We start from the raw sequence: 288,358 nt of genomic DNA, 5'->3' as shown, positions 1-288,358 counted from the left end.
TTGTTGCAGCATAGGTCCGCCACCAGGTTTACACCGTTATCGCACACAGTGGAGACAGCCATTGCTCTAACTCGGCCTGAATACCTGTCCACAACTTTTGAGCTGTGTGTCTGTGATCTCCAAGGCATAATAATTTAAACACTGCCTGATTGTGGTGAGCCATGGCTGCACCATACAGAAGTGGGGGAGATTCTATCAGCACTGTTGGACCACGTGTCTGATTAAGGGAGAGATTCAGGGCACAGGTGGAGGCCCTAGGGGAGGTGGAGGAGGCAGAAGCAGTGGAGGAACTGTTGACTTAATGACTTGTGGAGCAGCCCCTTGACAGCCTGCCCCCACAGCCACCAGCAACAAGTGCCCAGTCAGCGAGATGTAACGCCCCTGACCATATGTTTGCTCGTCAAGGTGTCAGTGGTGAAATGCACCCTGGCAGACAGTTTTTTTCAGGGAATGGATATTGTTCATGACATGCTGGTGTAACACAGGCATAGCTTTCTTTGAGAATTACTGGTGTTTGGGCAACTGACACTGTTGGTATGCCATCAACTTGAACCCGTTTGTATTCACCAGGCGGAAAGGCAGCATTTCCATGGCCAACAGATTGGAGATGGTGGAGTTCAAGCTCTTAGCTTTGCCAAATGTAGGAGGAAACATTCTTTTATGTGACCACAACCGCGGGACCAAGTGCTGGCTGCTGTGCTAAGAGAGGGAGGAGTATGAAGAACAGGACAAACTGCTGGACTGTGAATGAGGAGCAGGTGGAGGTGTTATGGTGGATTGTGAAAATTGTGTTGTGCTATGTGACACAAAAGCAGCAGTCATGTATAATTCCATAACAGCTGACCAACTCTCACTCACCCCGACTGTCATGGGTAAACAATGGTAGTTTCTGCAGCCGGAGACCTGTGTCAGAACACTTCGAATGGTGACAGAGGAAGAAGCAGCAGATGTGGTTTATGGGATGGATGATGGTTGGCGAGGTCCGCTAGTCCAAAGAAATTCCCACACTAAGGCTTATTGATTGCACATCTGCTAGTTCATGCATGCAGCTGTCAAATTATTGCAATTTTTGCCTCTGCTAAGTTTTGTTTTGCAAATTTGACAGATAATGTGTGTTGGGTCATCCTTTGTGGTCTGAAAAAACACCCAAGTTAATCAACCCTTGCCGCCCCTGCGAGCTACACACTCATGGCCGGTGCTGGCAACAGCCAAAGTATGGACTGTGGATGCAATGCTTGTCATGATTGCGTCACTTTGTGGCTGTATAGGAAGCTGCAACATAAGCTCCTCATCTTCCACCTCCTCTGCTGAGCTAGTCAGCTGCATACCTCTGGGTTCACACCAAGTGGGATCTACAACCTCATCGTCATCCTCTCTGTTCTCACACTCCTCACCCTGAGAGTCACCCTCTGTTAGGGCTGGCGGAATGCACCAAATTATAAAATAATAGTAGGTGCGTTCGCAGCCCGGGGTCCACCGTGCTGCGGTGGTACACTGCTGCTAGGTAATTGCGGACGCTCTATATGGCTGTACAATGGTGGAACACACGCGGGTTAAACGTCACCCGGTGTGCACATGGCAAGCTCTGTTGCTCCACAGAGCCGCACTACCGCTAAACACAAATACCGAGCCTGCTAAAGCTCACAGAGCTCGAGGAGATAAGCGCTCAGTATATGGTCACAGGACTCAGCCCCAATGACACAGGGCCAGCGTCCCTCTAGACCTACTGAGCATGCGGCGTCACAACCGCGAACGCCGCTAACTGAGGCTGACTGCAGTGGAGCGACAGTGACTGCCGTGGTACGATGGTGCCCTATAGTAGGCGACACCATCAGACGCTAGTGCTGTGGACTGATGTGCATTGTGGCCTATAGCTTAGCCACTGACTGGCGCTGACTCTCATACTATACCCTAACCACATGCGTAATATCCAAGGGAGGGAAATCTTAATAAGTCATTCACCAGGTACATGCATCTGTCATCATCCACAAATAAAGCAACTAGAGTCTATACTAGCGCATGGCCGAGTGGCCATGCAAATCTTTTATAGCCAAGACCTTCCGGAACCTTCCAGATCCCCCTGATGGACCAACCAGAACTGGAGAAGGACCTGAGAATGTGACACCCGATCCCCAATGGGGAATTGTCCCATGAGCACGCTCAGTGGAGCGACGGAAGGACTTAGATTCTTGAGTCTTTTGCTGCTGGCCAGGCTGCATTGTCATACTTGAACCAGAGGTAGTAGCAGCAGAAGCAACCAATCCCACACTACTGGTCTGGGCAGAGCGCCGGGACTGACGAGTCTGCTGAGCAGGCTCCACTGCGGCCAAAGGAGAATGGGGGACCGCCGAGTGCAAGGCCCTGGATTCCTGCTGTGCAGTGGCAGGAACCTGATGCCTAACACCCTCCTTTTCTTCCTGCCTTGATGCCACAGTACAGTCTGCATGCTCATCTGATATCTGAGTCTCATCAGGGTCCCCTTTACCCTTGGTGGTTAACATCTGGTGATGAGGGTTTGGAGTCTGCTCGGATCCTGCTTCATCCAGCCCTGGATCCAACATGAAAAAATTTTGGGCATTGGTGCAGATGTTTTCCTCCTCTGGATTCTGTGATTTTTTGGAGAATATCTCTTATGCCCATTAAATACAACGCTCTTCAGAATGGCTCATCTGAAGTTCCCCACAGTCAGTTGGGCGTTTGGAAATATTTCATGCGCGGAGAAACAATGGTGATTGGGGTGCCACCTCTGAGGATTGTACTGGGTGATGGTAAGGTGGAAGAGGAGAGGCCACTTGATGCAGCGCTACCATCCACTGGAGCAAGTGCTGCTTGTGAGTCTCATCTACAGGATGTACCACTGTGCAGCTGCCAAAGGGAGCCAGTAACAGATGTTGTCAATGGTTCTCAAGCGGCCCTGCGTGGCAGCGAAACTCGCGTCAGGGAGCTCCACACCCTCCCTCTTGTGCTTGCTGTTCCTCTCTGGTAAGCCTGACAGTTTTGCTTTATGGTCCATTGGGCGCTTGACCCTATTTAACGCTGGGTGCATTCAGCGCTACTTCCATTGTGATTCTTTTGTATTCAATACTGTCTGGCCTGATCTACTCTGCCTCAACTCACTGTTAGCTCTATTGTGTTAGGTTTTCTTTATATTTGAGAGGTTTCTCTCTGAAGTAAGCCTGACAGTCTGGTTGTATGATCCATTGAGCGCTTGATTATATTGAACGCTGGGTGCGTTCAGCGCTACTCTCATTGTGATCCTCCTGTATCCAACACTGTCTGGTCTTGACTTATTCTGACTTATCCCACTGATAGCAACTATGTGTTAGGTCCTTTCTACATTTGAGAGGCACTGCGGCATTTGGGGCTAGTCTCCTTCTCTGCACTCCAACTGGCTTTTTTGTACTAATATTTAAATATTATGAACTATTTAAAAATACATTTTGATACTTTTCTTAAAGACACCATTGGCTTCTTCCTTCTCTTGGTACTGATCATTCCTAAGCTGGTGCTTTTCCTCTCTTGGATTTTTGCTGAGAATCAGCTGTCCGAGCGATGTATTGGGAATTTCGTGTACTAAGAATTCATTAGCTGCATACTTATATTTACCATCCCATACTGCTCTAGTTTAAAGCTCTCCTGATGAACATAGCGAGGCGTCTACCAAATATGTGCTTTCCTGTATTCATAAGATGCACCCTATTTCTAGCAAGGAGTCCATCACACAGGTAATTCACTGCATCGGCAAGAAACCCAAAATGTTGCTGACGGCACCATCGGCGTAGTTGGTTGTTCGCCTGTAGAATCCTCTTCAATTTCCTTGTTTCACATCAATCCACTGGGAGGATGGATGAGAACACGACCTGTGCTCCCAGTTCCTTGCTAAAATGGATGGAGCTCAAGGTCTCCATCCACAAACAACCAGCTATAGCTCAACGAAGTGTGTGCTTTCCTGGTGGGAGAAATAATTGACCCACATGGATGTCTAAGGTCAAGTCCAGAAATTCCTGATGCCGAGTTGGCATAAGACCTCTGAGAGTTGATTCAACAGAATAACTCCAAATTTTCCTTCCTGGACAGGGCCTTCACAAAAGGGATGCTTGTCACACCTCTGGCATGAAAGACCACCATCAGTGGGAAGAACACATAGGTGAAAACCTTGGGAGCAGTCGCACTTGCTAGTTCAATGTAGAAAGCGACAAACTGGAAGCTAAGAAAACTAACAGCAGAGCGAAGAAAATCCTGAAACTCAGCATTGGAGATGTGAGGATACATGACACCTATGTCTATCAAAGTCTCCTAGCTCTAGTGACATAACAATGAACCATAGTGAATCTACGCAAAATCTTCAGACCTGGAGATATCTGTTGAGTCTCTTTTTGGGAACTGAGAACAGATTGGAGGAGTATGCCTGGAAATCAGTGACTGGAACTGGAAGAATGACTTTTTGCAGCTGAAGGTTGAGGACTGTTTAGAATAAAGAGAATGTGTGAGGTGGACCCTTTGGTGGGCGTGAAAGAAAAAACCTGCTTGGGGGAAGGGCGATGAATTTGGTTTTGTAACCCTCCCTGACTAGGTGTCATCCACGTGAGCCATCCAGCAATACCATGCTGTTCTATCTATATACAGTACTTCATTTTGTGTCGTTTCTTGCCCAGAAGATGTGGTATGATCAGACAATGGTCCTGCTGGGTCAGACACAGCCATTACACAGCACACAGCAGGGACACATTTATAAGAATATCTCAGCACAGGAACATTTTTTAAACAAATCCAATTGTGGAAATCATTATTATTCCAATATCTGTTAATTAAAATGTACTTTGTTGCGTTTGGCGCAGGTCACCGCACCGTCAAAAGGACGCATGCGGCGGCAAAAGCATACCTGCACACAGCCTGCGTACCCAATGCTAAAGATAGGGTACACAGGCTGCATGCAGCGGCCTGCGCCCATAGGCGGAGCTGACTGGAGGTGTGGCAGGGGGCAGAGCTTCACGGCGAGCGTCCGCTGCGCCTCCAAATGCTAATGTGAAACCAGCCTAAATGATTTTATGAAATCCCACCTCCACTATTCATGCAGGGACACCTCCGGCTTCCCTGCGTAACCGGATATGCGGCGCGTCTATCTAGACCGTAGCATGTCTATTTATCTTGTGGAGACGCTCCATCTCCGCAAGATAAATCACCCATACAATGTATAGGGACGCGGTGATTCCGCATGGTTTAGTGAACACATGCAGAATCACCGCGCATACAAAAGTTGTCAGCACTTTAGACGGAGCTGTATCCAAAGTGCTGCCTGTACTGACTGTGTAGACATACCCTAGTACTGTGGTCTAGAAGTAAGGCCACATTTCTCCAGAAAAACATTTTGCGCTGGTAATTTTTTTTGCCATGCATGAGTCTACATTTGAAAATGAAAATTGTTAATGCTGATAGCATGTTCCTGAAACAAAGCCACATTTACGTATTTAAATATTTAGTGCTACTAGTTTTTTTTCCAGCCAAAAGACCACATTTCTGAATCAAAAATTGTTTTGACTAATAGCATGCTACAGAAATCAGGCTACATTTCAGTATATAAATCATTTGTGCTAATTGTGTGCTCCAGCCAGCAGGCCACATTTAACATTTCAACATGGGACAGGGCCTGGGACAGAGCTTGGAGCAGAATTTGTAGCTTAAAAATTGATCAGTAATAAGTGGATGAGTGACAGGTGCAGATCTGGTGGTCAGAGAGCCATGCCAAATTCAGGGAAGACACATGAAGGAGAACCAACTTGGAGTTCAAACATTTTCAATAATTAGGGACAGACACACCTAAAGTGGCATCAATTTATTTCACTCACTTATGTAGCATCATTAATTTCACATTTCATAAAATTGTTTGTAACATCAGCAGCAGTAGCAACAGCAGGCACAGAAGCCATGATAAATGTGTCACAGACTGCAATAACGCGAGATCAATGCAGCCCACTAAAAACGACACCATCACCTAGTCTACCCAGTCTGTGACTGGGGTGCAAAAGTCATTAGAGGTCCATGACTTTCATCTTGATGAAAGTTAGGCGGTCTACACTTTAAGGGGACATGGGGACTTTTCCGTCAGGACGCCACCAGCAGCGATTTACTTATTTTAATTTTTAGTTATTTTACTGACTTACACAGCGCCATTAATTACACGATGCTTCACAGACAGTTTCAGCACTGTCCCCATCGGGCCTCACAATCTAAATTTCCTATCAGTATATCTTTGGAATGTGGGAGAAATCAAGAGTAAATGAAGGAAACCCACGCCAACATGGGAAGAACATACAAACTCCTTGCAGATGTTGTCCTTGGTGGGGTTTTAACCCAGGATCCCAGTGCTGCAATGCTAACAACTAAGCCACCATGCTGCCGCTGCTGCTGCTAATGTTTTTGCGTTGAAGACTTAATGTTACCTGGGTTGAAAGTCTATAACTGAGATGCACACTGTGTGCCTCACTGCTGTCTTGAGAAAAATCACTGTTAAGATTGTCTACAAGCGTGTTTCGATACTGCAGCATGCATGCGTTCCTTTCGAGGGGGTGAAGCATCTGGCAAAATTTACTCGTGTCGTGGATCTAACAGAGTGGCAACCCAGTAATCAGCACTATATGTAATCCTAACAATACGGCCAACAATCATGTTGCAGATAGTGTAGTAAGAAGGCGCTCATGTGTAGGCCGCTTCCATGTGGTCCAAGTACATGGTGTTTTGGTGGTGGGAAAAGACTTAAGCTTTCTTCCTTCTTCCTGTCCCGCCAACCACGGAAAACAGAGATGGGACCATTATCCTCTTCATCTCCTGACTGTTGGGTGCCCATCACTTCTTCCTCCTCATCCTCCTCCATTTATTCCTCGGCTCCTGCATTCTCCAGTTTGTCTGGTACCTTGAACCCCCCTCGATCACTAAAATCCACCCTCCAATGGTACTCTCCTGTGCGATGAGTCCAAATGTTAGAGATATTGTATGACTTCCTCATCCTTCTCCTCTGAGAGCAGCACCTCCTCTTGCAGACTATTCAAAGTATGCTCCAGCATGTAGATGACCGGAATAGTGATGCTGATGATTGCATCATCAGCGTTAACCATCTTAGTAGCCATTTTGAAACTGTGCAAAAGGGTGCAGAGGTCCTTCATCTGTGCCCACTCCGCAAGCATGATTTGCTACACGTTTGTACTATGTTGGGTCAGACTATGCAAATTGTCATACTTTACCATGGGTCATCTCTGCTGCAACAGTCGCTGCACTATGTGCACAGTGTAATTCTACGGTGTCGGCACAGCGCATATCAGCTGGTTAACTGGTAGCCGAAAGACCTCTGTAGCAATGTAAGCTGAGGACGAGTGGTGTAGATGCCAGAAATGAGTACACAGTGGCTGGGCTTTCTGCAGCAGTGCATTCACATATATTATCACGCAGAATGGGTTTTAAGGATGATTTTACATACAGAAACACCTCCCTCGCTTATTTGTACGGTCATTTCTGAAGACTATAGCCCTGTAAATGAACAGCCCAGTCATGGCTCTCGTCCCGCCATGTCTCAAAAATATTTCATGGATCCGTACATTCCTCAACCAAGAATCTGCAAAAACACTAGTCCATGCCCTCATCTCCCGCCTTGACTACTGCAACCTCCACCTCTGTGGCCTCCTCTCTAACACTCTCACACCCCTCCAATCTATTATAAACTCTGCGGCCCGACTAATCAACCTGTCCCCCCGCTATTCCCCGGCCTTTCCCCTCTATCAATCCCTGCACTGGCTTCCCATTACCCAAACACTCCAGTTCAAAACCCTAACCATGACAAACAAAGCCATCCACAACCTGAGTCCTCCATACTTCTGTGACCTCGTCTCCCAGTACTTACCTGCACGAAACCTCCGATCCTCACAAGATCTCCTTCTGTACTCCCCTCTTATCTCCTCTTCCCACAATCGCATACAAGATCTCTCCCGCGCATCCCCTTTACTCTGGAACTCTCTACCACAACATATCAGACTCTCTCCTACCATGGAAACCTTCAAAAAGAACCTGAAGACCTACCTCTTCCGACAAGCCCACAACCTGCAGTAACCACCGATCCACCAAACCGCTGCATGACCAGCTCTACCCTCGCCTACTGTATCCTCACCCATCCCTTTGTGGATTGTGAGCCCTCACGGGCAGGGTCCTCTCTCATCCTGTAACAGTCATGACTTGTTTTGTTTAAGATTACTGTACTTGTATGTATTATATATACCCCTCCTCACATGTAAAGCGCCATGGAATAAATGGCACTATAATAATAAATAATATCCCCACCATATCATAATTATGCTTGTCACAGCCAGAGTTGTGACTGAGGATGCAGGGCTTGTCGTTGTTGCATCACTCATTGTGTGGGAAGCAGCAACGTAACCTACTCGACTTCCTCCTCCTCTGATGAGCTACTCAGATGCGTGCCTTTGGGTTCACACCAAGTGTGAACTACATCCTAGTCATCATCCTCTCTGTTCACCCATTCTTCGTCATGAGAATACCATACTCCTTTTTCTGCCTTAATAGCATAGTACAATCCACATGCGCCTCAGGTATCCGAGTCCCATAAGGTTCACCTACACCCCCAAGGTTAACGTCTGGTTATGAGGGTCTGGATTCTGGTCGGTCCCTACTTTGACCATCTGTGGATCCAACCGCAAAAAATGTTGCTCATCTGCGCAGATACTTTCCTTCTCTTGAGTCTGTGAATCTTTAGAGCAGAACTCTGATGCCCATGGAATATAATGTGCAAACAGCCCTGAAGACTTGCACATCTGTGGTTCCCCGCAGTCAGTTGGGCGATTGGAAAGTTACGACAAGGGGATAAACAAGGGTAATTGGGGTGCCACTTATAAGGACTGTACTGTGTATGATGTTAAGGTGGAGGAAGAAAAGAGGTCACTTGATGCAGAGCTTGACATCCACTGGAGCACATTCTGTCCCTCATCTAAAAGTCATACCCATGTGCAGCTGAGAAAGAAAGGGAGTCGAGTAGCCCATCTAGTAATAGTAGTCAAAATGCTGTGCAATTTGTCACTGCAGCAAAACAAACCTACTTCTCATCTCTCATATCATCCCTGCCTCACAACACTAAACAGCTATTCAGTGCTTTCAATTCTCTCCTCGTTCTCCAGCTCCACCTCCCTATTCACTCATCTCAGCTGAAGACTTTGCTTCATTCTTTAAGCAGAAGATTGACAACATAAGGCAAAGCTTTGTAAAGTCCCCACAGCCCCTCCTCATAACTACCCACCTTGCCTTAATTTAAATTTCAATTCAAAGCTGGAGGTGTTGCATGAGGTGTGAGGTCTCCCAGCTAAGATTTACACCACTCCGTTAACCACTAGGTTCTCATTAAAACGTCAATTCCAAGCTGTAAATATTGGCCTAGACCCTGATACCTCATGCATGAGCCAAGGCTGACTGCTCGTGTGCCATTATAACAAGTTCTACTGTGGGTCACTTGATCAGTCAACTGCCTGTGTTACTATCCTTACATTTTTTCTATCAATAGTAATCTATAAAACTGATGTTTGCGCCATCTGATTCAGGAATTTAAAAAAAAATAAAAAATTGGAGGTGTTGCATGATGTATCAGGGCTCACAGCTAAGAAGGCTTAGGCTATGTGCACACGCTGCGGATTCACCCGCGGATTTGTATCTGCGGATCCGCAGGTAAAACCACAGCTAAAATAACCTGCGGATTGGCCAGCGGTTTGACACCTGGACAATGGAATAGGTGGCAAACCGCAGCAGAATCCGCAGAAAGAATTGACATGTCAATTCTTTCTGCGGATTCAAAACTGCAGCTTTTCCGCAGTTGAAAATCTGCAGCATGTGCACAGCTGAATGTAAATCACAGACTTACATTGTACTGTAAATTGTCTGCAGAACTGCAGCGGATCCGCAGCAGAATCCGCAGTGTGTGTACATAGCCTTACACCGCTCCCTTAATCACCAAGTTCTCATTGAAACTTCAATTCTAAGCTGTAAATGCTGGGCCAGACCCGGATACCTCAGGCATGGCTCATGACTGACTGCTACTGTGCCATTTGCAAATTTCTACTGTGGGTCAATTGATGACACTTTTCAAAGGTGTCTACACCTAATTTTAGCTGTTTGGGAAGCTTTTAAGGTTGTTGATGCATTTGGTTTAGCCTCCCATTGAATCTAATGGCATTTAGGCACGTTCGTTGAACTGTTCAGCGAACGGCGGTCCGTTCATCAAATCCAAACCGAACCTTGAGAGTATGTGCACACGTTGCGGATTCGGCCCTGCAGATCCGCAGCAGTTTTCCAAGGGATGTACAGTACCATGTTATACTATGGAAAACAAAAACCGCTGTGCACATGCTGCGGAAAATTCCGTGCAGAAACGCAGCAGTTTACTTTCTCAGCATGTCAATTCTTTGTGCGGATTCCGCAGCATTTTTACATATATTCCATTATAAGAATCCACAGGTGTAAAAACGCAGGCCAAATCCACACAAAATCCACAGGTAAAACGCAGGCATTTTGACCTGCGGATTCTGCAGATTCCATGCAGGAAATAGCTTAGCTACTCACCAATAACGGTGTTTCTTGGAACCCATGACAGCACCACGGAGAGAGGGGATCCGCCCTTCAGGGACAGGAACCTACAGATAAAAAGGGCGGTACCTCTCCTCCACCTTCAGTTGGTTACAGAGCATCAGAGGGTCTCCAGGTTAGTAAAACAACAGAAATATATGCACATTATAGTGTTACTTATTGATCAGAAGCACCGTGCCTAAACGAAAACACTCTACGAACAGTAAAACGTGCTCACCACACTCATGAAGGGGAGGGGAATAAGCGGGTGCTGTCATGGGTTCCGAGAAACACCGTTATCGGTGAGTAATTAAGCTATTCTCTCTCACCCATGATAGCACCACAGAGAGAATTACAGAGATTGGTAGCCTAGGGAGGAAACACCGCCGGAAGGACCCTTCTCCGGAAGGTCAGGTCAGATGTAGAGGCTAGATCTAATCGATAGTGTCTGAAAAAGGTTGAAGGTGATGACCAGGTGGCTGCCTTACAGATTTGTTCTATTGATACCTCAGATCTTTCAGCCCATGAGATCACCATCGCTCTTGTGGAATGGGCTCTCAACCCTTCCGGGATGGTATTTCCACTGGATGAATATGCCAGGGCAATCGCATCCCTAATCCACCTTGCCAGGGTACTCTTAGATGCTTTGAGTCCCTTCCGAAGTCCCTGGAAACACACAAAGAGAGAGCCTTCCTTCCTATAATTTTTGGTGGCCTCTAGATATTGTATTCTCACTTCACATCTAAGGTGTGGAATTTTTCTTCGCCCTTATTTTTAGGATTTGGGCAGAAGGAAGGAAGGACTACCTCTTGAGACCTATGAAAATGTGATGACACTTTAGGTAGGTAGGCCGGGTCAGGTTTTAAAATGACTCTATCCTCTAGAATTTTTGTGAAAGGTGGCTCTGCTGATCAAGCTTGAATATCGATCACCCTGCGAGGATGTTAGTGCCACCAGAAGCACCGTTTTTAATGACAGGATTCTTAGGGATGCTGAGTGAATAGGTTCGAACGGAGGGCCTGTCAGTGTGGACAGTACAAGATTCAGGTCCCATGACGGTAACCTTTGACTAGCTATTGACCTAGATCTTGTTGCGGCCTTAATAAATCGTGTCACCCAAGGGTGACCCGCCACGTCATGGTTATAAAGGGCGCCTAAGCTGCTACTTGAACCTTTATTGTTTTGACCGTCAGACCCTGTTTTAGGCCCCTTTGTAGAAATTCTAGGATCATGTCAATCTGAAACCAGTCCTGAACCTTTACCCCAAAAGTGGATAAGAATTTTTTCCATGTTCTCCCATATGCTCTCATCGTAACCGGTTTTCTATTTTTTTGTAATGTAGTTATAGGGCTCTCTGAAAATCCTCTGACCCTCATCAGCGCCCTCTCAAATTCCATGCTGTTAAATGGAGGTTCCCTGTCTGAGGGTGTAACACTGGGCCCTGCGATAGCAGATCCGGGAGATCTGGTAGGATCCATGGGTCGGTTACCCATTCTTAGCCAGGAGAACCAGGTTCTTTTGGGCCAGAAGGGGGCTATTAATATCATTCTTGCCCCGTCCTCCCTGACTTTTCTTAGGACTACCGGAATAAGCATGATCAGGGGAAAGGTATATGTTAGACTCTGTGTCCATGGAAGCATAAATGCGTCCAGAGCTACAGGATTACCCCTGGGGTCTAGGGAGCAGAAAGTTTCCACTTTTTTGTTTCTGAAGTTGGCAAACAGATCTATGTCCGGGGCCCCCCACCTTTTTACAATCTGCCGAAAAATGGACCACTTTAGGACCCATTCCCCTTGCCGCAATTGGGTGCGGCTCAGGAAGTCTGCCCTTTGATTCTCCGTGCCTCGGATGTGTAGTGCTGACAGAGATAGCAGGTTTGTCTCTGCTAGTTTGAGGACTCTGGAAGATGTGTCCATTAGGGCTCGGGACCTGGTACCCCCTGATGATTTATATAGGCCACTGTGATTTGATTGTCCAAAAATATGCGGACATGATTATTCTGGAGCAGGGGTAGGAAGTGTGTTAACGCGTAGCCCACTGCTAAGAGCTCTTTCTGGTTTGAGGAGGCTTCTAAGTCTTGACCTCCCCATGCACCCTGAGCCACCTCGTTCATGTGTCCTCCCCATCCCGTGGGACTGGTGTCCATGGTAACTGTGTTATTTTTGTTACCCAGGGGATCCCTTTGGAAAGATTGTCTTCGTCTCCCCACCAAGCTAGGGAATGAATAGTTTTTGAATGTAGGGTAATACGACCCTCTAGTTGTCCCCCTACTGCTGACTGGTTGGCTAATACGTCCCACTGAGATCTCTCGTGTGTAACTGAGCCCATTGGACTGCTGGCAGGCAGGCGGAGAGAGAACCCAGCAGTGACATAGCTTTCCTTAACGTCATGGAGGGATTTTGGATTGCTCTTGTTATAATTTGAGTGATTTTCTCCTTCATATGGTCTGGGAGGCGGCACTCTTGAATGTTTGAGTCCAGTGTTAGACTCAAGAATTCCTGTACTTTGCTGGGCTCCAATCTTGATTTTTTCAGATTTAGGAGCGAGCCCAGGCCTTGTAGAGTATCCATCACCCTGTCCCTCTGTTCCCGAAATTTTTGAGCCGAGCTGCTTGCAATTAAAAAATCGTCTAGATACGGATTATTATGTCTTGCTCCCTTATATGGGCTATCATTTCCGCTACTATTTTGGTAAATACCCATGGAGCTACAGATATTCCAAACGGCAAGGCTCTGTACTGGAATTCTTTTACCTTGCCCTTTATTGAGAAGGCTAACCTGAGATATTTTCTGGAGTTTTTGTGAATGGGGACGTGATAATAGGCGTCGCTGAGATCTAATACCATCATGAAGCAGTTCAGGAACAGGATTTTGGTGGTGGACCTTATCGACTCCATTTTGAAGCTGTGATTCCTGACGTATCTGTTTAATTGTTTAAAATTTATGATTATCCAGAAAGTGCAGTCTGGTTTGGTCACCAGGAAAAGATGGGAGTAGAACCCTCTACCCATTTCCTGCAGGGGAACCTCCTGGAGGACTTTTTTTCACCAGGCTTAGGACCTCGTTTTCTAGAGCTTTCTGCTCTTGCGTACTGGATCTTAGCAGAGTTATTACATACTTTTGAGGTGGGAGAGAGAGAAAGTCTATTCTTAGGCACTCCTGGATTAGGTTTACTATCCATGGGTTGTTTGAGATTTTCTTCCAGGCTGGAAGGAAAAGGGTTAACCTTCCCCCCCACCCTGGGCAAACTGTCACTTAAGAGGGCTTTTTGTCTCGGGACGAGTTACCAAAGAGGAACCCTCTATCTTTTCTTCTGTCATCCCACTTTTGTTCCTTCGGTGGTCTCCTTTCTATTCCGAAAGGGCCTCTTAAACGCTGCAGGTCCCAAATTTGGGAACCCTTTCTTCTTGTCCCCTGCTTTCTGGAGGATGTCATCTAACGTCTCCCCAAAAAGGAATTTCCCTACGCAGGGGATTGAACACAATTTCATTTTGGTCTGTATGTCCCTTGGCCAACTTTTGAGCCATAGTGTTCTTCGGGCTGCATTTGAGAGTGCTGCTGCTTTGGACAATAATCAGACTGAATCGGTCGATGAGTCCGCTAAGAAGGCAGCTGCTCCCCTTATTAATGGGACAGAATCTAGGATCTTATACCTTGTCGTCCCTTCCCTTAGTTGCTTTTCAAGTTGGTCCACCCATACCATTAGGGCTCTTGAGGTACATGTTGATGCTATGGCTGGCCTGAGATTACCTCCTGACTCCCATGCCCCTTTAAGAAAGGTATCTGCCTTTTTATCTAGGGGATTTTGGAGAGTGCCCAAGTCCTCAAAGGGAAGAGCGAATTTCTTTGAGGCCTTTGCAACGGCTACGTCGAGCTTCGGGGCTTTATCCCAAGATGTAGATGCCTCTTCATCAAAGGGATATTTTCCTTTAAGAGAAGGGACAGTGGTGTTTTTCCTGTCCAGTTTGTCCCATTCTTTTTTGATTAGGCCCTGAACATTTTCATTTAGCGGGAACACTCTCCGCTTTTTCTGCCTAGTCCCCCGAACATTATGTCCTGGACTGTTTTATCAGGCCTAGGGTCCAACACCCCCATGGTAGACCTTACAGCTTTCACTAGTTTGTCTACCTCTTCTAGGGGAAAGCAGTGACGCCCCCAGTTTCCTCGTCCAAGGATGAGGAACCGGATTCCGAGGTTTTAGATATGATTTCTCGACGTCGAAGAGTCCGACTGGGAAGTCACTATCGTCTTTCTTTTTTCCCCCTGTGCTTAAGGGATATAAGGGCACTCTGAACCTCCGATTTGATTGCGGCTCTTAGGTCAGAGGCGAAATCCGGGGTTTCCTGACAGAGGACTTTGTTATGAATGAGTCACCGAGGAGGAAAAAACAAAAAGCTAAGCCCAGAAAACCGCAGAGGTTGGTAACTAGCGGATTGCAGACCCCTGATCCTATCCACAACTAGCAGTAGCCGTGGAGCGTGCCTACGGTGGTCCTAGACGCCTCGTCACAGCCGGAGAACTAAATAAGCCTAAAGAAAGAAAGGGAAAATCTAAACTGCCCCAGAGCAGACCCCAAAGCAATAGACAGCCCCCAACATGTATTGTCGGTGAAACAAGATGAAAACACAGACACAGGTAGAAAGATAGGCTGAGCAAACGATGGGGCCCTCGCTAACTAGAAAGGACAGGAAAGAAAAGCTGCTGTCTGCAATCATGCAAAAAACCCTGCCAAAAAGAATGTCCAACACGTCTGATAAAACACTATATCAGCACTCACGTATGTTCTGAAGACAGAGCAAAAGAGATCAACTGATCAGAGACAAAAATGGGGATTCAGCCCAGTCCCAGCCAGGGCTGGCTGAACACAAAAACTAAGTAAACCAGACAAAAACTCATATGAACAATAGCAGAGAAAACTTAGCTTTAGGAAGGCAGGAACCAAACTGGAAACCAGGAGTCACAGTCAGGAAAAATCACCAGCAAGAAACTAGGGAGTCGGCTACCTTAAATCCAATCAGAAACTCCTGATGTCCAATCGCAGTCCCCTTCCTCAGGTGGCCGGTCCCTGCCATTTAGATCAGCTTCATTACTTCCCTTCACCAACAGAGGGAGTCCAGATAGAGAACTCACTACTCCTCTGTCAGCACAGACAGCTCCATAACCCTCACCAGAAGCCAGAGGCAAAACCGAAAATGAGCTCACAACAGGACTTCTTTTGTACAAGATTCAGAGTTTTTTCTCCCATGATATAGGTAGGGGTCTAGTACAAGTGGGGCTTTCCCTGTTCTTCTTTTTCCCCTTCTTTCCCTAATAAAGGAAAGGAATTCTATTACAATGGTGAACATTCACGAAGATCACTCACCCAAAAGTACGCGGCTGCATTTACCGATTCAGGAGATGAAGTCAGGTCCCGTGCAGGCTGATCTCCTGGTGGCGATTTGCTCCTTGCAGCTGACATGCTGCGCTGCCTGGAGTGACTGCTGGAACGGCCATTGCTCCTGTCCCGTTCCTTTTGGCGATGATGGTGGTGCTGCTGCTTAAGCTGCTGCCTGGCTTGCTGCTTCTGTTGCTGGTCGCTATTCCCCATTGCTCAGGACCGCTTCCAGCCAGGATTGTTTACAGCCCTACCATGTTAAATTACCCTGTGTGTGACATCACCGCTCCCATCCTGCACTGCGTCTGCCGGGGAGAGCACTCCTGCGCATGCGCCGGTTCCTATTTCCGGGACAGAGGCCATCTTGGTACACTTCTAACATGGCGCTGCCCGCATGTTTACCGGGTCCCTGTGAGCCCCGACCTCCTTTCTGAAGCAGCGGCTCCGACGTCTCCCCCCCCGCTCACCTGGCAGCCCGCATCGGCCCCAGCGGTGGCGGCTTCGGGCAGCCGCCATGGCAGGGGCCTCCCCACTGCCATCTTTCGGTCAGGTCGGCCCCGGACTTCCAAGAACGTGCAGTTACCGCCTTCCTGTGGATCACCTGTCAGGGACAGGAACCCAACTGAAGGCGGAGAGGTACCGCCCTTTTTATCTGTAGGTTTCTGTCCCTGAAGGGCAGATCCCCTCTTTCCGTGGTGCTGTCATGGGTGAGAGAAATCCGCACACGAATCCGCAACGTGTGCACATACCCTAAAGGTTCGCTCATCTCTATTAGAGATCTGGTTCTCCAGTCAGTTTAACATCTTATTCAGATGTTTAATGCAGGGACGTCTGATTGTGTCTTTAACGGCTGCATCTGCAGACACAGACTTATGATGCGGCTTTGCTGAGGTAACAGTAAAGCCTCATTCAGAAATCCCTGCATTAGACTGCAAAGTCCCGGCTCACTGCAGAACAGTTAACTGGGGAAATCGTATTTCAGAGCAGTTCTGGAAAATAAAATGGCGCCCAACTCATCCCCCAGCTGTGAACTTGACATCCAAGGGAGCATACCCAGTTCACAGTTGAGTTAGGCATAGTGTAGAGCAAGGTTCACCAACTCCAGTCCTCAAGGCCCACCAACAGATGTTTTCAGGATTTCCCTTGTATAGTACAGGTGATGCAATCATCACCTGAGCAATACTAAGGAAATCCTGAAAACATGATCTGTTGGTGGGCCTTGAGGACTGGCGTTGGGAACCCTGGTGTAGAGGATGTGGTCGGATATCGACTGCATCTTCTGTGACCAGGGGCTGCAAAGGGTAAAGCCACACGCACACATTCAGTACTTGGTGAGTTTTTTACGTACGTATTTGTAAGCCAAAACCAGGAGTGGGTGAAAAATGCAGACGTGGTGCAAATGTTTATTATGCTTTTCCAGACTGTTCCACTCCTGGTTTTGGCTTACAAAGACTGGGGTATAATAAAAAAAAACCTAACCAAATACTCAATGTGTGCATATGGCCTAAGTGTCATGCCCAGACACATCAGGAAACCAAAGTGGCAGAAGTTAAGTAAATTCAAGATAGAACACAACATGCCCATTTTCTATTAAAGATAATTCATTATATAATCAACATTAATATAGAAAAGGTCTTAAACAGTCAAAGCAGAAATGATTTGTTTGAATCAAGTGATTTCCATGCTTGCGCCCTGAAACTCTTAATATATTTGGGGCTGATAAACTACAGCACTCAGATGTGTCCAACACCCATAGCAGAAAGAGGTAGCACCTTAAATGGAATGTCATCAAAAAGTTTTTTTTTTAATTGAACAAATGTAAAAAGTAAGTTTTATTTTTTAGAATATTAAGGGTTCTTAATTATATAAAAAAAAAAAATATTTTAAGTTTTGATGCTTCCAACTTTTAAACACTGTTGAAATTTGCCATGAAAACCTGGTATACAGACAAGGGACGAGCAACTTGAACTGGGAAGATTGGTGTTAGTACCAGACATCTAATGTAGTATCGAAACCCTGAACACAGTCAGTCTTTTTACTGCATGTCTGGTTTTCTCAGTCTAATAAAGCCTGTTGAAAGGCTGCAGCACCAATCAGCAAGCTTTTAGACAGTGAGCACTTCCGGAGTATCAGCATGGCTCCGATTGGCCAGCGCAGCACGTAGCCCAGCCTGTATAAAGGCGGGATCACGAATGCCACCGCCATTATGCTCCCATTAGTGTAGGGGTAGGACGCAGCTGGAGTGACAGATAGTGGCTGCGCACTCTGCAAAAATAAACAAAAAATTGTGTACTCTGCAACCCATAGGCCAGGTTAATACTGCATTAAAGCAGCCCGTTCAACGCATAGCGTTGACGGACTGCGTTAACGCTATAGCATAACGAGATCGTGTTATGCTAGACCGCTAGCGGTGACGGAGCCTCACTGAATGACGGCATATCGCTAGCACAAGGCATGCGTTGCAATGCACCCGATAATGGGGGTGTTATGAATGGGTCACCGAGGAGGAAAAAACCTAAACATGCTAAGCCCAGAAAAACCAGAGGTTGGTAACTATGCAGATTGCAGATCCCTGATCCTAACCCACACAACTAGCAGCAGCCGTGGAGCGTACCTACGATGAACCTAGACGCCACGTCACGGCCGGAGGACTAAATAAGCCTAAAGCAAGAAAAGGGGAAAACTAACTGCCCCAGAGCAGACCTCAAAGGAATAGACAGCCCCCACACATGTATTGACGGTGAAACAAGGTGAAAACACAAACAGGCAGGAAAATAGGCTGAGCAAACGATGGGGCCCAAACTAACTAAAAAGGAGAGGAAAGGAAAGACACTGTCTGCAACGTGCCCAAAACCCTACAAAATAATGTCCAACACTTCTGATAACAAAATTAACCCTGAAGTCACTAGACTTCTCCCACTACATCAGCACTCTGAAATATTCTGAGACAGAGCAAAAAGAGGCCAATCTAATAAGGGACAAAAAGCAAATTGGCAAATACAGATAAATAAGAGTGGAAATTCAGCACAGCCCCAGCCGGGGCTGGCTAACCACACAAAAAACTGAATAGAACAAAATCAAGTGTGAACATTAGCAGAGAAACTTCGCTTGAGCTGACTGGAACAGAGCTGAGAACCAAGACCTGACAAGCAGAAGGAATCACCAGCACCAGAGTAGGGCGTCGGCTGTCTTAAATCCAATCTGAGATTCCTGAGATCCAATCGTCATCCTCATTATCAGGTGGCAGATCTCTACTGATTAAATCAGCCTCACTACCTCCAGACCAGAAAATGAACTCACTAACGGCAGCGTTAACGGACTGCCATAACACAGTGTGATAGCTGTGGGGATACAGTGCGAAAAGCCAGAGTACTCCATCCCTCCCCCCTGCCCTTTAGCAAACCTGTTAGCATGATTGCACAACCTGTAATTTGCCGAGCACAATCTGTTTTTTCAGTTTTGAGCTAATGATATGCTCTTGCTCCGGGGCAGCCTGAGGGGGGTCTTGATATGGTGCTCTCATTAGCTATTAATTTGTATGACTTATGATCAGTCACTGATCCTAGCGACCTGCCCCCTATTTTACATACTGCAAATACTAATGGGGGGAGGGGCCAGGTTTACAAAAAAATAAAAAAAAATCATCAAAATGGCACCTGCGCTGTAGCAGGATACATGCATTTATGCCCACACCATCATGGGAATTAAAAGAAAAAAAAGATATCTCCATGACAATGGCATCGGGAGATTGGGCGCTTGCGCAGTAGCATCTATCACGTTCCGATAGATGCTACTGAGCAAGCCCCGCCATTTTGCTAGAGAAGAAAAAATTTTGCTCCATCAAAATGGCACCTGCACAACAGAAGCATGTATCGCCGACAGACGATGTTGCGCAGGCACCATTTTGCTGGAGCCATTATTTTTTTTTCCTCTAGCAAAATTGTGCTTGCTAACAGGCTCACTGTATGTATCTTCCCTAATCACATTTGCTCGCAAAGCCTTCCCTAGCCCTATGACCAGCCCTTATTATGACCATTTTTAGAGCACCGAAGTTCAGATCCCCAGTGACGTGTATTGTTTGGACCGGGGGTCAAGTTCAGACCCAAACCAAATTTTTTTTTTTTTTTTTTTACTGTATATTCGTCAAAGCCGAACATCCAATGATTCACTCATCTCTACTACTAAGCTCACATTACAACTGCAGAAGTGGGTTGGTTCTGTGTGTTTGTAGAATGATAAAATGATGAAGTTTAGGATCACACTGTGGAGAAGTTTGTTTTTTTAGTGACTGCAAAGGGATACTGACATGCGAGAACAGTCAAGCAGCAAGGATTGCTTGGAAACAAGTGGTCCTCATGCATGCAGCCTGCAAGTCTAATGTCTATGGGAATGACAAACCATAAAACACACTGCCATGTCCATCTCCACAAAGAATGTAATGTCAGAGTGAATGTGGCCATAAATGGACTTCAGGCCCCATCATACTAAGCGATATTGCTGGCAATATCGCTATAACGTCACTGGTTGTGACGTAGCAGCGATATTGCTAGCGATATCGCTGTGTGATACTTGCCTCCGACCGGCTCCCCCGCTGGTTATCGTTGATCGTGCGACAACAGCCTGGGCAGTTTCTCATCGTCAGCTTCCTGCTGTGGAGACGAGCAACGCGTGGACGCAGGCGTCAGGATCGCCTCGTCTGACAGGTAAGAAGCGACCCCCGACTGCTGCTATGTCGCTGGTGAGATCTGCCTGTGTGGCAGCTCATTAGCGACGCACCAGCGATCCATACCTTTGTCGGGATCGCTGGTGCATCGCTAAGTGTGACAGTACCTTAAGTAATGGACAAGCTCTATGACTGATGACATATCCTCAGGATAGGTTACCAATGTCTCAATGCCTAATCAGTCAGGGTACAACAACTGGCACCCCCTCCATTCAGCTGTTATCAGTGGTGGCGACAGGAAGTACTCACTTGCAGAGCTGGCTGGCAATCTTCTGACACAGGTTGCAGCTTGGTACTACATATCTGCCTACTATTCAAAATCAACAGAAGGTGTATGTATAGTTCCTTGCAGCAGACACCATCAGAAGACATCCCACAAGTGAGTACTTCCAGCTGCAAGTAGTGGATGACCTCTAAACTCCTTGTTGTGGTTATGCATGGAGCACTTACTGAGGAGGCTCCCAAATCCCAATTCTATTGCTCACAGTGATTAGAGATTTATCACAAATCCACTCCACATGTAATTAATGTCCATTGTGAACAACTCCTTTAGAAATAGATGAACTGTGGCTTACCAGCATGTCCTACAGCATTTTTTAGATCTCGAATATAAAGAGAAAACGGTTTTCAAATGGTTTATTGAAAGAGTACAATGAAATTAACGGTAAGACTTCTGGTAGCGAGCACGGGCTCCAGGTCCACCAAACTTCTTGGACTCGCAACGACGAGGATCTGCGACTAGAAGAGTCCTGTCATACTGAATGAGAATATCCTTGATTTCCTTCTTGGAAGCTTCATCAACAACTAAAATAAGATGATAAATGTTTATACCAGATACATAGATTATACTTCTCACCAGGTAATGTCGGCCATCTCATTGTTTATCTTAATATTTCTTTAAGTGTCTCTAAAGAACATCTGTAAAAACTACCTTTAAGGACAGAATAAAGCCCGCTCATATGTAGTTTTTACAACTGGATTCAGTTTTGCTTTCATCTGAAGCTTTTAAATGCTGCACAGTCACGTTTTCATGCAAATTCACAAAGCAATATATAAATACATGCATCTATACAGCTATCTCAAATCCAAGATGGGTATATCTAAAATCATATCATGCCATAAATTAAAACTTACACTTTTGGTAATAAGCCACAAGTGACTTGGAAATGGCTTGACGGATGGCTGCAAGTAAAAAAAGTATTTCAATTTCAAATGCAAAGTAAATAATTTACACTTCTGTTTCATACATCATGTGGAACAGAAACCACACTACATTACTCTTGTTACCTCACACAGTAAGGGTACCGTTACACTTAAAGATGCACCAGCAATCTCAACAACGATACAACCTTGTCAGGATCGCTGGAGCATCGCTACATGATCGCTGGTGAGCTGCTAAACAGGCATCTTCACCAGCAATCAGCACCAGCGAGGACGCTGGTATCTAAGGTAAATATCGGGTTAGTAAGCGGCGCGCGTCACTTAGTTACCTGATGTGTACCTTAGAAACCTGTGTGCTCGCAGCTCCCGGCACGAGCACACAGGTTTCTAAGGTACACATCGGGTAACCAAGTGACGCGCGCCACTTAGGCCTCTTTCACACATCAGTTTTTTGCCATCAGGCGCGATCTGGCTTTTTTTTGCAAAACCGGATCCGGCGAAATGCAATGCCAGATCCAGTTTTTCCCCATTGACTTGCATTAGCACCGGATGGCATTGCGTTTCATCCGTTTTTTGCCGGATCCGGCTACTTGTCTAATTCCAGCGTCTGGAAAAAACGGCTACTGTAACGTTTGTCTCCGGCGAAAAAGCCGGAAGCGCCGGATCCGACGCTTCCGGCTTTTTGCCACAATGAAAGTCTATGGGCGCCGGAATGCGCCGGATCCAGAAAGACTGATCCAGCCACCGGATCCGTTTTTTTAAGTCTGCGCATGCTCAGATCCAATTGGCCAGCCCCCAGGAACAGATATAACCTGCTAGACGGATCCAGCAGAAAAACGGATCCGTTTCTACAGTTCTCCAAAATTTATGCCGGATCCGTTTTTTCTAAAAATAGCCGGATCCTGCCTGATGGCAAAAAACTGATGTGTGAAAGTAGCCTTACAAACCCGATATTTACCTTAGATACCAGCGCCTGCTTAGAGCGCTGGGAGCCTCGCTGATCATTGGCTCCCGCTGCCACACGCAGCGATGCGCGCTGGCCAGCGGGAGAGCAACGATCAAAAAATGGCCCAGGACGATAGTGCACGATCAGCAATACTCGGCGGGGAGGCCAGTCGCTGATCCCCGTCACACACAGCGATCTCGCTGGCGAGAGATCGCTGTGACACGGGGCCTTAAGACTATTAGCAGGTCTATTGTATCGAATCAACTACTGATAAAAACTTTACCCACTACATAAACCAACACTGTGCTTACCATAGACTTGTGCAACGTGTCCACCACCCTTCACTCGGACTCTGATGTCGACACCAGCAAATCTCTCCTTGCCCAAAAGAAGAACAGGCTCCAGCAGCTATATATGAGAAGTTACAATTAGTATCAGCAACCGTCACAGTATAAAACAGTTGCTGTGTGTTCTCTGCCGCATCACTTTCACTGTGGTATTGTGGGCCACACAAAAGCGCTTATGGCAGGAACATGTAGGGGATCGGAAAGCTGGACAGTGATGAGTACATTGTAAATTTGGGGTAGTGCGCAGATGTAAAGGAGATTCTGAAACATCTCATATTAAAGTGTTGGTCCACTACTAGGACAGCCCCTTCTTAAGCCAAATGTTCGGCCAAAATAAATAAAGCCTATACACTCACCTCCCGTGCTGGTGCCGGAAGCATGGTGCTGGCACTCGCTTTCCCCCGGGCTGTGACACCGTCTCCGCTTTCAGACAAACTGAACATGAAGAGGAAGCCAGAGGATCAGCTGCAGCCCAGACTTACTATTCATGTTCAGTTTTTCCACCGATTGGGCACTGAAGTCAAAACACCACATCACAGGCCCAAGGAGAGCGAGTGCAGACACTGGATGGGCTGGCACGGAAGCCAAGTATAGGCTTTATTATTTTATCGGGGCATCACATTTGGTTTAAGAAGGAGTTGTCCTAGTACTGGACAACTCTTTTGAACATTAATACAAAATTGCATACTGAACTCCTAACAATGTAGGATGTAACAATGTGTCTTGCATCGGGTGCCCAGGTATGTAGCAGGGTCAGGAGTGCAGTAAAAACCATATCCGGTGGAAGTCCGCTGTGTTACACCTTTGGCACTCTACTAAGAGCAGTGACCGAAGCTTGTTCAGATCGCTGTTTAACCTTTTTTTTTCCCCTCTTTACGGCATTTGTGTAAAAAAATACCTGATAAAATGCTCCTACAGGACAGTAATTACAGTCACAGCAAGCTTATCCATTATTTTTATTTTTTTTAAATACAGTATTTTACCATTTTCTGAGACCCATTACTTATTCTTCTGTCGATTGGCCCTCACATGGCTCTCCTCTTTTCCACATATAGTTTAATAAAAAATGAATACTTTTCATAGATTTTTTTCATGAATTTTCAGGGAATAAAAGTATACTGGGTAGGTTTTTACATTTTCAATTCCTTATTTTTTTAAGGAGGTAAAGGGGGCCATTTGAATTTGTGATTAGCGAGCGTGCTCGGATTAAGTGTTATCACAGCATGCTCGAGTGCTAATGGAGTAACTTCAGCGTGCTCAAATACCATGTTTGAGTTCCTACGGCTACATGTCTCCCAACTGTTCCGACAGCTGCAACACATGCAGGGATTGCCTAACAAACAGGAAATCCCTGCATGGGTTGAAGCTGGAACAGCCAGGAGACATGTAGCCTCGGGACTCGATCATGCTCTGATAACACTTCATATCCAAGCAAGTACACTCATGACTAGTATTTTTTTCTATTTTTTTTTGGATCTATACTGCAAACACACAATATTGCAGTATATAGTAAAATAGCGGTTTCTCCTATGACACGCAGCCTGTAACATAGTAACTTTTCATAGGAGAACCATTCTGGTAGTTCTGGAAAACATTAAAGGGGCTGTCCACTACTTGGACAACCCTTTCTCATGCCCTATGTTTGGCCCTGCTAAAATTAAAAAGTTTATACCTCGCCTCCCATGTGGGCACTCGCTTTTCCGGGCTCAAGTGAGGTTATTTCAAGTGAACCAAAGAGGGGAGCCCCCACACTCTGTTTACCATCCAGATGCCGTAGTCACTATTGGCAAAAGCATTTAAGGGGTTAAACAATAGTCAGTGGCTGACAGCTACAGGATTGTCACCTCATATCGCAGGTCAGTAAAAAGTATTGGTGATCACTAAGGGGTTAAGGTGGGGACAGCAACACCAGCACTGATTAATCGCAGTGCTCACGTCATAACGTGAGACACGGGAACGCAAATGAAGACACCTCTGAAACGGCACAGAAGGCGAGTATAAGCTTTTTTTATTATTTTAAACAGGGCCAAACATCGGGAATGAGAAGGGGCTGTTCAAGCAGTGGACAATTCCTTTTACGGCTGCTGTAATAACCCATGGGGGGGAACCAGAGCTCCCACGCCACAACGGAGTCACAAATGCAGCAGCATTTACATAGGCAAACATCAGTGATTGGCACGAGATTCAGGCACTGTACTCACAGGCTGAAGCTGGCTACTTAGCACAGCTGGCATCTGCCTGGTATGAAGAAAGCTCAGCTCCTGAGCTGGCTTCATATGTTCTTTAGCAACTCATGAGCAATAATGTACGTCACAGGTTGTTATATCTTTTGCTTTCTTTTCTCAAACGTTATAAGTCTGGCATCACTGTAATCGTACTGACCTGAAGAATCATATTGCCAGGCTATTTTTATAGCCCAAAGAATACTATAAAAACAAAACTGTCAGAACTGCAGGTTTGGGTTTTTTTTTTTCCAATAGCTGGCCCTTGGATGAAGTGGGAGAGGAATATACAAAAGCGCAAAAACAAAAATTGGTTATGGCAAGAAGGTGTTAAAACATTTGTTAAATGAAAGGTGTGTTGTTCTGAAGTATAACCAGTACAGTTGACTAATTTTCCCAGATTGTGTACCAAGCCATTGTAAACTGCTATTTAAGGATAGTGTTGAGTCTATGAAGCAGCTATGCTATAAATAGGACTTGGGGTAAGTGTACACGTTAAGTATTGTATTTTGCGGATAAGATGCACCGAAGCATGGGCAGGAAAATATGGAAAGAGGGCAGCGGAGGTGGAGCAGAGTCGCTGCTGCAGGAAGCCGGCGGTGGAGGCAGGACTTGTTGATGGCCCCAGGCTGGCAAACGATTGTGTTCGGTGGAGGCAGGAGTGGGGAGATGTTGCAGGAACCAGGCTTGTAGTGGCATTAGGCGGTGCGGGGGCTCTGCCGACATTTTGTGAAAGCCTGGAGCCCCCACACTTTCCATGCATTTCAGTATGGTGAATTCAGGGAAAATGGCTGCCTCCGGCATCACTCCACTGCTGGCATCAGAAGCTTCTTGCAGCAGCAAACTGGGTCCATTGCAGCCAGTAAGCTAAATTCAGATTACAAGACACAGCCACCCCCCACTTGGGGGTAAAAAAAAAAAAAAAAAAAAAAAATGTGCCTTATAATCCGAAAAATATGGTATTTTTAGCAGAAATTTCTGCATCTGTTGGCAGAAAAACACAGCAAAATGGGTTTGTTTTTGTATCGATTTTTTTCGTGTGATTTTGGTGCAGATTTTTCCCCACTCATTAGTATGGGCGAAATCTGTGGCAAGGCGGTTGAACTGACACGCCGCAGAGTTAGATCTGCAAGGAAAAAAAATAAGAAATGTGCATGAGACTTCAGAATCTCATTCACTTAGCTGGCACTAGGGAATCCTTGAGGTTTTGTGACAAGACAGTGCAGAAAAAAAAAAAAAAAGCGCAACAAAAATGAAATGTATGTACAGACCCTTAGTGTGCAGTCAGACGGCCGTATAAATTGGACAGATCAGAAAGTAATGCTCAGACTGCCAGGCAGTTCTCCTGACTCAAGCATGACAACTGCACAGAAATGTCACACTCGGGTCAAGAGGACCGACTGTCAAGTCCGAGCTTTGCGTTCCGATCTCGCTCAGATTTATACAGCTGTCTGACTGCACCCTTAAAATATACAAAATAAGGTTGCACTCTATCATGCTAAAGCATGTCAATGTGGAATATGAAATTTGAATAGCAATACGGCTATGGAGTATTAGGAAAAAAATATGGAGACGCTTAGCATATAACTTGGCCAAATTATATCTGCCCATCAACCATCGTCAACCTCAAAGTCTGATGGGTACCTACACTGTGTGAATACCTCTCTAAGGGTACGTGCACACGCTGCGGAATCCGCTGCGGATTAATCCGCACGGATTTTGCAAAAACCGCAGATAATCCGCAGGTCCAAAGACCTGCGGATTATCTGCGGTTTTGCCTGCGGTTTGGTCCTGCGGATTCACTATCTCCACAATGGTGGAGATAGGAACCCGCAGCGGTTTCCGCAGAAAGAGTTGACATGCAGTTCTTTCTGCGGATTCAAAACCGCAGCAAATCCGCGCGTTTTTTTCCGCAGCGTCGGCACAGCGTTTTTTTTTTCCCATTCAAATGAATGGTACTGTACACCGCAGCTAAAACTGCTGCGGGTCCGCAGCGGCCAAAACCGCAGCGTGTGCACACAGCCTAAGGCTGAGGTCTGAATTCCTGGGTGAATGTGGACGCTTCTGTCAGCAATTCCTGCATTTATAGATAGGTACTGACCTGCTGTAGTTAAAATCACCACCTGGGGGAGGGAGGGCGTAAGCTAATATAAAAAAAAAAAAAAAAAAAACCACACACACACACACACACACACACACAGACTACCTCCTCCTGGTATGCACCTATTCACACAAGTCTGGATGTGCCAGTTTTTTGTCTTTTGCACCCTTAAAAGACTGACAAAGTTGAGTACTTTATTTGGCTGTCCTCATCAGTCCCATGGTGTTTGGAAAGCAGTAAGCATACTAAGGATCTGCTCCATTTAAAAGGAACTGTCAGCACAAAGACACGATTGAAACCAAATACAGGCGTTCTGTGCTTCACAGTGCAGCCACTTACATACATACACCTTACCACCTGCTTAATTTCCATATATCTCTGCCCTTCTCAGATTATGTCAAAAAAAAAAAAAAAAAAGAGGCGAAAGCAGAGATAGATGGGTTGAATGTGTGTATAAATGACTGGACACACCAAGGGCAAACCTAGCTCCAGGAACTGGTTTGAACAGTCATTCTGTGCTAAAAGAGTAAGTGGTTGACAAGTGAGAAATCAGTGCCATGTTATAGTTATCTATATGGAAAGGGGTGGGATGGAAGACAGACTTTTTTTTAAAGTTATGTAAACCAAGCTACATTGATGTAATATCTGACAGAACAATGTGGCGACTGAGGGGTTAAGCAGAGACAGAAAAATTCAAAACCTAAGTAATATTTTTGGATACTCCAGTCGTTCATTTTCACAAAGCATTAATAACGGTCAACACGGGTTGGGTCATACCTTGTACTGCAGTGTAGCAGGTTCAATTGTCTCCAGGGGTCTTCCATTGACCTTAATGAGGCCATTCCCTCTCTTGCAGTGGGCAACGGCAGTTGCAGTTTTCTGATAGGAAAGATTATGGTATTAGGATGACATCCACACAGAGCAACAGAGCCATGATCAGTCCTACATGGATGTACTAAGGTTTATGGATGGCATCCACACCTCAGTCCAAGCCTATAATGTACTACCACATGTGGCTAGTAAGAGTAGGTTGGTCTGTGCTAAGCGGCTATGGCGAAAAGGTTTATCCAAATGCCTGACGTGTTACCAGTATTACCATAATTTGGGCTGCTGCCACCATTCCTAGGCTTTTGATGCTTATGAAAATGCAGTGTGATGTCTGAACACCACAACAAATATCTAGTGTGTGACATAATGGCAAAGGTGTCACTGCGTTGAATCAACCAAAAGCCATCAGGACCAGGGATAGATGGCAGAGGAATACCGCAAAAATAAAAAAAATATGGCATATTTAGGCAACTTAAAAAATCTTTACACCCAGAAAAGCTTCCGATATGAGAAGGCTTTATGTTCTGCACACAATTTTCTACATATTAGGGTATGTGGCCACGATCAGGAACTGCTGCGAGTTGGACACGGAGTATTTATGCAGCGTCAAAGCCGCAGAGAACAGGATTTCTAGCATGCATAGTCACCTGTGGATTACCCATGGTCATGCGACGCGTCTCTCCAGACTGCTGCATGGCAATCTCTTTTGCGGAGACGCCAGTCTCCGCAAGGGAAATTACATCAATAGAAGTGTATTGAATGTGGCGATTCAGTACGGTTCAGTGAACACATGTGGAATTACCTGCGTTCAATAGATGACAGCGCTTTGGACGGAGCAAACATATGCTGTTTCCAAAGCGCTGCTAGTTTTGGATCGTGGGCAGCCGGCCTTAGGAATGGATATCATGGGACTGCCACACATCACAGGAAACATCTCTCCAAAAGTAACTGGAACGGAGGTTAAAATCCAACATCATTCGATAAGTGATGTCAAATTCCTGTCAAATCTCGTGGCCATGAGCACTTTTATCCACAAAAGATGCTGTAAGGAACTCTCAGCTATGGTCTAGTGGTATCTCAGGGTAAATCACTAAGACATAACTCATAGATGTCACCATAATGCCCCAACTTTATCTACATACAGACTGCTCCCATCCTAGGGTGCCTGACTGCAGTGGTTTGATATTGTCCACACCCAGGAACCGGTACAGACAAGCAAATGTAATGCCAAAAAAGGTCATGAATATGGGGTCCATCTGCGTTTCATTATGTGGCAGTTTTTAAAATTGAAAAAAAAAATGTGCAGCATGCAAAAGATTTGACCATTAAAAAAAGGCCACCTGTATGACAGGCAAGTATAACAGCGACCCAAGTTAATCCAAACGTGCGTTCTTCATTTAGATCAGTGTTTCTCAACTCCAGTCCTCAAGACCCACTAACAGGTCATGTTTTCAGATTTTCCTTCGTATAGCACAGGTGATAATTTGATCACCTGCTCAAGCACTAATTCCATCACCTGTGCAATGTTAAGGAAATCCTGAAAACTTGATCTGTTGGTGGGTCTCGAGGACTGGAGTTGAGAAACACTGCTTTACATGGTCATCAGCCACTAAAATGATGGCCGCAGAGTGCGTGAAACCATCTGCTATAAGTTTGATGATTGGAGGTAGTTTAGTAGCTTTTAAACAGGCCACAATGTTTTCAGCTACACAGGTCCTGCCAAGAACAATGATGCTTACACAAGCTTTAAAAGGACTGGTTGAGGCTCCGGAAAACAATCTGCAGCGATTATGGAGCCCGGATGTACCCCCGATGCTAGAGGGTGGACACATTTCCCCACATGTGATTTGTTCTCATTGCGGACATATGACCGCCTCTCAATTCACTTCTATAGAGAAGCTGAAGCGCCTTGTTGGCCAATGACCACATTAAGTAAATCACATACATGGGACATATGCGCACTGCATGGTCATCCAGCAGTCACACGCGACGTAGACTTTTACACCAACTCCAGACAACCCCTTTAACGCTATGTTTGCTTTATGTGGGTGACTGGCTTTACAGCAGTGCGGTGAGGAACCCGTTACCGCTAGACGGGAGGCTGCGAGTCTCCTTACCTCATTCCCGGCTCCTCTCTGGATGTCGCGTGCACGTCATGCAGCAGTAACGTCACACCACGTCAGCTAACCAGATATAGAACCAGGACTGCTGGAGGTCATCACTCGCAGGATCCCTATCCAGCAGCCACAGAGCGCTGCCATGAATGATGGAAAGCCAGTCTCCCACCTGCACCCAGTATAAGCAGCGCTCTGGCCATTCATCAGCACGAGGGGCTCATGCAGGGCAGCAGCAGCACAGGCCTCTGGAGCAAGGGGCGCTCACGTGGCAGAGACAACGCGATGTAATGGGGGTCTTCCTAGCTCATGCGGTGCAGGACCGTGGGGTCCGGGACCACGGCACATGGCGGGTGGCACGCGTGGCAGAACTCAGCGCCGTACATGCTAGGTACCCAGCAGGCCGGCCGCCCCCCGGCTCCGGACACGAGGCTCCCGCAAACACTAACCTTTCGTCCGAAAACCTGGACGGACTGCAGGGGCCCCTTAGCCGGCATGTTCCTGCGGAGAGAGTGAGGACAGGCGGTTACCGGGAGACCGGCACAATATTATCCGGGGTCAAGGCCTAGGAGCGCTAGAAACTAACCTTTCCGTCATGAGTAGCTGCGAGAAAAGGAAGCACGGGATCGCCGCACCCACTCAACAGGGACGAGCGTGCGCCCTGCGTGCCGTGACGTCATTACGCTCAAGCGACTTCCTGGTTACCTCACGTAACGCCATTTTACTTGCGGGATGGGCTTAGCGGCGCTCACTCGGTTATTCCGGTGTTAGACGTCCGTGTAATAAGCCAGTAGTCACACCGAGCGGTTATATATCACATTGTAACCATATGCGGTATCACTAAGCCACATTCATTAGCGCCCCTCAGCTGTAGTAACACATACTGCTCTGCATTAACCCCTTCTGTATGTATGAATAGACTTCAATGACACTTGGCCACTTTATCCACAAAAATTCTACCAACAGTAAAAATTGTATTGACGTTATAAGCTCACCCTGATACTATGTCTTCCATTGTAAGAGGGATTGTAATCAGGGCCGTATTTGGCATGTCTGCTGACCTAGGCACTGTAAGGCTACGTGCACACGCTGCGGATTGGGGTGCGGATTTAGCCGTGTGGATTTTGTAAAATCCGCAGGTAAATTTGCAGGTCAAAAGACCTGCGGATTGCTCTGCGGTTCTGCCCTGCGGTTTTTCATCTCCACAATGGAGGAGATGGCAAACCGCAGCGGAATCCGCAGAAAGAATTGACATGTCAATTCTTTCTGCGGTTGAAAAACCGCAGATAATCCGCACCGTCTGCACAGCGGTTTTTTATTCCCATAGGGAATAATGGTACTGTACACCGCAGCAAAATCCGCAGCGTGTGCGCATACCCTAAGTGGTGACACCCCCTACTGATCACTCAGACTAAGGCTATGTGCCCATGTTGCGTGTTAAAACGCACACCAAAAACCGGACTCCTTCCCAGAAATCGCGCATTTTTTTTCCGCGCGATTTCACCGCGATTCTGTTCGCGATTTTGACGCAATTTTCTCAAGCACTTTCCAAGCGATTTGAAGCATCGCTTGGAAAGTGATTGACAGGTTGGTCACACTCATCAAACATAGTGTTTGACAAGTGTGAGCAGCTTTTTACTATTGAGGCCGCCTATGCGGCATCAATAGTAAAAGATAAAATGATAAAAAAAAATCGGGGTATATTTACCTTCCGACGTCCCGCGCTGCCATCCCGGGCCTCAGCGTTCCCAGTAATGCCTTGCGAGACCTGTGATGACGTTGGTCTCGCGTTACTATAGCGATCTCACGAGACCGCTAGAGTCACGCGAGACTACGTCATCACAGGATCTTGCCCCAAGGCATTACTGGGAACGCTGAGGCCGGGAATGCAGCGCGGGACATCGGAAGGTAAATATACCCCGATTTTTTATTTTTTATTCTTTTTTTTACAGGGGTATGGTACCCAGGGCCTGGAGGACAGTCTCCTCTCCTCCACACCGTGGGTACCAACCGCACATGAGACGCTTAACTTACCGCATGGTGGGCATAGCCACATGCGGGAAGTAAGCGGTTCTCATGCATTCCTATGGGTGCGGAATCGCGGCAATTCTTTGCAATTCCGCACAAAAGAATGACCATGCTGCGATTTTTTTCCGCGATGCGATTCCGCCGCGGAAAAAAGCGCAGCATTAGCACAGCATGTGCGGAATGCCATAGGAATGCATGGGGGGGCGTTCTGTACACGATTTTTAAACGTTTTTGCAGCGTTTTCGCGCCGAAAATCGCGGCAAAAATGCTTAAAAATCGCTACGTGGGCACACAGCCTAAGGCTACTTTCACACTTGCGGTTTTTTTTGGCGCTGCGCACCGTGTGCGTTTTTTTAAAAAACGTCAGCGCACCCATAGACTATAATGGGTGGTTGGGTGAAAAAAAACCGCATTCCATGCGCATGCGTTTTTTGGGGGCAAGTCGGACGCTCAAAAAATGCAACAGAGTGCATTTTGTGCGCCCGAGCGCATACTACAAAAATACACATGCGCATACAAACGCGTACAAACGCATGTGTATGCGCACCCATGTTAAGAATAGGAAAAAAAAAGCATGCTTTTTTTGCGTGAAAAAACAGCACAAAAAGACGCAAGTGTGAAACCAGCCTAAGGGTATGTTTCCATTTAGCATCCTTGCAGCACTTTGGACACAGCGGAAACCCTGCTCCGCCCAAAGCGCCTCCCCCTGTTGTACGCTCGGTGATTCCATATGTGCTCATTGAACACATCAGGAATCGCTGCATCGTATACATAGAGTAGGCTATTTATCTTGCGGAGACTGAGCATCTCCGCAAGATAAATAGACATGCTGCGGTCTATAAAGACACGCCGCATTTCCAGAAACGCAGGGCCGCCGGATGCGTGTTGGCACGCATAGTGGAGACAGGATTTCATAAAATCCCCGCCACTACACTATGCTGTAACATCTGGATGCTGCAGATTGAACGCTGTGGCTGTACGCGGCGTTCAACCTACAGTTAATCCGGATGTAATCCGGCAACAGGAATAAAGATTATTATTATTAAGGGTATGTGCTCACAGAACATCCGTCAATACAGTACTACATCACTAGAACTGCCATCAGTGTGGTAATACAGCACCAAACCACCATCCATGCAGTAATACACCACCAGAACCACCATGAATACAGTAATACATCACCAGAACTGCCATCAGTGCAGTAATACACCAACTGAACCACCGTCAGTACTGTAAATGACTAGACCCACCAGCAATACTACAGAACCACCGTCTCTGCAGTAATACACCACCAGAACCACCATCAATACAGTAATACATCCCCAGAACTACTATTAGTGCAGTATTTCATCACCAAAACCACTGTCAGTACTGTACGTCATCAGAAACACCATCAGAACCACCATCAATACAGTAGTAATACAGCACCAGAACCACTGCCCGTGCTGTAGTACATCACCAGAAAATTCATAAGTGCATTAAATCACCATAACCACCATCAATGCAGTAATGCAGAACCATCATCCATGCAGTAATACACCACCAAAACCTCCGTCAGTACAGTAAAACATCATTAGAACCACCATCAATACAGTAATACATCACCAGAACCACCGTCAGTACAGTAAATCACCAGAACCACCATCCATGCAGTAATACACCACCTGAACCTACGTCAGTGCAGTAAAACATCATTAGAACCACCGTCAATACAGTAATACACCACCAGAATAGTGATGGGCAGTCTGGCTCTTTTTGGTGATCCAGCTCTCACAGCTCCGCTCACCTAAAAGAGCCGGCTCTTTTTCGACTCCTTTTGGGTCCTAAATGGATCCCTATTGTATATGTGTTATGGCGTCCTAAACTCCGCCCACCTACCCCATAAACCCCGCCCACTCGCTAGAAACCAATTATATTGCTTAGTGGGCGGAGTTTTGTTCCGGTGGGCGGAGTTACGTCTGCCGAACACCGGGATTTTAGGCCCAGTGAGAGCCATTCAAGGATTTTAGTGGCTCTCACTGGGGTGCCGGCTCCCATCATTCACCGCAGGGAGCCGGCTCTTTGTGTCGGATTGTTCGTGACCGACACATCACTACACCAGAACCACTGTCCGTGCAGTAATAAATCACCAGAACAAATGTCAATAAAGTGATACATCACCACAAACATCGCCAGTATAGTAATACATCACCAGAACATCCATCAGTACATGAATACATTGACAAGTTTGGTACAGCAATCAATTGTAGTGTGAGGTCAGCCCCAAATAGAATTGTATCGCATTAACCTACAGTACAACTCCCAGTATATCCTCAACAATGATAAGGAGATGCTTGAAGTTGTTTGTTGTCACTGGGGGGTCCAACCACCGCGGTTCCCACCAATCCTGGGAATGGGGATCTGAAGAGCCCCAGTTGAATTGAGCAGAGTCATCCACCCTACTCCTTAATTTATTCTAATATGAACAGCAAAGATCAGCAGCGCGCTACGCTCAGTAATTTCCGGCACTACTATTAAGAATGAATGGAGCGGTAGTGCGGATGATCGACCTCTGCTCCAGTTTTGGAAACTATGGCAGGTCCAACTACCTGCGGATAACTTTCCAGCTTGAAATAAGCATTGTCGGTCTAAAACTACAAATCTGCAGTCACTCTGTGACTGTAGAGTTTTGAATCTTCTCAGTTCACACTCTGCTTGATGTGTGGATTCACCGGTGTACCGGTGTCAGCGTTGGGAACAGCAGTCATGTGAGATGCATAATCACGTCCACAATCCGACTAGAGGGGCGCATCCTTCCTCAGTTTATTTGCATAGTCGGATTGTGGCTGGAAGTATGGAAATCGCTTACTTTCAGACACATGATTACCATTCCCGACGCTGACACCAGAGAATCCAAACAGCAAGCAGTGTGTGATGTGAGGATTCACAAGTCTACAGTCACTTAGAGTGTCTGCAGATTTGTAGTTTTAGACCAATGACGATATCCCACAAAGTAAGAGTAAAACCAATAATTTTTATTAATCAATATTTAACAGAAAAAAGCATATAAAAAAGCAGAAATGTCGTTATAGGGGACTCCGAGCACTATATAAAAAATGTGAGCAAAAAAGTAATAACATGACAAGAGAAATGATACACTGGGTAGGTACAAATCCAGTGATAACCTATAATAGGTACGCAGCTATAGTGTTAGTCAATATATATAGGTACAATGAGAACTGGTAGCAAGTAAGCCAATCTCTAAAAATAGATGGTAACGCTACAGGATCAATAGGATAACTATAAATAGCATAAATGCAATTACCAAGGTTATGAAATCAGTATCAATATGCACTACCCCTGAATATGGTGAGACAAGAGCTGACCGTGTGGACAATAGGTAAGCGGACCTAATCCTCCATCAGTCAGGGAAGGTTTGCCTAACCATGCAAAAGCAAGGCAGATGCCATTAAAAAGTGATTACCTCTGGAATGAATAGTGCTCCTGGTGTCCCCTTACCGCTGGCACCCTGTCGGGATGTAGCCCCTATTAAAATTATACCAGGCATATACAGTTTAGTAACACAACATAATCCATCATGGCATGTAGCCATCAGGATAGGAAGAGATTCCAGCTCAAATTATATAAAATCATAATATTTTATTGATAATAATCTGAAAACATATACCATAAAATAGACCCGGAAAACCTCCAAGAAAAGGGAGGCGAAGCCAAAGCAATATCCCCAAAACTGGGTGGGGTATTAGAATAAATACATTATATGCTGGTAATAAATGATACAAACCAGGGCTGTAGAGTCGGTAAGCCAAACCTGCGTCTCCGACTCCTCAATTTCCTTTACACTGACTCCACGACTCCAGCTCCCACATATATTGCTTATATTTAAGTGAAAAATGTATTGTAGTACAATGTGAACATCAGACATTTAATCATTTTTATGATACAATAATCAAGATATTTAGATAAAACATAATATCTATTTATTGGAATACAACTTTAGTGCACAAAAAACTAATAAATTGTAAATATGTAATACACTATGAAATATCGATTACATATATACACTCACTGGCCACTTTATTAGGTACACCATGCTAGTAAGGGGTTGGACCCCCTTTTGCCTTCAGAACTGCCTCAATTCTTCGTGGCAGAGATTCAACAAGGTGCTGGAAGCATTCCTCAGAGATTTTGGACCATATTGACATGATGGCATCACACAGTTGGCGCAGATTTGTCGGCTGCACATCCCTGATGCGAATCTCCCGTTCCACCACATCCCAAAGATGCTCTATTGGATTGAGATCTGGTGACTGAGGAGGCCATTTGAGTACAGTGAACTCATTGTCATGTTCAAGAAACCAATCTAAGATGATTCGAGCTTTATGACATGGCGCATTATCCTGCTGAAAGTAGCCATCAGATGTTGGGTACATTGTGGTCATAAAGGGATGGACATGGTCAGCAACAATACTCAGGTAGGCTGTGGCGTTGCAACGATGCTCAATTGGTACCAAGGGGCCCAAAGAGTGCCAAGAAAAAATTCCCCACACCATGACACCACCACCACCAGCCTGAACCGTTGATACAAGGCAGGATGGATCCATGCTTTCATGTTGTTTACGCCAAATTCTGACCCTACCATCCGAATGTCGCAGCAGAAATCGAGACTCATCAGACCAGGCAACGTTTTTCCAATCTTCTACTGTCCAATTTCGATGAGCTTGTGCAAATTTTAGCCTCAGTTTCCTGTTCTTAGCTGAGAGGAGTGGTACCCAGTGTGGTCTTCTGCTGCTGTAGCCCATCTGCCTCAAAGTTCGACGCACTGTGCGTTCAGAGATGCTCTTCTGCCTACCTTGGTTGTAACGGGTGGCAATTTGAGTCACTGTTGCCTTTCTATCAGCTCGAACCAGTATGCCCATTCTCCTCTGACCTCTGGCATCAACAAGGCATTTCCGGCCACAGAACTGCCGCTCACTGGTTTTTTTTTCTTTTTCGGACCATTCTCTGTAAACCCTAGAGATGGTTGTGCGTGAAAATCCCAGTAGATCAGCAGTTTCTGAAATACTCAGACCAGCCCTTCTGGCACCAACAATCATGCCACGTTCAAAGGCACTCAAATCACCTTTCTTCCCCATACTGATGCTCGGTTTGAACTGCAGGAGATTGTCTTGACCATGTCTACATGCCTAAATGCACTGAGTTGCCGCCATGTGATTGGCTGATTAGAAATTAAGTCTTAACACACAGTTGGACAGGTGTACCTAATAAAGTGGCCAGTGAGTGTGTATATATATATATATATATATATATATATATATATATATATATATATATATACACCGTATTTTTTGGACTATAAGACGCACCGGACCATAAGACGCACCCCAATTTTCAGTAGGAAAATAGGGGAAAAAAAAATAATGTGTCAAATGGGGGACCGTCTTACAGTCCGAATTCAGCTTACCTGGGAAGGGATGCGGCACAGGTGGAGAAGTAGTCACAGGGGTCATTCAGTGGTCCAGGCTCGTGCGGTGGCGGCTCTGTGCTGGGGCAGCTGCGCTGGGGTAGGGGCAGCTGTGCTGGGGCTGGGGCAGCTGTGCTGAGGCAGAGGCAGCTGTGCTGGGGCAGGGGCAGCTGTGCTTGGGCAGGGAGGGGCAGCTGTGCTGGGACAGCTGTGCTGGGGCAGGGGCTGCTGTGCTGAGGCAGGGGCAGCTGTGCTGGGGCAGGGGCAGCTGTGCTGGGGCAGGGGCAGCTGTGTTGGGGCAGCAGTGCTGAGGCAGGGGCAGCTGTGCTGGGGCAGGTGGGCTCTGCGGTGGTGGCAGCTGTGCTGGGGCAGGGGCAGCAGTGCTGGGGCAGGGGCAGCAGGGCTGGGGCAGCTGTGCTGAGGCAGGGGCAGCTGTGCTGGGGCTGTGGCAGCGGGCGGCGCTCTGCGGTGCGGTGGTGGCAGCGGGCTGTGCTCCGGTGCAGGGGCGGCGGCTCCGCCGGCATTTTTTCGCAGCCCGGAGGCCCCCGCAGTTCCCTTGCTGGCCGCCGCCATGTTGCGGTGGCCTCCGGGAGCATGGACGCCGGAAAGATGGCCGCCGGTCCGGGGATGGCGCATGCGCGGGATCAGATCTCGGGGGGCGAGATTCAAATCTCGGCAACGAGATCTCGTCCCCCGAGATCTCGGGACGAGATCTGAAGCTGCGCATGTGCCGTCCCCGGACCGGCAGCCATCTTCCCGGCGTCCATGCTCCCGGAGGCCACCGCAACATGGCGGCGGCCAGCAAGGGAACTGCGGGGGCCTCCGGGCTGTGAAGAAATGCCGGCGGAGCCGCCGCCCCTGCACCGGAGCACAGCCCGCTGCCACCACCGCACCGCAGAGCGCCGCCCGCTGCCACCACCGCACCGCAGAGCCCCGCCCGCTGCCACCAGCCACCAGGTTAGTACCGTGTATTGCGACCATAAGACGCACCCCCCACTTTCCCCAAAAATTTTTTGGGAAAAAAGTGCGTCTTATGGTCGGAAAAATACGGTATAACACTATGTAATAAACTATGTAAGTGTCAGAAAAACAGTTTTCAACAAAAACATACTAAATAACATTTGTGCAGTCTATGAATTTGTTCTAAGAAATAGAATTGCCTCCATCAGATCCTCCTTCATAGATGACCTCAAATCTGACCTAATAATTTTAAGGCAAGAGAACAACCTCTCTACACTAACTTGGGTTGGAGGCAAAGCCGTAACCACATGGGCAATATCTCTAACAATTTCCGGGTATAAAGGAATTGCCTCATGCACAGTCAGTTTTGATGAACGGTTGAATTTTTCTATTTCTTTGAGAGCAAGTGAAACATTTTGCTGAAATATGGTCAATCTGCTTGCTATAGGAGACGGTGTGAAATATTTTTCCTTGCAGCAACGCTTTGCCTGCTCCATATCATCCAAATACTTGTCAAAGTCAAACTCCTCATCTAATGAGGATGAAGATATAGCAGCAGTGGCACTGTCAGGACCAAAGTCCTCTTGCGCTTGGCAGTCCTCCTGTAGGTCACTCATCCTAACTGCTACCTCAGTCAGAGCTTCTTTTCCTTTAGTAAGCTGTTGATCATCAAGCAGTATACAATGATTTGGGTCCACATAAACAGCTGCCAGAAAAATTTTATTCTCCAAAAGCTGTGTATCTCTCTATTTCATTGAAGCAGAAATGCCATCTGCGATTAAACCTCCTTTTTGGGACAGGCAAAATAGCAAGTTCTTCAACTCCCTTATGAAACTGCCTGGAGTTAAATCCTCAGCTTGTAATTTTTTAGTCACGGTAAATGGGTGATTAAGCAATTCCTTCAATTCAGCCACCTGTGTCCTTTGACCTTCGTTTAGGGTTACCTGAGGCTTCGACATATCTATAAGAAACGGTGTTAGTTCAAGCAATAGCTCAATCATTAAATAAGTGCTGCCCCACCGAGTGGCTTGATTGACAATTGCCCCTTTCCCAGCACGTCTCTTCAAGATGGAGTCAATTTTAGGGGTTCTGGCGGCAATAATCAATTTCCTCACTTTTCCAATCAGATTTCCAGCATGTCCCTCTTGCAGACTATCTCTTATTGCCAGCTGCAGCGTGTACACAACACAGCGCATGTGATGAATATGAAAGTGTTTTGAAGCAGCTTCAACAAGATCATCTATTTCTAAAGTATAATTTTGCTGTTCTTCTGTTGCAATATCTGTTTGTTCCTCAGTTACATGAACAGCACTGTGGCCTTCCATCTCAAACATGCTGAATCCTAAATTTTCTTCTAGATGTTGTTCATTACTCTCATTCATCAGTTTAATTGTACTTATCATGTTTGAAGCATTGTCCGTTACAATAGCAAGAACCTGTTCTTTTTTGAATTCATAATCTTGCAGAACTTTTTCCACTAAGGCCTGGAGAAACTGGCTTTTACTGCCAGTGTCTTGGTAACAATTTCTTTGTTGTCACAAACATATTGAACAACATGGCAAAATAGTTCACTCTGTGACGTGTGCAGGCATCCATTTTAAGAAACATGAAGCGTCTTTTGAGAGTCTTTTTAAGATCTTCCTTTTGTTTAAGGGCTTCTTCAATCACTAATTTTGTAATACTTTCTCTTTCCAGAGAAACTCCAAGATTGCAGGCCATTTCTCCATTAAGAGCTGTAAAAGCTGGTCGTGCAAATAATGATAATGGTACACCATCCTTCACAACAAGCTGTATGAGCTGTCTTTTAAACATATCTGCTGTCATTGTTACAGTAACTTTGTCACTTACAAAATATCTTGTTAATAATGTTTGAGATGCTCTTTCCTCCTCCTTTGCCTGGCAGGAAATGCTAGGCGCGGGTTTCTTGGTGCTGCTGTTATCTTTCTCACTCACAGCTTTGAAAACTTCTGGGTGGAAACGTTGTAAATGTCTTTTTAGATTGGAAGCTCTTGTAGGAGCATTTTTATCACTGCCTGACTATGCACTGATTTTGGCATCACAGCATTTGTTTTCCTCTGGGTCATTGACACACAAAATCTTTTTCATTTTGAGTCACTGTGAAATACTCAAATACAGCTGACTTCATGGGGAGCTTCTTAGACATTTTGTTATCATATAAATTCACTCTCAAAATAATTTTGTCCTATAAAATAAAATAATGTATATTATAATTCCAGCAAGAACAGGGAACCATGTACGGTGGGGAAAATAAGAATTTGATACACTGACAATTTTGCAAGTTTTCCCACCTACAAAGAATGGAGAGGTCTGCAATTGTACACTTCACCTGTGAGAAACAGACTAAAAAAATCCAGAAAATCACATTGTATGATTTAAATAATATGCATTTGATTGCATGAAATACGTATTTGATACAACAGAAAAACAGAACTTAGACATTTCCTGTAGATTCTGTTTCTCTCAGTTGAAGTGTACATATGAATAAAAATTTCAGACCTATCCATTCTTTGTTGGTGGGAATCGACAGTGTATCAAATACATACTTTCCCCACTGTATAATTTTAGATAGAAATAAAATCAAACTTCGAATAAATCAATAGTACAGATGACAAATATAAAGTTTGTAAAATATGTTATTAGCTAGCATTACTTTGAATTTCCAATCTCAGGCTTTTCTTAGGGTACAGCTCACTAAATGTGTTACACCTCTCCGTCATACTCACCCGGCCTCCGCTCCCACGCTGCAGCCGACCTCCGCTCCCACACCGCAGCCGGCCTCTGCTCCCACGCCGCAGCCTCTCTCCACCCGACAGCCACGGCGGTCACCTCTGACGGGCTCGCGGCCGACGCCATCCCTGCATGTAATGCGCATGCGCCATAGGCCGCAGCCGCGCCTCCCAGCTGCTTCATGTGCTCCGGCTGTGTCCTGACCCGGATGCACCTTCGGACCAATGGCAGACCAGATGGGGCTATATCTGGCCGCTTCCCCTGAGGGAGGTGCCTGATCGTTGTGTTACCTTGCACACTGGACCCTGCTTCCTCCTGTGCTCTCTACAGTCTCTCAGTGCCGTCCTCAGTGTTTCCTGTAGCAGTCTCGCAGCCTGTCTTCCGTGTTCGCTAACAGTGATTCTCAGTCCTGCTCCAGTGTTCCTGTTTCCTCCGTCTCCTGCCTCCAGTGTTCCTGATTCCTCCTGCTCCAGTCCTGCCGTCCTACTCCAGTCCTTCCTCTGGTGTTCCTGTTCCATACTGTTCCAGTCCTGCCGTCCGACTCCAGTCCTGCCTCCGGTGTTCCTGATCCATCCTGTTCAAGTCCTGCCGTCCTACTCCAGTCCTGCCTCCGGTGTTCCTGATCCATCCTGTTCCAGTCATGCTGTCCTACTCCAGTCCTGCCTCCGGTGTTCCTGTTCCATCCTGCTCCAGTCCTTCCGTCCTCCTTTATTCCTGTCTCCTGTGTTCCAACTCTGTCCTGTCATCTACACTTCAGTTCCTCCACGTTCCAGTCTATAGTCTTACTCCATTCCTGTCTCCTGTGTGCCAGCCCTGTTCTGTCATCTACACTTCAGTCCCACTGTCTTACTCCAGTCCATCCTGAGCCACCCCTCTCGGTACCGGCTACCGTGGTACTCGAACCCCTGGGCCTGCTCCTAATGGTCCCTGTATAGGGGTTGGTTCCACCTGGCAGCTCGCCCGGGGCCCCTCGGTGCCACGGTCCAAAGGGTCCACTCCTGGAGATTCCAGCTCCTGACCACCCACGCTAACAGTACGATCAGGCCATGGACTCCGCTGGTCCTACTGCTGCTACTCAGAAAGAGTTGCTCTTCCTGCAGGAGAATCAGGGACGCATTATGTCAATCATGAAGTCTATGAACACCCGTTTGTCGGCCCTGCAGGTGGCCGATCCTGGAATTGCCACTCAACTGGCCAGTCTCCAACAGGAGCTGGGTCAGCAACAAAATACTCAAGCCCACATTTTGTCTTACATGGCCTCCTTTGACAGTCGCTTGTCGGCCCTCCAGGCTGCTACCGCAGCCCCGACTCCTCCCTCCGCGTCTACAGCTCTCCTGACGCCCTGCCTTGCCAAACCATCTCACTTCACCGGGGATCCCAAGCTCTGTAGGGGGTTCTTAAATCAGTGTAGCCTCCACTTTGAATGGTTGCCGCAGCAATATCCCTCTGATCGGGCCAAGGTGGCCTTCATCATGTCCCATCTGGAGGGGGAGGCCCTGTCTTGGTTGAATCCCCTCTGGGAATGTGACGACCCTGTAGTCTCGAGTCTCCCGGTTTTCTTGGATACTTTTCGCAGGGTCTTCGATGAGCCGGGCCGGATAGCCTCTCTCACTGAGTCACTCTTTAACTTACATCAGGGTTCTTTCACGGTCGGACAGTACGCTATTCGCTTTCGCACTGTCTCCTCTGAGCTCGGCTGGAATAATGCAGCTTTGGTAGGGGCATTCTGGCACGGTCTTTCAGGCAGAATAAAAGATGAACTCGCAGGTTGAGATACCCCGTCCACCTTAGAGGACCTTATCTCGCTGGCTACCCGCATTGACCTACGCTTCCAAGGAGCGCGCTCGCGAGTCAGCGAGAGACAGGAGGTCCACCAGGCCAGTTCCCCTTTTCACCCGTTCTGCCAGTCCCCGTTCGGCCGGGTCCTCTTCTCCCTCCTCGGTCAAATTCATGCAGATAGATCACCTAAAGTTGGCCAAGTTGCGTCAGAGAGGCGGGCACAAGGTCTGTGCCTCTATTGCGGTGATTCGTCACACTATGTCCGCACCTGTCCTAAGAGACAGGGAAACTTCTCCACTTAGGTCAGGTAAGAGAGGCCTCCCTAGGTGATGATGATCCCTCTCAACCTCTTACGATTTCTGTGATTTTGGTTTCAGGGGAGAGACATGGTTCCGAGGTGGCCTACGTGGATTCGGGCTCAGCAGGTAACTTCATTCGACCTGAAGAGGTGGACAAATACCAAATTCCTGTGGTTACTCTATCTAACCCTATCCAGATTGCCGCAGTGGATGGCAAACCGCTACAGGTGACCGTCACCTTGGTCACTGAAGAAGTGGAGTTGCAAGTCGGAGCCTTACATCGAGAGAAGATAGCCTACTACGTTTTGTCTAAGCTCTCTCACGCCATTCTCGGTCTTCCATGGTTAAGGACTCATCAGCCTGTTCTCGACTGGTCTTCTGGGGAGATACTCCGCTGGGAGCACCCGTGCCAAGCTCGCTGTCTGACTCCTGAACGCCTGGCGGCCGCTCCTCGGTCATCTCCAGACCTTCCGGATCTTCCTCCAACCTACAGCTCTTACGCCGATGTTTTTGATAAGAAGGAAGCGGAGGTCCTTCCTCCACACTGGCCGTTTGACTGCCCAATTGAACTTGTTCCCGGTTCAACCCCTCCAAGGGGCAGAATCTACCCCTTGTCTCCCACAGAGACCACCGCCATGTCCGAGTGCGTCCGAGAGAACTTCGCCAAAGGCTTTATACGGAAATTCTCTTCGCCCACGGGAGCCGAGTTCTTCATCAAAAAGAAGGATGGAACTCTACGGCCGTGCATTGACTATAGAGGCTTGAATGAGATTACCATCAAGAACTATGCCGACAAAAGGAGATTGGATCCTCCACCGTATTGTGCTGGGGACAAAGTCTGGCTCTCCTCCAAATTCATCCGGTTGAAATTGCCCTCCTAAAAGTTGGGACCACGCTACATCGGTCCGTTTGAAATTCTTGGACGTATCAACAAAGTCGCCTACAAATTGAGGTTGCCTGCTTCGCTCCGGGTCCCGAATACCTTCCACGTCTCCCTCCTGAAACCTGTGGTGCTGAATCGCTACCATTCCTTGCCTGATCCTGGTCCTCAGCCGGTGGGTGCCGATGATGTCTTTGAAGTGCAGGACATTCTCGCTATGAAGAGGGTTAGAGGTAGGACATTCTTTCTTGTTGATTGGAAGGGCTTTGGTCCTGAGGAGAGATCCTGGGAGCCTCGGGAGAATATCAATGCTCCCCGTATCCTCAAGAGATTTCTTGCTAATCTCCAGGGAGGCTGGCTTAGGGGAGGGGGTACTGTTACACCTCTCCGTCATACTCACCCGGCCTCCGCTCCCACGCCACAGCCGGCCTCCGCTCCCACACCGCAGCCGGCCTCCTCTCCCACGCCGCAGCCTTTCTCCACCCAACGGCCACGGCGGTCACCTCTGACGGGCTCGCGGCCGACGCCATCCCTGCATGCAATGCGTATGCGCCATAGGCCGCGGCCGCACCTCCCTGCTGCTTGTGCTCCGGCTGTGTCCTGACCCGGAAGCACCTTCGGACCAATGGCAGACCAGACGGGGCTATATCTGGCCGCTTCCCCCTGAGGGAGGCGCCTGATCGTTGTGTTACCTTGCACACTGGGCCCTGCTTCCTCCTGTGCTCTCTACAGTCTCTCGGTGCCGTCCTCAGTGTTTCCTGCAGCAGTCTCGCAGCCTGTCTTCCGTGTTCGCTAACAGTGATTCTCAGTCCTGCTCCAGTGTTCCTGTTTCCTCCGTCTCCTGCCTCCGGTGTTCCTGATCCCTCCTGCTCCAGTCCTGCCGCCCTACTCCAGTCCTGCCTCCGGTGTTCCTGTTCCATCCTGTTCCAGTCCTGCCGTCCGACTCCAGTCCTGCCTCCGGTGTTCCTGATCCATCCTGTTCCAGTCCTGCCGTCCTACTCCAGTCCTGCCTCCGGTGTTCCTGTTCCATCCTGCTCCAGTCCTTCCGTCTTCCTTTATTCCTGTCTCCTGTGTTCCAACTCTGTCCTATCATCTACACTTCAGTTCCTCCACATTCCAGTCTATAGTCTTACTCCATTCCTGTCTCCTGTGTGCCAGCCCTGTTCTGTCATCTACACTTCAGTCTTACTCCAGTCCATCCTGAGCCGCTCCTCTCGGTACCGGCTACCGTGGTACACGAACTCCTGGGCCTGCTCCTAACGGTCCCTGTATAGGGGTTGGTTCTACCTGGCAGCTCGCCCGGGGCCCCTCGGTGCCACGGTCCAGAGGGTCCACTCCTGGAGATTCCGGCTCCTGACCACCACGCTAACAAAATGCTTCACAGTCTATGAAGAGGGGAGGCGGGAGGGAGCAAGTTTGTTGTGTATCATACTCCAGGAACAAAGAAACTGATAAGAGAGCTAATAACTTGATGTCTTGGCTTCTATACCTATACAAGTCCTCATATAAGTCGTCATCAATCCTGTTGCTGTACTTTCCCTGTATATATATTGTATAAAAGCTAGCTTCCCAAAAGTATATGAGCTCAAAGAAAAAGCAAACAAGCATCAAGCATACAGAGAGAACATACAGTATACTGGACTATTGATTTACACACAGTTTATTGAAAGTTTAAATACGCTTTATGAAGTAATTACCTTAATCTTGTTCACTCTAGCAATTCTTTTGAGATTAGTGCAGGCCTTCCTTCTTTCTGAGTGTGTTTACTTTGTACCCTTGTCTGTAGAGTAGGAGCTTGACTGGTGCTGGAGTGTAGCACTGACTTATCTCAGCTAACACAAAGCCTAGATCCTCAGGCTACATTCACACCATGGGCGTAGCCAGGATCAAAACTAGGGGGGGCAGAACCTCATACTGTTCTGTAGAACGTCTTACTGCACACCTCAGCTGCTGCAGAACCTCATGCTGCACACCCCTAAACTTGAAAATAAAGCCTGCACCTTAAGAAGATGTGGTGAATGCAGTCTATTTATTCCAACTATCAATTGATGTTGATGTGTTACTGAAGACGAGCAATGCCTGTCCTGGGCGTCCTTTTGGGCAGCTATGAGGTGTACCTGACTGGTACTTAAAAAAAGGAGTGTTAAGGCCCCTTTACATTTAGCGATGCACCAGCGATCCCGATCAAGATACGACCCGGTCAGGATCGCTGGTGCATTGCTAAATGGTTGCTAGTGAGCTGCCAAACAGGCAGATCTCACAAGCGTTGCAGCAGCGGTCGGCGGTCGTACTTACCTTTCAGACGCAGCGATGATGTCTTCCGTCCGCATCAATGTCTCGCTGACCAGGCCGATCTTGCGCGATCAGCGATAGCCAGCGGGGGAGCCGGTCGGAGGTGAGTATCACATGTAGCGATATCGCTATCGATATCGCTGCTGCGTCACAAAATCGGTGACACTTTAGCGATATCGCTAGCGATATCGCTATGTGTAAAGGGCCCTTTAGTCTGTGTGCTACCCGGCTCTCATTATTTTTGGTACAGATAAGATATGGATAGACAGATATGGATGAATGGATGGATAGATAGATAAATAGATAGATAGATAGAGCAGACTTCTAATCTGCTTTTGCTATTGAAAACATTATCTATGAGCTTAAAAACCTTTCAGGTGATGCGGTTTTTAAAAAGCTGATCTGCTTTTGCAGTTGAAAAACGTATCCTTAAAAAATGCAGCAAAAACGCTGTGTGTGAATGTAGCCTTAGATCAGGAAAAGAACAGCCATTTATAGGACATTTCATAACTTTCCCAAATTCCTATGAAAAAATATTCAGCACATTCTGCATTGAACTACTGTACCCAATTTATTATATATTTTAGGAGTCGGTCCATTTTATACCGACTCCACCAAAATGAGCACCGACTCCACAACTCCGACTCCGACTCCACAGCCCTGGTACAAACCCACATCTATTGGCTACAGGATAGATGACAACGTGGAGAGCAAGATAAAAGTAAAGTGCTAGTGCATAAGTTTAGAGGGATATAAAATACTACATTTTCTCACTACTCTTAGCTTTGTAATTCCTGAGAGACTATATCCCTAGTACACACCCAGCAAAATTGCAAAGATATGGAAAGACCAATGGCATATTACACCTAAAGAACATCTCTAGAATCCTCCCTTTTCTCACCATGGAAACAACAAAAACCCTCAGTGTCGCCCTGATCCACTCCCACCTGGACTACTGTAACGCTCTATTAATTGGCCTCCCCCTCACTCGACTCTCCCCTCTCCAGTCCATCCTTAATGCAGCAGCCAGGGTTGTCCATCTGGCTAATCATTACTCGGACCCGTCCGCTCTTCGCCAGTCGTTACACTGGCTGCCCATTCATTACAGGATACAATTCAAAGTATTTGTTCTCACCCACAAAGCTCTCCACAGTGCGGCACCCCCTTACATCTCCTCCCTCATTTCTGTCTATCGGCCTAACCGACCGCTGCGCTCTGCGAATGACTTTCGACTAACCTCTGCCCTAATCCGTACCTCCCATTCCCGACTCCAAGACTTTTCCCGTGCTGCGCCAATCCTCTGGAATGCTCTACCCCAAGATATTAGGACCATCCACAATTTGCATATTTTTAGGCGGTCGTTCAAAACACATTTGTTCAGAGCAGCCTATCACATTCAGTAATCAAAGTCTTTTTATGTTTGTGTGTGTGTAGCCCATTCACTATCTCCATCTAACCCCCACCCCCTGAAGATGGCTGGACCATCATTGTAAATACATCATTGTAAATACAAACCTGTGCTTTGTATCTCCCCCACCTCATTGTAGATTGTAAGCTCCCACGAGCAGGGTCGTCTTATTTCGCTTTAATTATTGTATTGTTAACGTTGTTACTTATGACTGTTGTGTTTGAAACTGTTCAACTGTAAAGCGCTGCGGAATATGTTGGCGCTTTATAAATGAAGATTATTATTATTATTATTAAGAGTTGGGTGAGATTGTAGTACGTAGGGATGGCTGTGTCCGCCCAACACCCGATGGATGCCATTTCACTGGTCACTTTTTCCGGGTGCGTGTCCATCAGCTGGGGGGGCGGATACAGCCATCCCTATGTACTACAGTCTCAGCAGCATCACATTCTGACACAGTGCCCTTAAAAATAACAGTGGCATTATAATGCTCCTGAATAAAGATTACCACCCACTCTCTGTCCGAAATAAGCCCCATGTAGTGCCCATAAATAAATAATTGTCCCTCACTGTACTCCCTGGACAAAAATAACCCCACACTGTTCTCCATACAGAGCTCCCCCCATATTCCCCATACAGAGATCCCCCCATATTCTCCATGCAGCGCCCCCAATTTTCTCTATACATACAGAGTCCCCACGCTCCATGTTCTCCATGCAGAGTCCCTCCCTCCATGTTCTCCATACATACAAAGTTCCCACCCCACCATGTTCTCCATACAGATTCCCCACCCCCCGTGTTCTCCATACATGGAGTGTCCCCACCCCCTATGTTCTCCATGCATAGAGACCCCACCCCCCATATTCTCCATGCAGAGCCCCCACTCCTCCATTTTCTCCATACAGAGTCCCCACCTCCATGTTTTCCATGCAGAGTTCCTCGATCCATGTTCTCCATACATACAGAATCCCCAACTCTCCATGTTCTCCATAAAGAGTCCCCACCCTCCCTATTTTCTCCAGAGTCCCCACCTACCCATGTTCTCCATACAGAGTCCCAATCCCCCATGTTCTTGGTACATACAGAGTCCCCACTCCCCCATGTTCTTCATACCGAGTCCCTCCACCCATGATATTCATACATACAGCATCCCCACCCCCAGGTTCTCCATACTTAGTCCCGACTCAACCCCCCATGTTCTCCATACAGAGTCCCCAACCTCCATGTTCTCCATACCGAGTCCCCACTCCATGTTCTCCATGAATACAGAGTCCCCACCCTCCATGTTCTCCATACATTCAAAGTCCCCACCCCCTCATGTTCTACATACAGTGGGTACGGAAAGTATTCAGATCCCTATAAATTTTTCACTCTTTGTTTCTTTGCAGCCATTTGGTAATTTCAAAAAAGTTCATAAATCTCATCTTGACTTAAAAAAGCCAGAAATGTAGACATTTTTACAAATTTATTAAAAAAGAAAAACTGAAATATCACATGGTCATAAGTATTCAGACCCTTTGCTCAGTATTGGGTAGAAGCACCCTTTTGAGCTAGTACAGCCATGAGTCTTCTTGGGAATGATGCAACAAGTTTTTCACACCTGGATTTAAGGATCCTCTGCCAATTTTCCTTGCACATCCTCTCCAGTTCCGTCAGGTTGGATGGTGAACGTTGGTGGACAACCATTTTCAGGTCTCTCCAGAAATGCTCAGTTGGGTTTAGGTCAGGGCTCTAGCTGGGCCAGTCAAGAATGGTCACAGAGTTGTTCTGAAGCCACTCCTGTGTTATTTTAGCTATGTGCTTAGGGCCATTCTCATGTTAGAAGGTGAATCTTAGAATTATCACCAAAAAGATCTATCTACGTCTCATCAGACCAGAGAATCTTATTTCTCATAGTCTGGGAGTCCTTCATTTGTTTTTTTAGCAAACTCTATGTGGGCTTTCATATGTCTTACTGTTATGATGAGTCACCGAAGGAGGAAAAAACAAAATACTAGCTAAGTCCAGAAAAACCAGAGAGGTTGGCAGCTATCGGATTGCAGACCCCTGAACCTATCCACAGCAACTAGCAGTAGCCGTGGGGGGTTCCTACGGTGCCCTAGACCCCTCGATCACAGCCGGAGAACTACATAGCCTAAAGACAGAAAGGGGAAAAACTAAACTGCCCCAGAGCAGACCCCCAAAGCAATAGGCAGCCCCCAACATATAATGACGGTGAAGCAAGATGAAAACACTAACACAGATAGAAAGATAGGTTGAGCAAATGATGGGGCCCAAGCTAACTAAAATAGGACAGGATAGGAAAGCTGCTGTCTGCTATCCGCAAAAACCCTATCCAAAATCAGGTATATTCTGAAGACAGAGCAAAAGATCAACAGATCAGAGACAAAAATGGAATTCAGCTCACCCCCGGCCGGGGATGGCAGAACTCCCAAAAAACAATGCAAAACAAAAACAAAACTGAAGTGTACAAAGCAGAAAAACTTAGCTTTGAGAAGCAGGAATCAGACTGGTCTCCAAAAATCCAGCAGGGCCACCAGCAAGGCAGAAGGGCGTCGGCTGCCTTATATCCAGTCCTCAATTCCAGCCACCCAGTCATCATCTAGCTGCCCAGGTGTTTGGTAATCAGCCTCACTACCTTCCTTCACCAGAGGAGGGAGTTCATCAGACCTCAACGGTGAAGGGAAAAATGAACTCACAACAGTACCTCCCCCTTGAGGAGGGGTCACCAAACCCTCATCCATGCCACCAGGACGATCCAGGTGAGCCCGATGAAAGGCACGCACCAATCTTTCGGCATGAATATCAGAGGCAGAGACCCAGGAATTATCCTCCTGACCATAACCCTTCCACTTAACCAAATACTGGAGTCTCCGTCTAGCCAGACGGGAATCCAGTATCTTCTCTACCTCATATTCCATGTTACCTTCAACCAATACAGGGTCAGGAGGTGCCACCACAGGAACTACTGGTTCAACAAACCTCTTCAACAAGGACTTATGAAACACATTATGAATTTTAAATGTGACAGGAAGAGCCAACCGAAAAGAGACCGGATTAATAATCTCCAAAATCTTGTAAGGTCCAATAAATCTAGGCTTAAACTTAGGAGAAGCCACCTTCATAGCGATATTTTTTGATGACAACCAAACCATATCACCCACCTTAAACTGGGGACCAACGGTCCTACGCCGGTTGGAAAACTGCTGGGCCTTTTCCTGGGAGAGAGACAACTTATCCACTACTTGGTCCCAGATCTGGTGCATTCTCTCCACCACAGTGTCAACACCTGGGCAGGCAGAAGGCTCCACCTGCCCTGAAGAAAATCGAGGGTGAAACCCAAAGTTAAAAAAAAAAAGGTGACATCAAAGTGGCAGAACTAGCTCTATTATTTAAAGCAAATTCGGCCAAGGGCAAAAATGAAACCCAATCATCCTGATCGGCAGAAATAAAACATCTCAAATACGACTCCAAAGTCTGGTTTGTTCTCTCCGTCTGCCCATTGGTCTGAGGGTGAAACGCAGAGGAGAAGGACAACTGAATTCCCAGCTTGGAACAGAAAGTCCTCCAAAATCTAGACACAAACTGAACTCCTCTGTCAGATACAATGTTCTCAGAAATCCCGTGCAAGCGAACCACCTGTTGCAAAAACAAGGGCACCAACTCAGAGGAAGATGGCAACTTAGGGAGTGGTACAAGATGGACCATCTTAGAGAATCTATCACAAATCACCCAAATAACAGTCATTCTCTGAGAGACAGGCATATCAGAGATAAAATCCATTGAAATATGGGTCCATGGCCTCCTGGGCACCGGCAAAGGCATCAACAAGCCACTAGAGCGAGAACAAGGTTTAGACCGGGAGCAAGTCCCACAGGACTGCACAAAATTCCTGACATCATGAGACAAGGCGGGCCACCAAAAAGACCGACTCACCAGATCTCTAGTACCAAAAATACCTGGATGACCAGCCAATGCTGAGCAATGAACTTCAGACATCACTCTCTTCCTCCACTGGTCAGGAACATACAACTTTCCACTGGCACAACGCTCAGGTTTGTCCTCCTGAAACTCTTCCAGAGCATGTCTCAAATCGGGCGAGATGGCAGAAAGAACTACCCCCTCGCCTAAGATGGTAGCAGGCTTAGTCACAACAGGAGAATCAGCAAGGAAACTCCTAGAGAGGGCGTCTGCCTTGACATTCTTAGTGCCAGGAAGAAAAGAGACCACAAAATCAAAACGTGTGAAAAACAAGGCCCACCTAGCCTGTCTAGGATTCAAGCGCTTGGCCGACTCCAGGTAAATCAAATTCTTGTGGTCCTTGGTCTTGTGGTCATTCTTGGTGTTTGGCTCCCTCCAACCAATGTCTCCACTCCTCAAATGCCCATTTCATGGCCAACAGTTCCCGATTCCCCACATCATAGTTACGTTCGGATGGGGAGAACTTTCGGGAAAAGAAAGCACAAGGATTCATTTTACATGTCACAGGATCTTTTTGGGACAACACCGCTCCTGCACCAATCTCAGAAGCGTCCACATCCACCTGAAATGGGAGTGAGACATAAGGTTGCCGCAAAACCGGAGCAGAAGTGAATCTTCGCTTCAGCTCCTGAAAGGAAGAAACAGCCTCCGGAGACCAATTCAGCACATCAGCACCCTTCCTAGTCAAATCAGTCAATGGCTTGGCAATACCAGAAAAATTAGCTATAAATTTCCGATAAAAATTAGCAAAACCCAAAAACTTCTGGAGGGCCTTCAAAGAAGTGGGCTGAACCCAATCATAAATGGCCTGTACCTTGGCCGGGTCCATTTCAATACTTGACGGAGACAAAATAAATCCCAAAAATGAAATCCTCTGTACCCCAAAAAGGCATTTCGATCCCTTGACATACAGGGAATTCTCCCTTAAAATCCGGAACACAGTCCGAACATGTTCCACATGAGAGTCCCAATTCTTGGAGAAGATCAAAATATCATCCAGATAGATAATCAAAAATTTATCCACAAAGTCTCGGAATATATCGTTCTTGAAGCACTGGAAGACAGAAGGGGCATTAGTGAGCCCAAAAGGCATCACCAGGTACTCAAAATGTCCCTCCGGAGAATTAAACGCCGTCTTCCATTCATCCCCATGCTTAATGCGAATAAGATTATACGCCCCCCTTGAGGTCAAGCTTAGTAAACCAGCAAGCACCTTTAACTCTGGAGAATAGATCAGAAATCAGGGGTAACGGATACTGATATTTAACAGTAATTTTGTTGAGGGCACGATAGTCAATACAAGGCCTTAATGAACCATCCTTTTTAGCCACGAAAAAAAACCCAGCACTTAAGGGTGAAGAGGATGGTCTAATATGACCCTTCTCCAACGACTCCTTAATATAGGATCGCATAGCCTCGTGCTCGGGTACAGATAAATTGAAAAGCCGACCCTTGGGGAATTTACACCCCGGGTTCAGCTCAATTGCACAGTCATAACTCCTATGAGGAGGCAAAGACGCAGACTCATTCTCACTAAATACATCATAAAAGTCAGCCAAATAGTCAGGAACATAATGCGACTGGGGAGAGGTGGAGAAAACAGGAGCATCACTAAGGGCACACCGACAACCCCAACTCACCACAGACAAAGATTTCCCATCCAGAACTGGATTATGGATTTGCAACCAGGGAAACCCCAGAACAATGGTATCATGCAAATTATGCAACACCAAAAATCTGCAATTTTCTTGATGGTCTGGGGCGACCCGCATTACCACCTGGGTCCAAAACTGAGGTTTATTCTTCGCCAAAGGAGTAGCATCAATACCCCTCAAAGGGATAGGCATCCGCAGAGGTGTCATAGGAAATCCACAACGTTTAGCAAAATCCAAGTCCATCAGGTTCAGAGCTGCTCCCGAATCCACAAAAGCCTTGGCGGAAAATGTGGACAGGGAGCAGATCAGAGTAATTGCCAGAAGAAACTTAGGTTGAACACCACCCACAGAAAACGTGTGTGCACAACGTTTCTCTCGTTTAGGGCAGACAGAAATAATATGCGAGGCATCTCCACAAAAAAAACACAGCTTATTACGCCTTCTGAACTCCTGACGTTGCGCCCTAGACAAAACTCTATCACATTGCATAGGTTCAGACATTTGTTCAACAGGTGGCAACATCTCTCGTGTAGTTTTGCGTTCACGTAAACGCCGATCCACCTGAATGGCTAATGACATAGATTTGTCAAGACCAGAGGGAACAGGAAATCCCATCATAGTATCCTTTACAGTTTCTGACAAACCCTTCCGAAAGAGGGCTGCCAAGGCACCATCATTCCAGGTAGTAAGGACCGCCCACTTTCGGAATTTTTGACAGTAATAATAATAATCTTTATTTTTATATAGCGCTAACATATTCCGCAGCGCTTTACAGTTTGCACACATTTTCATCACTGTCCCCGATGGGGCTCACAATCTAAATACAACTCTGCCGAATCCCGACCCTGGCTTAATGCCAACAGGGTCTTTTCAGCCTGATCAATAGCATTAGGTTCATCATACAACAACCCCAAGGCTTGAAAAAATGTGTTCACATTATTCAGAATAGGATCATCAGGTTTCAAAGAAAACGCCCAATCCTGGGGATCGCCGCGCAGCAAAGAGATGACAATTTTAACCTGCTGCGCGGCATTCCCCGACGAGTTAGGCTTCAAGGCAAAAAATAATTTACAATTAGTCTTGAAATTCAAGAATTTAGACCGATCCCCAAAAAACACATCAGGAGTAGGAATCTTTGGTTCAGCAGCATGTGAATGAGCAAGATAGGCGGAAATTCCCCACACTTCAGCAGCGAGCTGCTCCACACGATCAGACAATTGCTTCATCTCCATTGAGAGAAAAATTCCCCCTACGGCCTCAGAGATATAGAGGAAAAAATATGCACAAAAAAAAAATTCTGACACACTTTTTTTTTCTTTTTTTTTTACAATTCTCTCCTGCTATTGAGTACCCTAGGATCTGCGGTATGGCTGGTGATTCTGTTATGATGAGTCACCGAAGGAGGAAAAAACAAAATACTAGCTAAGTCCAGAAAAACCAGAGAGGTTGGCAGCTATCGGATTGCAGACCCCTGAACCTATCCACAACAACTAGCAGTAGCCGTGGGGGGTTCCTACGGTGCCCTAGACCCCTCGATCACAGCCGGAGAACTACATAGCCTAAAGACAGAAAGGGGAAAAACTAAACTGCCCCAGAGCAGACCCCAAAGCAATAGGCAGCCCCCAACATATAATGACGGTGAAGCAAGATGAAAACACTAACACAGTTAGAAAGATAGGTTGAGCAAATGATGGGGCCCAAGCTAACTAAAATAGGACAGGATAGGAAAGCTGCTGTCTGCCATCCGCAAAAACCCTATCCAAAATGTGCCAACCGACTGATAGGAAAAACAGGCCCTGAAGTCGCTAGGCTTCAAAAGACTAAATCAGCACTCAGGTATATTCTGATGACAGAGCAAAAGATCAACAGATCAGAGACAAAAATGGAATTCAGCTCACCCCCGGCCGGGGATGGCAGAACTCCCAAAAAACAATGCAAAACAAAAACAAAACTGAAGTGTACAAAGCAGAGCAGAAAAACTTAGCTTTGAGACGCAGGAATCAGACTGGTCTCCAAGAATCCAGCAGGGCCACCAGCAAGGCAGAAGGGCGTGAGCTGCCTTATATCCAGTCCTCAATTCCAGCCACCCAGTCATCACCCAGCTGCCCCGGTGTTTGGTAATCAGCCTCACTACCTTCCTTCACCAGAGGAGGGAGTTCATCAGACCTCAACGGTGAAGGGAAAAATGAACTCACAACATCTTACTTTCTTCCATCTCCCTACTGCATCTGTGGAGCTCAGCCACAGTGATCTTGGGGTTCTTCTTTACCTCTCTCACCAAGGCTCTTCTCCTATGATTGCTCAGTTTGGCTGGATGGCCAGGTCTAGGAAGACTTCTGGTGGTCCCAAACATCTTCAATTTAAGGATTATGGAGACCACTGTGCTCTTAGGAACCTTGAGTACTGCAGAAACTCTTTTGTAACCTTGCCCAAATCTTTGCCTTGCCACAATTCTGTCTCTGAGCTCCTGGTGGTCCCAAACTTCTTCTATTTAAGGATTATTGAGGCCACTGTGCTCTTATGAACATTGAGTATTGCGGAAATTCGTTTGTAACCTTGGCCAGATTTGTGCCATGCCACAATTCTGTCTCTGAGCTCCTTGGCCACTTCCTTTGACCTCATGATTCTCATTTGGTCTGACATACACTGTGAGCTGTGAGGTCTTATATAGACAGGTGTGTACCTTTACAAATCAAGTCCTATCAGTTTAATTAATCACAGCTGGACTCCAATGAAAGAGTAGAACCATCTCAAGGAGGATCACAAGGAAATGGACAGAATGTGACTTACATATGAATGTCTGAGCAAAGGGTCTGAATACTTATAACCATGTGGTATATCAGTTTTTCGTTTTTAATAAATTAGCAAAAATTTCTACTTTAATGTTTTCTGTCAAGATGGGGTGCAGAGAGTACATTAATGAGAAAAAAAATGAACTTTTTTGAATTAACAAATGACTGCAATGAAACAAAGAGTGAAAAATGTATAGGGTCTGAATACTTTCCGTACCCACTGTACATACAGAGTACCCACCCCGCATGTTCGCCATACATAAAGTCCCACCCCCATGTTCTTCATACATAGAGTCCTCATACCCCAATGTTCTCCATATATACAGAGTCCCCCCCCACCGTTTTCTCCATACATATAGAGCCCACATCTCCGTGTTCTCCGTATAGAGTCATCAGCCCCCCCATGCTCTCCATACATACAGTGTCCCACCCCCCATGTTCGCTATACAGAGTGTCTTCCCCCAAGTTCTCAATATAGAGTCTTCCCCTGACCCCCCCATGAACTCCATGCAGCACAATCCCCTCTCTCCTTTTCCTCATGTTCTCAATATGGAGTCCTACCCTGACTCCCCACACGTTATCCATACAGTACAATCCCCCTTCTCCTTGCCTCATGTTCTCAATATGGAGTCTTCCCCTGACACCTTCATGTTCTCGATACAGCACAATTTCCCCTCTGCTTCCACCATATTCTCCATACAGAGTCCCCACGCCCATGATCTTTATACATAGAGTCCACACCCCCATGTTCTCCATACATACAAAGTCCCCCCCCCTTCATGTTCTACATACAGTGGGTCCGGAAAGTATTCAGATCCCTTTAAATTTTTCACTCTTTGTTTCTTTGCAGCCATTTGGTAATTTCAAAAAAGTTCATTTTTTCTCATTAATGAAGTCTCTGCACTCCATCTTGACTGAAAAAGCCAGAAATGTAGACATTTTTACAAATTTATTAAAAAAGAAAAACTGAAATATCACATGGTCATAAGTATTCAGACCCTTTGCTCAGTATTGGGTATAAGCACCCTTTTGAGCTAGTACAGCCATGAGCCTTCTTGGGAATGATGCAACAAGTTTTCACACCTGGATTTAAGGATCCTCTGCCATTTTTCCTTGCACATCCTCTCCAGTTCCGTCAGGTTGGCTGGTGAACGTTGGTGAACATTGGTGGACAGCCATTTTCAGGTCTCTCCAGAAATGCTCAATTGGGTTTAGGTCAGGGCTCTGGCTGGGCCAGTCAAGAATGGTCACAGAGTTGTTCTGAAGCCACTCCTGTGTTATTTTAGCTGTGTGCTTAGGGCCATTGTCTTGTTAGAAGGTGAATCTTCAGCCAAGTCTGAGGTTCAGAGCAATCTGGAAGAGGTTTTCATCCAGGATATCTCTGTTCTTGGCCGCATTCATGTTTCCTTCAATTGCAACCAGTCATCCTGTCCCTGCAGCTGAAAAACACCCCATAGCATGATACTGCCACCACCATGTTTCACTGTTGGGATTGTATTGGGCAGGTGATGAGCATGGCCTGATTTTCTCCACACATACCGCTTAGAATTATCACCAAAAAGGTCTATCTTCGTCTCATCAGACCAGAGAATCTTATTTCTCATAGTCTGGGAGTCCTTCAATTGTTTTTTCAGCAAACTATGTGGGCTTTCATACGTCTTGCACTGAGGAGAGGCTTCCGTCAGGCCACTCTGCCATAAATTCCCGATGGGTGGAGGGCTGCAGTGTTAGTTGACTTTTTGGAACTTTCTTCCATCTCCCTACTGCATCTGTGGAGCTCAGCCACAGTGATCTTGGGGTTCTTCTTTACCTCTCTCACCAAGGCTCTTCTACTATGATTGCTCAGTTTGGCTGGATGGCCAGGTCTAGGAAGACTTCTGGTGGTCCCAAACATCTTCCATTTAAGGATTCTGGAGACCACTGTGCTCTTAGGAACCTTGAGTACAGCAGAAATTATTTTGTAACCTTGCCCAAATCTTTGCCTTGCCACAATTCTGTCTCTGAGCTCCTTGGCCACTTCCTTTGACCTCATGATTCTCATTTGGTCTGACATACACTGTGAGCTGTGAGGTCTTATATAGACAGGTGTGTGCCTTTACAAATCAAGTCCTATCAGTTTAATTAATCACAGCTGGACTCCAATGAAAGAGTAGAACCATCTCAAGGAGGATCACAAGGAAATGGACAGCATGTGACTTAAATATGAATGTCTGAGCAAAGGGTCTGAATACTTATAACCATGTGATATTTCAGTTTTCGTTTTTAATAAATTTGCAAAAATTTCTACTTTAATGTTTTCAGTCAAGATGGGGTGCAGAGTGTACATTAATGAGAAAAAAAATGAACTTTTTTGAATTAACAAATGACTGCAATGAAGCAAAGAGTGAAAAAATTATAGGGTCTGAATACTTTCCGTACCCACTGTACATACAGAGTACCCACCCCGCATGTTCGCCATACATAAAGTCCCACCCCCCATGTTCTCCATACATAGAGTCCTCATCCCCAAATGTTCTCCATACATACAGAGTCCCCCCCACCATTTTCTCCATACATGTAGAGCCCACATCTCCGTGTTCTCCGTACAGAGAGTCATCACCCCCCCATGCTCTCCATACATACAGTGTCCCACCCCCCATGTTCGCTATACAGAGTGTCTTCCCCCAAGTTCTCAATATAGAGTCTTCACCTGACCCCCCCATGAACTCCATGCAGCACAATCCCCTCTCTCCTTTTCCTCATGTTCTCAATATGGAGTCCTACCCTGACTCCCCACACATTATCCATACGGTACAATCCCCCTTCTCCTTGCCTCATGTTCTCAATATGGAGTCTTCCCCTGACACCTTCATGTTCTCGATACAGCACAATTTCCCCTCTGCTTCCACCATATTCTCCATACAGAGTCCCTACGCCCATGATCTTTATACATAGAGTCCACACCCCCATGTTCTCCATACATACAGAGTCCCAACTACCAAAAGTTCTCCATACTGTACTTACAAAGTCGCCCCATGCTCTTAATACATAGATTCCTCACCCCCACATGTTCTCCATACGTACAGAGTCCCCACCCCTTCATGTTCACCATATACACAGAGTACCCACCCACCATGTTCTCCATACATAGAGTCCCCACCCCCCATGTTTGCCATGCATACAGAGCCCCCCCCCATGTTCTCCGTGCATATGTAAGGGGGTGGCATTGCTATGGACAGTAGAGACACACTGCCACTTTAAGAGACACAACCCCCCTGGCTAGAGCAATGGGTCATTCGGCTCTCCCTGCAATAAGACTGTTTTGGTTTGTTCTGCCAGCTATGAGAGGGGAGGGGCTGTTCTTCCTGTGAGTGTTCTGAGCTGGGAGTATGCAGGAAGCTGGCGTGCTGGATTCTATGAGGAGAAAAATGTGCAGCTTGTAAGTGACTGAACCTGTGGGATTGTGTAGACCCTTCTGGGGATAACGAAGGCGGTTTTCCTGTGATACTGCGAGGAGCCACGAAGATATACAAGGAAGGAACCCAGAGGAGGGAATTCACTGTTTCTAGGAACAGGCTCGGGATCTTCACACAAGGACAAGACCACGTTGCACAGAGCTTCCAGGGAGGACGTCGAATCATCTTGCAGGGGCCCCCCGGGAAGGAACTGAGACACCAACTTTACTGTGAGTGTTAACCCCATGTGCGCACATGTATAGGGCTTAGGATAGGCTGCAATAGACAGAACACGGTAGCCGTGCGGCCGGAGTAGCAGCGGCCAGTCAGGCTATAGTTAGAGTAGCAGCATACTGTACTTTATTGCATTGTTTTTCCTTTTGAAAAATACACTGATCTGTAATAGTTGGTGCACCGTGTCATTTGCGGGCCCAGCTAGAGAATATCACATTTGTAAATTGTTTTATGTCATTGCATGCCCCTGTTTACACCTTCCTAACACTGCATTCCTTGCCTGAAAATAAATTAACCCTTTGTTGTTTGCACCTCATCTTGTGTGCCGTAACGGCAATGGCGAGAGTGCTAGTGTTAGTGGTGATGCTGTGGGCATTGGTGGAACCCCTGCAAGGACACTCCCTATGGGCACCATATTTAGTGTGCTTCCAAAATTTGACGGCAGTAATATGCCCTTGTCTGATAGGGTGTCCCGCAAAGCACCCTGAAGATTTATAACATCAGCACAGACCTTGAAGTGGACATTGCTTTGTCTGCCTTGGAGGGAGAGGCCCGAAAAAACGTCTGTCTACAGCCGGAACTCACCCGTAGTACCCTGAAGGAGCTAGTGAAATTCTTGGAAGAGATCTACCGTGAGACTGCTAGCGCGGGACACCTCCACGCCAAATTTTTCTCTAGACTGCAGCAGGAAGAAGAAAGGATCTCCTAGTATGCGACAGCACTGCAAGAAGTGTTGGCATAAGTGCAGAGGAAAGAGATGGATGGGCTCGGTGGCATGGGCTCCAAAGACCGGATACTCCGGGAACAATTCATTCTGGGACTGCACAACACATCCTTGAGAAGAGCACGGGTCCGTGTAGATCCGACTCTTTCATTCCGTCAAATCCTGGCAGAAGTAGTGTCCCGAAGCAAGGAAGACAGCTACGCAACTGGGGTGATGCGTGTCCAGGGTGCCAATACCAGAGGGGGCCCAAATCACCAGGAGGCACTGGTCCAGGTAGTGTAAGACTTGCAGCGGTCTCTTGTCAGTATGCAAGACAAATTAACCCGGATGGAGCAAAGAATAGGAGAACAACAGTCTGACTCAACGCACTCATATAACCATCCTTTAAGGAATCAGTGGGTGCAAGCCCCCCCCCACACCAGGCATCAGAGGCACGAAGACAAGCTCGGGGTGCCCCTCGGCAAAGAGGAGGCATCCAATACTGGGAAAGTGGAGGACAAGGGCACCTTGCCAGAGACTGCCGGAATTATGCTCAATGCCAGCAACAGCCTCCGTTAACCCCCCCCCCACAGTAAAGCGGCACTCTGTGGGGGAAGCAAGAAGAGAGGCTGCTACTTATCATAATGAACACTTGATTGCTGGGAGTCCCATCCTGTGTGCTGAATTTGAGGGAGTTCCAGTGGATTGCTTGATAGATACCGGTTCACAAGTGACAATGATGCCAAAATCATATTTCAAACAGCATTTTCAGGCCTTGGCTAAGCCAGAGAAGGAGACATTGATCCGGTTGTTTGCTGCCAATCAACAGCCGATCCCCATCCCAGGGGTCGTGTGGATGAATATTTGAATCTGTGGGCAAGAAGTAGGAAAGAAAGGGATCCTGCTAGTCCCTGAGCCCGTCAAATAAGATGTGCCTGTAGTACTTGGAATGAATATCCTATGAGAACTCGATCAGATAATGTTCACCAAATGGGGACCCAGTTATTGGAAGAAGGCTGCCACACAAAAGCCTACTCAAGAAGCCTTTCAGCGATTGATCCGCGTCTGTGGGACGCAGAAGAGTGTGCAGTCTTATCAGGCGGTAGGAGTCATCAGGGCCCCTGGGAAGGAGTCTGTAATCCTGCCTCCCAATCGAGAAAGTATATTACACCTTCCAGTGGGGACTCATCGCAACCTTGACGGGCTGGAGGTGATAGTTCAGCCTGTGGTAGGCGGAGGAGAGGACCAAGAAGTCATGATAGCTCGTACGATAGCTGTGGTCCAGCGAGGACACGTCCCCATAAGAGCTTTGAACGTGGGCCCCGAGGAAGTCACCTTGCCACGGGGGACAGATCTGGCCCGAGTGTACTGTGAGGTAACGCTATCATTCAAGCAGGGGATTCTCGCTTGGCAGCCAAATAGTCACATCCGGCACGGGTTTTCCATAAAACAATCTCAGTCCGTGTGGTTTATTCAGGCATCATAAACCATAACCAGCAACATAAAGTTCATATTCAAAGCATAGCGTCCTTGACAGAGCTTCACTCTGTCCTCCCTGTGGTCACACAGGTTATACAATGTTCCATACGCAGGCTCTTCAGCCTCATAGTTATCTCACCCATCAGCGTTCTACCTCATCGCTGTTTCTCCATGCCATGCTGCAGACGTCCATTCCCTACTCTGGGGACTCGCAGACACATGCAGCCACTACACACAGGCGCTTCAGGGAGGCAGACACATCTCCCAGCGAGACCTTCCAAACGGACCAACCGGGTCCGTGCATTCACCACATGTGACCTACCCTGGCCACCTTATATGGTCCGTAGCCACGCCCACTGGGTCACATGGCTATGACCTCATCATAAGTCCTTGAACCATTCACACACACTTTGGAATAGCGTTCTTAAACACACCCCCTGGGTGGGTTTGTGGGTAACTGGGTCACCCGTCTCCCCAGCTACCTGTAGACTTCTTCCTGACACACTGAAACAACATGTCAGCAGTATCACTGCTGATCAACACACACATAAGTCTCCATCTCAAGGCCACCCACCTTGAGATACATAATGGTCATTCAGGACTCTGCCATTCATCCTCTCTCCTAGGACATCCACACAGCGCCCCCTAGCGGACACAGTGGTCACTACACCACAGTACCTACACAAGGGCGAAGTGGTGAGTCAGAAAGACATGTCTTTATTGCCGATCGAAGGTGCGGGATGGACCCTGGCAGTCACTGCGGGTCCCGAAGAGAAGCCATCCCCAGAGTGGAATGGGCGAATCATCCTTGACCAAATGGAAGTGGATGTGAAGGCTCTTGGCCCTGAGCGTGTGCAGGTGATAGAAGCTATGCTGTGGGAAAATCAGGCACCATTCGCCTGTCACGCCGAAGATTTTGGCTGTACTGAAGAGATCACGCATGAGATACCGACCAGGGACGCTCGTCCAATTTGAGAGGTGAAGACATTACTGAGGCAGATGCTGGATTCAGGAGTAGTGTAGAGTAGTTAGAGCCCTTGGGCGGCACCGGTGGTGCTCGTCAAGAAGAAGGATGGGACCATCCGGTTCTGTGTAGATTACAGGAAACTCAATGCCTGCACTGTGCGAGACTCATATCCGTTACCCCACATCGAGGAATCCTTGACAGCGTTGGGGAAAGCCAAGTACTTGCAAGTAAGTAAGCGGATACTTGCAAGTGGCCATGGCCAAGAAAGACAAAAAAACTGCCTTCATCCTCCCTATGGGATTATTCGAGTTTAATCGGGTGCCCTTCGGGCTCTCCAATGCTCCGGGCACGTTTCAACGGCTGATGGAAAAGTGTTTGGGAGACTTAAACTTTGAGGCTACCCTGATCTACCTGGATGACATCATTGTGTTCTCTGCCTCGTTCAAAGACCATCTTGCCCGGCTTGGACAGGTACTCTGAAGACTGCGGGCTCATAACCTGAAGGTGAAGCCAAAGAAGTGCCACTTCTTCAAGAGAGAGAGATCGAGTACCTGGGCCACATAGTGTCACAAGACGGAGTTCTGCCTTCACCAGAAAAAGTGGCTGCTATCCAGAAGTGGCCAGTTCCTCGAACCATGCGGGAACTCCAGGCCTTCCTTGGACTCGACGGGTACTACCGACGGTTTGTCAAAGATTTCGCAAAGGTGGCGGGTCCTCTGAATGAACTGCTGAGGGGTACCGCCGGAGTGCCGAACACTCAGTGCATCCCCTGGGACCAGAGGCGAGATGAGGCCTTCCAGGCTATAAAGAATGCTCTTACTTCAGCCCAGATTTTGGCCTACGCAGATTTTGATCAACCATTCCTGTTGTACACAGATGGTAGCCTTCATGGACTCTGTGCAGTAGTTTCCCAAATACAGGATGGACATGAGAGAGTCACCGGGTATGCCAGTAGGTCCCTGCGAGACAGTGAAAGAAACCCCCATAATTACAGCTCTTTCTGGTTAGAGCTCCTGGCTCTCGTGTGGGCCATGACAGAGAAGTTTGCTTGCTTCCTGGCAGGGACCAAGATTCAAGTTCGAATGGACAATAATCCCTTGGCCCACCTTGAGAATGCTAAATTGGGGGCCTTAGAACAATGGTGGGTGGCTCGCCTGGCCAAGTTTGACTTTACCATCCGTTATTGCTCTGCTACTGAAAATGCAAATGCTGATGGCCTGTCACGAGTGATGGTGAAAACTCCAGTGGGGGATCTCGATGAACAACTCGAAGAGGAAGAAACCCCAGACTTCCATAAGTTCAAGACCCCAGTGGTTGCGGTCCAGTCGAGTAGGGAGGCCTGCGCACTACCCCGATCTCTGGGGAGAACCAATGAAGAGTGGGGAAATGTTCAAGATGAAGAAGGAGGGCTGAGACAGATGAAATGCTAGGTAGCACAGAAGCGGAGGCCAGGCAAACAAGAGAGAGATAGTCTGGATGCTGAGATGAAGAGTGTCTCACACCAGTGGGATAGGCTGGAGGTGCGAGAATCGGTGCTATATCACAAGAGGCAACAGCCGAAAGATACTGAAGTAAGGTGGCAGGTGGTCATCCCAGGAGGAATGGCCCAAGAAGTGGCTAAAGATGCCCACGAATTCGGAGCCCACTTCAGGTCCACAAAGACCTACCAGTGGTTACAGCGGCACGTGTACTGCCCCCGGTTGAAGTCTGTGGTAGAAGAGGTTTGCCGGCAATGTCGGGTATGCGACCTCATTAAAAGTACTGAACAAAGGGCACCCATCCAGACCATACATACTAAGGAACCACTAGAAGTCTTGATGATCGACTATCTCCTTGTGGGCCAGTCAGCCCGGGGGCCACAGTGCTGTTTGGTGATGACCGACCATTTCTCCAAGATCGCGGTAGTCACCCCGACTAGAGATCAGACTGCCGAGTCGGCTGCGCAGGCCACCTGTTAAGACTTCATCCAAGTGTGTGGGTGCCCAAAGCGCATCCACTCTGACCAAGGTGCATGTTTCCAAGGCAAGGTGATGAAAGAACTGTATCGTTTGTATGGCATAGAGCGGTCCCGGACCACCCCTTAACATCCTCAAGGCAACGGAGCATGTGAACGCTTCAACCGAACCTTACTTCAAATGCTGAGGACATTGGAAGAGGACAAAAAGGCATGCTGGCCAGATTTCCTGCCAGAGTTGGTCTGGACCTACAACAATCGGGTCCATTCCACCATGGGTTACACCCCCTATCTGCTGCTGTTTGGAAGAGCTGGACGAAAGGTCATTGAATTGAAGTTGGAACAGCCAGAGGAGCTGATGGAGCGAGTTGTCACTCCATGGGTGAAAGAACATCGGAAACGACTGCAAACAATACGGCGGTTGGTGAGTCAGCAGCTACAGGACAAAGAACATATGGGCCGTAAATCGATTCAAGAGATACCGCTCCGGCTCGGGGACCAAGCATTAGAGAGAAATGCCCCAAGGGTAAACTAAGCAAGAGATGGGAAGTACAGCCTTACAAAGTCATCGAGCGAGTGTATGCTGACAGTCCGATCTACAAGGTGCAGGTTGAGAATGGGGCATCCGCCCCTAGAGTGCTTCACAGAAATATGCTGCGGCCATGCCGGTCCGGGGCCCGTGCTGTACCAGTGCCGACTGAAGTAGTTGCTCCACTTCCTGAATATGTCTTGCCTGCTGGTGAAATAAATGATGAATGGTGGATCTACCCTGACACCGTGGGGGGTCCTCAGACGGAGAGAGATGGTAATCCTCTGGAGGTACCACTACCGCCACGTGACGATGAGTCCAGACAAGAGCCTACAACTCCTGCAGCAAGTATACCTTTGGAAGACACTCAAGACCTCCGGAGATCCCAGACGTCTACTGCAGGGCTTCCACCAGTCCGTTATGTAGAACAGTGTTCCCTGTCTGTTTTTCTGCTTGTGATGCCTCCCCTATATGTGCTATTCTGCATTGCAAGTTTCTTCTTCCCACTGCAACCTTGATTATGTGATGGTCGTGGACGACCATCTTTAAGTAGGGAAGCATGTAAGGGGGTGGCATTGCTATGGACAGTAGAGACAAACTGCCACTTTAAGAGACAGAACCCGCTTGGCTAGAACAATGGGACATTCAGATCTCCCTGCAATAAGACTGTTTTGGTTTGTTCTGCCAGCTATGAGGGGAAGGGGCTGTTTTTCCTGTGAGTGTTCTGAGCTGAGAGTCTGCAGGAAGCTAGCGTGCTAGATTCTGTGAGGAGAAAAACGTGCAGCTTGTAACTGACTGAACTTGTGGGATTGTATAGACCCTTCTGGGGATAACGAAGGCGGTTGTCCTGTGTTACTGCGAGGAGCCATGAAGCTATACAAGGAAGGAACCCAGAGGAGGGAATTCACCGTTTCCAGGAACAGGCTCGGGATCTTCACACAAGGACAAGACCACGTTGCACAGAGCTTCCAGGGAGGACGTCGCATCATCTTGCAGAGAACTGCAGGGGGCCCCCCTGGGAAGGAACTGAGACACCAACTTTACTGTGAGTGTTAACCCCGTGTGTGCCCATGTTTAGGGCTTAGGATAGGCTGCAATAGACAGAGCACGGTAGCCGTGCAGCCAGAATAGCAGCGGCCAGTCAGGCTATAGTTAGAGTAGCAGCATACTGTACTTTATTGCATTGTTTTGCCTTTTGAAAAATACACTGATCTGTAATAGTTGGTGCACCGTGTCATTTACTGGCCCAGCTAGAGAATATCACTTTTGTAAATTGTTTTATGTCATTGCATACCCCTGTTTACACCTTCCTAACACTGCATTCCTTGCCTGAAAATAAATTAACCCTTTGTTGTTTGCACCTCATCTTGTGTGCCGTAGTCGCCCTGCATTGTGGTGGTTCCCCAGCCATCGCTTCACATACTGAGTCACCACCACCCATGTTCTCCATAAAAAATACCTGGCCTCCTCCCTAAATAGCCAGACATCACTCACCTTATTTCCTTGTCATCCAGGACAGCTCAGTGAGTTGTTATGGAGGAGTGGGAAAAGTGTAATTATAGTCGCCGGTAGCCACCGGTAAATATAATTATTTTTCACAGCAAAACAATATAGCTTTAAATGATATTATTTAAAAAAAAACTGGCCTCCTCCACCCCTAAATATCCAGCCATCACTCACCTTATTTCCCCATTGTCCAGGACAGCTCAGTGAGTTGTTATGGAGGAGTGGGAAAAGTGTAATTATAGTTACCCGTAGCCACCGGTAAATATAATTATTTTTCACAGCAAAACAATATAGCTTTAAATGATATGATTTAAAAAAAAACTGGCCTCTTCCACCCCTAAATATCCAGCCATCACTCACCTTATTTCCCCGTTGTCCAGGACAGCTCAATGAGTTGTTATGGAGGAGGGGGAACAGTGTAACTATAGTCACCGGTAGCCACCGGTAAATATATTTACTTTACATAGCAAAGCAATATAGCTTTAAATGCTATGATTTAAAAAAAAACTGACCTCCTCCACCCCTAAATAGCCACCCATCACTCACCTTATTTCCCCGTCATCCAGGACAGCTGAATGAGTTCTTATGGATGTACGGCCTCTATAAGTAGACGAAGCTGCGCTGTGCAGCTCCATAATTGGTCAGTTTCGGCCACCCCCGACACCGTGGACAGCTGATTGACGGGGGTGCCGGGTGTTGCACACCCACCAACCAGACATTAATGACCTATCCTAAGGAAAGGACATCAATGTTAAAGTAGTGGACAACCTCTTTAAGTTCCTTCTTGCCTATAGGATACAAAGTTGTTACTATTACAGTATAAATGTATATGGTGGTAAAGGGTTATCCAGGATATAAAATGTATGGCTTAGACCTATGACTACTGTACCGTGCACTGGGGATGTCAAGACACCCCTTCCTCATCAGGAGATGGGGGAATTCGCCACAGGTGACATACTCCATACCAAGAAGCACAAGCTCCTTTCAGACAAGGCGCAGAAATAGATAAAGTCATTGAAACCTCCAAACATTTACTAACTCTGAATAACCAGTTTTTTCTTCTGCATAGTCATAGATATTTTGATGAGAGTAAAATTTGGATTTTCTTTAGATCCCATAGTTTTTGTGATCGATCTCTATTCCACTTACTCATAAAGATATAGTTACATAACAATAGCAAAAATTATACTTTATTCTTTTTACTATGCGTTTAATAGTTTTTCTAAGTATACACATATAGAAAATATATGTACATACAAGTGCTTCTCACAAAATTAGAATATCATCAAAAAGTTAATTTATTTCAGTTCTTCGAAACAAAAAGTGTTTAAATGTCCTTTAGTCTGTTTCAGTAGGGTCCACAATCATGGGGAAGACTGCTGACTTGACAGATGTCCAGCCAGAAGGCAGCCAATGACACACTCGACGAGGAGGGTAAGCCACAAAAGGTCATTGCTAAGGCTGTGTACCCAAGTAAGCGTTTTTTTCATTTTTTTTACCGGCAAAAACGCTTAAAAAATTCTAACAAGAAGCATCCCATTCATTTTAATGAATTCCGCACTTTTTGTGCATATTGATGCATTTTTCCACGAAAAAAACGCATTGCAGTAAAAAACCCAGCATGCTCATTAATTTTGCAGAAAAATCCACATTTCTAACTATATTCTATGAGACTGGGGATGCTCCGGAAAAAAACGCATAAAAAAAGTGCAAAAAATGTGCGGGAAAAAAAGTGCGTTTCCTGGGAAGGAGTCTGGTTTTTAGTCAGGAATTTTCTGCATACGTGGGTACATAGCCTAAAGAAGCTGGCTGTTCACAGTATGCTGTATCCAAGCATATTAATAGAAAGTGGAGTGGAGGGAAAAAGTGTGGTAGAAAAAGGAGCACAACAATGGGATAACCTCAGCCTTGAAAGGATTGTTAAAAAAAGGCTATTCAAAAATTTGGGGAAGATTCACAAGGAGTGGACTGCTGCTGGAGTCATTGCTTCAAGAACCACCACACACAGACGTATCCTGGACATGGGCTACAAGTGTCGCATTCCTTGTGTCAAGCCACTCATGACCAATAGACAATGCCAGAAGCATCTTACCTGGGCTAAGGAGAAAAAGAACTGGACTGCTACTCAGTGGTCCAAGGTGTTGTTTTCAGATGAAAGTAAATTTTGCGTTTCATTTGTAAATCAGGGTCCCAGAGTCTGGAGGAAGAGTGGAGAGGCACACAATCCAAGCTGCTTGATATCTAGTGTGAAGTTTTCACAATCAGTGATGGTTTGGGGAGCCATGTCATCTGCTGCTGTAGGTACACTGTGTTTTATCAAGACCAAAGTCAGCACAGCCATCTATAAGGAAATTTTAGAGCACCTCATGCTTCCCTCTGCAGACAAGCTTTTTGGAGATGGAAATTTCATTCTCCAGCAGGACTTGGCACCTGTCCACACTGCCAAAAGTACCAATACCAAAAGTACCAAAACAGCAATATCACTGTGTTTGATTAGCCAGCAAACTCGCCTGACATTAACCCCATAGAGAATCTGTGAATCTGTGGGGTATTGTCAAGAGGAAGATGAGAGACACCAGACTCAACAATGCAGATGAGCTAAAGGCTGCTATCAAAACAACCTGGGCTTCCATAACATCTCAGCAGTGCCACAGGCTTATCGCCTCCATGCCACGCCCCATTGATGCAGTGATTGATGCAAAATTAGCCCCAACCAAGTATTGAGTTAATTTACTGAACATACATTTCAGTTGGCCAACATTTCGGATTTTAAAATAAATTTTCAGGCTACTAAAAAGTATTCTAATTTACTGAGATAATGACTTTTGGGTTTCCATTGGCTGCGAGACATTATCATAAACATTAACAGAAATAAACATAAAAATAGATCACTATGTTTGTAATGATTCTATATAATATATGAGTTTCACTGTTTGTATTGAAGAACTGAAATAAATTAACTTTTTGATGATATTCTAATTTTGTGAGAAGCACCTGTATATAGAATGTGATGGGCTAAATGTACGGTATTACTTGTCACTGTAATGTTGACTTCTGCATTTCTCACCATTGTAAAGTGCTCCTTAAGAATGATATCCATAGGGGTGGACAAATGACCTCAGATTTTGGGAGCCAGTTGGACCACTCAAATATTTTCCATGGACCTCAACAGAGAAACACCAAAAGTTACCTGTCAGCCTCATATTTCTAGGCACATTGCCTGGTTCCCAGGGTTTGTCCAGTGTTCCCACAGTAGGTGAAGCTACACATACAAGCAGTAGGATACTAAAATGTTTTCAATGCTGAAATGTTAACAAACACCATATATAAATGTGGATATGTTCTGTGCATATTGATGAGTGCACTTTATGGTTTATCCAATATTAATGAACCGGTCACAATTTTACCTTGGTCTGAAAGGCGAATGTGCCATGAAGAAGGAAGGGGCTGCCAGATGCAAGTTGTAACACACGCCGCTCCACCATCACGCGCTCCTCTCCTTCAGCTAGCAGGTTCCTCTTTGTGATGACTTTTGCAGCAAACTGCTGGCGGGTATATCTATCTTCTGCCAGCACCACCTAGAAAACAAATAGGGGAAGAAATAGGGGCGGCCTTCGTGGGCGGAGCCTGCCGCAGAGCGTGAAGAAGAGATGTGCCGCGCGGGAAGAGAGGACAGCGCGCAAGAGGAGGAGGAGCTGAGGCCTACAGCCCGGAGCGTCGGGCCTGTGAAGCAGCCGCCGGTGAGCTCACACAACCCCCCGACCCTGGCTAGCGTTAACTAGGGGGGGGAGAAGATGTCCGCGCCAAGCGGCGATGCAGCGGCAGGCGCCGCCGCCAGCCCCGCGGTACCGCCAGGAGGAGCGCTCGCTGCAGCGGTCCCCATAATGCCGCTATCCATGCCCTACATACCGGGAGCGGTCTGGCTACCGCAGTACTCGGGTGAGTCACATACCCTGAGTGAATTTAACCCCTTTCCTTCATTCCGTCCATGTGTCCTGGGCCCTAATTGCCATGGACGGAATGTTACATCATAGCGATAAGCGGCGCCCACGTGGTGAGCGCTACTTATCGCGGCTGGGTGTCAGCTAATTATCATAGCTGACACCCGGCACAATGTGTTGGGGCGGTCACGGACCGCCCCCGACACGTTAACCCCTTGTACACCGCGATCAAACACGTTCACGGTGTATCGGGGGTTAAAGGGAAGCATCGGCAGGGAGGGGGCTCCCGCCGTGCTTCCCTGAGCCCCCCACAGCAGCGCAATGTGCAGCGCTGCTGCGGGGGTCTCCTTTCCTGCAGGTCCCCTGATCCAATATGGCGGCTGGGACCTCCGGGGGCCTGCAGGAAGCTGGCTTCCTCAGTGCCTGCAAAGCACAGGCAAGGAGGAAACCTGCACACTGCCTGTGACAGATTGCTGATCTGTCACTGCGATCTGTGATGTGACAGATCAGCGATCTGTCACAGGACAGTTATGTCCCCTCTGGGACATTGTAATAAAGTAAAAACAAAAAAAAAGTGTAAAAATAATTTTAAAAAAATCGCTAAATAAATTCAAGAAAAAAAAATATTCCCCAATAAATTCATTTTTTGGAAATAAAAAAAAAAAAACAATAAAAGTACACATATTTGGTATCGCTGCGTCCGTAACGACCCGCCCTATAAAACTGTCCCATTAGTTAACCCCTTAAGTGAACCCCTTAAAAAATAAAAATAAAAAACGAACCAAAAAATAATGATTTATTATCATACCGCCGAACAAAAAGTGCAATAACGCGCGATCAAAAAGACACATATAAATATCCATGGTACCGCTGAAAACGTCATCTTGTCCCGCCAAAAAAGAGCTGCCACACAGCATCATCAGCGAAAAAGTAAAAAAGTTATAGCTCGCAGAATAAAGCGATGCAAAAATAATTATTTTTGATATAAAATTGTTTTCATTGCATAAAAGCGCCAAAACATAAAAAAGACATAAATGGGGTATCGCTGTAACCGTACTGACCCAAAGAAGAAAACTGCTTTATCAATTTTATCGCACGCGGAACGGCGTAAACGCACCACCCAAAAGAAATTCATGAAACGCTGGTTTTTGTAAATTCTGCGTCCCAAAAAACAAAATAAAAAGCGATCAAAAAATTTCACGTGCCCAAAAATGGTACCAATAAAAACGTCAACTCGTTCCACTAAAAATAAGACCTCACATGACTCGGTGGGTCAAAATATGGACAAACTATAGCTCTCAATATGTGGTGATGCAAAAACTATTTTTACAATAAAAAGCGTCTTTTAGCGTGTGACAGCTGCCAAATATAAATACCGCTATAAATAGTAAATCAAACCCCCCGTTATCACCCCCTTAGTTAGGGAAAAATAATAAAATTTAAAAAATGTATTTATTTCCATTTTCCCATTAGGGTTAGGGCTAGGGCAAGGGTTAGGGCTAGAGCTAGGGTTAGGGCTAGGGTTAGGGTTAGGGGTGTGTTGGGGTTAGGGTTGGAGTTAGAATTGGGGGTTTCCACTATTTGGTGCTCTCCAAACGCAACATGGCGTCTGATCTCAATTCCAGCCAATTCTGCGTTGAAAAAGTCAAATGGTGGTCCTTCCCTTCCAAGCTCTGCCATGCGCCCAAACAGTGGTTTACCCCCACATATGGGGTATCAGCCTACTCAGGACAAATTGCAAAACAACTTTTGGGGTCCAATTTCTCCTGTTGCCCTTAGGAAAATAAAAAATTGGGGGCAAAAATATCATTTTTGTGGAAAAAAATGATTTTTTTATTTTCATGCCTGGGCGTCATAAACTTCTGTGAAGCCTTTGGGGGATCAAAGTGCTCACCACACATCTAAATAAGTTCCTTGGGGGGTCTAGTTTCCAAAATGGTGTCATTTGTGGGGGGATTCCACTGTTTTGGTACATCAGGGGATTTCCAAACGCGACATGGTGTCCGATCTCAATTCCAGCCAAAATCGTCAAATGGCGCTGCTTCCCTTGCGAGCTCTTCCATGCGCCCAAATAGTGGTCTACCCCCACATATGAGGTATCAGCGTACTCAGGACAAATTGCACAATAACTTTTAGGGTCCTGTTACCCTTGGGAAAATAAAAATTGGGGGTGAAAAGATCATTTTGTGGAAAAAATATGATTTTTTAATTGTACCGCTGTACGTTATAAACTTCTGTGAAGCCCTTGTGGGTTCAAAGTTCTCACCACATATCTAGATAAGTTCCTTGGGGGGTCTAGTTTCCAAAATGGGGTCACTTGTGGGGAGTTTCCACTGTTTAGGTACATCAGGGGCTCTCCAAATGTGACATGGCGTGCGATCTGAATTCCAGCCAATTTTGCATTGTAAGAGTCAAACGGCGCTCCTTCCCTTCTGAGCTCTGCCATGCGCCGAAACAGTGGTTCCCCCCCACATATCAGGTATCAGCGTACTCAGGACAAATTACACAATAATTTTTGCAGTCCAATTTCTCCTGTTACCCTTGGTAAAATAAAAAAAATTGAACCTGAAGTATTTTTTTTGTGAAAAAAAGTTAAATGTTCATTTTTTTTTAAAAATTCAAAAAATTCCTGTGAAGCACTTGAAGGGTTAATAAACTCCTTGAATGTGGTTTTGAGCACCTTAAGGGGTGCAGTTTTTGGAATGGTGTCACTTTTTGGTATTTCTATTATATAGACCCCTCAAAGTGGCTTCAAATGTGATGTGGTCCGTAAAAATAAAATGGTGTTGCAAAAATGAGAAATCGCTGGTCAACTTTTAACCCTTATAACTTCCTAACAAAAAAAAATTTTGGTTCCAAAATTGTGCTGATGTAAAGTAAATATGTGGGAAATGTTACTTATTAAGTTTTTTGTGTGCCATATCTCTGTGAGTTAAGGGCATAAACATTCAAAGGTGGAAAATTGTGAAATTTTCAAAATTTTCGCCAAATTTCCATTTTTTTCACAAATAAACGCAAGTCATATGAATGAAATTTTACCACTAACATGAAGTACAATATGTCACGAGAAAACAATGTCAGAATCACCGGGATCCATGGAAGCGTTCCAGAGTTATGGCCTCATAAAAGGACAGTGGTCAGAATTGTAAAAATTGGCCCGGGAGTTAACGGGAAAAACCACCCTTGGTAGTGAAGGGGTTAAAGAAAGACTGTGCAGCCTGTTTAAAGTTTACCCTCTGTCTGAAGACCAGAAAGTGAACATCCTGATTGGACAGCTAACGGGTGCAGCGCTGAGAGAAGTGAAAGCCTGGCAGGACACTGATAAAGACACTGATGCAAAGGTCCTGACCAAACCGAAGAGCACTTTTGACACCCGCACGGCAGCTGAAATTAAGATGCGGTTCTTTGGTTGTAAACAGAGGGCGCAGGACAGTATCAGGGACTATGCCCTCAACCTGCAGGAGGCACTGCGAGCAGTTAAGCAAGTTGACTCTGATAGTGTGAAAGAAGAAGACAAATTGTTAAAGGAGCAGTTCATCGAAGGACTCCTGTCCAGTACCCACAGAGGACAGTTACGCATCATTACCCTGCAAAACCCTGATTTGAACTTTGCTGAGTTTAAGGACAGGGCTATCCGGGTACTGCAGGAATCCTCTGACAGCCGTCCAGCGCCCCCTAGGTGCCCAGCGATCACCTACCATCAGGAAGCTACATCCTTTCCTTCCATCCCTGTGGAGGCTGATGCCCAGACCCTGGATAAAGATCCAACAGAGGAGCTGTGTCTTCAGGTCCAGGAGCTGACCAAAGGAATGGCTGCACTAACCAGAACCGTGCAGTCCCTGCAGGATTCCTCCAAAGAAAAGGTCCAGCTTGCTTCCAGTCCAGAGGATGTCCCATGGCTTCGGAGGAGGAGAACCCCGCCACTTCGAGGAAGGAACAACGATCGCAATGACCAGGACGGACGTCCCATCTGCCGGCGCTGTTACAAGGCAGGTCATCTTGCAAGGTACTGTCCTTTAAATGAGCAACCCCTGGGGCAAAGGGCCAACCCCCAGGAGTAGGTTCAGCAGGCCCAAAGAACTGGAGAGCCAAGTATGTGGGAGGGAGACCGATCCTTCCTGTGGTGATTGACGGCATCCCCATGAACGCTTTGCTGGACACTGGCTCCCAGGTGACCACTATGCCGTATATTTTGTACAAGAGATATTGGGCTGATTCTGAACTCACCCGTGGCCCAACTGATAAACTAACAGTAGTTGCTAGTAATGGTCATACCTTGCCACAGATTGGATGCAAGGAAATTACTGTTAAAGTGGGGCGGGTAGCGTTAAAATCACAAGGACTGATAATTGTTGATATTGATCGACGTGAATGTAATCCCATGATGACTCTTGGTACAAATGTAATTGAAAGCTGTCTGTCCGAGGTTATTGTCTTGTTGCAACAGGTGGCTGAGACTGCTGGTTCCGGTGAACAAAAAGTCCTGCAGAAGGAGATCCGAGCCCTGATGCAAAGGCAACAGGTAGAACTCTCTGGCGGAGAGATTGGCAGCATCAGAGTGAGTGATGCTTTTCCCATTGTAATACCCCCCCAGATGTGAAATGTGGGTTTGGTGTTGGGCAGCCATAGAGCTCAGAGGGCAGGATTACCAGGCATTGGTAGAGCCAGTATATTCCGATAGCAGGCCCACTGTCCTGACAGCCAGAGGGGTGTGTTGTGAGTTCATTTTTCCCTACACCGTTGAGGTCTGATGAACTCCCTCCTCTGGTGAAGGAAGGTAGTGAGGCTGATTACCAAACACCTGGGCAGCTAGATGATGACTGGGTGGCTGGAACTGAGGACTGGATATAAGGCAGCCGACGCCCTTCTGCCTTGCTGGTGATCATGCTGGATTCTTGGAGACCAGTCTGATTCCTGCGTCTCAAAGCTAAGTTTTTCTGCTCTGCTTTGTACACTTCAGTTTTGTTTTTGTATTGCCTTGTTTTTTGGGAGTTCTGCCATCCCCGGCCGGGGGTGAGCTGAATTCCATTTTTGTCTCTGATCTGTTGATCTTTTGATCTTTTGCTCTGTCTTCTGAATATACCTGAGTGCTGATATAGTCTTTTGAAGCCTAGCGACTTCAGGGCCTGTTTTTCCTATCAGTCGGTTGGCACATTTTGGAAAGGGTTTTTGCGGATGGCAGACAGCGGCTTTCCTATCCTGTCCTATTTAGTTAGCTTGGGCCCCATCATTTGCTCAACCTATCTTTCTATCTGTGTTAGTGTTTTCATCTTGCTTCACCGTCATTATATGTTGTGGGGCTGCCTATTGCTTTGGGGTCTGCTCTGGGGCAGTTTAGTTTTTCCCCTTTCTGTCTTTAGGCTATGTAGTTCTCCGGCTGTGATCGAGGGGTCTAGGGCACCGTAGGAACCCCCCACGGCTACTGCTAGTTGTTGTGGATAGGTTCAGGGGTCTGCAATCCGATAGCTGCCAACCTCTCTGGTTTTTCTGGACTTAGCTAGTATTTTGTTTTTTCCTCCTTCGGTGACTCATCATAACAGTGGTGGTTTATGTACAAAAAGGGAGAGTACCTGTACGCCTTCTGAATTGTGGGGAGGAGGAAGCCACAATACCTCGGTACGCCACAGTTGCTAAGCTGCCCACTGTTAATAACAACTCATTGCAGGCAGCAGAGCCTTTGGTCTCATCCGATCCGGTGGAGGACAATGGCCCTGTGAAGCAGCTAGAAGAGTGGTGCCAGCAACTGCAGGTGGGAACTGACTCTACACCTTCATACCAGAGAAATGGGGTTTACAGAGTGACACAGGAGTATGAGCGGGTATTCAGCAAACACCCACTAGATTTTGGGCAGGCAAAAGGGGTGCAACATCATATCCCCACTGGATACCATCCACCCATAAAGGAGAGGTACAGACCTATACCCCCAACACAGTACCATTGTGCTAAAAGTATGCTGAAAGAGATGAAGGAAGCTGGGGTCATTAGGGACCGTTGTAGCCCATGGGCAGCTCCAATAGTGTTTGTAAAGAAAAAGGATGGTACTATGAGAATGTGTGTTGATTACCCATTGCCTAGAATTGAAGAGTCATTAGCTGCACTTAAAACTGCTAACTACTTTTCCACCTTGGATCTCACCAGTGGGTATTGGCAGGTTCCCGTGGCAGAGGCAGATAAGGAGAAAACAGCATTTACTACTGCAATGGGTCTCTGTGAGTTCAATTACATGCCATTCGGGCTCTGCACTGCTCCAGGAACATTTCAACGGCTGATGGAGTGTTGCCTGGGACACATGAACTTTGAGACGGTCCTGTTGTACCTAGATGATGTCATTGTTTTCTCCAAGACCTATGAAGAGCATCTGGAACACCTGGCTGAAGTATTTGAAGCTTTGTCCAATTTTGGCCTGAAGGTGAAGCCTTCCAAATGCCACCTCCTGAAGCCTAAGGTACAGTACCTTGGTCACGTGGTCAGTGCAGAAGGTGTGGCTCCAGATCCTGACAAGGTCACGGTCATCCGGGACTGGAAGAAGCCCAGCAACCTCCACGAGGTACGCCAATTCCTTGGACTGGTAGGCTACTACCGGAGATTCATCAAAGGCTTTACTGAGATAGCTACCCCGATGCAAAACCTTATAGTGGGGCAGTCCAAGAAAGGCAAGCAGAAGAATTCCATGTTTGAATGGACTGAAGAATTGGAGAAGTCCTTCACCAGATTGAAGATGGCCCTCACCGGTGACAAAGTTCTGGCTTACCCAGATTATGACAAACCCTTTGTGCTGTACACGGATGCCAGCAACGTAGGATTAGGAGCAGTACTGTCGCAGGTACAGAATGGAAAAGAGAGAGTGATCTCCTACGCCAGGAGGAAGCTGCATCCCACTGAGAGGAACCCTGATAATTACAGTTCTTTCAAGCTGGAGTTCCTTGCCTTAGTCTGGGCTGTCACCGAAAGGTTCAAGCATTACCTAGCCTCGGCCAAATTTACAATCTTCACGGACAACAACCCGTTGACCCACTTGGACACTGCCAAGCTAGGAGCACTGGAGCAGCGATGGATGGCTCGGTTATCCAATTATGAGTTTACCATCAAGTACCGGGCAGGGCACAAGAATGCCAATGCGGATGCGCTATCCAGGATGCCTAATCTGCCAGATGTAGGAGAAGACCCTGAGGCTCTGAAAGAGGTAGAATTGCCTCCCTTCCACCGGCCACTGGCGGCCCAACGTGCTCAAGGAGTGAGAAACAGGCAGCCTGGCTTGAAGGAAGTCACTCTGAATCCGTTGCCCCATCATGATTGGGCAGAAGCGCAAGATAATGACCCTGCAGTCCGCCTGGTGAAAGAGCTGCTGACACAAGGTGACTCACGCCCGGAGTTGAATGCTCCTGAAGAAACTCATCAGTTGTGGAAGGAAAGAGGTCGGCTGTTCATTTATGAAGGGAAGCTGTGTCGGAGGAGTATCAATGCCCGCACACATCAGCTGGTCTGGCAGGTGGTGGTCCCAAAGAGAGATGCATCAATAGTCCTCGGAGCATACCACAATGGAGCTGGACACTTTGGATGGAAGAAGTTGGAAACATTGCTCCGAGAGAGGTTCTACTGGACTGGCATGTGGAAGGCCATTGAGAGGTGGTGCTGGGAGTGTGGACAGTGTAACCTGCGCAGAAAGGATCGAGACAGCCAGAGAGCTCCCTTACAGCCAATCATCACCAAACAGTCCCTGGAGATGGTAGCCCTGGACCATGTGAAGCTGGTTCCAAGCCGGTCAGGCTACCTCTATGCCCTTACCATTGTAGACCACTATTCAAGATTCCTGGTGGTTGTGCCCGTCAAAGATCTAACGGCCAGGACAGCGGCCAGAGCATTCCAACAGCACTTCTGTAGACCACATGGTTATCCTGAGAGGGTGCTGACAGACCAAGGTCGAGCTTTCAAGGCAGAAGTGTTCCATGAATTTTGCAACTTATATGGGTGTAAGAAGATCCGGACAACACCTTATCACCCACAGACCAACGGCATGTGCGAGAAGATGAACCAGGTAGTGATTGATTTACTGAAGACATTGCCTTTGGAGGAGAGAAATCTGTGGCCAGAAAAGTTGCCCGATCTGGTGGACCTCTACAACCATATCCCAGTGAACTCCACCAACTGTACTCCAGCGTACCTGATGAGAGCAAGGCCTGGTAAGCTGCCTATTAACTTGGACATGGGAGTCCTGACGCCTGAAGTAACGTCACCAGATGCCGACTGGGACAAGGAGAGGTAGCAGCAGTACAGAAGGGTACAGGAGTGTGTGGAAAAGAGTCTGGCTCAGGTAAGGCAGAAGCAGGAGAGACTTTATAACCAAAATGCACCTGGAGCACAAGTTCTCAAGAGGAAAAGAAGACTGCATAAGCTGGATGATCAATGGGAAGAGGAGCTCTATACAATTCTGCCCTCAAACTTTGATAATGCCAAAGTATGCCTTGTTAGCAAAGCTGGAGGAGAGACCTCAGCAGCGGTATCCAGGGATCACTTGAAGTTATGCCCTGACCAGATGAAAGAAAAAGCAGGAGGATCAGATAACATCCAACCTACAGAGGAAGAAAAGACAGTCAGTACCGTGCTGGGAGAGTTCCCTGCGAATTGGACTAGAGTTAATGATGCAATAGTGGTGCCAGTGTTATTATTCTCCCAAGTGGAAGCACAGGAGAACGTGACTCGAGAGGATCAGGAAAATCAGGTAGCAGAAGCCACACCAACAGTGGAGCTAGAGAACCCTCGCCTTGCCAGTGGTGAACCTGTTGTGCCTATGGTGAGTCCAAGAGTTCCTAGACAGTCACGTATCCCTGTGCCATGTAGAATTACTAGGAGCATATCTAGAGCATTACACACTACACCGGTAGTTAGAACCAGACAAACAGTAAGGCCCACTACAGTACCCGTGTTACGCAGATCCACTTGTACCACACAGGGTGTACTACCAGTTAGATACTGCATATAAAGTAATGTGAATATTGAAATTGAATGTAAATATGTAACTGTTTTCTAAGTTTTGTACCTACAGGTAACCTGTAAGAGATTCCTTTGGAGTTTGTTTTATGGACACTGAACCACAGGACTTGTGTGTGGTCAAAAACTTTATTTGTAAATAATTTACCATTTGCCAGGAATGGACCATGGACATTGATGCTGGACTTATCATCATAGGACCATTTTTGAGCTCTTGGTTTTTGTACATTTTTCCCTTTTTCAAATCTTGTACAAATTTTCTTTTATTTAGCCCAGGAGTGCTGACTTGCACTAGTGGGGAATGTGGTGCCCCCAGGAGTATGGTCGCCACACTGGCTTTGCCTTCCTCCAGGGGAGGGTAATGCCAGGCTTGGAAGCAGTGATGGGTCTCTCCAGCAGTTAACCTAATGCATGCAACACAGTTCCACTCCGGGCCAGCAGGGGGAACTCTGAACCAGGGTTCTGGAGAGGAGTGTCCTCTGAGGGCCAGGAGGAAGAAGGATCAGATAGTCTGCGGAGGGTGAAGTGTGCAGACGGGAGGAACGAAGCTGCGAGGTTGAGCTGCAGAAGGCAAGCTCCCTCAGCTTGAGAGCGCACAGAACTGGAGTCTGGTGTCCACGGTGGTACAGATACTGATGGTCCTGCCACAGATACCAGAGGAGTAGGAGGCTGTAAATGCCCTGCTCTCACCAAAGACTTGAGACACAACAGCAATTGAATAGAGAGCCAGGACTCAGGAGAGGAGTCCCCGAGAGAGGCTACAACTGTCTGTCATACAAGTAAAGTTCTAGGAACATCTGAAGAGAGGCATTTCAGAGTAGCTAAGTACTGGAGTGCTTCACACTACAAAGTGCTAGGAAGGAGACTGCACAGCCCTTCTGCTGAGAGAGAATCCTGATCTGCTTCCAGGCTAACCTGCTCCAATACCATCTGTAATCAGGACTCTGGACTGCATATACTCAGTAAAAGTACAGAAACTACAACCGCTGTGTCTTGTCTGTTCCCTACGCTTTCGGCACTGCTACATCCCCGTGCCAGCTACATCTACACTGCCCTGGGACTACAGCTTCACCTGTGGGGAGCTTTACCATCTAAGCTGCACATACCATCAGACCCAGCGGATCTGTATGCAGCGTTGGCCTAACACCATATTTGCCAAACACCACGGGTGGCGTCACAAACTATTCTACCAATAACTACATCTCCCCATTACTTGGGCGCCCAGGGCCACGGATCCGGTCATCGCTGCTGTGACACATTCCCCTGACACCGGCCCGGTACCGAGAACCCCACAGCCCTGGGAGGGCGACCCAGGATCACATGCTCGGGTCCTCCAGGACCATAGAGAGGATTGCTGGATCAGGTCCTCCTGGACCATAGAGAGGATCACATGTTCTGGTCCTCTAGGACCATAGAGAGGACTGCAGCAGGCAGAGCAGAGACGGGCACGCACACAGCAATGGCATGCAGCCATGAGGTAAAGCACACATGCGCATAGCAACGACATGCGCATAGCAACGGCATGCAGCCATGGTGAGGTACGCGTGTACACTAGCGATGACGCATAGCCATGAGATGAAGCACATGTGCGCACAAGCAATGGCGTATATCCATGAGGTAGAGCACGAGTGCGCACCAACAACGGCAGGCAGCCATGAGATGAGGTGCGCGTGCACACTGCTTCAGGAGTCATGCACCATAACAGACATGATGGACATGACAGACGCCATCGCTATAAGATGGGAGGTGCCGGACCGGACCGTGACACCCATCGGACCGGACCCCCATCGGACCGGACCCCCAGGTGAGTATAACCTAACGCGTCTTTCTTATCTTTCAGGTTATCTGCCCTGTTGAGGGCAGAGTAAAGTATTGCAGTGCGCAGGCGCCGAACCTCTCTGACCTTTCCCGGCGCCTGCGCACTGCAGTACTCTGCTCTGCCCTCAACAGGGCAGATAAAGTACGCCTGCGCAGGAGCCGCGGCAGAAGTAAGAAGGAGGACGTCATCGCTAGAAGATGGGAGGCGCCGGACCGGTCCACGACACCCATCGGACCGGACCCCCATGAGAGCATAACTGTTTTTTCTTATCTTTCAGGTTACATCGGGGACTTATCTACAGCATTACAGAATGCTGTAGATAAGCCCCTGATGGCAGTGGCCGCATCTCATAGGCCAAAAATGAGGTGACAGATTCCCTTTAACCTTTGTGCAGCATTATATGGGGCATACAGTATATTAATATGGAGCATCTTATGGGGCCACCATTAACCTTTCTGCAGCATTATATGGGGCATATTTTTGTATGGAGCATCTTATGGGACCCATCATGAACTTTATAGAGCATTATATGGGGTGCATTTTGTATGGAGCATCTTATGGGGCCCATCATGAACTGTATGGAGCATTATATGGGGCTCCTGATTCAATATGGATATTCAAAAACATTTAACCTACTGATGTCTCAAATAATTTTACTTTTATTGGTATCTATTTGTATTTTTGAAATTTACCAGTAGCTGCTGCATTTCCCACCCTTGGCTTATACTTGAGTCAGTAAGTTTTCCCAGTTTTTTGCGGCAAAATTAGGGGCCTTGGCTTATACTTGGGTCGGCTTATACTCGAGTATATACGGTATATACAAAAAAAATCATTAGTCTTTATTTAGTTACCAATGTAGGTAAGAGTGCCGAATTTTTCTTTAAATATTTTGGAGTGGTATCCTATTTGTGCACCCCATTCCTAACTGGAGTGCCGTGCATCCTATTCTACAATGTAGTTTACAAAACATGTTAAATAACATAAAAACAAAGGCGATGTCAACACATGCTATACAGAATACGAAAAGACACTGTGCAAAGAAAATAGATCATTTGTAAAATTATTATGTTAGAGAAATGAGTAAAACACCTCATGCAAAAATACCTAATATAGCAGCAGTAACTATTGACAGATGACAAATATCCTGCTAAACATCTCAGAAAGCAGCATAATATATAAAGTGCAGAGCAGTATTATAAAAATGTCAAGTGCTTGAGATGCGGAAATAATGCAGCGTGATGCTGGAGTATGTTGCGAACCTCTATTGCGGATCAGAAGGAAAGGATGTCAGGAATAAAGCTATAATAGCATTATCCCGAACCCTATGTCCGCAAGCAGGTCAGGGAGTGCCTATACAAGTAACATTTATTAGCAAGGGTTACCCAGAAGTAAATTTACCCAGCGTAGGCTTTGCAACAGTGGACCCCTTTGCACCCACCATGTTCTGTTCAGCACAAGAGAGTATACTGAGTCATCAGTGCTGGCTGACTGCTAATTTCCATACCTGAGCAAATTATTTCTGTCTAGTGTCTATGCATTGGCATAAGAAAGAGGAGGCCAGTCTTATGTGTAAAATGAGTAGGTAAGCCAGCCTCCTCCATACACAGCACTGATTTCCTACTGTAATTGAAGCTGCAGGTCAGAAGCTAATATCTGAAGATTAGGATTCTTTTTTTTTCAGTATATTAGGATAATCTTTTTTGGCTTTACAAGTGTTGAAGAGTAATTACCAAAATAGTAAGTTATTCTCTCTTTCCATGTCCTTCAGAAAAGGGATAACTTCCTGATTGCCAGGACCCCCAGTCACTCAACCAACTGGGATATAGATGACAGCTGAGTACAGCGCTCCACTATGTCAGTTCTACAGATGAGTGGTGGTCCAGTTTCTGAGAGTCACAATGGTCAAAACAATGGGAGGTTTCTAAATGGCGCGACAGATAAAAATCAGTGGAATTATGAAAAACACATGGGGTATTCTGGTCGGAAAATGTTATCATGTATCAAGGAGACTAATTAGTGGGGGGTCTTACTGCCGGAACTACCAACAATTGCCACAAGTGGTGGAGCATAACTGCTTCCCCCTATATCGGGACTAATGGAGACCACAGAAAGTGGAGTACAGAATTTAGTTATCTGCACCATTTACCGAATGAATGGAGCAATGGTCAAACTTCGTGCGATCTGTGGGAGTCTCAGTGGTTGGACTAACAACAATCTAGAAATTAGCACTGATCTTTTGGGTAGGAAATAATGTCTTCTTACCGGAACACATCTTTATTAAGGGGGTTGTGAGTTTTATAAGTGTCGGGCGGTCATGTGGCTGCAAGTATGTGATTTGCATTCTTCGGGCAACATTCCAACTAGACTTATCCGTCCTCACTCAGTACTCTTGCATTGAGCAAAGCTGTGCAAGTCTAGTCTGCATGTATGCAAATCACATACCCGAGGCCACGACGCTGGACAGCGTGCAATGTGAGGATTCAAAAGTTTGTAACCCCTTTAAGACTCTTTTCACACTGCTAATGTGACTTTCAACATAAACTAAAAAGGCGGCTGTCAGGTTCTAATGCTTCGGTGAGCGAATAGCGCTGCATTTTTCATTAATCGTGGTGGATCTTAGTACCACACATACAATATAAGCAGATCATACAATCATCACGATTGTTACAATTATTATACAGAATTTGTGATACAGGGAGAGAGAGAGAGAGATAGATAATAGATATATACAGCTCTGGCAATAATTAAGAGACCACTGCAAAACTTTTTGTTTATCTGATTTTTCTCTTTATAACTATATTTTTGAGTAAAATGTAAATTGCTCTTTTATTCTATAAACCAGTGGTCCCCAACCTTTTTTGCACCAGGGACCGGTTTCAAGCAAGACTATTCTTCCATGGCCCAGCAGGGCGGGGATGGAGGTGTGGCAGGGGCGGGGCTTTGGTCATAAGGGGGCGGGGCTATGGACACTGTTGTAGTTTAGCAGTGCATACTTATAATTTAATAACATTTATAATGTGACTCAACTCACCATAGGTTTTGAATGAGTGCTCCATCACCCCCTTCTCCCCATCATTGCCTTCACCCCATCGCTCCCTTCTCCCCATCATTGCCTTCACCCCATCACTCCCTTCTCCCCATCACTCCCCTCTCCCCATCACTCCCCTCTCCCCATCATTGTCTTCACCCCATCACTCCCCTCTCCCCATCACTGCCGTCTCCCCATCATTGCCTTCACCCCATCACTCCCCTCTCTCCATCATTGCCTTCACCCCATCACTCCCCTCATGGCCTTCTCCTCATGTCCCCATCTCCTCCAGGGCCAGGCTACACAAACACAGACCAACACACACACACACACACACACACACAGACATACATGTACACACACAGACAGACATACACATACACACCACCTCTCTCCTCTCACCTGTCGCAGCATCGCCCGCGCTTCCTCGCTCTGACACAGCAGCGGCCGCGCTCCTCTCTGTGTCAGTCAGAGACAGGAAGCGCGGGCGGCGGGCAGGAAGCTGGATGCAGTGGAAGGGTCCTTGCAGCTCCGCTCCTGCTATTCCCTCTTGCAGGCAGCGGAGCTGCTTGGATCACTCCCTGGCCGACGCTAAGAACTGCTGCGCGCCGCCCCAGCCCCCGCTACGCCACTGACCGCCCCTGGATCCCCTTGTGTCCGCGGACCGGCAAGGGCACTGCAGCGGCCCGGTGCTGGGCCGCGGACCGGCGGTTGGGGACCCCTGCTATAAACTACTGACAACATGTCTTCGAATTTCCAAGCACTAAATTTTGTATTTATTTTCAGAAAATGAGAAGTGGTCAAAATACCAAAAACTCCAGTGCTTACAGACCTCAAATAATGATAACAAAACAAGTTCATAATCATTTAGAAACAGCAATACTAATGTTTTAACTCAGGAAGAGTTCAGAAATCAATATTTTGTGGAATAACCAAAATTTTTAATCACAGCTTTCATGCGTCAGGGCATGCTTTCCACCAGTCTTTCACACTGCTTTTGGGTGACCTTATACCACTCCTGGTACAAAAATTTAAGCAGTTCTTTGTTTGATGGCTTGTGACTATCCATCTTCCTCTTGATTACATTCCAGAGGTTTTCAATGGGGTTCAGGCCTGGAGATTGGGCTGGCCATGACAGGGATTTGATGTGGTCGTCCTTCATCCACACATTGATTGACCTAGCTGTGTGGCATGGCGCATTGTCCTGCTGGGAAAACCAGTCCTCAGAGTTGGGGAACATTGCCTGAGCAGAAGGAATCAACTGTTTTTCCAGGATAACCTTGTAGGCGGTTTGATTCATACGTCTTTCGCAAAGATTAACCTGCCCAATTCCAGCCTTGCTGAAGCATCCCCAGATCATCACCGATCCTCCACCAAATTTCACAGTGGGTGCAAGAGACTGTGGCTTGTACGCCTCTCCAGGTCTCTGTCTAACCATTAGATGACCAGGTGTTGGGCAAAGCTGAAAATTACACTCATCAGAGAAGAATACCTTACTCCAGTCCTCTATGGTCTAATCCTTAGGGTACGTGCATGTAGGGTCGGTGGGCCGGGCTGGGGGGGTGGTCCCTCTGGATACCGCGCAGTAACGTACAGACACAAGCTGGAGGCAAGTTTCGGGTGCAACAGGTCCAAGTTTATTCTTTCTCTCGCCGTCCACCAGACGGCCTCACAGCACACCGCACTTTCCTTTACAGTTCTCCGGTTGCAGATCACAGGGTGACACACTTTCTCCAGGGACGTATATTTACGTACCGTCCCCTTTTACACTCAGTGATGCTCTGACAGCTCCGTCACTGTGGCTACCTTCGGCCTATACACCAACAATAATGTTACTGGTCAAGCGTCCAGGGCCGGACTGGGACTAAAATTCAGTCCTGGCATTTGAAGTTACACAGGCCCACTAGTCACATGGTGACTATATAATATCTTTGTACACTTGTAGTTTACAAGAAGTGAGAGGAGAATAACACGATTATATAACATGTAGTCACAGCTGTGCCCAGGATTTCAGCTCAGTCCTATTTATTGCTTTTAGGTACAGTACTCCTCCCAAATCTCTGTCCCCTTTTGTATGCATGATTACAGAATTCCTGGCAGAACTGCTCTCTATTGGGCAACCAGACCCCCTGGTCATAGCCACCCCTATCATACCTCCCAACTTTTGAAGAAGGGAAAGATGGACAAAGACTGCGGCGCTGCAAGTTTTGGCCACGCCCAGCCACACCCATTTCACAACTAGTCACACCCATGTCCACACCTAATCGCACCCATTTAGCACTGCTGATCACACTGACTGGTACTGAGGGCACAGTGGCTGGCATTATGGGCACACTGACTGGCACTAAGGAAGAGAGAAAACAGAGAGAGAGAGAAAAAAGAAAACAGAGAGAGCGAGAAAGAAAGGGGAAAGAAAGAAAGAACAGTGAGAGACAAAGAAAGAACAGTGAGAGACAGAGAAAGAACAGAGAGAGACAGAGAAAGAACAGAGAGAGAAAGAAAGAAAGAGGGGAAAGAAAGAACAGAGAGAGACAGAGAAAGAACAGAGAGAAAGAAAGAAGTAAAGAAAAGAAAGAAAGAACAGAGAGAAAGAGAGGAAAGAAAAAGAAAGAGGGGAAGAAAGAACAGAGAGAGAAAAAAGAAAGATTAGAGAGAGAAAGAAAGAACAGAGAGAGAAAGAAAGAACAGAGAGAGAAAGAAAATGAGGGAAAGACAGAACAGAGAATGAAAGAACAGAGAAAGAAAGAAAAAGAGGGAAAGAAATAAAGAAAGATTCTACAAAGATACTATAGCAGCCCGGCTCCCATTGTAGTGCCCACCTGAGCCTCCCAGTGCAGGACATATCATGATCCGCTCACATGGCCGGCATCCCCGATTCCAAGGCGATCCTGCTGTCTGCGCTGTCGGAGGAGGACATGGTGATGGATCTAAAGCATTCCTGGTTCCGTCACAATCTCCTCAAGAAATTATCTCATTTCCGGTCAGCTTCCAGCACATCACTTCCGGTGGAACGTCATGTGTGAGTTTTAAAATGCTCCTCGGGGCTCCGCCGTGTACTCCTGTGTCCGTGGGAAAAGCCTGCTTTGTATGCTTTGTACACACTTGGCTCCGCTCCGTACATCCCGTACACATATGGCTCCACTCCGTATACCCCATACACACGCGGCTCCGCTCCGTACACCTCGTACACACACGGCTCCACTCCGTACACCTCGTACACACACGGCTTTGCTCCGTACACCCCGTACACACACGGCTCCGCTCTGTACACCTCGTACACGCGTGGCTCCTCTCCGTACACCTCGTACACACACGGCTCCACTCCGTACACCTCGTACACGCGCGGCTCCACTCCGTACACCTCGTACACGCGCGGCTCCTCTCCGTCCACCTCGTACACACGGCTCCTCCCCGTACACCTCGTACACGCGCCGCTCCGCTCCGTACACCTCGTACACGCGCGGCTCCACTCCGTCCACCTCGTACACACAGCTCCGCTCCGTACACCTCGTACACCCACGGCTCCGCTCCGTACACCTCGTACACAGGGCTCCGCTCCGTACACCTCGTACACGCGCGGCTCCGCTCCGTACACCTCGTATACACGCGGCTCCGCTCCGTACACCTCGTACACGCGCGGCTCCGCTCCGTACACCTCGTACACCCACGGCTCCGCTCCGTACACCTCGTACACAGGGCTCCGCTCCGTACACCTCGTACACACACGGCTCCGCTCCGTACACCTCGTACACACGGCTCCGCTCCGTACACCTCGTACACACACGGCTCCGCTCCGTACACCTCGTACACACGGCTCCGCTCCGTACACCTCGTACACAGGGCTCCGCTCCGTACACCTCGTACACACACGGCTCCACTCCGTACACCTCGTACACACTGCTCCGCTCCGTACACCTCGTACACATGGCTCCGCTCTGTACACCTCGTACACACGGCTCCGCTCTGTACACCTCATACACACACGGGTCTGTTCCGTACACCTCGTACACACGGCTCCGCTCCGTACACCTCGTACACACGGCTCCGCTCCGTACACCTCGTACACAGGGCTCCGATCCGTACACCTCGTACACACACGGCTCCACTCCGTACACCTCATACACACTGCTCCGCTCCGTACACCTCGTACACACGGCTCCGCTCCGTACACCTCATACACACACGGCTCTGTTCCGTACACCTCGTACACACGGCTCCGCTCCGTACACCTCGCACACACGGCTCCGCTCCGTACACCTCATACACACACAGCTCTGCTACATCCACACTGTAAATCCTGACCCCACACATACTTACCTCAACCAGCACCATGACAACAGCAAAGCAGAGTCTTGCAGACGGTAGAGGCAAGGCTGAGCGCACAGGACCTGTGATGAGGTCACAGGAGGGGCGGAGTCAGGGGTGACATGATCGGGGGTCTGGACAAAGGCTCCTGATCATGTGACCCCCTGACTCCTCCCCTCCTGTGACCTCATCACAGGTCCTGCGAATAGAGCGAGCAGGCAAGCGAGTGCGACGCTGTGAGTGGCTGCGGGGGGTCTCATGCTGAGGCGAGGATGGGGTGCGGGGGTGCGTGGCGGCTTATCTCCCTGCAGTGCGGGAGGAACTTGAAACTATCACCGCCGTGGCCGCAGAGGGCCGGCGGCAGGAGCAACAGTGGCCGCAGCAGCTGGCAAGCGGCCCACGTGACAGCGGCCCACGTGACAGCGGCCCAGCGGGAAAATGCCCGGTTGGTTATATGGCCAATCCGGGCCTGCAAGCGTCGTTCCAATACGGTGTCCCACACCCGGTGCCTCGTCTATACTGTGGTACTTCGTGTCAGGACCACCCCCCTGACTTCCTTTCTCCTCAGTCCCCCTGGTTGGGTTTTCCTCACAGTGCAACAACTGTCACAGTCTCCTCGTCACTTGAGCGCCCCCTGGGGACTGGAACTTTCTGGAACCCTCCTGTCAAATTTATAGCTTTCCTGATTCCCTATAACTCCGCCCCCATGACCAACGGTTTCTTAGCCCTAAGCTGATGTCAAGTCCTATGCTCACACTCCTCCCTGCCCTCTAATGTCAATTCAAGGTACTGCACGTCACCTACACTTTCCTAGCTGTTTTCCCTTTTGAAATCTGACCAGTCAGTCCGTCCGTCAGGTCACCTTCTCTACATGCACACGCTACGGAATGCTCTGCTGATTTGGCCACGCGAATTTTGTAAAATTCGCAGGTCAAAAGACCTGCGGTTTTACCTGCGGATTAGCCTGCGGTTTTGCCCTGCGGTTTATCACCTCTACAATGGAGGAGATGGTAAACCGCAGCGGAATCTGCCGAAAGAATTGACATGTCAATTCTTTCTGTGGTTTAGAAACCGCAGCAAATCCGTGCAGAAAAATCCACACCGTCTGCACTGCGGTTTTGGTACTGTACACCGCAGCAAAAACTCCTGCGGATCCGCAGCGGCCAAATCCGCTGCGGATCCGCAGCAAAATCCACAGCGTGTGCAAACTTCAGCCTGGCTCTCCTTTGCTTCTCACTGATGAAAGGCTTTTTTCTAGCTTTACATGACTTGAGCACTGCTTCTAGGAGCCTGTTACTAACTGTTCTTGCCATGCACTACACCCCAGCTGCCATTTGCCATTCCTTTTGTAGGTCACTTGATGTCATTCTGCGGTTGCAGAGTGACATTCGAATAAGATGACGGCCATTCCGGTCAGTGGAGAGTCGTTTTCGCCCTATGCTGTCTGTAACTTTGTTGTCCCCAATGTCTGCTGCTTGACCGTGTTGTAATGGACAGCCATCTTGGAAATTTTAAGGATGGAGGCAACATGATGCTCACTGTAACCCTCTGCTAGTAAAGCCAGAATTGAGCCCTTCTTTTCCTCACTCGAGACTTTTCTTTTCAACTCCTTTGGCATGGTAGAAAGTTATTTTTTCATTCCTTTTACTATTGGGATATTACTAGCACTTGTTTTGTGAACGCCACAGCAGGATTTTTTTTATATTTCCCTTCATTAAATAAGATTTAGTTTAGGTGATCACCTAATCAGAAACATATTAAGTAGTATGAGGTGTACTCTGGTTACTCCGGTTAGAATTCAACTAACACTGGAATGGAATGGCTGTCAGACATTTAGAGAAGCAGATTTTTATAAAACTGTGCAGTGGTCTCTTATTTTTTTACAGAGCCTATATATATATATATATATACATATAATATGGCACTGCAGATACCTTCCTTTATTAATGACACTAGAAGTATTAGGGTATGTGCACACCCTAACAATAGCCATGGCAGCGTGAGTAACAGGAAGACATGTTTCCTGTCCAACGACCACAGTCACGGGCACTGGGGTCTGGGAGCTGACGGAGCCAGAGACGCTGACAGCTCTGTGGGAATGCCACACTGCGCCTGCGCGGCCAGCTTGTGTTTACGGAAGCGGCTGTTACGTGTCAGTGCGGGGAGCGAGGGATTCTGGGAGTCCGGCTGATGGCCGAGCCGAAGGGCTGGTAGCTCCGTGCCGGGCCGGGGACATGTTTTAGGAGCCTGAACGGAAGGGTGGCTGCCTGCTCCGCACCGGCGACAGCTCCTGGTCCAGCTTCTTCTCTTCTCTACCAAGTCATAAGCTGGAACCATGTCCTCCTCCACCAGCAGCCCCGAGGCCATCAAGAAGCTCCTGGAGAACATGCAGAGTGATCTGCGGGGTTTGTCCATGGAGTGCAAGAAGAAGTTTCCTCCTGTCAAAGAGGTAACAAGAGCAACCAGGGATCAAGCCCTCCCATCGCTTCTTATCAGAACTTTGTGTACCTCCTGGGCATTCAGGATCTGTGATGCCAGTGTGAAAGCCTGCGTCCTGACTTGTGATTTGTGATATGATCTGTGTGTGGTGTGTGTGTGTGATGTGATCTGTGTGTGGTGTGTGATGTGATCTCTGTGTGTGTGCGGCACGGTCCGTGTGTGTGATGTGATCTGTGTATGTGATACTGTACATGTGCGCGACACAGTGTGTGTGTGATGTGATCTGTGTGTGGTGTGATGTGGTGTGTGATGTGATCTCTGTGTGTGCGGCACGGTCCGTGTGTGTGATGTGATCTGTGTATGTGATACTGTACATGTGTGCGACACAGTGTGTGTGTGATGTGATCTGTGTGTGGTGTGATGTGGTGTGTGATGTGATCTCTGTGTGTGCGGCACGGTCCGTGTGTGTGATGTGATCTGTGTATGTGATACTGTACATGTGTGCGACACAGTGTGTGTGTGATGTGATCTGTGTGTGGTGTGATGTGGTGTGTGATGTGATCTCTGTGTGTGCGGCACGGTCCGTGTGTGTGATGTCATCTGTGTATGTGATACTGTACATGTGTGCGACACAGTGTGTGTGTGATGTGATCTGTGTGTGGTGTGATGTGGTGTGTGATGTGATCTCTGTGTGTGCGGCACGGTCCGTGTGTGTGATGTGATCTGTGTATGTGATACTGTACATGTGCGCGACACAGTGTGTGTGTGATGTGATCTGTGTGTGGTGTGATGTGGTGTGTGATGTGATCTCTGTGTGTGCGGCACGGTCCGTGTGTGTGATGTGATCTGTGTATGTGATACTGTACATGTGTGCGACACAGTGTGTGTGTGATGTGATCTGTGTGTGGTGTGATGTGGTGTGTGATGTGATCTCTGTGTGTGCGGCACGGTCCGTGTGTGTGATGTGATCTGTGTATGTGATACTGTACATGTGTGCGACACAGTGTGTGTGTGATGTGATCTGTGTGTGGTGTGATGTGGTGTGTGATGTGATCTCTGTGTGTGCGGCACGGTCCGTGTGTGTGATGTCATCTGTGTATGTGATACTGTACATGTGTGCGACACAGTGTGTGTGTGATGTGATCTGTGTGTGGTGTGATGTGGTGTGTGATGTGATCTCTGTGTGTGCGGCACGGTCCGTGTGTGTGATGTCATCTGTGTATGTGATACTGTACATGTGTGCGACACAGTGTGTGTGTGATGTGATCTGTGTGTGGTGTGATGTGGTGTGTGATGTGATCTCTGTGTGTGCGGCACGGTCCGTGTGTGTGATGTGATCTGTGTATGTGATACTGTACATGTGTGCGACACAGTGTGTGTGTGATGTGATCTGTGTGTGGTGTGATGTGGTGTGTGATGTGATCTCTGTGTGTGCGGCACGGTCCGTGTGTGTGATGTCATCTGTGTATGTGATACTGTACATGTGTGCGACACAGTGTGTGTGTGATGTGATCTGTGTGTGGTGTGATGTGGTGTGTGATGTGATCTCTGTGTGTGCGGCACGGTCCGTGTGTGTGATGTCATCTGTGTATGTGATACTGTACATGTGTGCGACACAGTGTGTGTGTGATGTGACCTGTGTGTGCGCGATATGGTCTATATGTGATGTGATCTGTGTGTGTGATGTGATCTGTGTATGTGATACTGTACATGTGTGCGACACAGTGTGTGTGATGTGACCTGTGTGTGCGCGATATGGTCTATATGTGATGTGATCTGTGTGTGATGTGATCTGTGTATGTGATGCTGTACATGTGCAACACGGTGTGTGTGTGTGTGATGTGACCTGTGTGTTCACGATATGGTCTATATGTGATGTGATCTGTGTATGTGATGCTGTACATGTTTGCGACACGATGTGTGTGATGTGAACTGTGTGTGCGATATGGTCTGTATGTGATATGATGTGATCTGCGCATGATGTGATGTGATCTGCGCGCAATGTGATCTGTGTGTGATGTCATCTGTGTATGTGATGCTGTACACGTGTGCAACACAGTGTGTGTGTGATGTGACCTGTGTGTTCGCGATATGGTCTATATGTGATGTGATCTGTGTGTGTGTGATGTGATCTGTGTATGTGATGCTGTACCTGTTTGCGACACGATGTGTGTGATGTGAACTGTGTGTGCGATATGATGTGATCTGCGCACGATGTGATCTGTGTGTGATGTCATCTGTGTATGTGATGCTGTACATGTGTGCGACACGGTGTGTGTGTGATGTGATCTGTGTGTGCGATATGGTCTATGAAAATAACCCAAAAGCTCCTGAAAATAACCCAAACAACTCAGTGTGAACTTACCATAAAGCCGAATTTAGATGTCTATGAAACCAGGTCCATGTAAGGACCGAGGTGTCCAGACGTGGTTGCTGGTATCCTGACCCAAGCTCAGTAGCGTCTTACAGGCCTAGGAAGCTGTTGCCTTCCATTCGGGAGACTGTTTCACAGACGTCTGATTTCTTGGAAGGACTTTAGCTCCCGAATATAGCTGTAAGTTTTCAGCCACATATGCTAAAATCAGCTGGGGACCGAGCCGTGTGTGAGACTAGTTGGGCTGGCTTCTCACCGCCTGAGTGACAGGTCTGTCCGTACATGCGCATATTCGAGAGAGCTGTCAATCCAGTACAGCAGATGGGCAGAAGCTACTAGGGGACCCGCCTGTCTGACTAGTCTCCCATACGCCTCGGTCCCATCAGCAGATTTTTCTCTGAAACGTATGGCCGAGATCATACAGTCATTGTCTGATACTTGCTGCCGTGTAGCAATCATCATGTATCAGGTTGCCTTTAAGGATATGTTTACACAGAGTTTTCTTACTTGAATTTTGAAGCTGATTCACTTGAGAATCCACATCAAAAGCTCCGTCAGGTGAACATACATTTAGGCTGTGTGCACACGATGCGTTTTTTTAAGCGTTTCCGCAGCGTTTGAGCCGGCTCAGACGCTGCAGAAACGCTTAAAAGATGCATCAAATTAATTAGCATGCGTTTTTGGCTTTCTGTGCCAATGCATGTGTTTTTAACCGCTCAGGAATCGCTTAACGGCTAAAAACGCAGCATGCTCATTAATTTCCGCATTGCTGAGCGTTTTTAGCCATCCCCAATGATCCCAGAAATCGCGTGTCAAAAAACGCGTCAAAAATCGCGCGGAAAAAGACGCGCGATTTCTGGGAAGGGGATCCTTTTCCTGAGCGTTTAAAAACGCTAGCGTGGGCACATAGCCTTAGGCTATGTGCCCACGTAGCGTTTTTCAAGCGTTTTTTTGCTGAGCAGAAACACATGCCCTTGCCAGGGAAAACGCATGTGTTTTTTAACACGCGTTTTTGACGCGATTGTCAAGCGTTTTGACATGCGTCTTCCTATGCGTTTTTGCAATTACAGTGTATATATGCGGAATTGCATGCGATTCCGCACAATTAATGAACATGCTGCGTTTTTTTCAGCTAAGCGTTTCCGCAGTGGGAAAAAAACGCACCATTAGCACAACATGTGCGTTTTCCATTCTATTACATTAGATGCTATTCTTAAGCGTTTCCGCAGCAGAAACGCTTAAAAAACGCAACGTGGGCACACAGCCTAATGGGGTTTTCCACTACTGACAAGTTCTTGTTAAATGCTATATTTCCAATGTAATGTAAAAATAACAGACACGCACTGGCGCCATTCTGAGCAATGTCGGTGCTGGGTCTCACGTGACATTGCAGTGCTCACGGTACATAACAACAGCAGTCGCTAATAATGGGCTGCCGTTCTCATACTTCCTTCAGATGTCTGACATTCATCTAAAAGAAGTATATGGAAAGCGGCCTAATAGAAACCACTGATTGTCTGCAGTGCTCACGTGGCATAAAAATGTCATGAGAGCCCTGGGGAACCTGGCACTGATATAGCTGGAATGGCACTGGTGAACAGCTCCTTGTTAGCACCAAGAGACCTAAAGATAAGGTAGATATTTACTCTTGAACACCACATTACTAGGTGCTGCTTTTACTAAATTGTATATTTCTGTACACATGATGCTGATGTAGTCAGGAAGAGTAGCTTTTATTCGGTTTCTGCACGGACACTGGATTGGTGGACAGCTCTGCATCAGATCAGGATTTGCTGTTATATCACAGCTTTGCAATTAAAGACCCCCATTCACATTAGGTAGCTGTTTGCAACACAATCACTTATCCAGTAGCTATCTCTTCCAACTTGTGAGACAGCCGCTGTCAGACTCCTTTGGCAGCAGCCTATGTTTCCGAGGAACAAAAGGATCTGTTACTTCCAAACACGCCGAGTCATTCTCTTCTCCCAATATCATCTGTCAGAAGAGACTTGAGGCTTCATACACATCAGATGGTCGGCCTATCCTGACAAAATTGGTGGGTCTGGCAGACTTTTGCTTAATCTGTATGTAGGGACTTTAGCAACAGACTGCGCTTCCTAAGATGATCTTTGCCATGCTTTCTACTGCAGTCATCTGGTAATTGCATGAAGATATTTGTGGCCACCACCGCTTTTGCCTCTTGCCAGAGACTATATCACTTTCACACTTAGTGGGTTCCTGCTTACCTTAGAAATTACTCAATTACTGTGTAATTATCGAAAAAAGGGTTGTCTCATTACGTCAGCCCCTTTCTATAAGTCTTGTTAGGCCATATGGACAGCAATAAGAGCGATTTTCCCCAGAAGTGTAACTTCCCTGTACTGTATGTGATACTGGTCCTTGTGCTATATGACACTGGTTCCTTCTATGTGAAATGAGCTAGTGGACTCACTCAGGCACCAGGTCCTGGGGGCAACGCCTGAGAAAATTGTGTGGGATGTAGGGTGTCTTGGTGAAACTAGGCCTTTTAAATGAGGAATTCCTAACCCTCAAAAATCCAGAGAATTGTCATTGAGTTTGCATGAATTTGGAATCCATGTTACCAACCTTTGGAGACATTTCTGTTTTTGTTTTTTACTTAAATGCATTTATTTGAGGCTAAAAATGATTTTTGCAATTGGGTTACATTAAAAAATGGCCCAGTTTGCTTTTTTAGGATCTTAGTTTACCTGCACATTTAACTTTAATGTAGTCTAGGGCAATAAACCAGCTGAGAGGAGTTCAGAAAGACAGATTGGCTAACGTATTCTCAGTAGTGGTGAGCGAGCGTGCCCGAATAAGGTGCTATCTGAGCATGCGCGAGTGCTAACTGAGTGTCTTCAGCGTGCTCCCTGCATGTGATGCAGCCAGCAGACATGCAGCCGCGGGGACTTGAACATATTTTTTGAGCACGCTGAAGACACTCTATTAGCACCCGAGCGTGCGTTTTATTCGGGCACGCTCGCTACTCACTAATTCTCAGTTAACTCATCCTGCAGCCAGAAATAGTCATTTCGACAATGACGTTATAGGAAAATTATGCAAAAATGATTTTAGCCCCAAATACGTGCATTAAAAGGTCTTGTTCCTTTTCAGAATATCCTGGTTCCCATGCATAATTTTTATTTAAAAAAAAATGCAAATAACACACATGTTCGTGTACCTCTCCTGGTCCACTGCTAAGACTCCGATTCTCTTCCCTGGGTCTGTTATGGTTGGCAGTGCTCACGTCACGTCGACAGCGCTGCAGCCGGTAAAAGAGCTCAGCAGAACGCCCTACTCACTTTCCTGCTGAGCTCACTGATGTCATGCTGTCGAGGTGATGTCAGCGCTGCCGACAGTAACAAGCAATGGAGATTCAGTGCTTTACCCAGGGACATTTAGTAAGGTGTATGTTTTTGGGGGTTGAGAGTGGGAAGAAGAGTTGGGAAGACCATAGATAAAAAAAAAAATATGCAAGGTGCTAACACCTTCAAGTGAAAAAAACAATTGCCTTGAATGGTTTAAAACCCCTTTAATCCCTCCTCATGCTGCATTCGCAAGAGTCCAGGGGGCGGTGCCTTTGAGTGTAGCGCCCTGTGCTTGCTAATCTTTCCCCTCCACTTCCACTGATTGCTCTAGCATTTGATCAGAAGGTTGTTTCAGACATCACTCTAAACACAGGGGAGATGTTGGAGAGGATTTGGTGCAGAGCGCCCAGGACATTGCACATGAAGAGGCTGGCCACTTGGCCACTGGACACTTGCAATCTCATTGTAAGGCTACAGTCAGATGGCCATAGATTCTCTCATCCAAGAAAATCGGGATGATTATACTAATGACACTCTCATCAGCGTTTGACCCGAGTGTCACCTTATGTGATCCGAGCCTCTCGGTTGACAGAATCATATCACAGGTGAGGAGACGATGGAGGATAAAATTTCTCCATCTTTTCCATTCTGTGAGTTTGTGGAAGTTTGACTGAACTCAGATGTCTTTCGAGTCCAGTCCAATGTTTTCCAACCACCCATTGATTTAAGTGATTGGGTGAGTGGCATTTGATTTTTAATGTGAAAAATCATACATCAGCACAGCTCCATGGAATACTATTGGTCCGAGTACTATTCAATTAAAATTGGATAGGACTTGTCTGATGTATACACTGGTGTGAGCAAGCCCTGAAGATGAGTAAAACTTGGATTTGGCTGTCCCACAGCTTGTATGCTCGGCCACATCGGTTTGCTTTAACTGCTCCCTGTCACTTATCCGGCGTCTGTGGCACTGAGTACCGCATCCGGCGTCTGTGGCGGCTGAGTGCCGCGTCCGGCGTCTGTGGCGGCTGAGTGCCGCGTCCGGCGTGCCTGTGGCGGCTGAGTGCCGCGTCCGGCGTGCCTGTGGCGGCTGAGTGCCGCGTCCGGCGTGCCTGTGGCGGCTGAGTGCCGCGTCCGGCGTGCCTGTGGCGGCTGAGTGCCGCGTCCGGCGTGCCTGTGGCGGCTGAGTGCCGCGTCCGGCGTGCCTGTGGCGGCTGAGTGCCGCGTCCGGCGTGCCTGTGGCGGCTGAGTGCCGCGTCCGGCGTGCCTGTGGCGGCTGAGTGCCGCGTCCGGCGTGCCTGTGGCGGCTGAGTGCCGCGTCCGGCGTGCCTGTGGCGGCTGAGTGCCGCGTCCGGCGTGCCTGTGGCGGCTGAGTGCCGCGTCCGGCGTGCCTGTGGCGGCTGAGTGCCGCGTCCGGCGTGCCTGTGGCGGCTGAGTGCCGCGTCCGGCGTGCCTGTGGCGGCTGAGTGCCGCGTCCGGCGTGCCTGTGGCGGCTGAGTGCCGCGTCCGGCGTGCCTGTGGCGGCTGAGTGCCGCGTCCGGCGTGCCTGTGGCGGCTGAGTGCCGCGTCCGGCGTGCCTGTGGCGGCTGAGTGCCGCGTCCGGCGTGCCTGTGGCGGCTGAGTGCCGCGTCCGGCGTGCCTGTGGCGGCTGAGTGCCGCGTCCGGCGTGCCTGTGGCGGCTGAGTGCCGCGTCCGGCGTGCCTGTGGCGGCTGAGTGCCGCGTCCGGCGTGCCTGTGGCGGCTGAGTGCCGCGTCCGGCGTGCCTGTGGCGGCTGAGTGCCGCGTCCGGCGTGCCTGTGGCGGCTGAGTGCCGCGTCCGGCGTGCCTGTGGCGGCTGAGTGCCGCGTCCGGCGTGCCTGTGGCGGCTGAGTGCCGCGTCCGGCGTGCCTGTGGCGGCTGAGTGCCGCGTCCGGCGTGCCTGTGGCGGCTGAGTGCCGCGTCCGGCGTGCCTGTGGCGGCTGAGTGCCGCGTCCGGCGTGCCTGTGGCGGCTGAGTGCCGCGTCCGGCGTGCCTGTGGCGGCTGAGTGCCGCGTCCGGCGTGCCTGTGGCGGCTGAGTGCCGCGTCCGGCGTGCCTGTGGCGGCTGAGTGCCGCGTCCGGCGTGCCTGTGGCGGCTGAGTGCCGCGTCCGGCGTGCCTGTGGCGGCTGAGTGCCGCGTCCGGCGTGCCTGTGGCGGCTGAGTTGCTGTTTGCATCCTAGTCGTGAAATATTGAACAATGCTGTTCCTTTATATCGCCGATATGAGCAGCTGTCGAACATTTGGGACACTCCGTGTGTGTGCTTGTAAAAGCTGGTACAAGATTTCTGTGATTTTTGGCCTAACGCCTGTATGTTTGAATATGAGAACAAGCATCCCAGTTCTTCTGCTTGTAGGAGAAAACGCGTAATTCCAAAGTATTCAAGCCAGTCCTCAGGGAAAGCTAGGAATAGGTCTTACTTGAAATAACTTTTTGATTAAGATATGTAAAAAATCCTTGACAAGATGGTCCAAATTCCTTTTCGGTTTTAAGATTGTTAAATTTTAACATTTATATTGGTGATTTCATGGAAAATTTCCTGTTGTGTTAAAGGGAAACTGTCAGCAGGATTTCTCCCTCAAAAACTACTTATGGTATATTCACATGTTGCTCTTCCAAAGACTTGTCCAGCAATATCTTTACATGGCCGTTCCGTTCATCCATTATGGAGGAATCAGTATTGGAATTGATATCTGCAAATGAGACTGTAGATCTGAAGCCTCCGTCACTCCAGCTCTATTCTCAGCCAAGACATGCCTCCTTCTGCTTGACTGACTGCCTCTATGCTGTGTTTTGTGATTTTAGGGAAAGGAGCCATCAGTAAAATGACTGTTGAGTTTGTCATGTATCCTGCAGTAGTTCCAGATCTCAGCCGCCCTGACTATATGGTCATGATACATTGATTTATTTACACATACCCCTATGTCCATACGGCACAGTCTCTACCCGTCTACCCTGGGCTTTTAAAAAGTTTACTTTCTGGACCTCACCAACCAACACATGGTGATGCCAATATGCCACCAGCTACAATTACTACCACTCAACTCCAAATCCCACAGTGCTAGACCTCTATTGACACAACACACACCAAATTACAAATTTTACAGCACAAATAATATCCTCCAGTACATATTCCTTTCTTTATATTATGGTAAGAAAAATGCATATGGTATTGGAATGTCTGTGCTGTAATACGACCCCTTGCTATCTTATGCTCTTGTGAAAAAGGAGTAAAGGCGTAAACTTAATTGTAAGGCAAAGTCCTATAGCACTGATATTGTTTTACTGTTACTTACTATTTGCTATTATTGCCTACCTACCTTGGGCTTCTGTGAGTTAAGGACCTTTTATACGGAATGATGATTGGGCAGTCGAATGCTGTGAGATCAGAGTCTTTACATTAGAATCCTTGTTTGGCAGCATATTCTCCCCCGGGGTATACAGAGATGTGCTGCCAATGATCCTGAAACAGTAGGTGAAGGAATTTCCACTCTTGCTGTGTTGTCAGCTGGCGGCAGCTTCGGGCGCAAGATTGGCCCATAGACAAACTTTATCTTCGGAAAGTCTGGTCGTCTACCTAACTAGAGCACTGTACAAAGAAGCATATACCGTAAATGTCGCCTCTAGGTCAATGGCTCTGCTTATGTAGATAAAGTGCACTGCTCCAACAGACCAGCCCCCAAGGACCGGCTCTTAGTACAGTTTATACGCCAGTGTGCGCAATACATATTGTTACAATATTTGCCAGCAATAAACCTGTAACTTTCCTTATCAGGCATGCCTTGATGTTATTTGAGAGTATAATGATTAATTATAATTCCCAAGTAAGTTTTTACACGCAGTGGTAGTTTAAATGCATGACTGGCACAGTCCATCATGGTGTGGGAACTTACACCCGGCCATGACAGCGGCATTTAACAAGCGCTTCCGGCCGCCGGGCCGGAAATACGCGCATCGCCAACCCCGTTACGTGACCGGGGTCAGCGATGCATTGGCATAGCAACCAGAGGTCTCCTGGAGATCTCTATGGTTGTTGATGCCGGATTGCTACGAGCACCACCCAGTGGTCTGCGCTCATAGCAATGCAGTAATTCAACTACATATAGGCAATCTGCTCATCGCCTATATGTAGCAGGGCCGATCAGACTCTGCTGTCTTACTCCCTTGCTTTGATGTGGGCTCTGGCGCTGAGCCCACATCTTTTCTGTCAAACTCTGACAGCGGCATTTAATACACGCTTCCATCAAGCGTGATGGAAATCTCGCCCATCAATGATCCCGTCACATGATCGCGGGTCACCGATGGGTTGGCATGACAACCAGAAGTCTCCAGCAGACCTCTATGGTTGTCACTGCCGGATTGCTATGAGCGCCGCCCTGTGGTCGGCGCTCATCACCTGTATGTAGCAGATCAAATTATGGCAGCGTCTAGCCTCCCATGGAGCATACTGAAGCAGCCAAAATTAAATTTCTTTTTTAAAAAAATATGAAAAAAAAAAATAAAAGTTTAAATCACCCCCTTTCGCCCCATTCAAAATAAAACAATAAAAAAAATCACACATATTAGGTATCGCCGTGTTCAGAATCGACCAATCAATAAAAAAAGGATTAACCTGATCGCTAAATGGCGTAGCGAGAAAAAAAATCAAAATGCCAGAATTACGTTTTTTTTGATCGCCACAGCATTGCGTTAAAATGCAATAACGGGCAATCAAAAGATCGTATCTGGACTGCACATAAATGGATAAATGGTATTCTTAAAAACATCAGCTCAGCGCGCAAAAAATAGGCTCTCACCCAACACCAGATCACGAAAAATGGAAACGCGACGGGTATCAGAAAAAGGCGCAATTTTTTTTTTATTTTTTTTTTTAATAGCAAACTTTGGTATTTCTTTCACCACTTAGGCCGGTTTCACATTCGCGCTTTTGAGCGCAGCGACGGCCTGCGCACGGCCGCCGCTAAGCCCCTGCCCCGCCTCCACCGGTATCTCCGCCTCCGGGCGCATGACGTTGCATGCGTCGTGCGTCCCCTATCTTCATCACAGAGGGCGTAGGCCGTGCGCAGTCTGCACACAGTCTGCGTTTGGCGGCGCATGCGTCCTTTTGATGGTGCGCCGAGCAGCGCCAAACGCAACCTGTTGCATTTTGGTTGTGCTCGGCGCACCGTCAAAAGGACGCATGCGCCGCCAAACGCAGACTGTGCGCAGACTGCGCACGGCCTGCGCCCTCTGTGATGAAGATAGGGGACGCACGACGCATGCAACGTCATGCGCCCGGAGGCGGAGATACCGGTGGAGGCGGGGCAGGGGGCGGGGCTTAGCGGCGGCCGTGCGCAGGCCGTCGCTGCGCTCAAAAGCGCGAATGTGAAACCGGCCTTAGATAAAAAAGAACCTAGACATGTCTGGTGTCTATGAGCTCGTAATGACCTGCCACCCCTGTCAAATATCAGGTATGTCTGACCAATTTTATAAACTATAATTTCTGCGGTGGAAGGGAGGCTAAATAAAAGAGCCACCTTGACAGAATGCAGCATAAGTGCTGCACAAGGTGGCTCTTTTACTTAAAAACGCCAGGGGGCGGTGACAGGTTCCCTTTAAGGCAGAAAGTGAACTAAGCCGGCAAGGGCCTGGCAGTAAAGGGCCTTGTAAATATCACAATGGAGGAAGCTCAGTGTTTGGTGACGTTCATGGCTTCCAGACTTCAGGCAGTCATTGCCTACAAAGGATTCGCTACAAAGTTTTGTAAATGAACAAAGGATTCAAAACCTAAAACAGTCTCTTCTGAGCACAAAATTTTCACAGCAAAGAAACAGTTCATTCAGCAGGCACATATATGTCAGTGCTGGCTCACCCGAACAGATTACAGTCCTTTATCTCAGAGTAACCTTCAGAAATGGAAGCGGTACGGTCATACTGGTCTCAGTATCTCCTTCAGCCCAAGCTCCAGCAGTCTCCATTGCCAAACAGAAATATTCACCTCCAGGCACAGTTCACACTGAACAGGCTTCAGCTTCCACATGGTTCTCTGCAGCGCCAACAAACAGACTGCTCAGCTTTCCTAGCTGACCCGTGCAGTCTCCATTCTGAATCAGACCCTGGCATATCTCTCTCAACTATAGCTCACATTTTGGCTGGTCACTCACCAGCTTCACCACACTCGACTCTACTTCATCTAGCAGAATGGCACATACATAGTGAAAACAGGCCAGGTCTTTGTTCTTGTAAAAAAAAAAAAAAAAAAAGGCTAGGCAGGTGCATCTAATTGCGACCTGTAGTGCTTGGATTTAATCCAGTCCTACCTGGCTTTGCTAAAATGTTAAATATAAAATCATAAAAAACAGGCAGCACTCCAAAAATTAAAGTGAAATTGCACCCGGCTTCTTTTGGTAGTATATAGTGTATATATATTTTATGTGTGTTTGTGTATGTGTGTATATATATATATATATATATATATATATATATAATTTGTGTGAAAAAGTGTTTGACCCCTCCCTGATTTCCTATGTTTTTGCATGTTAATCACACTTAAATGCTTCAGATCACCAAACAAGTTTAATTATTAGACAAAGATAATACAAGTAATCACAAAATGCAGTTTTTAAATTAAGGTCTTTATTATTAAGGGAAAAAGAAATCCAAACCTACAGGGCCCTGTGTGAAAAAAGTGATTGCCCCCTAAACCTAATAACTGGTGGGACCACCCTTAGCAGCAACAACTGCTAGAACAAGCGTTTGCGATAAATAACTGTAAATGAGTCTTTTACAATGCTATGGAGGAATTTTGGCCCACTCATCTTTGCAGAATTGTTGTAATTCAGCCACATTGGAGGGTTTCCCAGCATGAACCTTTTTAAGTTCATGCCACAGCATCTCAATCAGATTAAGGTCTGTACTTTGACTAGGCCACTCCAAAGTTTTGTTTTGTTTTTCTTATGCCATTCAGAGCTGGACTTGCTGGTGTGTTTTGGACCAATGTCATGCTGGATAACCCAAATGCGATTCAGCTTGAGTTCAAGAAAAGATGGCCGGACATTCTCCTTTAGGATTTTTTGGTAGACAGCAGAAGGGGGCAAACACTTTTTCACACAACTGGGTGTGAATGCATAAATACTTACATTTTTTTTTCAATATTGCTATTATTTTACTTTATTTTAATTTTGAAAACCCCTGCAGTGTTAAATAGTCCGTCACTAATTCAACTCATATTCAAAATGTACTTGAAAACAGAGAAAACAGAGTCTATGCTATTTAATAAATGCAAAAAATGTTATTTATCATTAAATATGACATAAAATATACGTATATGCACAGAACACCACATAGTAATCCAGTGAGCAGAAAAAGAGTGGATAATAAATAGACATTTTGCTTATAGTGACCCAAGTTCCCTAGATCATAGCTAAAACTGCTGCTACCACAAAATGGGCATTAAAGGCAGAAAGTAATGCTGCTGTGGGTCAAGCTAATCTTCTATACACAGCATGTTTCCCGGCGTAGTGTAAAGGAAGGGGGGCACATAAGGCAAGACCCCACAAAAGTCTGTGCATCCCATGTATCCCTCAAAAGTAATCTAGTGATGTACTATAGAGGAGGCCAAGGGAGCACCACATTCAGCATTGCAGGGAAACTGAATGTGCACAGAGGCACAAAAAGCTGAGCCTAAACAGCAAGACACACGTAGCAGTGGAATAGGTAACCATATTTCAAGCGCAGGTAATTACCTGTCATGTCCTCAGACTGTGGGAGCAACGGACCCCGACGTACGTGAAAGTATCCTTCAGGAGGTGGATTTATCCCCTTCACTACCAAAGGTGGTTTGCACGTTAACTCCCGGGCCAATTTTTACAATTCTGACCACTGTCCCTTTATGAGGTAATAACTCTGAAATGCTTCCATGGATCCCGGTGATTCTGACTTTGTTTTCTCATGACATATTGTACTTCATGTTAGTGGAAAAATTTCATTCAAATAACTTGCGTTTATTTGTGAAAAAAACGGAAATTTGGCGAACATTTTTAACATTTCGCAATTTTCCACCTTTGAATTTTTATGCCCTTAAATCACAGAGATACGGCACACAAAAAACTTAATAAATAACATTTCCCACATGTTTACTTTACATAAGCATTTATTTTTGTTAGGAAGTTATAATAAGGGTTAAAAGTTGACCAGCGATTTCTCATTTTTGCAACACCATTTTATTTTTACGGACCACATCACATTTGAAGTCACTTTGAGCGGTCTATATGATAGAAAATACCCAAAAGTGACACCATTCTAAAAACTGCACCCCTTAAGGTGCTCAAAACCACATTCAAGAAGTTTATTAACCCTTCAGGTGCATCACAGGAATTTTTTTTGAATATTTAAAAAAAAAAAAATGAACATTTGACTTTTTTTCACAAAAAAATTACTTCAGGTTCAATTTTTTTTATTTTACCAAGGGTAACAGGAGAAATTGGACTGCAAAAGTTATTGTGCAATTTGTCCTGAGTACGCTGATACCTGATATGTGGGGGGGAACCACTGTTTCAGCGCATCGCAGAGCTCAGAAGGGAAGGAGCGCCGTTTGACTTTTTCAATGCAAAATTGGCTGGAATTCAGATCGGACGCCATGTCACGTTTGGAGAGCCCCTGATGTACCTAAACAGTGGAAACCCCCCACAAGTGACCCCATTTTGGAAACTAGACCCCCCCAAGGAACTTATCTAGATGTGTGGTGAGAACTTTGAACCCACAAGGGCTTCACAGAAGTTTATAACGTACAGCCGTACAATTAAAAAATCATATTTTTTCCACAAAAATGATCTTTTCACCCTCAATTCTTATTTTTCCAAGGGTAACAGGACCCTAAAAGTTATTGTGCAATTTGTCCTGAGTACGCTGATACCCCACATGTGGGGGTAAACCACTATTTGGGCGCATGGCAGAGCTTGGAAGGGAAGCAGCGCCATTTGACATTTTTGGCTGGAATTGAGATCGTACACCATGCGTTTGGAAAGCCCCTGATGTACCAAAACAGTGAACCCCCCCACAAATGACACCTTTTTGGAAACTAGACCCCCCCAAGGAACTTATCTAGATGTGTGGTGAGCACTTTGAACCCCCAGTGCTTCACATAAGTTTATAGCGCCCGGGTATGAAAATAAAAAAATGGTATTTTTTCCACAAACATGATCATTTAGTCCCCAATTTTTTTATTTTCCCAAGGGTAACAGGAGAAATTGGACCCCAAAAGTTGTTATCCAATTTGTCCTGAGTACGCTGATACCTCATATGTGAGAGAAAAGTACTGTATGGGCACACGTCGGGGCTCAGGAGAGAAGTAGTGACGTTTTGGAATGCAGACTTTGATGGATTGGTCTGCGGGTGTCATGTGCGTTTGGAGAGCCCCTGATGTACCTAAACTATTGAAACTCCCCACAAGTGACTCCATTTTGAAAACTAGACCCCCCCCACGGAACTTATCTAGATGTGTGGTGAGCACTTTGAACCCCCAAGTGCTTCACAGAAGTTTATAACGCCCGGGCGTGAAAATAAAAAAATCATTTTTTTTCCACAAAAATGATATTTTTGCCCCTGATTTTTTATTTTCCTAAGGGTAACAGGAGAAATTGGACCCCAAAAGTTGTTTTGCAATTTGTCCTGAGTAGGCTGATACCCCATATGTGGGGGTAGACCACTGTTTGGGCGCATGGCAGAGCTTTGAAGGGAAGGAGCACCATTTGACTTTTTCAACGCAGAATTGGCTGGAATTGAGATCAGACACCATGTTGCATTTGGAGAGCACCTGATGTGCCCAAACAGTGGAAACCCCCAATTATAACTCCAACCCTAACCCCAACGCACCCCTAACCCTAATCTCAGCCCTAAGCCTAGCCCTAGCCCTAACCCTAATGGGAAAATGGAAATAAATACATTTTCTTTTAATTTTATTATTTTCCCTTACTAAGGGGGTGATAACGGGGGGTTTGATTTACTATTTATGGCGGTTTTTATGTTTGGCAGCTGTCGCACGCTAAAAGATGCTTTTTATTGTAAAAATAGTTTTTGCATCACCACATATTGAGAACTATAATTTTTCCATATTTTGACCCATCGAGTCATGTGAGGTCTTATTTTTTGCTGGACGAGTTGATGCTTTTATTGGTACCATTTTCGGGCACGTGACATTTTTTGATCGCTTTTTATTCCGATTTTTTGGGACGCAGAATGAACAAAAACCAGCGTTTCATGAATTTCTTTTGGGGGGGTGCGTTTACACCGTTCCGCGTGCGGTAAAATTGATAAAGCGGCTTTATTCTTCGGGTCAGTACAGTTACAGCGATACCTCATTTAGGTTGTTTTTTTAATGTTTTAGCGCTTTTATGCAATTAACTACTTTATATAAAAAAGAATTATTTTTGCATCGCTTTATTCTGCGAGCTATAACTTTATTTTTTCACTGATGATGCTGTATGGCGGCTCGTTTTTTGCGGGACAAGATGACGTTTTGGCTGAGTTCACACGTAGCGTTTTTTTCGCGTTTCCGCGGTGCTTTTAACCACGCGATTTTGCCGCGAAAACGCGAAAAATAAGCATCCCATGCATTCCTATGGGATTCCGCAATGCTGTGCTAATGCTGCGGTTTTTACCGCAGCGGAATCGCTTCGCGGTAAAAACCGCAACATGCTCATTAATTTGCGGAATCGCGGCGATCCCGCACCCATAGGAATGCATTGTTCCGCTTATTTTCCGCATGTGGCTGTGCACACCATGCGAAAAGTAAGCAGAACATTTGCGGATGGTACCCACGGTCCGGAGGAGAGGAGACTGTCCTCCGGGCTTTGGGTACCATATTCCTGTAAAAAATAGAATTTAAAAATAAAAAATATTGTTATTCTCACCCTCCGGCGTCCCGCGCAGTCTTCCCGCTTCTCTCCACGCATCCGTTCCCAGTAGTCCTTTGCGAAAATGCTCGCGATGACATCCGTTCTCGCGGGATCGCGAAGTCTCGCGGTCATTCGCGCGACGTCATCGCGAATTACCGCGAGACGTCGCGATCCCGCGAGAACTGACGTCATCGCGGGCATTTTCGCAAAGGATTACTGGGAACGGATGCGCGGGACGTCGGAGGGTAAGAAACACTATTTTTTATTTTTTTTTTACATCCTATCTTTTACTACTGATGCTGCATAGGCGGCCTCAGTAGTAAAAAGTTGGTCACACTGTCAAACACTGTGTTTGACGAGTGTGACCAACCTGTCAATCAGTTCTCCAAGCGATGCTCCAGATCGCTTGGAAAACGCTAGCATTCTGCAAGCTAATTCCGCTTGCAAAATGCTAGTTTTTCCGCGGGAAAATCGCGGGAATTTAAAATGCGATTTTCCCGCGGACTGGAATTCCGGAACTCTCGCGGTAATTTCCGCGAGAGTTCCGTTACGTGTGCACTTAGCCTTTCAGCGGTGCCATGCATATTTATATGCGTCTTTTTGATCGCGCGTTATTGCACTTTTTGTTCGGCGTTATGATGATAAATCATTATTTTTTGCTTCATTTTTTATTTTTTAAGGGGTTCGCTAAAGGGGTTAAGTAATGGGACAGTTTTATAGGGCGGGTCGTTACGGACGCGGTGATACCAAATATGTGTACTTTTATTGTTTTGTTTTGTTTTTTATTTATTTTTTTATTTCCAAAAAATGAATTTATTTGGGAATAATTTTTTTTAAAATTTATTTAGCAATTTTTTTTTTAAATTATTTTTACACTTTTTTTAACTTTATTACATTGTCCCAGGTGGGACATCACTGTCCTGTGACAGATCGCTGATCTGTCACATCACAGATCACTGACAGATCAGCGATCTGTCACAGGCACTGCACAGGCTTTCCTCATGCCTGCGCTTTGTAGGCACTGAGGAAGTCAGCTCCCTGCAGGCCCCTGTCGCCATCTTGGATTCGTGGGCCTGCAGGGAAAAGAACCCTCGCAGCAGCGCTGCACATTGCGATGTTTTGGGGGGCTCAGGGAAGCACGGAGGGAGCCCCCTCCCTGCCGATGCTTCCTTTAACCCCCGGTACACCGCGATCCGTGACCGCCCCTGACACATTGTGCCGGGTGTCAGCTGTGATGATCAACTGACACCCGGCCGCGATCAGCGGCGCTCACCACATGGGCGCCGCTGATCGCTATGACGTAATATTCCATCCATGAGAATTAGGTCCAGGGTCACATGGACGGAATATTACGTCCATTGTAGGTAAGGGGTTAAACAGTCCCATGATCCCATTTAAATACCCATACCAATGTGCAAATCAGCCAATAAGGGTCACTGTTTACAAATGATCTCAGGTTCGAGGCACAGGCTACGGACTTTAAGGCTGAGTTCACACGTGGCGTTTTTTTTCGCGTGTCCGCGGCGGTTTTAACCACGCGATTTTGCCGCGAAAACGCGAAAAATAAGCATCCCATGCATTCCTATGGGATTCCGCAATGCTGTGAATACCGGAATCGCTTCGCGGTAAAAAACGCAGCATGCTCATTAATTTGCGGAATCGCGGCGATCCCCCACCCATAGGAATGCATTGTTCCGCTTCCCGCATGTGGCTGTGCACACCATGCGGAAAGTAAGCAGAACAATTGCGGATGGTACCCACGGTCCGGAGGAGAGGAGACTGTCCTCCGGGCTTTGGGTACCATATCCCTGTAAAAAATAGAATTTAAAATAAAAAATATTGTTATTCTCACCTTTCGGCGTCCCGCGCAGCATTCCCGCCTCTCTCCACGCTTCCGTTCCCAGTAATCCTTTGCGAAAATGCCCGCGATGGCGTCCGTTCTCTCGGGATCTCGAAGTCTCGCGGTCATTCGCGCGACGTCATCGCGAATTACCACGAGACATCGCGATCCCGCGAGAACGGACGTCATCGCGGGCATTTTCGCAAAGGATTACTGGGAACGGATGCGCGGGACGTCGGAAGGTAAGAATAACACTATTTTTTATTATTTTTTACATTCTATCTTTTACTACTGATGCTGCATAGGCGGCCTCAGTAGTAAAAAGTTGGTCACACTCGTCAAACACTATGTTTGACGAGTGTGACCAACCTGTCAATCAGTTCTCCAAGCGATGCTACAGATCGCTTGGAAAACGCTAGCATTTTGCAAGCTAAATACGCTTGCAAAATGCTAGTTTTTCCGCGGGAAAATCGCGGGAATTTAAAATGCGATTTTCCCGCGGAATGGAATTCCGGAATTCTCGCGGTAATTTCCGCGAGAGTTCCGGTACGTGTGCACTTAGCCTAAACAAAGATTTAAAATGCAAGGGTACAGCAATAGAAGCATTAAGCATGGATATGTGAGGGCAAAGATGAGTCAGCGTACGTCCCTCTTACATTCCAAGAATAAAGAAAATAAACAGAATGATGATCAGGTCAGATTTATTTGCAAATACAATGGAATGGTCAGCTATGAGGGAATGCCTACAACGACACTGGAATATTTTAAAAACTGATCCATCCCTCTCAACTATTCTGCCTGAAAGGCCCCTTATGACAGCTAGAAGAGGTGACAATTTGTCTGATGCACTTGTGCATAGTCATTATGTTCCCCGGGTGAAAAATCCTTTTGGGTCAAAGGGTCCATTTAGACAACATATCACCTGCTCGACAACGCAGGTGATATATTATGCTACCTGTGGATGCCAAAAGATCTATATAGGCTTAACATCACGACCGCTCCGAATTCGTACGAGAGAGCACATACGTGACATTAAGGCGGCTGCTGCTGTTACTGACCTCTCGACTCTAAAGACCATTCCAAAACATTATAAACAATTTCATCAATGCAACCCCAAGTCTTTCATGGTCAGAGGCATCCAGCATGTTCACAGTGGTATACGTGGTGGAGATATCCAGCGCCTATTGGCACAAAAAGAGTGTAGGTGGATTACCACCTTGGGGACAATGTCCCCGTATGGTATAAATGAATCACAAGGGTTTGCCTCTTTCCTGTGAATTATCTGGATTAACCCCACTTGTTCGTTATATATTTAGCATGACTTTTATATAATCCTTATACTAATTGCATTTACTCTCCTAGCTTCCATCACAATTTTAATTGGCTTTTATTATTTTTGTTGGTTTTTATTATGTTGTTTATTGTTTGTGTTGTGATTTTCTCTAGTGACCAACAGTGTCTGTTCTAAGGAGATCCCACTAATGTTTCCTCAACCTATTGATGTACTATCTCATTTTGGCCAACACCCATCAAGAAACTGTGGAGGGGTTGCTGAGATTAGTCGATTGGAAAACAAGTCATCTGTTTTGTGTCCACACCATGAAATATGGTCATATTGATCACTATATGGACAAACTCAAACCAAGCGAGGAAGTGACTTGAAGGGAATCTGTCACCCCTTTTTTGAGATATATAATGATGTCATTCAATTGTGTGTCACATAAGGATTCTCTTAGTACTTTTGCTTCCCCTGACTCCGCACCTTTCATGCATAAATACCTTTTTTATATCGGTTCAGATGTATGTAAACTGCCGCGGTCTAATGGGCGGGGCTTATTCACCTGCTCCCCCCCCCCCTCCCTGTCTTGCTCTACGCAATTCTTCTTGTGTAAAGCAAGACAGGGAGGAGCAGGTGAATAAGCCCCGCACATTAGACCGCGGCAGTTTACATACATCTGAACCGATATAAAAAAGGTATTTATGCATGAAAGGTGCGGGGTCAGGGGGAAGCAAAAGTACTAAGAGAATCCTTATGTGACACACAATTGAATGATATCATTATATATCTCAAAAAAGGGGTGACAGATTCCCTTTAAATGCCATGTCTGTATATGATATTATAATGTAGTTTTTCTGAGAATGGATATGTGATAACTGTGCATATATATTACTGTGAAAAAAAAGAAAAAAATATATTTTTTTTCAATATGGCTCTCCAAGATTATTCATTATAATAATTCTATAACATTTTCCTAATATTCTTTATTTCATTGTGAGTTTAGGTTATTATATATGTACATGTCACTATTAGGCTAATGCATGCTTTATGATCGGCTGAATAATTTCTCCACATTATATATGGAGATATATTTTTATTTCTAATAGCCTTATACGCCTTGGTCCTTCTTTTGTTTATTGTGCCTGACTGTGTAGCGTATGCCTTCCCCTTTGCCAGCTGTCTCCCTGACGTCTTAGCTACTTCCACAGTAATGCTGGGTCGCCTGGTAACGGCTTGGCGCCAGCCTCCCCACGTGACCTAGCTATCTGGGCGGTAGTGACGTGTGGCTGCATTACTGGCAGGGGAATAATACCTATTCTATTTACCTTATATGTCACTTCCCCCTCCCCTCCTCCCTCTTTTGGGCAGAAATGACATCGCTGCTTAGTTCTGGCAGTGACCTGTGGGCGGGAGCGACTCCCGGGTCTCTCACTGACAGGGGAGTAGTTCGCCCTCCCACTCTGGGTGTAGGTGCCGCCGCTGCTTAGCCCAGGCAGGAGAGATATTTGCAGCTCCCTGCTTTATGTTACTAGGGGCGGCAGCGACGCCTTAGCCTCCTATGGGCAGGAATGAGCTGCCCGCCTACTAGTATTACACAATGGGGAGATTTTGTTTTGAGGCAGAAGTGACGTCCATATAGCTACACTGACAGCGCGCAATTGTGCTATTTGTAAACAGTGACCCTTATTGGCAGATTTGCACATTGGTATGGGTATTTAAATGGGAATATGGGATTGTTTAAATCCACGCCCCCTGAGGAAGGATACTTTCACCGAAACGTACGTCGGGGTCCGTTTCTATCTGCTCCCACAGTCTGAGGAGATGACAGGTAATTACCTGCGCTTGAAATATGGTTACCTATTCCACTGCTACGTGTGTCTTGCTGTTTAGGCTCAGCTTTTTGTGCCTCTGTGCAGATTCAGTTTCCCTGCAATACTGAATGTGGTGCTCCCTTGGCCTCCTCTATAGTACATCACTAGATTACTTTTGAGGGATACATGGGATGCACAGACTTTTGTGGGGTCTTGCCTTATGTGCCCCCCTTCCTTTACACTACGCCGGGAAACATGCTGTGTATAGAAGATTAGCTTGACCCACAGCAGCATTACTTTCTGCCTTTAATGCCCATTTTGTGGTAGCAGCAGTTTTAGCTATGATCTAGGGAACTCGGGTCACTATAAGCAAAATGTCTATTTATTATCCACTCTTTTTCTGCTCACTGGATTACTATGTGGTGTTCTGTGCATATACGTATATTTTATGTCATATTTAATGATCAATAAAAATGTTTGCATTTATTAAATAGCATAGACTCGGTTTTCTCTGTTTTTAAGTACATATTTATGAGTCGTCGCTTTATGCAATCTTAAGAGAGGTGGTATCTATGTCCCCTTGTATTGATTATATTATGATTTGGAGAATTGTCATATTATCATGTTCAAAATGTGTATGGGTAAGATGACCGCTCAGTAATTCCCCAGTTTAAGCTCTTATCTTGTGCTTTCTATATTCCAGGCTGCAGAATCCGGGATAGTGAAGGTAAAAAACATAGCTGCCCGGAACAGTGACATACTGCCAGGTAATTGGGATGATGTTTGCCTCTATAGTCCAGTGAAAGGGATGCTCCACCTATGACAAACAATAGCTGTATTGTGAGCAAATGTATAGGCTTGCAGTCCCTGTAATATATCTACATAACTTTTCATTGTTTTTCAATGATCTTTTACTTGGACATTCAGCAGGCAATAGAGATGCTGTTGACGGATCATATAGTGATTCTAACAAATATGGCTTGTATTTCTATTTAGTACTTAGTGCAGAGAACAGTTGATGTGTGAGAATGAATGTTACCATTCACTGACCAGAATAGCTCTTGGAAATTGATATGTTAGAACATTGCATACATTGAATAAGCTTTATCTGCCAAAAAACCTGAAAACCATTTCAACCCCCTCCTACCCTGCATGTAAATGTGTGTTCCTACCTAGTCCGTAAAGAAGTTGTCCACTACTTAGACAACTCTTTGTCATACCCACGCTTGGTCCCAATAAAATAAAACCTATGCTCACCTCCCATACCGGTGCCGTTCCCACATTGTCAGCACTCACAGTCCTGGGGACATATAACATAGTTAGCAAGGCCGAAAAAAGGCATTTGTCCGTCCAGTTCAGCCTATTTTCCGTCAGACTAAATCCCCAATGGCACCATTAATACAATAGCTCTTTACAGACATTATCATCGCTGTTCCCATTGGGGCTCACAATCTAAATTCCCTATCAGTATGTCTTTGGAATGTAGGAGGAAACCCGAGACCCCGGAGGAAACCCACGCAAACACGGGGAGAACATACACACTCCTTGCAGATGTTGTTGTTTTTCGTGGTATTTGAACCCAGGACCCCAGCTTTGCGAGGCAACAGTGCTAACCACTGAGCCACTGTGCACGACGCCCAATCAGCGCTGGCGTCACTTTCTACGCCTTCAGACAAACTGACCCTGAAACTGCATCCCTGTCTTCCCCTTCATGTTCAATTTGTCTTAAGGTGGGGACAATGATGCCAGTGCTGATTGTGTCCTGGGCACCACATGTCATGCAACTGCACAAGAGCCCCGGGACCGCGAGTGCCGACAAGGTGGGAACGGCAAGCAACGGTATGTGAGGTGAGTATAGGCTTTTGTAACTTATTGGGTATGAGATGGGGTTGTCCCAGTAGTGGACAACCCCTTTAAATGTCTAGATCTGTACATTTGCGACAGTAAGACTGTGTCTGAGTGTATGTATATATTCATATACTGTATAACCATATATTATGTGTGTGTGTATATATATATTCATATATATCCATATATTGTGTGTGTGTGTATGTATGTGTGTATATATATATATATATATATATATATACAGTTGTGGCCAAAAGTATTGACACCCCTGCAATTCTGTCAGATAATACTCAGTTTCTTCCTGAAAATGATTGCAATCACAAATTCTTTGGTATTATTATCTTCATTTAATTTGTCTTAAATGAAAAAAACACAAAAGAGAATGAAGCAAAAAGCAAAACATTGATCATTTCACACAAAACTCCAAAAATGGGCCAGACAAAAGTATTGGCACCCTCAGTCTAATACTTGGTTGCACAACCTTTAGCCAAAATAACTGCGACAAACCGCTTCCGGTAACCATCAATGAGTTTCTTACAATGCTCTGCTGGAATTTTAGACCATTCTTCTTTGGCAAACTGCTCCAGGTCCCTGATATTTGAAAGGTGCCTTCTCCAAACTGCCATTTTTAGATCTCTCCACAGGTGTTTTATGGGATTCAGGTCTGGACTCATTGCTGGCCACCTTAGAAGTCTCCAGTGCTTTCTCTCAAACCATTTTCTAGTGCATTTTGAAGTGTGTTTTGGGTCATTGTCCTGCTGGAAGACCCATGACCTCTGAGGGAGACCCAGCTTTCTCACACTGGGCCCTACATTATGCTGCAAAATTTGTTGGTAGTCTTCAGACTTCATAATGCCATGCACACGGTCAAGCAGTCTAGTGCCAGAGGCAGCAAAGCAACCCCAAAACATCAGGGAACCTCCGCCATGTTTGACTGTAGGGACCGTGTTTTTTTCTTTGAATGCCTCTTTTTTTCTCCTATAAACTCTATGTTGATGCCTTTGCCCAAAAAGCTCTACGTTTGTCTCATCTGACCAGAGAACATTCTTCCAAAACGTTTTAGGCTTTTTCAGGTAAGTTTTTGCAAACTCCAGCCTGGCTTTTTATGTCTCGGGGTAAGAAGTGGGGTCTTCCTGGGTCTCCTACCATACAGTCCCTTTTCATTCAGATGCCGACGGATAGTACGGATTGACACTGTTGTACCCTCGGACTGCAGGGCAGCTTGAACTTGTTTGGATGTTAGTTGAGGTTCTTTATCCAACATCCGCACAATCTTGTGTTGAAATCTCTTGTCAATTTTTCTTTTCCGTCCACATCTAGGGAGGTTAGCCACAGTGCCATGGGCTTTAAACTTCTTGATGGCACTGCGCACGGTAGACACAGGAACATTCAGGTCTTTGGAGATGGACTTGTAGCCTTGAGATTGCTCATGCTTCATCACAATTTGGTTTCTCAAGTCCTCAGATAGTTCTTTGGTCTTCTTTCTTTTCTCCATGCTCAATGTGGTACACACAAGGACACAGGACAGGGGATGAGTCAACTTTAATCCATGTCAACTGGCTGCAAGTGTGATTTAGTTATTGCCAACACCTGTTAGGTGCCACAGGTAAGTTACAGGTGCTGTTAATTACACAAATTAGGGAAGCATCACATGATTTTTCGAACCGTGCCAATACTTTTGTCCTCCCTCTTTTTTATGTTTGGTGTGGAATTATATCCAATTTGGCTTTAGGACAATTCTTTTTGTGTTTTTTCGTTTAAGACAAATTAGATGAAGATAATACCAAAGAATTTGTGTTTGCAATCATTTTCAGGAAGAAACTGAGTATTATCTGACAGAATTGCAGGGGTGTCAATACTTTTGTCCACAACTGTATATATATATACACACACACACACACACACACTACATTCATTCACTCATTTATTCATACAAAAATACATCAGATGAAATAGAAAATTGGTGACGTGTTCAGTATTTCTAAAGTTGATGTTGACATGAAATTCTCGCAAGATGTCGGTAACAACCCATTCAGTCCACACAGGCAAAGAAATCAGACTATAGATGTCCATAAATTATGTGAAATAATAAATGTCATAGGGAAAAGGTATTGAACATGCTTGCTGAAGTTTATTTAAAGGGGTTTTCACACGGAAAAAATAATTTTAACCCCTTAACGACCGCTGATACGCCTTTTAACGGCGGTAATTAAGGGTAATTAAACCACAGGGCTGTTAATTCACGGCGCTGTGGAGAAAGTAAATAGCGCCCCGCAGTGTCGGATTTTCTCTGGGGTCTCGGCTGCCGGGGGGGTAGCCGAGACCCCAGAGAACTCGAATCGGGTCGGTTTTTACCTAACCCGCTTTTGTGATCACCGTTATTAACCCTATAACGGCGATCGCAAAAAAAAATGCAGCGATTTTGCATTTAATTTCTCTTTCCTCTGATGTGATCACACATAAATAAGGTCCCCACATATCTAGATAAGCTCCTTCAGGGGTCTAGTTTCCAAAATGGGGTCACTTGTGGGGGGTTTATACTGTTTAGGCACATCAGTGGCTCTGCAAACGCAACGTGACCCCCGCAGACCATTCCATCAAAGTCTGCATTTCAAAATGGCGCTCCTTCCCTTCCGAGCTCTCCCATGCGCCCAAACAGTGGTTCCCCCCCACATATGGGGTATCATCGTACTCAGGACAAATTGCACAACAACTTTTGTGGTCCAATTTCTCCTGTTACCCTTGAGAAAATAAAACATAGCAGGCTAAAAAATCATTTTTGAGGAAAAAAAAAGTGATTTTTTATTTTCACTGCTCTGCGTTATAAACTTCTGTGAAGTACTTGGGGGTTCAGAGTGCTCACCACACATCTAGATAAGTTCCTTAAGGGGTCTAATTTCCAAAATGGTGTCACTTGTGGGGGTTTCCACTGTTTAGGAACATCAGGGGCTCTCCGAACGCAACATGGCATGTTGATCTCAATTCCAGCCAATTCTGCGTTGAAAAAGTCAAACGGCACTCCTTCCCTTGCGAGCTCTGCCGTGCGCTGAAAAAGTGGTTTACCCCCACATACGGGGTATCGGCGTGTTCAGGAGAAATTACGCAACAAATTTTGTGGTTCATTTTCTCTTTTAACACTTGTGAAAATAAAAAAAAATTGGTTCTGAAGTAAATTTTTTGCAAAAAAAAAAAAAGTTAAATGTTAATTTTTTCCTTCCACATTGCTTTAGTTCCTGTGAAGCATGTAAAGGGTAAATAAACTTCTTGAATGTGGTTTTGAGCACCTTGAGGGGTCTAGTTTTTAGAATGGTGTCACTTTTGGGTATTATCTGTCATGTACACCCCCTCAAAATGACTTTAAATATGATGTCCCTAAAAAAAATGGTTTTGTAAATTTTGTTGTGAAAATGAGAAATCACTGGTCAAATTTTAACCCTTATAACTTCCTAACAAAAATAAAATTTGTTTCCAAAATTGTGCTGATGTAAAGTAGACATGTGGGAAATGTTATTTATTAAGAAATTTATGTGACACCACTCTCTGACTTAAGGGCATAAACTTTAAAGTTTAAAAATTGCACAATTTTGAAAATTTTCGCCATATTTCCATTTTTTTTTCATGAATAATCACAAGACATATCAAAGAAATTTTACCACTAACATGAAGTACAATATGTCACAAAAAACATTCTCAGAATCAGTGGGATCCGTTAAAGTGTTCCAGAGTTATAACCTCATAAAGTGACAGTGGTCAGAATTGTAAAAATTGGCCTGGTCATTAAACTGCAAGCTGGCTCTGTCACTAAGGGGTTAATCTAATAGATATTATTATTATTATTATTAGTTCCACAATTGGATATGTAAATGTTCCTGTGCTGACTTATGTTAGAACTGTGCCCCTGCTGTGTACTGTGTAATGGCTGTGTCTGACCGTACAGGGACATGGTCTGATCATACTGTACCACAGCTGCTGGGCAGGGGAGAAAGCAAAAGAGTATACAGACAGGACAGCAGGTGATAGCAAATGATTCTTTGAGGTAAACATTACTTAAAAACAGGCAGGAAAATGTTTGGCATCATAAAAAGAATCAGCTGTGATCCCACGCTGTAATGTCTGAAATACTCTTTGTTAGTGGGAAAACTTCTTTAATACTTCCCACAAAAGCCTTTGTTGGTGATGATACCCCCTACATGGTGAAACTAGTCACATGCATTGCTCAGGTGTGAGTTTGACCCATTCTTACACACTTCACATCCTGAAGGTTCTGTGGCCTCCTTCTATGAACTCTGAGCTATAATAATCATCTTTATTTATATAGCGCCAACATATTCCGTAGCGCTTTACAGTTCAACAGTTTCAAAACACAAGTCATAAGTAACAACGTTAACAATAATTAAAGCAAAATAGGACGACCCTGCTCGTGAGAGCTTACAATCTACAATGAGGTGGAGGAGATACAGAGTACAGGTGTGTATTTACAATGGTCTATTTACAATGATGGTCCAGCCATATTGAGGGAGTGAAGGATGGATGGAGATAGTGAATGGGCTACACACGCACACTTACACATAGAATGACTTTGATTAGTGAACGTGATAGGCCTCTCTGAACAAATGCATTTTGAGGGCGCGCCTAAAACTATGCAAATTGTGGAAAGTCCTAATTTCTTGGGGTAGAGCATTCCAGAGGATTGGCGCAGAGCGGGAGAAGTCTTGGAGTCGCGAGTGGTAGGTGCGGATTAGTCCAGAGGTTAGTCGAAAGTCGTTTGCAGAGCACAAAGATCGGTTAGGCAGATAGACAGAAATGAGGGAGGATATGTAGGGGGTGCTGCACTGTGGAGAGCTTTGTGGGTGAGAACAAGTACTTTGAATTGGATCCTATAATGCAGGGGTGTGGAATCTTTTTTCTGCCAAGGGCCATATGGATATTTATACCATCCTTTGGGGGCCATACAAACTCCGCCCACAAAGTACATCCTGACTCTGGCACTGGTTTCGTGACTTAATCTTTCATTGCATGCCCTTCAATGTTCAGTAGTGAACACTGCGTGTGTGTGGTAACAGAGCAAGAAGAAATTAATGAGATTGTGGTAATCAAAATACAGCTCCCTGCCCAAGAATGCGGTCCCTCCCTGAGAATCTGCTCGGGGGCCTGATAAAAGGTCATTGAGGGCCGTAAATGGCCCTGGGGCCTGAGGTTCCCCACACTGCTATAACGAATGGGCAGCCAATGTAACAATTGGCAAAGAGCAGACGCGTCCAAGTACAGATTAGCTAGATGGATGACTCTGGCTGCTGCATTAAGTATGGACTGAAGAGGGGAAAGTAACAGGGAGGCCAATTAAGAGAGCGTTGCAGTAGTCCAGGCGGGAGTGGATCAGGGCGACAGTGAGGGTTTTGTTGTTTCCATGATGAGGAAAGGGCGGATTCTGGAGATGTTCTTTAGGTGTAAGCGGCAAGAGCAGGCAAGAGATTGTATATGGGATGTGAAGGAGAGATTGGTGTCAAACATAACACCAAGACAGCGCGTCTGCTGCCGGGTTGTTGTTATGGTGCCACCCACGGAGAGGGAAATGTCAGATTTAGGGAGGTTAGTAGAAGGAGGGAGCCTAAGAAGTTTAGTTTTTGAGAGGTTAAGTTTCAGATAGAGAGCGGACATAATGTTTGAGACTGCGGACAGACAGTCACTGGCATCTGTATTACCGCGGGGCTTTAGTTCCTTCTATACATTTTCTATTGGATTCAGGTCAGGTGATAGAATGGCCCAGCCAATCAGCTTTATTTTCTTTCTCCGTAACCAATTGAGAGATTCCTTGGCTGTGTGTTTGAGATCATTGTCTTTCTGAAATGTCAACCCTCATTTCATCTTCATCATCCTGAGAGATAGCAGCAGAGTTTTATCAAGAATGTCTCAGTACATTTGTCCATTAATCCGTCCTTCAATCATACGCAGTTTGTCAGTGCCATATGCTGAAAAACCATCCCACACCATGATGTTCTCATCTCCAAACTTCACTGTTAGTATGGTGTTTTGAGGTGATATGCAGTACCTTTTGGCCTCCAAGTATGGTTATATTATTGCATCCAAAGAGTTCAGTTTTGGTCTCATCTGACCAGACTATTCTCCCAGTGTTTCACAAGCTTGTCTAAATATTGTTGCGCAAACTTTAAAGTTGATTAAACATGCTTTTTGTTCAGCAATGGAGCCTTAAATGGTGAACGTGCATTTCTTATAGTTTTCTTGGAATCAGCAGGTACAATAGCTTCAAAGTCTTTGGTTCCCATTTCACTTAGCGACGCACCAGCGATCCCGACAACGATATGACCTGGTAAGGATTGCTGGTGCGTCGCTAAATGGTCGCTAGTAAGCTGCCAAACAGGCAGATCTCTTCAGCGACACAGCAACCATCCAGCGATCCTCAGCAGTCGTTGGTGCCTTGTCAAACAGCAGCTTTTCTGAACGACTACAGCCTGCATCCCAGAGTTCTGCGTCGCCAACGAGGTCGCTCGTCGGGTCAAACACAGCGATGCTCGCTGGCCAGCGGGACACCGACGATGAAAAAATGGCCCAGGACATTCGAGCACGATCAGTGAGATCCAGCGGGGGGGGGGGGCGGTCGCTGCTGCGTGTCACATGTAGAGAGATCACTGGCGAGGTAGCTGTTGCGTTACAAAATCGGTGACGCTTCAGTGATCTCGCTATGTGAGACGGGGGCTTTTCTGTAGCTCTCCACGGGTGGTCCTTGCCTCTTGGACAACTCTTCTGATAATTCTTTTCACTCCTTTGTCTGAAAATCTTGCTGGGAGTATCTGATGTTCTTTTCAGTTTCCACTTTTGTATTATGGCCCCAGCAGTGCTCACTGGGACCTTCAGTAGGTCAGAAATTCTTCTGTAACCAATGCGATCAGTATGTTTTGCAACAATAATGTTGTGAAGGTCTTAAGACAGCTCACTGATTTTACTCATCATGAGATGTTTCTTGTGTTTCTCTTTTATAATGAGAAAAAGACTACCCCATGAAAGTGCACACTCCCATGTGAACCAGGGCTGTGGATTCGGAGTCGGTAAAAAATGGACTCCTCGCTGACACCATGGCTGCCACTCCAGGACTCTGAATGAGCCGCCCTGGACTCTCCTCCAGCTCCCCATCCAGCTCCTTCCTTCACCCAGGATGGTTGGAAAGCCCAACAATAATAATATCACCAACGTGAGTGAGCACTACTGACACACCTTTATAGAGCAAACACACCTGTTAGTGATTCCCGTGCATTTACTCTAACCACCACCGGGGGCAAACTATCTCTAAACACAAGTGCAATGACCATACTGGCCACCGGGAACAAAACCAACCCTGAGCAAAACAGCTCACAGGAAAAAAAAGGTTACTTGTGCATTTAATTTGTCAGATCCCGCATGGATCATGACAGTTATGAAATGTCCTATAAATGGCTGTTCTATTCCTGATCTAAGGCTACATTCACACACAGCGTTTTTGCTGCGTTTTTTGAGGATGCATTTTTCAGTTGCAAAAGCAGATCAGCTTTTTAAAAAAACCGCATCACCTGAAAGGTTTTTGAGCTCATAGATAATGTTTTCAATAGCAAAAGCAGATTAGAAATCTGCTCTATCTATATATCTTCTGCTGCCATATCTTCATCCTCATCAGATGAGGAGTTTGACAAGTATTTGGCTGACTTGGAGCAGGCAAAGCATTGCCGCAAGGAAAAAGATTTCACTCCGTCTCCTATAGCAAGCAGATTGACCAGATTTCAGCAAAATGTTTCACTTGCTCCCAAAGAAATAGAAAAATTCAACCGTTCATCAAAACTGACTGTGCATGAGGCAATTCCTTTATACCCGGAAATTGTTAGAGATGTTGCCCATGTGGTTACGGCTTTGCCTCCAACCCAAGTTAGTGTAGAGAGGTTGTTCTCTAGCCTTTAAATTATTAGGTCAGATTTGAGGTCATCTATGAAGGAGGATCTGATGGAGGCAATTCTATTTCTTAGAACAAATTCATAGACTGCACAAATATTATTTAGTATGTTTTTGTTGAAAACTGTTTTTTGCCACTTACATAGTTTATTACATAGTGTTTTATTGAATATATATATATATATATATATATATATATATATAAACCGTATTTTTCCGACCATAAGACGCACTTTTTTCCCCCAAAATTTTGGGGGAAAGGAGGGGGTGCGTCTTATGGTCGCAATACACGGTACTAACCTTCTGGTTGGTGCGCTGGTGGCAGCGGGCAGCGGGCTGTGCTCCGGTGCAGGGGCGGCGGCTCCGCCGGCATTTCTTCGCAGCCCGAAGGCCCCCGCACATCCCTTGCTGGCCGCTGCCATGTTGCGGTGGCCTCCGGGAGCATGGATGCCGGGAAGATGGCCGCCGGTTCGGGGACGGCGCATGCGCGGCTTAAGATCTCGTCCCGAGATCTCGGGGGACGAGATCTCGTTGCCGAGATTTGAATCTCACATGAGGACAGCCCCAGGAAAGGAAGACCAAGAATCACCTTTGCTGCGGAGGATAAGTTCATCCGAGTCTCCAGCCTCAGAAATCGCAGGTTAACAGCAGCTCAGATTAGAGACCAGGTCAATCCCACACAGAGTTCTAGCAGCAGAAACATCTCTACAACAACTGTTAAGAGGAGACTTTGTGAAGGAGTCCTTCATGGTAAAATAGCTGCTAGGAAACCACTGCTAAGCACAGGCAACAAGCAGAAGAGACTTGTTTGGGCTAAAGAACACAAGGAATGGACACTAGACCAGTGGAAATCTGTGCTTTGGTCTGATGAGTCCAAATTTGAGATCTTTGGTTCCAACTACCGTGTCTTTGTGCAACGCAGAAAAGGTGAACGGATGGACTCTACATTCCTGGTTCCCATCGTGAAGCATGGAGAAGGAGGTGTGATGGTGTGGGGGTGCTTTGCTGGTGACACTGTTGGGGATTTATTCAAAATTGAAGGCATACTGAACCAGCATGGCTACCACAGCGTCTTGCAGCAGCATGCTATTCCATCCGGTTTGTGTTTAGTTGGATCATCATTTATTTTTCAACAGGACAATGACCCCAAACACACCTCCAGGCTGTGTAAGGGCTATTTGACCAAGAAGGAGAGTGATGGGGTGCTACACCAGATGACTTGGCCTCCACAGTCACCAGACCTGAACCCAATCGAGATGGTTTGGGGTGAGCTGGACCGCAGAGTGAAGGCAAAAGGGCCAACAAGTGCTAAGCATCTCTGGGAACTCCTTCAAGACTGTTGGAAGACCATTTCTGGTGACTAGCTCTTGAAGCTCATCAAGAGAATGCCAAGAGTGTGCAAAGCAGTAATCAAAGCAAAAGGTGGCTACTTTGAAGAACCTAGAATATAAGACATATTTTCAGTTGTTTCACACTTTTTTGTTAATTATATAATTCCATGTGTTAATTCATAGTTTTGATGCCTTCAGAGTGAATCTACAATTGTCATAGTCATGAAAATAAAGAAAACTCTCTGAATGAGAAGGTGTGTCCAAATTTTGCTCTGTACTGTACTCTAAAAAAAAAAAATATATATATATATATATATATATATTCGATATTAGATAGTGTATTACATATTTACAATTTTTTTGTGTTCTAAAGTTGTATTCCAATAAATATATAATGTTCTATCTAAATATCTTGATTATTGGATCATAGAAATGATTAAATGTCTGATGTTCACATTGTACTACAATAAATTTTTCACAATATAAGCAGTATATGTGGGAGTCGGAGTCGTGGAGTCGGTGTAAGGGAAATTGAGGAGTCTGAGTCGCAGGTTTTGCTTACCGACTCCACAGCCCTGATGTGAACTATAGATGCTTTATTGTAACTAACACCATACAAAGAACAGTTTAAAAACAAAAACAATGTTAAACTGTTCTTTGTATGGTGTCGAGCTACTTTCAGACTAGCGTACTGAGGCGCAGGGCCGCCGCTAAGTCCCGCCCCTGGCCACGCCTCCTCTGATCGCATGACGCTGGATGCGATCAGCGTACCCTATATTTAGCGTTGGGTACGCTGGCCGTGCGCTGGTATAATTTTGCCGGCGCTTGCGCCGTTTTGGCGCTGCGCTGAGCGCACAAAAATGCAGCAGTGGGCGTTTTTGTGCGCTCTGCGCAGCGCCAAAAGGGCGCAAGCGCCGGCAAAATCATACCAGTGCACGGCCAGCGTACCCAACGCGAAATATAGGGTACGCTGATCGCATGCAGCGTCATGCGATCGGAGGAGGAGCTGACTGGAGGAGGCGCGGCCGGGGCTTAGCGGCAGCCCTGCGCTCGTCTGAAAGTAGCCTCAGTTACAATCAAGCATCTATAGTTCACATGGGAGTGTGCATTTCATGGGGTAGTCTTTTTCTCTTTCTCTTTTTGTTCTCATTGCATTCTTAATGCCCTTGTAGCACCGCCTTTTATATTTTATTGCTTCTAAGGACCATTTTCTATCTGTATTGTGCCCTTATTCTTCAACTTGCCCCTTTGTAATGAGACACCTTTTCATAGACCATGACTGGAACCAGCTGATATTATTTGTCTCTAAGTCGCAGGATTGTTTTCAAATTGCTGATAGATTTTAGCTGGTGTCATGACTTTCCATGGTGTTTTTCACCTCTTTCTTCACATGCTCAATACTTTTCCCTGTGTCATTTCTCATTATTACACATAACTTAATTTATGGACGTATATGGTCTGATTTCTTTGCCTGTGAGGATCGGATGGGTTGTTAACGACATCTGGTTAGAATTTCATGTCAATAGCACCTTTAGAAATATATTTTCTTAGAAAATTGGTGACCTGTTCAATACTTATTTCACCCACTGTATATATATTCCGTAACAATGGGGAAGATTTATTTGGTTAAATGACTGGACTTCTATGGAACTAAAGTGGCTCTGTTCTAGATTTCACAGTAGAATCTGAATGCATTAGTATATGGATCTGTGTGACCTGTTGAGACTTGCATATTTGGTTTGAACATCCATGTCCTAATGGCTGTATAATCATGATGTTGAAATGAGCATTTTTTTTATCAGGCCAGCTGAAATGCTGAGCGCTCATTAGGCCTAGTGTATTCAGTCTCTTCCTGCTCAGCCTGACAGCTGCAGATTGTACTGAGCATTGTGAGACCTCAGCAGTAAGGGGTACTTCACACTAAGCGAGATCGCTAGCGAGATCACTGATGCGTCACCGGTTTTGTGACGCATCAGTGATCTCGTCAGCGATCTCGCTGTGTGTGGCACGCATCAGCGACCGGCCCCCCCGCCGGGTATCGCTGATTGTGCAGGAATGTCCTGGGCCATTTTTTGATCGTTGATCTCCCGCTGGCCAGCACGCATCGCTGCGTGTGGCAGCGGGAGATCAGCAAGCTCCCAGCGCTGTAAGCAGATGCTGGGAGCTGGTATCCAGGGTAAATAGCAGTTAACTAAGCACACGCGTCGCTTAGTTACCCGCTGTGTACCCAGGACACCAGCGTGCTCGCGCTGGGAGCTGGTATCCAAGGTAAACAGCGGGTAACTAAGTGCCACAGGCAAAAAGGGACAGGGCAAAAACTCTTGATCTTATTTCTGCTGCTAGGGACGCATTGTGAACCAAGCCTAACTTAAAGGAGGAAAAAAAATAGAGCCGATTCTAAATACAGAATAGGATGAGAAAAGACTGTTTTGTTACTACATTTATTACTTGTACGTTGTCTGCAAAAAAATGTCAGTTATTTTATTTTTTTTTCTCATTTATTCCTGAAGCATTGAAAGAGAACAGTTCAGAAGTAGTCCAACCTTTCCTTATGGGCTGTGGAACCAAGGAACCAAAAATCACCCAGCTTTGTCTCGCTGCCATCCAGAGGCTCATGTCACATGAAGTGGTGTCAGAGGTATGGGGATTAGGCTACCCGAGTCGTTTCCTTCACCGTAAGTCTACGTCTTTCATACAGTACAGGAACCAGTCAGCATCAGTAGGACACATTATTGGTGTCTTGGTTTTTCTATTTATTGGTGTGTCTTATACAGTTCAGTTTACTTTTTGTGAAAAGGCTGATATATAATACATTAGTGTTTACCACTATATATGTAATGCCAATATCATTAGCTTCATTAAAGTGCTATAGGAAGCAATGCCGAGAGGCAAAATAGGGAAGTAATAGATTTAAGGGGACCGTCGCCAGGTTCGGCCGATATGAGATAAGGCCACCAGCTTTCAAGGCTGATATACAGCATTATAGAATGCTGTATATCTGCCCCCAACCCAACCTGTTCTTGGTGCGGCGCCTCCCATCTTTTTGCCATCCTCCTTTTTACTTTGTGTGGATGACGCGTCCCTACGTCATCCACAGTCTCCTCGACATCGCACTCTTGCGCAGATGTACTTCTCTGCAGTGTGCAGATCCCGGGAAAGGTCAAAGAGTTCCGGCACCTGTGCACTGCAGGACTTTACTATGCTCTCAGCAGGACAGAGTAGAGAAGTACGCCTGCGCAGGAGCGCGATGCCAAGGACACTGTGTGGATGATGCAGGGACGCGTCATCCACACGAAGTAAGAAGGAAAACAGCTATCATAAGAAGATGGGAGGCGCTGGACCAGACCGCCCCCGCAGGTGAGTATAATAAAAGATCTTTTTCTTCTCTTACAGGTCGGGTTGGAGGCCTATATGCAGCGTTATAGACTGTTGTATGTCAGCCCTGAAAGGTGATGGCCGTATCTCATATTGGCCATACCTGGTGACAGATTCGCTATAAGTCAGCTCTTGTTAGTGTTTCTATGCAGTATTCACATTATGCACACAATGCTCCATGCACAGTATATACAAACATAACTGCACACAAACAGTACACTTATATACCTTCCAGTTTCCCCATGGAACTGTGACTGTTCATTTGTTCTATCCTGCAAGGTCCTTCAGCTCCGGTCTTCTGTGGTGTCCTGTTTCAGGACCTGCAGTGGTGAGAACTGTGCAGGCCCTGTCCAGCTGTAGTGATGTGCAGGTTCACCTTCTCCTCCTGTCCTGATCACACCCCTTAATATTCCAGACAGCATTTTAATACATTGCTCTTTTAAAGTTATGTTCTTTTATCTCCAAAGGCTGCTGCTGGTAATATAATCAATATGCTATGGCAGCTGATGGAAAATGGACTGGAAGAATTAAAGCTTCTGCAGACCGTTTTGGTGCTTTTAACTACTAACACAGTGGTTCATGATGACGCCTTATCAAAGGTAACTGTGCTGAACAAATTGATTTAGTCTATATTTATGTATTGTTTTCAGTTATGTATTTTTTAATAACTAGCTGAAGAGCACGTCGTTGCCCAGGTATAGTAGCTAACTGCCATCCCGCTCTCTCCCTCCGCAGCCCCGCACTCCACTCGCCGTCCTGCTCTCTCCCTCCGAAGCCCAGCTCTACACCTGCCATCCCACATTCTCCCTCAACAGCCCCGCTCTCCACCTGCTGTCCAGCTCTTTCGCTCTGCAGCCCCACTCTCCATGTGAGGTGCCGTTCTATCCCTCCGCAGCCCCGCTCTCCATCCGTGTCCTGTTCTATCCCTCCGCAGCCCCGCTCTCCATCCGTGTCCCGTTCTATCCCTCCGCAGCCCCGCTCTCCATCTGTGTCCTGTTCTCCCTCCGCAGCCCCGCTCTCCATCCGTGTCCCGTTCTCCCTCCACAGCCCTGCTCTATCCCTCTGCAGCCCCGCTTTCCATCCGTGTCCAGTTCTCCCTCCACAGCCCTGCTCTCTCCCTCCACAGCCCCGCTCTCCAAGCGCTGTCCCGCTCTATCCCTCCGCAGCACTGCTGTCTACCTACCCGCTGCCTCACTCTCTCCCTCTGCAGCCCCGCTCTCCACGCGCCGACCCGCTCTATCTCTCAGCAGCACTGCTCTCCATCCGTGACCCGCTCTCCCTCGCAGCTCCGTTCTCCCTCTGCAACCCCGCTCTACATCCGCCAGTCGGTGGGGCTATGTGGAGTGGGCACGTAGTGGGTGTGGCTTGATACAGAGGTTTGTATAGAAAAGGGGATGTAAGGATAGCCTACTCTCATTTTACCTGAATGGGTCACATCATGTTCAGGCCAACTATTTGTGATCTGTTTTGTCTGAACCTGAAAATCTGGATTTGGACATGCCTCCCTCCAACAGAGACTTTTCTATTAGTGTATGTTCACACAAGCATATAAAAAAATCATTCATCGTTTCATCCAGAAAAGCTCGGATGACCTCTTTTCTCACTTGTCATCCGTGTGCTGTCCGTATACAATCCGCTATTTACAGCAGCAGCTATTAATCATTAGCAAGGCCATATACAGTTTCCTATATCACAGAATTGCAATGTATCTATAAAAATCACATTCTATCCTTTTTTTTTTTTTAACCCACCTATAGACTTGAATGGGTGAGTCTCATCTGATTTACGGAAGAAACTAGTGCATGCTGCGTTTTTTTATTTTATTTTTTTTTCTAACGGACAGCACTCGGACCGAAAATAAATATAGTCGTGTGAACGAGCCCTTAGGCAAAGGTAGTCACTTTGTACTCCAGCTGGCCTCTTCTGCAGCAGTACACATCTTTTTTTGGGCAGTCACAATAGCATGGTAGATTACCCCTTTGTGTCCACGTAAAGGGTTAGACAATACCAGAATAGAGGCCAGACGGAGTAAAAAGTGACTGCTTTTTTAAGTTTTTCAGAGCTCGTACTACTGAAGCTGTGATGTGCACCTTCTTGAGATATTCCAGTGGCCAATTGCTGTCGCAGAGTGTGATATTAGGTTAAATGTCTCTGCGGCCAGCATCGATTGGTCATCATAAAGCCTGAACATAGAGCTTTAGGGCATCCAAGAGACCAGAGGGAAAGTGACCAGAGGAGAAAAAGTAAGTGTTTTGGAAAGTTATGGTTTTTATACTTTGGGTACTTACGTACTTTAAAATCTTATTTGAAGGTCTAGTGGTCAAGGATCAGTCTGTCTCCCTCTTTCTTGCAAATAATATGATTTCTTCTCCGCTGTATTTTGCAGGCGATCGTTCTCTGCTTCAGACTGCACTTCACTAAAGACAACATAACGAATAACACGGCCGCAGCAACAGTACGGCAGGTAGTCACCGTGGTGTTTGAGAGGATGGTAGCTGAAGATGAAAGACACAAAGGTAATCATCAGGTCATCATTAGTGTTGTATGTGAAGGGGGCTGGCTGACTAGGTGAATATAGCAGCTAAGCCAACTCCATTCTCATTCACAGCTGTTGCATAGGCAAAGCAAGGGCTTGGCTCTTAAGTGAACCAGGTAGGCATCCCCCTTCCCACGCAGCACTGATGAAGTGCTGGCTCAAGAAACTCTTTTCTGTGTCTAGAACAAACCAGAAGGTTTCCTGCTAAAACATCTTATAACTAATACTGTATGAGACAGTTCCTTTAGATTCAAAATGCATCTAAAGGTAATGTTTTTGACGTGGACAATCACTTGAATGAGCCACAACCATATTGGCCGGTATTTTTTTGAGGGTCCTGGATTGGTGCTGGTCCCAATGGATTTCTCTCCCTCCCTGTCTAAAAACTGTGGCTCTTAAAGAGAATATGAAACCAGGTTTTCGCCACCTGATCAAAATGTGGAGACGAAGACTGAGAATCCATCGATGTGGCACTTACTGGGCTGGCTGCTGTAGTTTTTGTAAAGTTCCTGTTTTATCAGTAGGAGGATAAAGGACTAGTAAACCAGCTTACCAGATAGTGCTCCATATTCATGAGCTCTATGTAAGCTTAACCCCTACAACTGATTGGCAGTTTTCTGACTATGAAAGTGTACACAGTAACCTGTCAGTTGGTGCATGGGGTTATGCAGAGTTTAGTATTCACAGAACTGGTAGATCAGCAGCAGGTTAATCAGTGATGTAATGACACTGTAGCCCAGTATGTGACACATCGCTGGATTCGGTGTCTCTGTCCCTTCATGTGGCTTCAGATGGAGTTGCAAAAAGCTGGAGACAGATGCTCTTTAACATACTGTAGTATAAATGTAAATCAATACAATTAAAGTTTTATCAAAGAGATTATCCCTCAATTACATTGAGTCACTTTTGTCTGCTAGATCGTAAAAAACAAAATTTTTTTTTTGCTTAGAATGTTTTTTTTAAGAGCCCATCTTTAGATATTAATGTTACATACTTGTTATGATGCCCTTGGACCTCTATTGATTCCCTGTCAGAACATCCACCTAATGTATCCAGTATTCATGGGCACATTTGGTCACTTGATCAGTCCCTTTGGCTTGGATCCTCTTGTATACGGAAGGCACACTGATTCTTAATATAGACCAGCCAATAAGAAACTGCACACGGTAAGCAGCACTGGACACATGTAGAGAACATTGTGAGAAAAACCAAAACAGGCAGTGTCATAGCAAGTATATGACAGAAGTTTCTAAGGGGTAATGTCTCTGCTTGTGGAGAGTGACGTACCTATGGAATGAGACTTTTGGGCCATGCATTGCTCTTCTGGAAAATGTGCACATTGTCTCATCAGAGAGGAACAGAACTTGAACTCTAGTGCCACCTATTGGAAGTAGCAATCTTCTAAGTCAATACTGACCATTAAACAAGCCTTGCCACATGACTATCCATAAAAGACAAACCAGACTCTCAATTTGCAGACACGCGTTGCACTGCAAAGTGGCAACAGCACGAAACACGTGTCTGCAAATTGAGAATCTGGTTTGGCTTTTATTCTAAGTCGTGGCAAGGCTCATTAAAGGGTCGACATTGACTTTTAGGATTGCTACTTCCAATAGGTGACACTAGAGTTAAAGTTCTGTTCCTCTCTGAGGAGGCAATTTGGATGGCCGGTTCTAGACATGAATTTTTTTATATTATTCTCATTGGAAAATCGTCATGTTTTGTCTGATTAATCAGAGATCCCCTTCAAGATTTAGAAACCTAATGAAAATAAAATGGTAGGAAGCAGAACTGAAAAGCCCTTACTGTGTCAGTACATGAATGGTTCCTCACCAAGGGGCAATCCAAGGTTAATTAGCCAGTAATTGATCTACAACATATGGCTGTTTGTTTGAGAATTGTACAACTTGATGTATTAGTTGGTTCGCTTTAATACTATCCAGATGCTTCTTTGCCAGCTAATATTTTTAAATAATGGGGTCATTCCAGTAAAACTTCAATGCTTAATAGATATGTTGGAACATTCAAATCTATCACTTTATGATCCGCAGATATTGTGGAGCCGCCCGTGCCTGTCACTGGAAACAGTAATCGGAGATCTGTCAGCACCTTGAAGCCATGTGCTAAAGATGCGTATATGCTCTTTCAGGTAATCCTTCTCGTCATGTAGATGTAAGGCTATGGTGTGGCCATATACTCTCGGGTGAGGAGAAAATGGAGTCAAAATGACTCCATCTTCTCCATTCTGTCAGTCTGCGAGAATTGCTGTCATCCGAGAGCAGTCTGATCTTTTCTACACACCCATTGACTTAAACAGAGAGAAAAGACCTGACTTTACTACCCAAATGATACAAAATACTTTATTATTCCAAAAATGGGCAGAACAACAAAATAATGTAGGGGTGGAAACAAATGTTCAGGGGCACAGGAAGAAAGGACGCATCATGTGGGGTAAAAATGGACAATGGTAGCAGCAAGAATGTGGAACAGCACTAAAGTGCACATGTGCAATTAATTACAACATAGACCTGAACACTAACTATAGACCATAATAGGCAGTTGTGTTGTAAAAAGTGCAAAGTGCTTTCTCATAATGTGCTTTATAGTGCGCTGTGGGGCTGACGTGGACCCATAAGTGTAATATTGCTGTAGTGTAGAAAAATAAAGTGCATCCATATGTAGAGTAGATATATTCAACCATATTAGAAAATGACATGCGATTTTACCTGTCAAACTAAAAAGTAGGGGTCCACCCCAACGCGTGTCTCGGCGTCCGCACTCATTGACTTGCATGGCTGAGTGCGATCCTAATATTGAATCAAACTTCGCATGCTGCTATTTTTTTCCCCCCTCGGTCCATCGCTATCCGAGGAAAAACTGTTGCATGGCCCCATTGATTAACATTGGTCCGAGTGCGATCCAATGTTTTGACCGATAATACGGTCATCTGCACGAGCCCTAGAGATGACTGATGCCGCTGTCAATGGTGTTCACTAGGGCTTTGCATTACGGTTATTTAATTATCTGATTCATGCCTTCCCCTGACTTCCTTAGGATTTGTGTCAGCTGGTTAATGCTGACGCTCCCTATTGGCTGGTAGGAATGACAGAAATGACAAGGACGTTTGGCTTGGAACTTCTGGAATCGGTCCTTAATGACTTTCCACAAGTTTTCTTGCAGGTAATTACAGCTATTGCTTCATGTCTGGAACTGAAAGGTGGGTGATAAGTTTATAGAGAAATGTCTAATATTATGTTAGCTTTTGTTAATTCCACTTTTTTTTTTTTGTATTTTACAGCATCAAGAATTTAGTTTCCTATTGAAAGAACGTGTGTGTCCGCTTGTGATTAAGCTCTTTTCGCCAAATATTAAATTTCGCCAGGGCTCCAGTAGTAATTCTTCTCCGGCTCCTGTGGAGAAACCCTATTTTCCTATATGTATGAGACTGCTCCGAGTTGTATCTGTGCTTATTAAGCAGTTTTATGGCCTTTTGGTAAGGCAATACATTTATTTCACATTTTCTGTGGGATTTTAGTGCATGTCTTAGAATTGGTTTTTCTTCGTCAAAGGATATATCACTTTTTCAATATGACTTGCAGCATAGTGGAAGAAATTTCTGGTAGATTATGAAAAAGTAATCCTGTCTAATGTCTGTTTGCCATTGTCAGTAGTGCTGCGCTCAGGAGGCAGATCAGCTTCTGTATGGCAAACTAAACATGCTAATTGCCTCTTTAGAGATACATGGACTCTAGTGCCACCTATTGGAAGTAGCAATCCTAAAAGTCAATATCGACCCTATAATGAGCCTTGTCACATGACTTGGGATAAAAGCCAAACCAGAATCTCAATTTGCAGACACTGTGCTATGGGTTGTTGCCCCTCATTAGTGCAAAGTATGAAATCTGATTTGGCTGGGTGGGAGGCTTAAGACTGGGCTCTAAGGGGTAAGGATTTCTCCTTGTGGAAAGTGACGTGCCAGCCCTCGCAGTCCAGAGTGAAGAGACTTATACGCCATGCATGCTCCTCTGGGAAATTAAATACATTGCCTTTTCAGAGAGGAAGAGGACTTGAACTCTACTGCCACCTTTTGGAAGTAAACTTACATTAAACTTTACAGCTCGATAGTTGTACACTACTGGCAGCTAGGAAAACTGAAAGTATGCATACAACATAAACATTTATCACAACAGTTATTCTATCATTGTAAGAGAATCTGTCACCAGATTTTTGCTAGCCAATCTGGGAGCATTGTAATGTAGAGACAGAAACCCTGATTCCAGCAATGTGTCACTTACGGGGCCATTACACTGCAGGATAATTGTGAACGAGCATTGTTAAAAATTGTCGTTTCACGATTATCTTGCTGTGTGAACAGGCTGCCAATCACCCGATGAGCGAGCAACACAGTCGTTCAGAGAAAGCTGTCAATCAGTGGTGTGGGTGGAGTTGTTCAGAGGTCAGCCTTCAGAGTACTGGTAGATCTACAGCAGGTAGGTCGGTGATTTAAAGAAAAATATAAAATGCAGCCCAGTAAGTGACACATTGCTGGAATCGGGGTCTTGGCCCTGAGCATTATGCTGCTCTCAAACGAGGTAGCAAAAACCTGCTGTCAGACTCCCCTTTAAGCAGACTTGATGTGACTATGACTTCTGCTTCTTTATGAGGAGTTCTGTTGGCGTCATACATTTACTGACTCCTCTATCTGCCCTGTGCAATTTGCTTTAATCCTTTCAAGACCTGTTCATCCAGTGTGAAGTCTCTTTATTCCACGTACGTGACTTGACATAATCCATGCTTCATATGAGTTGGGGGCGCTGCAGTGTACACGAAGCAGTGAATAAGCCCAGTTTCTTTTGTAGGTGACTGAGTGTGAGATCTTTCTATCACTATTAGTGAAATTTCTGGATGCCGATAAGCCACAGTGGCTACGAGCTGTGGCTGTGGAGTCTATACACAGGCTGTGCGTTCAGCCCCAGCTGCTCAGGTACTTTGTTTAACACTTTTTAGTTTATATTAATCTTATACTATAGTTTCTGTATCGCTTCATTGGGGGATGCAGAACACCATGGGGGTATGCTGCTGCCACTGGGCAGAAAAAAAGTGAACCCCTCCCCAGCAGGCTACACCCACCAGCTGTGTCAAATCTGATCAGTTTTTTTTAGTGTCCGTAGGAGGCAGCACCTTAACCCATAAAGAGTGTCTCGCATGGCTAGGCGGTTGTTCCTTGCCACCTATCCTCAGCCCACTCATCCACCATAGTGAAACTGTGACAGGAGCTAAGAATTACCTGATTCCAGCGACTTCTCTACATGGCGCCCTTGATGACTGTCTTCCAGTCTGCAAAGGAAGAGTCGAAACCGCATCTGGACAGGTACCCTCGACATCTTCTAGGTATTCATGGCAGTCTAGGCTTCAGAATACTCATGGTCTCGGATGGGGAGCAATCCACTGAGGCGGCTTAGGCCTGTTTCACACATCCGTTTTTTAGCTCAGTTGAAATCCGTCAAAATGACGGAAAACGGATCCGTTGGTGGATTGAAACAAACGGGTGTCACCGGACCGTTATTTTGATGGATCCGGATAAGGTAGAAATTTAAAGGAAAGCCGTGCCTGGAAAAGGAGAGAGAGAGAGACTTTTTCAGCCGCCAGAACCGAGTTTAGGGTTAAATTTCCTACTGAGTCAATTCCTCCAGGCATGCGCACTGTACAATGTGGATCCGGACGGCCAAAAAAAACGTTTCATTGTCCGTCCGGGCAAGTCGGCGGACGCCAAAATTTTGCCGGATCGGAATAAAACCGTCAAGATCCGCCGGTAATGAAACTCAATGGGAAAAAAACGGATCCACCAAAAAAAGGCGGATCCTTTTTTTTTTTATTTTTTTTTTTTAGCAAAACGGCGGATTTTGACTAATGCTGACAGACGGATGTGTGAAAGAGGTCTTAGAACTCAGCGTGTGGTTGACACTGAGGTTACAGTTTCTCCCGCTCCATAGCAACTCCAGGTGCTCCGGATGATTCACCTCAAAATTTAGGCCCTGGCTTCCCGAGGCCTACTTGTCCGGCAGGTCACGCCCCTTGCCCTCCTTTGACTAATCAACGTCGTGTGGGTTTTTTCTCGCTCTTCTTTTCTTGGCCATGCCCCCCGCCCAGCATCCTATCATAGTTGCTTTTTTCGTTGACCAATCACATTCACACTCTTTTCTCATCTGGACCTGTAAGCTAGTCTTTTCGACATGCTGCTCAATACCTACGAGCAAGAGTCTTCTCCCGGAAGAAAAGAGCACAGCTTGTCATCTCGGGATTCCATCGCCTAGACTTTCCTCTCTATGTTTCCTTCTCTATGTTCCTTTTGTCATTGCATGAGCCTTTTGGACAATAGGGTAACTCCAATAGAAGCATTCCCTTTTGTGCAGTTCTACAGCAGACTTCTCCAGCTCTCTTCTGTTGCTTGGGACAGTTTGATTTTCTCCATGTACTGACTGGTACTTCTCCCTCCATGAGTCAATAGCTCCTGATCTGCAGTCTCCCTCTTATTGTCATGGGAGATCCTTCCTACTGCTTTGCTGAGAGGTTGTGATGGCGAGTGTCAGGTTCCTGGCTTGGGGAGCAGTATCCCTGCCACCTGCCACCCACGATTCAGAGTTGCTGGAAGATCATGGCCTTCACTTCATTCCTCTCTCCTCCTAATAGCAGGATCTTTGCTGTTGAACTGTCTGGTCTGCCTGCAATCTGGAAACGCCATTGCCGCAGCGTTCATCAATCATCAGGGCGATACTCGACGTTAACCGGTCTGTCAGATAATCCCATGCTATGTCTGGCAAAACAAGGTTTATCGGTGGTACACACGCCTTGGCTGTCAAAAGTTTTTCAATACACAGGGCAAGGGGTTCTGACCTGAGGTTTTCACCTCTGTTTTTTTCTGTTTCCTTTTACAGTTTTGTCTTCCACCCTTGGGACTCCTTTAGGACGTCCTATGGTTTCCTATGTCCCCCATTGAAGTGATAGAGAAAAGAAGATTTTGGGTAATCACTATAAAAGCTTTCTCTGAGCTTTCATTGGGGGACACAGCACCCGCCTTTTTGTGTCTATTTTAGACCAGAGTTGTGCTTTATCTAGGTTACATCTCCTACTGCTTTCTCACTAACTGATTAGCTTGGCTCCAGTTGGTAGGTGTAGCCTGCGGTGGAGGAGCTAACTGTTATGTGCATAGTGTCAGCCTCCTAGTGGCAGCAGCATACACCCATCGATTCCTGTGTCCCCCAATGAAGGGTCAGAGAAAGAGATTTTATGGCGAGTACCCAAAATCATCTTTTTTGTTATTAGAAAAGGAGGTTATCGCTTTTATCTATGTCTAGATTTCTTATTCAATTAATGATGAGCATATGCATGATTGCTATTTATTTCTGCGTGGGCTTTTAGCTGATTACAGCCTTCTCCTCTAAGTGTTATCTTTCCCTATGTTTTTTTTCCCTTTTTAACTAACCATAACTTGTTTAACTACTCAGGTCCTTCTGCCAGTCCTATGACATGAAACAACACTCCACAAAAGTTTTCAGAGACATTGTCAATGCGTTGGGATCCTTTATTCAGTCACTCTTCCTAATACCAAGTACTGGAAATGCTTCCACTGCATCCATCCCTATTGGTAATTTCTTTTACTCTCACTTTCTGTGTCTATCGATCTCACCTTCTCTTTCACTCTCTCACTCACGATATTTGTCAGCTCCGCTATGCATTTCGACATTCTGGATATAGTGTGATATTACAGACATGATCATCGCTGTCCCCATTGGGGATCATAATCTAGATTCTGTATCAGTATGTCTTTGGAGTGTTGGAGGAAATCCAAGCAAACTCAGGGAGAACATACAAACTCCTTGCAGATGTTGTCCTTGGTGGGATTTGAACCCAGGACCCCAGCGCTCCAAGGCTACAGTGCTGCCCATATCAAAGTTTTAGGAATGTTCTTGGGGTGCGTTAAAACTTTTGCTTTACTTACAGCTGGCTCTAGCTCCAGTGCCCCTGCTGTAAACCCGGCTACACCAGGGATGGCAGCAGCAACTGGGAATACAACTGTTCTCCCTGCTTTTGAATATCGAGGCACCTGGATTCCAATCATAACCATCTCTGTTCAAGGCAGCGCTAAAGCAACCTAGTAAGCACACAAGAAATTAATTATTATTTAATTATATGGGTTGTCCAACAATAAAATGATTGTTTAAGGCATTGATTGATTAAAAATAATAAACTGATGCAACCTTGTCTCCCAGCACCTCTGTGAATCCAGCACATGCAGATTTCGGAGGTCTACGTGCGCTCCAGGAGCGATGTCTGCCCTGTTTAGAAGTCACAGCAGAGCAGTCAATGATTAGAATAGCATATCATCAGAGAAACATCCAGTGTCCTGCTCTTCTAGTCACCTGACTCTTGTAGCAGTGTTGTGACTTCCCAACAGGACAGACATGGCCTCCAAAGCTGGAGCATGCCTCCAGAGCAACGTATGCAGAATTTGCAGGGGTGCTGGTAAGTCTTCATCCATTTATTATTTTTAAGCAATTGTTATTTCATTGAAAATCTATGTTAAATGAATTTTCTGGACTGAGAAGCATAATATGCAAATTGCCTTTTCAGAGAGAAAGAGGACTTGAACTCTATAGCGCCACCTGTTGGTAGTAGCGATCCTACAAGTCACAATCAACCCTTTAATGAGTCTTGCAATATGACTTGGGATGAATCTCAAATTGCAGACACGGTGTTTCGGGCTATTGGCCCTCGTCAGTGCAAAGTATGAGATCTGATTTGTCTAGGTGAGAGGCTCTGGACTGAGGTCTAAGGGGTAAGGTTTCTTCTTGTAGAGAGTGACATACCAGGCGAATAAGCCTCCTTACCTTGACAAGCCCGAGCTGGTATGTCACTCTCCACAAGAAGAAACCTGGCCTGAGAAGAAAAGTCTGTGATCCCTCGAACACCATTTTGGAGGTGGTCTGCTAACACTGTTATGGCGGAAATCTGCTGCTGAAGGGTCACAGATTGTGTTGTGCAACAGTCTTGTATGGGGACAGCAGTTTTTGCAAAACCTGTGTGGCTCTGCAGCTATTGCCAAACTACAGCTCTCCCGCCATCCCAACCTGTTGGAAGTATTATGGAAGTTGTAGTTTTGCAACAGCTGCAGGGCCACATTGACAGGTGACTCTGTAGTGCCTTTTAAAGAAAAGGTATGGCCATAATGGCCCTGTTATACTTATTTAATGCATACCTGTAGTGAAAGAATCTGTAGCCTGGTTCTTGTTTAATTCACTTTAGAAGTTTTGGTGAAATAGGTTCTTCGTGCATTGGGGCCGGACTGTGGACAGGGTCTTCAGCTCTTGTGTGGCCCCTCCGCATTTGTATGAGCCTTCTTTTTTAAATTTCATGCCAGTGCCGTCCTTGCTGTGGGCAGCGCTAGCGCATATTCATGTACAGGCGATCTCCAGCAAGATGGCGCCGGGGGTTGCGCATACTTAGATTGGGATCCTCAATGATGTGCTGAAATCTCTATCTGCTGCCATCGGCGCTATTTTGATGGAGACTACTGGAGGAGCCGTGCTTCTTTCTTCTGTGGCTCCACCGCCACCTCACAGGGAAAAAAAGTCCTTCTTAGTACAAAAAATACGATACACAGTGCCATATAATAGGACGATTGCAATATACCAAGAGGATAAAAACTTTGATGGGAGGAGGGCTTCCTTAGCGAAGATTCTCTTATAATCATTCATTTATGGTAACAGGCGTTCAAGTAAGCAAAATAATCTCAGTAGTTACTGTATATTCCCATACAGAAATATTACACTTTTTGTGTTTCTGCAGCGGTGACTACTTAGGCTAGTTTCACACTAGCGCTTTGGAGCGCAGCGACGGCCTGCGCACGGCCGCCGCTAAGCCCCGCCCCCTACCGCGCCTCCTCCGGTAGCTCCGCCTACCGGCGCATGACGCTGCATGCGTCCTGCGTCCCCTATCTTTATCACTGGGGGCGCAGGCCGTGCGCAGTATGCGTTTGGCGGCGCATGCGCCTTTTTGACGATGTGCCGAGCGCAACCAAACTGCAGCAGGTTGCGTTTGGCGCACCGTCAAAAGGACGCATGCGCCGCCAAACGCTTACTGCGCACGGCCTGCGCCCCCAGTGATAAAGATAGGGGACGCAGGACGCATGCAGAGTCATGCGCCGGTAGGCGGAGCTACTGGCGGAGGCGCGGCAGGGGCGGGGCTTAGCGGCGGCCGTGCGCAGGCTGTCGCTGCGCTCCAAAGCGCTAGTGTGAAACTAGCCTTAAGTAAAAGTGACGTGCGTTTGGCGAGGAGCCACGGTGTGAGCTGTGTGGTGCTATTATTGCTAGTATTGTATATTGCCACGTGGAAGGCATTATCTTCTGCTCCTAATCTTTTGCTTTTTCTATATCTATTCTCTTAGTCCTTTGATTTGCATTCTTCTCTTTCTGTTGCAGTCTTGAAATGCTGGACAAAGTGGAGCCTCCGACTATCCCAGAGGGCTATGCTATGTCTGTGGCATTTCACTGCTTGCTAGATCTGGTGCGAGGCATCACTACCATGATTGAAGGGGAGATTGGTCAGGCTGAAACAGACTCCCAGATATCTGCAGAAGAGCCTCCATCACCCACCATTGAGCAGAAAGATAGCAGCTCTGTGTCAGACCCACCTGAGGAAGAACCAGGTTTTACTAATTTTCTTTCACTTTGGGGGATGTCATTTAGCCGGTTTCATATGGATAAAACATTTTTTTTCCTTTGTGCAGAAGACTCTTAAACAATGCTTTATGGTTGGCTGTTTTTCACATTTTTTGCATCTTCTTCAATAAACTTGGCTTCATGTTTGATTCCTCCATGTACTAACATGCTGGGCTCCCATAAATGTGATTGGGCCAATATTATTCAGAAAAAATTTTTCTTAAAGGGGTTGTCTGGTCCAACTCGATAACTCTGCAGTCACTCATGAATCCTCCCAGCGCACTCACTTTGGGTATTCGCCGGTTTCTGACCTGGGACCGGAGGGTATGTCTGAGTTATACATACTCCCGTCCAGTGGACGCAGCCTGGTTTCCATACACTTGTATGAAGCTAGGCAACACCCTCTAGTTGACCATGCCCACTTGACTGCTCCATCACTAGATGAGGCGTGACCTGCCTCAATACAAGTGTATGAAGCAAGGCAACACCCACTAGGAGGGCTCTAGCCAGGAGTATACAGTTAGGTCCATATATATTTGGACAGACACAACATTTTTCTAATTTTGGTTCTAGACATTACCACAAAGAATTTTAAACAAAGTAATTCAGATGCAGTTGAAGTTCAGACTTTCAGCTTTCATTTGAGGGTATCCACATTAAAATTGGATGAAGGGTTTAAGAGTTTCAGCTCCTTAACATGTGCCACCCTGTTTTTAAAGGGACCAAAAGTAATTGGACAGATTAAATAATTGTAAATAAAATGTTCATTTCTAGTACTTGGTTGAAAACCCTTTGTTGGCAATGACTGCCTGAAGTCTTGAACTCATGGACATCACCAGACGCTGTTTTTCCTCCTTTTTGATGCTCTGCCAGGCCTTCACTGCGGTGGTTTTCAGTTGCTGTTTGTTTGTGGGCCTTTCTGTCTGAAGTTTAGTCTTTAACAAGTGAAATGCATGCTCAATTGGGTTGAGATCAGGTGACTGACTTGGCCATTCAAGAATATTCCACTTCTTTGCTTTAATAAACTCCTGGGTTGCTTTAGCTTTATGTTTTGAGTTATTGTCCATCTGTAGTATGAAACAACAACCAATCAGTTTGGCTGCATTTGGCTGGATCTGAGCACACAGTATGGCTCTGAATACCTCAGAATTCATTCGGCTGCTTCTGTCCTGTGTCCCATCAACAATAAACACTAGTGACCCAGTGCCACTGGCAGCCATGCATGCCCAAGCCATCACACTGCCTCCGCCGTGTTTTACAGATTATGTGGTATGCTTTGGATCATGAGCTGTACCACGGCCTTCACCATACTTTTCTCTTTCCATCATTCTGGTAGAGGTTGATCTTGGTTTCATCTGTCTAAAGAATGTTCTTCCAGAGCTGTGCTGGCTTTTTTAGATGTTTTTTAGCAAAGTCCCGTCTAACCTTTTTATTCTTGATGCTTATGAGTGGCTTGCACCGTGCAGTGAACCCTCTGTATTTACTTTCATGTAGTCTTCTCTTATGGTAGATTAGAAAAGGGGGAGACAGGGCGCTTCCAATGCGTAGGTCTGTATGGAAAGTAGATGAGTGCACAGCAAGTGTTAGGCTCACCTGATAGGGTTGTGAGAGTCACAACACCTATAATCGCATAAAACAGCTGCAGCAGTCTGCACGAGGTCCAAGGACTTGGTACAAAGAGAAGGCTGGTAGTGCAATAAGAGACTGCGCTGCTGTGGTAGAATTCAAGGTATCTTTATTGCCAACGCGTTTCCTGAGCCAGTCCCAGCTCACTTCATCAATTCTACCACAGCAGCGCAGTCTCTTATTGCACTACCAGCCTTCTCTTTATGGTAGATTTGGATATTGATACGCCTACCTCCTGGAGAGTGTTGTTCACTTGGTTGGCTGTTGTGAAGGGGTTTCTCTTCACCATGGAGACTGTTCTGCGATCATCCACCACTGTTGTCTTCCGTGGGTGCCCAGGTCTTTTTGCATTGATGAGTTCATCAGTGCTTTCTTTCTTTCTCAGGATGTACCAAACTGTGGATTTTGCCACTCCTAATGTAGCAATTTCTCGGATTTTTTTTTCTGTTTTTTACAGCTTAAGGATGGCTTGTTTCACCTGCACGGAGAGCTCCTTTGACCGCATGTTTCCTTCACAGCAAAACCTTCCAAATGCAAGCACCACACCTCAAATCAACTCCAGGCCTTTTATCTGCTTAATTGAGAATGACATAACGAAGGGATTGCCCACACCAGTCAATGAAATAGCCTGGGAGTCAATTGTCCAATTACTTTTGGTCCCTTTTAAAAACAGGGTGGCACATGTTAAGGAGCTGAAACTCTTAAACCCTTCATCCAATTTTAATGTGGATACCCTGAAATGAAAGCTGAAGGTCTGAACTTCAACTGCATCTGAATTGTTTTGTTTAAAATTCATTGTGGTAATGTCTTGAACCAAAATTAGAAAAATGTTGTCTCTGTCCAAATATATATGGACCTAACTGTATATAACTCATACAGACCCCCCGATCTCCGGTCAGGAACTGGAGAATCTCTGCAGCAGTGCATGCACTGGGGGGGATTCATAAGTCTGCAGTCACACAGGGTGACTGCAGACTTAGGCCTCTTTCACACATCCGTTTTGCGCCGTCAGGCGAGATCCGGCTTTTTTTTGTAAAACCGGATCCAGCGAAATGCAATGCCGGATCCGGTTTTTCCCCATTGACTTGTATTAGCGCGGGATCGCGCCGGATGGCATTGCGGTTCGTCCGTTTTTTGCCGGATCCGGCTATTTGTCTCATTCCGGTGTCTGGGAAAAAAACGGCTACTGTAACGTTTTTTGTCTCCGGCAAAAAAAGCCGGATCCGACGCTTCTGGCTTTTTGCCACAATGAAAGTCTATGGGCGCCGGAATGCGCCGAATCCAGAAAAAGACGGATCCAGCCACCGGATCCGTTTTTTTAAGTCTGCGCATGCTCAGATCCAATTAGCCAGCCCCCAGGAAACAGATATAACCTGCTAGACGGATCCGGCAGAAAAACGGATCCGTTTCTACAGTTCTCCAAAATTTATGCCGGATCCGTTTTTTCTAAAAATAGCCGGATCCTGCCTGATGGCAAAAAACTGATGTGTGAAAGTAGCCTTATCGATTTGGACCGGACAACCCCTTTAATAATTCTCTTTCTTCTATTATAGTTGGTAGGACCGTTTGGGAGGAGATGATCAATGCCTGTTGGTGTGGACTGCTCGCGGCCCTCTCTTTGCTTTTGGATGCTAGGTAAGAAGAAAAGCTTTTCACCAAAACTGTCTGTGCTTGTTGTCACTGTGCTTAATGTTTCTTAATGACATTTCAGAAGTTTTCAATCCATTGGTTTCCATTTGATTTCTTCTGTATCTTTTATGTGTTTTGCATTTTTCTGTATGATCTGTGTTGGAATCTAAATTAGTGCACCTTACTGTCGTGTAATGTACAGGGTGGGCCATTTATATGGATACACCTGGGTGGGCCATTTATCAAATGGCCGCCATGGTCACCACCCATCTTAAAAAGTTTCCCCCTCCCATATACTAATGTGCCACAAACAGGAAGTTGATATCACCAACCATTCCCATTTTATTTAGGTGTATCCATATAAATGGCCCACCCAGGTGTATCCATATATACTTGTGTATAAGCCGACCCCCCTAATTTTGCCACAAAAAAACTGGGAAAACTTATTGACTCGTGTATAAGCCGAGGGTGGAATCCATAGACTATGCCCCCATATGCTGCTCCACAGTTTATGCCCCCATATGCTGCTCCATAGAATATTCCCCCATATGCTTCTCCATAGTTTATGCCCCCCCTATATGCTGCCCCATAGACTATGCCCCCATATACTTCTCCATAGACTATGCCCCCATATACTGCTCCATAGACTATGCCCCCATATGCTGCCCCATAGAATATGCCCCCATATGCTGCCCCATAGACTATGCCCTCATATGCTAACCCATGGAATATGCCCCATATGCTGCTCCATAGAATATGCCCCCATATGCTGTCCCATAGACTATGCCCCCATATACTGCTCCATAGACTATGCCCCCATATGCTGCCCCATAGACTATGCCCCATAGACTATTCCCCCATATGCTGACCCATAGAATATGCCACATATGCTGCCCCATAGACTATGCCCCCATATACTGCTCCATAGAATATGCCCCATATGCTGCCCCATAGACTATGCCCCCATATGCTGCCCCATAGACTATGCCCCCATATGCTGCCCCATAGAATATGAAACATGGAAAAAAAAAAACAGAGTTTTTTTTATGTCCTATTTACAAAATAGTCAAAACAAGTCCAAATGACTATATTCCAAGACAACTTTCTAGATGCATATAAATTGTCTTTATTACAAATTGACATACATGTGAATACATATACAAAATCAGTGATTAACAAGTATACATAAGAACAGGCGGGCAGCGTATAACCTATAAGCACCGGAGGGTTTCACACATGAGACAAAACATATCCCTTAGATCATTACCTAGTAAAGTGCATAGTGCCAGTATTAGTAACCAGTATGTCATATAGAATTAAAGTCTCATGAAACGATTTTTGGGAAATGTGGGGGTGAAGTAAAGGGTTAAATGCTCATGTTATATAAGGTATCTAGCATGTGCAGGGTATGGCAACCAGAACATAAGTAACCAGTCACCTGGACAATAATGGCGATAGTAGCTATAATAAAGAGCCAAAAAACCCAGCAATCAAAGAACTCCCCGTGACCTTACCCATATTCAGACCACTCCAGCGCACAAAAGCCCCGACGCGCATTTCGCTGTTGCTTCCTCAGGGGGCAGTGCGCATTGTGTCCACTGTGTCCTCCTTAAATATCCCACCATGACTGCAGACAGCGAATCGCTGCCACAGGATCGGAGGACTTCCAGCCGCGTCATGTGAGTGTATGGGGCGGAGCCTCCCCCGAGCCGCAACGTCACATCCGGCGTCAAGAGGCGATTAAAAACACCAATCACGCCCCCTGCTGACGCCGTACATGACATGCGCTGAAGGGACGGCCGCCGCCACACGCTACCCACGGTATAACATAAACGCAGAAGATCCCTCACACATGATTCAGAATCCGCCATATTAATTATGGGCAATGAAAAGGGCAACGAATATTACATGCCCCATGCTGAGGAAAAAGCCGCCACAATGCACTACTTGCGGCATATCATAGGAGACTATTCCAAACATACCGTATTAATTATGGACAAATAAGAAGGGCAAAAGGGTAAATGACAAGTCACAAACGCATATTATTATTAACGCCAGTAAGTAAGATCAAAAATGTTTAATACAAATCCAAGTATTAGATCAATAGCAATATAAAATGCACAATAGATCACAATCATTTGATAATATATAGCAATGGCGAAAAAATACAGAAAAACACATGTCATAAAAATCCATGCCAAGCATACAATATCCAAAAAAGAGGCAGGAAATCCCATGTCTTCAGAGCAGCAGTTCACATGACGTAGATGTTAGTCAAATAACTGGAAGTCAGAACGATTTCATGGAGAACATTAAGGCACATGTTATATGCAAGATGACATCCGCTGTAGAAAAAATTATAAAACACAAAAAACACACAATTATTCTGGTGACACAAATTAAAGGAACGCGCTGAAATAGGTAAAGGGCCCCTCAACAAACGTCATAAACAACATGCAAGGCGGATACTACAGAAAAGATGAAAAACTTAATTTTTCATTAAGACCCAATGGGGTCATGGTATTTAATCTGATGATCCACTTGCATTCAAGCTGTGCCAACCTGCGCTTCAGATCCCCTCCTCTAATACCACCATGAATGCGGTCAATGCCGCGAACCTTGAGGAGATCAGGATCACATGAATGACACAGCCTGAAATGTCGAGGAAGGGTCTTCAGGGATGCTATGTCATCTATCAAATGAGCCGCCCTGATATCCCTTACGTGCTCCCTAATACGGAAACGTAGCTCTCTAGAGGTCAACCCCACATATATTAACCCGCAAGGGCAGGTGGTGTAATACACTACATAATCACTACCACATGAGATGTACTCCCTAATATGGAATCACATTACGGCAAGCTAAGCAAGAACCGCATGGGAAACAGCCCTGACTGGGCTTCCCAGTATAAAAGGAAAGGGAAGTTTTAGCAACATAATGGCTTTTAACCAAAATATCCCTTAGATTACTACTTCTTCTTGCAGTCTTGAGGGGTCTCTCGGGGAGCAACTTACCCAGAACCGGTTCTGTTTTTAATACTGACCAATGCTTATTAAGAATTTTACGAACACTGTTCCATCTATTGTTATACGTAGAGATGAATCGAATCTGGAATGATTCATTCCTCGGTCTACCAGAGCCCGACAGAAGTTGGCCACGGCTGGATGCCTTGGCCCTTTGATAGCCATGTCTCAACACATCGTTTACTATATCCACGTGTGTGGAATCTATCCTGAAGATCAAGAGCCTGCTTTTCAAAGCGCTCATCTGTGGAACATAGGCGTCTGATCCACAGAAACTGGCCTGTAGGAATGGCCTGCACAGTGGATGGCGTATGGGCGGACGAAGCGTGTAGGAGGGCATTCACAGACGTCTTTTTGCAAAAGACATCAGTTTGTACCCGACCAGCTCAGTCCACAAGAATCTGGATGTCTAAAAAATCAATTTCCTGCTTATGACATTTGAAAGTTAATTTGATGTTATATCTATTATTATTCAAATGCTGTATAAAACTGCAAAAGCTCTCATATGAACCCTGCCAGATGATAAGCAGGTCATCAATATACCTGTACCACGCCTGCACCGAGGACGCGGCGTATGCGCCATCGCCGAAAACCTACCTCTCCCAGAGACCCAGAAAGAGGTTAGCGTACGAAGGCGCACACGCCGCGCTCATGGCGGTGCCCCTCTTCTGAAGGTAGAAGCGGTCTTTAAAGGTAAAAAAGTTTTTTGTTAAAATAAATCTAAGTAGTTCCAAAATGAAAAACCGAAGTGAAGCATCCAGATTACTTGTGCCGAGAAAAAATTCAACCGCCCTCAAGCCATCCTCGTGCGCGATGCAGGTATATAGTGACTCAATGTCCGCCGTGACCAACCACATGTCAGGCTCCAGGATCAAACCATCCAGTCTCCGAAGGACATCAGTAGTGTCTCTGACGTGGGAGGGGAGCGTCTCAACCAAAGGGTGCAGATAATGATCAATAAATTTACAAATGGGATCACAAAGCCCTCCCACGCCAGAGAAAATAGGACGTCCTGGTGGAATCACTGGATCTTTATATATCTTTGGTAGTAAATATAATGTTGGTATAACCGGAAATTGAACAAACAAGCCATCAACAACTTTTTTAGTAATTACTCTGCGAGAGAACGCCCCATCCAAAATCAGCCACAATTCTCTTTGAAAAGAGGAAACAGAATTATAAGATAGCACTTCATAAGCCTCCTTATTTTTCAACTGAGAAAAAACTTCTCGTTCATACATCCTAGTGGGCCAAACCACCACGTTCCCCCCCTTATCAGCAGGTTTAAAAACTACGTCAGTAAATGATCTCAATTCAGACAGGGCTTTCCTCTGAGCCCTTGTCAGATTATCATGTGTCCTATTGGTTGGAATTAACCTAAGATCCTGCATAACTAATTTGCAGAAAATTTCAACTTGCGGACACAAAGATAGGGGAGGAAACGTGGTGGACTTGGGCAGGATACATGTGGGAAAATTCTCAGGACCCTCATTCAGAAGTTCTTCAAGAGTAAGTAAGGCCTCTTGTTCTGCTCTGCTATTGAGATCCATATGGCAGTCATTCTTAGAATGTAGTTTTTTTAAAATCAGTTTTCTAGAGAAGAGAAAGAGATCCTTCACTGCAGTAAAGAAATCAAAGTTATTGTTAGGGACAAATGTCAGACCCAATTGAAGTACCTCGCATTGAGTTTCAGATAAAGTATGTGAGGACCAACTTATTACCTCAAGATTGTTCTTGCTTTTTTTCTCCATAGATTGAGTGGAGGGTTTTTCCTTTTATTTTTACCCCTGAAGGGGTTTGCCAATCTCATTGGTGCAAATCTCTCATTCCATTTTGTACCGCCACTTGCTCCTAACATGGAATCATCATCCATAGATGAAGCAGAGGAAATAGAATTGGACCTGTTTAACAATGGTTGTCCCTTGTGATTTCTACCAGAGGTTCTACGCCATCTATACACTCTATTGGCTTTGTAATCATTTAGATCCCTCTGATACTTCTTTGTTTTTGCTTGAATGATCTCTTTCTCCCACTTCTGGAAATCCACATCCAATTGGCTGTTCAATTTGGACAGAGCATCAACTGTCCCCATATGCTGCTCCATAGACTATGCCCCCATATGCTGCCCCATAGAATATGCCCCCATATATTGCTGCTCCATAGAATATGCCCCCATATGCTGCAAAAAAAAAAAAAAGCCATACTCACCTCTCCTGGGTCCATCGCCGCTGTCTGCCGCTTCTTGTGTCAGTGACTGTTCAGCCAGCAGAGGGGCGGCGCGCACTAACCACGTCACCGCGTCCCCTGCTGCCTAAACATCACTGACACAGGCTGCAGCAGAGACAGCGGTGAGCAGCGATGGACTGGGGGACAGATGAATATCGCGATACTCACCTATCCTGCCGCGGTCTCTGCAGCCTCGCTTCTCCACTGTCTCCCTTCCCTTCCTGTCTTCAGTGGTCACGTGGTACTGCTCATTACCACTCATGAATATGCGCATATTCATGAGTGGTAATGAGCGGCACCACGTGACCACTGAAGACAGGAAGGGAGACAGTGGAGAAGCGAGCGAGGCTGCAGAGCCCGGTAAGGACAGGTAAGTATGATCTGACACTCCCCCTCCCCCGCCGACCCCCAGGTATATGACCCGTGTATAAGCCGGGAGGGGGACTTTCAGCCCCAAAAAATGGGCTGAAAATCTCGGCTTATACACGAGTATATACGGTAAATGGCCCACCCTGTAGTGTCCGAATAGTGGCACTGAATAAATCAAGACATACAATTAGTGTTCCTTCATATAGCAATTCTATCCACCTATACTGTCTTAAAGGGATTTTCCCACCAACAACATACATTTTTATTAATAGATCTTGGAATATTAATATCATCTTCCACAATTGGATGTGATAAAAAAAATGTTCCTGTGCTGAGATAATCTTATAAATGTGTCTTCTGTGTAATGGTGGTGTCCGACCTACAGGGACAAGAAAAACAGTGCATACAGACAGGACCGCATTCATCTAATTTATTTTTTATTCCGATATCTATTTATTAAAATTAACTTTGTCGAAGGAAAATCCCCTTTAATTCCTGTCCAATTACCGCATGAGGATAAACACACATTCTGTAATGAAAAAGTCTTCCCCATAAAGGAGGTGGACGTTACAGCTCTGCAGTGCAGTTCCCCTTAAGTGCTTTTCGTGAACTATGGCTTCTTCAGGAAGCATGCCAAGACGTGTGCACGATCAACCGGTATCATGCACCTGTCCCCTTCTACTAATTGTGATCATTCCTGACCGGTATCAGTAGACTCAGTGGCACTTCTTTTGATGCAGATGTGGACGAAATTGCTTTCTTCATCCAGTTTTCTTACCCTAAGAGCTTTGGCAGACGATCATATTATCGTTCCAAGTGTGATTCCACTAAACACCAGCTCACCTGGACCAATGGTAGCCTATGGGTCCGTGCACATGTCCAATGTTTTATGTTTGTTTTTTTTTCTTCCTCAGACAGTGTCTGTCCGAGGAAAAAAATCTGCATGCCTGAGTTTGTTCCGATGTTCAGATCACATGGCCATGCAAATCAGTGAGTGCATAGAAAACATTGGACTGCACTCAGATGACATCCGAATGCAGTCCGATTCCTGCGGCCTCTCAGTTTGGAGGCCATCTTCTCATCTCAGAGAATCTGAGACCACTATGATTACTCTCTGACCAGAGTTTGATAATCGGGCCGATTCTCTTGAAGGAGAGCCGTCTGCGCCTGCCCTTGGTAACGACGTCTTTGCAAGTATTGTGCTGCCGTGCTCAGTTTTAAGACCCTTTGAAACTGTGTGTAGAGAAGTTTGTTACTGCTTATCGTTTTTTTCATTTGTTTTTGTCATTATACTTCCAGCACTGACGAAACGGCAACAGAAAATATCTTGAAAGCTGAAATGACTGTGGCAGCTCTGTGTGGCAAACTGGGACTTGTCACTCCAAGAGATGCCTTCATTACGGCCATTTGTAAAGGCTCTTTACCACCACACTATGCCCTCACTGTGCTGAACAGTTCATCTGCCGCGCTGAGCACCAAAAGTAAGCATTGTTACCTATGGCCCCCGTGTCTGCTGGGTCGCTGTGTGCAAACTAGACACGTTCGGCCAAGAATGCGATATGCTCTCTGTTTGGTTATTATTAGTCCTGGCTTTTTATACTATTGATTTTTCCTTTTTTTTAAAAAAATTTTTTATTAATAGAAACTATCAATTTTTTTACAGCAAGGAATTTGTGCTCTCAAGTCTAATATGCTAAGCTTACACAGCGGACGAGTTACATTAGAAATGTTCATGTGGTTTTAGCAAAAATGCATAGGAACAGTCTTCTTACTTCCTGACTTCCAGTATTTATATATTTTTCCTTTTATATAAAATGGCTTATATTATGTCTCGCCAGCCTATTCAATCCAGGGACAAAATGTGCAGATTATCAGCCCATCAAGTGACTCTCACCAGCAAGTAGTAGCGGTTGGACAGCCTCTTGCTCTGCAACCACAGGGAACAGTAATGGTACTGTCAATTAATCATTTTTGTTTGAATTGTTATTTATTTTGATGAAATATTTTATTTTAGGTTCACACTTCTGTCAGCACCTCCATTAGGGGCCTGTGCCGCTTGTTCAGCCTGTCTTGCATAAAAAAAGTGCAACATGATGAGCTATTTGGTTTTTCCCGTAAAATGACAGCCTCCTTAACAGAACGTACTATAGTTAATGGGTTCAATCAGTACTATTTTTGTTCGTCATTTGATAGAGCTGGAATAGGCAATTTTACAGAGGGGCCACATGAGAGACCATATAATAATAATAATTGTATAACTTAATTTTGAGCAAAACTAAGTATGCTGTCTTCCCCCTATATACCATATAAGCCCACACACTGCCATCTATATACTGTATGAGCCCAAACACAGCCCCCATATACAGTCTGAGCCCCCACATGGCCTCCTATATACTGTATTGAGCCCCCACATAGCCTCGTATATACAGTATTGAACCCACACATAGCCTTCTATATACAGTATGAGCCCCCAAATAGCCTCCTATATACAGTTTGAGCCCCACATAGCCTCCCTGCATACAGCGTGAGCCCCCACATAGCCTCCCTACTTACAGCGTAAGCCCCCACATAGCCTCCCAACATATAGCATGAGCCCCCACATAGCCTCCGTGCATGCAGAGTGAACCCACACATAGCCTCCCTACATATAGCATGAGCCCCACATAGCCTCCTATAAACAGTGTCAGTTGCATATAGCGTTATATACAGCATGAGCCCCGACATAGGCTCCCTTAATAAAGCGTGAGTTCTCACATGGCCTCCCTACATACAGGGTGAGCCCCACATAGCTTCCTATATGCAGCATGAGCCCCCACATAGCCTCCTATATACAGCGTAAGCCCTGACATAGGCTCCCTAAATACAGCCTGAGCCCCCACATAGCCTCCCTACATACAGTGTGAACTCCCACATAGCCTCCTAAGGCCACTTTCACACTTGCATTTTTTTGCTGCACGTTGTTTTTGCGCACCCAAACGCATGAAAAAAACGCATCATGCGTTTGTGTGTGTTTTTTTGCGGGTTTTGGTGCATTTTTTTTAAAAAACCGCATGCGTTTTTTTGCGCATACGTGCGCATTACAATGTGCACCCATAGACTTTAATGGGGGTTTTGCTGTTAAAAAAAAAAAAAAAACACATTGCGTGCGCACGCGTTTTTTGGGGCAAGTCGGACGCACAAATAATGCAACAGGATGCATTTTGTGCGCCCGAGCGCACACTGCAAGAAACCGCATGCGCATACAAACGCGTACGTGCGCATATGTATGTGCACATATGCGCACCCATGTTGAAGTATAGGGGAAAAAAACGCATGCATTTTTTTGCGCTAAAAAGCAGCGCAAAAAAACGCAAGTGTGAAACCAGCCTTACATACAGCGTGAACCCCACATAGCCTCACTATGTACAGCGTGAGCTCCCCACATAGCCTACAATATACAGTGTGAGCTCCCCACACTGCCTCCTATATACAGTATGAGCCCTCAACATAGCCTCCAATATATACAGCGTGAGCCCCACATAGCCTCCTATACACAGCGTGAGCCCCACATAGCCTCCTATATACAGCGTGAGCTCCCCACATAGCCTACAATATACAGTGTGAGCTCCCCACACTGCCTCCTATATACAGTATGAGCCCTCAACATAGCCTCCAATATATACAGCGTGAGCCCCACATAGCCTCCTATATACAGCGTGAGCCCCACATAGCCTCCTATATACAGTGTGAGCCTCTTATGTAGATACAAATATCCCATACACATGGGAAAAAAAAACAAAACAATACATACTCACCTCGCTCCTGTTCCCCCGGCATACTGCTCCTGGCTTCTTTGCACTGAGCCTCATTAGCAGCGTGATGAAATGACGTCATCGCGTCTGCTGTCTCCCACCCTGATTGGTGGCAGATGCAGCAGGAGGCTATGTTCTCCTCCAATGTATTCACCGCTGTCTTCATCCTCAGGATGCAGATACGTGGTGACAGTGGCGAAGGATGGGAAGGGGAGGGCATGGGTCAATGTTTCAGCCCTTCGGCTGTCCGTGGGCCAGACCAGGTCTGGGATAGAGCCATTTTTTGCAGGAATCTAAAAACATAACCTATCCTTATGTACTCATTTTTCCTTTTCTTGCAGCTAACTGCTAAGAATATACAGTGTATGCGGACTCTGCTTAATTTGGCACACTGTCATGGTGGGTATTTGGGGACTTCTTGGCAGCTTGTCCTTGCAACCCTACAGGTACGTAATACCGTATAAACAGTAAGAGCTAGCGATCCTTTTTTTTAAGAATAAAACAAACCAAATAGTACTTGTATATTGTTTGTCAATTAAAGATAAGTGCATACGCTGCTTGACATTGCAGTAGTTAGTTCTTCTGGATATCACTGTGAAATGAACGTCAAGAATTGTTATTATAGCACATATTAATCTGCCATAGGAAACAGATGTAAAAATGGCAGTTTCATCTACCTTCCTACACCATTATCTAAGTGATTAGATGCCTCCAGTCTGCCAGAAAGTATTGTACTTTCTTTAAGTGCTGGGGTTTCTCTTTAGTGGTGGATGCAATTTCCTCGGCGGTCTCTGTGAGGGGGCATGGTGGAGTCAGACTGTCAGCACTCCTGATTCATGAAGCATTGCATACCTCTTCGTGAATCTGGAGCGTCTGACTAGTGGAGTAAGGCCTGGAATGAGATCTCTGGTGTAGGAGGCGCCACAGCTCAGCATGAATTAGATGAGCTGTGGCATCACGTACCTCTCTGTCCTGCCCCAGCTCCTCCTGGGAGAAACCGGCATGAAAATGCCAAAAGTTGCTTAAATTTATACTGACCCCTGAGTTGTACCAAAGTTTTGCAATTTTGATGCTAGAATTCTGGCAAAATTGCTTTGATGAATTTTGAGGCCTTGATCAGTATCTAGTCATAGAAAGATATGATACTAGTCCTTCTCACATAATATATCCTTTTTAATATTTTATAGTAATTTCCATGTTGCTACCATAGTTCTAGTTGGTTCTCTAATTGTATATCACTTTGCAATGTGTTCATGTGTATATTAACAGACATCTCTTTACTTAGCATTTGGTGTGGATCCTTGGCTTAAAACCCAGCAGTGGTGGTGCACTAAAACCTGGGCGAGCTGTTGAGGGCCCCAGCACTGTGAGCATAACCTACATAGAAATCCTGCCTACATACAGTATACTTGCTGGCGTATCTGAATAATCTGCATTTTGTCCTTCTAGGTCTTGACCACCGCAGTTATGACGGACTTGCCTGTTATCTCCACAATACTTTCGCGACTGTTTGAAAGCTCACAGTAAGACAATTTTAATTATTAACAAATCAAGATATCCTGGTTTAATCCTTTAGCTGCCAGGAGTTTGGGGACACTTTTTTCCCTTTCACACTGTAACAGAAAAAATAAATTACGGTATACAAAAGTCCTTTTATACCCCAATGCCTGTGTATTGTCTGGAAAAAGACCCCTGTCATATTGTGGAAATTTTACCTAGCGCTTTACACCAATGGGGTCCATAATACAATTTCGTATCACTGTATGATGTAAATAAATTACACATTTGCAGCTAAAACTCTGACTCAAGTAGAGCTTCAGATGGAAAAGCTCTCCGAAAATACCTGTTTAAGGTGTGCAGAGTTCAGACATGCCAATTATGAGTCTGGATGCATATATCACCACTCAAGCGATCCCTTTCGTGCTATGTCCTGCTGATCATTGAGGGTCCGGTTATTGAGACCTCCATTGATCTCGTAATAAAATCTATTCTGCAGTGCACCGCTCAGCAGGAAGGAATATTGAGCTCTTGTATAAGCACTTGCATACAGTGGTGTATGGGCTCAGCACATAGATTACTACCCTGTACCGCCCCATGTACAGGTTCATAGAGTTACTCACCGCTCTGTGTACGTGCTCTCGCAGGACCTCAGCAGTACGTTGCAGAGCTTTTTTTTTTTTTTTTTTTATATATACAACTAGTGGAGGTCTCTGGATACAGGAAACCCACCATTCTGCGGGACATCTAGAGAAGGGGGCAGCAAATAAAAAAATTAAACATTAAGTACAATTTAAAAATAAAGAGACGTATGTATGATCCGGATCCCAGTAAAATTAAACATGCCATTAAATTTAGACCTGTGATTGTAGTAAAAAAAAAAATAAGATGTGAACAGTAACAGGATGTGATATTTCCGCTTGCTGTAACTTTTTACCCCTATATTGTGTGAAATCCGCAATATCAGTCCACCTGATCTCCATGACTTATGTTTCTAGTTGTTCTGCTGTTGTCATGACATACGACATATGTCCATGGCAGTGAAAAGTGAAACTGCGTATATTATTGAATTGTATGTTTTAATGGAGGCCATTATCTGTTGCTTAAATCGTCTTGGATAATGTTGTAAGGTCATTGATAGGTGGTCCGGACATTTACGCATTGTAGTACCATGGAGGGTAAAGCACTTGGATTGGATCCCCTGGCTATAATCATTTCATAAGCTTGCAAAGGATTAATACCAACAGATTGGTGCTCTTCTGGTAATTCTATGCATATATTTGAGTAATTTCTGCACAATGAGTGTGGTTTCACTCTGATGGCATACTTCTGAGTAGACTCTAGCATGTACTGTAAAGCAAGAGTATATGTCAAGGAAATATGGGGAAAAAGTCTAAGACTTTATCATTGTTTCAGATACCTGGATGATGTGTCTTTGCACCATCTCATAAATGCACTGTGCTCATTATCCCTGGAGGCGATGGACATGGCATATGGGAATAGCAAGGTAAGACACAGCGTTGGCTGTATAGATAAGGGGTTCAGATTAAAATGGCAGATATTTACTGACTAGGCTGAAAATCCTAGCTCTTATTGTGCCTGTAATAGAGTACATGTGAGGGGTACAGAGACAGTCCATATTAGGCTGGTTTCACACTTCTTGATATTTCTGGGACCGGAAAAACAGTACTGGAGATATCGGTGTCTGTGGGTACGTGTGTGTAATACTTGCGGCTTATGTGTAGCAACCGTGTGCCGCGTTGGTACCACACGTACCAGTGCCTGTGAAGCAGCCGTACAGTTAGCGCTGTTCCCCGGTGTCGGGTGCTGAAGTCCGTTCTTATCATTCTCCCCTGCTAGCACTGTCATCAGCACGAGCAGAGGGGAATGTTAGGAGTTATATTCAACTGATAACAACGAGAGCAGGCAGCGGCTGATGGCAGTATTCATCAGCTGCTGCCTGCGCTATAAATAAATAAATAAATGAAAAAATTGGCCTGGGTTCCCTTGTATTTTTGATAACCAGCTAGGCAAAACTGACAGCTGCGGGCTGCAACCCTCGGCTGTCATCTCCAGCAAGGCTGAAACATGCATGAGATTTTGTGGCTCATGCTGCTATTAAAAAACGGACATTTTATTGTATATTGGCCATGGACACACACTGACATGTGCACGTGTGTAAGTGTCACTGGTACGTGTGCAAACTGTCTCCATACATACTGACTTCTGGAAGAGCCCTTAAAAGAGATGTGTGGTGGATGCAGCATGATATACAGGATAGGTGATGGGGAGAGCGAGTATAGCAGAAGTATACAGGGTTAGAAGATATCCATATGTATATGTGATGAAACAAGGGGAAATTACCAAGTGATGTACATGAACCATAATTGATGAATGTGTGTGTATAAAAAATTAATAAAGACCAAAGAAAATATAACAAAAATAATATTTATTATAGATTCTGGCACAATGTACAACTACAATAGATAAAAAACATGTAAAAATGTTATAATATGACAAAAGGAACCCGTAGGTGTATTAGTACTCTGATAACATATTATATTGGTCTCACCACTGTACAAAAAGGTTTTTTTGTAGGATATAAATCCAGCATATATAATATAGTCCCCAAATAAAGCAGCAAAAAAATGTGTATATAAGTGCAAAAAAAAAAATGATAAAATACAATAATAAAATTGTCACAGAAAAGGAAGAGTTTAGTACCTTTCACCCTATCATCTCAGCAGCTTAAATTTTGTTCACAATTTTGTGTTCATTCACTTTTCTTTTTTCAACATATATAATTGTTTTTCACACACTTTGTCATTTTTTCCTTTTCTGTGAACTACATTACAAATCTTGGTGTAGTTATTTATATTTGACAATTTTATTATTGTATTTTATCTTTTTTTTTTTTTTGCACTTACATACACATTTTTTTTTGCTGCTTTATTTGGGGACTATATTATATATGCTGGATTTATATCCTACAAAAAAACCTTTTTGTACAGTGGTGAGACCAATATAATAGGTTATCAGAGTACTAATACACCTACGGGTTCCTTTTGTCATATTATAACATTTTTCTATTCTACACGACGGCACCACGAGAGAGGGGATCCGCCCAGCGAGGACAGGAAACCTTCAAGATAAAAGGGGCGGCTCCTCTCTCCGCATCAGTTGGTTTCCTGTCCTCGATGGGAAACCCTCAAGATGAAAACCTCTTGATGATTGGTAGAAAGAAGAGGATGCCTGGGCCTGGGTCGGGTGATTACTGGCAGGCACCGGTCTGCTACACCCGTCACCAGGTACCGGTAGTCGCCTCGGGGGCCATATATTCCTATGTCCCCCCTGAGCGAGTGCATGGCCACAGCCCATGGGGCAGATGCCCGGGTGAAGCTGGATACCTTGGAGACCACAGGCGGTGTACCCTCCAAGATGTAAATGTACCCCGTAAGACGTCCACGGAGGCCACTTTCCGTGTTCCCTCCCTGTCGACGTACGGTGGCCATGCAGCCCATGTGACACATCGGTGCCTGGGCGAAGATATGGCTCCTCGGGGGTGCCACATTGGTGTACCCACCCTGTTGAGACCAGACGCCAGTCCCCGCAGAATTCGGCTCTGGAAGGTTTACCTGGTGTATACGTTGGCGGTATAGTGGATCGTCCATCCTTTCTCCTCAGGTAAGAGGGAGAGCGCAGGTGACCGGGGCCCAGGCGCTCACCGGAAAACCCGGGTTCGCGCCGCTGAGCACACCAGGGTGGCAAGGACGCGCGCATTGGTAGCGCGCATGGCGGGGCCTTGCTGGGAGGAAGCCGACGCTAAACCGGAAGTGGTAAGCGGCGACCCGGAAGTAGAGGTGGCGCGCACAGCAGAGACACAGGAGGGTGTGCGCAGTCACTAGGGCGCGCGGACACAGGTAGTGGCGCGCGCACAGAGGGCGCAAGCGGGGTACGGGGACCAGGCGGTCCAATTTAAAAAAAAAAAAAAGAAAAAAAAGAGGAATAGCCTTCCCTCTTAGGCTGAAGGTGACTGCTCTCATTAGGTGGCTCCTGCTAAGCAGCTTGAAGCTGGGGGCTGCTAGTTAAACCGGTAGTGGCTGGCGTCACTACACCATTACATGGTCGGATGTGACTGCTCTCAGCACAGGATAGCAGCAGACATATACGGCAGGATGGAGAGCCCCTCGCCAGAGCATATACAACCACGCCAGGAAGCAAAGGAAAGGCGGTCACGCTCACACGAAAAGAGCCAGACACGCCGCAGCAGCAGTGGAGGCCGCTCGGGCAGCGCACGGGCGGATCGTCAACGCAAGAAGGAGGGGTCCCTAGTCTCCTTAGGAGACAGTGAGAAGACCAGTCAGCCTCCAGATCCGGTACCCGTTTTGTGAAAGCGTCCGAGTGGTGAGTGAACTACGAGAAAGTTCAGTACTCTAATGTCTGTTCTCTTTCTCTTGTCTCCTCTCTTCCCTCTCCTCCCTCTCTTACATACATTGGCGGGGTGGAGTATAGGAAGTCCCTAAGAAAAGTAGGGGAAAATCTAAGAATAAAAAATGTGCTTTATGCAAAAGTCCCGTAGGAACAGCCTGGAATAAAAAGTTATGCCAGGAGCGTATTAACAAAACAATAGCGGAGGAGACTCCCTCATTCTCGGATAGTCTGAGGTCCCTAATTCAAACAGAAGTTTGTAAGTCAGTAAGTGCATTACAATCTGCGGATGCAGATAGGAAAACTAGGGATAGATCCAGCCCCTCAGGGGTCTCTCAAGAAGACTATACAGGGTCAGAGGAGGACTCAAATAAAACGCACTATTCAGATAGCAGCTCAGATGGGGAAGATACGTTCCCAGTAGAATCTACGGATGAACTTATTAAAGCAATCAGATCTACCATGGGGCTGGTAGAGGAGCGGGCAAAAAAGACAGCCCAAGAACTCATGTTCAGTGGACTACAAAAGAAAAAGCGTAAGACCTTCCCTATTAATGAGCAACTAGAAGGGCTCATAAAACGCGAATGGGAAAAACCAGAGAAAAAGTCCCAGATATCTAATTCTCTGAAGAGGAGGTATCCCTTTGAGGAGGAGGCATCCTCATCCTGGGATAGGGCTCCCAAAATCGATGTAGCGATATCAAAAGTCGCCAGGAAAACCTCCCTACCCTTTGAGGATCTGGGGTTTCTGAAAGAACCGCTGGACCGGAAGACGGACAATTGCCTTAAAGCAGCCTGGGAAACCTCGGCTGGGGCACTAAGACCGGCTATCTCAGCTACGTGTGTGGCTAGGTCTCTAAAGATATGGGTAGACAACTTGGAGGATCAACTAGAACATGGAGTTCCCAGAGAGTCAATTCTGGAAGCATTACCGGCTATTAGAGCGGCGGCAGACTTTCTCGCAGAGGCTTCTGCAGACTCGGCCAGACTGGCAGCAAAGTCAGCAGCCTTAACCAATGTAGGACGGCGTGCAGTATGGCTAAAATGCTGGCCGGGGGACACTCAGGCAAAGATGAAACTGTGCTCTCTGCCATGTGAGGGAAATTTCTTGTTCGGACCAGCATTGGATGACGTGTTGGAAAAAGCGGGTGATACAAAGAAAAATTTTCCAAAACAACCATTTCAAGCGTTTCGGCGCTCCTTTCAGAGGGGCCGGAAATTCAGAAAGCAACAATTCAGAGATAGAGACAGAAACAATTCTGACAGGCGATACAGATGAGGGAGAGGCTTCTATTTCGGCAAGCCCTCCAGGGAAGCCAAAAAACCCTCCCAGTGACGGTCCTTCTCAGGTGGGGGGAAGGCTCTCTCACTTCCTCCCAGCCTGGGAGAGAATCTCATCCAGCACCTGGATCCGACAGATAGTAGGGTCAGGTCTGGAATTAAAGTTCCACCATTGGCCACCACAAAAATTCATTCAGACTCCAGTGCAATCTTCTCAAGAAAGACAAGAGAGTCTGGAAGGGGAGGTATTGTCACTCATACAGAAACTCGTACTGGAAGAAGTTCCGGAAAAAGAAAAAAAGGAAGGCTTTTACTCCCCCCTATTTCTAATAAAGAAACCAGACAATTCCTGGAGGACAATTATAAATCTGAAAGGCCTCAACAGATATTTGATAGTCCCATCATTCAAGATGGAAACCATAAGATCTGCAGTGAAACTCCTCTTTCCTCGGTGTTACATGGCGGTCCTGGATCTCAAGGATGCTTACTATCATGTCCCGATCCGGCAGCAAGACCGCAAATATCTCAGGGTGGCAGTCCAGATAAAATCTCAGTGGCATCACTTTCAATACAGGGCTCTGCCCTTTGGAGTAGCAATAGCCCCCCGGGTCTTCACGAAATTAATTGCGGAGGTCTCGGCTCATCTCAGGGAAAAAGATGCTCTGGTAATACCATATCTGGACGACTTCCTGATAGTGGGGAGAGATTTCTCTCACTGTCAGGAACAAGTCAAGATAGTGATGGAGACACTTCAAACTCTGGGTTGGCAACTGAACCTCAAAAAATCCAAATTGGAACCAACAATGATCCAGAATTTTTTAGGCCTAACAATAGACTCGGTGGTGCAGGAATGTCGCCTCCCAGAGGAAAAAGAAGAAAAAATCAAAAACCTAATCAGGACAACATTAAGAAAGCCAGTAATGACTCTGTGGAAAGCCATGTCAGTGTTGGGATCCCTAACTTCCTGCATACCAGCAATAAAATGGGCTCAGTTTCACACAAGGGAACTTCAGTGGTGTGTGTTACAAAACGATCTGAGGCTTCAGGGGCAGTTAGAGCAAAAGCTCACCATCCCGGACCCTGTACTCCAGTCACTCAGGTGGTGGTTACAGATAGAGTCCTCTCCAAGGGGAGTACCCTGGACATATACAGCCTCCAGAGTAGTCACGACAGATGCCAGCCCTTGGGGCTGGGGAGCCCATCTAGACACCCTATGGCTTCAAGATCCTTGGGCTCAGGACGAAAAAGATCTATCCTCAAACGAGTGGGAGCTGCTAGCCATCGAAAGGGCGCTGGAAGGTTTACTGACACACCTGACAGGACATCACGTGAAAGTCCTATCAGACAATCGTACAGCAGTAGCATATGTGAACCATCAGGGGGGCACCCGTTCTCGGTCATTAATGAAAATAGCGGGAAGAATCCTGACTCTAGCGGAACGTCAGTTCCTCTCATTATCGGCCCTGCATATCCGAGGGGTGGACAACCTGAAGGCAGACTTTCTGAGCAGGAACCGGTTGAAGCAAGGCGAATGGTGCCTAAAAGAGTCCATTTTCCAACAGATTATGCTTATATGGGGGAAACCCATAATAGATCTCTTCGCCTCAAAAACCAACAGAAAGGTTCAAAAGTTCTGCTCTCTAAGTCCAGCAGACATGCCACTGGCGGTAGACGCCTTCAGGATAAAATGGACATCAGGTCTCCTGTACGCCTTCCCTCCGATATGCCTCATTCCATTAGTCCTGAAGAAGATCAGGGAGGACCAAGCCAGAGTAATTATGATAGCTCCCTTTTGGCCAAAAAGGCCGTGGTTCTACTGGCTAAGAGTGATGTCAGTGACGGACCCATGGGTACTCCCAGAGGACCACGACCTCCTAACACAGGGTCCCTTCAATCACCCTCCGAACTCCAGGTTGCATTTGACAGCCTGGAATTTGAAAGGTCACTGTTAGAGAAAAAAGGGTTTTCACAAAGGTTAATTTCCACCCTAATCAGTAGCAGAAAGCCAGTGACTACAAAAATATACGGGAGAATATGGAGAAAATTTTTGTCCACCTCAGGCCCAATACGGGAGGGAGAAGTACCGGTGAAGGCAGTGCTAGAGTTTTTGCAAAGGGGTTTAGTCTTGGGCTTAGCTGTCAGCACCCTCAAAGTACACGTTTCAGCCCTGGCAGCATTATTCAACTATGACCTAGCAAATGATAGATGGGTGGCCAGGTTTATCCGGGCCTGTACTAGAGCTAACTCTGTCCCATCTCCTAAACCTCCTCCCTGGGATCTAAACTTAGTCCTATCATCTCTAACAGAAAGTCCATTTGAACCACTAGACGTGACATCAGATAAAGTGTTAACTTTAAAAACAGCCTTATTAGTGGCACTTACATCGGCACGTAGGGTTGGGGACTTACACGCACTGTCAGCAGACCCGCCATACACTCAGGTTAGGGACGATAGAGTTGTCTTAAGATTAGACCCAGCATACCTCCCTAAGGTAGTGTCGAAATTCCACAGAGCTCAGGAAATAGTCTTGCCATCCTTTTGTCCTAACCCCGGTAACAAGAAGGAGGAGAGGCTACATTGCTTAGATGTTAGGAGATGTATCCTACAATATTTAGAGATGACAAAATCCTGGAGGAAACAGAGGGCCCTGTTTGTTTCATATCAGGGGGCAAGGAAGGGCCTTAAAGCCTCTAAGCAAACTATAGCTAGATGGGTGAGAGAGGCCATCATACTAGCATATAGTAGTGCAGGCAGGGCTGTTCCAGAGGGCCTAAAAGCCCATTCCACGAGGGCCATGGCAACGTCCTGGGCGGAGAGAGCGGACGCCTCCATCGACCAAATCTGTAAGGCGGCCACTTGGTCCTCTCCATCTACCTTTTTCAGACATTACAGATTAGACCTATCTGCTACCTCTGATCTCGCATTTGGGAGAAGAGTGTTACAAGCAGTGATCCCCCCCTAAAGAGAATACAAATCTCTGTAACTCTCTCGTGGTGCCGTCATGTAGAATGGAAAAACACGGGTATTACATACCTGGTAATGTGTTTTTTCATGAGACATGACGGCACCCTTATATTCCCGCCCTATTGATCACGTCATTAGTTGGGTGCATTATTAGTATTATACACTCCCTTGGTGTCGGAAATTTAGCAGTATTAAAGTTGTATTATTTATGTGTACACTAACCTGCGGAGTTCCTCTCGTGCTCTGTAAAACAACTGATGCGGAGAGAGGAGCCGCCCCTTTTATCTTGAAGGTTTCCTGTCCTCGCTGGGCGGATCCCCTCTCTCGTGGTGCCGTCATGTCTCATGAAAAAACACATTACCAGGTATGTAATACCCGTGTTTTTACATGTTTTTTTATCTATTGTAGTTGTACATTGTGCCAGAATCTATAATAAATATTATTTTTGTTATATTTTCTTTGGTCTTTATTAATTTTTTATACACACACATTCATCAATTGTGGTTCATGTACATCACTTGGTATTTCCCCTTGTTTTATTGATACCGGATGGTCTGCCATCCAACCTTAAAGGAACACATTGCTAATTTATTAAACTATATATAATATATTGATTCATCATATATTGTTGGAGTGTTCTTTTTCTTCTTTAAGTATATGTGATGGTAATGTATTATTATGGCATGCTCTGCCCCCAGTACAGTGACCTTACAGGGTATCAGCCAGTACTAATAAATGTCTACATTGCCTCCGATCCTTCCCTCACCATCCTATCTACATTCTTAGAAATTCCTAGGTTAAGATGCACCACAATTCAAACTACAGCTGCACAACATTTGTGCTACAAATCAATGTAGTAACTTGGAAATCGCAGATTACAGTTTTGTAACATATTTCACCCCTTTGGGGTGACTCAGCAGCGAGATCGCTGTGTGTGACGGGGGCTTTACTCGTTTCATGGTAATCGCGCTGTTTAAACAGGCTGCCAATCCCAAAATACACTTTCAGCAGGTATAATTACCTTTTATGCAGGTCAAAAGATTCTCGTTGTAGGCAGCGCCTTGTTTTGTGTACACAGGACCTGTGCTTCGGGGAACAGTGGCTGTCTAAGCGCTCTGAATGATCTACAATAGTGCTGTGAAGGATTTATCACTGATAGATTAACATGGTCGAACTAGTCTGACTCCGCCCCTCCTGTGATAAGCAGCTCACTGTCTATGGAATTTGTATATGGAGAGCTTGCTGTGGGCAGTGGAAGCTTTTCAGCTCTGCTTTATTTTAAATCTAAAAGCTTGGATTTATATCAAAACAGCTGTACCCAGTAATGTAAGTGATACAACGTTGGTGGATTCAGCTTCTTTTTCCCTTCACCCATGACAGCACACCTGAGAGAGGGATCCACTCCGCCAGGACCCTACTGCGACATAAGGGGCGGCACCTCTCCCCTGCTTCAGTTGGGTTCCTGTCCTGGAAGGAATCCCACTGTCAGCGGTAAATACGCTTAAGGTTCAGGTGTCCGCACTAGGGGCGCTCTATAACTGCAACTTGGCAGCAAATAGATGGATAGCCAGATTCATCAAATCCTGTCATAGGGTTAGACCGATTCCAATACCCAGAATAGCTCCCTGGGATTTAAACCTAGTTCTAGAGGCCCTTACTAAAGAGCCATGTGAGCCGTTACATCAGCTCCCCATAAAATTTCTGACTCTAAAAACCATCGTGTTAGTGGCCCTTACATCGGCCCGTAGAATAAGCGACTTGCAGGCTCTCTTGGTGAATCCACCCTATACACAAGTTTTTCAGGACAGGGTGGTACTAAGAGCAGACCCAGCTTATCTGCCTAAGGTAGCATCAGATTTCTACCTGGGTCAGGAGATTATTCTCCCATCCTTCTGCAACAATCAAAAAAATTCAGGGGAGGAAAAATTCCATAGTTTGGACGTCAAGAGAGCCCTGCTAGAGTACATACAGCTGTGGCCAAAAGTATTGACACGCCTGCAATTCTGTCAGATAATACTCAGTTTCTTCCTGAAAATGATTGCACAAATTCTTTGGTATTATTATCTTCATTTAATTTGCCTTAAATGAAAAAACACAAAAAGAATTGTCCTAAAGCCAAATTGGATATAATTCCTCACTAAACATAAAAAAGAGGGTGGACAAAAGTATTGACACTGTTCAAAAAATCATGTGATGCTTCTCTAATTTGTGTAATTAACAGCACCTGTAACTTACCTGTGGCACCTAACAGGTGTTGGCAATAACTAAATCACACTTGCAGCCAGTTGACATGGATTAAAGTTGACTCAACCTCTGTCCTGTGTCCTTGTGTGTACCACATTGAGCATGGAGAAAAGAAAGAAGACCAAAGAACTGTCTGAGGACTTGAGAAACCAAATTGTATCTGTCACTAGCCAGTGGAGGAGGTCCCAGTCCCTATTCGTAGCTTTTCAGGGTGCCAGGAAAGGCTATGGGGTTTCAAAAGGGACTATTGCTACATGGATTAGCGAAGCCATTAGTGTAGTCTACTCAGCTAGTGGTGTTCCGATTCCTGATGGCATTAAGGCTCATTCCACCAGAGCCGTGGTGACCTCCTGGGCTGAAAAGGCAGAGGTATCGATTGATCAAATCTGTAAGGCCGCTACCTTGGCGAATTCTCCAAAAATCTCTCAGGTGTGCTGTCATGGGTGAAGGGAAAACCACCATGGTTACTTACCGGTAGCCGGTTTTTCCGGAACCCATGACAGCACCCGTATATTACCCCCCCTTATCACCGTATGGGTGTGCACGTTTAGTAGGGTGCTTTTGTGTGATGTGGTGTTGGATTAACATGTACTAACCGGGAAGTCCTCTCAATGCTCTGTAACCCAACTGAAGCGGGGGAGAGGTGCCGCCCCTTATGTCTCAGTAGGTTCCTGTCCTGGCGGGGCGGATCCCTCTCTCAGGTGTGCTGTCATGGGTTCCGGAAAAACCGGCTACCAGTAAGTAACCATGGTGGTTTTACCTACGTTACGCTTCTCTTGATGAGGAGGTTGCAAAAAACATGCTGACAGATTCACTTTAAATGCAAATTAAAGTAGTTGTCTGTGACTCGAACATTGATGATCTGTCCTTAGGATTGGTCATTAGTGATGAGCGAACGTGTTCGGATAAGCTGTTATCAGAGCATGCTCGAGTGCTAACTGAGTGTCTTCAGTGTGCTCAAAAATATGTTCAAGCCCCCACACCTCTGCAGGGATTGCATGTTGGTTACGGTTCTCAGATCATTCGCAAGACATGCCGTCGCGGGGATTCGAACATATTTTTCGAGCATACCGAAGGCACTCGGGTAGTACACAGGCATGCTCAAATAGCACTTTATCCAAACACATTCGCTCATCACTATTGGTCATCAATATCTGATTGGTGGGGGTGCAACACACAGCACCCAGGGGGATCAGCTGATTCCAGTGCAAGCTGGAACTGCTCAGTTGTGGAGCTGCATAGGACAACTCTGTCAATGGGGCATAGGGCCTGCGGCCGGGTACTGCACCTCTGCCATCTATTCATTCGCATAAGGGGCGGATACTCGGTACCCAGCTGCTGCCACTATGCAGGTGATGGAGCTGTGCTGTTGCAGATCTAAAACTGAGCAGTTCCATCTGACACCGGTAACTGCTGATCGGTGGGGGTGCCAGGCGTTGTTCTCCCCACCGATGAGACATTAATAACATACTAAAGCCACATTCATACGTTCAGTATTTGGTCAGTATTTAACCTCAGTATGTGTAAGCCAAAACCAGGAGTGGGTGGTAAATACAGAAGTGGTGACTAGTGTTGAGCATTCCGATACCGCAAGTATCGGCCGATACTTGCTGTATCGGAATTCCGATACCGACTTCCGATATTTTTTCAATATTGGAAGTCGGCATCTGAATCGAAAGTTCAAAGTTGATTGACAGCCTGACGTCGTCATGATGCTCGGTGTGTGCGCATCATGATGCGCCGTCATTTCGGGCCTTCCGGGGGTCTCTGCCGGCCTGCCGGGGGGCTGTGTGGACTGCCCGGGGTCTGTACCGGCCTGCCGGGGGGCTGTGCCGGCCTGCCGGTGGTCTGTGCACCCTGTGGGGGTCTGTACCGGCCTGCCGGGGGGCTGTGCCGGCCTGCCGGTGGTCTGTGCACCCTGTGGGGGTCTGTACCGGCCTGCCGGGGGGCTGTGCCGGCCTGCCGGGGGGCTGCGCTGATGTCCGGGGGTCTGTGCAAGCATCGTCCGATGGGACTACAAGTCCCATCTGGCGATGCCTGCTACCATGACAGTGATTGACACATTAGCCAATGATGGGACAGTAGTAGTCCCATCATCCGGCTAATGTGTTAAATGTTAAAAAAAAATACTACATACATACTACATGCATGCTACATACATACTACATGCTACATACATACTACATACATACTACATACATACCACATACATACCACATACATACCACATACATACCACATACATACCACATACATACTACATACATACTACATACATACTACATACATACTACATACATAACACATATATACTACATGCATGCTACATACATACTACATGCTACATATATACTACATACATACTACATACATACTACATATATACTACATGCATGCTACATACTACATGCTACATACATACTACATATATACTACATGCATACTACATACTACATGCATGCTACATGCATGCTACATGCTACATACATACTACATACATACTACATACATGCTACATACATACTACATGCCACATACATACCACATACATACTACATACATACTACATACATACTACATGCATGCTACATACATACTACATGCTACATACATACTACATATATACTACATGCATGCTACATACATACTACATATATACTACATGCATGCTACATACATACTACATGCTACATACATACTACATATATACTACATGCATGCTACATACATACTACATGCTACATACATACTACATATATACTACATACATACTACATGCATGCTACATACATACTACATGCTACATACATACCACATATATACTACATACATACTACATACAATACATTCATACAATACATACATAGACATACAGTACATATAACATAGAGTAACATACTTACCAATACTTGTCACATTGTTCCCCGAAGCCATTGTCTTTTACGGAATAAATATTAACATAACAAACCACAAAAATACTCACCCACGATCCGAAGCAGTCCACGAGTGTGTCCCACGACAATCTTGGGTAGAGAACTGCAGCATCAGCTGTTGCTGCCGTTCTCTACGGGCTGCAGGAATCCAATGACGGAAGGTAGGTATCCTTCCGCACTGTATTCCTCCGCCACTTAAAAAAAAAAAAAAAAAGTCCCTAGTCTCACTTTATGCCATTGCTGTGTGGGAAATTCCCACGCAGCAATGGCATAAAGTGAGACTAGGGACTTTTTTTTTTTTAAGTGGCGGAGGAATACAGTGCGGAAGGATACCTACCTTCCGTCATTGGATTCCTGCAGCCCGTAGAGAACGGCAGCAACAGCTGATGCTGCAGTTCTCTACCCAAGATCGTCGTGGGACACACTCGTGGACTGCTTCGGATCGTGGGTGAGTATTTTTGTGGTTTGTTATGTTAATATTTATTCCGTAAAAGACAATGGCTTCGGGGAACAATGTGACAAGTATTGGTAAGTATGTTACTCTATGTTATATGTACTGTATGTCTATGTATGTATTGTATGTAGTATATATGTGGTATGTATGTAGTATGTATGTAGCATGCATGTAGCATGTAGTATGTATGTAGCATGCATGTAGTATATATAGTATGTATGTAGCATGTAGTATGTATGTAGTATGTATGTGGTATGTATGTAGCATGTAGTATGTATGTAGCATGCATGTAGTATGTATGTAGCATGCATGTAGTATGTATGTAGCATGCATGTAGTATGTATGTAGTATGTATGTAGCATGCATGTAGTATGTATGTAGTATGTATGTAGTATATATGTAGTATGTATGTAGTATGTATGTAGCATATATGTAGTATGTATGTAGCATGTAGTATATATGTAGTATGTATGTAGTATGTATGTGGTATGTATGTAGCATGTAGTATGTATGTAGCATGCAGTATGTATGTAGTATATATGTAGTATGTATGTAGCATGTAGTATATATGTAGTATGCATGTTGCATGCATGTAGTATATATGTAGTATGTATGTTGCATGTAGTATATATGTAGTATGTATGTTGCACGTAGTATATATGTAGTATGCATGTTGCATGCATGTAGTATATATGTAGTATGTATGTAGTATGAATGTAGCATGTATGTAGTATGTAGCATGCATGTTGTATGTATGTAGCATGTAATTTATTTTTTTTTTTATACATTCAACACATTAGCCGGATGATGGGACTACTACTGTCCCATCATTGGCTAATGTGTCAATCACTGTCATGGTAGCAGGCATCGCCCGATGGGACTTGTAGTCCCATCGGACGATGCCTGCACAGACCCCCGAAGCCTGCACAGCCCCCCGGCAGGCCGGCACAGCCCCCCGGAGCCTGCACAGCCCCCCGGCAGGCCGGCACAGCCCACCGGAGCCTGCACAGACCACCGGAGCCTGCACAGACCCCCTGGCAGGCCGGCACAGCCCCCCGAAAGGCCCGTACAGACCCCAGAGGCTGTACAAGGGAAAAACAGGATTTTTCTTATTCCGATACCGGAAGTCCCATAGACTTGAATGGGACTTCCGGTATCGGAATCGGCGATACCGATACTTTTTTTTTTAAGATCGGCCGATCCATTCCGATCCGATACTTTGAAGTATCGGACGGTATCGCTCAACTCTAGTGGTGACGTGTTTCTATTATACTTTCCCTCTGGTTGTTCTACTCCTGGTTTTGGCTTACACATACTGAGGTAAAAAACTCACCAAATACTGAACGTGTGACCATGGCCTAAGGCTAGGACATCAGTATTAAAGTCCTGACAACCTCTCTGTTGGGTGGAATAGTTTTATAATCCTCCTTAGGATCAGGCTACGTTCCCACAATGAGCTTTTGGTGAGTTTTTGATGCTGCAGAATTTCTGCACCCATTATGTAAATTGGGTTATTTGTGGTTTTTCATTGCCCCATTGCATGTATTTAGTTACCATGCGCTTTTATCTCATTTCTGACGCTGTTTTTTGTCTCTTGTTGGTGTGTCGTTCTTTTCACCTAGTTGCTTTGTTTTTGATACTTCCTGGTATTTCTTTGACAAAACTTTATTGTTATACTTAAGAGCGGACTACATGCGTTTTTGATACATTTCCACCACAAAAACACACTGAGAATGTATATGCGTTTTTAACTGCAGATTTTCCACACCTAATGCAAGTTTTTTGGGAAATTTTGCGCAGAAAACTATGTACCCACAAGAGAATGTGACGCACTGCGGATTTGAAACAAAAGGGTGTTTACGCTGATTATAAAAAATAAAAAAAAGCACAGTGGCCATGAGATTTTTATAAATCCCATTTACTTTGCTGGATCTGTAAGACCCTTCGTTTTTGATGCAACAAAAATACAAAACGTTAAAAACGCATCAAAAGCTCATCGTGGGAATGTAGTCTTATGATCCTGTAACTTTTTCCCTCCTTTCTGAAGTTTCCATGCAGTTTCCTTGTGTTTAGTGGGTGGTGTGATTAACACGATCACTCTCTTAATTGAAGTCAGCCTTGTACTCAGCTGGCCTCTGTGGGCCCGGCTTCACTGCTGGCAATAACCAAGCATTTGCCTTGCAGCGGCTGCAGTAAGCTTAAGCATGTAGTGAGGCTTAGAATCATCAGACCTACAATACAGGATATTGGTCTTGTATAGAAATTGGGAGTATTTGCCATACGTGTTTTTGATGTTTGCTTTGGAACAATGTCTAATACATGGTCCTGACAGCACTGATCTGATCTGCTGAGCGCTCAGATGGCCTCCTGAGAACCCCTGAGGAAGCTCCGAGAGATACACAGGGATCCCTGTGTTCAGAGTCCAAGTTTTCATGTAATAGTCTGTTACTTCAGGATTGATGGCAAAGTAGTTCAGTTTCTTTGTGAATAAAACTGATGTATTGTCTTTGCTGCTGACATATCCTGACACTTTCTTGGGGTTTGGATGTCATAGTATAAAACTGATCACCTTGAGGCTTAAGCATATCTGAAGGGTACAAATGAATTGGTAGCTTTGTATTGTTGCCATAATTCCTGCTATTGCTTGATCTCCCTCCAATATCCCAGTAATCAACCGCTATCCCCGGTATTGGTGTCCAGGGTCTGTGCTGTGGACAGTTTGATAGAGTTCTTCCACGGCAGAGCTGAGTGTTAGAGGGGTGTTCTTAAATTGCTTCAATTAGTTAGACAGCATGAAAAAAGCAGGATTGCAATTGACTTACAATGAGAGATAGTGTACATTCCTCTCCATGGAGTCTGTCCTGCAGTGCTGAGAGCTCGCTGTCATTACATTTCAGGAGAAGGGGTTAACTCTTAATGCCTTCACTCCCCCAGGCCATTTTTCATTTTCGTTTTTTCCTTACCTCCTTCCAAGAGCTATAACTTTTCTTTCTATTTTTCCAGCAATATGGCCATGTGAGGGCTTGTTTTTTATTGGACAAGTTGTACTTTTTAACAACACCATATTGTGTACTGGAAACCGCAAGAAAAAATTTAGTGCTGTGAAATTGCAAAATAAAGTGCAATTCCACTATTGTTTGGATTTTTTTTTTTTTTTTTTTATTTACCACTATATATTAAAACTGACCTGCCATTATGATTCTCCAGATCCATATGAGTACACGGGTACAAACCTGTATATTTTGTTTTTTATTGCATTTGCTGCCGCTTTTCAAACCATTTTCATGATCTGGGCCTGGTGAGGACTTATTTTTTGCACTGAGCTGACTTTTTATTGATACCATTGTGGGGTAGATACGATGTTTTGATTGACTCTTAATGCATTTTATTGAAATGTTGCGGCGACCAGAAAATGTAATTCTGGAGTTTTGATGTTTTTTTTTTCTCATTATGCCGATTACCAGTTGGATTAATTTATTTGTATTTTGATCTGAACGCAGCGATACCAAATGTGTGTTTTTATTTTTTTTCCATTGTTTTATTTTTCATGTGGCAAAAGGGGCTGATTTGAACTTTTTTTTTTTTTTTTTTTTTCTTCTCTTCGCTTTTGTTCAATAGTCCTCTTAGGAGAGTAGAAGCAGCGATCGTCTGATCCCTTGTGCTATACATAGGGATTAGGATTCAGCACTGCTATATATAGCAAAAATCACGATCCAGTATGAACATCACCTACATGCTGGTGTTCACATTAGTATAGTAATGACGGGCACGGGGGTCTTCTGCCAATGGGTGGGACTTGTGGCCAGCGAATGTTAAATTCCGCTGTCAGTGATTGACAGCAGCATTTAACTGCTTAACAGCTACAGATGGATTTCGGATTAAATCTGCCAACAAGTGTGGGGAAAGATGCATGCTCAGTTCTGGAGCCTGCATCAAAGGGGAGGCCGAGGACTATGTCATTGGTGCCGAAGTGAAAGGGAATCTGTCAGCAGCTTCATTTAGAACTGTATTAAGCAGCCCAGTAAGTGATACAGCACTGGAATTGGGGTCTCTGTCTCTACATCATGCTTCTCTCAGATTACAATACAGGAACCTGCTGACAGATTTCATTTAACATCCCAGTCAGCTCTCTCCAGTCCTTTAATTTTTATACAGCCGTTTACTGTTCACCGCTCTTCTTCTCCTCCTTCCCCAACCAGGTAAGATTTAAAAACTATTTATCTGCGGATTACTCCTATATCGGTAGGTAACTAGTGTGACCAGTTCCCTTTAACAGTCAATTTTCCTAATCCTTCTTTATATAGTGTCTCCCATTGAAAGACTATAAATGGAAACTTCATCTTGCTAGTTAGTGCCAATTATTTCTCTTTTCTGACTGGTATTTCCTAGGACAGGGTTCAGCAGCGTATTTGGCTGTACTCCTCTGAAATCCTCTATTTGTCTGGTTTTGATTGGTGCTGGCCTTTAAATAAAATAACTTCCATTTTTGTTTTGATTCTAAGCTATAATGTAAATGCCATCGTGAGCCGGTTTGCTTGGAGGGCGACTGCCTTTATATGTGACGACTAATTGCCAATGCCCCCATTAATTTCATGTACTCTAATGCCATTCTCTCTACTAGGAGCCCTCTCTCTTTGCTATTGCCAAGTTACTGGAGACTGGATTAGTGAATATGCACAGGATCGAGATCTTGTGGAGGCCATTGACAGGACATTTAATCGAGGTAAATTCTGTCCTAGAGCGTTAAACATATTTCTCACTTTATTGCTCTTAAAGGGGGTGTGTTTATGTAAAATTACATTGTGTAAATTAATTTTACATTTTTAATTTTTTTGTAACGTTTTTCTTTCTCACCTGTTTATTATGATGTTTTGATTAGTTCAAAAATCTAGATGACCCACTCCCTTAAATGTTTTCTGACCTATTTATAATACAGCTTAAAAAATGCTTGGAAAACTCTCACATCCCTAGGATGACTACCCTAAGGCGTCATTCACATGAAGTAGCTACCCTTCTATGCTGCATGGGCGCTGTCCTGACACATAGTGCTGCCATGTAGTGTCGCATTACTCCGTTAGTGTGACCGTTTGCCGCACGTGGTAGATCATCATCTGTCCGAAACTGGAGAAAGGCAGATGTACAGTGCAAGCTCTCAGCGGTTTATGGACGCTATGTTTTGCACCTTACTACACTCATCTGTAAAATGCCAGCGTGGCTCTATACTTCTAGAGCTTTCTAGCTTGCACAGCTAAGTATGACCACTGTGCAGTAGTCGTCTCATCCAGGACCTCCATCAGTAGGTCAGAGCAGAGCGCAGCAGCACCGCTCACTCTTTATAGTCCACCTGTTTTCTTTGACTATGTGGCTGTGATTTCAGACTTCAGGTTTGCGAGAAGTGTGCACTGTATTCATGCTGTATCTGTCTTTTTCCTCTGCTTGCTCTTGTCCTGCTCAGAAGGTACGTTTGCTCTGCATGCATCTTATGTGCACAATCTGCTACGTGTTTGCATGTTACTGTGCTCCGCTTTCTACAGCAGTCCTATAGACCATGAATGGAGCAGAGGTAAAGCATGCTCACCTCCGCTCGTCTCAGGTGGGCAGATGCAGAGCCCTATTTCCAGGGTCTAGAGCCCCATTCTCGGGATTGCTGTAGGTCATAGAAATGATCCCTATTGCATGGATAATTTACTGAACTGGGAATAACCCTTTAAAGGGAATCTTGACAGCAGGTTTTTTTCTATGTAATTTGGCAACAGCATGAGGTAAGGACAGAGACCCTGATTCCAGCTATGTATCACTTAGTTTACTGGGTGCAACAGTTATGATCGAGTCTGTTTACTGTGCTGCAAACGGAACTTGAAAACCCGCCATTTCAATAAACTTTACAGCCTGCAATGACAGTGACCCCCTCCCCACTACCGAAGCTGCCACATCCCCCTAACCTACTGTCTTTTCCCATTAGCCTGTTCAGTGTATACCCTCTCCTTTCGATACCAGTCTGTTAGTTTGTTTTCCATATTTTTTACATTTGTGTTTTGTTTGTAATCCATTCTCGCATACATCACCATGGAATCAGTGGTGCACTAAAAACGAATAATCCTGTAATACTGCTGCAGATCTCAGTTTTTGAGCTGTGTAAAATTCTGCCCACACTGTATAACACTGTGTACATTGTATAGTGACAGAGAGCTGCTAATCAGTGGTTGGACTAGGATGCATGAAGCCAGTTGTCCTGTTCTGTACTGATAATCTCCTGCTGATAACACACTGATTGTATTGAAACCGCACAACACACCACAATAAAGGGGCCTTTACACATAGCGATATCGCTAAAGCGTCACCGATTTCGTGACGCAGCAGCGATATCGCTATGTGTGATACTTACCTCCGACCGGCTCCCCCGCTGTCTGTCGCTAATCGCGCAGCTCTATTTCTCGTCGGGCGGTTCCAGCTGGGCTTCCTGCTGGCGCCGACGAGCGACGCGTGGAGGCGGGCGGGAGGATGTCAGGATCGCCGCGTCTCAAAGGTAAGTAACGAACGCTGCTGCATCGCTGTGAGATCTGCCTGTGTGGCAGCTCACTAGCGACCATTTAGCGATGCACCAGCGATCCTGACCGGGTCGTATCGTTGTCGGGATCGCTGGTGCATCACTAAATGTAAAGGGGCCTTAAGCGATACATCACTGTAATCACAGTCTCTGCTTCTAAACTAAACTGTCAGATTACATAGCAAAAACCTGCTGACAGATTCACTTTAATGCGATCTACACCCTTAGACTTTTATGTAAGCAACTTTAACAGAATGTAGCATTGCATTTTAGCCTTTTTTTTTTTTTTTTTTTTTTTTTATACATTTGGAGTATTTTCTGGATAATCTTGCTGTGTGATTCACAAACTGAAGGATGCTTAGAAGTTTCTAAATTATTTTGTATATCAATTAACCCCTCCTGAAATGGCCATCTTTTTCCCCCCCTCTTTTTTTTTCCTTCCATTTTTTCAAGAGTTATTCTTCCATTTTTTCAAGAGTTATTCTTTTTTCTGTCCACATGAACGTACGAGGGCCTTTTTTTTTTTGGGGGGGGGGGGGGAGGGGACAAGTTGTACTTTTGAATACTTTTGAACAAGTGTTGTATTTGTTCAGCTTTTCTTTTTATATTTTATTAGTGAAAAAAATGACAACTTTTTTGTTTCTCCATTTTTCGAGACTTATTAGATAGAGCTGTGTGAGGGCTTATTTTTTGCAAGGCGAGACAACATTTTTATTATCATTTTGGGATAAACATTACTATTTGCTTCTTACATTATTTTTTTGTGATATTGTGGTGACCCAAAAAAAAAATAGAGTACCATATATCACCAGGCAACCCTCCTCACCCCCACATCCTCCCAAAACTTCTGAACATCCCTGCAATGATATCCTATGTATTGATACTGCCTTACTGCGGAGGTTGGGACCCTAAAAGCTAAATGAGAGATGACATTCCTGCTTAACGGGGCTTTCCCTAAAAATCCCCTGTATAACAAATTACCCTGGTGGGGGTCCAGTCATTATAGCCATTTTGGGGCTGTAAGTCCCCCTCTCGTCTTATACGCGAGTCATATACCAGGGGTGGGAGGGGGAGCGGGGGGTGTCAGAGACCATACTCTCCCCTCCTGGCACGTCTCTACAGCCCCTGCTTCTCCCTTGGTCTTCTGCGTCCTGCTTTCAGCGTTCACGTGGTACCACTCATTAAACTCATGAATATGCGCATATTTATGAGTTTAATGAGCTGTACCACCTGACCGCTAAATGCAGGAAGCAGACGAATGATGGAGAAGCAGGGGCTGCAGAGAAGACTGTGCGCCAGGAGGGGGGTGAGTATGATTGTGCACGGCTGTATCTCCGGGTCCTCCTGCTGTGACATTCAGGTCCGAGGGATGACGTAGTCAATGTGCGCCCTCTGATGAATGAATGTCACTGCAGAGACCCAGGAGACACAGCGGTGGACGGCGATGGAACAGTAAATATCACCGATGCCGGGGGGCTCAGGACACCGGCACCTGGCCCCCAGTGACTGAGAGGTGAGTATATAATTTTTTTTTTAATTGCAGCAGCGACAGCAGCAAATAAGGGGTATTTATGGAGCATCTTATGGGGCAGCATTAACCCTTGTACAGCAGCATATGGGGGGTATTTATGGAGCATCTTATGGGGCAGCACTAACCCTTGTGCAGCAGCAATATGTGGGGGGTATTTATGGAGCATTTTATGGGGCAGCATTAACCCTTGTGCAGCAGCATATTATGGGGGGTATTTATGGAGCATATTATGGGGCAGCATTAACCCTTGTACAGCAGCATATGGGGGGTATTTATGGAGCATCTTATGGGGCAGCACTAACCCTTGTGCAGCAGCAATATGTGGGGGGTATTTATGGAGCATTTTATGGGGCAGCATTAAATTTGGGAATTACTGGAATACTAATGATGTGACTGATTGCAAATGTGTAAATGACTTACTAATGACCTTCTAGAGTAGTAAAAGTTGAGTGTTTTTCTAAATTAGGGGGGTACTTACCTTTTCTGATACAGGAACCCACTGTGAGGTAGTGAACTAATCCCAAATGCTGTAATAAAACTTTAAGGTGCATTACCATCTGAGACATTTGTGGCATAGTGAAAGTATGTCCTGTAAATGCATGACATATGTCAATTCCACTTCTATGACGCCAGCCTTTTGGGAAAATGGGATCCCTTTCTTACCCGTTCTCACTTTGGACAGGAGAAAAACATGCATGCAGCTTTTTCCCTTTTGACGGTTGCGTAAATGTCCTAGTGTTTTACTTCTGTAAAAATTAACAAGTTTGGTGCGCAGACCCTTAGCCATGTTATCTACTACAGGGCTCTGGATCAAGACCCTCCTTTTTATGGCATGCTGAATAAATGAGTTGGTACAATGATACATGTTTGTGTGTACGCACAATTTTAGTTGTTGGATTGCAACATTTTGACAAGATAATTATCCCGTTGCAGTTGAGAAGCTTATAACAGAACATGGTAATGTGAAATATTCTGCAGGACCAGGGACTGTTTCTCGTATTTGAGCAAACGCATATTTTCTTTCTCTAGTTGATTCATTTTATGTCTTTCACAGGTTTGCCAGCATCCAAATTCGCGAATGAGAGAATGGGGAGCCGAAGCATTAACCTCTCTAATAAAATCAGGGCTGGCTTTTAAGCATGAGCCTGAACTTTTCCAAAACCAGGTATTGACTGTCTGATCTCTTTGGTGAAGTTCAGTCACCTACACTGTTTTCTTGTATGCTAAGTTATGTATATTTAAATCTTACTTTACAATATAAGCAGCATATGTTATAAAAGCAATTTTTCAGACCTGATGAGAGTGGTTTACTTATTGTGAAAATCTACAAAAGGAAGGCTGTATAGTCCTGATACTAAAAAGGAACTTAATGAGTTTAGATAGATCTAGATTCAAAATGCTCATTTTATTATTGGAAACTAAAACGTAAAAAAAAAAAAAAATTGTACAGCCACTCTGACATAAATTTTTAAAGTAAGTATGCCAGCCTCATCTAGTCTGAGACCTATTTAATAGTCTGTATTGTGAAATCTGGTGACAGATCCACTCTGTGCTATTGAAGCCTTGTTTTCCCCCTTAGAGGCTACAGTTACTTCTTCTGAACCCCTTGAAGGAGCTTTCGTCTATAAATCATCATGATATTCGCCACAAGCAGTTAGAATGTGTGTTACAGATTTTGCAGAACCAAGGAGATAGTCTCGGACCTGGCTGGCCACTGGTTTTAGGAGTTATTGGCGCAATAAGAAATGATCAGGGGTGAGCATATGGAGAAATATCCTGCATTTTCTTCATCACACCACCTTTTTCTTATACAACCCTTTCCCTTTTAGGGAGTCTTTAATCCGGACTGCCTTCCAGTGCCTTCAGTTGGTTGTGACGGATTTCTTGCCCACTATGCCTTGCACGTGCCTGCAAATAGTTGTAGAGGTGGCTGGAAGCTTTGGACTTCAGAATCAAGAGTTGAATATTAGTTTGACATCTATTGGCTTGCTGGTAAGTTTGCTCATATATAGTTATGGTGATGGTGGTCTCCAAACCTTTACTTCCAGTATGTGTATGTTATCAGCGATGTGACGCAGCGTGGTATGCCCTGTACGATTATGCTCTAGCGTGCACCCATAATGTCTAGTACGGCCTTTTGGGGGTTACGGCACAGAGTACTGGAAACTACTAGGTTACAACTTCCTCTTATACTGAAGCGGTGGTAGTCCTTTTCCAGGAATATGTTGGCGTGCGGAGGATTTACAGGGATTGTCCTGTTGATACAAATTGTCACCTATCCACTGGATAGGTGATAACTTGCCGATCGGTGTGTGCCCCATCACTGGAACCTGTAGCAGCTGGCAGACCAGGGAGTTTGTATCTCCATTACAAGAAGGCACAGCAGGTCGGATGCCTGACCCCCAACTCCATTCTTGAGTAGGAATGAATCGATCGACGCTTGAGCATGTCCACTATTGCTCCATTCTTATGTGGTTAAAAGTTCAACTTTCTGATGATCAGTGCGGGTTTTAGTGGTTGGACCCCCACCAATCAACAGTGAAGACTTCACGTGCCATGACTTACCTGCTGACAGCTGCGTTTAAGCTCCTTGATCAGGCCCAGATATTAGTTCATCCCAACCCCCTCCCAGCGATGCTGTAAAAATGAAAAAAAAACAACACACAATTGATGGTTTTTGGTTGCCACAAAATTGGCAAAAATAGCAATGAAAATTGATCAAAACAAACCGTATGTACTAAGGGGACAAGAAAAAATGCAGAATCTAAAAATATTTCACCACACTTGGAATATTTTTCTCACTTTCCAGTACATTATAATGGTAAAATGGATGGGTTTATTGAAAACTAAAACTCATCACCTCCCAAAAAATAAGCCCTCATACAGCTATATAGATGGAAAAATAAAGTTATGGCTTATGGAAGGAGAGAAAAAAACAAGCTCAAAAATGAAAAATTGCTCAGTAAATAAAGGGGTTCATGGAGGGGTTAAAGAACTTTTGACATTGAGCTGTTACTCCCGTAATAGGACAAAGGGGCATTTTAGGTCTTCACTCATCAACTTCCCTTAGCGGAGGGGGATGAAGTGGCATTATTACACCTTATGACCAAACTGCAGCCCCCCCCTATTGTTTACACCAGTGTTCCCAACTCCAGTCCTCAAGAGCCACCAACAGGTCAGGTTTTAAGGATTTCCTTAGTATCGCCTAGGTGGTGGAATCCTTGCCTGTGCGGGTGAGCAGATCTCACCTGTGCGGGTGAGCAGATCTCACCTGTGCAATTTTAAAGGAAATCTTAAAAGCATGACCTGTTGGTGGCTCTTGAGGACTGGAGTTGGGGAACACTGTTCTACACCAATGGATACGACTCATGAACACCCGCTGATGAGAACTTGGGGGCTTGATATTGTAAAAAAAAAAAAAAAATTTGTCTGTGAAAAAGCATGTGACCTCTACTTGTACAGTGTTAACTTCATGCTATGATTTTGGTTTTCAGTGGAATATCTCTGATTACTTCTTCCAACGAGGAGAAACTATAGAAAAGGAACTAAACCGAGAGGAAGATTTGCTTCAGATGCAAGCAAAAGAGAAAGGAGTAGTTTTAAATCGTCCCTTCCACCCTGCGCCCCCATTCGATTGCCTATGGTTGTGTCTTTATGCCAAATTGGGAGAACTTTGTGTTGACATGCGCCCAGCTGTCAGAAAGAGTGCTGGCCAGACATTATTCTCTACAGTCGGGGCTCATGGAACTCTACTACAGCATCAGACATGGCACACCGTCATTTGGAAGGTACGGGCAGTGGTTGGCCATTTTTTTTTTTTTTTGTCCTGTCTGTATGTGTGCAGCATTTATGTTGGTGTGTTGGCAGTTTTTGCTGATACGATGACTTCTTGGTGCCGTAGGTACCCGTTGCGAATACTCACCTTGAGCAGTGGCAGCGTTTTTCTGTCTGCTTCCAACTCTGTAAAATCATAGAAAGTGCTAGCAGGAAATGGTGATATTTAGAGAATCTCTTACGTAGCATACATTATTGTATTCCTTGTAGTGTGGATTATGCCATTGTGCCTTCATAACAACTTAAAAAAAACCACTTTTCTCTGATCTCTTCTCTGCTCTAGGTTCTGTTCCACCTTTTAGATCAAGTTCGAGAGTCTTCTACCACTGCTGATAAGGAGAAGATTGAATCAGGAGGTGGGAACATCCTCATACACCACTCCAGGGACACAGCAGAGAAACAGTGGGCCGAAACCTGGGTATTAACCCTAGCGGGTGTAGCCCGAATATTCAACACCAGGCGATACCTCTTACAGCCATTAGGTAAGATCACGGTGCCCATTTTGAGCTAATCAAGGGGGAAATCTCTTGTTAGCTGTCGTCATCCATTAGCTAATGCAGAGTCAGGCTACAAAGAAGGCCTGTCTTTGGAGACACAGGCATGATTCATAAGAGAATCCTAATATTTAATTTTCTTTGTTTTGCCATTGTGTGGGAATTAAATATTGGCATAAGTAGGAGACAGCAGGCAGGGACTAGCAGAGGACTTTGTATTCCACTGCCATCGTGTTTATTAAAAGTCAAGGTTATGATACCATTACATCAGTGACCATTAGCAGCCAATCCTTCTGCACCTAACTACTATCTAGACCTACTTACCTTTTTCACAATACACATATCAGCTATCCATGGGATAGCACAGGGGGCCCTCATTCCCCCTTTACCACTTAGGCCGAAATACTATCTTGAAGAATGCTCGTTTTCTGTAACCAGTCAGTGTAAACAGGCTGCCAATCACCAGATTAACAAGCGAAATGCTCGTTCCTCAGGTTAAATGACTTTGTTTGTGCAGCACATAAGATCATCGTTGACAGCAGCTCATCCTCCTGTGTAAACATGACTCAGTCAGCTGTCATTAAGGCTATGTGCACACATCACGTTTTTTTCGCGTTTTCGAGGCGGTTTTAAACGCGCGATTTTGCCACGAAAACGTGAAAAATAAGCATCCCATGCAATCCTATGGGATTCCGCAATGCTGTGCTAATGCTGCGTTTTTTGCGCGGCGGAATCGCTTCGCGGTAAAAAACGCAGCATGCTCATTAATTTTGCGGAATCTCGGCAATCCCGCACCCATAGGATTGCATTGTTCCACTTACTTCCCGCATGTGGCTGTGCCTACCATGCGAAAATTAAGCAGAACATTTGCGAATGGTACCCACGGTCCGGAGGAGAGGAGACTGTCCTCCGGGCTTTGGGCACCATATCCCTGTAAAAAATAGAATTAAAATAAAAAATATTGTTATTCTCACCTTCCGGCGTCCCGCACAGCCTTCCCGCCTCTCTCCACGCTCCCGGTCCCAGTAATCCTTTGCGAGAATGACCGCAATGACGTCAAGATCTCGTGGGAGTGCGACGTCTCGCGGTCATTCTCGCAAAGGATTACTGGGACCAGGAGCGTGGAGAGAGGCGGGAAGGCTGCACAGGACGCCAGAAGGTGAGAATAACAATATTTTTTTTTTTTTATTATTTTTTTATATTTTATCTTTTATTACTGATGCTGCATAGGCATCCTCAGTAGTAAAAAGTTGGTCACACTCGTCAAACACTATGTTTGACGAGTGTGACCAACCTGTCAATCAGTTCTCCAAGCGATGCTCCAGATCGCTTGGAAAACGCTAGCATTTTGCAAGCTAATTACGCTTGCAAATCGCTAGTTTTTCCGCGGGAAAATCGCGGGAATTTAAAATGCGATTTTCCCGCGGAATGGAATTCCGGAATTCTCGCGGTAATTTCTGCGAGAGTTCCGCTACGTGTGCACATAGCCTTACTGTCGCATAATGTTCTATTACAAAGGGACCTTGACTGTACATATGTAGTATAAAGATAAGGTGCCTTATTTTACAAACTTCTTGTTGCTCTAGAGTTTGAGTGAAGCAGCACTTATGTCCTTTTAAACTGTTTATTTCTGCATATTTATTATGCTTTGCTTATCTAGCGCTCTTTACATACATTTTTGCTGTCTCCATTGAAGCTCACAATTTAGATTCTCTATCAGGATGTCTTTAGAATGTTGGAGGAAACCAGAGAACACGGAGGAAGCCCATGCAAACACTGGGAGAACATACAGACTCTTTGGTGGGATTTGAACCCAGGACCCCAAATAAAATGCTTTCTTACCTTTTTTTTTTTCCACTGTATTATGGAGATACAAGGCACTGAAATTACTGGTGCCAAATATGTTCGTTTTCTTATAATTCAGAAGGGCGTTTTACTTTTGGTAAACTCTGTGGACGTGCACCTTCATTCCACTATGATGATCTGTCATAAAAAGGCAGCGTCGTGGGGAAGAAAAAGTAGACACCCACAGTTCTGACTAAAACGAAATGCCCATGCAGAAAGTCCGAACTGTCCCAAGTGTGATCGCAAGAGACTATATCTCACATAACCACACTAACAGTAATACTTATCCAGCCTTGGTCCCCTGCTCCTGAGATGTTCATCACTCTTCCAGCAGTTCCGACACACTGACGCTGCCACAGTCTCCTCTCCGAGCACTTAATACCAGGATGCACTGTCAGTGTGGTGACGCTAGTGCCTCCTCTCCCTGCATTTACTAACAAAGTGCTGAGAGGCATTGTCAGTGTGGTGACACAAGCGCTTCCTCTCCCAGAGCTTTACTAGCAGAAAGTGCTGGAAGGCATTGTCAGTGTGGTGACACAAGCACCTCCTCTCTCAGCGCTTTACTAGCAGAAAGTGCTGGGAGGCATTGTCAGTGTGGTGACACAAGCACCTCCTCTCTCAGCGCTTTACTAGCAGAAAGTGCTGGAAGGCATTGTCAGTGTGGTGACGCTAGTGCCTCTTCTCCCAGCGCTTTACTAGCAGAAAGTGCTGGAGGGCATGGTCAATGTGGTGACGCTAGTGCCTCCTCTCCCAGCGCTTTACTAACAAAGTGCTGGAGGGCATGGTCAGTGTGGTGACGCTAGTTCCTCCTCTCCCAGCGCTTTACTAACAAAGTGCTGGAGGGCATGATCAGTGTGGTGGCGCTAGTGCCTCCTCTCCCAGCACTTTACTAACAAAGTGCTGGAGGGCATGGTCAGTGTGGTGGCGCTAGTGCCTCCTCTCCCAGCGCTTTACTAACAAAGTGCTGGAGGGCATGGTCAGTGTGGTGGCGCTAGTGCCTCCTCTCCCAGCGCTTTACTAACAAAGTGCTGGAGGGCATGGTGAGTGTGGTGGCGCTAGTGCCTCCTCTCCCAGCGCTTTACTAACAAAGTGCTGGAGGGCATGGTCAGTGTGGTGGCGCTAGTGCCTCCTCTCCCAGCGCTTTACTAACAAAGTGCTGGAGGGCATGGTCAGTGTGGTTGCGCTAGTGCCTCCTCTCCCAGCGCTTTACTAACAAAGTGCTGGGCGGGAGGCATTATCAGCATGGTCACACGAGTCATATTTGTGCTTGAGAAAGGGGAGGTTTCCGACTTGCGGATGGCATGCACTTAATGCATTGTCTGCAGAACTTGACAGAAATGGACTGATTTCACTTTGAGATTGGTAATGTATTTTTATTGCATTTTTTTAGATTATAAAGAAACATTGAAGAAAAATACTTATAGCGGTGTTTCTGGAATATCCATTTTGATTACATTAATCTCCATTGTTTTTTAATGTAGGTGACTTTTCGAAGGCCTGGGATGTTCTGCTGGATCACATTCAGTCTGCAGCTCTTAGCAAGAACAATGAAGTTTCTTTAGCCGCACTCAAAAGCTTACAGGAAATTTTGCAGATTGTTAGCCCAACCAGAGAAATTGATAGGCCGGAAGCCCTGCCTGGCCTTTCAGTTACTGTCCCTGCTCTCATTGGACCGGTCACAGCTGCTGGTCCAGGTAGACCACTTATAAGAGCGGACTCTGCTGGAGAGAGACTTAACAGATACAATAGCTCCGAGCAGCAGCCCATCGCCATGGATGAGATTGAAGACTCCGCTCTGTGGTGGGCAGCCTGGAACACCTGGTATAGAATTGGTTCAGAAAGTACAAAGCCTCCAACTACATGTGACAAACTGACTTTTATCCCAAGTCAGCCGTTCCTCACAGCTTTAATTCAGATTTTCCCAGCTCTTTACCAGCACATCAAAACTGCTTTTAACATGGATGACCTACAAAAGCTTGGGCTTATATTACATGGGGCTGTGTCAGTGCCTATAAGCTCGGATGCCTCTCCTTTCATCCTCCCCTCTTATACTGAAGCAGTGTTGACAAGCCTACAGGAATCTGTGCTTACAGCGTTAGATGTCCTACAAAAGGTGACTGTCCGTCTCATTTTCACTTTCACATTTTTTGGCTTTTTCTTTCTTGCATGGCATCGAGTCATCCAATGCAGAAAGCAAACATTAAAACAAGTATGAAATAAAATGTTAAACTAACCAACTAATTAGAAACATTACATGCTTCATATAATACATTATGTTCTTATTTTACCCCTTATCGAAATATAACGTACAGTTGCATCATATACCGGCTCCTTGACTTTGATGTGGGTTCAGGAACTGAGCCTGCAAGTTTCCTGTCAGATGATGGCTGTAATATTCAGCCATGATCTGCCAACAGCCGCAAGTGAAACGCTACTACACCGGCAGCTGTTAACCTGTTAAATGCCGCTGACAATCTCTGACAGCGGCAATTACAGCATGGGCAGAGGTCACCTCATACTGTGCACAAATTTCCAACCCCCTTAATGATGGGGATCATGAGTTGCAGATCTGATGCAGCTATGACAGCTGGGGGTCTGTTGAAGACTCCCTTGCCTGTCATGACTGTACTGTGAATACCAGCTTGTCATCACATGATAAAAAGAATGGTATCATTCAAAAGCACAATTCATTCCCTAAAAAAAGTCAAGCCCTTGTACGACTGTTGACAAAAAAATAAAGTTATGACGCTCGGAAGATGGAGAGGAAAAAAAAAACAAAACGCAAAACTGGAAAATAGTAATGTTGGGAGGGGGGGTTAACACAATTAAATGTTCTTAGCACACATTTTGGTTAAATTATGAGCTCCCCTAGATAAATCATTTTGACGTGCAAACTGTTTAGTGTCTGCCAACTGTAGGCTAATACATAAGTCATTTCCATCTATGCCCTACTTCTTCCTTCCTACATCTAGATTGGCAAGAAGTAGAGGACAGTTGGAACAGTGTGACTGCAGGATCTAACGACACAGTTCTTTTGTTCGGTTACCATGGTGATGTATAGATCTGCATAGGAGCTTGATTACAAAAACCGTAGGGAATATTCTAAATCAAGACTATTTGCCAATTTAATTTTGTATGTATAGATTTGAAAACGGGTCTTTTAGTTATTTTTATTTTGGCAGTCAGACTTTCCTGCTTACAGAATTTTTTTGCGTTTCTGATTTTTGTTACCCTTCTTCCCAGAGCCATAACTTTTTTATTTTTCCATCAACAAGGCCATTTGAGGGCTTGTTTTTTGCGGGATGAGTTGTACTTTTGAATGACACCATTGGTTTTACCATATTGTGTACTCAAAAACGGGAAAAAATTCCAAGTGCAGTGAAATTGAAAAATAAAGTGCTATTCTACAACTGTTTTTTGGATTTTTGTTTACCATGTTCACCAAATACTAAAACTGACCTTCCATTATGATTCTCCAGGTCATTACGAGCTCATAGACACTAAACATGTACAGATTCTTTTATACCTAAGTGGTGAAAAAAACTCCAAAGTTTGTTTAAAAAAAATTGCGTCATTTTCCGATAACCGTAACGTCTCCATTTTTCGTGATCTCGGGTTGGGTGAGGGCTTACCGTATATACTTGATGGTCAGATCCCCTATATGTAGCAGAGTTGCTGACTTGCTATGAGTGCCGACCACTGTTCAAAACAGCTGATATGTGCCGGGAAAGATGTGGGCTAAGCGCCAGAGCCCACATCAAAGCGGACACAACATGCGCAGTACATGTCAAGAAGGGGTTAAACACATTTTCTACATAATGCATAGTAGAAGATGATAGTTAACTCTAATTAGTTTGTTTGTTTTTTATTTTAAAAAGCATGTAGTAGCCTAGTGACAAGATGCCCTAATTAAAAATAAAATTCACCCATGTGTCCATAATATTCCCATGCCAGGATAGCCCAGCAGACATGAAGGGGCTCCAATTCATCTCCATAATCCAAATACACCAACATGTATAAGATCTTCTGTTATGTTATGTAAGATTGTCCCTAATTTGTGTCTTTTCTTCCTTTTAGGCCATCTGTGTAGGTCCGGAAAATATGCAGATAATGTATCCAGCAATTTTTGACCAGCTGTCTGCTTTTGTCCAGTTTTCTTGTAAACCTCCTCAGTATGGCAAACTAGAAACCAAGCACATTGCTAATGCCAAATACAATCAGGTATGTATTATCGCGCCACTCTTGTGTGGATTTCTGTCTGATACTAATGACATTGTTACCTGCTTGTGATGTAGTGAGTATTTCCATTATACCGCACTCTTAACCATTAGTGTCACCATCACATAGTGTAACGTTGCTGCTTTTCCGGTTTTGTACAGCCCATCGTCTACTGCTGCAGTTTATTTCACCCTGCCCAGGCCCAGCGCTGTCTCCGCCTTTGCACCCAATGTCTGTTATTGTCTTTAGTGTCTCGTACTGTCAACTTGGGCAGTGCCAATGAGCTCAGCTGTCGACAGGTTGTCCATGTCGCAGACAATAATACGCATCTGGACTAGCACAAGAGGCTCAGTGGGGAAAGAGGTCTATGAATCTAATCTAGTTGCACATTGCATAAAATCCAGTATATCATAGTTTGGCATGTCAGATGGTGCAGTTGGTTTATGAATTCTGATGAGACCTCTTGTATGGTCAGCTCTAAAAGTCGAACATCGAGTTGATACCGATTTTATTGGACAAAGCTCCTTGAAGGGAACATTATGAAGCTTTAGGGCCTGCAGTTTTAATACATTGGTGGGTAGGATAGTGAAGAAACCAGTTCAAACTTCTCTTTGTGTCTACAGATGGTTTTTCCATCATTGACAAAGTCAGCTTTAATTCTTCTTGTAATTGAGTCAGGAACGGCTTTTAGGATGGTCTGATTCCCGGGTAGTGCTAGCGTCTCTCCATGTGGGTGACTGATGTCTCTTCTACTCTATGTCTCTTCCATGGCTCAAAACAGAGACGGGCATGGGGGTTGTGCTAGGCCAGGAAGATCCGTGCACTAGCCGGGAATTGTCCCATACTCTGTGTACCTAATTAACTTTCTCGGTGATGTAAAAGCCTATTGTTTCCCGAAAGGTTTTAATTTCTCTCTTCCTGCCATAGCCAACCATGTAATTAGTTTGGTATCCCTAGAGCACTTGACAAAATCCTTATATTTGTGGCTAGGTAAAATGAACAATTCTGCTTCTTCACTTGGTTGACTCTGTTAATTCAAGTCGCTGCAGTTAATTCCTTGGTTAACAAAAAATAAAATAAAAAATAATTAATTGACACTATGGTAATGAAGCACCATCAATACATTTGCATCGTTCTCTCATCTAAAATTAACATGTATGTGTCTAAATCTATCTGAATTAACTTCTCTCGTTCTGTTTATTCTGCAACAAAATGGAATCACAATAGATCCAACTTTTTGCACCGGTGAGTGACATTTCCATTTGCCCTGTCCTGACAAAAGAATAAAAAATGAATAAACTTCTAACAATAATGAATTCCTCCTACTGTACACTGGAAGACTGGCAATAGTATTTCCTTGTATGAAGATTTGTCTTACTTTCTTAGCGCATGCAAAGTGCTGCTTTCTGCTTTCCTTTTCAATGTCTCGGATGACCAGATCAGCAAGCATGCAGACAATGACCAGCTCCGATCTCTGCAAATTGTTTTCCTGACTATAGTCCTGAAATCTCACGTATAATGCTTTTATTCCAGGCAGAGTGGGTCGCCTTAAATTATGTACCGTTTGCTGAAAAATCCTTGGAAGTCGTGGTTGACCTGTACCAGAAAACAGCATGTCATAAAGCTGTGGTGAATGAAAAGGTTCTACAAAATATTATTCGGGTACGTATGATTGTGTTTGGGGCCAGGGGGTATTGGCCCTTTAAAGCGGTTGTTCAGGCGTAAGTATTTGACCTATGAGCATGATAGTTTATCAGTAGCAGATGGGTGGTGGACACCGGACTCCCACACCGATCAGCTGTCTTTGGCTCCATTCGGCGGCCAGATGTAAACACTTGAGCAGAGCTGCTGAGTGTAGCTCCACTCAGAGTGTAGCAGCTGCTGCTGGGTACTGCAGTGCTTCCTCAACTTAGAAGAATGGCTGTGCTGCAGCGGCTGCTACACTCCAAATGGACCTGCTCTCAGCATTTCCATTCAGTGTTTACGGTCATTGAAGCAAGAAACAGGTGATCGGTGGGGGAGCATGGGGTTGGACCCCCACTGACCTGATAATGATCTGTATTTAGGTCTACAAATTTCTAGGCATGGATAGGCCCTTTAATTTTAGTAATAGATATGAATCCCAGTGGTCGGATACCCACTAATCAGCAAATATGTGATATTCTCTTGTTATTACAGGAAAATAATTTTACCTACTAAAGAACTATTTCCACCTACCTCATTATTACACAGTCTGTATGACAAGCCAATGACTAATTCCTATTAGTGTGACATCAGTGAGTCCACTATTAGGGCTCTGACTATAGTGTATTGTAGCAATCAGTATGTCAGCCTCTTGATGTACCCAGCAGACACATGCTGGGGGTACGTAACAAAGTACAGACGGTGATCTTTTGCTGTGTGAGGCTATGTTTGTTCGTATTCCACCTTGCAGTCTGGGCCACTGGTTGTTCAGCCATAGTAAATTTGTATTTGAGGTGCAGAAATTGCGCATGGAGAGGGCTCCTCTATTTGCTAGCTCTTTACTGTGCGTAGTTCACCTATTTGTGTGTATCTCTAGCTGACGGGGCTGATTGACAGGCTTTACTCTAATAGGTGCTGTAAATATATTATTATAGAATAAACACATACTGAACGTAGCAATAGCTATATATCAAAGAAGTAAAGTTTAAACCAATTATATAGTAAATGATATGTAGTTGCTAGGTAAGTGAATGGTAGACAATTTGAAAATTTAAAAAAAACGAACAAAGAACCTCGAACTTATGGTCTATTAGGGAAATATAAGGATCAGTTGATGTTACAAATTAAAAATATATCTTTATTGAACAAAAAAATTAGTAAATGGTAGCACTACAACAAAAATGTGCCCGTACTTGGAATATAAAGTCAGTAATAGAAAAATAATATATATAATCAAGGGAAAACCACAGATAATGAATATATATAAACTATAGTCACGTACATATAAGCACAGAAATCAATAGTGAAGATAAATTCTGACATGATCCCTACTAAAAAATGAAGTTCATAAAAGAATCTGTGTGTATATTAGGAATTAAGAGGGCAGGGTTATGCAAGAGATTAGCCTGCAGTAGTACATAGAAAAAAGCAGTAGAAGACACAATGCATGCAAGTGGATGCTCTGAGCACAAAGCTAATAGCAATATGGGGTGGTAGGCAGCAATATAAGATAAAGTGCAAGTTACAATGGTGCAGTAATGGCAGCTAAAGAAAGATAACAATGGCTCATACCTAGTTGGTCCGCCAGTCCAAGTACAGCTCACACCCCGACACGCGTTTTGGAACTGAGCCCTCCGGACTTATTATAGAAGATTTAGGATCTTGGAGTTTTAAAGGAAAGCTAGTTTTCCCCTATATAAATTATATTGGCCATCTTTAAAAGCCATGCATCAGTCTCTGTATAAGATCCCAGCTGCCCCACATACTGAAGAAAAGACCTTTTATAATTGCCCCACGCCATGTGCTAAGCGGCGCAATCCAGTCTGATGGGCATCTCTGGACTGTTGGCGCCTCCTCTGTCCCCACAATCGTTGTCCTCCTGCCTTGATTCATGTGACTGACCACCTCCCTACAGCCTGTTGTGCCTGGGCAGCTCTTGTTACCTACTGGAACAAATTGTAGAGGAAATCGGCGCAATAGGGTCTTATCCGATGGATAAAAAACGAATCCGTTCAGATTGCACTAACCTGATAGATCTATAAATAGGACACATAGATCTTATTGAGGAAATCGGCTCCAGCAGATCCACGGGTCCGCAAGTGACCATATCAGATATGACAAAATAAAGCGTTTGTGGATGTAATCTGCACTGCTGAAATCGATGTAGAAACGGGATATCCAGATGAAAGTTGGTTGTTCAACGCATTTCAAAGTTCAAATAACTTCTTCCTCAGGACATAACCACATATATACCATATTTGAAATTTGAAACGCGTTGAATAAACAACTTTTATCTGGACATCCCGATTCTACATCGATTTCGGCAGCACGGATTACATCCACAAACTCTTTATTTCGTCATACTTGTTACCTCCTGTGAACGTGCGAGTGTTGCACAGACTCTTTGGATAACATAGGTGAAAGCAGAGAGATCAATGAGGGCAGGCGAAACCAGGATTTCGGAGACAGAAGGCACAAGCACAGACCCCTTTTAAGGGGGACCTGTCCTGTGTAAAATGGTATCAGGTGTGCAGGTAGGATGTTATAGAGCAGCGGCGGCTGATCAGATCGATAAACATTTTTGTTGGAAAAGTTTCTGTAAAACTTATATTTTCTTCATTGAAATCCCTGTGTTTATATGGATATGAAATGGGTGGTCCTATTCAGTGATTGTCAGCTTTCTCTGCAAGCACAGTGATACAGCGAAGACTGTCAATCACTGTTAAGCCCACCCTCTGGACTCGTATGCATACCACTTTCAGGGATTTAAATAAATGAAAAGTTTTTTTCCCACTAAATGTATATGAATCTGCTCAGCTTTACCTTCTCTATTCCTTGGTGTCCACAGATCGGACTGCTGCGCTTCAACAAGGTGACCCCGGTTCCCTTTAAGATAAACGGCAATTCAGTAGATGTGAGGACTCTATTAACCACTAGGTGTCAGTAAGCACAGGTGCCATATCTCTGTGCTGAAGCAGCAGATAAACCCCACAGGCTTTTCACAGGCTATGTAATATTATGATAAGTGGTAAAAGAATACTGTTGGTTACATTGCTCCGTATTCTACCTCTGAAATAAATACATAATTTTCTCCTTTTTTTTTCAGACTCTAAGGGTTCCGCTAAGCCTAAAATATGCTTGCCCGTCAGAAAGCACCTGGAAGTTGGCCGTATCCTCCCTATTGAAGGTCCTTTCAGTCGGGTTACCAGTTGCACGACAACATGCGTCTTCTGGAAAGTTTGAGAGCATGTGGCCAGAGCTGGCCAATACTTTTGAAGACTTTTTATTTACCAAAAGGTAAAGTCTGTACTAGATGTTTATTGTGCGAGTGCCATCATCTGAAAAGAAAAGAACGAAACAAAGCTGCAAAATAAATGAGATTTCTACAATCTCATCAAAAAGTGGGTTTGTCATTCTTGCATCTGTTAAGATGTCCTTTATTTTTATATATAAAACCATATATGTCAATTCTTCAGCGTTTTGCTGAGTTTTTTACCAGTCTAGTTGAATGCATTAAAAACGCTTGTAATGTGCGTAATGTTTTTTCTTCTAACACCACTGAAAAAAAACTATGACCATACTGAAGGCACATTCATATGTCTGCTGCAGATCAGTCTGATCTCGGACCGCAATACCCAGACTGACCACTGCTCTCCCGACACGAGTGTGAAATATGACGCTCAGGTCGGGAGACCCGCGGCAGTCCATGCATTGCGATCCGACATCCACGGACGACTACAGGAGCCACAAAGCTTTTGTCAGCACATTTAGGTTTGGTGAATGTCTCTGATGTCATTTTTCGTTATTACACTTTATTGCAATCCCAGTCACTTTTTTTTATACTATAAGAATGATTTCTGTGGGTGATTATTATTGGGAAAATTATCTTTTTGAAGGCAGACCTATATGTTGCATTTTAGTGATGCTTTTGTGGATTTTTTTCACTATTGACTTGAATGAGGTTGTGTTGCCATTAAACAGTCGGTCATATCCGTGAAGGTTCCACAGGTTGGCATGCCACATCCTTGCCATATATATTACTCTTACAAGTGACAAAACCCCTTTAACTGTCAATGGTAGTCAGTCGCGTTTGTAATTCTGGAGTTGTCAGCATTTTGTAGTCAGCTCGTAAAGAAGCACAGACGATGCATAGTCGCCACCATATTCCATATACTACATCTGTACAATTACCTGAGTGTTTGTGCTTGCAGATGTCTCTACCGCCCTACATTTTGCGGGAAAGACATCTGCTTTACGAAGTATAAATCCGGTCTAGAAAAGAATAAAAAAAAAAAAAAAAAAAAAGAGTGGTAAGTTATGTAACCGGTAACCTACAGCACGGCAGGCTGTTATTTTAGATCTTGTAGTGCGTGACTACTAGCCGACTTTTTTTGGGGGGACTATGAAGTATTTTAATATGGTTTCTAGTACGAGAGGTAAAGCAGGGCGTGTGAAATGATGTCCACACAAAGGGTTGGATTGGGATCTCCTACGTATGCATAACTTTGAAATGTTATTCCGCACAAAGCATCACTTTCCTTCCTGGAACTGCCGCTGGAGTAATACTGTTTTCCCCATGTTTTCTTTTTCTAGCTCACCTCCAGATAATCTTTCAATTGAAGAGTTTCAAAGAAACGAGAGTATTGATGTAGAGGTGAGTGGAGCAAGAAGAGAGCGCTCTCTTTGAAATCCCATCTGGGTGAGGAGGGGAAAGAAAAATGCCAATATTCTCCTGCCGGTAACTCCAGCAAACACATGTCGTGGGCAAATAAATGAAGCTGCTGCCTGCAGTAACCATATACATACTGGATTATGATGTGCATTAGGGGCATTCCATGGTAACTTTGTTACATTCACAAGCCAAAAACTGAGTTAATAATGGCTACAGATTGTTCTTTGAAGGCAGGCACAAAATGAGTGAATGTGTATTGTACATTAAACTATTTTCAATAGATTTCAACACAGATTTTTCAAGAATACAAAATACAGTGTTATTACTTGGTAACTTGCGTTACAACACACTGTAGTAACGTTACAAAGCTGATGGTAACGTACGTTACAATACCATTACTTCATATGAGAACTAGTAAACTTATTGTAACGTAAGTTACTAACTGTGTTGTAACGTAAGTTACCATGGAATGACCCATTACATAACTCGGTAGCAGTTTCTTATTCACCTGATCATTGAGTATGTGAAAAACCAGCTATATTCTGCCAAAGGTGTGCCTGAAGACACTGCCAGGTACACTGGGCATATTGCATTTCAGTAGTGCTTGGTGACAATTTTCTTAACCAAATAGAGAAAAGTATTCAATTTCTTTAAGAAATTTGAGCATGAATATAAGCATTTTGCTTATCAGGGGTCTGGTGAATTGTTTTGCTCAGTTTTTCCAGTCTGATGGATGGCAGGGGCACATGAGCTATGCCCTTGCCATCCGCAAGCAGGAGACTGTTACACACAGCCCGGCTCCTGCTGCAAATACTGAGACCAGTTATAATGCCAATCTTTGCACTTCAACCCCTTACATGCCGCTATCAGTAGTGACCATGGCATGTGAGAAATCCGACAGGGAGATCGCTCCCTCTGCGAGCCCATCGGCGCCCATTGCAGCTCACTCACTGGGTGACAATGGCCTTCCTGCCTGCCATATCCCTCAGCCAATCAAATCCTGCCAGGGCAGCGATTAATCAGCTGTCAAAGACTGACCTTGGAGGTAATGCACTGTACTACACATTTACTGAAGTGCATCAATGCAGTCAAAGGACGTAGACCGGCGATCCTCTCAGCTTGTCCTGCAAAAATAAGTAACAAGTTATGGCTCCTAGAACACAGCATTAGAAAAGTAAGAACAAAAAAATGGCTTAGCATAATGGCCAAAACTGGCTGTGACGCCTAGAGGTTAAAGGTAGCAATGAACGTGCAGTCCAATCTGCAGGCAGCATGGTATAGAGCAGGTGAAGCTGAGCAGATTGATACCGTATATAGTTTTGAGAAAACATTCAGTATAATTTGTGCTTTCATCATTTATCCCGCTGCTCTTTCTGGTACTTTGTGTCCAGTGGGTGGAGTCCTATGAGTGACTGACAGCTGTCTCTATATGCACTCTTACACAAAGAAAGCTGTCAGTCACCGATGGGACCGCCCACTGGACCCATCATCTCAGAGCAGAGATTTAGATTATTAAAATACAGGGTCTTCTGTATCTTTTCTCAAAAAACTATATATCAATCCATTCAACTCCTCCTGCTCTCTATAACATGCCATGACTTTTCTCTTGATTACATATACGTCCGAAGGTGGGGACAGTGATGCCAATACCACATATCTTACTCCTTTTAGACTGGAGTACAATTTATGGCTTAGGAAATGTTACGACTCGTCATGAAATGGACAAAGCTGTGGCGTCACATCTCCACCATGCCCCCATTTTGGCAGAGCTGGGAGAAACTGGCCAAAAAATGCAACATTTTTGCACAGATCCAAATTGCGCAAAAATGTTGAAACTTTTCAAAGAAATTTTTGACAGAATTCGGGCAAAATTGCTATGATGAATTGGGGCCATTGAGTTTTCCCGACATACACTTTTTTCTCGTTTTAGGTTGTCCAGTTGATTAGTTCAGAGATACTGCCATATGCCAACTTTATTCCTAAGGACTTTGTTGGTAAAATCATGACCATGCTTAATAAAGGCTCTATACACTCCCAGTCGTCTTCATTTACTGGTAAGTTTACTAAAAATATACAGCTTTCTTATCTGTAGCAACCCTGGGAAACCTGTATCTTTTTGATATTCCTAAAACCTGAGCATAAAAAAGCTGCCATCACACAAACATTTCTTACTTTATTCAAAGGATATGTGATAAATGTATGATCAGAGCAGAGTCCAACCTATTGATCTTGAGAAGTGGGGTTCTTAACTACTGCGTGAATGGATGTGTGGAATGAGTAAAATGTAAATTGCTCTATTATTCTATAAACTACTGACAACATGTCTCCGAATTTCCAAGCACTAAATTCTGTTTTTATTTTCAGAAAATGAGAAATGGTCAAAATAACTAAAGATGCAGTGCTTGCAAACCTCAAATAATGCAAAGAAAACAAGTTCATAATAATTTAGAAACAACAATACTAATGTTTTAACTCAGGAAGAGTTCAGAAATCAATATTTTGTGGAATATCCCTGATTTTTAATCACAGCTTTCATGCATCTTGGCATGCTTTCCACCAGTCTTTCACACTGCTTTTGGGTGACCTTATGCCACTCCTAATACAAAAATTTAAGCAGTTCTTTGTTTGGTGGCTTGTGACTACCCATCTTCCTCTTGATTACTTTCCAGAGGTTTTCAATGGGGTTCAGGTCTGGAGATTGGGCTGGCCATGATAGGGATTTGATGTGGTGGTCCTTCATCCACACATTGATTGACCTAGCTGTGTGGCATGGCGCATTGTCCTGCTGGAAAAAACAGTCCTCAGAGTTGGGGAACATTGCCTTAGCAGACGGAATCAACTGTTTTTCCAGGTTAACTTTGTATGTGGCTTGATTCATACGTCCTTTGCCAAGATTAATCTGCCTGATTCCAGCCTTGCTGAAGCATCCCCAGATCATCACCGATCCTCCACCAAGTTTCACAGTGGGTGCAAGACACTGTGACTTGTACGCCTCTCCAGGTCTCCGTCTAACCATTAGACGACCAGATTTTGGCCAGAGCTGAAAATTAGACTCATCAGATTACCTTACTCCAGTCCTCTAGGGTCCAATCCTTATGGTCTTCGGCAAACGTCAGCCTGGCTCTCCTTTGCTTCTCATTGATGAAAGGCTTTTTTCTACCTTTACATGACTTGAGCCCTGCCTCTCTGAGCCTGTTACGAACTGTTCTTGCCGTGCACTTCATCCCAGCTGCCATTTGCCATTCCTTTTGTAGGTCACTTGATGTCATCCTGCGGTTGCTGAGTGACATTCGAATAAGATGATGGTCATCCTGGTCAGTGGAGGGTTGTTTTCGCCCTCTGCCAGTCTGTAGCTTTGTCACCAAAGTCTGCTGCTTGACCTTGTTGTAATGGATTGCCGTCTTAGAAGTTTTAAGGATGGAGACAACATGATGCTCACTGTATCCCTCTGCTAGTAAACGCAGAATTGAGCCCTTCTTTTCCTCACTCGAGACTCTTCTTTTCAACTCCTTTGGCATGATTAAGTTATTTTTTCATTCCTATTACTTTTGGGATGTTACTAGCACTTGTTTTGCCATCCAGCTTATCCTATTTCAAGAGGATTGTGAACACCACAGCAGGGTTTTTTATACTTTCCTTCGTTAAACAAGATTTGGTTCAGGTGATCATCTAATCAGAATCACATTAAGTAGAATGAGGTGTACTCTAGTTGTAATTCAACTGACACTGGAATGGAGTGGCAGTCAGACATGTAGAGAAGCTGATTTTTATAAAACTGTGCAGTGGTCTCTTAATTTTTGCCAGAGCTGTATTTTGTTTGTTGAAATGACACTCAAGGGGGTTTCTGTGACTATTTTATTTTATTTTTAATGGTATTAAGACCACCTACCTGATGCCAGCTCAGAGCGGTCACCAATCATTTCTGCCGGCGATTCTGCTAATTCACATCAACAGAGCAGCTCTTTCTCTTCTAGGCTGCTCTGTCGAGTGGACAAGATTGCCAGTGTCATGCTGATAGTTATGCAGCGGAAATCCTGCTTTCAATCAGCATGACGAGTAGTCACGTCCCGTCAACAGAGTAGAGCGGAAGGAAAAGAAGCAGCTGCTCTGTCAACGTTACGTTGGTGGAATCCGCAGAGTCGCCAGCTGGAGCACTCTGACTGCTCTGAACCTGTAGAGATCAGGGCGAGTCACAACACATAGGTAGTTAGCAGTTACCTGTATGTTAGTTCTTAGGCCCATAGTAAAAAAAAAAAAATAAAATAGTCTTGGATAACCTCTTTCATATACCTGTCACTTGACACAGTGTTTGTGTTTTTTTTTTTTTTTTTCCCCAAAATCCTGTTTTGCGTATTCTCTTTGCAGGGTGTATGGCCGTGTACTGCAGGTATAGCAGACTGCACATCACATCGCTGGCTGCAGCGGTTGTAGGGAATATTAGGGCCTAGTTCTGGTTACTTCCCATGAGGGTTTGCAGCTAGCATGCAAGTTCTACATACCTCTGGATAAGATCTGTATACATTCTGCAACTCATATACATATATTTTTTTTTTTAAGACTAATGTTCAACGTTTTTAAGGGATTTTTGACTTTTGGTGCTAAAAAGCCGAAAGAACTATTAATAAAAAAAAAAACACATTTTCAGTTATTCACCAAATTCATGAACCTCAGTAAATCTGAGTCTGGGCGGCAGTGTATATAGCAGTCACACCGATGGTTGTGATTAAAAAATGAGCACTTTTTGTAATATTTCGTCATAAATTTTGCTTTTTTTTTTTTACATCTCAACCCAATGTAGGCAAATATCTGTAGGTTGCGTATATAAGGGAGAGATGGAGGAGATTTAGACCGGCTTGTTGATGTGGTTGGAACATTCCGTATGCATAGTTCTACATAGATATTTGTTTTTCATTTACTCTGTGCTCGCCAGGCTTGACACTGGCATTCTTACCTTAAACTTCCAAGGCAGGAAGCTTGCCAACATGCTAATAAGAGATCGGTTTTACTGCTCGGTAAGAGCACCCTGCCCCTGCACCCTGTTATTCATGTTCCTTTTGTTGTTACATAGTGTAACAAGCACCGCACAGAGCAAAACCTCGAAATATTGCTTTCGACTTTATGGCAGGTCCTGTTTAAATAAAGTAAGCTTGATGTGGTTTCCTCAATGAAAAAAAATAACAAGCTGCTAAGGCAATTGGTCAAGCAGATTTCACCCGAGCGGCTTTCCAGGCAAGGGTGTGACTATACGAGTCACTATGAGAATTCCGATATTGCCGCCTATGTGTAAGTTTGTTAGAATTCCCTCTCTAATATAAATAAACTGCCGTATGAAGCAGAAAGGAAATGAGCGATCAGTAGTTTTCTCTGTCCATTAAATAGTCCAGCTATGTGTATTTGATAGTTTGGCCATGATTTATTATTTTATTCTGGGGTTTAGGCAGGCCATCATTTCCCGAATCATGCCACTGAACCGTAGTACATTACCGGTTCAGGCCAAGGGGATTTTGTACCTTACAGACCAAATACGGTTATTTGCACTTAGCATTGCCTTCAATTCAAGGGAATTTGTCAGCAGTTTTTGCTATGTAATGTTAGGACAGGAAGAAGTAGGGGTTAAAACACTGAATTTAGTTGTGCATCACATGTCAGGCTGAGTGCTGTTGTATAGTTACTCTGAAGACGTTATCATCTGGTGATTATCATTGCTGAGCTACAGCAGTGTGTGCATGTAAGTCCGACTGCCCCCTCCTGTAGCTCACTGCCTATAGACATTGTACATGCAGAGCCTGGTGTGGGTGGGTTTGGCTTTCTCAACTCTGCTGCATTCTACATCTGAATGTGTCAGAAGCGCTGCACCCAGTAAAGTAAGAGATACATCTTAGGATTCAGGGTCTCTTACATCAGGCTGCTCTTAGATGAGATAGCAAAAACCTGCTGACAGATTCCCTTTATCAGTTATATATTTATTATCAACGAGATATTTGTAACATTTTTTTTCATGACCAGTTCAGGTAGCCTTTTTTGAACGTTTTTAGCAATATCGCTTATCACAGAAAAAGCATCTTTATGAACTGAAAAAAAAATAAAATCAACATACTCTAAAATATATATATAGAGTATGTTGATTTATAAAGAATTGTTCAGTCCTGAGGTCAGAATCATTTTTGGTTTTAGGTGAAAATAAGTCCTGCATACAACTGAATCAACTCCCTTAACCCCTTTACCCCCAAGGGTGGTTTGCACATTCATCACCGGGCCAATTTTTACAATTCTGACCACTATCCCTTTATGAGGTAATAACTCTGGAACGCTTCCATGGATCCCGGTGATTCTGACGTTTTCTCGTGACATATTGTACTTCATGATAGTGGTAAAATTTCTTTCATATCACGTGTTTATTTGTCATAAAAACGGAAATTTGGCGAAAATTTTGAACATTTCGCAATTTTCCTACTTTGAATTTTCATGCCCTTAAATCACAGAGATATGTCACATAAAATACTTCATTTCCCACATGTCTACTTTACATCAGCACAATTTTGTTACCAAATGTTTTTTTTGTTGGCAAGTCATGTTTACACCTTTTTTTTTTTTTTTTTTTTTTTTTTTAGGGACCACATCACATTTGAAGTCACGTTTGAGTATTTTCTTATGGGACCACATCACATTTGAAGTCACGTTTGAGTATTTTCTTATCATATAGACCCCCAAAGTGACACCATTCTAAAAACTGCACTCCTCAAGGTGCTCAAAACCACATTCAAGAAGTTTACTAACCCTTCAGGTGCTACACAGGAATTTTTAGAATGATTAAAAAAAAAAAAAGGATTTACCGTATTTTTTCCATCATACGTGAAGGCACCGCGAGAGAGGGGATCCGCCCAACGAGGACAGGAAACCTTCAAGATAAAAGGGGCGGCTCCTCTCTCCGCATCAATTGGTTTCCTGTCCTCGATGGGGAACCCTCAAGATGAAGTCTCTTGAAGAAAGAAGAGGATGCCTGGGTCGGATGGTTACTGGCAGGCACCGGTTTGCTACATCCGTCACCAGGTACTGGCAGTCGCCTCGGGGGCCATGTATTCCCATGCCCCCCCTGAGCAAGTGCATGGCCACAGCCCATGAGGCAAATGCCCGGGTGAAGTTAGAACCTTGGAGGCCACATTGGGTGTACCCTCCCTGATGCCGACATACCCCATAGAAGTCCACGGAGGCCACTTTCTGTGCTCCCTTCCTGTTGACATTTGGTGGCCATGAAGCCCTTGAGGCACATTGGTGCCCGGGCAGATGTAAAACTCCTCTGGGGACCCTTTGGGGATCCCTCCCTGTCGAGCACAAGCCGGACACCGTGGACTGCCCTGGGAAAAGAGTACCTGCAAACAGTGGTGGCCAGGGCAGTGTTGAGGCTTCCTCCTGAGACCAGGTCCATGGGGGCCGCAGGTATGAGGGCAGCAGCAGCGGGTGTTATGATGGCGTGGGGGCGCCGCAACAGGTGCTCAGTGAACGCGGGCGCACACCGGAAGGGAAGCTGGGTGCATGCAGCTGTGGGACACCTGGGAGCAGGCAGCCATTAGCGGGAGCGCGCACCGGAAGCAGGCACGCGCTGGAAGTAGAAGCCGGGACACGCATGGCGGGTGCACCCGGACATGTGCCAGCAGCTGCAGGGCCAGAAGTTTGGGCGCGCTCAGATGACAGGATGCGCGCACCGAAGGTAGCACAGGGGGCGCACACCGGAAGTGGTTGCCAGTGCGCGATCCTGGAGCCGGAGGCGCGCACAGACACGGCATAGTACAACGCTGTTTGATTGCCGGAGGCGTTCACAGACAGAGACAGCGCACATGCAAGGCAGGAAGCGCAGGTGGCCGGCAGGTGCAGGATCAACCAGGTAATCAATCAAAAAAAAAAAAAAAAAAATGGGGTAATGCTGTCAGAAGTGCTGGCATAGGTCACCAGCCATTCTAGGTTGAAGGTGACTGCTCTCATCTGGAAGCAGCAGCAGCTAAGCAGCTTGTAAGATTGAGAGTCTTTCACCAGATCACTTACAGCCGCACCAGGAGGTGCAGGAGTGGCGGTCTCGCTTTGATGAAAAGAGCCAGACGCGCCATACCAACAGTGGAAGCCGCTCGGGACAGCGTACGGGCGGATCGTCATGGTTTTAAAAAAAAAAAAAAAAAAAGGAGGTCCATAGTCTCGATGGGAGACAGTGAACAGACCAGACGACCACCTGATCCGGTACCCGTCCTGTGACGCGTCCGAGTGGTGAGTGAGCTTCGAGAAAGTCCAGTACGATAATGTCTGTTCTCTTTCTCTCCCTCTCTCTGTTTTCTCATCTCTCCCCTCTTTTTACATATATTGGTGGGGTAAGAGCATTGGAGGACCCTAAAAAAGGGGTAAATAAAAAGCTAAGAATAAGGAACGTTCCTTATGCAAAAGAATCCCTTAGGAATAAGAGACTGTTTCAGGGCTGTATTGATAAAACCGTAGCGGAGGAGACACCCTCTTTGCTGAGAGCCTGAGATCCCTGGTCTAATCAGAAGTCTAAGTCAATAAGGACTTTGCCGGTAGCAAAGCAAGGGATAGGCCAGCCCCTCATTGATCTCTCAGGAATTCCACAGGATCAGAGGAGGACTCCGTTAAATCTCGCTACTCAGAAAGTAGCTCAGATGAGAAGGATACATTCCTAGTGGAAACTACAGTACAGACAAGCTTATTAAAGCAGTCCGGCCTACCATGGGGCTGGTAGATGAGAAAGCAGAAAGCCATAGAACTCATGTTCGACAGCTTGCTATAAGAAAAACGTAAAGCCTTCCCTATTAACTAACAGTGGCAAGGACTCACTAGAAGGGAATGAAAAAAAACAAAGAAGAAATCCCAGATAATTCCCTGAAAAGGAGGTACCCCTTTGAGGAAGAGACATCCTCATCCTGGCATGAGGCTCCAAAGATTGATGTAGCAATCTCAAAGGTCTCCAAAAAGTCCTCCCTGCTCTTTGAGGATTTAGGTTCCCTGAAAGAATCTCTGACAGAAAATTGTCTTAAAGCAGCCTGGGAGGCCTCGGCTGGGGCACTAAGGCCACCCATTGCGGCCACGTGTGTGGTTAGATCCATTAAGATATGGATTAGTAACCTGGAGAATCAGCTAGAGGAAAGAGCCCCCAGAGAGACTATCCTAGAGGCAAAACCGGCCATAAGACCAGAGGCAGTTTTCCTAGCTGAGGCTTCAGCAGAATCTAGCAAGGCTAGCGGCAAAGCCAGCAGTTTTGGCTATTGTGGGACGCCGTGCAAGATGGCTTAAATGCTGGCCGGGGGACACACAGGCAAAGATGTAACTCTACTCTTTACTGTGTGAGGGAAATTTCCTGTTTTGGACAGGCATTGGATGAGGTATTAGGAAAAGCCGACAAAAAAAAAGAGAGATTTCACCAAAAAACAGCCATTTCAGGCCTTTTCGGCGCTCCTTTCAGAAGAGCTAGAAGTCCAGGAGACGGCAATATAAGGATCGAGACAAACAACTCTGACAAGCGATCCAAAGGTGGGAGAGGCGTCTACTTCAGCAAGCCCTCCAAAGACACCAAAAAACCCTCCCAGTGACAGGCCTTCTCAGGGCACTTCCTCCCAGCTTGGGAGAGTATCTCGTCCAGCACCTAGATCCTGCAAATTATGGGACCAGGTTGGGCGTTAAGGTTCCACCACTGACCTCCATGAGGATATATGCAGTCCTCTCAAGAAAGACAGTCTGGAAGGGGAAGTATCACTCCTAGACAGACGTATCCTGGAAGAGATTTTGGTAGAAGGGCAGAGTTTTACTCCCCCAACCCCCCCCCCCCCCCCCTTTAAAAAAAAAAAAAAAAAAAACACCCCAGACATGTCCTGGAAGACAATTATAAATCTGAAAAGACCTCAACAGTTATGTGATAATCCTGTCTTCCGAGATGGAGACTATAGGGTCAGCAGTGCAACTCCTCCTTCCTCAGTGTTATATAGCAGTCCTGAACCTCAAGAACGCTTATCACCACATTCTGATCCGGCAATAAGGCCGCAAATGTCTGCGTGACAGTCCAGATGGGGTCTCAGTGGCGTCACTTTCAATACAGGGCTCTGCCCTTTGGAATAGCAATAGCCCTCGAGTTTTCACAAGATTAATCGCAGAAGTCACAGCGCACCTCAAAGAAAAAAGATACTCTGGTGATACTATATCTGGACAACTTCTTGATAGTGGGAAGAAATCCCCTTTACTGTCAAGAACAAGTCAGAATAGTGATGGAAACACTACAGACGCTGGGATGGCAGCTGAACCTCAAAAAATCCAAACTGGAACCAGTAATGATCCAGAATTTCTTGGGGTTAACAGTGGACTCAGTGGAACAGGAGTATCACCTACCAGAGGAAGAAAGGGAAATAAAAGTCAGAAATGACTCTGTGAGGGACCATGTCGGTGTTGAGGTCCTTCACCTCCTGCATACCAGCGGGAAAGGGGCCCAGTTCCACGCAAGGGAACTGTAAGGATGTGTACTGCAGAACAACCTGGAACTTCAGGGACGGTTAGAGCAGAAGCTCACCCTCCCGGACTCTGTACTCCAGTCACTCAGATGGTGCTACAGATAGTCCTCTCCGAGAGGAGTACCCTGCACACACACACACACAGCCTCCAAGGTAGTCACAACGGACGCCAGTCCTGGGGATGGGGAGCCCACCTAGACATTGTCTCCAGGATTCCTGGACCTAGGAGGAAAGAAATCTATCCTCAGACGATTAAGAACTTCTAACATTCGAAAAAGCGCTAAAGGAATTGTTACCACACTTAAAGAGGACACCATGTGAGAGTCCTATCGGACAACCAAGCAGTGGTTGCATATGTAAACCACCTGGGAGACACCTGTTCTCAGTCCTTGATGCATTTAGTCACCGACCCTTTTAGGCTGAAGGTGACAGCTCTCGTCAGAGGGCCTCCGCTAAGCAGCTTGAGGCCGGATCATGACTGGCAGAACACCAGTTCCTCTCATTATCAGCCCTGCATAGCCGAGGTGTAGACAACCTGAAGGCAGACTTTCTGAGCAGGAACCACTTGAGGTAAGGAGAATGGTGCCTAAAAGAGTCCATTTTTTAACGGATAGTGCACATGTGAGGGAAAACCCTGTATAGATCCCTTCACCTCAAAAGTCAACAGGAAGGTTCAAAAATTCTGCTCCCTAAGTCCAGCAGACAAACTGTTGGCAGTAGACTCCTTCAGGATAGAGTGGACATCAGGTCTCCTGTACGCCTTTCCTCCAATATGCCTCAGCGGTTCTAAGGAAGATCAGGGGGGACAGAGCCAGAGTGATTATGATAGCTCCTTTGTGGCCGAAAAGACCATGGTTCTACTGGCTGAGAGTGATGTCAATGACGGACCCATGGGTGCTCCCAGAGAACCACGACCTTCTAACACAGGGTCCCTTCAATCACCCTCAGTAGTCTGGGCTGCATTTGTCAGCCTGGAATTCATAAGGTCACTACTAGAGAAAAAGGGATTCTCTGCAGGATTTATATCCACCTTACTTAGTAGCAAAAAAAACAGTGACTACAAAAGTATATGGGAAAAATTCTTATCTACCTCAGGCCATACGGGAAGGGGAAGTCCCGATAGTGGTAGTACTGGAAATTCTGCAGAAAGGTTTAGGGTTGGTGTTAGCTGTCAGTACCCTCAAAGTACACGTCTCAGCCCTGGAAACCATATTCAACTGTGACCTGGCAAACAATAGGTGGGTGGCCAGGTTTATCCGGGCCTGTACTAGAGCTGACTCTGTCCCGTCCCCTACTCCTCCTCCTTGGGATCTAAATTTAGTCCTGTCATCTCTGACAGAGAGTCCGTTTGAACCACTAAACACAACATCAGATAAAGATTTTAACATCAAACAGCCTTATTAATGGCGCTCACATCGGCTCGTAGGTTGCGGATTTACTAGCATTATCAATAGACGCTCCCTACACTCAGGCCATGGGCGATAGAGTTGTGTTAAAATTAGATCCAGCACACCTTTCCAAGGTGGTATCGAAATTCCATAGGGCTCAGGAGATAATCTTCCCATCCTTTTGTCCTAACCCTAACAACCAGAAAGAGGAGAGGCTTCATTGCCTAGATGTGAGGAGATGTCTCCTGTGGTATTTCAAGGTAACGAGACCTTGGAGAAAACAGAGGACCTTGTTTGTCTCATTCCAGGGGGCAAGGAAGGGCCATAAAAGCCTCTAGACAGACTATAGCTAGATGAGTGAGAAAGACCATTATGCCAGCATATAGCAGTGCAGGCAGGGCTATTCCAGAAGGTATAAAAGCCCACTCCACGAGGGCCATGGCGACTTCCTGGACGGAGAGCGCAGACGGTCTCATTGACCAAATCCGTAAGGCGGCCACTTGGTCCGCTCTGTCTACCTTTTGTCAAACATTATAGGTTAGACCTATTTGCTACCACTGATCTCACATTTGGGAGAAGAGTATTACAAGCAGTGATCCCTCCCTAAGAGAATACAAATCTCTAACTCTCTTGTGGTGCTGTCATGTATGATGGAAAAACACAGATATTATATACCTGGTAATGTGTGTTTTTCATGAGACATGACGGCACCCTTATATTCCCTCCCTATTGATCACATCATTAGTTGGGTGCGTTATTAGCATTATACACTCCCTTGGGTGTTGGAAATTTAATAGTGTAAAGGATGTATTATTTATATGTACACTAACCTACAGAGTTCCTCTCGGGCTCTGTAAAACTGATGCGGAGAGAGGAGCTGCCCCTTTTATCTTGAAGGTTTCCTGTCCTCGTTGGGCAGATCCCCACTCTCGTGGTACCGTAACATCTCATGAAAAAACATATTACCAGGTATGTGATACCCGTGTTTTTGGACTATAAGACGCACCGGACCATAAGACACACCCCAAATTTTGGGGTGGAAAATGGCAAAAATAAGATTTCTATAAAATGGGGGTCCATCTTATTGTCCGAATTTAAGGTATCTTACCTGGGCGCTGGTGATGGTAGAGCGAGGTCACAGGATGCATGGTCCCTTCCTCAGGAAGCCAGCGGCAGCAGAAGTGGGGCAATGCTCCAGTCACGGGGAATCTCCCAGCAGTGCGATGCTGTGTGTTCGGTGTCGGCGGTGAGGCAGAGCAAAGTGCTTTGCATGGAGCAAGGTTCCTTCCTCAGGATGCCAGCGGCAGAAATGTGGCGATGCTGCGGCCCAGTGTTCACGGTGAGCAGACCAGAGTGCATCAATGGGTTCTCGGAGGCCATTGTCCTGAGGCCGTGCGTGCGTAAATTGAGATCTTGGCAGCCTTCGGCTTCAGGAAAATGGCCGCCGAGATCTCAATCTGCACACGCACGGCCTCCGGTGGCCATTTTCTTAAAGCTCACAGCCTCAGGAAAATAGAGCGCGAGAGGTCAGCAGAGATCTCAAACCATGCATACACTGGCTCCGGTGGCCCACTGCTTCAGGACAATGGCCGCAGAGAAACCAATGATGCACTCCGCACTGCTCACCGCTGACACTGAGCTTCAGCATCGCCACTCTAACGCCACCGCCGGTTCCCTGAGAAAGGGACGCTGCTACACCACTGCTGCAACCCCCTGGTAAGCCTGCGTTCGGACTATGAGATGTACCTCACATTTTCCTCGCATATTTTTTTTGGGAAAAAGTGCTTCTTATAGTCTGAAAAATACGGTAACTTTTTTTTCACAAAAAATTTACTTCAGATTCAATTTTTTTTTCATTTTACCAAGGGTAACAGGAGAAATTGGACCCCAAAAGTTGAGTACACTGATACCCCTTATGTGGGGGTAAACCACTGTTTGAGCGCACGGCAGAGCTCGGAAGGGAAGGAGCGCCGTTTTACTTTTTCAACGCAAAATTGGCTGGAATTAAGATCTGACGCCATGTCGCGTTTGGAGAGCCCCTGATGATGTGCCTGAACAGTCGAAACCCCCCAAAAGTGACGCCGTTTTGGAAACTAGACTCCTTAAGGAACTTATCTAGATGTGTGGTGAGCACTTTGAACTCCCAAGTGCTTCACAGACGTTTATAACATAGAGCCGTAAAAATAAAAAATCATATTTTTTCCACAAAAATGATCTCTTCACCCCAACTTTTTATTTTCCCAAGGGTTAAGGGTATGTGCACACGTTGCGAATTTGCCTGTGGAATTTTCTGCACAGATACTGCATCTCTTGGCAGAAAATGCAGTTAAAAATCTGCACGTTTTTGATGCGTTTTTTTTATTTCTATGCGGATTTGTATGCATTTTTGTAAGCTAAATAAAGATATTTTTTGATTGCTTTCTACTCCGATTTTTGGGAGGCAGAATGAACAAAAACCAGCAATTCATGACTTTCTTTTTTTGGGAGGGGGAGTTTACACTTTTCCATGTGTGGTAAAATTGATAAGGAAGTTTTATTCTTCGGATCAGTACGATTACATCGATTCCTCATTTATATCTTTTTTTTTTTTTTTTTTTTTTTTTTATGTTTTGGCGCTTTTATACAATAAAAACTTTTATAGAAAAAATAATTTTTGCATCATTTTATTCTCACAGCTATAACTTTTTTTATTTTTTTCGCTAATGACTCTGTATGGCGGCTCGTTTATTGCGGGCAAGACGACGTTTTCAGTGCTACCATGTTTATATCCGTTTTTTTGATCGCATGTTATTCCACTTTTTGTTTGGCAGTATGATGATAAAGCATTGTTTTTTATAGTTTTTTTTATGGTGTTCAGTAAAGGGGTTAACTAGTGGGACAGTTTTATAGGTCAGGCCGTTGCAGATGTGGAGATACCAAATGTCTTATATTGTTTATATTTTTTTCATTCAAATTATGAATGCTTCGATCTTGTTCGGTCGCAGTATTTCAGGGTTTATTAAAGTGCTGGCAGTAGTTTGTGACTTCTCCTAGTGCCGGGTGTCAGCTGTCAGAATCAGCTTACACCCGGCTGCGATTGCCTGTGCACCCCCCATGAGCGCGGGCGATCGCAAAGACGTTGTCCATGGTCAAATTGGCCCAGGTCACATGTATGGATCATTACGTTCAATGTTAGAAAGGGGTTAAAATGGTGCACAGCAAATCATTGCTAAAATTTACAAGAGATTTCCAAAGTGGTTGATGCTTTTCATTGTTGAGCTTTCTGCTGTGCTCGTGCAGTTCCAGTTACCCAGACAAGAATGCACAGAGGATGTTTGTGGTGTTTGTATTGTGAGTTATGTATCTGTGTGCAGTGGTATAAACTGTCTGAATTGTGAGAATTCACATATGTCTCCAGAGAAACCTTCCATTCCTGCATTCCATTCAGTGAGATAAAATTGTCTCCCTGCATTGAATTTTCATATCTCTTGAAGAATGTTAAACATGGTCTTAATTAAGGGCTAATTAAGCAAAATGTACGGTTTTCCTTTGGTGGTTCTGTGCCGAATACTGTGATGGTAAGAGTTACAGAAGTTGTCTTTTTATATGGTATAGTATCAGTTTTATTATGGGGCACATTTTATGTAAATGTGTATATTGAGTTTACATCTTTCTGAAGCAATTGGATTGTATATGCTTATCTTGTTTAGATTTAAAAAGAAATCTGCCTGTTTAGAAGAGTCATCTTTATTGCATATTTATCATATTGAATAGCTTCAGAAGTTCTAATAATGTTAGGAAGAAGAAAATAAGAGTAAACGTCTAACAGAGGACCACAGCTCTTTCTTGGAATGCCCAGTGAAAGGACAAGAACTGGGTCCAGAGATTCTCAATCCAGTAGGAGAACATCACAAAAGCATTGCCCTTTACTTGTGCTCCTCAGGGACTTAATGCAGCCACTTAAGATATGGAGGACAATGTGCCTCTGTACTCCATCCATGTGAATTGGTCAAACCTCATCTTCTTATTCCAAATAGACTAGCAAGTCCAGTATTTTATCCAGGATATGATTTAGAAACTACTTTTAGCATCCTGACAAATGACTCACACAAGTCAAGCTGAGCAGCTTCTCTTGCACTATCAGTTGCGCAGATGACTATGATCTCTGAACTCCAAGTATATAGTCATCACATGCTCTTCCCACTGAGCAAGATTTTGACTCCAAGGTGATTCTCTTAGATCACTCAACAGCAGGTACTAGGAACAATCAAGACTGAAATTGACCACTTGTCTTCCCGCATAGCGGGAAGATTGCAATGAAATATAAGTTGATCAGTTCACAACATAAGAAAGAAGAGCCAAAGACTCCTCACATCTGCAATCAATGACTCTTACTCTCGATCTGGTAAAAACGGGTGACATAATAAGTATTAAGGTTACTCCTTGCCACCCTCAACTTTTTCCCTGAGGCCACTTTCAGTATTTGTAAGCAAAAACCAGGAGTGGGTGATGAATCCAGAAGTGGTGACGTGTTTCTATTCTACTTTTCCTCTGATTGTTCCACTCCTGGTTTGGCTTACAAAATACTGATATAAAATACTGAACGTGAGAATGTGGCCTTGGAGAACCCCTCTCCCAAGAGACAATCAGTCTCATATTACTGTCATTCACAAAGCCGGTAAAAATCATTAGAATGCACTAGCTATAGGCTAAAATCCTGACCACTATACTCTCTTCTCGCTGATGTAATTTACCTAAATCAAACAGGTTTTATGGCACGTTGAGAGGCACGAGGCAACACCACAAAAGCGATCAATCTTCATAAACCTTACCTAAGCCCAACTGATTCCCCTTTTGACAGGAGCAGAAATGGTCTTTGATAGTCTACTAGACATTTATTTCACACATTCAGCCATGTAAGTCTCAAAGGCAACATGAACTGACTGCAAAAATCTGGGTGAATGGCATAGTAATTCACAATTGAATGAGTCAGGATTGTCCACTTTTACCACTTACAGTATTTTTTTCCTCCTACATTTTTTTTTATTTTAGACATGTATATTTCAATGTTGACTAAAGTGGCCTTATGACCCAAAACACTGATCATAGTAACTACATATGTGCATGACTTACTATTCAACATCTCAAACGCGTCTAACTCAGTGCTTAATCTAATGAAAGAGCTTACCATGCATTCCTATCTTTCTAATTTTAAAATCAACTTTACCAAGTTAGAGGCAACAAATGTTATTAAATTTTACCACGCCTTCTCAATTGCCTAAAATATGAATTCATAATTTTCTCATTCATCCATCAACTAAACTTCTTGACACTATTACAAGTGCTTCTCACTAAATTAGAATATCATCAAAAAGTTAATTTATTTCAGTTTTTCTATACAAAAAGTGAAACTCGTATATTAGATAGTCATTACAAACAGAGTGATGTATTTCAAGTGTTTATTTATGTTAATGTTGATGATTATGGCTTACAGCCAATGAAAACCCCAAAGTCACTATCTCAGTGAATTAGAATAACAAAAACACCTGCAAAGGCTTCTTAAGCATTGAAAGAGGTCCCTTAGTCTGTTTCAGTAGGCTCCACAATTAAGGGGAAAACTGCTGACTTGACAGATGTCCAGAAGGCAGTCATTGACACACTCCACAAGGAGGGTAAGGCTAAAGATAGGGTGCGCAGATCGCAAGCATCTATGTGTAATAGTAGGTGGCGATGACCAGATGGGGCGGACAGGGAGCCGACAGGGGGAGGGGCTTAGCGGCGCCGTGCACTGCGTCGAATAAACGCTAGTGTGAAACTAGCCTAAGCCACAAAACGTCATTGCTAAAGAAGCTGGCTGTTCCTAGAGTGCTGTATCCAAGCATATTAATGGAAAGTTGAGTGGAAGGAAAAAATGTGGTAGAAAAAGTTGTCAAAACAAGGAAAAATCCAGCTCAATGAACTTGTTAACAAACTTTTCTTTATTCACCAAAAAGTGCTCAGCATAGGGTAAAACAGCATCAGCATCGACAGTTACATGATATGTGACATCGACTGCTGCTACTCATTGCTTCAAGAGCCACCACACACACATGTATCCAGGACATGGGCTACAAGAGCCACCACACACACATGTATCCAGGACATGGGCTACAAGAGCCACCACACACACATGTATCCAGGACATGGGCTACAAAAGCGACCACACACAGATGTATCCATGACATGGGCTACAAGTGTCGCATTCCTTGTTTCAAGCCACTCATGACCAATAGACAACACCAGAAGCGTCTTACCTGGGCCAAGAAGAAAATGAACCGGACTCTTGCTCAGTGGTCCAAGGTGTTGTTTTCAGATGAAAGTAAATTTTGTGTTTCATTTGCAACTCAGGGTGCCAGAGTGTGGAGGGAGAGGCACACAATCCAATCTGCTTGAGGTCTAGCGTGAAGTTTCCACAATCAATGATGGTTTCGGGAGCCATGTCACCTGCTGGTGTAGGTCCACTGTATTTTATCAAGACCAAAGTCAGCACAGCCGTCTACCAGGAAATTTTAGAGCACTTCATGCTTCCCTCTGCTGACAAACTTGTTGAAGATGGCGATTTCATTCTCCAGCAGGACTTAGCACCTGTCCACACTGCCAAATACCTTGCACACACACCTGGCACACCACACTACCAATACCTTGTTTAAAGACAACAGTATCACTGTGCTTGATTGGCCAGTAAACTCTCCTGACCTTAAGTCTATAGAGAATCTATGGGGTATTGGAGCTAAATACAGGGAAATCCTGGAGGAAAACCTGTTAGACTGCAAAAGACTTAAGACTAGGGTATAGATTCCCCTTACAGCAGGACAATGACCCTAAACATATTGCCAGAGCTATGTCCGTGGTACCGTATTTTTCGGACTATAAGACGCACTTTTTCCCTCCAAAAATGTGGAGGAAAATGAAAATGGGGGGGTGCGTCTTATAGTCCAGATGTACTGGCTCTGGCTGTGGTGGGGAGGTGGGGGTGCAGCATTGTCGGAGCAGCGGGTCACAGAGGCAGGAACCGGCGGCTGTGGCTAACTCCTGTGCCCACTGCTAAAGACAGAGGAATATTTATTGCATTCCATGCCCATGGGTGTGAAGGGCAATGAATCAATGAATATTCATTTCTCTTTAATAATAGTATCTTTGTATGATTGGCCTCCAACCCACGTCCTAGTATGCATGGCCCCATCAGAAAACATTAAAAAAAAAACATTACACTTACCTTCCCGGCGCTCCCTCACAGCATCTTGATCAGATGCCAGCAGCTGCTTTATGCTTTTAAGCTATACCAGGATACCAGGATAGGGATGGGGCCAGGCATAATGCATGCTAGGATGAGACAGGGGCCATGCATACCAGGATGGGGATGGGGCCATGCATACTAGGATAGGGATGAGGGTGATCATTCTCACCAAGATAGAGATGAGGGGGACCATTCTTACCAGGATGAGATGGGGGGGCTATTCATACTAGGACGAGATGGGGGGGCCATGCATACTAGGACCACAGGGTGGCCCTGCAAACCAGGATAGGGATGGGGCCATGCACACTAGGACGAGATGGGGGTCATGAATACTAGGTTATGGATGAGGGCGATCATTCTTGCCAAGATAGGGATTAGGACCATTCCTATTAGGATAGGGATGAGGGGGTTATGCACCCCAGGATAGGGATGAGGGGGCCATGCATACCAGGATGGGGATGAGGGGGCCATTTGTATCAGGATGGAGATGAGGGGACCATATATACCAGGATAGAGGATATTAAGTACAGAATTGGCCACATTTTTTCCTTCATTTTTTTCCCTAATGTCCTCTCTAAAACCTAGGTGCGTCTTATGGTCCGGTGCATCTTATAGTCTGAAAAATACGGTAATAACTCTGGAACGGCTTCATTGGATCCCAGTGATTGCGAATGTTTTCTCGTGAGATATTGTACTTCATGGTATCTGTAACTTTTGTTCGATATGACTTTTGTTTCTTTGTGAAAATATCACAATTTTGTCGCTATCAAGGCTTTTAAATTTAGCAGTTGCAAACCAGCTTTCATTAGCTCTTGTAAAGCAATAGCAGTGCACCCATGGATAACCACCATAGCAGCTAGGGACCTGATGAAGGCTCCAGTTACCTCCATCTTGGAATTCCTGTGAAGCTGAGAAGTTTCTATAAGGGGACGAAAAAAATAAAGTAAAAAATTATTAAAGCAATAAATTACCAAAATTTAAAAATTCTAATAACTCCTCTTACTCCATTAAAATATACACTCACTGGCCACTTTATTAGGTACACCTGTCCAACTGTGTGTTAAGACTTAATTTCTAATCAGCCAATCACATGGCGGCAACTCAGTGCATTTAGGCATGTAGACATGGTCAAGACAATCTCCTGCAGTTCAAACCGAGCATCAGTATGGGGAAGAAAGGTGATTTGAGTGCCTTTGAACGTGGCATGATTGTTGGTGCCAGAAGGGCTGGTCTGAGAATTTCAGAAACTGCTGATCTACTGGGATTTTCACGCACAACCATCTCTAGGGTTTACAGAGAATGGTCCGAAAAAGAAAAAAAATCCAGTGAGCGGCAGTTCTGTGGCCGGAAATGCCATGTTGATGCCAGAGGTCAGAGGAGAATGGGCAGACTGGTTCGAGCTGATAGAAAGGCAACAGTGACTCAAATTGCCACCCGTTACAACCAAGGTAGGCAGAAGAGCATCTCTGAACGCACAGTGCGTCGAACTTTGAGGCAGATGGGCTACAGCAGCAGAAGACCACACTGGGTACCACTCCTCTCAGCTAAGAACAGGAAACTGAGGCTACAATTTGCACAAGCTCATCGAAATTGGACAGTAGAAGATTGGAAAAACGTTGCCTGGTCTGATGAGTCTCGATTTCTGCTGCGACATTCGGATGGTAGGGTCAGAATTTGGCGTAAACAACATGAAAGCATGGATCCATCCTGCCTTGTATCAACGGTTCAGGCTGGTGGTGGTGTCATGGTGTGGGGAATTTTTTCTGGGCACTCTTTGGGCCCCTTGGTACCAATTGAGCATCGTTGCAACGCCACAGCCTACCTGAGTATTGTTGCTGACCATGTCCATCCCTTTATGACCACAATGTACCCAACATCTGATGGCTACTTTCAGCAGGATAATGCGCCATGTCATAAAGCTCGAATCATCTCAGATTGGTTTCTTGAACATGACAATGAGTTTACTGTACTCAAATGGCCTCCTCAGTCACCAGATCTCAATCCAATAGAGCATCTTTGGGATGTGGTGGAACGGGAGATTCGCATCAGGGATGTGCAGCCGACAAATCTGCGCCAACTGTGTGATGCCATCATGTCAATATGGTCCAAAATCTCTGAGGAATGATTCCAGCACCTTGTTGAATCTCTGCCACGAAGAATTGAGGCAGTTCTGAAGGCAAAAGGGGGTCCAACCCCTTACTAGCATGGTGTACCTAATAAAGTGGCCAGTGAGTGTATATTACTTAAACACAGAATTTAAATGCGGTAAAAAATAATAAACATATTTGGTATCCCTGTATCCTAAAAAGTCTGATCAAAGTATAAAAGTAACTTGCCTTCATATGGTAAACACCAGAAAGAGAGGAAAAGTAAAATTGTCGTTTGTATCCCAAATTGGTATCCATAAAACCGATAGTTTGTCATGCAAAAAAAAAGCCCAACCATAGCTCCATCTACAGGTTAAAAAATGAAAAAACTATAGCTTTAGAATAATGGCGACACAAGCCAAAATGTTGTTTTTATAAATTTCTTAATTTTTTTCACCACTTGGAAAGCAAAAAACAAGCAATCTGTGAAAATTTCATATCTCCGTAAACATACTGACCTGGAGAATAATGTTCCCAAGTCATTTCTAACATATAATAATACAACAATATGAAAAATGGTGAATTTGCATCAGTCACTAACAGTAGCATTTAAATGGAATGATTGTGGGGAGACAATGAGTTACCATGGTAGCTGGGGGTCTGCTGAACACCCCTATGGCTGCTATCTTGGTACTCCTGTGAAGCCCAGCCATAGGCTTGGCTTCGTAGGAGATGATCATTTACACTATATACTTCAATACAAATATATTGCAGTATATAAAACAAGCAATCTAAGGATTGCAGGTTCAAGTCTCTTAGGCAGACTAAAAAAAAGTTTTTAAAAATTTCAAATCATTCTTCATTTTCACAGGTAACAAAAAAAAAATTTCTAAAGTCGTTGATTGAATTATCACTTGGAAGTGTGTTTTTTCCCTTGTTTTTATGTATGCATGGTATAGTGAATTACCATTCCAAACTCCAACTTGTCCAGCAAAAGTCTCCATATGACAATGTCAAAATAGTAAAATTAAGGCTCTTTGGAGGAAAAAGGCAAAAGTGCAAAGATGAAAAATCGCCCGGAGGGAAGGCTAAGTAAAATGTTTCCAGTGAACGGTCCTATGCCACATAAATGTTGTAGTTTAGTTCTGAGGGTGTTCTTGTTTAGTAGTGGTATGTTCCTCATTATGGAAACTGTGATGACACATGGCATATTTCAGATATTTAAGAGGAGCAAATTATTAAAGATGGAAAATGTCAATCTAGATTAAATAAGGATGGTAAGATTCTGCTTATTTTTTTTCTTTCCTCGTAGTTTTCTTTTTTTTAGGTTGTTTACATAATATAAGGGAATGATGGAGACAGTAATTTCCCTTCTGTTGGTATTCACTAAATCACACACACGTAATTTAAAGGGACCTGTCACCTGGTCAACGTTGCAACTTTTTCTTTTTTTTTTCATTTTATTCCTGCTGCTCTCCTGAGGAATTTTGTTTTTGTTTAAATTCACCATCCGATGCCAGAAGTATGGGTCTTTTTATTTGGTGATAATTTTTAAGGTCATTACAAAGGAATGTGACTCGCAGGATTCTCAGCCATTATTACTCTATGGTCTCCATGAGACCATAAAGAGTTGAATTAAATTAGCCCATATCTCTGGAATTGTATAAACAAAAGATGATGAGAATTGTCAGGGGCACAGCGAGAATAAAATGGAGAAAAGAACTGGCCACTTTTGACCTGGTGACAAGTCCTCGTTAAAGAGACTTGGTTTGAACAGTCGTTCATTCTGTGACAGTCTCGCGGCTCGGCGCTTCATGGCGGAGCGACCCTTTTTATACACTTTCCTTCCTGTTTGTAATCCATCTTTCTCTCCCCCACCTTCTTTGATTAACAAGTCTAGCTTCAAAGGGCCAGAGAAGAGTGGAGGTAGATGGAAACCAAGCAGGTGGGAAGGTGTATGTAAATGGTTGGCCATGATGTGAAGCACCGATCACCTGTACTTTGCTTTGAACAGTCATTCTGTGCTGACAGTCCCTTTAAAGGAAACCTGTCAGCTGATACATGCATCTGACTGTAAGATTTCAGCCAGGTATGTTTCACTCTGAAACACACTACATTAAAAGCCGCCGTATACCAGCTGCACTGGTGACTAGTCGGAAGGGTGGTTCCCAGTAGCTTCTTCCCGCTCACTGTCTATCTCCATGGGGAGAAGCCACCAGGGACCGGCTGATCCTACTGGTTCACATGCTACTTAGTCCCTGGCGGCTTTTAACGTGTGTTTTTCTCTGAAATGCCATGGTGCTTGAGAGTCAAATATACATGACCAAAATCACACAGTCAGCGCCTGATACATGGAGTAACAGTGATTTTATCAAAACTGAAACAAGCAGCCCAGTGAGTGATACATCACTGGAATCTGTCTCTGCCCCACATTATGCTGCTTTCAGATGGAGAGCAGAGGCCTGGTGATGGGTTACCTTTAAACTTCTCAGTGCAAAGAATTAATGTATTTTCTTGATACTTACCAGCAAACCTTTTTATAAATGTTGATCCGGAATTACGTGTAATTTCCAGCCACGGTCGCTGTTTGCCAAGAGCTGAAACGTCTGAATTCATTTCACAGTATGATAACACTATTGCAATTCCTTTCTAGTACTCTCCGCCCGTAGTGCTGAAGTAATTGATTTTTGGTTATAATTGTAGGTCGTATGTTGGTTTTATTTTCTGATTGCCTCTAAATCCTTTGTGTCTGTTTTTCAGAAGCTGAAATAGACATTAGGATGCGAGAAGAGTTTTCCAAAGTGTGCTTTGAGACATTGCTTCAGTTCTCATTTAGCAATAAAGTAACAACACCGCAGGAAGGCTATATTTCCAGAATGGCACTTTCTGTGCTATTGAAGAGATCCCAAGATGTCCTTCATCGCTACATAGATGATGAAAGGCTGAGCGGGAAATGTCCTCTGCCAAGGTATGTATGGCTTTTAATATGCATTCCTGCTATTGGTACTCAGGATGTCTCCTGGAAATAAATTATGCAGCAGAAATTTTCATCTTGTTGTATTCCCTTGTGCGAACATTGAACGGCAATATCTTACATGGCCAAAAAAAAAAAGTTTTCAAGGCTTCAGACCAGTGCGCTAATACATTATTACAGTCTGCCAATGAGAGATTTCTAAAGCAAGAAATTGCAGTTGCTACTCCATCATCCAATGGTCGGAGAATCAATGAATCCTTCTCGATTAACTGCCCAGCGATAACCCTACAAGCAGAATGCTGTTTTTGGGGGTGATTGGATCGTTTGTCAGCGTAAAATTTATTATTGGCATTGCAACACCCGTTGTAAACAGCCGATGGGCTGCTGACATGAGGCTGTTAATACAGTCGTTCTGTTCACATCAGTTATCTTCCCTCGTGTTCAGGCCATTAAACGCGCGATGGTCATGTTGTATATAATTGATGGATGCTTGTGAACAGGCCCAATTCGCCCCCTCTACATAGACTTGTGGTCGATGACTTCCCAGAAACAAAACAAACATTGGTTGGTTTCATGTTTCAGGCAGAAGCCATGAGAAATAAATTATTTGGCAAACTTTTATTCGGATGCAACAGTGCCCCCCAGATAACCCATTCGAGACGCATCGTTACTTCATCCTAGTTCCAGCTGCTCCTTTGCTCTACCCACTTGTTCTGTGTTAGGGTGCATCTTGGTGGTCAAGAAGCAGATGAGACCAATGCAAATCATAGCACTGGACAATGCTGTAGAAGCTCCTCTATAATCGCCAGCGAGTCTGATGCATGGAAACATAAACTGGACTCTTTTCTAGCAAGACTACGACCTTGAGTGGTCACCTAACCTTCATTTACGGTACATAAGAAAACCCTTTTAGAATCGGAGGCAGGTGATGACCAGTTCTGGTCTCCTGCTCCTCTTTCACCTGGAGATCGGTGCAGTTTTTGAGGAATGCAGCGCTATTGCAGGAGAAGAAATTCTAATAGTAAATGTCACAATCACATTGTGTAAAAATAAAGTGGCCATCCCGTTTTGTATACCTATAAACATCTCTATTTGTGAAATTCGTACTTTATGGAATTGTTACCCTTGTTCATTTCAAGTAACAGAGGATTCTAATTGCATATTTCAGGCAGCGTGTAACGGAAATCATATTTGTGTTAAAAGCTGTAAGCACACTCATAGATTCACTAAAGAAAACTCATCCCGAAAATGGTAAGTAAAGTAGATACAAATGTTATTTTTAATGACTAGCGTGGTATATGCTCAATCGTTTTCCCAAACTACTACTATAGACTTTAGATTTACTACTGAGAATCATCACAGAAAGTTTACTGCATGACCCAGGTGTCCCATAAATGAGTTTTCAAGACTTATCAAACTGCTAATGCAAGTTGGCTATATACATGCAGAATGATTGCAGTCGCATCCAGCTATAACGTATGTTGAAAGTACAACACATCTGGGGTCATTACTTTACTCCATTGCTGTACAGTACTTAGACTTTTAGGGAGACGCCACGTGCCGATTCCTTATTGTATTTGCACTTTTTTTTATTGATTTTCTCCTTTGCTTTTTTTTTTTACCTAAAACCTGTTAAGATGTTTTTGCCTAATAAATCATTTGCTACTTTTTTAATAAAAGGCTCATCACTACTTCCTTGGCATAGTCTTGTTATTTTGTACCATTTTAAAGGATGGTCGCTTACGTGTATGAAGGGACAAAGGAGCAAAAAAATTTTTAATTTGCACAAAACTCTTCAGTGTGTGTCATCTTGATGAAGATCCATCAGGGCAAAAAAGGAAACCAAAAAAAGTCCTCAAAAAAAAAAAAGCTGGCAAATAATGATTCTAGGTCCACATATCTACTACCTAGACAGCAATACCGTTATCTGAGACTGAGCATAGAATTCTAGATTTCTCTACTGCTTAGTAGACTGCTCATTACATGCTCATTGCTTCATAACATGGAGATTAGGCTTTGTGGGGGGCAGCATGGTGGCTCAGTGGTTAGCACTGCAGCCTTGAAGCGATGGGGTCCTGGGGGTTCATATCCCACCAAGGACAACATCTGCAAGGAGTTTGTATGTTCTCCCCGTGTGTTTGAATGGGTTTCATCTGGGTTCTCCGGTTTTCTCCCGGATAGAGAATCTAGATTGTGAGCCCCATTGGGGACAGTGCCAATAATGTCTGTAAAGCGCTGCGGAATTAATGGCGCTATATAGAGGAGTAAAATAAAGAAATACTTTATCTTCTGCCGGGATATTGTCTATGCTGCCATCATCTGCTAATCTCATATATTTTGCTGACCATAGGGGGCCTTTCTTCTAAATTATTAGATAAAGCAGAACCTGACACTGATCCCTGCAGTTCTGCAACTTTTTGAGTTGATCCCATAAATTGAACATGAAATTCTCATCCATATTCTACGAATAGTAGTTTGTGTATTTCTTTGTTATTGGAGAAAGTGTCATGTAGACCATATCTACAGCTGCAGACCTAGACATTGGAGGCCATAGAGTAGCAGTGTCAGGTTTCTCTTGGAATTTGGCAGACATCCCAGTGAAATACTGTGTAAATAGTCTTCGTCTGGATTTACCCTTACTGAAGGGATGTTATGAGCGTGGGGGATTTGTTCACCGAAGCTGGAAAACACTGTTAAACAACATATAGCTGTGGGATATGATGGTAATTCTTTGCATTCACTCCGTCAGACATCTGAATTAATGTAAATGACCTATTTTCCCTGTTATGAAAGAAGTTTATCTCCTTCTGCATCTGCTTATTAAAGTAAAAACCATGAAAACTGAAATAAATGGGATAGCAATGGAGATGCTTGAATTAATTGGAAGAATTGGCCAAAGCAATCTTCAGGCTGTGTGACCTTCAAGGCTGGTGACTCGCATATCCTCAGGCAACTTATTCATCAAGCCTCTTCCCCGGAGGTAGATGACAGGGTCACCAATGTGCATGACTTATACATTATGCTATTTTCTTACCCCCCTTCAAGTATTCAATGCCACACAAAACTGTGGACTCAAAATGTTTATTTCATGGAGGGGGAAGATTCATCACCGTTTGCTTTTAATTTATAACTTGCCCAATAAACAATAAATGATAAAAGAACTTGGCACTCAAAATAGTGAAGAAATTGATTCTTTGTTTATTTTGCATCCAGAAAAATATTTACTAAAAGTTTTCGGTCCTACATGGACCTTCATCAGAGATTCTCTATAGGCAAGCTGAATGCTGTGTTTCAGAGCATGAGGAAATAAAGCGCCTGGGTATGGCGACCTAAGTCGCTTGTAGAATTGCGCTGCAGCTGGTCGTCCCTTCGGCGTGCGGCATGTACCGCTGTGTAGAGGAAGGCTCCCTTGTCACTTTGTGCAGGGCTGGGGAGTTAGATCAGACAAAACTACAAAGTGAATGCTGCCAATGACCATGAATGGAGGGGCAGAGTATTTTAATTGAGAGGACCAAAAAGTTCATCAAGCCCTTGGGCCCTGAGCTGCAGTACCAGGCCGTTGCTATACCTGTTGAACCAGAGAGTTTGGCTATTTTTGTAACTTCTGTTAAAGTGGACAGAAAAAGTAGTCACCCCCTTCATTCTGGGTTGGGCCCCATTCTCCAGACTGCAGGCCCCAGAGGTGGTACATCCGTCTATTAGACATTTAAAGCATATTTTGTGGCTATGATATACATTTCCAAGTTGGATAAATCTTTTAAAGACCTGTCTCTAGGTTAACAGTGGTCAGTTTTTGCTGTAACTGTATTTCCACTGCCTCCCTAAGTATTCCAATTTTTAAGTCTGCCATACGGACCCAGAGATATGAGCCTTTTTATTTAGAGCTACATTCTATGTTCTTTTCCAATCTTAGTTTGTTTATGTATCTGTGCCCCTAAATCTACACTTTGGGTGCATGTGTATGGGAATTTGCAGTTTACTTGCTAGCTGATGAGGACAGGGAGTATTTTCTTTTTAAGGGTAGGTGCCCTTGATCAATGAATGCTGCGTACTTGTGCAGAGTCCATCCTGCAGCATCCAGATTTTACAGCATAGTGGATGGGATTTCAAGAAATCCCATGCCCAGTATGCGTTCAAAGATGCCTGTGGCTCACCCATGGAGACGGACATGTGGTGTGTCTTTCCAGACCGCAGCATGTCAATTTCTCTTGCGGAGAATCGAGTCTTCGCAAGAGAAATGTCACCCGTAAAATGTATTGGACTTGGTGAATCCACATGTTTCAGTGATCAAATGCGGATTCACCTGCGTTGAATAGACGGCAGTGCAGCAGACATGTGCTGCGTCCAAAGCGCTGCTAGTTCCTGATCATGGGCACAGTACAGACTCAAGGTCTAAAAGGAGCCAGTGAGGGATCTCCAGAATGACAGTAAGCGGGTCTTTGTGCATATACATATTTTTTTCTGTAGTCTTTGCACCTTTTACAATCATCATGGATTGGATGATATTAAACCTATGCAAATTCAATGTCAACATTCTTAGTTTAATTAAATCGTTTAAATAAACGTTTAAGGCAATATCCATGCTAAAGTAGAAATTAGTGTGGAAAGCTAATTCCATGGAAAGTGCATTAGAGGGAACCTGTTAGTTATCAGTCTTTATCTGCAGCCATAGTGGTAATCTGTAAGTCGGTTTACACGTGCTGATGTCTCATTGTAAGTGCAGCTGGAGGGAGAAAATTAAATTTTATTCTCCAGTTTTGGGCAGTGCCCGAGGGCTGTAACAGTCACCGATCACAATCCAGTGAGCGCTGCACTCGCACCCTGCTAATTGACTGTCCTCTTGGTCTGCACACACTGCTGACTATTACAGCCCGTGTGCCACCCTGATGGCTGGAAGTGAGCAGCTGTAAGGAGAATAGAACTTTCTTTTCTCCCTGCAACTGCACTTTCAATATGACATGAGTACATTGTATAAAATTGTGTTGCGTATTACCAGTACTACTATGGTTGCAGGTAAATGTTTGTTTTTGTTTTTTTTTTGCTATCAGGCCTCCTTTAAGGCTGTGTACCCATGTTGCGGATTGTATGCGTTTTTGCTGCGTTTTTCGCTGCGAAAATGCATACAGAACGCACCCCATGCAATTCCTATGGCATTCTGCAATATTGCGCTAATGCTACGTTTTTTCCTGCGGCGGAATCGCATAGCGGAAAAAAACGCAGCAGGCTCATTTTTGCGGAATCGCCGAGATTCCGCACACATAAGGATGCATTGATCCACTTACTTTCCGCATGTGGCTATGCCCACCATGCGCAAAGTGAGCGGATCATGCGCGGATGGTACCCAGGGTCTGGAGGAGAGGAGTCTGTCCTCCAGGCCCTGGGTACCATATCCCTGTAAAAAAAAAAAGAATAAAAAATTGGGTTATACTCCCCTTCCAGCGTCCCGCACAGCCTTACCGATGCTCCCGCCAACTCCCCTTCCCAGTAATGCCTTGCGGCAAGGACCTGTGATGGCGTAGTGGTCTTGCGAGCCCGCTACAGTATCGCGAGACCGCTACGTCATCAAAGGTCATTGTTGCAAGGCATCACTGGGAACGGGAGCATCGTGATGATCGGGGACACTGCATGGGACGCCAGAAGGTGAGTTTATCACGATTTTTTTTTTTTTTTTTTTAATTATTTTTAACAATCTATATATTGATGCCGCATAGGCAGCCTCAATAGTAAAAATTTGGTCACACTTGTCAATCACTGTGTGACGAGTGTGACCAATCTGTCAATCACATTCCAAGCGATGCTTCAAATCGCTTGGAATGCGCTTGAATTCTGCAAGCGAAAATCTCGTGAAAAACGAATGCGAATTCCATGTGTTTTTCCCGCGGCGGGAGTTGTGGAAATTTCCACAGCATCTCTGCAACGTGGGTACATAGCCTAATGGATCAAAGTTGCACGTTAAATGAATAACCATCTCTATACCCACTCAGTGCTGTGAGGTTACATTGGCCGACATTTGGTGACTAATGGTGTACTTTTATGGATTAATGCCATACTGCTGATGTGTTTAAATTCTCATGAGGCTAGAGGAATACAATTGAGAGAGTCACAAAGATTGAAGAGTTGTCCAGGATTAGAAGAGCATCACTGCTTTCTTCCAGAAATATCTCTAACCCCGACCATGAGTCTTGTTTGTGGTATCGCAACCCAACATCATTGAAGGGAATAGAGCTGAGCTGCAATACCCCTTTGCAGCATTGAGAATCCCCCCCCCCCATGTGCTAACCCACCTATCCACTCTTTCTTTCCCCATGCGTTGACCTCTCTGGTCTGTGCTCTCTTCTTTGACCTGTCTACACCATGTGCTTATCCCCCTTGTCTGCTGGTCTCTCTCCTTCCTGTGCTGTGTTCTCCCCTCCTATGCTGTGTTCTCCCCTCCTATGCTGTTCCATTAGAGCTGTCTCACCCCTGTGTCTGACCGTGTACATGTAGAGTCGGTGCCCGAGCTGGGGGGGTGGTCCCTCTTCTTACCGCGCAGAGACGAAACAGAGACAAGATGGAGACAGATTCTGGGTGCAACAGGTCCAAGCTTTATTCACTCGCTGTCCGCCTGACACCCTCACAGCACTCCGCAATTTTCCTCAAGGCTCTCCGGTTAAAATGCACCACAGAACACCGTACTTTCGCCAGGGACGTATATATACGTACCGTCCCTTTACTCTTGTTGACGCTTTTGACAGGTCCGTCACTGTGGCCGCCTTAGGCCCGTAAACCAACAGTAATTTCACTGGTCACAACGTCTTTCTTAACACGGTATCCGTAATCTCTGTGCCTCGTCGATATAACCTCTGTGTCTCGTCTATATTGCGGTATTCCTGTCAGGACCCACCCCCCTGATGTTCTCTCTCCTCAGTCCCCCTGGTTTGGATTCTCTTCACAGCGCACAGACTGTCACAGTCCTCCTGTCACTGGAGCTCCCCCTGGGAACTAGAACCTTCTGGAACCCTCCCTCAGTATTTATAGCACTCCCGGTCCCCTGTCACTGTAACTCCGCCCCCCATGACCAACGGTTTCTAAAGCCCTAAGCTGATGTCAAGTCCTTTGCTCACATTCCTCCCTGCCATCTAATGGTCAACCCAAAGTACTGCACGTCCACTACACTTTCCTAGCTGTTTCCCCACTGTAGTAACTGACACCTGTCTAAACTGTGCATACCCATCTTTCTCTATTCTGACACGTCCGTCCGTCCATCAGGTCACCTTCCCTACATACAGAACATGCCACAGCTCCTGGGCAGGGGAGGAAGCAAAAGACATTACAGCAGGAGATCGCAGAGGATACATTTTGTGAGATAAAATATTGTTTAAAAACAGTCAGTGAAATATTTTACCTCACAAAATGAATCCTCTGTGATCCCCCACTGTAATGTCAGTATTGTCTTTTGCTTTCTCCCCTGCCCAGGAGATGTGATATGCTCTGTATACGGTCAGACACAGACAATTTTTAAAATGAACTTTTGTTCGTGGGAAATCCCCTTTAATGTGACCGACTTCCTCTGCCTGCAGACACGTCGCGCATCTGCCGGCGGGATCAGCCGAATGATTCACTGCACCTGCAGGCGTATAGTGTGTGTATGTGTGTGATGCGATGGTGTTGCTCTGGTGGTACTGCGCAATAAGTTGGTACCAGCAGCAGTTTCCGTTGTCTCAATAGACACCCATCAGTTGGGTGTCCCAACCCAATATGGCGGTCGGTGAACTTGCTCCGCTTGGAATTCTGGCATACAGTGACATCTGGACAGAACAGGAAATGAAAACATTACAAGGCAATTATATAAATAGATATTTTTGCATAATTAAGCACATTTAAAGTCTCCTAAGAAAAAGGTAAAACTACATTTATAATAAAAACCTGATGTAAGTAATACATCATTTATAAATTCTTTTTAGAATTAGGTTACTTGCAGATAACAAATTTTATAATTAATCGTAGGTAATGCCTTGTCTGAACTAACACTGTTTTAACATCTTATTAGTGCGACTTAATAAGTGATATGACAAAAGCTGTGTTTTCCCAGTCCATGGACACCGGTTGTTTTATGGCAGTCTTTCATCTGCAGGTCTAGACTTTCTGCTGTATAATCCTAAATCTAACATAAACCTATTCTTCATGTTATTCATTACTTTGTTACACTGGAATTATTATTATGCATTTATATAGCGCCATTTATTCCATGGCGCTTTACATGTGAAAAGGGGAAATATAGACAAGTATAATAAACGTGTAAGACAAGGGACACACAAGTACATAAGGAGAGGGAACCCTGCCCGCGAGGGCTCACAGTCTACAGGGATGGGTGAGGATACACTAGGAGAGGGTAGAGCTGGTCGTGCGGTGGTTCAGTAGACCGAGGATCATTGCAGGCTGTAGGCTTGTCGGAACTGGTGGGTCTTCAGGTTCTTCTCGAAGGTTTCCGTTGTTGGTGAGAGTCTGATGTGTTGCGGCAGAGAGTTCCAGAGTATGGGGGAAGCACGGGAGAAGTCTTGTATGCGATTGTGGGAAGAAGAGATGAGGGGGGAGTAGAGAAGGAGATCTTGAGGGGATCGAAGGTTGCGTGCGGGTAGGTACCTGGAGACCATGTCACAAATGTATGGAGGATGAATGTTCACCCAATCTATATGCAATCATTTTTACAATAACTCCAGCATTGGCACTATTTGTAAATGTATTTATTAAAAGGAATGTTGGCAAGATCGTGTTGGCCAGTGAAATATAAACACATTGATGCCTTTTATATCCACAGTCATGCTTTAATCCAGAGACATCCATGATTTTCACAATATGCAAATAAGGCGTTAAGTGCTTTGTCAGGCCCACACCATTTTGCAAAACTCTGCCGCCTCAGGTTATTTTCCATCCCTAGTGCCTTCCTCTCTGAGTGATAGCTTTATGTGTCTGTGACATGAGGCACTGACTTGAGAAAGGTAGCGCTTGCGTAGATTACTGCTTTACTTCTGCACACTAAGGTGCCTTACTAAAGGCCACTGGCTTAAGGATGCTTTCTATGTCCCCTTAAGGGCATACGTCCAAAATTCCCTGCAAAACAGGGTCTGGACGCATGCTACAGCAGGGCCATATACTGTAACGGTGACAGCACAGCGAACATGCGCTCTGTCATGTATTTTTTTGGGGGAGTGTACTCCTACCGGTAGTAGACTGCAGGTGGAGCGTACGTTCACTCTGCAATCACCCATTACAGTCTATAACCACTCTGGTGCATGAATCCAGACCCCGTTTTGTGAAGGATTTTGGACATATTCCCTGACGGGGACACAGAACACAATATGAAAGCACCCTAAGCAATCTACTGTGTTCGTCACCTGGACGCTCCAAACCCTCGTTCCAGGTGTACACTGTGGCTGGGTAGTGCATGTGCAGGACAATGCTGAAGCCAGTGACCTTAGCAAAGCACCTTGGTGCATAAACGTGAAGAATGCGGTAATCTATTCAGGTGATATGTCTTGGTTGGCACCTGAAGTCACAGACCCATTGAGCTATCACTTCTACATAGAGGAGCACTAAGGATGGAAATTACCTTAGGAGGCAGGATTTTCCTAAGTGCTCTTAGTGTGGCAAAGCTTAATGCCTCATTTGCATGTTGCAGAATCATTGTATAAAGGTATCAATGTGCTTCTCTTTCACTGCCTTAAGGCCCCGTCACACTAAGCGATATCGCTTAAGCGTCACCGATTTTGTGACGCAGCAGCGATATTGCTAGCGATATCGCTACATGTGATATTTACCTCCGACCGGCTCCCCCGCTGTCTGTAGCTGATCGCGCGAGAACGTCCTGGACCGTTTCTCGTCGTCAGCTTCCTGATGGCGCCGACGAGCGTCGCGTGGACGCGGGCGGGAGGACGTCTTCATCGCCGCGTCTGACAGGTAAGTAATGACCGCCGATCGCTGCTGCATCGCTGGTGAGATCTGCCTGTTTGGCAGCTCACTAGCGACCACTTAGCGATGCACCAGCGATCCTGACCGCGTCATATCGTTGTCGGGATCGCTGGTGCATCGCTAAATGTGACAGTACCCTTAAGCTACATTCACACAATGAGCTTTTGTTGAGTGTTTGATGTTGTAGGTTTTCTGCACCCATTAAGTAAAATGGGTTACTTGCATTTTTTTAAAAATACGCAGTGTAAAAAAATCAACAAACTCATCGTGAGAGTTTAGCCTTTCATACCGATGTAAACGGTGTAGGAGAAGTTCAGCAAGTTGCAGAAGAGTACCTAAATAAAGTTTTGCAGTTAAAGAATTTCAAATATGTCACCATGCCATTTATTGTTCCACTAAATCATCAAATCCTATTGGTGTCAGATTTTTTTTTTTTCTTTTTAGTTAAATCTTCAATTTGTCCCTGCTTCTTCCTTCAGTGTTTCCTATGTGTGTATAACATTGACCCCTATTATTGTTACTGCCACCAAGGTTAAAAATCACTTTTTTTTAATCCATCTGTTGAATTTGATACAAAGAACCTGTGTATATGCTTACTATTTGAATAAGAGATTTTTTTCCTTCATACTTCACTCATTTCTTTTTCTTTCCTATTTCCCTTATATTCATAAATAAAAAATGATAGGATTCATTTTAAACCCTTAAGGGATTGAGTCAGAGGTAACCCCTTTCTGGCTGTGGCAAACGTCTAACTTTGCCAAAGCTGCAGCCATCCAAACCTTTTTCCTGCAGTATTACTTAGTGGACAGTCCGATGATTGGCCATCCATATAAAATAAGGAAAGTTTCCGTCCCACCTGAATCAGAGTTGTTAGGAAACATTGACTCTGTTGTGCCGCATAGAGGAAGGGGGATTCAATGAGACGGACTACTCCATGTCTATAGTGATGATCAAACGTGATGGGCTAAGGAGTTATCTGAGCATGCTTGGGTGCTAACAGATTCCCCGCGGCTACATGTCTCACAGCTATTCGACAGCCACAACACATGCAGGGATTGCGTGATTGTTAGGCAAACAGTCAAACAGCCGCGAGAGATGCAGGCGCCGGGATTTAAACATATTTTCCGAGCAGGCCGCAGTCACTCAGCACCTGATCGTGCTCAGATAACAACTTATCCGAGCACGTTCACTCATCACTAGCTGTCTGTAATGCTGTATCAGGATATTGTTTCTGGAGGGTAGTCTCATTAGACGACATCTTCTTAGATATAAATAACAATTGATGTATCTGGATTGTTGCTTCATCACTAGTTTAAGTATGTGATCTAATTAAAGTAATAAAAAACTTACGGTAATTCTTTCCTATGGCATTCACGTTGAAAGGTGTGATGCAACATTTTGCAGTACCTTATATGTTACAGGCTTACTTCTGTCTTAATAAATAGATATTGTCATACAGCGCTTGTAAAAACAATTTTACTTCTTAAAATTGTCAGGAGTCACTCTTAAGCTGATAACTGGTTGTTCTGTTTTCAACTCGTTGCCTGGAAGACTGACCACCAATGTTATGCAGTTTGTAAGGTCTATGCTGAAGCCAGCCCACAATAGATGTCAGTGGTACAATCCAGCAATCCTGGCCAGCTTAAAGACCACGCACGCTTACAAGCTCAATAGAAGAGTGAACTTGTGCAGTGCTTACAAGCTATCTAGCAACGGCGGTCCGTATCCAAGGAAAAGTGTTAATATCTCATGAATTGCTGAAAATTTTAATAAACAGTAAATGGCAAAATTATTTGTATTTACAAGCACGATCTGACAATCCCCATGTATAAAGATGGGAAACATTCTTTAAATATGTAGATGTAGCTGTGCTTTCTAATGTGATACATGTATTCTGTGTTACAGTTGATGAGAACACCTGGGCTCAGGTCATTTCTCTTTACCCCACATTAGTGGAATGCATCACATGTTCCTCCTCTGAGGTGTGTTCAGCTCTGAAAGAAGCTCTGGTTCCATTTAAGGACTTCATGCAACCACCAGCCGCTAAAGTGCAGAATGGAGAGTCATGACTGCTTGAAATGATTGTTCTCGAGGACGTGACCCAGAGTGTACTGCAGATGAATGTTTTCTCCCAAGTGAAATTACTTTTTTTTCTGAAGGACACATTTGATGAACTAAACTGGGCCACCACCTTGCCTGTGGCTACCTTTTAACTACTATACTAATGAGCTCAACCATTCATGAAAACAAACTTACACCTCAATAAATGTCCCTGTGTGAGTAGCATTGTGGGCCTTCTGAATATATATTAAGTGCAGTAATGATCGTTTGTTTCACAGACTGAATGGGTGAGAATTGATCCGACTGTGTTAAATTCTAACTAATTTTAAAAAACAAAAACCCATTCGATCAACACATTAGACTGGTGGATGAAACCCTCGGAAAGTACAACATGTACTTAATTTTATGCAAACAATACTATAACATTCCATATTTTTTTGTTAGCCTTTGTAAACCAAGAGAACTGTCATATTTGTGTGTAAAATAAATGGCACAGTTCTGTAATAAATTGTCACATTATTTAAAACCATATTGGTACTGGCAGTACTCACCACACAGTTAGTTGAGATGATGTACTGGTCTGTTTCTAAAAACAAAGTGTTCTGCATTTAACTTGCATTATGGTATCTGATTGTATCTGTGAATACAAAGACACATAAATCTAGCTTGCTTGAATTTAAATTACAGTGATTTGTAATATGGACATTAAAAACCTCAAGGTTTGCATTAAGTTCTGTATTTCATCTTCTTGGGTCACAGTCCAAACACCCAAGAATGCTGCTGCTGCCACCGTTAAGTGGAGTTTGGACATTAAGCAGTAAGTCCTGATGCTAAACAGAAAATCTTCTGACTGCAAACCCGTAATACACAGACAAGCTATACAAACTACAATTTACACTCTACTATGACGCTTAGGTTCATTTGTGTAACAAGCCTCCGCTAATAAAGTGTTAGGCTTTAAAGGATTATTCCCATCATTATAAGTGATCACATATCCGTATAGGATCAATAAGGGTCCGACCACTGAAATTCCCACTAATCGATTGGGGCTTCCAGCAGTTGGACCACCATCAATTTTCAAGCTCTCGTCTATCGATAGGCGATGACTTTTAGTGATGGGAGTAACCCTTTATTATGCAAAATGCTCAGTGTTTAGTAGATACAGAAATAAAGAAAAAAGGACATGAGATGTACAGTAGCAGGAGAAAAAATAACAAGTCCAATGCTAAGCGATTAGTTATCGGAATGTTCTTTGTTTCCAGAAACCTGTAAAAAATAAAAAATGCACGTTAGAGGATAGAGCATGGCACTCTGGCAAGAACGTTCTTTCCAAATACAATCAAAAGCCATTAGTACTATCTCTAGATGAATTTATTCTTATATTTTCCAATGATATAATGTAACATTTCAGTCTTCGCACACTACATTCGTCATGCATCAGACTACAGATTGAGTAGTGGTATGTCCGAGATGGTGCAAGTGGGCTGGCAGATGTGTGTATAATATACACACACATTCACTATATACATATATTCTCTCTCCCGTCTTCCAAAATTTTGGGTATACAACTTTGTTTCAAGCATGTGATTCTCGCTCAAACTCACCTGGGGAAAGTAACAGGTGTGGGAAATGTGAAAATTACACCTGAAACCAGATAAAGAGGAGTCGTTGACCCAATCTTTGCAATGTGTGTCTGTGTGTGCGCCATACTAAGCATTGAGAACAGAAAGAGAACTGTCTGAGGACTTTAAAACCAAAATTGTTGAAAATATAAAAATATCAAGGTTACAAGTCCATCTCCAGAGATCTTGATGTTTATTTATCTATTGTGTGCAACATAATCAAGAAATGTACAACCCATGGCGCTGTAGCTGATCTCTAAAGTTCCAAGAAAATTGAAGCAGTCCTGCAGGCTCCAGGTGCATCAGTGTCGTCACAAACTATCCGTCGACATTTGAATGAAATGAAACTCTGGCAGGAGACCCAGGAGGACCCCACTGCTGACACAGTCATAAATGAACTAGACTACAGTTTGACAAAATGTACATGAGTAAGCCAAAATACTTCTGGGAAAGCGTCTTGTGGACAGATGAGACCAAGATAGAGCATTGTGGTAAAGGACCTCATTCTACTGTTTACCGAAAACAGAATGTGGCCTACAAAGAAAAGTACACTGTACCTACAGTCACATATGGTGGACGGTCAAAAATGTGTTGGGGTTGTTTTGCTGCCTCCTGGCACTGGGTGTCTCTGTCTGTGTGCAAGGCATCTTGTAATATGAAGATTACCAAATGATTTTGGTTGCAATGTAGTGTCCAGTGTCAGAACGCTGGGTTTGCATCTTGGGTCATGGGTCTTACAGCAGGACAGTAACCCCAAACATGCTTCAGGATGGAAACAACGCACTGGAGAGCTCTGAATTTGCCAACAATAAGTCCGAATCTAACTCCCATTCAACACCTATTGAGAAATCTTAAAATTGCTGTTGGAAGAAGGCAACATTCAAATGAGACCTACAGCAGTTTGCAAAAGAAGAGTGGTCCAAAATTTTAGTTGAGAGGTGTAGAAAGCTTGTTGATGGTTATAGAAAGTGATTGATTTGCAGCTACTTACTCCAAAGGGTGTGCAATCAAATATTAAGTTGAGGGTGGTAATAATTTTGTCAAGGCCTTTTTTGAGGTTTTGTGAGAAATGTCCAATATGCCTTTTTTTTTCTTTTCTGTTGTTCCAATACTCAGGAAATACTCATGTGTAAAACAAAATTGCAATATTTTTTTTTTTGGGGGGGGGGGGGGGGGGGTATGCAAAATACTTCATTTTCTGGAGCAACTACAAAGGTGCCAACACTTTTGGCCATGACACTATATACAGTGGGTAAAGAAAGTATTCAGACCCCCTTAAATATTTCACTATTTGTTTCATTGCAGCCATTTGGTAAATTCAAAAAAGTTGATTTTTTTCTCATTAATGTACACTCCGCACCCCATCTTGACTGAAAAAGCAAATGTAGAAATTTTTGCAAATTTATTAAATAAAGAAAAACTGAGTTATCACATGGTCATAAGTATTCAGACCCTTTGCTCAGTATTGAGTAGAAGCACCCTTTTGAGCTAGTACAGCCATGAGTCGTCAGGGTAATGATGCAACAAGCTTTTCACACCTGGATTTGGGGATGCTCGGCAGTTCTTCCTTGCAGATCCTCTCCAGTTCCGTCAGGTTGGGTGGTGAACGTTGGTGGACAGCCATTTTCAGGTCTCTCCAGAGATAATCAATTGGGGTTAGGTCAGGGCTCTGGCTGGGCCAGTCAAGAATGGTCACAGAGTTGTTCTGAAGCCACTCCTTTATTTGAGCTGTGTGCTTGGGGTCATTGTCTTGTTGGAAGGTGAACCTTCGGCTAAGTCTGAGGCCCCAGAGCACTCTGGAAGAAGTTTTCATCCAGGATATCTCTGTACTTGGTCGCATTCATGTTTCCTTCAATTGCAACTAGTCATCCTATCCCTGCAACTGAAAAACGATTCCATAGCATGATGCCACCAGCATGTTTCACTGTTGGGATTCTATTGGGCAGGTGATGAGCAGTGCCTGGTTTTTTCCCCACATACCGCTTAGAATTATGACCAAAAAGTTCAATCTTCGTCTCATCAGACCAGAGAATCTTATTTCTTATAGTCTGGAAGTCATTCATGTGTTTTTTAGCAAACTCTATGCGAGCTTTCATATGTCTTGCACTGAGGTGATGCTTCCGTCAGGCCACTCTGTCATAAAGGCAAGATTGGTGGAGGGCTGCAGTGATAGTTGACTGTGGAACAATGGAAGCAAATTTAAAATAGTAATGAACTTGACACTCAATATTTGTTGAAAAGAAGATTCAATTTTTATTGGCATCAGGGTGAAGTTTAATTCTAAACGTTTTCGGTCCAACACAAGACCTTCATCAGAGAATCTCTTTAAGATTACTGGATGCTGTATTTCATGGAAATAAGCTAAGTGGCGCTAAAGATAAAGCGACTAACCGTCGCTGCTGATGTGCGCTGAGAAGATGGTTCCTCTGGCATGCGGCCTCCTCCATACAGAGCAGTACTGACCGCACGCCAGAAGTACCACCACCCCAGCGCAATACCATATCGACGGACGTCGCCATACTCCCAGCGCTATTTAACCCAGAGGCACAGACTGCACGCCAGAGGAGCCATCTTCTCAGCGCACATCAGCATCGACGGTTAGTCACTTTATCTTTAGCACCACTTAGCTCATCTCCATGAAATACAGCATCCAGTAATCTTAAAGTGATTCTCTGATGGTCTTGTGTTGGACCGAAAACATTTAGAATTAAACTTCACCTGGATGCCAATTAAAAATTGAATCTTCTTTTCAACAAATATTGAGTGCCAAGTTCATTACTATTTTAGAAACGGGCTGGATACCCTACTTGTGCACCTATCAGAGACTGTTTAACTTGAGTGCCTTGTTGTTTCTACTATTGGAAGCAAATTTAAGGAAGTTTTTAATAGATCTTACCCCAGAGCTGCATTCACATACTTCTACATACTATACCCTTCACTACTATATATTGTCCTCCGTATATATTGCTATATTGAGAGCAGCAGTCCCTCATTTCTTTGTGTACTGTGGTTAAAAGTATTGTTATGCCTCATGTGTACACATGTGTACTTTTTTATTTTTTTTATTTTTATCTTTTTAAACACACTAGGCTACAGTTATGCTTTAACGTTTATGGCGGTGGAGATATACAACCCCAATTTCGTAAAAGTTGGGACACTGTCTTAAATGTAAATAAAACATGAATGGAACGATATGGAAATCTCTTATAACTAAATTACATGTACAACAAATTGGAGTCTGTGGAGTTTCACGGCCTGGGCCCAAAAAATGCAATTCTTTTGTTCTTTAAGCCACTTAGTTATCACTTTTGCCTTGTGATATTGTGCTATATTATGTTGTAAAAAACCATTGTTCACCACCAAATTGCTCTTTTATCATTGCGAGAATTTAGTTACCATTCTTTGTTCATGGCAGTGTTCGTAGGTACTGTCTACACCCAATTTCATGTCACTCTCCGGGAACAGCAATACTGACGTTGCTGGAACGGCACCCCTGCAGGAGGCAGTATGTACAGTGGGTACGGAAAGTATTCAGACCCCTTTAAATGTTTCACTCTTTTTAGAATTTACCAAATGGCTGCAATGAAACAAAGTTCATTTTTTTCTCATTATTGTACACTCTGCACTTCATCTTGACTGAAAAAAAACAGAAATGTAGAAGTTTTTGTAAATGTATTAAAAAATAAAAACTGAAATCTCATGGTCATAAATATTCAGACCCTTTGCTTAGTATTGAGTAGAAGCACCCTTTTGAGCTAGTACAGCCATGAGTCTTCTTGACAATGATGCAGTAAGTTTTTTGTCACACCTGGATTTGGGAATCCTCTGCCATTCTTCCTTGCAGATCCTCTCCAGTTCTATCAGGTTGGATGGTAAATGTTGCTGGACAGCCTTTTCCAGGGCTCTCCAGAGATGCTCAATTGGGTTTAGGTCAGGGTTCTGGCTGGGCCAGTCAAGAATGGTCGCAGAGTTCTGAAGCCACTCCTTTGTTATTTTAGCTGTGTGCTTAGGGTCATTGTCTTGTTGGAAGGTGAACCTTCAGCCAAGTCTGAGCTCCAGAGCACTCTGGAAGAGGTTTTCATTCAGGATATCTCTGTACTTGGCTGCATTCATGTTTCCTTCAATTGCAACCAGTCGTTCTGTCCCTGCAGCTAAAAACACCCCATAGCATGATCCTGCCACCACCATGTTTCACTGTCGGGATTGTATTGGGCAGGTGATGAGCAGTGCCTGGTTTTCTCCACACTTACCACTGAGAATTATCAGCAAAAAGTTCTATCTTTATCTCATCAGACCAGAGAATCTTATTTATCATAGTCTGGGAGTCCTTCATGTGATTTTTAGCAAACCTTATGTGGGCTTTCATATGTCTTGCATTGAGGATAGGCGTCCGTCGGGCCACTCTGCCATAAAGGTCCGACTGGTGGAGGGCTGCAGTGATAGTTGACTTTGGCCCCTTTCACACATCAGTTTTTTGCCATCAGTCACAATCCGTTGGCTAGCAGATCCGGCGAAAAAACGGATCAGTCGCATCATTTTTTCCATCTGTTTCTTACGTTTTTCGACGGATCCGTTTTTTAAAAGCCGGCATATCAGTGCGCTGTACAGTAAAATCACACTGACATGTAGAATCGAAAGAATAGATATATACACGTAGAATATATATATATATATATATATATATATATATATACACACGTCATTGTTGAGACACATATATATATTTATAGTTCATAGAGTTCTACATAGCATATTAGCCGCTAAATCAGTTGCCGGCTTCTGTAAAATTCCCGAACCCGACATATGAAACATGGCTTACATATAGTAAACCATGTCATATCAAAACAATTTCTATATATCAGTGTTTAATCAATTTAGTAGTTTGTGTTAGGAAAAATTTGGAACTCTAGGGGTTAAATATAAGGCTATAATCGCAGAAAAAAATAGTGTGGACACCCACGCAATTTTCTCCGCCACAGAGTGAAGGCCAGTGAGTGAGGGCAGATATTAATAGCCTAGAGAGGGACCATTGTTTTTGGCATCCCCCTGGCTAAAGAAATCTGACATTTATAAATCATTTTGATATGACATGGTTTACTATATGTAAACCATGTGTCATATCATGTCTGGTTCGGGAATGATTTTACTGAAGCCGGCAATTGATTCAGCCGCTATTATGCTATGTAGAACTCAATATATATATATATATATATTTCAATGACTCAATGACATTTATGTGTGTGTGTATTCTGTGTGTATATATCTATTCTTTTGTGTTTTAACCTGGCAGGAGCATGATCAGTTAAAAAAAAACATCCTTCACCGGCATCCGTCATTTGACGGATGACGACGGATACTGCGCCCATAGGCTTTCATTCTAGCAACCGACAGACAGTGACGGATCTGTCTCTGTCCGATTTTTTGACGGATACAAAAAACGTTGCTTTGTGTCGTGTCGCTAGGAAGGCTGTCGTTTCTTAAGTGTAACAAGGCAGAGAGCGCAATGTGTGGGTAGAACTGCTGGTCCATATCCACATTAGCAAAGTGAGAAGTTCCCCGCAACCAATCAATAGCATATCGTAAATTTGCAGCCAGATTATACCGCCCAATATCTGGGAAGTTGATACCTCCTTCTTCGGGGGCTTGTAATTTTTGCAGACCAATTCTAGCCCTCTTCCCCGCTCCCCAGATGAATGAATGGAATGCTTTATTCAGCAGATGCACGTCCGCGTTAGATAATAATAAGGGCAAGGTCTGAAATAAATACATGAGTTTTGGAAATATAACCATTTTGATCAGATGGCATCGTCCGGAGAAGGACAGGGTGTAATGTTTCCAGGAGGTTAAAAGACCAAGTATCGAGGCAATCACTGGATTTATATTTATTTTAGTCAGCTAAATCAGCCGGAAGATGGATTCCTAAATATTTTATAGAGGATGTGCACCATCTGAAAGGAAAGGATGGGATCGATCTTCCTTGTTTGAACAAGGCCAATGCCTCCGATTTAGTAAAGTTATTTTTAAAGCCAGAACAGTGGCTGAATTTTTTGAGTGCGTCCATTATTACGGGAAGTGCCTTGGTTGGGTTGGAAATAAAAGGATATCATCGGCAAACGCCTCAATTTTAACTGCAGCGTCCCCTACGGTCATTCCCTCATACTCCGACATACCCTGTAAAGTCCTAATCAATGGATCCAAGGCTATGTTAAATAATAGGGGTGATAAGGGGCAACCTTGACGGGTGCCCCTTTGAATCCTGAAAGCCAACGATAGTGACCCATTTATGGCCAGCCTAGACACCAGTTCATGATATATCATAGTGATGGCCTTACAGAACCATGACCCAAAGCCTCTAAGTGCCAAGACATCATGGGGATAGTCCCAAGCGACCCTGTCGAATGCCTTGTCGGCATCCAGGCTGACCACAATAGCCCCCAAATCCCCACTCACTCTCCCATAAGAAATAGCCCCCAGAGCCGTGCGTATATTATACGTTATTGATTTCCCATGGACAAAGCCAATCTGTTGGGGTGATATTAATTGGGGGATTATTTGTTGGACTCTGCTAATATTTTCGTGAAAATTTTGAATTCTGAGTTCAGCAGCGAGATCGGACGGTATCCATCTACTCGCAATGGGTCCCTGCCCGGTTTGGGAAGTACAATTATATCTGCATCAGTAAACCCACCAGGTAGCCGTCCCGTTTGGACAATTTGGTTGAAAACCGCACACAAGTGAGGGCCTAGTGCTTCTCCCAGTATTCTGTAGTACTCATTACTATATCCTTCGGGGCCAGGGGACTTAGATATTTTTAGGGTACTTATGGTTTGGACGACTTCTGCTATGGATATCGGAGCATTCAAGTTTTCTCTGTGCTCCTCGATCAATTTAGGTAGTACATCCGGCTTCAAGAACTCGGGGGCATCATTCCCTGTCTTTGGCGCTGCACTATAGAGAGACTCAAAAAAGCTCTAAACTCTTCAAAAATTTCCTCATTGCCAGTCTGGATGGTGCCATGCTTGTTTTTAATTTTGTGAATTCTTGTGGCTTTATGGTATGGCCTAGCAAGTGATGCGAGCAGTTTGCCAGGTTTGTTGCCCCACTTGAAATATTTTTGTTTTTGGTAGTCAAGATTAAAGACTGCTCTCATGGGCCAGAACGTCCGCTGCTCTCTTCGCTTCTAGGTATTGGCTTTTCGTAAGGGGCGTATTATTGGCTTTAAATCTTTTGTATGCAAGAGTCAATGCTGTTTGTGATTCTAAAGTTAAGCGTAATAGGTTTTTTTTTTTTATTGCTCACAAAGGATATTTGTCTTCGCATAACTGCTTTGGAGGTGTCCCAAAACAAATGGGGTGTTTCAATGTGTTCTGAGTTGTCTGCATTAAATGTGTTCCAAGCGAAATTTAGGTGTTTCTTAAAGTCATCCGACTGATATAAATATGAGGGGAATCTCCATTTCCTATTACAATGAACAGGCTGCTTTAGTTTGAGGTGGAAGGTGATTGGTGCGTGGTTTGAGATGCAAATTTCTAATATTTTTGTCTGTTGAATGAGAGACAATAATGTAGTGCTCAGCAACCAATAGTCAATTCTGGCGTGGGAGTCCTGTGCATGCGATTAATGGGAGAAATCCTTTTCTAGCGGAGGCTGTAACCTCCACACGTCCACTAAATGTAGATGATCAGAGAGAGATTGTAGGAAGCTCCCCGAGGTCCGTGTAGGTGGCGATTGGTGTTTAGATTTATCCATGTTTACATCATATACCTCATTAAAATCCCCGCCCACTATGAGAGAATTCGTATCCCAACATACAATATATTCCAACACGGAGGCCTGAACCTGGGGATCGGGTGTATTTGGTGCTTAAATGTTAACCACATTGTAAGTAGTCCCCTCAATATTGAGTTTAGCGCAGACAAATCTGCCCGCAGGGTCCTCCCATTTCTGTTTTTTTTAGTCAAGATGGGGTGCAGAGTGTACACTAATGAGAAAAAAATGAACTTTTTTGACTTTTCCAAATAGCTGCAATGAAACAAAGAGTGAAAAATGTAAAGGAGTCTGAATACGTTTCCTACCCACTGTATGCATTTTAAATGGGATTCTGAATTGATAAGTTGTCCACTAATGGACAACTTAATTCTCCCATTATGTGCTATTTACCATCAAGCCAACAAAGTGGCAAGACACAAAATGCAACCTTACTATTTAGATGCTGTATAGCGGGGCCATTTTAACATTTAAAAACAATTGCAGTCCATGCAAAACTATGAACATAAATGTTGGCTTGATGTTTTGGTCAAACATTTAATGAACCCGCCCCTAATATGATTGCAGCAGCTTCTCTTTGGTGAGGCATGTGATGTTTGGTGATATTGATGAGATTGCTACTCACAACTGCTTTTCCATGGTTTGTGTCTGTCATTCAGGAGTGCACTCAACTCTTTGCAACAGTGATTATTGACAAGAATTACCTGCAGGAGTAATTTGTTCTGAACACTGATACATATTACAGTGCATGTCTCCTCAAGTGGGAAATTCATCGCTGCACACGTAATGTTTATATATAACAAGCAGTGGGGGTCTTCTGTATATACAGAGGGTACACTGTCTCCTATGTGATGTATACGGTAGTCTCTGCATCCTATTTGATGTATATACAGCAGTCTGTCTCCTATATGATGTACACTGCTGTATATTCATCACTTAGGATACACAGACTACTGTATATACATCACATAGGATAAATTGAGACTGTTGTATACATTTGTCTGTGTATCCTTGTGATGTATAATCACATAGGATAGACTGAGTGCAATATACATTACATAGGAGAAGCTAAGATAGCTATATAAGTCATTTTAGATATGGACACTGCTGTAAATACATCACACAGGAGACACTGAAACTACTATATATATCACATATCACATAGGAGATACCAATACTGCAGTATATATTACATAGGATACACTAAGACTGCTGTTTACATCATATAGGAGGCACCAAAACTGCTGTATTTACATTATATTGTAGACATGATTTATAAATTACATAGAATGCACTTAGACTGCTGCATACATTACATAGGATACATCGAGACACTGATGTATACATCACACAGGATACACAGAGACTCGTGTATATAGATCATATAGGAGACTCTGAAACTGCTGTATACATCACATAAGATACACTGAAACTCTGATGTATACATCATATCGTTTCACCGAGATTGCTATAGATGTCACATAGGAGATATCAATATTCTGCTGTAAACATCACATAGGATATACCAAGACTGATGTATATATGTCACATAGGATGCACCAAAACCACTGTATATACATGATACTGGATGCACCAAGACCGCTGTATATGCATCAGATAGGATGCACTGAGACAGCTGTATACAGCCCATAGGAGACAGTCTGCTGAATAAACATCATATAGATACATTGAGATTGCTATATAAGTCACATAAAAGACAACGATACTCTGCTTTATACATCACATAGGTTACAAAAAGATCGATGTATATACATCACATAGAATGCAACAAGACCGTTTTATGTACATTACATGTGATGCACCAAAACTGCTGTATATAGCCCATAGGAGACAGACTGCTGTATATACAATACATAGAAAACACAGACTGCTATATATCTGTTACATAGAAGACACCGAGGCTCTTTTGTATACATCACATAGGATACACCAAAACTGATGTATATACAGTGGCATGTAAAAGTTTGAGCACCCCTGGTCAAAATTACTGTTGAGAAATTATTTCAATTCTGTGATATTCCTTGGTCGTCTTGCATGCACTGCTATTTTGAGAACCAGCCACAGATTTTCAATAATGTTCAGATCAGGGGACAGTGAGGGCCATTGTCAAACCTTCAGTTTGCGCCATCTGAAGTAGTCTATTGTGGATTTTGATGTGTGTTTATGATCATTATCCATTTGTGGAAGCCACCCTCTTTTCAATGTCAGCTTTTTTTTTTTTTTTCTTTTTTACAGTTGGTGTTATGCTTGCATCACAAAATTGTTGAAATTTCATTGAATCGATTCTTCCCTCTACCCATTCAATGTCCCCCATACCATTGGCTGCAACACAACCCTCAAAGCATGATTGATCCACCTCAATGCCAAATGGTTGTTGAGATGTTCTTTTCCTGAAATTGTGTCCTTTTTTCTCCACACATACCTTATGATCATTGTGGTTCTATTTTAACCTCATTGGTCCACAGGACTTGTTTCCAAAATGCATCAGCCTTGTTTAGATATTCTTTTGCATACTTCTGATGCTCAATTTTATGGTGAGGACGCAGGAGACCTTTTTTATGACTCTTACATGAAGGCCATATTTGTGCAGGTATCTCTGAACAGTACCACAATGTACCACAACTCCAGGGTGTGCTAAATCTTTCTCAAGGTCTTTTACAGTCAAGCGGGCGTTCTGATTTACTTCTCTAGCAATCCTACGAGCAACTCACTGAAATTTTGCTTCGTCTTCCAGACCTCATCTTTACCTCCACTGTTCGTGTTCAGTCACTGCCATTTATTCATTACATTTCAAACTGAGGAAAGGGCAACTTAAAAATACTTTGCTATCTGCTTGTAGCCTTCTCCTGCTTTGTGGGCTTCCACCATTTTCAGAGTGCTAGGCAGTTGCTTAGAAGAACCCACGGCTACTGTTTTATGGCACAAGGTTAGAGAAGACTGGGTTTTTATGAAGCTGGGAAATTTGCATCATCTGGCTTTTCCTAACGATGATGGTAAACAAGCACCGATTGCCGGCAGAGCAGGGGAGAATGGTGAAAGCCATGTTCAGCACCCGGCGCCAAGGAACAGCGTTTACTGTAATGCTTCTTCCCTGGTGCCCGTCCTTGTGGTACTGATGCGGCACAAGTATTACCCACATGGACACTGATATCTCTGGTACCGGAAATATCAGGATGTGTGAAAGAGGCTTTATATCGGGTTTTTATGTTTGGCTGCTGTCACACACTAAAAGACGCTTTTTATTGCAAAAAATAGTTTTTGCATCACCACATTTTGAAAGCTATAATTTTTCCATATTTTGGCCCACAGAGTCATGTGAGGTTTTGTTTTTAGCTGGACGAGCTGATGTTTTTATTGGTACCATTTTCGGGCACATGACATTTTTTTATTCTGATTTTTGGGAGACAGAATGAGCAAAAACCAGCAACTCATGAATTTCTTTTGGGGGGGTGTTTATACCGTTCCGCGTGTGGTAAAATTGATAAGGCAGTTTTATTCTTTGGGTCAGTACGATTACATCAATACCTCATTTATATCATTTTTTTATGTTGAGGCGCTTTTATACAATAAAACCTATTTTATATAAAAAATAATTACTTTTGCATCGCTTTATTCTGAGATCTATAACTTTTTTATTTTTCCGGTGATGACAAGATGACATTTTCAGCGGTACCATGTTTACTTATATCCATCTTTTTGATCGCGTGTTATTCCACTTTTTGTTCGGCGGTATGATGATAAAGCATTGTTTTGTGCCTCGTTTTTTGTTTATCTTTTTTTATGGGGTTGACTAAAGGGGTTAACTAGTTTTATAGGTCGGGTCGTTGCGGACACAGGAATACCAAATATGTGTATTTTTATTCTTTCGATTTTTTTTTTTTATTCAAATATTTAATGATAGAATATATTGATTTTTTTATTTTTAATTTTTTAAATATTTTTACAATTTAATTTGTTTTTTATTTCATTCTTATTTTTATGCTGTGTCCCACTATGGGACAATAATTTTGTGCAGGCTGATTGCTTCTATAGCATGCAGATGAAGCAGCATCTGCATGCTATAGAAGCTGTCAGCGCTGCAATCCCTACACAGACCTGAGAGACTTCCTGACATGCACTGCGCACGACAGGAAGTTTCTCAGCTCTGGTATCCCGGATGTCGTCATGATGACATCGGATTACCATAGCAGCGATCGGGACCCCGCGTCACGCTGCGGGGTCTCTGATCCAAAGGCAGAGGGGCTATCGGCCCTCTGCCTGCTCCCGGAATGCTGCTGTTGTGTGCAATCACAGTAGTCCAGAGTTTAAGGTGCCAGAAGTGGTCTGTGACCACTCCTGGAACTTTGTGAAGGGTGTTAGATGTGAGAATCAGCTGACACTGAGCCGTGAACGGCCGCACACCACCCGTGTGCGCGGCCGATCTCTATGACGTACTATTCCGTCCATGGAAAGTAAAGCCCAGGGTCACATGGACGGAATAGTAGATGGCAGAGAGGGGTTAATCACGTAAATCACAACAAGATATGTCTTGTAACTTCTGTTACAATACATTAAACTGATAGACTCATCTGTTTCCCATAAAATGTAATATTGGCAATTTCAGCCGATTGTATATTCATAAAACATTCTGTTGGTGGTATTTACATTTCAGAGTAATAGTAAAGACCAATGTGAATATATTATTCATATTTCTTGCATTAACCAGTAGCGACAATATTGTTTCTGGGATGTAATCATTTATTTAATGTGTTGCTGCAAGAACAAGGTTATTCTTCCTTGTTTGCAGCCAGAGTTTCATATTTTATTCAGACCGACTGTCCGGTAAGTGTACAATAATAAACACTGAAAGTCAGGGGCATCTTGGCCTATGAGGACTATGGACATTTTGGTAGTTTTTAGCAGGGCTGTGGAGTCGGAGTCGTGGAGTCGGAGTTAGTTTTGGTCGGAGTCGGTAGAAATGTACCGACTCCGACTCCAGCTTTAAAAAAAATGTATTAATATTTCATAATTGAACTCTCATATGAATTTTATAAATGTTACTCAAATAGATATGTTCTATCAAACTATGAACAACAGTGATAAGCAGTTCTGCTGGAGATAGAGACATTTCTTACTTCTTGTGTGTCACTGTTCTCCACTGCCCTTATCTAATCTTATACTTGGTTAACCTCATGCTGCCCCAACCCCCCTACTTACAATGTATGAAACTGAAAGTGAAAATGTGTTGCAAATTCTTAGTAGTAAAGCTCCTCCTCTAGACTAGATCATGCTAGGTGTGCATCTTCCAAGCATCTCACAGCTGCCTGCTACTCAGAAGAGGAAGACTGTAAGAAGTATTATCCTTTCAACAAACTTTGCATCAGTTAACTGTGAGTACATGAGGAATAATAACAGTATTACTGACCACTATATCAGTTATACGACCTGGCAATAATTTTGTACAATTGTTTTTTAGGAAAAACAATTGTCATTTGGATTGTGAATGCAGAATTAAAAACCTGAGAATGTCAAAGAAGCATCACATTAAATCAGCTGTATTTGAACATTTCACCATCACTCAAGATAAAAAAAACATTATGTCTGTCAGTGTATGACAAATGATCCAGACGAAAACAAATGCTGTGAAGCCAAGATGAGTGCATATTCAGGCAAAGATAAAAATGCTCCTACCAGAGTTTCTAATTTAAAGAGACATTTACAGCGCTTTCATACAGAAGTACTGAAAGCAGTGGATGAGAAAGACTGCATCCAAACCAATGAACCAGTGCCCAGCTCTTCCAGCCAAACAAAGGAGCAGAGAACTTTGCAGCCATCAGTTGCAAGATATTTTGTCAGTGACAAAGTTACTGTGACAATGACAGTAGATACATTTAAAAAACAGATCATAGAGCTTGCTGTAAAGGATAGTGTGCCTATTTCATTATTTTCACGACCAGCTTTTATGTGTCTGAATGGGGAAATGGCCCGCAAGCTTGGTGTTTCTCTGGAGAGAGAGAGTATTAGAAAATTAGTAATCGAAGAAGCTTTTAAACAAAAGGAAGAACTTAAAAAAACTCAAGGGACGCTTTCTGTTTCTTAAAATGGATGCCTGCACACGTCACAGAGTGAACTATTTTGCCATCAATGTCCGATTTGTTTGTGACAAAAATGAAATAGTTACCAAGACATTGGCAGTAAAAGACACCAAAGCTCATCACACCAGTGAGTTTCTCCAGGTCTTGGTGGAAAAGGTTCTGCAAGACTATGAACTTAAAAAAGAGCAAGTTCTTTCTGTCGTAACTGACAATGCTTCAAATATGATAAGTACTATTAAGCTAATGAATGAGAGTAATGATGGTGACCAGCAGCTAGAAGAACATTCTGGGTCCACAGACACAGAAATGTTTGAAATAGAGGAACACCGTATTGTAACTGAGGAGCAAACTGAAGTTGCTTCAGATGAACAGCAACATGATAGTTTAGATGATCTTGTTGAAACTGTGTCAATATGTTCTTTCATTCATCACATGCGCTGTGTTGTGCATACGCTACAGCTGGCTATAAGAGACAGTCTGCAAGAAGGACATGCTGCTGCACTGACTGGCAAGGTGAGAAAATTGGCTACTGTTGCCAGAACCCCTAAAGTTGACTCAATTTTGAAGAGACGTGCTGGAAAAGGGGCAATTATTGATCAAGCCACACGATGGGGCAGTACTTACTTAATGATTCAGCGCTTGGTTGAACTGAAAACCTTTCTTGTAGGCATGGCTAACCCTCAAATGACGCTAAATGAAAGTCAGTGGAATCAGGTGACTGAGCTGGAAAAATTGCTAGAGCGCCCATTTACAGTGACTAAAAAATTACAAGCAGAGGACTTAACTCCAGGTATTTTCTTAAAGGAGTGGAAGAACCTGATGTTTCGCCTGTCCCAAAGAGGAGGGTTAATTGCAAGTGGCATTGCTACATCAATGAAACGGAGAGAGGAGCTACTATTACAAAATAACATTCTTTTGGCAGCTGTTTATGTAGACCCAATGCATTGGATTCTTCTAGATGTTCAACAGCTAAGTAAAGGAAAAGAAGCTCTGTTTGAAATAGCAGTAAGGATGAAAGGGTTGCAGAACAGTCAGGAGGAACAAGAAGAATTTGGTCGTCCTGCCACATCTTCACCCTCATCATCAACTGATGAAGAATTTAATTTCGAAAAATATTTGGATCACAAGGACCGTGTAAAGCGTTCCCGCATAGAAGAAGAGTCATCCCCATCAAGGAACACAGCCAGTACATTTCAGCAGAATTTTTCATGTGCACTAAAAGAAATTGAGAAATTTGACCGTTCATCAAAAATAACAGTGCAACAAGCGATTCCTCTGTATCCTGACATTGTCAGAGATGTTGCCCGAGTGGTTACTGCTTTGCCACCAACACAAGTTAGTGTAGAGAGGTTGTTCTCTGCTCTCAAAATAATTAGATCAGATTTGAGGGCATCCATGAAGGAGGATCTGACAGAGGCAATACTTTTTCTGAGGACAAATTTATAGATTTCTTCTTATTAACTGCATAAAAGTGTTTATTGCATATTTACTTACAGTTTAGACAAGTTTATAAAAGTTATTTGCTATATTCTAATTGTATTCTAATAAATGTAGTTTTTGCTCTAAGTGGTCTGATTACTTACAGTATATGATGGTGAGAAACTGAATAAGCACGATGTTTAATATTTTACAACAGTAAATTTGTTGTTATGAATTGGCCATTTATGAAGGAGTCGGAGCCGGAGCCGGAGTCGGAGCCTGATAAAATCCAGGAGTCGGAGTCGCAACTGTGGCTTACCGACTCCACAGCCCTGGTTTTTAGCACATCTTAGGCTACTTTCACACTTGCTTTTTTTTGCAGCGCGTTTTTCCCCGCAAAAAACACATGGAAAAAACGCATACAAATGCTGCCTTTTTTTTCAAGCATTTTTATGCGCATGCATGAAAAAAACGCAGCGTTTTTATGCGTTTGTATGCGTTTTTACCGCGTTTGCGTTTTTTTCCAACATTAGTTGGCCTCACCAAAAAAATCAAGATAGGGTTAGGATTAACACTAACCCAAACCATGACTTTACTAACCCTAACCCTTAACCAAACCATACTGACCCTTAACCAAACCATACTAACCCTAACCCTTAACCAAACCCTTCTAACCCTAACCCCTAACTAACCCTAAACCCTAACCCTTAACCAAACCATACTAACCCTAAACCCCCTTAACTAACCCTAACTCTAACCCAAACCCTTAATTTCCATTGTCTAAACAATGGTCAACAAAAAAACGCATGCGCAAAAAAACACATACATGAGCATGCCAATGCGCACGTATGCGCACCCATAGACTTACAATGGGTGTCTTGCTGTAAAAAAAAAACGCATTGCGCGGGCATGCGTTTTTTTGAGGCAAGTCGGACGCCCAAAAAATGCAACAGGATGCATTTTATGCGCCCGAGCGCACACCACAAAAAAAACGCATGCGTGTAAAAAAAAGCATGCAAACGCATGTGTATGCGCACATAAGCGCATCCCATGCAAAATAAGAGGGGAAAAAGCGCATGCGTTTTTTAGCGCTAAAATACAGCGCAAAAAAACGCAAGTGTGAAACCAGCCTTAGTTTAACTGTAACTTCTTTCAGCTTTGGATACTGATGAAAATTTTGCAATGTTTTTTTTTTCTGTGACCAATGCAGCTTTGTTTTTTTTTAATTGTTTTTACATACAGTTGTGCTCAAAAGATTACATACCCCAGCAGGATTTTTGCATTCTTGGCCTTTTTTCAGAGAATATGAATGATAATGCCACACTATTTTCTCCACTTGTGGTTAGTGGTTGGGTGAAGCCATTTTGTGATGCTAGTCACTTCTGACGGCCAAGCCGTGAGTTGAAGTGGTCAAGGAGTCCAAGGTCAGAAGCCAGGAGGGTAAATCATAAACAGAAGGAAGAGACAAAAGCGTAGTCGGGTAAAGTTCCGAGGTCAGAGTACCGGCAAGATAATGGATCAGAGCTGAAGGGGTTAAACAGGCGGATGGTCAAAACAAAGTCCAAGGTCAGGCAACAGAACAAGCATATAGAACTCAAGGCACAGGGAGCACAAGGCACAAATCTCACAAGATGAATGTACGTCAGGCAGCGGTTTGGGAGAAGCTGCTCAGTTAAGTAGGCATGGTCATTACCCGGGATAGTGAACACCTGAGACAGCCGACGCCTCCCAGTCACAGATTGGCTAGTTGAGCTGTCAGTAAACACACTGACAGCTCAGCACGCCCCTGAATCAGACTGGATGGTCATGCTGTCAAAGTACTGACAGCTTCAGGACGCCCCTGTACAAGATTGGACGGCCGAGCGCAGTAACTGCATCCCAGACACCGTGAGGATGTGATTTATTGTCCAACTGCTGTGTTTTCTCTTTTTAAATCATGACGACAACCCAAAACATCCAAATGACCCTGATCAAAAGTTCACATACACCATTTCTTAATACTGTGTATTGCCCCCTATAACACCAATGACAGCTTGAAGTCTTTTATGGTAGTTGTGGATGAGATTCTTTATTTTCTCAGATGGTAAAACTGCCCACTCTTCTTTGCAAAAAGCCTCCAGTTCCTGTAAATTCCTGAGAAGTCTAGCATTAACTGCGCGTTTGAGATCTCCCCAGAGTGGCTCAATGATATCGAGGTCAGGAGACTGACCTGTTCTGCTGTAGCCAATGACAGGTCGACTTGGCCTTGTGCTTTCGATCGTTGTCATTTTGGAATGTCCAAGTACGTCCCATGTGCAGCTTCCAGGCTCCAGTATTTGCTGATAACATGCTACATTCATCTTTCCTTCAACTTTGTCCAAGTTTTCTGTGCCTTTGTAGCTCACACATCCCAAAAAACATCAGCAATCCATCTCCATGCTTTACAGTAGGAATGGTGTTCCTTTCATCATAGGCCTTGTTGACCTCTCTCCAAATGTAACATTTATGGTTTGGTGTCATCACTCCAAATTACCTTGTTTCAGAAATTTTGAGGCTTGTCTCTGTGCTGTTTTGCGTACTGTAGTTGAGATACTTTACGGCATTTGCGCAGTAATGGCTTTCTTCTGGTGACTCGACCATGCAGCCCATTTTTCTTCAAGTGCCTCCTTATTGTACATCTTGAAACAGCCACACCGCTAGTTTTCAGAGTCCAGTATTTCAGCTGATATTATTTGTGAGTATTTCTTTGCATCCTGGACAAATTTCCTGACAGTTGTGGACAAAACTTTTGTTGGTCTATCTGACCGTGGTTTTGTTTTTACAGAGCCCCTGACTTATAATTTGTTAATCACAGTTTGAACGCTGCTGACTGGCATTATCAATTCCTTGGATATCGTTTTGTATCCCTTTCTTGTTTTATACAGTTCAACTACTTTTTCCCGTAGATCTGTTGACAATTCTTTTGCTTTCCCCATGACTCACAATCCAGAAATGTCAGTGGCTGGATGAAAGATGCAAGAGTCTGGATCCCAGAAACTCACTCAGCTTTTATGCACACACTGATTGCAAGCAAACAGGTCACAGGTGAGGATGTTACCTTTAGTAGCCATTCAAACCCATTTGTGTCAACTTCTGTGCATGTTATCAGGCCAAATCACCAGGGTATGTGAACTTGTGATCAGGGTAATTTGGATGTTTTGGGTTGTCATTATGATTTAAAAAGAGAAAACACAGTAGTTTGACAATAAGTGGCTTAACCCAACCACTAACCATGAGTGGAGAAAAAGTTTTGGTGTTATCGTTCATATGCTCTGAAAAAAGGGCAAGAAAGCAAAAATTCTGCAGGGGTATGTAAACTTTTGAGCACAACTGTATATAAAAAAAAATGCCATAGAACAATTCAAATGTTATTTTTTTTTAAATTTATACTGAGGGGTCATTCATCCGTATTACGCCTGTAAACTACGGACCGTATTTTGCGTCGGTTAGTGTGACCCCGGCCTAACACACAAGACAGATATCACATTCCAGAACGTTCACTTTTAACACACCTAAAGCCATTGAAATTGTATATTTAGGTTTCAAGTTACATATTTTTGTACGAAGATATCTTTCTGTTTCATACCTTTGTCATTTTAAGAATGGCTACCTGATGGGTTACCAATATACTGAGTCTACCTAAGCACTAATGGTTCCTAGATTGAAAAAAGGTGATGCCAATTTAAAGCAGCTTATTTGTTTTTTAATCCCCAAAATGCTAGAATAATGCACTTAAAGCAAACCTGTCACCAGAAATAATGCTGCTAACCTGCCGATATCAGGTTAATCTGTAGGTTAAGGCTGGTTTCACATTAACGTTTTTGTGCGCAGCGCATCGTGCGCATCCATGCGCATGCGTTCCTATGTTTAACATGACGTACGCATATTCTTGCGTTTCCATGCGTTCGTCTGCGTTTTCATGTACATGTGTTTTTTCCAGGTGTGCATCTAGACGCGCCGGACGCAACATGTTGCATTCTTGGGTCCGCCCAAAAGCGTAAAAAAACGCATGCATACGGTTGCACACGGAGTGCGTCAGAACAACGCATTACAGTCTAAGGGAACGCAGGCATGCGCATGGACAGGCGTACGCATGCGTTTTAAGAGTAAACATGTCTAGACACTGGTTTAAACCACCCCCTTTGCCTACCATTTAGAAGGGATTATTCCTCCCGAAGGATTAAGAGCTCACTCGACGAGAGCAGTTTCCACCTCCTGGGCTGAGAGGGTGTGGGCAGTGTGAATAAATCAGAAGAGACTGCGGTGCGGGATCTCAGGCCGCGTGTCCACACAGGCGCGAGAAGGAAGACATCATGTAATGTCATTGGACGGGCAGCGCTAGCTGCCTATGCCCAAGAAACAAGATTACAGCGCAGGCGTCGGGTAAATAACTGAATGCTGAGGAGGCGGGGCGCCCAGAAAAATGGAGGAAATGACTGATGGCTGTGAGGCGTCTGTGTCCGGGGGGAAAGACCTGCCCCCCGGACAAACTAGAGGTATGAGTGACAAATTATAAAAACTATTCTTTCAGCGGTGGAAGGGACCCCAACTAAAAGAGCCACAAAAAGACAAAATGCAGCATTAGTGCTGCACAAGGTGGCTCTTTTAGTTAAAAACGCCTGGGGGGGGGCACAGGTTCCCTTTAAGCAAATTTGTAAGGCCGCAACCTGGGCCAGGCTGTATACGTTTTGCAGACATTATGAATTAGGCTGGGATCACACATGCGAGAAACTCGGTCAAGTCTCGCATGTTAATACCTGACACTGCCGCCGGCACTCGGGAGTGGAGCGTTCAGCCGCAAGTATTGCTATGTGGCCGCACGGTCCGATCCGAGTGTTGGCGGCAGTGCCGGGTATTAACAGGTATCACCGGTAGGCCTATACCTATTTTCACATAACCTGGGCCTTTTAGACCCTTGGGCAAATCATATGGAGGAACTCAAATAACTTACAAGTTTATTTCAAAATTGCAAAGTAAGATATTAAAAATGCATTAAAGTAATTTTGCATTGTTAAACCACCATTCTAGGGTTATTAAACAATGCCTGGCAGCCTTAAGGCCCTTTTACATTTAGCGATGCACCAGCGATCCGACCCGGTCAGGATCGCTGGTGCATCGCTAAATGATCGCTAGTGAGCTGTCAAACAGGCAGACCTCACAGCGATGCAGCAGCGACGCAGCGCACGATACCTTTCACACACAGCGATCCTGACGTCCTCCCGCACGCCTCCACGCGTCGCTCGTCGTCACAGCAGGAAGCTGACGACGAGAAATGGAGCCGGACATTCTCGCGCGATCAGCGATGGACAGCGGGGGAGCCGGTCGGAGGTAAGTATCACACATAGCGATATCGCTAGCACGTCACAAAATCGGTGACGTTATAGCGATATCGCTAGCGATATCGCTATGTGTAAAACCCCCTTTACTGGAGCAGTGGTTACAGGGAGACAATGAATATGATCCCTGCAGCTGATTGCCTCCATGACTAGAAACAGTCTGTGAAGGTCACCACTCACTACATAGTGAGCGCTCTGTCATCTCCTGCACATTGATTCCCAGCCTGATAAGCATGCACACATGCTGCACTAATACACTGCAGAGCAGCCTGTCAATGTGCAAGGAATTGAAATCAGTCTAAAGGAGTGAAAGAGCTGCTAGCTATCTTGTATTGATATAATGCATTGACCTGTGTTATATGTATGTTTGTCTACCTTGTGGCCTGTGGTGACTGCAATACGCAAGGGAGTGATAACAGCGTGGTCCCTGTGAGGGCGTGATGACTTTTTCAGCCCCCTACATCCCCACAGTGACAGGAAGTCCGTGGCTGTAGGTAGAATACAATGCCTTGCCTCCCTGTCGTCGCTGTTCCAGCCTGCCAGTCATGATTTAAATGCTATTTATCTACACATTACCACTATTTCTGTTGTTAAATAGTGCATTTGGAGATGACAGGTTCCTTTTAACCCCTTCACTCTTCGGCAATTTTCCTTTGTTCCCATTTTCAATTTTTCCTCCACTCCTTCCAAGAGCCATAACTTTTTTTTTTTTTTTTCCTTCAGTGTAGCCATATGAGGGCTTATTTTTTGAGCAACGAGTTGTAGCTTTGAATTATAACATTCATTCTTTCATGTGTAAATACTAGAGAAGAGAGAGAGAGGATTCAAAAAGATTTAAATAAACTGGAGAAGTGGGCAGTAACTAACAGAATGGTTTTTAACAGGGAGAAATGCAAAGTACTACATCTGGGCAAAAAAAATGAAAAAAGCATATATAGAATGGGAGGAATAGGGCTAAGTGACAGCACATGTGAAAAAGACTTGGGTATACTAATAGATCACAGACTGAATATGAGTCAACAGTGTGATGCAGCAGCAAAAAAGGCAAATGCAGTTCTAGGATGTATTAACAGAAGCATACAGTCTAGATCACGTGAAGTCATTATTTCCCTCTACTCCTCTTTGGTCAGACCTCATCTGGAATATTGTGTCCAGTTTTGGGCACCACATTTTAAAAAAGACATCAACAAACTGGAGCAAGTTCAGAAAAGAGCGACCAGAATGGTGACCGGTCTGCAAACCCTGTCTTATGAGGAAAGGTTGCAGGATTTGGGAATGTTTAGTTTGCAAAAGAGAAGACTGAGAGGAGACTTAATTGCTGTCTACAAATATCTAAAGGGCTGTCACATTGTAGAAGGATCAACTTTATTCTCATTTGCACAAGGAAAGACTAGAAGCAATGGGATGAAACTGAATGGGAAGAGACACAGATTAGATATTAGAAAAAACTTTTTGACAGAGTGATCAATGAGTGGAACAGGCTGCCACGAGAAGTGGTGAGTTCTCCTTCAATGGAAGTCTTCAAACAGAGGCTGGACAGACATCTGACTGGGATGATTTAGCGAATCCTGCTTTGAGCAGGGGGTTGGACCAGATGGCCCAGGAGGTCCCTTCCAACTCTACGATTCTATGATTCTATGATTCTATGTGGTGCGCTGGAAAGCAGGAAACAAACTTGAAGTGCGTTGAATTGCAAAAAAAGTGCAATCTCACAATTGTTTGTCTTTGCTTTTTTATTATTGATGTTCACTACATGGTTATATTGCCTGATAATATGATTCTCAAAGTCAGAACGATTATGCAGATATTTTTTAAGTGGTAACAAAACATTTGTAAAAGAAAAAAAAAAAAAAATAGTTTGCTTGTGTCACTATTTTCCAAAACTCGTAATACTTTCATTTTTCGGGATATGGGGCTTGTTTGCACCCTAAGCTGATGTTTTAATTGATTCCATTTTGGGGTAGATTCGACGTTTTTATCAATTCTCATTGTATTGCAATTATGCAGAGGCAACAAAGATTTCATTTTGGAGTTTAGAAATTTTTTTATGGTTGCGCCCAAATAATTGTTTATTTCTTGATGTATCAGACTTTTACAAAAGCAGCAAAATTAAATGTGTATTTTTTTTTTTATTTTTTTTTTTGGGGGGGGAGCAAAAGGGGGCGATTTGAACGTTTGTGTTTTTTTACTTTTTACTGTATTTAATAGTCACTTTAGCGAACTTGAAGTTTTGATCATCTGATTACTGGTAATATACACAGTAGTGCTTCAATACTCATATGTATAGCAAAAATCCTGATTTCCTACAAATGCCAGCTAAACATTGGCTTTCACAAGAGAATCGTCATAACAAGCATTGGTGTCTTCAGCAGATCACATCTAGGGCACGTGGAATGACATACAGCTGTGCCAGTGAGTGTTAAGTGCTGCTGTCAGAGATTGACCGTGGCATTTAACAAGTTAACAGTCACTCTGCTTCACCTGCGGCTATTAGGCTATGCGCCCACGTTGCAGAAATGGTGCGGAATTGTCCGCAGCATTTCCGCAACTCCCTGCCGTGGGTAAAACGGATGCGGAATTCGCATGCGTTTTCCCGCAAAACCCAAGCGTTTTTAGCTTGCAGAATGCTTGCGCTTTTCCAAGTGATCTGAAGCATCGCTTGGAAAAGTGATTGACAGGTTGGTCACACTTGTCAAGCATAGTGCCTATGCAGCATCAATAGTAAAAGATAGAATGTTAAAAATAATTTTAAAAAAATATGGTTATACTCACCTCCTGGCAGCCCCCGATCTTTTCAGCGGCGATCCCTGTCCTCAACGGCGCTGCCGGCAAGTTCCGTTCCCAGGCTTGCTTTGTGAGAATGACCTTTGTGACGTCACACGAGCGCGACGTCACAAAGGTTATTTTGCCACAAAGCACACCTGGGAAGCACCGCTGAGGACCAGGAGGACTCCGGGGGCCAACAGAGGGTAAGTATATCCCTATTTTCCAGGACGTCCACCTGACAGCACTATGGAGGACATCCTCCTCCTCCTTACAGGGACAGGAAAGCACACGAGAGGTTAAAAGGCCATGTCCCACCCCCTTTCCCTCAGTGTTTTTCCTGTCCCTGCACGGAGGGACACGCGAGAGCTTACCGGAGGGACCCAGGGGATCGTGCGGCCGGTCCAATCCTTCCCCTGTCAAGAGGTCCCGGGGCCGAAACTTCCCGGTGGGGAGTCCCTCGGCTCCAAAGGCCAGGAGCAGGACGGCGCTCCTGGAGGGAGCCGTTCCTCCCGGTGGGGGGGCTCTCGGCTCCAGGACGGGTCGGCTCCCCGCAGGCGGCTGGCCATGCGGGCACCGATAGAAGTGGGGCGGCGGGCCGAGTACCCGCAGGACGCGCTGACGCTGGGCAGTGGAGGCCGGAGCGTCATAGCAGGAAAGGCTCCCTGCTCGCGCCGAGCGCGGTCGCGCGCAGATGCCCGGCAGGAAGTGGAGGCGCGGCTTACCAGCGTCACATCCGGTGACGTCAGACGCCGGTTTCAAATCCAGGGCGCGCGCGCTCCTGGACCAGAGCGTTCTCCAGCGTCACAGGTGGTTCCAGACTGTGTGACTGCATCGGACGCCAGGGGATGGAAGGCAACACTGCATCTGGTGGAGGGGTAAGTGCGCATAGCGCAGACCACCCTCCCCACCCGTCCCCACAGCCCAGATCTGATGAGGTGCCCCTTATATTATCAGGAAAAGGGAACCCCGGCTGAGTCCCCCTCGGGGAAGGACCCGGCGAAAGCCACCGCCAAATCAGTCAGATGTCCGGTGTGCAGAGTAAAGCTGCCAGACACCTATAGCAAGACCCTATGCGGTCCCTGTACCTCCAGGGTCATAGGCGAGGAACAGCCATCTCTGCTTTCCGAAATGAGGTCGCTGATAAGGGAAGAGATTCAGGCCTCTACGTCCCGGCGTCGATCCCCCAGCCCTGGGCCAGGTCGCAAGCGTCCAAGGTGGGAACCAGTCCCAGTATCAGAGGCGAGCCCTAGCGAGGAATCCGATTTCCGGAACTCAGATCAGGAGGAAGAAGGCGAGATCCTGGGGGACAGTCAGGAACAGAACAGAAAGTATCTGTTCAGACTGGAGGATACGGACGAGCTGGTACACGCGGTCAGAAATACCATGCAGATGGAAGAAGTCCCTAAGCCACAGTCCAGACAGGACTTAATGTTTGGAGGACTGGTGTCCCGCAAACAGGTGGTGTTCCCTGTGAGCGAGCACATCAAAGCAATGATCCAGGAGGAGTGGAAGGAAGCAGAGCGTCGGTTGACACTCTCCCGAAACTTTAAAAATAGACTGCCCTTCGATCCCGAGGAAACTCGGGCGTGGGAAGAAGTCCCTAAGATCGACGTCCCGGTGGCCAAGGTTACGAAGAAATCGGCTATCCCAGCCGAGGACTCATCCGGTCTTCGAGACCCAATGGATAGAAAGGCGGACGTCTTGTTAAAAAGAACATGGGAGACGTCGGCGGCCCTGATTAGAGCCAACATAGCAGCCACCTCGGTGGCCAGGTCTATGTTCCTGTGGTTGGGGCAGTTGGAGGAAAACCTAACCAACAAGACCCCGAGGTCAGAGATACTAGCATCTCTTCCTCTTTTGAAATCAGCCACGGCGTTCCTGTCGGATACGTCGGCGGAATCTGTTAGGTTTGCGGCCAGAAACAGCTCCCTCTCTAATGCGGCCCGGAGAGCAGTCTGACTTAGATCCTGGTCGGGGGATAACCCTTCTAAGGCCAAGTTATGTGCCATCCCTTTCTCGAGTCTGAGGGTGTTTGGTCCAGCCCTGGATAATATCCTTGAGCTGGTGTCTGATAAAAATAAGGGATTCCCGGAAGAAAAACCCAGGCGGTCCCAGTCCTTTCGGAGAGGCTCCTTCTTCAGAGGACAGTCAGAGTTTAGGGGCCGGGCGAGTTCTAATAGAGGCTCCTACAGAGGCTCCTTCAGCCAAAGTGGGAAGAACAGAGGTCCCCCATTTGCATCGACATCTAGGTCGAGGAGACAATGACGCCATAGGCATTGGGGGGAGACTTCGCCACTTTGCAGCAAACTGGTCGCGAGTCACCAACAGTCAGTGGGTCCTCAGAACCATCAGAGAAGGTTACAGGATAGAGCTCTATTCTCCTCCCCCCGACAGATATATTGCCCCCACTGTCGTCCTGGAGGACTCCGCAATGTGGTCGGATCTTCAGGACATGTTAGACTCGGGGGTCATAATACCAGTTCCAGCATCAGAAAGAGGGAAAGGTCACTACTCTTCCCTGTTTGCAATTACAAAGAAATCCGGCGAGACCCGCACCATCATAAACCTGAAGCCACTAAATGCTTGGGTCAGATACAGGAGGTTCCGGATGGAATCTATCCGATCCGCGATTCCTCTGATAGACAGGGACGCAGTTATGTGCACCCTAGACCTAAAAAAGGCATATTATCAGGTTCCTATTCATCCCTCATCCCAAAGCCTACTAAGGTTCGCGATCAGTTCACCAGCCCGGACCTGCCATTTCCAGTTCCAAGGTCTTCCATTCGGGCTGGCCTCAGCTCCCAGAATCTTTACGAAACTGGTGGTAGAGGTGGTGGCCTACCTGAGAGATCAGGGTATTGTGATTGTGCCGTACCTGGACGACTTCTTACTGGTGGCAAGATCCAAAGAAGCGCTCATCCGAGACAGGATCCGAACAACTACTGTGATGGAGTTCCTGGGCTGGGTGATCAACTGGGAGAAGTCGGACCTCACACCAAACACCAGAAAGGTATTCCTGGGAGTCCTCCTAGACTCAGCCGACAGAATATCCTGGCTACCCGAGCAGAAGCAGAAGTCCATTCAGGCCAGAACCAGAGGTCTGTTGAAGCGTCAATGCTCCATAAGGGAAGCAATGGAGGTCCTGGGCCTCATGACGGCATGCATCCAGTGTGTCCATTGGGCCTAATTCCACTCGCGGTTGTTACAAAGAGAAATTCTCGCGAGGTGGGACAGGAGTCAGGCGTCGCTAGACAAACCCCTAAGACTCTCAGGACGAGCAAAGGAGTCCCTTCGCTGGTGGTTACAGGCCAGGAACCTTCAGGTGGGCGTGCATTGGACAACCTCTCCATACGTGGTAGTCACCACAGACGCAAATGCGTGGGGATGGGGAGCCCACATAGAAGTGAAGATCTTCCAGGGGAAGTGGCCAGCAAGCATCAAGGCCAGATCCTCCAATTTCAAGGAACTCTTCGTGGTCTGGGAAGCGTTGCGGAGAAACCGGTCGGTACTAAAGAGTCGTCATGTTCGCATTCTATCCGACAATACAACGACAGTGGCATTCCTGAAACACCAAGGAGGAACCAGACATCAACCACTACAGGCACTGGCGGAAAAGATATTCACGTGGGCAGAACGGACAGTTCGATCCGTGACCGCGGTACATCTAGAGGGTTCCCAAAACGAAGTGGCGGACTACCTGAGCAGACAACAGATCCACCCGACAGAGTGGGAATTGAACATAGAGGTCTTCAACCAGCTTTGTCAGCGCTGGGCGAACCCCAGTATAGATCTCTTCGCAAGCCGCAAGAACTCGAAGGTTCCCAGATTCTACTCCCTAAATCCAATGGACCATCCAGAGGGCGTAGACGCCCTGAGTCAGACTTGGGGAGAATCCCTCTCTTATGCGTTCCCACCACTGGCCCTCATACCGGCAGTGCTCAGAAAGATACGCGAGGACCACGCAAGAGTGATATTGATAGTGCCATACTGGCCGAGGAGAAGCTGGTTTTCCCTTCTGGGAGCCATGGCAGTAGAAGATCCAGTCGAGCTGCCCTTGTGGGAGAACATCATCCACCAGGGCCCGATCCACTACCCGGACCCAGCAAGACTGCATCTATCGGCCTGGATCATGAGAGGGACATCCTGAAGGCAAAAGGATTGTCGGAGCAGGTCATATCCACCCTACAGGCCAGCAGGAAGCCGGTGACGTCGGCAATTTATCGGAAGATATGGAGGAGATTTTGTCTGGAGGGTGGCAGGTCCGAGCTCGTGGCAGGTACCCCGGATCTCCCTAACATACTAGGGTTCCTGCAGGCAGGTTTTAATAAAGGCCTCAAGCCCAGCACTCTAAAAGTCCAGGTTTCAGCTTTGAGCGCCTTCTTTGATTATCAGTTAGCTGCACATCCCTGGGTGATAAGGTTTATAAAAGCCACACAGCGCCTGCGTCCCACGATTAGGCAGCTCACCCCGCCATGGGACCTGGGCCTGGTACTTCGGTTCCTCTGCTCGGACACTTTCGCCCTTAGTGAGAAGATAACCATCCCTGCTCTCACTCGTAAAACGGCCTTTCTAGTAGCCATTACCACGGCCAAAAGAATAGGGGAGATCCAGGCCCTATCCACTAAGGATCCATACCTCCAGATAAGAGAGGATAGTATAATCCTAAGGTTAGACCCGGCATTTACCCCGAAGGTAGCCTCTACAAGAAATCTGAATCAGGAGGTAGTGTTACCCTCTTTCTGTGATAATCCCCGAAATGAGAAGGAGCGGCGGTTCCACTCGCTAGACGTGAGGCGCGCAGTTATAGAGTACCTAGAGGCCACCAATAGTTGGCGTATCGACCCGAACCTGTTCGTTCTCTTTGGGGGTAGGAATAAAGGGAAGAGGGCCTCTAAGGCGTCCATAGCGCGTTGGATTACCTCAGTAATCTCGGACGCCTACCAGGCTGAAGGCGCCAGCCCGCCTGATTCCTTAAAAGCCCACTCTACAAGGGCGGTATCGGCCTCATGGGCCGAGCGGGCGGGGGCGTCAGTTGATCAAATTTGTCGAGCGGCAACCTGGGCTAGTCTTAATACATTCTGCAAACACTACAAACTAGATGTGTTAGCTGGCCAACAAACCGCATTCGGGAGAAAAGTTCTCCAAGCAGTAATCCCACCCTGAGGAGGTGCTTTGGTACTCTCCATAGTGCTGTCAGGTGGACGTCCTGGAAAATAGGTATTAGACCTACCGGTAATGATGTTTCCAGGAGTCCATCCTGACAGCACGGGTAGTTCCCTCCCTCTTATGTTATACTATGTTGTATTATGTTATGTCATATGCTGTAATATGATTGTTTCATTAAACCGTTACTAGCATCATCCACCTTGTGGTACTTGTCAAATCACTGAGGGAAAGGGGGTGGGACATGGCCTTTTAACCTCTCGTGTGCTTTCCTGTCCCTGTAAGGAGGAGGAGGACGTCCTCCATAGTGCTGTCAGGATGGACTCCTGGAAACATCATTACCGGTAGGTCTAATACCTATTTTTTATTTTAATTCTATTTTTTACAGGAATATGGTACCTAGGGCATTGAGGAGAGTCTCCTCTGCTCCGGACCCTGGGTACCATCCACACATGAAGCGCTCACTTCACACATGGTGGGCATGGCCACATGCGTAAAGTGAACGTTTCAATGCAATCCTATGGCGGCGGAATCGCCGCGATTCCGCAAAATTAATGGACATGCTGCGGATTTTTCCGCTATGCGATTCCGCAGCGGAAAAATACGCAGCATTGACACAGCAACTGCGGAATCCCATAGGATTGCATGGGATGCGTTTTGTTAGCGTTTAAGCGTTTCCGCAGCGGCGGAAACGCTTAAACGCAACGTGGGCACACAGCCTTAAACTCACATAATAACTGATTATCTGCTGGGAAAGATGTTGGGGTGTGTGAGTCCGCATCAAAGTCCCAGAGAGCCGGAATTAGAGGAACCAGTACATCATAAGTTGGTAAGGGGTTAAAAATGCAGCTGCGCTCGTCACATGCATTTTTTTTTCAAGCTCCCAAAAAACACTATGGCCATGCTCGCAAGAAGCCTTAGTGATACTTATTTTTGCCACAATTTTTTGAAAATGCTGTAGAAACATGGTAATTTTACAGCTTTTTCTGAAAATCATGGATAATAAACGCATTGTTAATATCGCTGATAAACGCATCGCAAATGCATCATGTGAACACCTCCTATAGAGAAAAAATAAATAAAAAACGCACAATTCAAGTTCTTCTTAAAACAAGGGTGTAACGACCGCGGTAGCAGATGTCGCGACCGGGCCCATGGGGGCCCGCCAATGCAAGCAGAACTGTTAACTGGATATGTGTTCTCTGACGCACATCTAGTTGAAGTGTATTACAGCGCACAGACCCACTGGGTCCATGCATCGCAATACACGCTGCCGGCCAATCAGAGGCCTGCAGCTGTCATCAGCGTGCAGTGACTGGGGGTGCATGGAATTAATATCGTGCTCCTATCGCTTGCATGCTGAAGTCAACTGCTGGCTTTAGAAGAGGATGCCATGTGGATCACTTCTATATCCACCGATAGCTGCTACTGCGCAGGTGCCATTTTCAAATTGTTTTTTTTTTTTTAATATCAAGATACCCTCAACCATAATAATGATATACACAGTACACATGCGATTATGTTGCAGCGCAGGTGCCACCGCTAGAGCCTGCCTGCAGAAGGGTTTTTTTGTGTTAGTATGTTTTAATAATATTCATTATATAATTTAGGGGGCAGGTCAATGAGGGATCAGTGAGCTGTCTGCATTATGAATACCTAATCAGAGCACCAAATAAAGACCCCCCACAGGCCAAGACAGATTATCAACCAAGGTATCATTCTAATCAGTATAACGGTGCTGACATGACACTGTGTGTAGGTTACTCAGCACAATCCTTCTGACAGGTTCCCTTTAAGCATACTCTTTAAAGTTGTATTGAATCTTTGCACAAAGCCATCTGTCTGAGGATGGTAAACGGACATCTTCAGTTGTGTAATTTGCAAGGCCTTACACAGTTCCCTCATCACCTTACTCATAAAGTGTGTGTGTATGTATATGTGTGTGTATGTGTATAATATATACAGCGCTGGCAAAAATTAAGAGACCACTGCACAGTTTTAAAAAATCAGCTTCTCTACATGTCTGACAGCCATTCCATTCCATTGTCAGCTGAATTCCAACCAGGGTACACCTCATTCTACTTAATGTGCTTCTGATTGGGTGATCACCTGAACCAAATCTTATTTAACGAAGGAAAGTATAAAAAAAACCCTGCTGTGGTGTTCACAATCCTCTTGCAATAGGACAAGCTGGATGGCAAAACAAGTGCTAGTAATATCCCAAAAGTAATAGGAATGAAGAAATAACTTTTAACCATGCCAAAGGAGTTGAAAAGAAAAGTCTTGAGTGAGGAAAAGAAGGGCTCAATTCTGGCTTTACTAGCAGAGGGATACAGTGAGCATCATGTTGCCTCCATCCTTAACATTTCTAAGACAGCAGTCCATTACAACAAGCAGCAGACATTGGGGACAACAAAGCAGAGGGTGAAAATGTCTCCGCTGACCAGGATGACCGTCATCTTATTCGAATGTCACTCAGCAACCGTAGGATGACATCAAGTGACCTACAAAAGGAATGACAAATGGCAGCTGGGGTGAAGTGCACGACAAGAACAGTTCGTAACAGGCTCCTAGAGGCAGGGCTCGTCATGTAAAGGTAGAAAAAAGCCTTTCATCAATGAGAAGTAAAGAAGAGCCAGGCTGAAGTTTGCTAAAGACCATAAAGGATTGGACCATAGAGGACTGAAGTAAGGTAATCTTCTCTGATGAGTTTAATTCTCAGCTTAGCCCAACACCTGGTCATCTAATGGTTAGATGGAGACCTGGAGAGGCGTACAAGCCACAGTGTCTTGCACCCACTGTGAAATTTGGTGGAGGATCAGTGATGATCTGGGGATGCTTCAGCAAGGCTGGAATTGGGCAAGTTAATCTTTGCGAAGGATGTATGAATCAAGCCGCATACAAGATTATCCTGAAAAAAACAGTTGATTCCTTCTGCTCAGGCAATGTTCCCCAACTCTGAGGGCTGGTTTTTCCAGCAGGACTATGCGCCATGCCACACAGCTAGGTCAATCAATGTGTGGATGAAGGACCACCACATCAAATCCCTATCATGGCCAGCCCTATCTCCAAACCTGAACCCCATTGAAAACCTCTGGAATGTAATCAAGAGGAAGATGTATAGTCACAAGCCATCAAACAAAGAACTGCTTAAATTTTTGTACCAGGAGTGGTATAAGGTCACCCAAAAGCAGTGTGAAAGAGTGGTGGAAAGCATGCCAAGACGCATGAAAGCTGTGATTAAAAATCATGGCTATGCCACAAAATATTGATTTTTCAACTTCCTGAGTAGAAACATTAGTATTGTTGTTTCTAAATGATTATGAACTTGTTTGATTAGCATTATTTGAGGTCTGCAAATGTAGGGTATTGGGATAGGACATCCTTTTATTGCCTCCTCCCTTTTAAGAGCTTTAATACTGTTATGCTTCGGTATTGCTACACGGCTGTGTATTACCGACTGTCTTATTGGTATTGCCACATGATGTGTTATCATACGGTACATACTGTAAGGTATTATGCACTATTATGTCTTTTGTATTGTATTGCTGTACAGATTAGGGTAAGATAGTGCTTCCTTTGGGAACATTAGAGGAGGGCACTTATAGTATAGAGTTCATAGATTTGGGTAAGTGTAATATTGGAATGGGGCATACTAGTGGGTCCTTGATAGGTATAGTTGGTTAGGAAGTTCACATAAGGGTTAACTGTAGGAGGAGCTGCTATGGGTCAAGCAAGTGTAGGTTGTAGGAATTAGTCAGAAGGTCGTGCACGCCCGACAGGTCCACAAGGGCTCTAAGCCCAGGACAACATAGTAGCTACGCAACATTGTTTAAGTGAAGAAGCACGGACACAGTCAGACGGGTGCTGGATAAGACCGTAGCACCAGGGGGAAGTTACAGTTCAAGTCAGCAGCAGAAACGGAGAAGGAAACGTGGTCCAAAAGTCGTGCAGGGCGCAGAATGTTCATGATGTGGCAGATCCTGATGTGATTCTATGATCCTCAATAGGGCTGAGGCTGGCAAGTCTGGGGCGAAACAGATGAGCGGGATCCCCTATGTACTGAGGTCCTACCGTATTAAAGCTTCGGTACTGCCAAGGGCGCTACTACCCCGTAATGTACGTGAGGGCGAAGAAAGTAAGAAGGGGAATGCTGTGTGGACTGTGCTGTAACTGATGTGTCCGGGACCGTTGAAGAAGAAAATAAAAGTGTTGATTTTGCATCAGAACCGGAATCTGTGTCTGTTATTTCATCTTCATGCACTGGAAACAAGTGTGCAGGAGCTGCGTTGCACCGCAATGGAATCCCTGACCGTGAACCAGCAACAAGAACAGGTACACCGTTAGATGCTGATGATATTTCTGTGGGAGGAGGTCAGGACACCAGAGCCCCGGTGTCCTCGGCTGCGACTACCGTCCTGCCCTCCTCTTACACAAGCACTGCATTTTCTTTGTTATTTTGACCTTTTCTCATTTTCTGAAAATAAATACAAAATTTAGTGCTTGGAAATTCCAAGACATGTTGCCAGTAGTTTATAGAATAAAAGAGCAATTTACATTTTACTTAAAAATCTAATATATAAAGCTCAGTGTGTGTGTGTGTGTGTGTGTGTGTGTGTGTGTGTGTGTGTGTGTGTGTGTGTGTGTGTGTGTGTATATGTCCGGGATTGGCATCCGCACCGTCGCAGCTACAGCCACAAAATTTGGCACAGTCACACGTCTGGACTCAGAGTGTCCTAGGCTATGTTGTGAGGCAAAATTTTAACCCCGCGCGTTCCAATTCACCAAACAATTTTGCCCCTATCTACATAATGGGGAAAAAGTGTGTGTGTATCAAGCCCTGCCCCTCATTATGATGTCATAATGGTTGCCATGGCGAAGCTGATGTCATCATAAGTTGCAAGCCCCGCCGCTCATTATGATGTCATAATGGTTGACTATGGGATGGAGGATGTGTGATGGGTATATGGGCACTGGACTATGGGATGGAGGATATACATGACGGGTATATGGGCACGGGACTATGGGATGGAGGATGTGATGGGTATAAGGGCACTGGACTATGGGATGGAGGATATGTATGACGGGTATATGGGCACGGGACTATGAGATGGCGGACATGTATGATGGGTATATGGGCACGGGACTATGGGATGGAGGATATGTATGATGGGTTTATGGGCATGGGACTATGAGATGAAGGACGTGTGATGGGTATATGGGCATGGGACTATGGGATGGAGGATATGTATGACGGGTATATGGGCACGGGACTATGAGATGGAGGATATGTATGATGGGTATATGGGCATGGGACTATGAGATGAAGGATGTGTGATGGGTACATGGGCACTCGACTATGGGATGGCGAATATGTATGATGGGTATATGGGCATGGGACTATGGGATGGAGAATGTGTGATGGGTATATGGGCATGGGACTATGGGATGGAGAATATGTGTGATGGGTATATGGGCACTGGACTATGGGATGGAGGATATGTATGACGGGTATATGGGCACGGGACTATGAGATGGCGGACATGTATGATGGGTATATGGGCACGGGACTATGGGATGGAGAATATGTGTGATGGGTATATGGGCATGGGACTATGGGATGGAGAATATGTGTGATGGGTATATGGGCATGGGACTATGGGATGGCGAATATCTATGATGGGTATATGGGCACGGGACTATGAGATGGAGGATGTGTGATGGGTATATGGGCACTCGACTATGGGATGGAGGATATGTATGATGGGTATATGGGCACGGGCCTATGGGATCGTGGATATGTATGATGGGTATATGGGCGCGGGACTATGGGATGGAGGATAATTATAATTTGCTATAACTAACCACAGTTAGTTACTATGCCCGGGCAGCGCCGGGCTCTACAGCTAGTATACCTATAAAGAGAAAAATCAGACAAACTGAAAAATTTGCAGTGGTCTCTTAATTTTTGCCAGAACTGTGTGTGTGTGTGTATGCGTATATATATATATATATATATATATATATATAAAAATGTCCCTCAATAAATGCACCAAGAAACATATCAGACACATGCAAATGATAACAAAGAGCAATACTGGATGTGATAGATACCTATAGAATGCGTCACTTGTGTCTCCTTGAGCTAGTACTAACCCAGACAAACAATCATGGTGTATGCATGGAGAGACAGCCTTCCACCCTCGGCGTCCCCAGAGAGAAGCAAGCGGTATACTGGAGAGGACTGAACCCCATCACAACCTGCAACCAGTAAGGCCAAAAAAAGATAAGAACCATACACAAAACACCAAAGTCTAATATGGTAACATATCCATGAGTGCAGATGGAATAGCAAGACATGAAAGGAGCGAACACGAGGCTAGGGTAAGCCTGATCGTGAGACAACAGCTAGCATGGAGGGTCAGAGGTGTGGGGTCAGGCCAACACGTATTGCTTCTATGTAGCTTTGTCAGGGCAAGTGAGGTCACAGAGCATCAATGTTCGTACTTATATGATAAGTAATCAGAAGTCAATTACCAGCATGCAAGTTACGGCAGTACGGGGGCGGGACAAAGTCGGTCACGTGACGGCACCATGTCATATGGTGCATGCACTGACGTACAATTGATAGCAGAAAGTCTTTGCCCTCAGCGCAGATACAGGCTTCAGGTGGTTAATGTAGTCAGATCCTCTAGAAGAGGGGAACATATATATTGAAAATAAATAAGTATCCCAGCCAACCTAAGTGGTAGTGGATACAGATGCTAGTATGCAGGAAGAAAGATGCCAAGGATATAGACAACAAATGGAAGCACGGAGGCAAAGCTCCCAACAACATGTGAAACCGAACAGTAAAAGTAAATAAAGTGCCTGTTGAATATACAAAAGAGGTGTAAGGTATATAGAATATCTGAGGACCAAGCATATGGATTTCAATGAGGCCCACACCTGCACGTAACTAGGTGTTATTGGAAGAATGGTTATAGATGAGGTGTTACATAAAGGATGAACAGTAGCCACCTAGGGAAAACATGTGTCTAGGTGCACATGGACACATGACCGCTATGATGCAGGGTCAGAACAAGGTCGAGGGAATCATGTCCGGCGGTGGTATTATGGGCACAAACCATCAGAGAAAAGCACAGGGGAACCAGTGTTCTAAAGCCGACTAGAGTACAAGTTACAGTCATGGTGAACAAAACCAAAAATAATATTGGTCCAATACTTTTCCAATACAATGTGGCTACTCCAAAAGGATCATATTTGCAGCCTTTCAAAGAGCCAGTGGACACAGCTAAGATTCATTACGCACTCCTTGGGATCTGGACCTGCTGCCCAGATTCATCACCTATTACAACATCCAATGAGACCAGGCGAGGAATATTCTGAAACGCCATTGGCCCATCCTTACCATCGACACCCAAACTTCTCCCATCATTTGTATGCAACCTCTGACTGCAAGGAGTGCAATGTCTTTCCCTTTATGTGGCCAACTAGGGACAGCTTTAGTAATCCTCTTGACTCCCATCAACATTCACTCAAATCTTACATTATAAGACCAAAAACATCATTTACGTTATTGTTTGTCCTTGTCACAAGGTCTATGCTAACCAAACTTACCAGAAGTTTAGGAAGTGAGCGCAAAAGCACCTGCCCACCATACATGTAGCAGCATCTGGCATGAAGAAGGGTAAGGCCTTCACCCTCATTGCTGCCCATTTCCTGGCTGTGCACAATGGGAAATCTAACAATGGTTTAGCAAGGTTTCAATTAGGAACTACTATATACTGGATTCCTGGGATAACAACCTCCTCAGCACATTTGGTTCTAACTTCTGGGAGACATGGACTATTCTAAGGGTACCGTTACACCTAGCGACTCACCAGCGATCCCGACCAGCGATATGACGCGGTCAGGATCGCTGGTGCATCGCTAGGTGGTCGCTAGTGAGCTGCCAAACAGGCAGATCTCACTAGCGACATCGCTGGGGACGGGGATCGCTACTTACCTGTCAGACGCGGCGATCCTGCGTCCTCCCGCCCGGCTCCACACGTCGCTCGTCGTCACAGCAGGAAGCGCCGCAGGAAGTGACCGACGAGAAATGATCCAGCAGCTTCTCGCGCGATCAGCGATAACCAGCGGGGGAGCCGGTTGGAGGTAAGTATCACATGCAGCGATATCGCTAGCAATATCGCTGCAATGTCACAAAATCGGTGACTTTACAGCGATATTGCTAGCGATATCGCAGTGTGTAACGGGGGCTTAAGTCTGCATTGGACTTTTTCCCTATCATAACTTTATATAGTTATGGGTCCATATATGGTCCTGCAAATGGATGTTGGCTCTACATCTCCCTATGTGAATTTTATATTCCCACCTCCAACAGTTTTGCATTGTTCTTTTGACATTAAACCCTTGCATCATGAACACCTTTGCTGTATCAAGATGTATTTGGGGACCAGGCTTGATAGGGCTTCTCATTCGATTGGCAGCCCCCATTCGAGCCTTTTCTTACCCCTGGCAAACTTTATATCTATCCTCCTGACTGGTACAGTATTCTTTTGCTTAGATCTTTGATGCAATTATACCAATACACACAGCCATGTCCGAGCAGCATTTTTGCGGGGCTGAGTGTCTCCATATGTGTAACTGATGGCCTTAACCTGCTGCTATAGTAGTGTATTTCTGGATTTGATCACCATGACTGTAAGTTGTGCCCTAGCAGGTTTTTAGATCACCATCGCTGGTTCCCCTGTGATTTTCTCTGATGGCTCGTGCCCTTAATACCGTCGCTGGACACGATGCCCTCGATCTTGTTCTATACACCCTCTGCATCATAGTGGACATGTGTCCATGTGTACCTGGACACATATGTCTTCCCTAAGCTGCTACGGTCCATCTTCTACGTAACACCTAGATACGTGCAGGTGTGGGCCTCGTGCCCCACTTTGAAATCCATATGCTTGGTCATCAGATGTTCTATATACCTTACATCTCTTTTGTATATACAACAAGCACTTTCTTTACTTTTACTGTTCAATGATGGTGTTCTTGCCTATGCAATTCCTCTGTACAATACTAGCATCAATTTCTCATGTTGGGAGCTTTGCAATACCTTAGAATTTATGGTTGATATCCAGACCAATAGAACCTCCAAATGACCCGTTCTTGGGTTTTGTCCACACCCAGATGGCCACGCAAGACATGTGAATGTGCCTTGTCTTACAACCTCCGTCTGCAGGATCCTGGTTCCAACAATTGCTCCACTATTTCCTTTCTGACCTTATTAACCCGGTACAATAAGTCCCCACTAATCAAAAAATTGAGAAACCTGGTGTCAGTCCCAGGCTTCTTTGCTATGCTGTTTATAATGGTTGCATTATTGAATGCCTCTTTTAGATTTAGGTCCCTATGTTGGGCAGACCCAAAATTTTCTCCAGTCACCCCTATCTACCTCATCCCCTTACATTACACAAAAGGGAATCGCATCAGACTCTGGGTGTTAGACTTCTTTGGGGCAACCCATATCTTATCCAAGCAACCGATGTCTCTCCCCTTCCCCCGCAAGTCCCAAAACAACAAAGTACCGGCCTATGGTAATTGGGTGCAATAAATACTGGATCACGCCGACCTCATGGGACTCAGTACCTTGGGCCATCTCAATGACCCCTCTGGCCACTGGATAGTCTTTGGCATTGCTGTGAATGCAGCGGACGCCCATCTTCTTCCCAGGGATAACTTGGAGAGGGAGTGTGGCTCTCACAAGTCTAGTTCAGTCATTTGGAGACCATTCACCTTTACGGGACAAGCTTGAGGCCCTTCACTAGGTGAACAGTCTGCACTGCAGGCCAGATATGTGTAGTATAAACACCGGTGTCCCATGCTACAGTCCATTTGCTCGGTTGTCTGAGGACAACGGGTGGCTGTATGAGCTGGACCGTGACATCACCAGCAAATTACATCCTCCTTGATACCATTAGCATAACTTCCACCGCCCCTTTAGACCTTGGTCGCCCCGCCCCCTTTTGAGCCTCCACTCCCCAATAGATCCCCAGTTTGGAGTGGATTGTGTTATGAATGAGTCACCGTAGGAGGCAAAAGCAGAAATACAAGCTAAGTCCAGAAAACCAGAGAAGTTGGCAACTATCAGATTGCAGACCCCTGAACCTATCAACACAACTAGCAGTAGCCGTGGGGGGTTCCTACGATGCCCTAGACCCCTCGATCACAGCCGGAGAATTACATAGGCCTAAAGAAAGAAAGGGGAAATCTAAACTGCCCCAGAGCAGACCCCAAAGCAATAGGCAGCCCCCAACATATAATGACAGTGAAGCAAGATGAAAATACTAACACAGACAGAAAGATAGACTGAGCAAAGACGGGGCCCAAAACTACCTAGATAGGAAAGGACAGGAAGGCTGCTGTCTGCAATCTGCCAAAACCCTATCAAAAACATAAGCCAACAAGCTGATATGAAAAAGGCCCTGAAGCAGCTAGGCTTCAAAAACTAAATCAGCACTCAGGTATTTTCAGAAGACAGAGCTAAATGAATTCAGCACACCCCAGCAGGGAATGGCAGAAATCCAGAAAAACAAAGCAAAACAAAGTCAAAGCACAAAAGCAAAAGGCCGAGCAGCAAACTTAGCTTTAGAGGAGCAGGAATTCAGACTGGTCTCCAAGGATCCCACAGAGAAATCACCCGCAGGGCAGAAGGGCGTCGGCAGCCTTATATCCAGTCAGTAACTCCACTCAGCCAGTCATCATCATCAGCCTCAGGTGTTTGATAATCAGGCTCACTACCTTTCTTTACCAGAAGAGGGAGTTCCTCGGGCCTCAGTAATGAAGGGGAAAATGAACTCACAACAGGATTGCCTCCCAGAGGAACGCTTGACCCCATGATACCTTTCTACTAGTCTGACCAAGTCATTGGCGTTCCAGGGATCTCCCCGGGCAACCCAAGTCTGCATTGGTCTTGGAAGGAAGTGCACAATGTGATCCATTACAACTCGTTCTACCATTTGCACTGGGGTAGAAGATTCTGGCTGCAACCATTTTTGGACGAGGTGCAGTATTATTATTATTGCGCCATTTATTCATGGTGCTTTATATGTGAGGAGGGTTATACATAAAAACAAGTACAGTAATTTAAACTATACAAGTCACGATGGGTACAGGAGGAGAGAGGACCCTGCCTGTGAGGGCTCACAATCTACAAGGGATGGGTGAGGATACAGTATGTTAGGCGTCGAGCTTCTCCCACTGCACAGGGGGAATCTCGAGCCATGTCCTCTGCGTTCTCCCATTCTTCTGCAGCTGCAGAGGTTCCTGCTCAGCAGAGACGTCGATCCCAGCGTCTTGCCCAGGCCAATGCTAGGCGTCTGGTTGCTCCTCCAGGCTCAGCTATTCTATCATGCATGAGTCAGCGGAAAGCAAACGCTCCTGGAACTAAGTCCTGCTTTTCTCCTACTGAGCATGCCCGTGGGACGACCTCTTATTGGAGGTCGGAGGTCACATGCGCAGGTCCTATTGCTGCTCCGATTGGACCACCAGGAAAGTCCCGGAAGGCTGCAACTATAAAAGCTTAGCATGGCCACCCGGCCATGCGCTAATATAGACAAAGATATAGACCATGTGAAGTGAGTGTTGTATGCATATATGAATGTCTCTGTTGAATGACTCATTGTGAAAACCCTACCCTTGGTACGCATGTGTTGTGTAGCCTAGCCTGCTAGCGCCCAGGTAGAGGCAGAGACTGGCATCAGCATACACCAGTGGCTTTGTCTATACGCCACGGTGCACTTAGTCTGCACTCCTCGGTGGTCAGTGTCAGAGTCGTCCGCAGGTGCGACGCCGCAAGCTCAGTAGGTCTAGAGAGACGCAGACCTCGTGTCCGTGTGGCTGAGTTCTGTGACCATATACTGAGCTCTGTCTTGCCGAGTGCTGTGAGTTTGAACGGGCTCCGGAGTTTATGTTTTGCGGTACTGCGGCTCTGTGACGTAAGAGTCCGCTCCTGTTCACACCGGGTGGTGTTAACCCGCGTGTGACCTTTTGTATACCGCTATATACATCCGCCATTACTAAGCAGCAGTTTATCACCTCTGCACGGTGGACCCCGGGCTGCTAACGCACCTTAGGCCGGGGTCATACTAACCGACGCAAAATACGGTCAGTATTTTACATGCGTAATACAGATGAATGGCCCCTAAACAGTGCTCCGTATGTCATCCGTAATCAAGGTGTGGTCGCGTATTTTGCGCATGTAAGCATCCGTATGTAATCCGTATGGCATCCGTATGGCGAGATTTTCTCGCAGGCTTGCAAAATGGACATATAATGGAGCCCTATGACAGGGTTTCTAACAGAAACCAAAGATTAGATATAGACACATAGAATACATATATATATCTATATATATATATATAGATATATATATGCATTCTATGTGTCTATATCTATTCTTTCGTTTCTTTATTAAAACTGTCAGTGTGAATTTACTGTATACCAAACTGAATTGCCGGCTTTGCTAAAAGACACCGGGTGCGTATTTCTCGCAAGTCACATGTGTGGTCCGTGTGTAATCCGTACTTTTTGCGCACCCATAGACTTGCATTGGCGTACTACGGCCGTAGTACGCTGACAATCGCAGCATGCGTAGAATACGGATGAGAAATATACGGCTGGTGCGAGGGACCCCATAGAGAATCATTGGTCCGTGTCTAATGGGTGCTTTTAGCGCCTCTAACTCGGCCGTATTCCTCGCCAGTGTGACCCCGGCCTTACTATCATTTTATTATATGGTGCATTCCGCCAGCCCTAACACAGTAGGCGAGGGGAGACCTGGTTGTGCAGTGGTTTGTTCGATTGGTGGTTACTGCAGGTTGTAGGCTTGTCGGAAGAGGAAGGTCTTCAGGTTCTTTTTAAAATTTTCCATGGTAGGCAAGAGTCTGATATGTAGATCAAACATTTGGAAGCTAGGGGGTTTGTCCAGTTGATTTGCACGGCGGTGGACACGTTGTGCCCTGACTAACCCCCAAGCATGCCAAAATTTCTGTTTTCAATTTTGCATATTCTTTGGCATCCTGTAAGGGTAAATTATAGTACACCTTTTGTGAATTCCCCATTAAGTATTGCACCAGTACTTCCGCCCACTGCTTCAGGTGAGAGATTTTCCCTATCGGCAACCCTTTCAAAAATAGTTTAACCCCTTTCTGACATCTGAAGTACTATCCCGTCCAAGGGACCCGGGCCCCTATGCCCATGGACGGGATAGTACGTCATAGCGATCAGTGGTGCTCACGGGGGAGCGCCGCTTATCGCGGCCCGGTGTCAGCTGATTATCACAGCTGACACCCGGCACTATATGTCAGAGGCGGTCACTGACTGCCCCCGGCACGTTAACCCCTGGCACACTGCGATCAAACATGATCGCAGTGTACTGGGGGATTAGGGAAGCATCGGCAGGGAGGGGGCTCCCTCCGTGCTTCCCTTAGACCCCCGCAGCAGCGCGATGTGCAGCGCTGCTGCGGGGGCCTCCTTCCCTGCAGGTCCCCGGATCCAATATGGCGGCGGGGACCTTCGGGGGCCTGCAGGGAGGCAGCTTTCTCATGCCTGCAGAGCGCAGGCATGAGGAAGCCTGCAGCAGTGCCTGTGTCAGATCGCTGATCTGTCACAGCGCTGTGTGATGTGTCAGATCAGCGATCTGACACATGACAGTGATGTCTACTTTCGAGTAAGCATTTTATCACATACCAAAGCTGGATCCTCAGCTGCACTGCACAGCACTGCTGTATAATTTAATGTATGTTGCTGATTTCTAGTAGGTATTTTATCTTATACCAAAGCTGGACCCTGGGACAATGTAATAAAGTAAAAAAAAAAAAAAAAGCGTAAAAATAATTTATAAAAAAATCTCTAAATTAATTTAAAAAAAAATTCCCTAATAAATTCATTTTTTGTAAATAAAACAAAAGTACACATATTTAGTATCACCGTGTCCGTAACGACCCGCCCTATAAAACTGTCCCATTAGTTAACCCCTTTAGCGAACCCCTTAAAAAATAAAAATAAAAAACAAAGCAAAAAACAATGCTTTATTATCATACCGCCGAACAAAAAGTGCAATAACGCGCGATCAAAAAGACGGATATAAATAAACATGGTACCACTGAAAATGTCATCTTGTCCTGCAAAAAATGAGCTGCCATACAACGTGATCAGTGAAAAAATAAAAAAGTTATAGCTCGCAGAATAAAGCGATGCAAAAATATTTTTTATATAAAATTGTTTTCATTGCATAAAAGCACCACAACATAAAAAAGACATAAATAAGGTATCGCTGTAATCATACTGACCCGAAGAATAAAACTGCTTTATCAATTTTACCGCACGCGGAACGGTGTAAACGCACCCCCCAAAAGAATTTCATGAAATGCTGGTTTTTGTTCATTCTGCGTCCCAAAAATCAGAATAAAAAGTGATCAAAAAATGTCACGTGCCCGAAAATTATACCAATAAAAACGTCAACTCGTCCCGCAAAAAATAAGACCTCACATGACTCGGTGGGTCAAAATATGGAAAAATTATAGCTCTCAAAATGTGGTGATGCAAAAACTATTTTTACATTAAAAAGCGGCTTTTAGCGTATGACAGCTGCCAAACATTAAAACCGCCATAAATAGTAAATCAAACCCCCCTTTATCACCCCCATAGTAAGGGAAAAATATTAAAATGAAAAAAAAAATGTATTTATTTCCATTTTCCCATTAGGGTTAGGGGTGTGTTGGGGTTAGGGTTGGAGTAAGAATTGGGGGGTTTCCACTCTCCAAACGCAACATGGTGTCTGATCTCAATTCCAGCCAATTCTGCGTTGAAAAAGTCAAACGGCGCTCCTTCCCTTCCAAGCTCTGCCATGCGCCCAAACAGTGGTTTACTCCCACATATGGGGTATCAGCCTACTCAGGGCAAATTGCAAAACAACTTTTGGGGTCCAATTTCTCCTGTTACCCTTAGGAAAATAAAAAATTGGGGGCAAAAATATTTTTTTATTTTCATGCCAGGGCGTTATAAACTTCTGTGAAGCACTTGGGGGTTCAAAGTGCTCACCTCACATCTAGATAAGTTCCTTAGGGGGTCTAGTTTCCAAAATGGGGTCACTTATGGGGAGTTTCAACAGTTTAGGCACATCAGAGGCTCTCCAAACTACACATGACACACGCAGACCATTCCATCAAAGTCTGCATTCCAAAACGTCACTACTTCCCTTCCGAGCGCCGACGTGCCCCCATACAGTAGTTTTCTCCCACATATGGGATATCAGCGTACTCAAGACAAATTGGACAACAACTTCTGGGGTTCAATTTCTCCTGTTACCCTTGGGAAAATAAAAAAATTGGGGACTAAAAGATCATGTTTGTGGAAAATGATTTTTTTATTTTCACGCCAGGGCGTTATAAACTTCTGTGAAGCACTGGGGGGTTCAAAGTGCTCACCACACATCTAGATACAGTGCCTTGCGAAAGTATTCGGCCCCCTGGAACTTTTCAACCTTTTCCCACATATCATGCTTCAAACATAAAGATACCAAATGTAAATTTTTCGTGAAAAATCAACAAGTGGAACAGAATTGTGAAGTTGAACGAAATTTATTATTTGCTATTTTAAATTTTTGTGGAAATTCAAAAACTGAAAAGTGGGGCGTGCAATATTATTGGGCCCCTTTACTTTCAGTGCAGCAAACTCACTCAGAAGTTCATTGTGGATCTCTGAATGATCCAATGTTGTCCTAAATGACTAATGATGGTAAATATAATCCACCTGTGTGTAATCAAGTCTCCGTATAAATGCACCTGCTCTGTGATAGTCTCAGGGTTCTGTTTGAAGCACAGAGAGCATCATGAAGACCAAGGAAAACAACAGGCAGGTCCATGATACTGTTGTGGAGAAGATTAAAGCTGGATTTGGATACAAAATGATTTCCAAAACTTTAAACATCCCGAGGAGCACTGTGCATGCGATCATATTGAAATGGAAGGAGTATCATACCACTACAAATCTACCAAGACCCGGCCGTCCCTCTAAACTTTCATCTCAAACAAGGAGAAGACTGATCAGAGTTGCAGCCAAGAGGCCCATGATCATTCTGGATGAACTGCAGAGATCTACAGCTGAGGTGGGACAGTCTGTCCATAGGACAACAATCAGTCGTACACTGCACAAATCTGGCCTTTATGGACAAGTGGCAAGAAGAAAGCCATTTCTCAAAGATCTCCATAAAAGTGTCATTTAAAGTTTGCAACAAGCCACCTGGGAGACACACCAAACATGTGGAAGAAGGTGCTCTGGTCAGATGAAACCAAAATCGAACTTTTTGGCAACAATGCCAAACGATATGTTTGGCGTAAAGGCAACACAGCTCATCACCCTGAACACACCATCCCCACTGTCAAACATGGTGGTGGCAGCATCATGGTTTGGGCCTGCTTTTCCTCAGCAGGGACAGGGAAGATGGTTAAAATTGATGAGAAGATGGATGGAGCCAAATACAGGACCATTCTTGAAGAAAACCTGTTGGGAGTGTGCAAAAGACCTGAGACTGGGACGGAGATTTGTCTTCCAACAAGACAATGATCCCAAACATAAAGCAAAATCTACAATGGAAGGGTTCACAAATAAACGTATCCAGGTGTCAGAATGGCCAAGTCAAAGTCCAGACCTGAATCCAATCGAGAATCTGTGGAAAGAGCTGAAAACTGCTGTTTACAAACAATCTCCATCAAACTTCACTGAGCTCGAGCTGTTTGCCAAGAATCGGCAAGAATTTCAGTCTCTCGATGTACAAAACTGATAGAGACATGCCCCAAGTGACTTGCAGCTGTAATCGCAGCAAAAGGTGCCGCAACAAAGTATTAAGTTAAAGGGGCCGAATAATATTGCGCGCCCCACTTTTCAGTTTTTGAATTTCCACAAAAATTTAAAATAACCAATAAATTTCGTTCAGCTTCACAATTGTGTCCCACTTGATGTTGATTCGTCATCAAAAATTTACATTTGGTATCTTTATTGATCTAGTTTCCAAAATGGTGTCATTTGTGTGGGGTTTCCTCTGTTTTGGCACATCTGGGGCTCTCCAAAGGCAACATGACACCCGCAAACCATTCCATCAAAGTCTGCATTCCAAAACGTCAGTACTTCCCTTCCGAGCCCCGACGTGTGTCCATACAGTAGTTTTCTCCCACATATGGGGCATCAGCATTCTCAGGACAAATTAGACAACTTTTGGGGTCCAGTTTCTCCTGTTACCCTTGTCAAAATTAAAAAAATTAGGGACTAAAAGATCATGTTTGTGGAAAAAATATTTTTTTATTTTCACGCCACCGCGTTATAAACTTCTGTGAAGACCTTGGGGGTTCAAAGTACTCACCACACATCTAAATAAGTTCCGTGAGGGGTCTAGTTTCCAAAATGCTGTCATTTGTGGGGGGTTTCCACTGTTTTGGCACATCAGGGGCTTTCCAAACGTGACATGGCGTCCGATCTCAATTCCAGCCAAGAAAGTCAAATGGCCCTGCTTCCCTTCCGAGCTCTGCCATGCGCCCAAATAGTGGTTTACCCCCACATATGGAGTATCAGCGTACTCAGGACAAATTGCACAACTTTTGGGGTCATGTTACCCTTGGAAAAATAAAAATTGAGGGTGAAAAGATAATTTTTGTGGAAAAAATATGATTTTTTAATTGTACGGCTGTACGTTATAAACTTCTGTGAATCCCTTGGGAGCTCAAAGTTCTCACCACATATCTAGATAAGTTCCTTGGGGGGTCTAGTTTCCAAAATGGGGTCACTTGGGGGGTGTTTCCACTGTTTAGGTACATCAGGGGCTCTCCAAAAGTGACATGGCGTCCAATCTGAATTCCAGCCAATTTTGTATTGAAAAAGTCAAACGGCGCTCCTTCCCTTCTGAGCTTTGCCATGCGCCGAAACAGAGGTTCCCCCCACATATCAGGTATCAGCATAGTCAGGACAAATTGCACAATAACTTTTGCAGTCCAATTTCTCCTGTTACCCTTGGTAAAATAAAAAAAAAATTGAACCTGAAGTATTTTTTTTGTGAAAAAAAGTTAAATGTTCATTTTTTTTTAAACATTCAAAAAATTCCTATGACGCACCTAAAGGGTTAATAAACTTCTTGAATGTGGTTTTGAGCACCTTGAGGGGTGCAGTTTTTAGAATGGTGTCACTTTTGGGTATTTTCTATGATATAGACCCCTCAAAGTGACTTCAAATGTGATGTGGTCTGTAAAAATAAAATGGTGTTGCAAAAATGAGAAATCGCTGGTCTGCTTTTGACCCTTATAACTTCCTAACAAAAAAAAATTTTGGTTCCAAAATTGTGCTGATGTAAAGTAAACATGTGGGAAATGTTAAGTTTTTTGTGTGCCGTGTCTCTGTGATTTAAGAGCATAAATATTCAAAGTTGGAAAATTGCGAAATTTTCAAAATTTTCGCCAAATTTTTTCACAAATAAACGCAAGTTATTTGAATGAAATTTTACCACTAACATGAAGTACAATATGTCACGAGAAAACAATGTCAGAATCACCAGGATCCATGGAAGCGTTCCAGAGTTATTACCTCATAAAGGGACAGTGGTCAGAACTGTAAAAATTGGCCCGGTCATGAACGTGCAAACCACCCTTGGGGGTAAAGGGGTTAAAAGGGCTCTATGTCATCACCGCTTTCCGGACAGACAAATCATCAGCTGACCTTGGAGTCGGAGCTGCCTCTGCAGGTAATTACATCTGCTACTTCTGTGTTGCTGCTGCAGGAACTGTTGCATAAGCAGTTGATTTGTCACCTGTTGTGCCAGCTGTTGCTGAACTTGCACCAGGTGTTTAATCAGGTCCTCCATCTACCCAGCTCATTGTTATATACATTTGTGATTGAGGATGTCACATTTGCATGTAGCTAAAAAGTGGGGATCTGGAGTTGGTTACTTGTGAGCCCTTGGCACCTCAGGCTGACTCTGCCCAAAAGTAACCAGTGAACAGAATCGGTGCAGAAAATTATCCTTAATCCCCATTCCTTTTTTCTTGGAGCCCTGTGGATGTTACTGGAGTTTCGCTGCAGTGTGAGCTCCTGACAACCAGTAGCTTGCCTTCCCCAGCTGCACGGATAGTGCGAGGAGGGTCGGCTGCTCAGCACCGGCGCTGACAGCCCCGGACTACATTTCCCGACAGCCTTCAGTGCACTGCAGGGTTAGCAGTTCCCGCCCAGACTGACGCTTCCCGCGAATTTCATGCGAACTGCAAGAGCCATAGGAGGCAGAGACGTGGGGAGTGCGGCGGCGGGGCCGGAGCGCGGCTGTGCCTGGGACAGAACACGCGTGTGCACAGACGGCGGGAAGGAGAGAGAGGACATGACAGTGCTGCGGAGGAGGCGCGCTGTGTCTGTCACGTCTGTGCAGACATGAGGGGCTGGGAGGAGGCCGCCAGCACATGGACCAGAGCGGACTGCTCGCCTTGTCGGAGGAAATGGACTGGGCGCCGCTTGCTTCATGGCTCTGAGGGCGATACCTGCAGGCAGCGGGCTCATTGTAAGTTACACCATCCGGGGCTCTGAGAAGTAGGCGCAGTACCAGATCTCACCAACGGAGGGCGCCAGCACCGCTGCATACATCACTGTGGAGGACGCTCCGAACTGCTGCACGTGGCCCCAATGTGGAGGATGGTGGGGGATAGAGGGGCAGATACCCTGCCCCGGGGGCTACTATGGAGGAAGGAATAAGCAGCAGTCAGAATGAGCGGTGCAGGGGTATAGTATATGCAGGAGAGGTACATGCCCTTCTTTTATGCGGGTTGGGTGAGATTGATGTGGGCTCAGGGCCAGATGAATGAAGACTGCCTTACTGATATACACTTAAGGGTAACATACTTTGCTTTTTACCCACCCCAAATTCATCAAATTGAAGCAAGTAGGCAGAGGGCGTCAGGATGGGGCTATTGGGAAATCTGCTGGAAATGTAAATGGAGGATGATTGACAGTATAGAGGAGGATGGGAACTAGTGGTGTCAGGTAATTAGTGGGCTCATGGGGCATATAAATGAGGCTGGGGGCACTAGTGGTGTCAGGTAAGGAGGTTTGATGTTAGTACAGAGGTGGCTGGGGGCACTAGTGGTGGTATAGGTAGGAAGAGGAGGCCGGGGGGCACTAGTGGTGTCAGGTAAGGAGGTTTGATGTTAGTACAGAGGTGGCTGGGGGCACTAGTGGTGGTATAGGTAGTGAGGAGGAGGCCGGGGGGCACTAGTGGTATAGGTAGTGAGGAGGAGGCCGGGGGGGCACTAGTGGTGATATAGGTAGTGAGGAGGAGGCCGGGGGGGGCACTAGTGGTGGTATAGGTAGTGAGGAGGAGGCCGGGGGGGGCACTAGTGGTGGTATAGGTAGTGAGGAGGAGGCCGGGGGGGGCACTAGTGGTGGTATAGGTAGTGAGGAGGAGGCCGGGGGGGGCACTAGTGGTGGTATAGGTAGTGAGGAGGAGGCCGGGGGGGGCACTAGTGGTGGTATAGGTAGTGAGGAGGAGGCCGGGGGGGGCACTAGTGGTGGTATAGGTAGTGAGGAGGAGGCCGGGGGGGGCACTAGTGGTGGTATAGGTAGTGAGGAGGAGGCCGGGGGGGGCACTAGTGGTGGTATAGGTAGTGAGGAGGAGGCCGGGGGGGGCACTAGTGGTGGTATAGGTAGTGAGGAGGAGGCCGGGGGGGGCACTAGTGGTGGTATAGGTAGTGAGGAGGAGGCCGGGGGGGGCACTAGTGGTGGTATAGGTAGTGAGGAGGAGGCCGGGGGGGGCACTGGTGGTGGTATAGGTAGTGAGGAGGAGGCCGGGGGGGGCACTGGTGGTGGTATAGGTAGTGAGGAGGAGGCCGGGGGGGCACTAGTGGTGGTATAGGTAGTGAGGAGGAGGCCGGGGGGGCACTAGTGGTGGTATAGGTAGTGAGGAGGGGCACTAGTGGTGGTATAGGTAGTGAGGAGGGGCACTAGTGGTGGTATAGGTAGTGAGGAGGGGCACTAGTGGTGGTATAGGTAGTGAGGAGGGGCACTAGTGGTGGTATAGGTAGTGAGGAGGGGCACTAGTGGTGGTATAGGTAGTGAGGAGGGGCACTAGTGGTGGTATAGGTAGTGAGGAGGAGGAGGCGGCGGCTGGGGGCACTAGTGGTATAGGTAGTGAGGAGGAGGAGGCGGCGGCTGGGGGCACTAGTGGTATAGGTAGTGAGGAGGAGGAGGCGGCGGCTGGGGGCACTAGTGGTGGTATAGGTAGTGAGGAGGCGGCTGGGGGCACTAGTGGTGGTATAGGTAGTGAGGAGGCGGCTGGGGGCACTAGTGGTGGTATAGGTAGTGAGGAGGAGGCGGCGGCGGCTGGGGGCACTAGTGGTATAGGTAGTGAGGAGGAGGCGGCGGCTGGAGGCACTAGTGGTGGTATAGGTATTGAGGAGGCGGCTGGGGGCACTAGTGGTGGTATAGGTATTGAGGAGGCGGCTGGGGGCACTAGTGGTGGTATAGGTAGTGAGGAGTAGGCGGCGGCTGGAGGCACTAGTGGTGGTATAGGTATTGAGGAGGCGGCGGCGGCTGGGGGCACTAGTGGTGGTATAGGTATTGAGGAGGAGGCCGGGGGGGCAGTAGTGGTGGTATAGCTAATAAAAAAATCTGATTGGGTCAGGCAGCAAGTCTCTGCAGCACAGATCATATCTCATCCATTCACAGGATGATTTAGCTTCCTATAAAATAGGTTCCAGTTTGTGTGTATTACAATGTGAGCCCCACTGGGGACAGGTACTGGTGGAGATGTATTCTTTGTACAGTGCTACGGAATATGTTGGTGTTCTGCTGATCAGGTGGCGAGTGTGCTCAGATATCGTGTTATGCGAGCATGCTCGGTTGTCATGTTCGAGTCCCCTCGGTTGCATGTTTTGCAGTTGTTGGTCACAACACATGGGGGTTTACCTAACTGGCAGTCCCCACACGTGTTTGCAGCTGTCTTAACAGTGACGATTCATGCAGCCGGGGTGACTCTAGCATATTACTCGAGCATGCCCGAGATCCTTGGATAACACCTGAGCATGCTCACTCATCACTAGTGGTGATCAGAGTTGTTCTTCTGGAAGGGGGCTTCATGTCGTTGTCATGGTCTTCCAGTAGGAAATGCTGCAGCAGTGCCTGACAACTTGAAGGTACAGATTCTGTGCAATGCACTGATCTCCTGGCTGAAGGTAATGTAACAGATGCAGACATGAAAAGTGCAGGATGTCAAGTGCAGGTCACACACAATGGGAAGGAGGGGCAGCCATACAGCAGTCTGTCACCTCCAGAGAAAGGAGCAGGGCAGCAGCACATTCTCCTGAAGAGTCTCATGTTGATTGTCTATGGAGAGCCCGGGTGTATGGTTGTCATGTGCTCCAGTCCTGGCTGAGGTAGTAGTTTGTGCTGTTGGTCGGGTTGTGACACTGCCCGCTGTGGAGATAACTGCGCAAGCTACTGCCTTGCTAGTGCTGGGGATGAGCCGCAGGTGGAGACAATAGCCGAGGGCTTCTCATGTTTCGTCATTGGAGACAGTCTTGTATTTTCTTCAGTTCTTAATAACCATATAGCTGGTGACTTGCACTAGTCTGTCTTCCTTAATTGCTTATTAGATATGTTGGGCATTTACACAGCACTTTGCATGTGGCACATTGTGTAAAATGCACTGGTGGCATCTGTCCCCACCATACAATGTCATTTCATCTACCAACCAGAATTTGGTAATAACAGCACTTGGTACAAATAAAAAAATATTTTCTCAACAAATTGTTCATTTTTTCTTTCTATATGCTAGTTTAGGCTCTGCCCGCATAACATTTCAATCCTATGTTTGGCACATGTGGAAGAAGTGTTACTGGTGTATCAAAACAAATGTATCTGTATGGCTCTATTTACCCAACAGTGTCAAAAGGCCCAGTCACACATAGCGATCTCGCTATCGAGATCGCTGCTGAGTCACAAGTTTTGTGACACAACAGCAATTTCACCAGCGAGATCGCTGTGTGTGACAGCGATCAGCGACCGGCCCCCCCTGCCGGTATCGCTGATCGCTGCAAGAAAGCTCTGGACATTTCTTTTGTCGCTGATATCCCGCTGGCCAGCACGCATCGCTGCGTGTAAAAGGCGGGAGACCAGCGATCAGGTGTAAAATAATAAAAAATATTATTATTCTCACCTTCCGGCGTCCCGCGCAGCATTCCCGCATCTCTCCACGCTCCGGTCCCAGTAAGCCTTTGTAAGAATGACCGCGAGACTTCGGGATCCCGTGTGAACGGACGTCATCGCGGTAATTCTCGCAAAGGATTACTGGGACCGGGAATGCTGCGCGGGACGTCGGAAGGTGAGAATAACAATATTTTTTATTTTACTTCTATTTTTTACATGGATCCATGGCATCAGTGCTAATGAACACAGCGATGCCGTGCGCTCGGCATCGCTGTGCTAATTGCTGGTGAAGCTGTCTGTTTGACAGCTCACCAGCGATCACATAGCGACTTACCAGCGATCCTGACACCTTGATATCGTTGTTGGGATCGCTGGTAAGTTGCTATGTGTGACTCCAGCCTTAGCTTCTTATTATAAATGTGTTTTTTTACACTGGGGAATGTATCAGCTTTTCATTGGAGATATAATTTGAGAAGGCATTCTAGAAACTGCTTTTCAGGAATTGTCTCAACATCCATCATGGCTAAAATTGTAAGTACTTCAACTTTTTAAATCTTATTAAAGGGTTTAGTAATTTTGGTTACAGCTCCTTTTTTAAGTTACCTTCCTCTGCTGTGCTTACAAACTGTTTAATAGAGCTTGTAAGCACTGATCGCAAAAAAGGGAACTTGTTGCCAGAAAAACGCTATAAACCTGCAGATATGGAGTTAATCTGCATGATAATAGTGTTGTTAACCTGCCCAGCGTCTGCACTTAACTGAACGCTGAAGAGAGAAAATGAACTTTATTTCACCCTGGTAGTGTTCCTGTTTCAGTCACCGTTCTTTCATCAGTGAAACACGTCGGGTCTTGTGGTAGCTGAGCTGATCACTGTCATGCAGTATTACCTTTTTGCTCTTGGATATATGGAAATATTACTTTACTACTATTAGTATATACCTTTGGGATATTTGTACATTTAACGTTATCAGCTAAATAATTCTGGTAAATGTTTCATGTACATGCTACAGGCACTTATCCAATAGTAGGTAAAATATTTTTTTGATCACCTGCGATTGTGCTTTCTTTGTACACATGTGCTTGTGAAACTGCCATGATTAGCTCACCTGCCACATACAGACATATGCACGTGCATGTATGTATCAATAGTTTTTTTTTTTAAGGGAATCTGTCAAACATTGGATGATTTTTAGCTATTACTATGGGCATACAGGTAATTGAATGTTTAAACTAGTCTTACCTGTATGCCTCATAGCTGTAGTGTAGACATTTAGAGATTGATTTATAATCCTTTATGTTAATCATTTCTTCTTGGCTCCGGGGCATGCGTTGCCTGCAAGAAATCACTCTGCCTTCTTCATTATATCACCCCCCTCCCTTCACTGTCATACTGACCTGGTCGGTGCCATAATCCCGTGCATGCACTGGCGATCGCGCGGTTACGCAAACGCTGTCCACCCTTGTATGGGCAGTGTCTGAATTGAACTTATGCGCAGACTCCAGCTCAGAAAATACTTGTGGCTCTGGGAAGATGGGTAGGACAAAAAAAAAACTCCCAAGGTTGTGAAGGGGTTTAAAGTAGTTTTATGTCTGCATGCCAAATTGGCCCACTGGAATTTAAAGCTTTAAAATGGTCAATTTTATCGAGGTGTACTCTGCATTTACAGCTGTATGTTACCAAGCAGTGGCCACAGTCTGGATAGCTGTTCTGCTTTCCATATAGAGACATTGGAAAAAGCGTAAAATAAGCATACTGAATAGTATGTGACTGTTTTGTTTTTGTTATTTATTTTGCCAAGACCCTCTAGGAAAGTGCAGCCTGCAGCTCAACAGTTTGCAAACGTACATTTTATTATTTTTTTTTAATTTATTTTACTCATTTATATAGTGCCATTAATTGTTTTTTTTTTTATTAGAAGTATTACTTGAGTTCAGGTAAGTAATACTTAAAAAAAAAAAAAACAAAAAAAACATACCTGCAGCCCCTGCCTCTCCAGCATCACCTATCCTGTGCTCCCTGGAATTCTTTATGCAATGCAGTCAATCTTTATCCTCGGCGGTCCTGACTTCATTAGTGAGCTATTACTGGCTAAATCAATAGGCTTTGGCTGCAGTGCTGTATACAACCAAAGCTGTGGATGTCTGTGTAAGCATGAGTTTACAGCATTTACTTGAGTGGGACAGCCACTTAATTTTACTGTTTTAGTAGGGTGATCTATATTGGTCGAAGAAAGTCTCTTAAGGCCCCGTCACACATAGCGCTGCTGAGTCACAATTTGTGACAACAGCGATCTCACCAGCGAGATCGCTGTGTGACAGCGATAGGCCCCCCTGCCGGTATCGCTGCAGGAAAGGCCAGGACTTTTTTTTTTTTGGTCGCTGCTCTCTCGTTGGCCACCACGCATCGCTGCATGTGACAGGCGGGAGACCAGCGGTCTGCTGGTAACTAATGTATACATCGGGTATCCAAGGGACGTGCATCCCTTAGATACCCGATGTATACGTTAGTTACCAGCTTCCTGCATCAGCGCGCTAGTTACGTGCACAGCGGCGCTGATCGCTGGTGAAGCTGTCTGTTTGACAGCTCACCAGCGATCACATAGTGATTCACCAGCGATCCTGACACATTGATATCGTTAGGTTCGCTGGTGAGTCGCTATGTGTGACTCCAGCCTTAAAGTTGATAGGTAAGGTTTAAGTGCTGTCCTATATGCAAGAATTCTATACACAAGTGTTCAAAATAATAGGAATGTGTTCAAAATCATGAGTTATTCACAATCTTTATACCAGTTGTTTTTTCCAGCATTGGTAACATTGCACGCTGTTTTCTAATTCAAAACATGAAGAGAAATGTATAATTTTAACTACTTTACAGAAAATAGCAAAAAATTAACATTTTACCATTCTGAAAAATAAGAGTCTGCATTTGTCTTTACAAATTCAAGATGTACTATTTATTTATTTTTTTTTTTTTGTAGATTTATCATTCCTGTGAATCAGTAACCTAATATTTAGTAGTATACTCAGTTTTTTTTTTTTTTTGGTTTTTTTTTTTAAGATCTGCTTCACATCTGTGTTGCATATGCTCGCACCTATTATCTAGTTAAATCCCGCTATCAAACGCTGACAGCATGCTCACTTCTGGCCCGATGGCGGTAAATGCCCATCACCAACCCCCGTCAGGTGATTGGGGGTCAGCAACGCGTTGACAGTGTTTTAAAAAAACCTAAATGTTTAAATCACCCCCCCCTTTCGCCCCAATCAAAATAAAACCATAAAAAAAAATTACACATTTGGTATTGCCGTGTTCAGAATCCCCAATTTATCAATAAAAAAAGGAATAACATGATCGCTAAATGGTGTAGCGAGGAAAAAAATTCAAAACGCCAGAATTACGTTTTTTTTTGGTCGCCGTGACATTGCATTAAAATGCAATAACAGGCGATCAAAAGAATGTATTTGCACAAAAGTGGCATTCTTAAAAATGTCGCCTTGGCCTGCAAAAAATAAGCCCTCACCCGACCCCTGATCACGAAAAATGAAGACACTACGGGTCTGGAAAAATGGCGCAATTTTATTTCTTTTAGCAAACTTTGGAAATTTTTTTCACCACTTAGATAAGAGAACCTAGACATGTTTGGTGTCTATGAACTCAAAATGTCCTGGAGAATGATATTGGCAGGTCAGTTTTAGCATTTAGTGAACCAAGCAAAAAACAAGTGTGGGATTGCGCTTTTTTTTTTTTTGCAATTTCCCCGCACTTGGAATTTTTTTTCCCGTTTTCGAGTACATGACATGCTAAAACCAATGGTGTCGTTCAAAAGTACAACTCGTCCCACAAAAAATAAGCCCTCATGGCCATATTGACGGAAAAGTAAAAAAGTTATGGCTCTGGAAAGAAGGGGAGTGAAAAATTGAAAAAAGCTCTGGTTATGAAGGGGTTAATATATGCAAACTGGTCCATGATCTCTAGTGAGCTGTAAATAGTTCCAGCACCATAGTAAGAAACATGCACACATCAGGGTATCAGGGCTTGAATACAGACTCTGGGAGTCGACTGACAAACTGTCTGCAGCTCTTGGACCCCAAAGGAACACTTTTTTACTTTCATCAGTCCACAAAATGTTTCTCTATTTCGCTCT

General features: G+C 45.0%; 2 protein-coding genes across 3 annotated transcripts; one reads left to right on the top strand and one right to left on the bottom strand.

Moving 5' to 3' along the window:
- Positions 1-21,329: 21,329 nt before the first annotated feature.
- Positions 21,330-31,147, bottom strand: RPS16 (ribosomal protein S16). Its single transcript, XM_073556968.1, has 6 exons — positions 31,013-31,147; positions 30,876-30,927; positions 28,262-28,363; positions 23,126-23,222; positions 21,842-21,889; positions 21,330-21,511 (listed from the first exon to the last, which is right to left on the bottom strand). The coding sequence occupies exons 1-6, from the start codon at positions 31,021-31,023 to the stop codon at positions 21,366-21,368; spliced, it is 456 nt and encodes a 151-aa protein (XP_073413069.1). The 5' UTR covers positions 31,024-31,147; the 3' UTR covers positions 21,330-21,365.
- Positions 31,148-91,745: 60,598 nt separating this feature from the next.
- On the top strand, positions 91,746-231,531 carry MON2 (MON2 homolog, regulator of endosome-to-Golgi trafficking). Of its 2 annotated transcripts, XM_073556966.1 has the most exons (35): positions 91,746-92,048; positions 114,265-114,328; positions 127,186-127,313; positions 128,518-128,649; positions 130,437-130,566; positions 132,638-132,735; positions 133,641-133,766; positions 133,885-134,079; positions 135,446-135,570; positions 138,092-138,231; positions 138,588-138,741; positions 141,065-141,291; positions 144,484-144,565; positions 151,477-151,658; positions 152,016-152,128; positions 154,310-154,414; positions 155,254-155,334; positions 155,418-155,491; positions 156,882-156,972; positions 174,390-174,491; positions 178,901-179,011; positions 179,426-179,601; positions 179,676-179,838; positions 181,341-181,634; positions 181,964-182,162; positions 185,501-186,132; positions 188,097-188,240; positions 189,465-189,482; positions 189,771-189,899; positions 193,027-193,217; positions 194,514-194,574; positions 196,523-196,646; positions 218,579-218,786; positions 219,961-220,043; positions 230,646-231,531. In XM_073556966.1, the coding sequence occupies exons 1-35, from the start codon at positions 91,935-91,937 to the stop codon at positions 230,807-230,809; spliced, it is 5,160 nt and encodes a 1,719-aa protein (XP_073413067.1). In that variant the 5' UTR covers positions 91,746-91,934; the 3' UTR covers positions 230,810-231,531. The 2 variants fall into 2 exon arrangements, with proteins under 2 accessions (XP_073413067.1, XP_073413068.1); XM_073556967.1 differs by lacking the exon at positions 189,465-189,482 and having other exon boundaries at positions 91,747-92,048.
- Positions 231,532-288,358: the final 56,827 nt, after the last annotated feature.

The sequence above is a fragment of the Dendrobates tinctorius genome, unplaced genomic scaffold, assembly GCF_039654945.1.
Source record: "Dendrobates tinctorius isolate UK_male_01 unplaced genomic scaffold, ASM3965494v1 ptg000241l, whole genome shotgun sequence".
In the NCBI taxonomy this organism is placed as follows: domain Eukaryota; kingdom Metazoa; phylum Chordata; class Amphibia; order Anura; family Dendrobatidae; genus Dendrobates; species Dendrobates tinctorius.
The sequence above is the reverse complement of the archived record's forward strand: the minus strand, read 5'-3'. Positions and strand labels throughout refer to the sequence as shown.

What these genes read in the sequence shown, in the direction of transcription:
- RPS16 (XM_073556968.1), bottom strand. An exon ending in ACACGTTGCACAAGTCTATG is followed by an intron (nt 21,890 to 23,125) that starts GTAAGCACAGTG and finishes TTTTACTTGCAG; the next exon opens with CCATCCGTCAAGCCATTTCC. An exon ending in TGTGGCTTATTACCAAAAGT is followed by an intron (nt 21,512 to 21,841) that starts GTAAGTTTTAAT and finishes ATCTTATTTTAG; the next exon opens with TTGTTGATGAAGCTTCCAAG.
- MON2 (XM_073556966.1), top strand. Translation starts at nt 91,935, where the DNA reads ATGTCCTCCTCCACCAGCAGCCCCGAGGCCATCAAGAAGCTCCTGGAG. An exon ending in CACATGAAGTGGTGTCAGAG is followed by an intron (nt 127,314 to 128,517) that starts GTATGGGGATTA and finishes TTATCTCCAAAG; the next exon opens with GCTGCTGCTGGTAATATAAT. An exon ending in CGTTAGATGTCCTACAAAAG is followed by an intron (nt 186,133 to 188,096) that starts GTGACTGTCCGT and finishes TCTTCCTTTTAG; the next exon opens with GCCATCTGTGTAGGTCCGGA.